The sequence below is a fragment of the Tubulanus polymorphus genome, chromosome 1, assembly GCF_964204645.1.
Source record: "Tubulanus polymorphus chromosome 1, tnTubPoly1.2, whole genome shotgun sequence".
NCBI lineage: Eukaryota > Metazoa > Nemertea > Palaeonemertea > Tubulaniformes > Tubulanidae > Tubulanus > Tubulanus polymorphus.
This window is the reverse complement of record NC_134025.1, coordinates 22,243,501-22,527,393: the sequence shown is the minus strand read 5'-3', so window position 1 is coordinate 22,527,393 and position 283,893 is coordinate 22,243,501. Positions and strand designations below refer to the sequence as shown.

The 283,893-nt window shown below is 38.0% G+C and overlaps 18 protein-coding genes across 30 annotated transcripts in view; 9 read left to right on the top strand and 9 right to left on the bottom strand.

Annotated features, from left to right (window-relative positions):
* The first annotated feature begins 7,943 nt into the window (after positions 1 to 7,943).
* LOC141903262 (frizzled-2-like) lies at positions 7,944 to 14,265 on the top strand. Its single transcript, XM_074791358.1, has 2 exons — positions 7,944 to 9,933; positions 13,996 to 14,265. The coding sequence occupies exon 1, from the start codon at positions 8,136 to 8,138 to the stop codon at positions 9,870 to 9,872; it is 1,737 nt and encodes a 578-aa protein (XP_074647459.1). The 5' UTR covers positions 7,944 to 8,135; the 3' UTR covers positions 9,873 to 9,933; positions 13,996 to 14,265.
* A 26,571-nt stretch (positions 14,266 to 40,836) lies between these two features.
* LOC141902171 (mitogen-activated protein kinase kinase kinase 10-like) lies at positions 40,837 to 74,188 on the bottom strand. Its single transcript, XM_074789814.1, has 8 exons — positions 73,384 to 74,188; positions 55,582 to 55,762; positions 54,559 to 54,707; positions 53,791 to 53,966; positions 52,794 to 53,040; positions 52,594 to 52,716; positions 52,024 to 52,200; positions 40,837 to 48,114 (listed from the first exon to the last, which is right to left on the bottom strand). The coding sequence occupies exons 1-8, from the start codon at positions 74,108 to 74,110 to the stop codon at positions 46,880 to 46,882; spliced, it is 3,015 nt and encodes a 1,004-aa protein (XP_074645915.1). The 5' UTR covers positions 74,111 to 74,188; the 3' UTR covers positions 40,837 to 46,879.
* Positions 74,189 to 74,830: 642 nt separating this feature from the next.
* On the top strand, positions 74,831 to 100,767 carry LOC141911493 (pecanex-like protein 1). Its single transcript, XM_074802503.1, has 38 exons — positions 74,831 to 75,081; positions 75,429 to 75,640; positions 76,448 to 76,659; positions 77,158 to 77,253; positions 77,640 to 77,702; positions 77,997 to 78,151; positions 78,747 to 80,193; positions 80,836 to 81,039; positions 81,683 to 81,826; positions 83,082 to 83,135; positions 83,960 to 84,113; positions 84,566 to 84,753; positions 86,174 to 86,288; positions 87,687 to 88,019; positions 88,570 to 88,723; positions 88,837 to 88,869; positions 89,244 to 89,415; positions 89,489 to 89,599; positions 89,696 to 89,787; positions 89,971 to 90,237; positions 90,446 to 90,544; positions 90,873 to 91,029; positions 91,115 to 91,250; positions 91,476 to 91,653; positions 91,743 to 91,851; positions 91,961 to 92,090; positions 92,665 to 92,939; positions 93,041 to 93,100; positions 93,507 to 93,700; positions 94,026 to 94,256; positions 94,800 to 94,906; positions 95,005 to 95,152; positions 95,395 to 95,546; positions 95,874 to 95,952; positions 96,040 to 96,314; positions 96,601 to 96,752; positions 96,948 to 97,138; positions 97,661 to 100,767. The coding sequence occupies exons 1-38, from the start codon at positions 74,929 to 74,931 to the stop codon at positions 97,940 to 97,942; spliced, it is 7,314 nt and encodes a 2,437-aa protein (XP_074658604.1). The 5' UTR covers positions 74,831 to 74,928; the 3' UTR covers positions 97,943 to 100,767.
* Positions 100,768 to 101,119: 352 nt separating this feature from the next.
* On the top strand, positions 101,120 to 103,767 carry LOC141908856 (SOSS complex subunit B1-like). Its single transcript, XM_074799091.1, has 6 exons — positions 101,120 to 101,304; positions 101,558 to 101,696; positions 101,918 to 101,989; positions 102,625 to 102,691; positions 102,785 to 102,938; positions 103,115 to 103,767. Exons 1-6 carry the CDS (start codon positions 101,214 to 101,216, stop codon positions 103,186 to 103,188), a joined length of 597 nt encoding a protein of 198 aa, XP_074655192.1. The 5' UTR covers positions 101,120 to 101,213; the 3' UTR covers positions 103,189 to 103,767.
* Positions 103,768 to 104,404: 637 nt separating this feature from the next.
* Positions 104,405 to 150,361, bottom strand: LOC141911386 (disco-interacting protein 2 homolog C-like). Its single transcript, XM_074802426.1, has 39 exons — positions 150,205 to 150,361; positions 149,337 to 149,369; positions 140,785 to 140,859; positions 139,633 to 139,725; positions 125,181 to 125,327; positions 124,010 to 124,291; positions 122,862 to 123,023; positions 121,177 to 121,235; positions 119,883 to 119,943; positions 119,614 to 119,687; positions 118,388 to 118,511; positions 117,651 to 117,853; positions 117,365 to 117,488; positions 117,177 to 117,280; positions 116,852 to 116,954; positions 116,702 to 116,766; positions 116,506 to 116,599; positions 116,091 to 116,210; positions 115,392 to 115,451; positions 114,234 to 114,348; positions 113,942 to 114,081; positions 113,720 to 113,856; positions 113,535 to 113,615; positions 113,319 to 113,446; positions 113,149 to 113,233; positions 112,762 to 112,860; positions 112,510 to 112,642; positions 112,313 to 112,425; positions 111,962 to 112,045; positions 111,748 to 111,871; positions 111,279 to 111,460; positions 110,840 to 111,001; positions 110,227 to 110,357; positions 110,035 to 110,126; positions 109,453 to 109,700; positions 108,797 to 108,991; positions 108,540 to 108,714; positions 108,144 to 108,267; positions 104,405 to 107,468 (listed from the first exon to the last, which is right to left on the bottom strand). The coding sequence occupies exons 1-39, from the start codon at positions 150,287 to 150,289 to the stop codon at positions 107,216 to 107,218; spliced, it is 4,869 nt and encodes a 1,622-aa protein (XP_074658527.1). The 5' UTR covers positions 150,290 to 150,361; the 3' UTR covers positions 104,405 to 107,215.
* A 27-nt stretch (positions 150,362 to 150,388) lies between these two features.
* Positions 150,389 to 153,960, top strand: LOC141915315 (protein CNPPD1-like). Its single transcript, XM_074806801.1, has 7 exons — positions 150,389 to 150,558; positions 150,723 to 150,819; positions 151,357 to 151,559; positions 152,065 to 152,193; positions 152,317 to 152,378; positions 152,509 to 152,626; positions 153,085 to 153,960. The coding sequence occupies exons 1-7, from the start codon at positions 150,496 to 150,498 to the stop codon at positions 153,664 to 153,666; spliced, it is 1,254 nt and encodes a 417-aa protein (XP_074662902.1). The 5' UTR covers positions 150,389 to 150,495; the 3' UTR covers positions 153,667 to 153,960.
* Positions 153,961 to 154,384: 424 nt separating this feature from the next.
* Positions 154,385 to 163,223, top strand: LOC141914878 (krev interaction trapped protein 1-like). Its single transcript, XM_074806212.1, has 16 exons — positions 154,385 to 154,445; positions 156,281 to 156,635; positions 156,761 to 156,874; positions 157,363 to 157,498; positions 158,048 to 158,324; positions 158,788 to 158,885; positions 159,215 to 159,355; positions 159,443 to 159,599; positions 159,822 to 159,929; positions 160,010 to 160,114; positions 160,213 to 160,276; positions 160,373 to 160,527; positions 160,820 to 160,986; positions 161,216 to 161,423; positions 161,521 to 161,595; positions 161,843 to 163,223. Exons 2-16 carry the CDS (start codon positions 156,419 to 156,421, stop codon positions 162,041 to 162,043), a joined length of 2,223 nt encoding a protein of 740 aa, XP_074662313.1. The 5' UTR covers positions 154,385 to 154,445; positions 156,281 to 156,418; the 3' UTR covers positions 162,044 to 163,223.
* Positions 163,224 to 164,067: 844 nt separating this feature from the next.
* LOC141914813 (tubulin delta chain-like) lies at positions 164,068 to 168,557 on the bottom strand. 2 transcript variants are annotated; one of them, XM_074806120.1, is made up of 11 exons: positions 168,360 to 168,557; positions 168,036 to 168,131; positions 167,668 to 167,729; positions 167,101 to 167,235; positions 166,373 to 166,514; positions 165,900 to 166,058; positions 165,490 to 165,589; positions 165,345 to 165,413; positions 165,111 to 165,252; positions 164,800 to 164,960; positions 164,068 to 164,277 (listed from the first exon to the last, which is right to left on the bottom strand). In XM_074806120.1, exons 1-11 carry the CDS (start codon positions 168,452 to 168,454, stop codon positions 164,209 to 164,211), a joined length of 1,230 nt encoding a protein of 409 aa, XP_074662221.1. In that variant the 5' UTR covers positions 168,455 to 168,557; the 3' UTR covers positions 164,068 to 164,208. The 2 variants fall into 2 exon arrangements, with proteins under 2 accessions (XP_074662221.1, XP_074662222.1); XM_074806121.1 differs by lacking the exon at positions 167,101 to 167,235.
* A 17,714-nt stretch (positions 168,558 to 186,271) lies between these two features.
* Positions 186,272 to 194,159, top strand: LOC141911298 (uncharacterized). The gene is made up of 3 exons (XM_074802323.1): positions 186,272 to 186,957; positions 191,352 to 192,174; positions 192,237 to 194,159. Exons 1-3 carry the CDS (start codon positions 186,272 to 186,274, stop codon positions 193,500 to 193,502), a joined length of 2,775 nt encoding a protein of 924 aa, XP_074658424.1. The 3' UTR covers positions 193,503 to 194,159.
* Positions 194,160 to 195,001: 842 nt separating this feature from the next.
* LOC141915142 (MAM and LDL-receptor class A domain-containing protein 1-like) lies at positions 195,002 to 198,572 on the bottom strand. Its single transcript, XM_074806557.1, has 11 exons — positions 198,502 to 198,572; positions 198,331 to 198,391; positions 197,999 to 198,136; positions 197,623 to 197,861; positions 197,434 to 197,530; positions 197,132 to 197,263; positions 196,731 to 196,966; positions 196,554 to 196,644; positions 195,617 to 195,748; positions 195,219 to 195,457; positions 195,002 to 195,136 (listed from the first exon to the last, which is right to left on the bottom strand). Exons 1-11 carry the CDS (start codon positions 198,568 to 198,570, stop codon positions 195,056 to 195,058), a joined length of 1,515 nt encoding a protein of 504 aa, XP_074662658.1. The 5' UTR covers positions 198,571 to 198,572; the 3' UTR covers positions 195,002 to 195,055.
* A 7,096-nt stretch (positions 198,573 to 205,668) lies between these two features.
* Positions 205,669 to 212,158, top strand: LOC141913159 (tetratricopeptide repeat protein 12-like). The gene is made up of 16 exons (XM_074804624.1): positions 205,669 to 205,776; positions 207,424 to 207,525; positions 207,611 to 207,685; positions 207,779 to 207,927; positions 208,339 to 208,449; positions 208,620 to 208,752; positions 208,913 to 209,101; positions 209,251 to 209,320; positions 209,420 to 209,514; positions 209,871 to 210,039; positions 210,161 to 210,314; positions 210,483 to 210,614; positions 210,744 to 211,022; positions 211,244 to 211,343; positions 211,431 to 211,653; positions 211,868 to 212,158. Exons 1-16 carry the CDS (start codon positions 205,716 to 205,718, stop codon positions 211,935 to 211,937), a joined length of 2,112 nt encoding a protein of 703 aa, XP_074660725.1. The 5' UTR covers positions 205,669 to 205,715; the 3' UTR covers positions 211,938 to 212,158.
* A 562-nt stretch (positions 212,159 to 212,720) lies between these two features.
* LOC141914983 (dimethyladenosine transferase 2, mitochondrial-like) lies at positions 212,721 to 216,188 on the bottom strand. The gene is made up of 9 exons (XM_074806335.1): positions 215,960 to 216,188; positions 215,205 to 215,371; positions 214,776 to 214,908; positions 214,545 to 214,696; positions 214,001 to 214,093; positions 213,828 to 213,878; positions 213,484 to 213,650; positions 213,009 to 213,111; positions 212,721 to 212,896 (listed from the first exon to the last, which is right to left on the bottom strand). Exons 1-9 carry the CDS (start codon positions 216,123 to 216,125, stop codon positions 212,801 to 212,803), a joined length of 1,128 nt encoding a protein of 375 aa, XP_074662436.1. The 5' UTR covers positions 216,126 to 216,188; the 3' UTR covers positions 212,721 to 212,800.
* A 2,661-nt stretch (positions 216,189 to 218,849) lies between these two features.
* Positions 218,850 to 251,832, top strand: LOC141902198 (uncharacterized). Of its 3 annotated transcripts, none has more exons than XM_074789849.1 (36): positions 218,850 to 220,200; positions 226,346 to 226,561; positions 226,720 to 227,157; positions 227,575 to 228,192; positions 228,515 to 229,159; positions 229,279 to 229,917; positions 231,070 to 231,179; positions 231,300 to 231,807; positions 236,512 to 236,634; positions 237,923 to 238,767; positions 238,863 to 238,994; positions 239,076 to 239,234; positions 239,612 to 240,464; positions 240,797 to 241,017; positions 241,650 to 241,758; positions 242,328 to 243,086; positions 243,673 to 243,792; positions 243,893 to 244,068; positions 244,237 to 244,513; positions 244,614 to 244,716; positions 244,815 to 244,834; positions 245,120 to 245,227; positions 245,393 to 245,577; positions 245,932 to 246,199; positions 246,711 to 246,810; positions 246,928 to 246,944; positions 247,038 to 247,148; positions 247,250 to 247,434; positions 247,603 to 247,870; positions 247,995 to 248,100; positions 248,187 to 248,572; positions 248,658 to 249,104; positions 249,261 to 249,460; positions 249,656 to 249,808; positions 249,893 to 250,546; positions 250,655 to 251,832. In XM_074789849.1, exons 1-36 carry the CDS (start codon positions 219,456 to 219,458, stop codon positions 250,934 to 250,936), a joined length of 11,286 nt encoding a protein of 3,761 aa, XP_074645950.1. In that variant the 5' UTR covers positions 218,850 to 219,455; the 3' UTR covers positions 250,937 to 251,832. The 3 variants fall into 3 exon arrangements, with proteins under 3 accessions (XP_074645950.1, XP_074645943.1, XP_074645958.1); XM_074789842.1 differs by having other exon boundaries at positions 243,893 to 244,077; XM_074789857.1 differs by lacking the exons at positions 227,575 to 228,192; positions 228,515 to 229,159; positions 229,279 to 229,917 and having other exon boundaries at positions 243,893 to 244,077.
* Positions 251,833 to 252,950: 1,118 nt separating this feature from the next.
* LOC141902233 (neural cell adhesion molecule L1.1-like) lies at positions 252,951 to 259,444 on the bottom strand. 7 transcript variants are annotated; one of them, XM_074789887.1, is made up of 14 exons: positions 259,398 to 259,444; positions 258,959 to 259,108; positions 258,018 to 258,153; positions 257,685 to 257,817; positions 257,199 to 257,386; positions 256,555 to 256,782; positions 256,215 to 256,361; positions 256,041 to 256,143; positions 255,140 to 255,318; positions 254,799 to 254,936; positions 254,455 to 254,625; positions 253,580 to 253,660; positions 253,338 to 253,385; positions 252,951 to 253,217 (listed from the first exon to the last, which is right to left on the bottom strand). In XM_074789887.1, the coding sequence occupies exons 3-14, from the start codon at positions 258,070 to 258,072 to the stop codon at positions 252,994 to 252,996; spliced, it is 1,695 nt and encodes a 564-aa protein (XP_074645988.1). In that variant the 5' UTR covers positions 258,073 to 258,153; positions 258,959 to 259,108; positions 259,398 to 259,444; the 3' UTR covers positions 252,951 to 252,993. The 7 variants fall into 7 exon arrangements, 6 of the variants coding, with proteins under 6 accessions (XP_074645988.1, XP_074645995.1, XP_074646003.1 ...); XM_074789894.1 differs by having other exon boundaries at positions 258,018 to 258,144; XM_074789902.1 differs by having other exon boundaries at positions 258,018 to 258,141.
* Positions 259,445 to 260,179: 735 nt separating this feature from the next.
* Positions 260,180 to 267,166, bottom strand: LOC141915154 (neurofascin-like). Of its 4 annotated transcripts, none has more exons than XM_074806570.1 (13): positions 267,127 to 267,166; positions 265,732 to 265,867; positions 265,399 to 265,534; positions 264,890 to 265,077; positions 264,251 to 264,478; positions 263,908 to 264,054; positions 263,734 to 263,836; positions 263,223 to 263,401; positions 262,809 to 262,946; positions 262,564 to 262,728; positions 262,275 to 262,355; positions 261,609 to 261,662; positions 260,180 to 261,499 (listed from the first exon to the last, which is right to left on the bottom strand). In XM_074806570.1, the coding sequence occupies exons 2-13, from the start codon at positions 265,784 to 265,786 to the stop codon at positions 261,381 to 261,383; spliced, it is 1,593 nt and encodes a 530-aa protein (XP_074662671.1). In that variant the 5' UTR covers positions 265,787 to 265,867; positions 267,127 to 267,166; the 3' UTR covers positions 260,180 to 261,380. The 4 variants fall into 4 exon arrangements, with proteins under 4 accessions (XP_074662671.1, XP_074662675.1, XP_074662674.1 ...); XM_074806574.1 differs by having other exon boundaries at positions 265,399 to 265,531; XM_074806573.1 differs by having other exon boundaries at positions 265,732 to 265,855; positions 267,127 to 267,151.
* A 701-nt stretch (positions 267,167 to 267,867) lies between these two features.
* LOC141915214 (neuroglian-like) lies at positions 267,868 to 276,889 on the bottom strand. The gene is made up of 14 exons (XM_074806667.1): positions 276,868 to 276,889; positions 275,576 to 275,642; positions 273,480 to 273,623; positions 273,210 to 273,342; positions 272,675 to 272,862; positions 272,031 to 272,258; positions 271,691 to 271,837; positions 271,517 to 271,619; positions 270,978 to 271,156; positions 270,580 to 270,717; positions 270,324 to 270,494; positions 270,069 to 270,149; positions 269,335 to 269,388; positions 267,868 to 269,223 (listed from the first exon to the last, which is right to left on the bottom strand). The coding sequence occupies exons 3-14, from the start codon at positions 273,532 to 273,534 to the stop codon at positions 269,015 to 269,017; spliced, it is 1,686 nt and encodes a 561-aa protein (XP_074662768.1). The 5' UTR covers positions 273,535 to 273,623; positions 275,576 to 275,642; positions 276,868 to 276,889; the 3' UTR covers positions 267,868 to 269,014.
* On the bottom strand, positions 276,877 to 279,411 carry LOC141911206 (uncharacterized). The gene is made up of 5 exons (XM_074802222.1): positions 279,283 to 279,411; positions 278,816 to 278,959; positions 277,920 to 278,069; positions 277,640 to 277,729; positions 276,877 to 277,025 (listed from the first exon to the last, which is right to left on the bottom strand). Exons 2-5 carry the CDS (start codon positions 278,898 to 278,900, stop codon positions 276,877 to 276,879), a joined length of 474 nt encoding a protein of 157 aa, XP_074658323.1. The 5' UTR covers positions 278,901 to 278,959; positions 279,283 to 279,411.
* A 3,863-nt stretch (positions 279,412 to 283,274) lies between these two features.
* Positions 283,275 to 283,893, top strand: part of LOC141902222 (uncharacterized) — an 11,527-nt gene continuing 10,908 nt past the window's right edge. Inside the window, exon 1 of the mRNA XM_074789867.1 lies at positions 283,275 to 283,338. The gene's annotated coding sequence lies outside the window, so the exon portion shown is untranslated. The remainder of the gene's footprint in view (positions 283,339 to 283,893) is intronic.

The window sequence follows — 283,893 nt, the reverse complement described above, 5'->3', positions numbered from 1 at the left end:
TCTGTGATTAAGTATGTACACTGTAAATGAATGCAGCGTTAAGACATTTTCTAATCTACCACTGATCGTGGTCTCTAAAACCAATTCGTTCTAGAGTCCATGCACTGATGTACATACACACCCCAAGCTATGTATTGAAATTGTGTAAACAATAACATCAATTGATAGCGTTATAACCTTATTCAAAGGCGTGCAGGGTCAGTTAGATCGTTGATGTGAACGTATAAACTAGATGTATAATTTAGTTTCCATGTGTCCGTGGCCCGGATCAGGCCCGGCATTTTGGTCGGGTCATAATCTGGCCCAGGTCAAACAGGCACAAGCCCATTTGGCTTTGAGTAGTTGACCTGAGCCAAAAAGGCCGGAGTGATCACAGCTTATGTTAAGAGCCCGAACCAGATTCTGATCTCAATGATTGGTTTCCTACGATTTAATTTGTATGGTTGGTAAGTCGAATCTTAACCAACAACTATGGAACAGGCTAGTGGTTTGTGGCTAAATATCATCTGAACATTTTTAAGATCGGTTGCTAATAAATAAGTACTTTCATATTCAGTATTTCATGGCCAGAATATATCTATATTTTCTTATATACACTTACTGCACACTAACAGTGTAGAGATTGTTCAGTTTACATGTATCTTCATGTACCCGCGCGCAACAAATGGTACCCAAACAGTACATGGCCAAAATGTTCCTACTTGCTAAAAAGTAGCTAGCTAATAACGCTCTTTTGATAGCGCTGTTTGTATAGCGAAAAGATTGTTAATTCAATCGTTTCTTTTACATGACAGGGTTATGAATCCAAATGAAATAGATTGAATTCTATAAGAGTGTGACATTAACTTTAGAAGCCATTTAATTTTACAAATTCATGGGTTATCAGGGGCGGATCTAGGTTCTGGTTCAGGGAGGGGATCCCCATTATAGGGCACATTGTATAATCAAAAGGGTACCATGAAAGAAAGCTCATCAGAAACATTAACTCATTTTTTTGAATACAGTGAACAAACTTATGAATTTAAACTTCTTAAGGTATCAGTTTGATATTCTTCATTTTCCTGTGAAATTTCAGGGCAACTTGACATTATAGAGGAGGGTCGCACACTCTGGATCCGCCCCTGGTTGATTTCATCAAAATTAGTTTGCGACACTTTACTGATACAACCTGTGACCACAAATATCTATATGTACTTGTATTTGTTAAAATTCATTAGAGAAAATGCATTTTTCACCTATGTCATATGTGACAAAAATGACCGGTACTGTTGTTTATATTTTATATATTTACAAGGTATGTAGATGACTCAATATATAATGTATTACGAATATGACAATAATGTTTCTCATTATGAAATACCGGTATGGGATCACTGCATGTCAATTTTGTGTTAAGTAACGGTGCATAATGTGTGCTCAAAGAGATGAAAGTTATCGATGGTTTATTTTATTTTCATTATATTTTATTCATTTAACTCGTTTTACTCTGTTTCTTATTTATTAACGTGAAACTAATTGTTCGCATAATTTGAATATTGAGTTTAGAGATTATTTAGGGATATTCGCAATTGAAGTTCTGATTCTTAACAAAATAGTTGACGAAACAGACTGATCATGGACTTGAACAGACGCAGTTTGACGCGCGACCTGATTAGATCGTCGTAAGAACAGCAGTAGGTAATCACGTGATCGCTGATCGCCGATTTGTTTGTCTCTTAAGAACACTCCGGTCGACTACGACTTGATCATCGCCGAGTCTTAAAGTCATGTGACGCAACACTCGTTGCTGATTGGCTACCACTTTGAGATCGGTTTTAGAAAATAGAACTTATTCTATCCTTACGATTCGGCTTACGATTGGTCTGCAAGTAATCCATCATGGTTATAAGTACTCTCAAGTCGAAAAGGTTCCGATTCTAAAATTGCAGACTCGCCTCCTTACGGTTTGGTGATCTTATGGGATCTTAGTCGACCTGAGCTTAGCTCTCAGTTAACCGTAGGAAAAGGGAATAAAAAACATACGTATTTTTCGTTCTATTGACAAAGCAAATGAGCCATCTGCTCACACCAGACACACTAGAAAGTATAAAAATTTGATCGATAACTTGCCAAGACAGCTGAAGATCTTCATTGTTTACTACTTCAGTGAGAAGTTTTCTTTGCTCAGCCCTTATTAGGTGAAATATACAGTGGTTATATTGAAGAAATGAGTTTATATAGCTGTTTATTATTTTGTATTATCATTACCTTGCATTTTACCATTTAAAACCTAAAAACACGCTAGTTGTTGATATGGTATTTGTTAGCGGAAATTAGTTGCTAGTCATTTGATTACATCGTAATGTTTAGTCGGAGTTGAACCATGACCTCTGTAAGAGTTTGTATTTATAGGTCCTTTATCGCTTTTTATTAGCAAAAACTTGCATATGACGTCACAAGAATTTTTATTCTTGACCAAGTTTTCCTGTACAAAATTGAGTTTCAGCACCAAAAAGTAAATGATGAGCAAATTTTGACCTTCAGATTTTTGCAAGCTATGTTGATAATGAATTTAGAAAATTCATTGTTATATCTTATTTGTGCATTTGCCAGCCACAATATCAGACAATTTCATCAATTCACCTGACCTGTTTTACAGGTAAGAAAGTTTTTAAATATTTGAATAGCCAAAATGATTTTCTATTTTTGCGACAGGGTCCTTGTTGATTGATATCCAGGAACAAATCAAGAGTAGAATAATCTTGTGACATGCTGGGTGTCCGTATATACAACTGTAGGTCTTTCAGATTTTGTTGAATAGTTGATTTGTAATAATATAATTATTTGTATAATGCCTTGCCTAGTATTTCACAATAATCAATATTGCCAGGTGATCTTTTATTCAATACCTAGCTATCTATATTCGGTTTTACATAAGTTTTTTCAGGGAAACTCTCATTAAAAAAGTGAGTTGATTTTGAACATCTGAATTAAATGAGTTAGTTTTCAAATTTTAACCCTTTAAAGCCTGGACCACTCTAGAAAACTTATCAAAGGTGAGTGTGTGATGGCATATTTCCCATCACGCGACTTTGATAAATTCCCAAGAACCAGTAAGCTGGGTGGGGACAGAATTTACATTCAGAAGAATGGAATAGGCCCAATTCCCTACCATTTTTACACTTAGATGTTGACTCAAAAAGGTGCTTTGGGCCTTTAAAGAGTTAAACTCAAATCACATTTCAACTCACAACTTCAGAACTGTTTCACCGGTGGCTAGAACCATTTATTGATTTGAGTATTCATCAAACATATCAAAATGTTGAGACTTGTGTCGATTTTATTCAGAAGCTGGAAGAAGATCTGTATCTGTATATATTATCTACGTTTACGTAATGATTGTTATTTCATTAACTATTTTATATTTTAAGTATCATATTATTTTATATCCACAATTCCTCAATATTTTACAGAATATATATTTACAGTAATAGATATATATGTATATTTATATATATATATATATATATATATATATATTACTTCGTTTTGTGAGAGTTTTTTTCTTTTAGTCCTTTTTAACAAAATGGCTTATTGATATGTATGTTATAATGATTGTTTGTACAGAATACGAATGATATGTTTCGAAGTTTATTACGAATTTTGATGTTTTACGATGAAAAAAGGCAATAAGTATCGCAAATCCTATTTGTTATAACCTCCTACCTGCATCCAACTGAGATGATTTCCTATCTTCGTCAATCTCTTTCTTAGTGGCAAAAAAATTATCAAGAATTATCTACGAAATTATCAAGTTTTTCAATCCCAAAATACAAGAAATTTGGGATTTAACTACGTAGCCGATTTTATTCTAAAGACAAACATTAAGAAATGATGCACTAATCAAGGAAAATATTTTTTTGGTGCCCTGTTTTTAACAATGGTTTATGAATAGGGTTTGCGTGATTTTCTTTTTAATTTCTCGCTCAAATAACATAATATTGAATACTTGTTTTTGCATGATGGCAACAGTTTAAATTTTAGTTGTTGCAGACTAGCTCAATTTCGCGTTTCGGGAAATTACCGGGTCACGCTCAATTTTGTGTAGTGGTGCTTTGTAGAAGCTAAATGGTTTTTTTAAATGATATCTTGGCATTTTCGGGAAAGAATAGAATGCACGCATGCTGGAAGAGGTAGGGTCTAACAACAATACATAGAGGTCGGCACTGTATGTATTGGATGTACATTGATCTGTAATGCGTATATTGATAAAATCCAATTTTGTATTTCTATTTAAAAAAGATAAACCCATTCTTTTTGGAAGGCATGACCATTTTTTGGAATGATTCACGATGTGGAGGTTTCCAGTTACCAAGCGCCATTTTGAGGGGGCAGTCCCACATCGTCGGATAGATTTTAATAACATTTTTTTATTTCTATTTGCTGATGGAGTTAGTTTCATTCCATGAAAAAACGAAAAAAACTCCATGAGAACATAGAAATTGTCACCTTTCTAACGATGTATAGCTTTAATTTTTGTGGCAAAAGGCAGATGGACAACAAATGAATTGTACTAAAGGTTTTACTGTAAAAAATGTCACAAAATCTGTGCAACAATGTGGGACCTGCGGGACCGCTTCAAAATGGCGCCTGCTAACTGGAAACCTCCCTATTTACGGCTATGTAACTCGAGTGCGGGGTCTACAGTAGTGATCCGCGATCATGTTTTTGTATTACTCAGTTACTACTGATTCTGTCCTTAATTGATCGACCAGTTTTTCATGCTCGAATAGAGTATACGACTCTTTGACGAACTTGGCTAAGATAAAAGCATCGGTATACAATTGAAATCAGAAACTTATTTTCGTTTCTTTTGATATTCGAAACCGGTGTGTGTCACACTCGCGAAGTTATAATGAAAATTCCCTCCTTTAATTAGTTTTTTTGTTTGTTATTGAAATATATGTTTTTGCAACTCAGTGGAAGATATGATAATGCGATTAATGTCGAAGCTTTCTAATCTCATGAAACGTGCAACATGAGATCGGCTTGTTGCTGTAAAATAGATCTGTGTGCAATCTCTCTATAACATTCTGTTAACATATCATATCATATCAGACACAATGGTGATAATATGATGATAATGTGAATAAAGTAATATTTATTTATTTATAAGTCTTTCTTTCACATTATACTCCAAAACTCGTTTGCGATTGGAGGAGGTATTTTGGAGCATTTGATCTCTTTGATTGGGAATAAATCGAAGGTCCTCTCTATATGGAGGTATATGGACTAGATTCAAGTCGATCACGGATCAGGCCCCATCCTCCCTTGGCGATTCGAACCCGATGGCATCGCTACACTCGGCCACGGCACGAACCGATTTTTCTTGACAGCAAAAAAGTTGACGAGTTTGGGTTTGAGGCGTACGTGATGACATAAGTCTTGCGCTTGAGCGGAAAGAATGATTCACCTTAGAACAGACGTTCCCCTGGAGAGGTCAAACGACCGCCTAAGTGGTAATTAAATAGACGACTACGAGGGACTACATCATTAATCTTTCGTAGTCGCCAGCGTGATACTCGCTATATTACTGATGCCTGCTCGGGTCTCTTACTGTCGTATAACCATAACAGAATTGCCATCAATCCGCATATACTTCGACAACCCCCTTTGAGAATGGTGTGGAAATTAAGGAAAGAGGCTGATCCCGAAAAAAAAAACATTTCAAGTAATTGATCTTGCCGTCAGCTGTGTCACTGTATAAGCTCTGTCTATAGTTGCAATATACCTACGAGCAATCACCAATTCTCGTGACGTCACAGCTTGTCATTTTGGCCGTCAAGCGAAAGCGGCTATCTGAAGTAAAAAATTCAAGTTCATTTATTTCATAGAAAAGAAGATATAGGCCTACAGAGAATATACATAGTAATAAAAGTCACTATTGACGGCCAATACTGACGGTGAATTACATGCTGCACTGTACCTGCTCTTTGATCCTTGCATTACGATAAGCTTGTTGTACAAGGGCGGATGTGGGATGAAGGTGGTGATGGATCTAGAATTTGAATGGACACTTAACTTGAAAAAGGCAGATTTGGCAATGCGAGGGCCACTAGCCGCAACATTTGGCCAGTGGGGGTTCTGGTGGACCTACACCAAAATGATTTAGCACAAAAAGGAGCTTTTCCAGCCAAAGGGACCTTTTGGGTTGATTTTTCGTCTTTCTAAAGTTTCCTTCGAAAAAAAATCCATACTTTTTGGAGGGCACGTTTGAATTTTGATGGGGTGGACCAATCCCTAATTCCGCCCTGATTATATTCGTGGATGTATAAACTCGATAAGTCAATGGCTTATCATTTTTGTGGAACCCCCACGCATCCAATACAGTGCCCCTGGTTATCTTCATCACCAGGATCGCGGTAATTGTTAGTTCGGTATAAATAGCAATGAGATATTCGAGCATGTTTGATCTGGAATTGTCTCTCTACGTCGACGGCTCCACGATCCAGCGACGCCTGAAGCGCATTCATTCTACGCGACATAACCTAATCACGAATGCTTCTTTCGGTTTTCACTGTGCATCGCCACGAGGGACTAATATTCATTTTGTTGATCGTACGGAAAGATTCAGACCTGTTGATTGCATTTCGATCAATTCCCGCATCCCGTCAATCAAATCGTCGAAGCGCAGTCACGTTTAGATGTGCTTGCCGGTCGCTTCAGAGCTCGTTGAATGTAGATCGAATCTGAAAATCCATTAAGCCGATGTTTGCAAAGCTGTTGTACGTAGGATTTTATTTTTTTGTCCACGTTTGCAAATGTTTTGGTCAACTTGGGAACTTGGGATCACCTGGAAGATGTCACGACAACTGACCGACATTCCCACTGTCGATCGCTATTATATGGAATGTAGGCAATCCCCCTGTTAAAATCCCCCCCCCCCCCCCGATTCAGTTTTCTATCAAACTAGAGTAAAAACTAGATAGGCTAATAAGTTTTACAACAATATCAATGCATCATACCATATTTATACATTTTGGAATTTCTACCTTGTGGGATATTTATCGGGGGCCGGATTATAACCTGCTACCCATGTATCGCTGCAGTTATAACCCGATAAGTAATAATGACTTGTCACAGTAAAATCATAGATGAAAAATCGATGTAGTATCCATATCACTCGGAAGCACGCAATGGACGGGTAATTTGGCATCTCAGATACCGGTACTGAGTTAGTTTCATAAATCATATTAACTTTCGGTCTGAAAATGATTTAGTTTTAATTTTGTAGTAGCCATTGACAGTCGGGGTTTAGAGTCAGTGGGATACCGAACCCGACGGGCTACTGACAATCAGTTGGCAATAGGCCGGGATTTGTGATCGCTTCTTGAAAACGTGAGAATTTTCAGTCATACCCGGTCTAATTTGTTTTTTGATGATATGGAAAATGAACGAATAGACTCTATTGAAATATTGGGCTGGCTGCCCGTGACTGGCGAAGCCGGGGCGCGCCGGCCGGCGTCCTCGTCGGAACCGCTGGCACGTAGGCCTTAGTGTTGCCAACAATGATAAGGTGACTAATTAAGTAGGGACATCATTAATCAAGTAGACAAATTAGGGAATGAATACATGATTACAATGAACAATTGGTCATCGTTAATCTATTCGTCGCCGGCCGTTGTCCGACTACCGCATTCCGAATTGATACACTGGCACGTGAGGGATTGGTAAAAACATTCAATGGATGACACGTGGTTAGTTGTTCGGGGAGGAAAACCGAAACAGCTTCGTGTTTACGATCGATGACTCAATTATAACGGACCAATGAACGGCCCGGTTTCCCGTTAATTGGCAAGTGCGCGAGCGACGGTTTCGAGAGAACGGTTGAACGCCGCGCGTTGGTGGGGATCCGAAAACCACGGTCAGGCAGTATTTTTCTTCGTTCACAAAGGCAGCCATGATGATGATGATGGCAGAGAGCGAAGTGTGAAGTCTTCCCCGCTGCTGCTTATGTTGCTGGTTTCTCTCTGGACAAGTTTTTTACGTTAGATTTTAACAGACACTAAACAGGCTTTTATCAGATACGATTCAAGCAAGAAGGTATCTTATGGAATATCGTCGCCGTTGTTGTGGTTAACGCAGATTTTGAGAAGATGACTATCGAAGTTTTTGGACGCGATTTCTTGTCGGCTCGTGGTGGTGCTGCTGGAGGAGGTGCAAATAAAATGTGGTTCGTAGCTTGTATTTTCGTGTTCTTTTTAATACAAAACGGACGTTCGTCTCAACAATCTCAATACAGCACCGAATACACTGACCCCGGTTTGACGATAAGCCACGGCAAATGCGAGCCGATTACTGTTCCGTTGTGCAAAGATATCCAATACAATCAAACGATCATGCCGAATTTACTAAATCACCAAACTCAAGACGACGCCGGACTCGAAGTGCATCAGTTCTTTCCACTCGTCAAAGTTCGTTGCAGCCCGCATTTGAAATTTTTCCTCTGCGCTATTTATATACCGGTTTGTACGGTGTTGGAAGAGGCGATTCCGCCGTGTAGGACTCTGTGTATACAGGCGCGAAACGGCTGCGAAAGCCTCATGAATAAGTTCGGATTTCAATGGCCGACCAGTCTGGATTGCGCGAGTTTTCCGAGCAAGGGATTATGCGTCGGCGAAAACGAAACGGTCGAGCCGACGATCGGACCAGATAAAGGCGTCGACCCGAACCAAGGAGGCGGTCGCGATAACTCCGGGCGACACCGTTTCGAATGCCCGGTGAAGTACCGCGTGCCCCCGGAATATTCGTACAAATTACAAGTCGGCAATCACGTCGAGAAAGATTGCGGCGCGCCGTGCGACGACATGTTCTTCAGCGATCCGAGTTTGAAGTTCTTCGCGTGGTTGTGGATCGGTGTCTGGTCGATATTGTGCGTGTTGTCGACGTTGTTCACCGTGTTGACGTTCCTGATCGACATGGGCCGGTTTCGCTATCCCGAACGACCGATCATCTTCCTGTCCGGCTGCTACTGCATCGTCGCGATCGCGTACATCGTCGGATTTATCATACGCGACAGCGTTTCGTGCCGCGATTTCCCGACCGCGGGCGCGAACTCGACGGCGAACCTACCGAAAATAATCGTACAAGGCACGAAGGAAGAAGGCTGCACGATTTTGTTCATGATGCTCTATTTCTTCAGTATGGCCAGTTCGATTTGGTGGGTGATCCTCACGTTGACCTGGTTCCTCGCCGCTGGTATGAAATGGGGCCACGAGGCGATCGAGGCGAATTCTCAATACTTTCACCTGGCGTCGTGGGCCGTGCCGGCGATATTGACGATTGCGTTGCTCGCGATGGGCAAGGTCGACGGCGACAGCGTCAGCGGCGTCTGTTTCACCGGCATATCGGACACGAACACGCTGCTCGGGTTCGTGCTGGTGCCGTTAGTCGTGTTTCTGGTCATCGGGTCGTGCTTCCTGTTCGCCGGGTTCGTGTCGCTGTTCCGCATACGCACGATCATGAAAAGTGACGGCACGAAGACGGACAAGTTGGAAAAGCTGATGGTGCGCATCGGCATATTTTCAGTATTGTACATCGCGCCGGCCGTGATCATCGTCGCGTATTATGTGTACGAACTACATTCGCACGACCGGTGGATGGTCGAGTGGCACCATCGCATGTGCGGCAAACATGTCATACCGTGTCCAAAAATATACAGCCGAGACCAGCTGGCGAAGCCGGACTTCACGTTCGCGATGATCAAGTACCTGATGACGTTGATCGTCGGCATCACGTCCGGGTTCTGGATCTGGTCGGGCAAAACGATTAACTCATGGAAACGTTTCTATTGTCGAATATTCATCGGACGCAAAGAGGAGGCGGTCGTGTGAGAAAACCTTTAAGGCGTAGGCTTTTTCCGCGAGCCGCAATGTGTCCGCGTAAAAAAATCATGTAAGTATCTAGCGCGGATAGGTCTCGGTTTGCTATCTATCTCTATAGGTAGCTTTAGTAGCTCTTCATGATTACCGTGCACCATCTGGAGTTTACAAAGTCTTTACACGCAGCGGTTGACTAAGATTAGCCATATATCAAGCGTTCAATGCTCTCTTTATAGTTGTTTAAAATCTATCGAGGCAACGGGCGGCGATGATGAATCATCATCAATGAAATGGATAAAACGTGTGTACTGTTGTATACGGCGGCTCGCATAATGCGCTGTAAATTATGATACGGTTTTTATCATATAGACTACGATGACGCGTGCGTTCTAAGATTATTAGAATAATAGACTAATACTTTTTATTACGCCTTTGCGTCTTTGGTTTTTATATTCTCTCACGATGAGATCAGATTTTTAATCGAATCGCTAAATCTAAGTCAATGAATATCATTGTATTTTATTTCCACCATGTGTTCGCGTGTTTCTACTTGCATAATTTGGCTAAATTGCTTTGAATTACTCAAAACTTTGTTAAAACTAACTTCAGGCCATACGCAGCCTTAATTTTGGATGGGTGCGAATTTAGATGAAGCGGAACTCATTAGACCGCCTAACTGGCAATAGCATGCGCCTTGCGGGGTGTTTGGGGGTCCTCCCTCAAAAAATTTTTGAAAATTTGAAGCCTTTTAGATACTACATGTTAATGATTATTTAATATCAACAATGTCTCTGAAACATTAACGTGATAGTTTTTCTTTGTCAAAAAAAAGCGGAACTCATGATCTTGCGGGAGGTGGGTTCGCAAAACCGACGTACCCCTCTCCTCCCCCTGGGTACGGGCCCGAACTCTAGGTGAACAGAGAATCTGTTTGTTTCAACTGATAGTTAGGATTTAGCTGGAGTAGGCCTAAGGAAATCATTGGGATTTTTGTATGGGACAAAATTTATTATTTCGTTAATTTCATCTTAGGTTTTCGACTTGAAATGTCGTTCCGCTATATTTCAGTTCGATAAGTTTAGTTGTCACTTGAATTCTATGACCTGTTATCCTAATCACTGATTTATGACCCTCTCTCGTAGGACGTGGTGGTGTGTGTAAATCTTGGCAGCTATAGCGTATAAATAACTACCATGGGGCATCCTAGGTACTACGGTGAAACAAACAATAGAAATTGACAGGTCCCGATAACGAACACACGATATGTGCCACCTCGAACTGTGCACATCCTGATAAACTCTCGAGTGTTTTAACAAACATTCTTAGCTCTGTAACCTTATTTGGGCGGATCAGTTACGAACTAATTCGCCTACATTGATCAGATAAATTCCTCGGCGCTAGTTCATTTAAATGTCAGTTTATACTATCGGATTCGTTTCATTCAGCATCCGAAATGCTGTTGTTGTAAATAAAAGTGTGAATGACGAAGAGTACGTTCAGTAGTTTTCAGGGGTGCTTTGAAGGGCAAACTGACTGAGAAGCATTATATATATATATATATATATATATATATATATATATATATATATATATATATATATATATATATATATATATATATATATATATATATATATATATATATATATATTATATCCGTGCAGCCAAGTGGAAAATTTTGAAATTTCAGTGCATTTTCATACGATTTCTAGGCACTTGAGGGACATATAAGATAACATTAGCCGGATCTTACACCGCATACTGCTGTCTTATTAGTTGCGGGTGGTAAAAGTGCCCTGAAAAATATATAACCATTGTATTTTCGAAAGGGTACGCGAAAATTGCGACAGGAGCACGTGCTGCTTGTGCTCGCATGTGGATCCGTTTCAGCTCACACTAGACCAACTTCTAGAAGACCAGAGTTGGTCTAGTGTGAGCTGCTGCACTTGCGAATTATTTTTAAATGATCAAATTATCATTGTACGGCGTTAAAGCAAATCATTTTACAGCGGTAATTCGATTCATTCTGATCTGAATATGGTAGGCAAGGTTTATTTTTTAGATAAAAGGCTATCTCGTCCAATTGCCCGCTGATAGGTAACCTTCATTGAAATGTAAGCGTTTTCTCAATGAGAGCCGTACGCCGATCCATACGTCTGTTTCGTCATTTCCCATGGCGTGCATATACGACAAGTCTTCTTGACTGCTATCAATACTACTACTGGTTCAGGAAATATGTGAATCTTTGAATATAATTATGTTTGCATTGTGCGCATTCAGACGGGTGTCAGTGTTTCCGTTAAATGCGACAGTTATTTCGACGGGTTATTTCACCCTATGCGGAGAAGGGTTTTTTTTTGTATTACTTTCGGTTGGTACATAACAGGGCTGCATATAGACCTATAGATATTCGATAAATTGCAAGTGTAGGGTTCGGTAGATATTGGAAAAATTTGAAGCTTTTTGTAAAGAATTTTATGATAGTTATCGCTATTATATTATAAAATATATATTATAAAAATATAACTTGACTGTGAACTGTGACTGAAACCCATGATATAGGTGCAGGGAAACAGGAGACAGAATCATGTTTCCGAACATTTCCCTGTGTCTTGTTGGTTTATGAGAAGTGATTCGGGAAACAATGTTTTTTTTTTTAGATCAAACATATATCTGTGTTTCCCCGCATCATGGTTTTTGTTCAGTAATTGTTGTAAAAACTGTTAGAAATATGGCTTAACTTTTTTTCGAGAGATAGAAATTCGCCCCGAGTTTCTTCTAGACTGAGCTTCGAAACTCTCCCCGCGGGGTTTTATACTTAGTAAAAAGACTCGGCCAGTATTCAGTTCAACGTTCCATTCTCTCTCTTTCTCGGGAAGAAGGGAGTGAATAAAAATACGCCTGCGAGGAATTTCATTCTCGCTGAGGATAAAACGCCTATTCAACTACGGGCATAGTTGCTCAGTTCACCGTACAGCACTGATCTACTGGATAAACATGATTATAAATGCTTTTAAGTCGCGGCTTTCATGCATTGTTTGGAGAAGCTCAGAGGTATAGGCCGATCATTGAAACGCGTTTCTATGAGGCATGATTACTGTTTGAATGCTCGAACTCAGTGGCCGGATCAGTTTCGGCAGGGCCGGTATTTATACATTAACCAAGGGCCACACAATGCCGCATTAATCCCTTAGTGGTTGCTCTTTATAAGGGTGACATGTTTTGTTTTCTTGTGTGTTGAGAAAAGCTATTCATCGCAGTCACTTTGCTGGGAGGAGAAAAAGAAATGTATACCCGATAATGCTACCACTAGCCAAGCAGAAAATGAACTGTATGAAATAATAATAATAATAATAGTTGTTGTAATAATACAACTATTTGGCAAATGCTCTTCCCAAATTCGTAGAAATTGGAATTTTGTCCCACGATAATTGTAACAGGGTGGTCACTGACCTGGAAAACTAGGGGAATCAGAAAACTCAGGGAATTTGACAAATTCTACTAAAAACCTGGAGAAGTCCAAATTCAAATCATGTTATTGACCACGTGTTTCTTTATCAGTACGTGATTTAAGAAAAGGGAATTTTAACATTTTGAATCTAGAAATTTCTCTTGATTCACTCAGGGTGTGATCACATGGAAAAATCAGGGAAAACTCTAGGATTTTGTAAACAGGCGGAAAGTGGCCACTGTGTGTTAAGAAAATTAGATTTTAGTCGCTGAAAATGTCAGGCTATCCTCGCAAGGTTGTTGCCATGCTAGAAACTATGATGCATTTGTCTTTTGAATCCTTGATTTGCCTGCTTTGGCAAGTGAGGATCCATCAGGTGTGCTAATGTAAGCATAGCTATCAAACGCCCAAAATCAATGATCATGCCACATCCCAGTTAGTTGAGATGAAATGAGCAATTTTTGTTAACTCGCTGAAATGTAGATCAAAATTAATTGAAAGTGAACTTAAACGTCTTGAGATTTCAGTGGTGACATCTGATGTTTGGTCTGCTCCACTTAATATCCATCATCAAAAAGCCTATGTGACTAAAAGAAAAATCCACTTATTCCAACTGCCCGCATTTCAAATTGACTGGTGCTGTTGATTTTTACTCGGCTAACTATATTGTAAACGTTTTTTCAGATTCTGACGAGTGCTTCTTCTATCTGCATCCGATCCGAACTGTGAGAAAAATAAAATAGACGTCCAAAATTCAGCAGTGGTCGATCTACTAGAATGTCACTCGCGTCGACGAATTATGGATTAACCGGGACTCGTGAGGATAAGTTTTCTAAATGTTTTCCGAGGAAAAAAAAACGAACTAATTACTACTTCCATTAACGAAGCGCGGACTACTGCTGCCAGACCACCAACTTCACCACCACGACCACCACCGTAAGCACAAACCATGGATATATACATCAATATTTGCTGAACATTTTTTAATTGGAAAGGATACGCGACGTTTACAGAGGAAAAATCATCCGTCGTGCCGATTCCGATTTCGCGCGGAAGTCTCAATTTCGAATTAGTTTCTTCTACGGAAAGCTGAAAAAACGTCGTTTTATCAGTAAGGACAATATTACATCGTAGTAGAAACTAAGTCGTTCCTAAATCGTTCTTATAATTCGCAGAAACCCGCGAAATTATTAGATAAAACAATATTAGGTGCATATATTTATATATAGATACATAAAAAACACGAAGAAATGATCAGATTAGGTAAATAGATAAATAATAGAAAATTTGTCTCTTGTATAAAATGTATATACGATAATTTAATTCGTGGCGACTGAAAGTGATTTTTTTTTTATATCGCCACTTAAGTCATAAATCTGTATGTACGTATGTGGATGTATGTGCGTGTGTATGTGTGCGTGTATAGAAATATGAGACCATGTATACTTGTTCGTGTTTTAACCTATCCCCTCCCCCCTCCCCCCCAAAAAAAGAAATTAACTGCTGCTATAATGGCTAAAATGATAATTCTTACATGTGTATATAAATATATATATATTCTAGAGTTAATGATTTAAAAGAAAAAATATGTACAGCGCGCGTGTGATGAAACGGAAATTTAGTCGCCAATGAAAACTTATATCCTTCCTTAGATTTATTTCCTAATTGGCCGCGTTGTCACTCTGAAAGTCCGACGAATGGGCGGACGTATTCCGAAAGCGACGAACAGTAATTATCTCCACTGCTTTGTAAGGTAAACCCGAGGTTTACCGCGCATACGACTAATACGGCGTTTATTTCGTATTTATCGGTCGAGATGGCTAAGAAACGCGAATGACCAAGATGCCATCGCCTCGTACTGCTGCTGATAATTGATCCTAATTGAACGGAACGATTATGAGATCAATTATTATTATGATTATTCGCCGTAGTCGGCTGTATAAATATATCGCGCCGCGGCCTGACGCGCGAGAACTGAAAATCACTCTTCCAATCTCTACTATACGACTACTACTCTTCTGAACGAATGCATAATCAATGAGTTCGAATCTCGCGATTATTTTGTCGATTTTATTTTTGTACCGCGTTAAAAAAAAAGGAATTTCAAATGATATGGGTGCTCGACGCTCTAGCGCGTTTTCTACTTACAATCAGAATGGCTTCCCAACTTAAAAACGATATAATCTCTTATTTTCTGAATGATAATAATACCTCATAGATTCTTGGAGATTTACTTAAGAAGGAGTGTCATTGTACCGCGCCATCTTAACGCAATCGCTGCTAGGGCTTTTTACTGATAAAAGTTATTATTACTATTATTATTATGATTTAAGAGTTTTTACTTTTACTCTCATGGACCTCGCGTTTCGTTAAAAGTCGTATTCGTCTCGTAGCGTTCTCCTGCTGTAAAACGAAGACCCGGCGCCCGCGCGTGTTTAATTATTCCCGTTGTGTCGTGTAGTTGAAGTAGATATTTCTTCGGCAACCATGGCAACGAAAAATTATGATGCATGTAGCCTGTGCCGCCAGCGAGGCTGATCCCTCTGTCTCGTATACGGCGTATAGCTTTATAGCGGTGACATCACGAGAATTCGCGATGATGCGCGCGGAGCCGCCGCCGCAAGACTGACTCCGACTGCAGGATATATTCGCCGGTGCCCCGCTGCTGTTATCATTAATAACAATTGAATGTGTGTGTGTGTGAGTCATCGCGTTTTGAGATGCTCTTTAATTTAGGGAAAAAAATTATGTTAAAAGTCTCGCGTTTCCGTCGGAAATGACATCCGCAGATATATATATATATATATATATATATATATATATACCGCGTACGAAACTTTGGGACCCGAGTATTTTATTTCGGGGCTGCCGCGGCCGATTATGATTCAATTAAAATGTTTGAATTTTGAGTGATAAATCGATACCCTAAACTATTGTTTTTCAAAAAATTAAGTTCCAGTTATTATCGTAAAAGAAACATGTAATATTGAAAACAAAAACTTAAGAGCTGCAATCACATGACAACAATTTGGCCAGATTGGTTCAGATTTGGCCCAAGTCGTATCACACATTAACCACTCACTCGATGCTAAACAACGCTTTAAAAAAGCGAAGTGAGACATTTCTTGAACCAGTTGCAATTCACAAGCAATAATTCGACACGCGCCAAAATTTGGTCTGATATTTTTTGGCCCATTTGGCACCCGTGCAAATGGTAAAAAACAATCACTTGTGTGATTGTGACTTCTAGTGAAATGGAATGCCTAGATCTTAATTAGATTCGAAAAAATCTCAATGCAGCCGGACTTGATAGTAATGGCGATGAATGATATGAGCCCCGTGTCTAAGGCTGTATCATCTATCTCAACGCACTCTAATCTCATTTAAGGTCTATATCGTCGACGCGTGGGGTATCCCTGATCAATAAATTCCTAGAAGATATGATATAATATCCTTGAGTCAGCGCGCGTGCATCATTGATTTGAACTTATCATAAATATTTCCTAAGTCGTTTTCATTAAGTTATTATTACTAATGACAGCTTCGTCGATTGTTACTCTTTTTTCGAATTTCAACTTTCTTATAAACAACCGACCCCTGGCGGCGGCCCCCTCACCAAAAAATTGAAAATACAAAACTTCTCTTGCTATGCAGTTCAGTATGGGGCCAAATCATCGGTCCAAAATTCATGTAACATTTTTTACGCAGTCTACTCAAAACGGTTAATCGCATACAAAATGGCTTAAAACACATGAGAAAAAGCTTCGGTGTCTGAGTTTACGTGATTTTTGTACGACGCCAGAGTTTAGATATCGTAATCATTTTCTATTTTAACGAAATATATAGCAAATTGTGACCAGTAATTGATGATCATGCAGGAGATCAGTTGGTCATCGATGAAATATCAGTTCATATTGTCAGTTGATTGTTATATGTCCAGGTTTAGTTTCGTTCGGGTATGATTTTTGGTCAGTGTTATTGTCAGTTTTCAAGTTGCATTTAACAAAATGGTTTTTTGTGAGACTAGCTGCATTTTCTTGCTCGTGGCCAGACAGTGTGTACATTATTTAATATATATATATATATATATATATATATATATATATATATATATATATATATATATATATACACCGTTTTGTTCTGTTACATTTCTGGCCAGAAAGATTCAAATATCTATGAGTGCAAGGCAGACTAACACATAGTACTGTCTGGACTACAGTGTCTTACTTCTTCATGCGGCGTGTGCAGATGGTTTGAGATCCTATTGTCGATTTGTACAAATCCGAATGAAAGATATTGTTGCGCAGTTTCTCGTGATATTAGCATATTTTCTCGATTTATTACGCGCGAAGATCGCACGGGAGAATTTCCCATTGTATACGGAGAAAAATCGAGCGATGATAGTACATCATAAATAAAGCCTCGTTGACATGCGCGTTCCCGGGACCTGGGTAAAAAAATTCCGACTTACAATTTATTCCTAGCGTTGTTGCGTTGTTTCGTCGCGGTGAACAGAAATTTGAATTTCGTCGAAAATGATTTTTACTCCAGTTCGTCTCGTGGTTAAAACAATTGTGGTATTCGTAGAAACGATTTATAAAGTATTTTTGAAAGAAGTAATGTAGAATGGAGTAATGAAACATTTCAGGCGTCATTATCTGCTGGATATGCACAGTATTGCTGATGTAAGAATTGAAAAAGTCGAAAGTCAATTTTGTTTAGTATCATCAGGTCAGGTGTTTGTAATGAAATTATTTGCGCGTATTATCGTGTGTAAAAAAATTATCAGGTCACAATATTGAGAAGTTATTTTTTGATTTATGTATTTAATTATCGGCTTAGCAAAAACTCGTCAGGGTCTGTATTCGTAGATTGGGTAATAGATGATAATTTGACTCCCCATTGCTTGTTTTCTCGAAAAAGTTCGACTAGAATTTGTTTGAGATTTGGTTGGCTTATTCATGAAACCCTGCTGGGCTGTAATCTCTTTTTCACATAGCCTAATCATAACAACCATGAACTGTCTGATTTTAGTTCAACCATGGACGGTAACCCCGCAGCATAGAATCTGGGTCATTTTTCAAGGAACATTCAAACTTGATACCAATATCAGGGATGCTTCCAAACGCATAGCCTTCACTCTATGAAAACCAGACTCCTGATTTATATCGAATCGGTTGTAATGATATGTTCTAAACCTTGGGTGTTTTTGATGCCGCTGCTGTATAGTTTTTGATGTAGCTTTGGGGGTGTGTAGACCGCCAGAGAGAAAGAGTATACTCAATAATGGTGACAGGTCTGTTGGTAAATTGCGGTTGTGATGGATGGTGTGGGGGCTGCGTGAATCATACTCTTCTCCTGTGTATGTGCTTTCCTCACTCACGCGAACTCCCAGCTACTCCCAGCCTCAGCCGCGGCGCAGTTGAGGACGACGTCATCCGGCAATGAAAATTCCTGGCCTCAGCTGTATATTCCGCATTGACTGACTCAACTGTGGGGTTTAGTAAATCCATGTATAGCCTATATCACCAACTGGCTTAAATACAATCTTGCATTGAGTGCAGAATTCTGTACTTCCATTCGATTTATATTGAATACAGCCCCTCAAATCCCTTAAAAAACCCTCAAATTCAATTTTGATGGTACAATGTACAATAATTCTGAGCTTTAGCCATTGACATCTCAAATGCCCCTCAATTCTGAAAATGTGCCTCAAAAAATCTTGAAATTAACTTTAAAGTTTCTTTCTCCATCATGCAGTACCAGTGAGTGAATTGGTTGTGTCTTAATGTGTTAATTGCTTTGGCATTTTATATTGTCTAGGTTGTTCGTTTAACCCTCAAATTTGAAGATTGTGGTCCTGTAGGAATCCTGTTAAGGACTAAGGGCTAAATTGCACAGTTTTGACGACTCGGTCCAATGATTGTCTTAGATATCAGGACAGAACCCAAAATGGGTTCAGACTGGAACTGTTGGCTATATATTGTCCGTGTTGTAGATCCCGCTCCGGAGAGGAACGACGAAATTTTCAACTCAGTCGAAGGCACGGGTTTCGTAGTTGGTTACGGAATTCCGTCAACTGTGACGTTCCGTTCCGATATCGTCGTCTCGAGCCCGGAAGCTTATCGAACATGTCAGGCTGTTGTCGTATTCGATCTATCGCCGATACGATTTGCCGTCGGTGAACGCGGCAATATGATTTCATATCTCCGATCGACGAAAGTGTTTGCATAATTTCACGATTCTGCCAGGCGTAATTGGCATCCTTAGCCGCGCGCGATTCATCCACTTTGTCGTTGGGTAGAAGGAGACGGCGAAATGTCTCGTCGTTTTCCCCTGATTGTACGTTGACGGACCCTATACCGATGATGAACGGCTTTCTTCGCGGATAACGGTCATCGATTCGGTTTCTGGTGGTTCGCGTCGTGATTGGCCGCACACATTGAAGACAGCTTTGGTCAGAAATTGAACCCGAAATTTACGATTCGATATATACCAGCTAACCGGCTAGTTGTTGGCGAGGGACTGTTAAAATTGTCGCAAATATCGCTGTATGCTTATATCGGATGTATTTTTCTGTACAGTAAACCTCGCCTTACTGGGACATCGTGGCCAACTCAGACTATCGACGATAACGAAATCATTTTTGTGATTCCCTCACTTATCTTTGCTATCTCTAACTCGGACTTTGCTTATCTCAAACTAATTTTGCCGGTCGCAGTTTTTAGGCGAGGTTTACTGTATTCAGCCAAATCCATTTTACGAGGGGATTATAAAATTCGAGACCTAAAAAAGGAAGAATCATTTTCCATCGCCTCGTTCATTTCTGTATACGGCTGCAAAGCATGCATGCTTGTGTGTACGTTTCGGTGAGGATGATTGTTGAATATTCTGTCCATGAGAAATTCTCTATTCCTCAGATGAAATTTTTCGCACACAAACACACACACAACTGTCGTCGTTCGAAGCATTTGCATGACACAGCCTAACCTCTGTAGCGACAGAATAATTGGAAGGACACTGAATCAGGCTTGTCAACCCGCGAAGATGGATGGGTTCTTTTCAAACGAAATTGTATGTGGGAGGCGGTTTTTCGAGCGTAACAGCTTCGCGAAAAATGAGCAATGGGTTTATAGTCGGTTTCGATGTAGAATAGAGCATATGGTATCTCATAATGGAGACATGATTTTTATGTCTTTTCAATATCGTTCTCGTAAAACATCGTCTGTTCAAAACGCTATAGAAGTCGCGCCGTCGTGTCGTGTAGTGTTTGTAAAAGTGGCCCGTTCGATTGTGGGGACAAACGCCGTAACAACAACGACAGCTAAGAAATGGCAAAATGGCGTCGGCGTTCGCGATTTCATTCACGGTTGCGTATTCACATTTTTTGCCTGCCGGTGACCTCTCGGTTACCTTCGCCGCAGCCACCGACCGCAGTCGCGACCGCGTGATAATCATTGATATCGATATCACGCGCGCCGGACAATATACGCCATTGAAATATGCAGCGCCTACTCGGTCGGCCGTCGATTACCGAGCTGTGACAAAAAAAAACTTAATCAGGCAATTGACGCGTTTAATTTCGTGCGGCAGTTAATTAAGTGCAGTTATACGCCATTCATCGCTAGCTGTCCTTGTCACTCTCAATGCTACTATTGCTGCTACTACTATTCGGTTTCTAGTGGAGGATTACGGTCTTTACGATAATTTTGATTCGGTTAATCGTCGGTCGTCCACTATATCTGTTGATTGCGTTATATAAGGGTAGCGGCGACTGAATTCATTTATTGCTCCGATTGAAGGGTCGATTGTCATGTGTTAGGGCGGGCGGGCGGGCGTGTTAGGCCACTGAGGTTGTTTTTCAATCATGTAGCAGGGTTCATACGGGTTTTGGAAAGTTTTTGAAAATCGGAAATTTTTTTCTCGATGGCTATGGAAATCAGAAAATGGACTCAAAATTTGATTTTTCCATTTTGAATTTTGGCTTTATGCCTAAATGTCTAACTATACAATAGATAAGAAACTTTATGGAAACACTTTTTTGTCAATGGTATTTACAATTGGCATTTATTTAGTTTGAATGGGCCTACATTGCCTGTTCTAGGTTAGCAATGTGTAACTTAGGTATGTGAAGAATCTTGGTACGGAAAATGAAATTGGGAACCCTGCAAGAACCCTGATATCGTCCTCATCGGTGAAATCAAGTCTTATTCGGATTCGAACAACGGATACGACATTTTCATGACCAGCAAGCATGTAATATGCCAGCTGCAGATCCAGGCAAGGCTCGGGGGGGCTTTGTCTCGTATAATTATAGACGGGACTCGCGCGGCAGCGACGGCCTACGTTTTTACGTGACGTCAAGTCTGCGCAGAGCTGCTTTCATTTTTTGTTTCGGTTCTTATACGAAAATCCGACGTCGTCGTCTTTTCGGTTTACGAAATCATCCGTAAGACCTGGCTTAAATACGCATTGTCCGCGCGGCCCGGTCCGATTCTATGGCACCCATTCATCGCCCGCCGATGGGTGATTTATGTCAACTCGAGCAGAGAGACAGGAGAGAGAGAACGCGAACCTCCGGGCCTGTCGGTCCGATAATGCCGTGCAAACTGTTTTTGCATTCGCGCGAATAAAGAAAATAGTGCATACGATCCGGTGGAGTTCAGAAAACGCGTTTTGTGTGTGTGTGTGTGTGTGTGCTTGTTGCGATACGGTTTTTCGGTATTGTGCTCGTAAGCTTTGTACCTCCGGGAAGCGTTGAGAATGTAGAATATTTGTTTTAAACGTCAAATCGGCTCGAGGCTAATATTGGCTTATACACGGTCTACTGCATTGAGCGCTTAGCAATAGAACATCAGAGTATATTTTTCAAAGGTCTCGGATTATGTGGGCTTATGATGATTGTGAAGAAAATATGGTTGTCGATGATCAATTTTTTGGGGAAATAATTCATCTATTGAAGTTCTTTTACGGTTTATAGTGATGTAAAACAGAGAATTCAATGAGTGTTTTTAGTTTTTCTTTTGAAGGGTGTATTCTATCGACAACGGCAGGGGGCCAGAGAATCTTTTCATTATTTTGTTAAACTCAAAATCAGATTTTCATCTTTTGGGTCAAAATTCGCTATGACTCATTGTAACAAGGTTCCGTGTAATTTTTGAGTACAACTGCAAGTGTAATCTTTTCACTTTCTCGAGAAATTACGGTAAACTACGGATATGAGGTAATAACCGGGTCAGAAATTACAGTAAACTACAGATATTAGGTCAGAACTGGGTCAGAAATTACAGTAAACAACGGATATGCGGTCATAACCGGGTCAGAAATTACAGTATACTACTGAATACGGTGTATTTATAAACCTAGGATATTACACGAAATACAGTAGAACCCGCTTAATTCGGATATTTCAATCCGGATTTTCACTCTATTCGGATGAAATATTTGGTCCATTTAACCTGGAACTTATGTAGATTCCGGATTTTACTTAATTCGAAATCTCGACAGTACCTAGTCATCCGAATTAAGTGAGTTCTACTGTATAAAGTCGTCGATTTTGCCAGGTGAATCACTATGATGGTGTATGATGACCAGTATCCTTAGTTTGCTATCGAATTAGTATTCACTTAGAAAAGGGCTTAGAGTTTAACGATTAGGAATTTTGATTTTTTGAGATGATTTCTCCGTTCATGGTCTAAATGTGTTGATATATATTATATAAATATAAGTAAAAAAAAGAGTTGCAAAAGTTTGCTAAGTTGTAATTATTATGATTCTTTATGTAAAAAAGTATATTGATGATTAATCTATCTCGCGTGTATAAAAAAAAGAATAGCTGTGAAACGCAATTGAAAATTGTTTTACAGATTAGTGTTATGTTAATAAATGTACATCATTTATATATTAAAATTGGAGCCGTAGTTTTAGTCTTTTTTTTGCTATATATGGAATTTATGCAGGAACAGTAAACCACGTCTTACTCGGAAATGGCCGACATGGAGTTTTTTTGACTAGCGGAAAAAAACATAATAATTTTTCTGACTCTGTATTTTCCTATCCTCAACTCGAACTTAGCTTACATTGGATCCAATATTGCCGCTGTGCCAGTTTGCCGCAGTAAGAAGAGGGTTACTGTATCAATCTGCTGACTTCATCCATGGACAGTTTTGTATCCATGTTAGATCCAACCCTCGGACAAATATGAAGACGATCTATAATTGCAGGAATCAATTGCGTCACATTTCTGAGGGGTAGGGTCCAACTGCAGTTATATGGAGACGATACCGGAAAATAAGGAAGGATTTTAGAGAAAAGCGCTTCAAAACTATTTAGGCAGCTGTGAAATAGCAAAATACCTCCTCTGGCTATTTTCCGGTACGGGTTAACATGGAATAATAGTAAAACCACATCTTATTCGGGCACTGCGGACTTTTGATAAACTCGGACAAAAAAAATGAAATCATTTTCCTGACTTCCATACATATTTTCCAATCTTAAACTCTAACTTCGATTACCTCAGACCGATTTAGACGGCCCAAGTTAGTCCGAGCTAAACGAGGTTACCGGTTGTTCCCTTTTGGTTCAAATTGAAATTCAAGCTGTAAATGAAGTTATGGACATATATACGCATGCACGTTCATCGTAAACACTATCGGAGGATGGAGAAATTATGATTGTCTAACAGGACGGAACGCCTGGTGACGAGGACGATGCACTGACAAGACGGCGCGCTACACTGCTTCTCTTCTGAGAATTTGATAACAAGGACTGCCAAGTGAATTAAGAATTCAGTTCAATTAAATACGATGCAAGCTACTGCCTAAGTTCGTTAGGCGTAGAGTGCATCGCAAAGGTAATTTAACTTGAATGTTACGAGAGTGTGTGCGTTGCTCGGGTATACTGGCGAACGGAAGAAAAGAGGCAACTCATATCGGAATGTGAGTAGCGTTTCGAATATTGGCTAGTTACAGGTTTCTCCTTCAAATCGATTCCCCGCTGCGGCTTTTTTCTCGGGTAATTTAGCAGCTCGCCGAAATGATATTACTATATAGAACTGACGAATGTTCAGTAACAAGTCTTTTTGCTCACGTATCCCCCTCTTCTGTACACTTATTACCAAACAACTCGTCAGTTATGATATGTATTTCTTGGCCAGAAATTCGCAAAATTATCTCTGATCCTGAAGGCAGCAAAATCCGAGCATCACGATTCCCACTTGAGATTTCTAGCTTCAATTCTTAAATCAGGGTCTGTAGCGAGTCGGACAAATTCGGAAGTGCTTACTTTTGGAAAGATTTACAGATTGGCCCTGTTAAGTGCTGTTTTGATCTTGAAATAGGGAATTGTCCCTCTTATTTATTTCCTTGGTAGATTTGATTTGATATGAATTGATTAGATCTGGCGTCCCTTACAAACCCAACACACCCGCCGGGAGCAAAACAGGGGGTTTGATTTTGAAATCAGAAATCGAAGTACAGATATAGTCGTGTAATCGACGGTCAAATTTACAGAATTTTTTGTTTAGATCGAATGCATTATTGGGAATTTTGCTTCCGGTTCATGTAGTGAGTTAGTTCCATGTTTTTTTAAAATAACACAACATATGAAACATAGACATTGCATTTTAAAATTCAACCGTTTTTTTCAAATACTTACACATTAACTAAAAACACACAGGATTAAATGTGTATGCTTAAAATGCATTCCAGCAAAACTCACTTAATTCGGATCACCTGGGACTGGAAAATTTTGTCCAAATTAAACGAAATCCGAATTATGTGCTCTCAATTGAATAGAAATATCCTAGAGGGATTGGAATTTTAGTCCGAAATAAGTGAAAATCCGAATAAAACGAGTTTTACGGAATCATCATGGGTGTTTAAGGGTTTCTGGGCGGTTATCTCGATTCCTGTGCCGATTTTTCGAAAACAATCTGGTAAAAGTTGTATCGAAAATTCTTTCGCCCCGTGAATACACGAGCGCAGTGTAAATCATGTAAATGAAGTTGAGTAGCCGGTGAGCCTACGATGGAAATTACCTGTTAATATACTTCAGAAAACCTCCGAATCACCCAGGCAGCCATGTACATTGGGATGATTGTTTATAGAGGAATGAAATCAGATAAGCTTTATCTGTACATATACTGAGATTAGCAGGTAAGTCATTCATTCACATCATTGATTTCTTCCCCCAGCTCTCTCTCTCTCTCTCTCTCTCTCTCTCACTCTCTCTCTCTCTCTCTCTCTCTCTCTCTCTCTCTCTCTCTCTCTCTCTCTCTCTCTCTCTCTCTCTCTCTCTCTCTCTCTCTCTCTCTCTCTCTCTCTCTCTCTCTCCTCTCTCCTCTCTCCCTCTCTCCCTCTCTCCTCTCTCCCTCTCTCCCTCTCTCCCTCTCTCCCTCTCTCCCTCTCTCCCTCTCTCCCTCTCTCCCTCTCTCCCTCTCTCCCTCTCTCCCTCTCTCCCTCTCTCCCTCTCTCCCTCTCTCCCTCTCTCCCTCTCTCCCTCTCTCCCTCTCTCCCTCTCTCCCTCTCTCCCTCTCTCCCTCTCTCCCTCTCTCCCTCTCTCCCTCTCTCCCTCTCTCCCTCTCTCCCTCTCTCCCTCTCTCCCTCTCTCCCTCTCTCCCTCTCCCCTCTCCCCCTCTCCCCCTCTCCCCCTCTCCCCCTCTCCCCCTCTCCCCCTCTCCCCCTCTCCCCCTCTCCCCCTCTCCCCCTCTCCCCCTCTCCCCCTCTCCCCCTCTCCCCCTCTCCCCCTCTCCCCCTCTCCCCTCTCCCCCTCTCCCCCTCTCCCCCTCTCCCCTCTCCCCCTCTCCCCTCTCCCCCTCTCCCCCTCTCCCCCTCTCCCCCTCTCCCCCTCTCCCCTCTCCCCCTCTCCCCTCTCCCCCTCTCCCCTCTCCCCTCTCCCCCTCTCCCCCTCTCCCCCTCTCCCCCTCTCCCCCTCTCCCCTCTCCCCTCTCCCCCTCTCCCCTCTCCCCCTCTCCCCCCTCCCTCCCTCCCCCTCTCCCCCCTCCCCCCCCTCCCTCCCTCCCTCCCTCCCTCCCTCTGACTAGTTTGTATATTCCGAATGCTATCGAATGTTTTCTGCTGGAGAGAGAGAACCGCTCACAAAAGCTTATCCTTGCTCTATATAAAAATGCGTGGCTTTTTACAAGAGCACAGTTCAGATGCGTGAAATAGTTTCAACCGGTAAACCGTTGTTTCATTGTAACATCTTTGCCCGAGGCTGATGCAAATTTCATGGTTCAATCAGCCTGAATTTGATCGAATTTGGTTGACATAAAGTGCCCTAACCCACTTCTACGCTCATTCTAACTTGGCGATTTGATTTAGGGAAGCACAATTGAGGCGCATTCGCCTTCGTCTTATTATCACGGCCATGAATTCGTGGTAAGTTAGGGAAAGCAATTCAACTGATTTCCTGCAAGTCTGCAAATATTTCAGGAGTTACCATACTAAGTGTTTTTGATTTCCTGATCGATTTAACATCATCTTTCATCATACTTCAATCAAAATTATACCGAACAAATTCCAATCTGGAGGTTGGCAGCCGTCAAAATTGATCTCAACGAGGTAATGGATTTGCTGATGACAAATTTGCCTATCAGGTTTGAAGAGGACAGGAAAAATATGGTCGGTCGTATATATCTATACATTATGTTTGCGTTTCATTTTTCATCCGACATCATCTTAAGATATTTCAAAATAGAAAAGAAGAAAGGTGGAAAACATTGTCAAGGTGTTTATACATTGCTATTTACACTCTTGCCGCCACAATTACCAAACAAACCACCAGAACCCCATCAACAACAGCTATTAATACTACTGGTCCCTTTTGGCTTCATCAATGCAATTCGTCTGATGTAATACTATTATCGTCCCGGATTATCGTGGATGAATAGAATTTTCTTCCATTTTAAGATTCTCGCCAGTTTTACCATGGACTGAGTATTCGTTATATATAGTCCATTCATTTAACCCACGGAGTTAATTCCAGTCTGAATTCAGTTTAAGTTAAAGCTTGGCTAGATTTAAAGAAAAAAACGATATGAAACCAGAAAATTTAAAAATGTTTTCTAGGTTGCTACATTCCTATGATGTTCCAAATTTTGACCTATTACAACGAACTGAAACTGATTAAAAGCTATACTTGAATGATTCAATGTGCATCTGCATTGGACTACTTTGCTGACTCATTTACAGCATCATCCACTACACCTGGAAATCTATCAGCAACCTATATCACTACACCTCCGACGTCTGGTACCTATAAGGATTCGATCTTTTTCGTGTTTCTTGCAGTATCATATTTGTTTTTAATAGTCTTATCTCGAATAGTGGAATGGATATTCGTCCATCTTTTTCCTAAATCATACCACATTTATTTCGTCGCCCTTTTCAAACACGAGTAGCGCGTGCTATTTGAAAAAAAAATGAATACAGTATATATGTATGTCATCGCATAAAACCGTGGACCTTTTTTTTTGCGAAAATTGAAATGCAATTTGATAGAAATTTGGTCTTCGATTATGTACTAGCACGGTTTCCATCAAGCTCTTAAACATATCGTTCACACTTAATATAATTCGTTTCATCAATTCAGTCATAATATATGAATAACAATAACAGTTTCAGCTAATGCGTTCGCGGTTGTTTGCTTATATTTCGATTATGTTATGGACAAATTTTACTTATTAATCGAGTACCACGAGTATACATCGATTATACACTACCGAGACTTCACAGACGACCACGGAACAAAGGTCTTTCCCTCTTACGTGACTGAATGAATAGGCTCTCATCGTGTTTTCATATTGGATTCCTCTGAATTTATATTTCATGAATCAATCGAATAGTAAATATACATACATAGCCCTTCGCTATAGGCAAACGTAAGTGTGAACTGCACAAGTGTACGGGTGACTTCGGGGGAACATGAGATATGCACCAAGTGGCCCCCGAATTTCACAAAAACGATGCTAATGGATTAGCATAAGAGCATTCATTTGACAGGCAGATGATTTCAAGATTTTCGACCGTCATAATTCAGTCTCGAAATTTCATGTGTGTTTTCAGATTCCTCTCTCGAAACATAATAGAACAGCCTGGATAGGATTTATTTACATTATCCATCTAAAATCAACATCTGTTCTTCAGAGCTGATTTCACATCATATTTGAACCTTCTTTTTAGTGATTCTTCGTGAGATTCTTCTTCTACGTGTTATCTATCGTTGTGTTCTATGTACAGATTGATTCATCGGAAAACTTAATGCTGGCAGTGGTTTGATGGTGCCAATGAACAATTTATTTTATTTCAACAGTTTGCTTAAGAATTAATCGCAACGAAAGATTTCATTGCACAGTGCAAACATATTTCAGTCTCATTGCAAATGAATAAAATTGGAGAAACATTTTGCTTTGAAATGTTCTTGAAAATCACCAAGTTAGGATTTTTTCCTACTTTGAATATTTGGGAATAAGGGGATTTTTACCCAGGAGGTATTTACAATCCTTTTCGATACATGTCCGAAGCTGAGGGTAGCTACTTACAAGAAAACTAATTTGGATGTTTATTGAGGCCTTGAAAATATAACAAATGTATTGGGTAATATTGTCGACAATTAATAATATCATAATATGAATCATATGATTTAAAGGAACAATGAAGTTATTTTGGATTCGAATACATTGAATTGAATTGACCAGCAAACCGTCTAGCCCTCATATATTGATGACGTAGTGCACATGCTCTCTAAAATAATTACATATTAAGATGTATCAAAATAAGAGTTTTGAAATACATTTAATTACAAAATAAACGCCAAAATTCTCAATTGTAATTTTGTTATGTTTAAACGCCAATATTGATGACGTGGTGCACATCGACTCGCACAGCACCCCTTTTATAGGTTTCAATGTTTATAAACATAATTCAATCGGCGTCAGAAAACAGAAACAAAATCTGGGAACATATTCTTTTCTATAAATTCATGCCTCAGTCTTAGCAATAAAGATCAAAATGCAGCGAACAAATGGCATATTAACTGTCTCCCGGGTAGCATGTCTGTACTCTTAGGTAAATATTTATCATTAATTACGCCAATGCATTATTTTCTTTGTTCGGACAATAATATTAGCGTTTGGTGCTATGGTTACCGCATCAAATTCAATTGCTATCGTATGTCAACGAAACGGTAATGCCCAAGACGGAAACCTCATCAACGCGCGAGTTGCGATGAAAAATGTGAGGCAATAAATCCTCGTATAGACATCCATTGGTCACCGCATTTCATGTGTATATAACGCCATTGGAAGCGAGTAGGTTCCATTTTATGCTTTAATGAAGTGAATATATATCAATCGCATAATCATCCAGAATAAGTAAAAGCTGTAGAATAAACTTGGATTGGACACCCTAGATGTAATTGATTATTATCCAGAATTTAATAAAGTTTTGTCGTATATATATTCAAGTAATTGCTTGCACTTTGTATATGTAAGTCTTCCTACTTCCACCTTAAAACCCAGTTCCCGTTTGGAAGACCGGAACCTGTGTATATACCCTTGGAGTCAAACATAACCATGAACTCTAAAATGGAGATTAGATATTAGGTATAAACTAGATTATACGTCTATGGTAAACCGTAGTAGAATGAACTCCGAACAAATAGCGTTATTTGGATGTGTGCGATAAAACGCTGATGGATCCGTCATAGAATCAACCGAGCTTCAGGGATGAATTGAATCATTCTCTGCTGAACTATCATCAAAAAGACCTAAAAACTGCGGACTGACTCACCGTACGATGTCTTCTCACCTGCATAGATTAATTAAGCTGAATCATTGGCACGTTGCGATGGCTGTTGTGCGTACTGATGAAATTTCAGTATCTATCAATATAGATGTTGATTATAAATATAGAATGAAGTTTTTACCCAAAATGATCAACCGGCCAAAGAAGTGGGTTCCTCGTTTGATTGGAGTCGTCTAATACCTTTGAATTTAAGAAACCTATGTGCACAAAGACCAAGAGACTGGTTATTTTTTAAACTTAATTTTCAACCTAATCTAAAGGAAGCCGCCCTTGTATGATACGTCATTTCATGTTAATTTCGCATGTTTGTTATGATCCAACTACAAAATAAAATTTGAACTTGAACTTGACTAGTGAGTTCTTCAACGGACGTTTTTTTGTAATTTACCTGCAATTCATACAATTGTGCCTGATTATGAGCATTCAATAAATATACGCATAGATATCATCGATCTCATCGACCATCAGTTGATATTGATGCATAGACGAATTGATGAATAACCATCACAATTTCCGACTACGCCTAATAAGTTGAATAAGCAGTTAATAACCATGCCGTTTTTTATGCTCAGGCAAATAAAACAAACATGAAATATCCGAACTATGCATGCATATTTATATACTGATAAACTGGAATAATCTGAAATAACTCTGAGTCTATTTGATGAGTCTTATTTTAGGAAATTACACTTACCACCAGTGGAAATGACAAAAATGCGTCTCATCGCATCTTATAATGAATGAATGAATGAATGATTTATTTATTCATTATATGTACAAGATTATTAATATAATTTCTTTAGATATAATTTTATAGATTAATAGGTACATGCATAAGAAATAAAAAATAAGAAATAAAATAATAATACTAATATATTTATGATAATTTGTAAATAAATGTAAGGAACAAATTTGAATTCGAAATCATATCTGTTCTTATCTGATGATCTACTAACAGCAGGCCCGTGCCGAACTTTTATTCGAGAGAACGGGCTCATTTTACGTGAAAATCGGCACTTTCCAATTGGAAAAAGGACGGATCTTAAATATGATTTTAGTACCCGAATAAATCATTTGAGAAAGGATTACTTTTCATTTTCCAAAATAAAACATGAAAATTGCATCAAAATTTCAAACTATCTTAACTCGAATCTTTTTAATCTGACTTAATCTGACCGAAAATGTTAGGGGTTCGTTCGCTACCCTCGAGTCAGTCTCTTGCAGCAAAGATTCGGAATTGATAATCATTGTCATTAATTATCCGGTATATAATACGATTTTTCATCTGCATTTGTCATCGTGAATCACGTTTCGACTCTGCATTTGCCACCGCAGCAAAAGCGACAACACCCATAGGCACAATGAGAAATATCGGCAAAATTCCCTTTGATCACCGCTTGCAAATGACAAGGTATGATAGTCTTTATTCCTAAACCTTTGATCTTCGTAGTGATTTTTAACATGAAACTATGGACATATTAGTTTATATGACGATGTTGTAACTGTCGATCCGGTTTCATGCAAAAGTATAAGTATGTATAGCTCAAATGTATTCGGTAACCTGTTATTTTTAGTTACCGTAATTCACTTTTGGTTCGGTATTGCAAACTGTATTTATTCAGTTGCTTCCATTGTTTTAGAATTAAGAGCAAATTATTACTATCCGCTTCTCTATATCAGTCGTCGGTATAAGTTTCAGATCAGAAAAATTTCCATACTACATTCTAGATACGCTGCGAAATAGTAGAGAGAAATAGAGAGTAAGAGAAAGATAGCGAAATAGCTGTGGTCGGTTTCCTACTGGGCTGGAAATGATTATAAATGTTGTAATCGTGTCTCATCTGCATGTCTGGATTATCCACAATTCCGAAAAACAAGACTCGCACACCGAGATATCCACCTAATCTGTACATCATCCACTCAAATGAGGCTCCTACACGTTTGCACTAATTGGCTAGTATCTCTCATAGACCTAAAAAATACGCCACTTTCAGGGGCTAATGAAAGCCATCTTAAAAAAGTCCTTTCATCAAATTTGTGGCCAGCTGCATCTTCGTTTATAATTTATGCAGATGCATGAAGTAATCAGGATGACCACTGGTGACCATTATATCCTGCCGCGTGTCGCTGTTGTCATTAAACGTTTAGTTTTTGTCTTCGCACAATGTTGATCTGCAACTTTGCGCTGTGATGTGTGTTATTAGTTGATTAATATCAATGGCGGCTGTATCGTCAGTTAAATTGCACGGTTGATTCAAAATTTGCAACATCCAAATTATCACCTTGTGTTGCAAGAAGTATAATAATTCCCTTCTGTCGCTTTTGAAATAAATTGTTCGATTCTATATGCATGGAGAAATTGACAATACGAAATCAACGTAGACATAAAAGGATTTAATTCCTTTATGATTATATTCAGCTATCTGGGAATGTGATGGGCTGCATAGCACAGTTATTATATCACACCATGTGATACTGTTATTCAGACTTCGGGTTTTATTAGGGGAATATACTGCGAGCAATGTTTGATTTATGGGGTCTGGGTCGGTTGTCCTCACTGCTAAATCAATTTCAGATAGATAGTTAAGTGTTTAACGGCGATGTTGACAGAACTCATGGGTTCAGCGACAGATTGACTGACCACTGGGTACAGATGGTGTGGGTTTATTGCTCAGACAGCGGTCCAGATAGTATAGCTTCTATGTAACGATTGCTGGCCTCCTCCAGCACGTCACTGAAAAGGCGAAATTAGTGGCGTACCAGCTATTATTTTCCAATAGATTGCATGCGGTGAATATGATGAATTCATTTTGGCAGGTTAGCCTTCAGTGATGGATGCGATTTGCCATTAATACGAATCCAGAATCGTAGGGGACATCTGTGCACATGCTGATTCCGCAGACTGAAAAGAGCTCCGAGCAGACGAGACATGATGGATTAAAATTCCGCTGGGCGATAAGTGTCCCATGGAGAGAGGAGACTGCTGCGTATAAACGAGTGTTTGACTATGTTATTCAATGTACGGATTCATTTGGGGATATGTTTGATTTTTAAACTAATGATGTATAGGGAGAATTGGGAATTTCGCTGAAATCTACCATGTTGCTGAGTTCATGACAGGTTGTCCCAATAATACTTTGGCTATAGATGAAACTTATGAATTTTCTGTTTTAAGTTTGATTGTTAGTTATGATTTTGTCGAATAAAACTCCATTCTCATATCATACCATTTTCATACACACACTATTACATTCTTCCAGCTTAAGAAATTTCATTGCCATGCTTCAGCAGAAGATGGTGCTGTATAGGAGAGATACGCAGAACTACACAGTTAAAGCTCGCTAGACAGAGATGATGGATGGGATCTTAAGCTGGATTCACAGTCGAGGGAGGAGGATGTAAAAAAAATTCAATAGCAAATGTACACGTAATTCCACTCTATAAGCTGTGAAATTAACGCCGCATTCCTATACGCATGCGATACCATCAGGGGCATAGACACAACATTATGGAGTTCCGCTTTCGAAGGCCTTTTTCCGTTTAAACCTTTTGAAAGGTCACCCCTATGTCTTCATATTTTCGAAATTTTGTCCAAATTGCACATTTTGTGAGTTAAATCTTACTTAAGAATCAGTGATGTTCATGATATATCAGGAATTGACTTTGAATTTTAGCCAGTTTTCAAGACCATTTGGGTTTTATTTACCAATGGCATTTTTACCTGACATCATAAGTGCGCGCCCTTTCTATTCTTTATTCACAGTTTACGATTATTTCCGATTTGAAGTTAAGATAAACAATTTGTCATGTTTTCGCAACCGGGCTCACTGGAACGCATCGTTATTGGTGACAATCTATGATTTCTGATGATGCTTTGAAATCTTATTTACCCGTTACTTCATACTTGATGACAGATGGACAGCCATATATTTCTACTGGTTGATTTATCTGTTGTCTGAATGTGCAGCATATTACCGAACAATTACAAGTCCATATACTGATTATTTACATCTATGTATACCATTTGACGTACGTAATTATATAGCGGCCAATTAAGTATACGAAAATTTTTGCTGAATATAACAAGGTGGCACAGTTCCATCAATCAATCAATGAAATATCGTAATTTTCTGATCGTGTAGGGAAAATTGTATGCGTAGGAAATTGGCGAATGTTTCATGTTTGACATTTGCCTAGTATAACCTCATTCTCTGAAGTATCCATGCATTCTCCGTGATTTCGGCGTAACGGGAGAAATCCCGGTTATATTGATAATATCGAAACTGAGTAAATTGTAAATTCGGATTTTCATATAGGTTCTAACCTCAATCATCTCGATTTCAATGAATCTGTGTGTCATGCATGATTCGCCGCTGAAACAAAGAGATGTCTCGACGCGGATTGAGCGGGCTGGAGATTCTATTGTCATCCACGTTTCATCCTTGTATCGTTTATTGTGATATGAATTGTAGCATGTGTCATGTAGCATTAATAAATCTGGATCTGTTACGTACTACGTGAACCTCCTATAATAACCTTGTTATAAGCCTACGACTGCAAGGCACTGCATATCTAGACGTTAATAGAAATAGAATAGAAATGGCTGAACGCTTTGTGTGTTTACATCCTGCGGACAGATAAATCTTACTCTTAATCTGAAGATTAAACAGACTATACTATATGCAAAGCGGGATTTGGATGAATCACTGCGAGAAGCTATGTAGTACATGTGTCTGACATACCCCCTGATCGAACAAGCGCATTAACTACAGACCCCTGATCAAATCCTCCCTGATTAGCACTTCTAAATCGCTTAGAATTTTCTGTTTCTTCTGGCTTGGAAACACGAAGCGGGGAGGGGTGGGGCGGTAAGTTCTTAACTTGATATATAGTGTTTCTTTTCCAAATCTGCTATCACCTCTTCCAACCCGGGCCATGTACATGTATATCCCACCAACCCCCCCCCCCCTCCTAGTTTCCCAGTTCGAGAAGAAAGTTTTGTTAGATGTGGCTCCATCAGATTTAGCTTATCGAAAATGAACAAATTCGACTCCGGTCAAGTTTAACGTATACGGAAGTAGTTTAACGAAGACCAAAGAAAGAAAACTTCACAGGCGATATTGATGGTCAGAACGTGTGATACCTGTAAAAAATATTTCCACAGAATTGACAGCGATTGGATAGTATTAGTTTTAGCTTGAGTTGATGCGTTGTGGCAGGAACTAGATTAGTTTCTGGTAATTGGTAACACGAAAACCTGGGCTAATTGGAAGGTTAGCCTGTCAAATTAGTGTCAAGTTGATCACTGAAGAATTTTCAGCGCGTTCAGTTTTTTTGCGGTGCCAAATTTCCCACACATTGGCCGAAGCAACATTGAAAATGTGAATCTGATACCATCTGATTAACGCTTTTCATTTATTGGAAATGCATGTAATGTGTATTATAAAAGATTCTGATACTATGATGGAGTTAACAATAATTTATGTTTTCTTTTTGTTGTGTTGTAGGTATAAATATTTAACGGCTTGTCTGAAAAAGATGTGATCAGTAATGTATCGATATATAGATATTGATTTATTCGCGCGTTATTTATCATCTAATGCATATATAAATAGAGATCGTTGTACCATGTATAAAAACGAATGATTTTTAATTTGAAATATTCATGTTTGGTATAATTTGCATGACCCAGAGGAGCGTGTCAAAAGAAAACGTATGAATTGTGCCAAGTGTTAATCGAATTGAACAGAATGTCACTGATAAAGATGTGAAATATTCTGTTACTTGTCCATAGCAATTATGATCGTAGAAATGAGAAATTATGTGAACAAATGTTTATAGACTGTCACTTCTTTAGAATTATTCGTATATACACATTTAGGCGGATCTAGGGATCAACAAACGGAGGGGGTCCACTATCAATTTTAGGGCCTATTTGTACGCCTTGCCGCGAGGTGGATTCAGTTGAGACTTTATGAAATACAATGTTGTAAACAATGATCCTGAGAAAAAGTAGAAGCACCAAACATTGGTAATTTACGCCGAGGAATACTGAACAGCACATCATATGTTTTGAACATCTAATGATTGCACATCTGATTTTTTATTGTGAATGAATATTAAAATCTTTTAATGACCTTCTTACGGAAGCGTCCTGAGGATATATCTATAAAAAAAAATTTTCGAGGTTGTTTCCGAGTTAGTAACTCGGAATAAACTATTTTCCAAAAATCGCATTTAACTGAGAAAACTAGTTTATTCCGAGTTACAAACTCCGAATAAATCTCCAAAAATCACATTTAACTGTGAAAACTAGTTTATTCCGAGTTACAAACTCGGAATAAATCTCCAAAAATCACATTTAACTGTTAAAACTAGTTTATTCCGAGTTACTAACTCAGAATTAACCTCGAAAAAGTTTTTTTAATGTCCCCAGGATGCCTCCGTACCTTCTTAATTAAATTTTAATTGAAGCCTTTTTAATCGAGGGAGACGATGCCATTGTATTTTCATCATTTTGCACGAGAAGATACCACTTCTTTTTGTTTTATAATCACCTTAATTGAAAGAGGTCACTTAAGGCTGGCTTATGTCGACAAGCAACGCGACGCCTACCGACACAACTGGGTTTATCGCCGATTAGCGGCAACTAGCGGCCTACGAGAGGCCGCCAGTTGCTCCTCAATCGGTTCGACATCAGCCGGCTTGCGACGGCAACGCGACGCCTACCGACGCCTACCGACTCGTCGCAAGCCGTATCCGGCTAGTTGCCCATGTTCTACTCCGGCATACGGTAGGCGGGCAGTTGCTTACGATCGCAGCCGACATATGCTCATCTGCGACGCGACGGAACTGAGCGCAGGGGTTCCAGCCAATGAGAGACCGCATATACATAGTACAAATTATCACCGCTAGTCAGCGTCATTCGTAATTAGTCATAAACTTTCAAATTCAAGTAGTTCAAAACGTAAACCAAACCTTCAGCACGGCAGAGGACTGGACCGAAGATCTAGAAACGAAATTGGTAGAATTATGGTGTGAGCGGCCATCTTTATAGATGTCGCTAGCACTTCGTATTCAAAACAGAATCAGAAAGATCAAAGTCTTAAAGAAATAGCTTTTCTAATAGAAATATATTTCCTAATAATTCAAATTTATTCTCAAAATGCTTATCACGTGACCATTTAAGCCGTTGCAGTTGCTAGTAATCGCCACCGACATAAGCAGGGAAGCAACTGGGAGGATCTCATATCCCGCTAGTCGGCCTCAGTTGCTGCGAATCGGAGCGCAGTCGACATAAGCTGGGCTGCGATCGCGGTTGCTCTCAGTTGCATCGGTAGGAGTCGGTAGGCGTCGCGTCGCTTGTCGGCATAAGCCAGCCTTTAAGGATTTTTTGTGTTAGAAATTTTCTAGACCTTCAAATTTACCACCTTGGACTCCCCCTACCAATTCCATAATTGTTGGTTATCAATCAAAGTTTGAAAACGTATTTGTGGAAGTGCAGAAACCGTCGAAAGAACTAAACTGTAGTAAATACATTGTCGAAATCTATGGGCCAGGCCCATTCAGGAGTTTCCCTATATGTCTCTATAGCCCTCAATGTTTCAGATTCAAGACATGGGGAAGTTTCGGTGAATAGGTACAGCACTTAGTATCCGTAGTCAGTACCAAAAATAATCCTCGTTCAGCGGAGAAACTCGTTTTTGAGCGAGATCCGTTCAAATAAATCACTATTAATTGCTTTCTTATCTTGTTCATGTCTGACGAAGCTGGGTAGTTTAAATGATTCAGCACCCATCTCAGCCGTAAAGCTCAGCCAGAGTTAAACAAGTAAATCTTCTCATTTTCTCAGAATGCGTCTTATTTCGGGCGTGGAGATTGTCTCTTTTTGCTTTCAGACGTTCTAATTTTCTCAGATATCGTCAGTTGAGCATTTATATCATGATATCGATCGGGATAGATTTATGGGGGATTTCCAATTTTTTGAAATTCCAAGACGAGAATTGCACATAAAACTAATTGTAGGATATACTTAACGTCCAGACAGTCTTCTGACTAAATTTCATCAATTATCTCATACATTTCCTGATGTATGTATTTTCCTCCACCGGAATACTTGGAAAAACTGCAAAAATTGTGACCGCTGTAATTTCTAATTCCTGGTAGGTTTTACGAACATCCAGTCGAAAATCTTTATTCTGCCTCACACTCAGACTGATTTGAAATGAATCGTTTTTTATGGATGCATGGTTATTTCGACATCGCCGAATCAATTTTCATCGTCTACTCTTTAAGAAAATGAATTCGTCAACGCGCTCTTGTTTTAGTGTGACTTGATACCTGGAGAGGCATACGACGCAGTGATACATTTCGACATTCCGGTAAATCAGTGCTTATTCGACCGTACGCTCGCCGAGAACTCGTTTATGCAAATGAACAATCAGTCTCATCGGTGTCGTTAACGCTGCAATCTGTTATTGTATTGCAGAAACAAATTACTCACCGATGCTTATATATTGTGTAACTGCTCCAAGATAGCTAGCGAGGTACTGCAGCTTTTTTGACGCCGTAAAAACCGTTGCAATAATGTTCATATACAACATATATAGTATGCGTATTAATTTGTGGGTTTTCTGTGAGTCATCAACATTGGCGTTTCAAAATGACAAATTCAATTGTGAAATATGGTGTATATTTTGTAATCAATTACAATTCATACGTCTTATTCTATTTTTGATAGATTTTAATGATTACTTTTGAGAGGAAGTGCACGTCATCAATATATAACATAATTTGTATTATATTATTTAGTTGACAATATTAAGAAATATAGCCTACGTGGTATTTTTCAAGGCGTCAAACAGTTTTCTTGTTCTATGAGTACTTGTTTTCGTCGAGCCTCCAGGAAGAAGACTGATTTTAGGCTTTAAATTCAAACTAGACTCGAATCAGAATCACGTGAATTGCTTGATCAAATCATTTGATTATATGGTATTTTAATTCAAGACACGTTCGACTTTGGTTTTCAATCTATCGGCAAATAATCTTTTATATCCGGAAGCGCCTTTTATATCCTGCAGTGTTGGATGGATCATCCACAAAGACGACAAATCTCCAGTGTAGTTCTACTTTTTTCCCACAGCCAAAATCCCATGTAGGTTCTCCCTATCGATCACTGATCACCTCGCCCTCTCAAATAATCTCGCATAACCTTTATCACGCTACCCCATCACAAACTGGGGTCTAGAGCCCCTAAACTATTAGCTAGTTACGTGATGGAATGACTGGATGAATGCAGACTTGTTTTGCAAGTTCATATATATTCGTGTTGATTAATAGCGATATAACAATGGCCGCATTACTGATAGGACTGTTGTCGACGGCCAGTACCAGACAAAGCTTGCTAATGATCAGCTTAGGCCAATATATCTTTATCAAGCACTTGGGCGGTAGGTCGCGGCCTTGCAATGCGAGTCGGACTCAAGTTGGCATGAGCATGAGATCTGCTCTAGCTAGTTTAAGAAAAAGTTCTCGAATAATCTACTTATTTATCATTCGAAAAAGGCCGTCACCGCCCTGTAAAACAAGAAGACCGCATTTTATGTAATCTAATTGAAGATGAAGAAAATTCCTATTTAATTGTAAACAATTGTAAACAAATTCACGCTCCAAAGACACTCATATGGTATTGATATATGTACCGTCTCTCTCAAATATTTCTTTTTGTTGTAATTATGATAAAGCTACTTAAAATCCGCTGAAACACAAAGGGTTGCGGGATTTGGGGCTATGAGAATCTTGATTTGTTAGTCTTCTTTAACAAATCAAGATTCTCTTTTGTAGAATTTCAATGAAATGTACCAGTTTAAGCATAGCGAGGGCGTTATCCGTTGTTTATCGAAGTGAACGTACGCAGAATGTTTGGAGTAGGCCTCCTGTATCCAGGAAACAACTAAACTTAATTCGATCTTTTTCGGATATCCCCTAATTTCATGTATTGTGAAAACCTTTGATGATTGCGGGTTAACCTTTATCTGAAATCAACAACAATTCATGAAAATCTCCTAGAATAGAGCATTCTCCAAATATTTACAGCATTTCGTTCACGATATCAAATTTGAGAGATATATTTTGCGGTTTTATGTTATTGTGAGAAAATACTGCTTATGGCGAGTAAGTCATAGAACTCAAATTTCATGTCAGTTCTGTTCTTTTTTTATGGTAAAGCGACGAGTGTAGCTAGGCGGCACATCGATTGCCAGAGTCAAATCAAATTAGTGTTTGAAAAATCCGCTAATGATGTGCACAGCGGCAGCACCTTACGGTACAGTGTCACAGCACGTTGATTGCCAGGGCCCTTTCAAGTTAGGGGAGGAAAAATCCGCTAACGATGAGCCTCGCGGCAGCACATTATAGTGCTTCTTGATACTTCTTAAAGAGTTTTTTTGTGATAAAATTTCTTCTACGATATCGATATAATCCACATCAGAATTTTCAATTTAATCATATTCGCACTTTGAATCATATAAAATGATTGTATATAATCACATAATGATTAAACTTCAGTGCGAAGGAAGGTGTCCATTGTGAAAGATCGTGGGCTTTATTCGATCTTCCCTTATCAAACCTGAGTTGAAACCACGCAGCAGCATTAACCAGAAAACCATTAAAAACTTTCCATAAAATACTGAACTATATTGAAACTAAAACATGGTCGTATGTTTATTCAAACTTCTCGTTGGGTCACCTGGACCCGGTTCCACAGTAGAGAATTAATCATTATTAAGTAGTATACCTGAATATAATGAAGCGTATATAAATGATGAAATGCCACTCTTTTTTAACCCTAGACATATGGGATCCATAATGCCTATACTTGTATATAATTCAACTAAACATTGTTTAAGCACTAAAAATCTTCCATCAACTGCATCAATCAATACGTGAACTAGCTAAAAATTCTTGTTTTCCTATCAATTTACATCTTGAACAGGATGTCTCCAAAATTCCTCGTCTACATCGAATTTTCTCCATACAATTTTGAGTACTGGTACCAATATCAAAATGGAGCTAATCATCATATGTATTTGCGGCAAAATTTGCCAGATTTTTGTCAACGACATTCTATATAACCTAATTGATCAAAATAACATCAATTTACAAGACATTTTGAAAATGGTTTTTGTTCTTGGAACTTCAAAATTGTCCACCGCAATCAAGAGAAAGACATTTTGCGACATCCCGTTCAAGAGACTGACTCATTCAAAGATATGTGAAAAGATGCATACCCCTAAACATAGTTCGAGAACAATTTTCAAGTGACTTATTAACAGTTATCAATCTCCATCGTTTATCCAGGGATCTACGCGCACATTACGCAACAAAGAATGACCGAATGAATAAAATACCTTCAATTAAATTAAATACTAAATAGAAAAATCTACACACAAGTTTTTTTTAATTATCATTATTCAATATTCAATAAATAATAAGAATGAGGATTAGAATAATTTACGGATAATTTAGGTTTTATAATTTTTTACAAACCGTTATTAATCTTATTATGAATTCTGCGAGTCACAATAATAATTCATTTATACTAAAACACTGAATAGTTCGATATGATTCAATATTCATTTATATCGAACATTTTTTTTTGATTCGATCGAAATGTAAAAAACAATTTGCTATGATGAAAACCTTTGCACTTCTATATATCTGAATGTATCGACTCTGTCATGGCCTATGGTGGACTCTTCAAAAGATAATAAAGGCCCCATTCGATTGTGCTCTGTCAGAAGCGGAACTATCTACTTTCTCTTTCGATTGTTGTCCCTGCGTTTGGAAGTTTCTGCCATCTCTGTGATGGCAGAACTGTCTTCTGCTGGAAGACAATGGCAAGTTTTCATAAAACTGCAATAATTTCGATTCATACGCTATGCTCTATCTCCCGCCCCTCTTCCGGAGGAGCACAATCGAAAGGGGCCTCCTTGGATTTCAGGTGAGTTTCAGATCAGTCCATGGTTGAAAAAAATCTATACGAATACCAACAATGTTTTAAAGCTATATATATCTAGACAGAGTCTGCGAACATGACTTGTGAACATAGCTTATATCGACTGGCAAGAAAATCATCAAAGGAACAATATGTGAACAATCTGGTTAAAAAGTGTTTTCTTTGAACATAAGTTCGCCAGAGGATTGAAAAAATCAATACACTGTATCACATAATCAATATTTCATATAGTATGTATTTACAGTTTGAGGAAACATTGTAGACAGACGTTTTATCATGTAAAGTACAGCAAAATGAGCCAGATCCAATGACTTCGACGTATATAATGGCTTAGATGACCATGTTTTTAATGATAACAGTAAGTGCAGCTCAAAATATCTCGCAACATTTCATGGGCTGGACTCATTGTATATTAACCATTATCATCCTATTTTTCATTTTGATCGTAAATACATTGAGGCAATAATAGATATGTTATCGATTCAATTTTTTCATACAACTCAAGTCGAATAAAGCTTATTACGTACCACTAGGTAATTGTTCATTTTATCCCGAGAATGGCCAGGACACTCACGGTTAAACTACACCCGATTACAACTTCAAATATACATATAATGGTAATGCGTCGAAGTGCATGTGTGTGTAGCAGACAAATTCTAAATTCCGACATGTTTTATCTTATTTAGACAACAATTTTTCATTTTCTATATACTGCACATTATCGATGATTCATCCACATCTATTTATTGATTGTGATTCTTCTTCGAGTAAAAACAGTGCAAACCGGTATGAGTATCGATCCGTTCATTAAAGATGGCCGCCTCCTACTGCGAGATCTTGAAATTGCATACTAGCAATATTGTCTTTTCGCAACGATTTTCTGGCAGAATCTACTGACAAAATTGCTAGAAATAGTTCGACGATGTCACAAGTCACAAGTCAAAACCCACATCAGTCAATAAACGCTTTCTTATCAACTGTGGGTTTTTACTAGTCTTCGAGTCATATCATAGGTGGCGGCCATCTTGAATTCGAAAGATCTATATCGTAGGAAGATTTCGCTTTTCTCATCATCAGCATTTTTTAGGATCACAAAACGTTATTCAATGAATGTAACCAAATAATAATAAATTAATGACATTCTCAATGACAGAAATGAAAAAAAAACATGGACAAACAACTTACACTGACTAGCTTCACACAGCAGTTTAAAAAACCACCAATGATATTTCTAGGCCTCCGATATCAGGTTTAATACTACATATTTCATTACGATAGCATATACAGGCTCTATAATTCATTTAGCACATTGAAACCGTTGATTATACCTTATGATGTGTAGCGTGTAACAAAACGAAGTAGTGCAGAGAAAAATAATACGGTGCGCCATAAAACAGAAGAAGACCTAAGCCTAGCTCAGGTTGACCTACGACCCGCCCAGATCGTCGCAAGAACAGCGGTAGTACACACACGCAACTGCTGAGTGCCGATTCGTTTGTCTCACGATCTTAAGAGCACTCGGGCCGATTATGACTTGATCATCGCCGAGTCTTGCGGTTGGTTGACTGCATTTTGAATGCTAAAAATCATGTGACCCAAACCTCGTCGTTGATTGGCTATGATGTTTAGATCAGTTGTAAAAATAGAACTTGTTCTATCCTTACGATTCGGCTTATGATCAATCCGTTGCAGTCGTAAGTACACGCATGTCGAAAAAAGCTTCCCGATTAAAAAATTGCAGACTTTGACTGCTTACGATCTGATCGGATCTTAGTCGACCTGAGTCAGGCTTTAGAATAGATGCAGCAATAAGCTGTTGGTCATGCATGTGCACCGATCTTCCAGAACGCTGGATTCACTTCGAGTCAAGGCGATTATGGATTATAAAAGCAAACACATAATAAAGAAGGCATGGTAAAAAAAAAAAAAAAGTGATTACGGACACCAAGTTCTTACAAAAATAAATCAAAGACTCTCGTCACTGCCATTGTTCATTTTTTGTTTTGATTCCTTGATTCACGCGCGATCTTCGACGGGACTGAGCGCGATAAATACCCTCACAGGTTTGTTCAATCGTAAACTATGATCTTGCTCATTTCGAGCGGACGATGAAGTACAAATTTAGTCAAACTAGTAAAGAAAAGACGAAAAAGAAAACAAAAAATTTTTCTAAATCAGAAATTTACGCACGGTTCATACATAAGATGGTTTTTCAGAAGATTTCTTTTTGTACGCATCGTGCATTGAACATTTGAAACACCGAACACTGTACAACTTATGGCTAAATCGTTCCATGCAGTTATGTACAAACAACAAGCACTACTTTGTACACAAATTGAACAATATTCATTTTTTGTTAGCACCATTCTTTTACATTCCCTGGTTTTCCGCAATCTAGGATCGACAGAGTCAACGGCCATCTTTCCTAGAAGCGTCGACGATCGAAGAAACCGATATTGATTTAATTGAACGTTTGATCCTAGTTATTGTTACTCGTATCGCGGAAAACCAGTCATAATATAGCGGTGTCGTCGAAGTCAAGTTAAATCAAAAATAGCCTAGATTATGCAGTTGAATTCGTAAATAGGCGAATGAAGCTCGTACGCATTTGGTTCTGTACAATCATCGTAGTACATGTTACATGATGTATTATCATTATCATTATTGTCAATAATAGAAAACCTTCGAACATCCAGGAAATTTAAATTGTGCGCGACGTACATTTATCATAACGATTACGCGATGAGAACAGTGTATAAAACCTACAGTCGATTAATAGCGTCGACTGAAAATGGGATTGTACGTAAATGATGAGAATCCTGAAAATGATGACGCTGAATATCGTATTTGCTTTAACCTTTCTCGAGTACCTATCTATTAGTATTATGATTTGGCAAACTTATGCGTTGGATTGTCAGCTACCCACGAAAATAGGAACTTACCGATGCACCATGGTTACATAGTGTCAGTTATCTCTAAAGTTCACTAAAGATTTGCGATGGTACAGTACGGCGGTCAAGAAGTTAATCAATAACAACATACTGCTGGAGAAAAAAAATGAAACTTCCAATTTTTCAGTCCAAACATTACTGAAGTTGTTCAAACATTATCAAACAGCCCGTTCGGCATACATGTACATATGTGTTTTGCACACAAAATTATGACATTTCGTCTAAAAATACCCGCGACAGGTATTGACTTATTTGTCATGTTAATGCTTGGATGGACACATGTATTTCCGTAAGATATGAAATACCAGGCTATCTATGATAACTGTTTGGTATTCGTCTATTGCATTTCGAACCATCGGAATATGTTTCTTAAACACGACGTATTTGGCATTACAGTGCTTGCCAACCTAAGTCCATACCTAAATAAGTAAACTGCAATATTTACTACAACCTCTTTTCCAGTAGCACGTGCGCCTTCTGAAACTTTCGAGTGATTGTTCAAATCAGAAATTCGATGGAATATAGATGAACCATTTAAAAGTATTTTCAGTTATATCTATGGAATTCATCTCTATTTATCTCTTGATTTGAATAAAAACTGACGAAACAACGAAGCAGCGCGGTAATCATAAAGACAGCAAAACCTCGTTGAAATGTATCTGAATCTGAATACATCCAGATTTAGATAGACTGATTCAGGTTCGACCATAGTAAAAATCAGTTCATCTTATTCCTTTTTGACTTCAAGAGAGCAAAATGTTTGCTCACCAAAACATTTCCACAATGCCAAATTTGATTTGTCACTGAAGAAATGCAAATGGTATGCCAGGGGCAGTTCTATAGTCGAGACTTAAGTTCAGTGGGAGAGGCGTGGTGGTCCGGTGGTTTAAGCCGCTAGTCACTGATCTCGTCAATCCAGGGTTTATGGGTTCGAATCCTGGTGGCGACAGAGTTTCTGGTGGCGAAGGTTATTCTCTGGTCTTTCCCCCATTAAGAAAAAAAAATATCGAACTCGCTTACGTGGTGCTCAGTAGGTTGAGAGAATAAATAGAAAACCAAAATAAAAGTCCATACACTGTCTTATATCTAGCTTTGTCTGAACTTGTTAGACTGGCTATGGAACTGAGTTGGTCTTAGATTGGTCTTAAGTCTTAGCCACAAATAAGAATATTGGTCTTAAGTCTTGACTATGGAACCGGCCCCAATTTTTTCGACTGGTCTGCTCGTAAATGGGTAACCGACTTTTGACAGTCGATGCAACGAGGTTTCGCTGTAATGTGCTACTTACACGAAAGTCGCTGGCGCTTAGATCGGCAAGCGTATTCACATATTTTGATATCTAATTTATCAGCTCGAACGACTTATCTCGGCGATATACTAGCGTCGTATTTTGTTCGAAAAAATCAGTCGCTTATCTGACTCATCACTGACATAGTACTACTACACGTTGAAAATTCAGCATTGATATGAATAAAAAATTTGGTGTACAAGAACACTTTTCATCCGGGCATTGCGTCACTAAAGGTATATGTACACGTGTATCGACATTCATAATCGAGATTAAAATGGAATATTTTGATTATTTTTTGTTTCCCCGACTGCCGCCTCCTTCTACTACGACGAGGTGGCAAGACTTCGTGCGCGCGCGCACATGTAAAACAGTTAAAACGGAAAAATTATCACATCTGAAAAATATCTAGGACACTCGCACGCACACACGCGCAACACACACATGTAATAAAATACGTACACGTAAACACATTCGCTATTCAATAAGTAAGTTTATACGCGGGCTACAAATACTCGCTTTCGAACTCTGACGAAGACGACGGTCGCTTTTGGCGTTGGCTCGCCTGAATAAGTAACGGTTTCGTGATGTCTTCGCTTTGTCCTTCGACGTCGATGTCCAACAAAGTTCGGAAGTGAGATATATGCGGTGGGGTGCTGCCTGGCGACGTGCGCGACCGCGCCGACAGGAACGACGCGTCGTCGCCCGTGATGCCGCTGTCCGACGTCGTCGGCGTCGTCATGCCCTTCGGCGTCGGCGACTGTTTCACGATCGCCGCGTGACTCGGTGAGGAATATTTGAGTATGCCCGGCTGCGGTCGCGGCCGCGGCTGTATGTGGTGTATGTCCAACGTGCCTGGACGTTCCGGGTGCTCGGCACGTCGACCGCGTTGCGGCGGCGGTGGCTCCAAGTTCGGATTCGGCAATCGAAACGGGTCCGACGTCGCGTAGTTGTAATAATCGTGCGAAGGGTTTGAAGAGGTAGATGTATTCGATGGCGTGCGTCGGTGAGTGGGCGTCGGAACCGCCGCGCCGCCGCCGCGATTAATACTATCTTCGAACTTGACGAACTGTCGCTGCGGCGTCGTCTTCGGCGTAGTCCGCGGCGTTTCGAATACCGAACTGCTGTCCGACACCTGGCGCGCGTACTCCGGCGGGCCCGACGAATACATGGCGAGGCCCGATTCGTCGGTGTCGGTCGACAGCGACTGCCGCGGCGACGGACTAGGACTGACGGTCGATTGTTGTTCGTTGCGACCGACGGCGTCGTACGCCTCCGTCGTGAAACGCAACGGTATGTCGAAGTTGACGCTCGGCCGATAACGCGTTTGATGACCGTGATATGTATGATGAGGATGATATCCTGAAGTATCTGACGAATACTGATAATAATCCGATTCCGGCTCGATGAATGAGTCCCGCACGGCGGCGAGATACGCGTCGCGGCGTTGCCCGATGAACGAGTCCTTCTTTTTCATCGGCGTGCCCGATGGCTCGTCGTCGTCAGGGTCGTGTAAGCTCGGGTGTATCGCCGTCGTGTTCGATAGGCGTATGTCGAATCCGGCCGCGACCGCCGCCAGAAGAACGGCGACGTTGTACAACGCGCCGTCCGTGCGTTTGCTCTCCGAGAAACGTTTTAAGCTGCCTGATTCACTCGATGTACCGGTCGTTCCGTTGTAACTGCTGGGAATGTTAGGCTTGGCATCTCCAGGATTTTCCGGCCACTCGTCGTCTTCATAATCTGTAATAGATATACAAAATCATATCAACATTCACGAGTTAACTTTGAAATAGCCAAATCATGCGGTAACATTTCAACGCAAATATTTCCTTTTCGCCATCAAATATAGTTTTTGTAACAATTGGGTTGAAACGTTCAAGATCATACAGGTAAATCCCACACATATCTCGGTTTGACGAAAGCTACAGATGCGAAATATGCTATCCAGGTTTTTCTTACTTTTACTATACGCCTAGTAGGATTTACCTATATAAACATGAAAATGATGTTCAGATTTCTCCAAAATAATGAGATAAACTCATATGAGGTACGAATATAGCGGCGTTCACACGAGGATTTCAGTACGGTACTAAGCGTTCACACTGTTAAATCATTCGAGAGGCCTATCTCCTATAAAAACCCGATCTCAGTACGGTATTCTGCTGGCCATGTATTTTCTGTAGTGTGAGCGCAGATTCAGTACTTTTGTAATACGCTACACTCAACCAGGGTGATGATTAGGCACCAATAAGAATGAAGATATACGCAGTTGTAGTCGCATGATTAGATGCTCACTTTGACCAATATTCGAACGTATCTTGCTCAAATAAGCTACATTTATAGTTAAACACAAAAGTCGCAAACTGCCATTCGGAAGCATGATAGCGTGGAAAGGCCATCTTGAAATCACTTTCAATATCGGCATAACTAAAATCGGCATAACTAAAACTAAGTGCCGAATCAGATGTGAACGCTACTGGCTCTGTAAGCGCTGTATTTTGGCAAATTCGACACCAGACAAGTACGGTACTTCATAAGCCCAGAATCTCGTGTGAACGCTGCTTATGACTAATTTCAGTAATCGGCCATCGTTAACACCTTGTCCGTCAGAAAAACTGTTGCTGATAAGAGCTTGTTTTCAGATGTAGCCCAGTACCCTTAGGAAATACCGGCTCACAAGGTACTTTTTGAAATTCAACAAACCCATCACAATATGTTCATAAATAAGAAACAAAATACGGCAGGTTCTGGTTGTCTACCATGCACAAGAAGACTAACTTTTCCAACACCACACACTTTTCCCCAGATAGGGGGTAATAAGACATGCTCTGAATCTGTAATGAATAGCTACACTCTTTGTACCTTCTAGCGCGGGGATGGATGACAATTCATCGGCTCGAAAGCTTCGGAAATGAAATCGTTTACTAAGTATGCAGGAATATTGTAAATAGTTCAGACTATTTTTAGCGTTGAATACCATTAAGTGAAAATCCTCAAAATAACTGTTATCGTTTTTTTCTTACGTTTCGGGTCGGAATACTTTCACCCATCACATCAGAGTTTATTTCAAAATTTTCTAATAAAAACTTTCATGAAAGTATTCCACCTGTAACGTATGGAAAAAACCATAGCAGTTGTTCAGATTTATATCGTGGGTTTTCTCTTAATGCGGGAATATAATAAGGAATTTTTCATGAAATTACCGTCATTTAAGGTTAAGCATTTTGTGTACATTAGGTTATTCCAAACCAGTTTGAAAAATCTTTAATGATTTCCATCATTTCACATTGAAGCTATGCTGGTTGCGATGATAATCTAAAACCATCATCTGATAGCAATAAGCAAATGTGACATATTATACACTGCTGAATGCCAGAAGCAGGTTCATTATATCTATTCATTTATTCAAGCAATATAAAAGCCAGGCTTTTGCAGTAACTGACTTGGCATAGAATTTGAATTTAATTTTTTGAACTGCGTTATCAACGAGGCAGATTTTTAAAGTTTGCTTTAAGAAAAATTTAATTGTCAAGCAACCACGCATTAGTCACTGACTTGGTTTAATCAGGCAGAATTGGAATTCAATTTTTTGAGCTGTCAACGACGAGGCTGATTTCTTAAGAGTTTGCTAAAAAAAACTTAATTGTCAAGCAACCAACAGGAGACAATAGTCACCTAGATTCTACACATAGATATATATATTTAAATGGACACGTTGAACTTGACAAATATATATAAATAGGAGGACTGCACTGTTGACTGAAATCAGGGACACTCGAGAATTCATTCTCTCAAGTGCCCCGGTTGACAAACTCAATAAACGAGCACGAATTCGCTACTAAAACTTGGAGCAAGAAAAAAACCAATATACGATTTCAATAATGCACGAATTATTGAGTAAAAAAAATATGAGATGACATCGATTATGAAGTCGACCACACGACGACAATACCGAGAGCAGGTAAGGACTATATTTACATACATATATACATGTATACAATCATCGTTTCGGTCAGACGCACACTCACCGGCCAATTCCCGCAATATCCGGCGATTGATATGGGCTAAGGGAAAAACGATTAGAAAACGCCAGAATATCAGAAAAGTGGACGATGTAATTCCCGCGCGATCGTTCAGAGCAGAGAGAAGCATGCGAAAGAAGCGCACGGGCGTCGAATGACGCAGCGCGCGGCGTCGCCAAAAACCGACCGTTTACCGGGTGTATGTTTATATTAAAGACGGCGGAAAGATTGGAAGCCTAGTTCAGGTCGACCCGATCAGATCGTCATAAGAACAGCAGTAATACAACCATGTAACTGCTAATTGCCGATTCGTTTGTCTCACGATCATTAGAGCACTCAGGTCGACTACGACTCGAATCCGTAAGTCATGTGACGCAACACTTGATGTTGATTGGCTACGATCTTAGGATCAGTCGTAGGAAATAGAACTTGTGGTCTATCCTTAGGATCCGGCTTTCGATCGGTTTGCGATCAATCCGTCCAATCGCAAGTACGCTCTCGTTTAAAGGTTCCCGATCACGCACTTGACTGGTTACGGACCGACGATCTGATCCGACCTTAGTCAACCTGAGCTAGGCTTAACTTGTGCACCCGGACCCGGTTTCATAGACTGAGTATCTAAGTTAACCCTAGGGGTAAATCCTCAACCACCATAGTAACAATGAGAAACCATGGTTTTAACTGACGAATTTCAAAATATTCCCAGAGACTATTTTTCTTCCACATCTATGAAACCCAGCCCGGACTGTTCGCTGCATTTTTCACTTGTCATCTTTCCGCCGACTCGTTTCGATGAGAGAATCGAGAGCAGCTTCTTTCCGTTCGTAAGCGTGAAGTTATTAACTTTCGAAAAAATCTTACCCGACGAGAACCGGCGAGATTTCCACTCCTCGGCCGACGCAACTGTTGATTGATGATTATTAGTGTACGTGTAATGTTTAAACAAGTAACAAAATATCGAATGATTTTAATTTCGTAATGAGGTTAAGCCGCGTGAGTTTGAGGAGGGGCCGATTAGTAGAACTTGCCCAGAAATCTATTGAATGTCCCTGCTCCCTGCCCCTATATTCATATCTATACCTGATCAGACAATAGGCAAACAATTGCCCCTATAATCTAAAGACACTGTAATCATATTTGAATTTTCTAAGAAAAATTCTATGACGCAAAATGTTAAGCAATAAAGATAGGGCAAGCTCACTTGAACATAATTAAAACAGGCAGGAAAATTTTGTCGATTCGATTCAACGAAGGGGGTGCTTTTTCTAATTTTTTTTTTCATCGAAAAAGATGGAAGCAGCTTTTATCTAGTCGTCTTTTAAAAGAACGGGCGATATTGTTGTTTTTATCAGCTTCTAGATTTTCAATCTTAGCGGTAGTAGGCCAAGCGAAAATAAATGTTACCACAAATCAAGGGTTATGAAGGTCACCTTGATCACTGGTAGAAGAACCTGAATTCGGTAAAACAAAAAATGTGTTTTTATATTGCTTGTTTTGCGTTCTTTTTACGCGATTTTCAACATTCATCAGTAAAGATTAACCGTTTAAATCGACAATCTAATTGCGCAGGTGGATAGAAACTTATTGAATTCTTTTTTCGTCTCGCGGTCAACTTTCAGAAACCTACCTAACTCCTGGAGAGCACCTCTGTTGGAATGTCCGCCGAGATGTCGCAATGACTTCTCGAGATTTGGTGCACTTTTCGACCATCGGCCTTCTCCGAACATCCACGACGGGCGGTGATGGCGATCTTTTTGGATGGTACTTGGTCCCCATGTTTTACCTTTCACACCACCCACCGGATCTAGAGAGATCATAAAAACAAAATACGTTTTTCGAAATAACAGTTGAAACCAACAATTCGTACTATAGTATCTACTATGAAAAATGAGATAACTCAAACTGGCTAGTAGCTAAGGCCTATGCGTTCAAGTATCTCTTGGTATTCTTAGTATTAGTGTTCACTTATACTTCTTATTTTACTTTTGGAGAAAAAACTCATTGGTCCAATCTAAATCAAAAACATTTTTGAATTCATGAGAGCCAGACAGAGCCGGTTTGGCACGACCGAAAATGTCGAACCAGGCCTGAGCCAAATTTTAGCACGGGTCAGATTGTGTGTCAATTGTGTGTAAATTGCAACTGGTTCTACTGCAATTAGGCATGGGCCAAATCGTCTTCATGAGCATTTACTTACAAGCTATAGCCCTGAGTCTGGGGTATCCTGGCGACGCTGGGGGAGTATCTGGACTAGACGGCAGGCCAGCGGCTTTATTATAGGGTGGCGTTTCTTGCTGTACAGTGATATTATGACGAAAATCTGAAACGAAAATTTAAAGTCATGATTTACCGATGAGATACAAAACTGAGACCGAAACCATCCTCAATATTACATACCTGATGGAGTGCTGATACTTTTTCCACCAGATTTCAGCAGTTTTAGTCGACTTTTCCTGAACTTCCCTTTGCGCTTTTTCGGCGTTGGCTTGCTCATGATTTGCTGCAAGATCATGATATTTAGCTCCCTTTCGAGTAAGTCGATCTCGCGCTCGGCGAGTTCTTGTTCCCGTCGCTTCAAGAATTCCTCCTGAAGTTTTTGTTGTAATGCTGCCTTAGTGAGTTCCTCCTCTCTTGAACGTAATTCCTGAAATCGATAGCAGGCTCGATTGTTGTTTGAACTCCATAAAACAATAACCCAAAATTGTAACGGAAATATGTTTGACTAATTCTATTCTAAGTTCAGGATCCAGTTGCGTAGCTTTGTTTACAGCCAATCTAAAGACCAAACTTATGATTAAGCACTACATTTGGACATAGGTCACGATTGAGCATCCAAGCCCTGGGGCCGGTTCCATAGTAAAGGTTTAGACTTAAGACCACTCTAAGTATTTCCATAACAATCTAACAACTTGAGACCAGTCTTAAGATTTGAGACCACTTTTGGACTTAAGTAATGACTATGGAACCGGCCCCTTGGGCCAGTTACACAGTCTTGACTTAAGTCCAAAAGTGGTCTTAAATCTTAAGATTGGTCTTACCGTAAGTTGTTAGATTGGCTATAGAAATAAGTTGGTCTTAGACTGGTCTTAGGTTTAAGCCATAACTATTCAACCGGCCCCGAGGTTATCATAAGGCAGACTATTTGACGAAGTTTTCACCACAATATAGAGTAATTTGAGTTAGTAGCTAAATTGAAAATGAAAAAGAGACGATTCAAATTTTGAAGAGTATTTTCTTTGGGAACAGATGAGTTTTTTGAAGTGATGCACTCAGTAGCGGTAGTCATTTGTGAGTTGGTTGTTGAGGGTTTCAATCTTATTGATGGCTCAGATACGAACCGTCGACCAAGAGCAACTCTGCCGTCACCGGCGTTCGACATTTCGCGCTCGTTTACCTTTTCTTTTAACCTGAGTTCATCAAACATTTCTTGTATTTCCGTTCGCCAGTCTTCTTGCATAGTGTGAAACGAATCCTGCGGAGTATCGACGAACGACGAGACAGCGATCTCTTCGAGAATTTCCAGAATTTCACGGAATGTCGGACGTTCATGGGGTTCGGGATGCCAACACGCTGTGTAACATTGAAAAACGAATAACTAACAATTGACAATATTTGCAAGTATTTTCAATTTTCTTGGTTTTAATCCTGAATTCGGGAATTGTCACTCTTTTAGGTATTGATTCGATTGATTTTATGCTTATTTGGGGGGGGGGGGGTGTTTGGTTTTGAAAATGAAAATTGAAGAACTGTATCTTTGGTTTAATCATTAAATGTCTCATTTCTGTGAGGGGTCAATCAGTGTTCAGATATTTCCAAATATTCAGATATTTCCGAGGTTCTTTGACTGAATTGAGCGGTGAACATTTCTGCACAGTTAGCAGCAAAAAACACGGCAAAATACGACCTCGATAGCATGATCCATAAGCTTGACACAAGAAGGATATTCTCTTAAACCAGAATCATATAGGCCCTATTGTGGGGCCAGGTCGTGGTTTGCAACCTGTAGATTACTACAGAGTGTCCACGGGCAAGAGACTTGTCCACATTGCCTCTCTCCGCCCAGGAGGAAATGGGTACCTGGCCTGATAGATGACTTCTCAACACTAAGTACTCTTTGTGTTATACAGTTGGCTTCATTATCGTGAAAACGAATTCAACTTACAATCTAAAAGACGAGCAAACGCGGCCGGACACGTCGATGGAATAGGGAGGGTTAATTTGTTGACGCCGACTCCGTAGGCCACAGCTAGCGCATCGATGCCTTTATACGGCGTTTCACCGGTCAGCAGTTCCCATAACACAACACCATAGCTACAAAACAGTTCATCGTTATAATTAGGTATAACGTATCACATTCACCTAGACTGATTGCCAGTCAATTCAATTCAATTATTGATATCATAAATAAATTTCTATCGCTTCTTGATAATTTTCATCAATGTGCATTATCGATATCACTTTATGGTCACTAATAATGTTAATACCGTTATTTCATAGATGAGGCCCCACTCCGCAGAATGAAAGCCTACTAGATAGATTGAGAATAGGCAGGATAATGACTTTCCTTGGCCTAGCTTATGCTTCACCATTACTGAAGGACCATTGGTGGTTTATAGCTTTGAACGTATGGCACCAGAATGGTGTTCAGATATTTCTTTCAAACCAATTAATAACTCTACTAATAAACAGTTCTTAAACTAATATATGAAATCAATTATTCTTAGTAGCTTTATTTCATACTGAAAGCATTCAAATTTCTGAAGCCCTGGCAACAGTTTCATCGACGAAGCCAGTTAGGTAGTGGTTTGTAGTTGCTAGTAAGAACCAATAGATGGCAGCACATGCAGAGCTCCAATTGCCTAGAGGTCTTGCAGTTTTTTGGAAGAAACTAATTAAGTAGTAGTAGCTATCGAAGATAATCTAATAAGAAATTGCATTTGTCTACTGAATGATAGCTCTCATTAGTATTTTTCTATAACGTTTTATTTTAATGTATATCTCCATTGTGCATGCATAGTCCTAATTAGTTACTCCGTTATTTCTGTTTGTTCATTTCAACAAGTATATTGCATGATTAATTTCTTTCTATCGTGTTATTAAATCTGTAAATTCTGTGTTGTCCCTCTGACACTTGTAATGGGTTTGTAGATAAAACAACAATGATTAATAGATAAAAAAAGCTTACCTCCAAACATCGCTACTTTTCGAGAATGTTGACGATTTGATTACTTCGGGAGCCATCCAAGCGTACGTACCGGCCGCGCTCATGTGCGTCGTTTTATAAACCTCCCGTGCTAAGCCAAAATCAGTGATCAACAGAGTCTTGTTCTGGAGGTCTTCATTTTCGATAATCTGCTGAATAAGTACTGAAAAACAAACGGTCAAAAATTCATCATACGATCTTTACTAATAATGCCACGATAGAACCTTTCAAAGCATACCAAATATTCCAGGGCCAATTCATTGGAAAGGGGTATTTTGGCAGCGCCCTATTGTTAGGATGTGGATGATTACTGGATGATCCTTCCCTTTTGTTACACAACACAAAAATAGAACAACTGGCACACAGCTGTCCCTAGTCACTCAGAATCCAGTTGGCATCTCAAGCAGACCCGACTACCTTGCAGTTCTTTTCACCAATAATAATAGTGATCTAACATCGAAAATAGCATAGTAAACCTCGCCTAACTTGGACAAACTGGGACCGACAAAATCGGCCTGACGTTCGGGAAGTCCTTCCAAGGATATATAGGAAAATAGGATGCCAGAAAAATGATCTAGCTTTTGTACAATTCAGTCATAAGTCCGAGATTACCATGTCAGAGTAAGGCAAGTTTTATTGTAGTTTAATTGTAAATGAAACAAGAAATTGTTCCTATTTTGAGAGTATTTCGAAGATTATGGTAGTAATTTTGAGCTCTCAAGAGTCAGGCCCACTCCAGGATGACCTGAGCTTTAGAATAGAAGACGAGTCAGCGGGGATAAGGCAATGCGCAGGGACATCATAAGGCTTTTTAAGAATGACTTAGAGTAAAGTTCCGCCTCCGGGAATTCTGCAAAAACCATCAAAACTAATTTCAAAAAAATATTTCTTTTCCTTTTATGTTTTGCTCGTCTTGATTTTCAATCTAGTAACTTGCGGAAGTTATGTTCATCATAATTTTTCAATCTTGTGATTTGCAAAAAGTTTAGTTTTTTCATTTCTCCAATCATTTGAATAAAATTCAATTTTCACTCCCTTTTCGTTGATTTTTTCTGCAGTCCGTCCGAGGCTTAACGTGAAAAATACTAACATGATAAAAAAACATTCTAATAAATTTTTTCCTAAAACCTTCCAATTCGAAACGCCTATCATAAATCTTTTTTTATATTTTCAAAAAAACATTTCCCTTCGCCTCCCATTTGTTTTTCTTGAAAAAATCCGCCTTATGTAAAAACTAATTAAAAACAGGCAATTCCCATATTGGTGAATTTCCACAGTCTGTATATATATATATACATATATATATACACGACCAGTTTTTTACGAGTGGTGCATTTTCGACGTAAAAACTATCGCTGGGGAGTGGGAACACAAATAGCGCGATCGTATCAGCGTCGGACGCGCGAGCGACCGCTAAGCCGCGGGATCAATGCGATATAACGATTATTATCGTTCATTACGAGTCATGCGATATCTCCATCGAAAGACTAATCACATTTTTTCATTTTATAACGGCATCAACCGAACGAGAACGAACGAACGAACGACGAGCGTATAGTAGCCGTCGCGTTTAACGAGCAACTCAATCTCCCTTGTTACCAACAACAAAATACATCAGCAGCAGCAGCAGCAGCGAGTGCAGTAGCGTGGTGTAGTAGTCGTATCGATATAACGACTAATAACGTCCAATTCTGTAGTTGTAGAGTCAAATCGAAATGCTCTCTACCGACCTGATCTACTCGACTTCGGAGGGTTTATCGAATCGGTCGGATAGAAAAAAACTAACAGATAACTAGAATCCCTTCATGGATCACCAGTGGATGAATACCATATAGAAACGATGAACTTTTGATTGTCACTATTTCAACTGTCCACTGACTGGTTAACTCTAAGGCTGTACTGTAGGGGCATAATTTGGCCCATAAAACGAAATGGCCACTTCTTCCCCATGCGCAACGCTTGAATCTGCAAAATTGCACTAGTACTATATCAATCTAGAAAGCATTCAAAGAGGGATTTGGCCACCTATTACGCGGGATCAGTGATGGGCCCGGCCAAAATGGAAGTGTGTTCCAGTCTTTAGAAGGCCTAATTGATTATCTATTATCATCTTAACGATTGTCACTGATCGGCTACGACGTTGAGGAAAGTCGTACGGAATAGAACTCGTTCTATCCCATTACGATACGACAAACTTTTGAGCAACTACTAGCCTGCGAACTAGCCTAGAATCCGATCCCCAAATCTTCGCGAAAACCGGAACGGAATAGCTCCGAAAATAACGAGACGTTCGAACGCCGTAGAAACGTCGCCTCTAATCGATGATAAACCATTTATGGCATTCAATCTAAAGCTGTCAGTTTTACGTATCGAGCATTATGTCAGAACTCGACGACTGTAAAGAGCGCGGCGCGAGCGTATATCGGACCGGCGCGGCGGCTCTCTCGGCTGAAATTTAATTAGCGTCTTTCTGCGTCATTAAAAATGGATAGTTTTTAGACAAGCTTCGATGGGCAGCAGCGGCGGCGATGCGCTCTCTCGCAAGTTCGTACATCGCGAGACGAGGCAATTATTGCGCGCGCAGACGAACGAACGAGCGATCGACGAATCGCGTGAGCCGCGCCGCAGCCACTGCCGAAGCCGCCGCCGCGATTCGATCGACGCAATATTGATGAAACTCATCATCGTCGGCTAGAAAATGAGCCGAATCACGAAAAGGAATCTATCGGAATCGATTCGTCGATAACGGAAAAAAAACTTGTTGAATATTACGGCATTTCGGCCGTCGTTCGATCGTCGATCGGCGAAATCGATGACGTAAAAAATTTCGACTTTTAGTAACGATAATCAGCGGGTCCGAGCAGATCTGTCGATAGAAAATGTACTAAGAAGGACTTTTTTTGGGCAATTTTAGACCCGAAAATTACCAGTCCTTAGTAATAATTAATACTTCAACAGTCGAAGAAAGGACTTAGAGTCAAAAAGAAGGACAATGATGTCCGTCCAAACCTTTTCCAAAAGAAGGACTTGGAAGGGCCGCTTGGAGACCGTCAGTCATTCCTGAATATGATGAGTTTTCTAGGCTGTCTAAAGGGTTTTGGTCATTCGTTCGTCATGAAATGCAGTCCCACAATATCTGTGTCCAGTTTCATGAAAGAATTCGAGCATAGAACGGTTTTTAAAGCTAAGCTCAGGTTGCCCTACGACACGATCACCTCGCGTTTCACTGCTTTTTAGCTTTTTTTTAATGAAATATCCTGACTATTTCACAATTTTCTAAAATAAAAAGATTATACTGAGATTTCCCTGATTTCTAGGGGTGAATTTTATAGACTGGTATTATCTTTAACCCGGGGGGCTTATGTCATTCAATTGCAACTGAGTCAGCCCCTGGGTTAAAGATTATACACCAGTCTTCAAAACCGACCGACCCCAGGTAAGCGGCCACCCTGCTATACCAAAAAAGTTTCCTCGCTCGACCGTTCCGTAATTTGAATATTCTCGGAATAACCCCAAATGCAACTAAATCATTTTAGAACCGCATCGCTTAGAAGTGTCGATAACGATAGCATTGCACCGTGCAAACAAGATGGAAAACAGATAGCGCGCGACTCCTCCCCCCCCCCCCGCAGGAGGTACGAGAAAAAAAGGTATCGAAACGAACGAATCTCTAGGGGCTGTTTAAACAACATGATTTGTGGCTCGCTGCCTCGTAAACGACCGGCGGCCATTCGGTGGCGATTCTCCTCGTCGCGAGAGACCGCCGATCCATTCCGCGCGATCGGTAATATCGGCATTATCATCAGTTCGCGACCGGTTAATTAGTGCGCTGAGTAGAGCGCCGGACTGTCGAGTACAAATGATCCGTGAGTGACCGCGGCGCGCATACCGCCGAGGCGTAATACATCACAAACCCATTTCCTCATACGAGAGAAAGAGACGGCGCCATTGATTTTACATATTCTTCCGAAAACGCTCGACCGGCTGAGCTCCCCGGAGGACGTACGAATCTTTCGCTATGTACGTATACGGAGCGCCGGATCGACGGATCTATAACGACTGAATCGGGGCTTCTCCGTCTCTCTCTCTCTCCGGCGACGCGGCCGAACGAGCTACCGTCAACGTTATGAAGACAAACAAATACGTCCGAATATAAGTAATTGCAACGCCGGAATCTTCGCGTATAACAGATCAAATTGCAAATGACATTCGGAATAGACGAACGCGGCCGCAATACAGCTCGGCCGACTTAACCGGCTACGTCGCCAATCACAGTAGATATACTAAGAATAAACATCGCGGATCTTTAATACAAAATTGCCCGGCTGGCCGCTGTTAGTTGACTTAAGCTTTTCCCCTGACCATATTCCTTGACATGCACGTTGTTTTCCCCGACTCGATCTGCTAAGAATCCGATCAATTAACACAGTCAAATACGTGTAAGACATAGAAGGAAACTGTTTTGATTTTCACGCGCGATCTCAACAAATTTCCCAGATCTTTTAGCTTTTTTACGAAGTTCCCTGACTATTCCCGCAACTTTTTTAAAGAAACGATAATTCCCTGACTTTAGGTGCAATAGCCACAGTCAAACGTGGAGAGAAGACGATCAAATAAAAACCCATTATTTACGAATTAAAAGTATTAAAAAACGTTAATTTATTGAATCAAAATAATCGAAAGACACAACGTTTCGATCTCACCCTAGAGATCGTCGTTAGGTGATGATGGGTTTTTTTCATCATATCCCCGTCTTTTCTTCGATTTCCGGGTATGTGCCCACCAATGATCGCTCCCTATCTACAAGGACGGGCGATATTCACCCGATCGATGCATCTATCCTTGAAGAGAAACGTCGAAAATCGTACGCGTGTGTGTGTGTGTGGAAACATATGTTTCGATGAACTGGATTCGCGCTACGTGAACCCCCTACTCCCCCCCCCCCATACAACGTGCTCATCTCGCTCCTGACCTTCAGTTATTTTCGGATTCGATCGAAGTCTTTCGTGATTAAACACGAATCATCATCCGTTTAGGGGTGAGATGTTTACGCGGGCCGGCGATGGCGCGGTGCGGTTTACTACTACCACCACCGATAGATCGTAACTGGTATAATTATGCTACATTCCCCGCTACCCTTATAGCGCGCAGGTATGGTCAAATTGGTTACGAGTTTATTTTTACGAGTCCGGATGGTTGAAAAAAAAACTTGTTGCAAAAATTGCGAACCTTTCCAAACTACGGAGGGGGGGGGGAAAGTCTTAATATTCGTTTGTATACCGGATCAAATGTATGAACAGCCTAGTGACAACTGCCATTATGAAAACAATTTCACTTTTTCTCCCAAAATAATAACTCGAAAAAGTAGTCAATTGTATTCATCACATTAATCAACCAAAGGCATCTGTTACATCACACATGACCTGGATGATAAGATAAAAACCCACTTTAAGTACAAATCAAAAGTATTTTAAAATCGAGAGTTTACTTATTCAAAAAGTCTAAAAGACACTTTTGTTTCGATCTCACCCCCTAGAGATCAATGTCACCTTAAAATTCTCTTTTAATTTGTACATAGTGGGTTTTTATCTTATCATCGTTCACCACGTTTGAGTGAGGTTATTGTACTATGACCAGGATGGTCGAACACCAACGAATCTATAAATAGAAGTGTCCTTATCATCCGAGGCAGATTTGTATATATTTACATGTACTGTGTATCAAATCAGTCAGTATCATTAATCTAGATTCATCCCGTAACTAACTACTGCAAGTATGTATACAGCTAAGTAGCGTAAACAATGCATCTTTATTAGAAGTAATTCGCAACCTATATCTATCATACACGCAAATATCAATTCGATTATGAAGTCAAGAGAATACGCCGCATAGTCGTGGGCGGTTTCTATAAATAGAATATATAGAACGGGTTGTTGTAGTAATAATTAACAGCTGCGATGATCATCATATTTAGTAACAAACCGATCTGACTGCCGAAGCAGCTGCTTAGGTATATTTCACTTTTTTCAATATCGAAAAAAGATTTCAATATATATATATATATATATATATATATATATATATATATATATATATATATATATATCTACGAAGATTATTGAAAATCTGGTTTAATCTCTAGTCCATACATGAAATTAAATATCCAGATATGTAGCGTATCATAGTCCACGGCCCCGATGAAAAAATACCGTATTTTTTAAAAAAGAAATTCGCAGAGATAGAAGAATAACGATAGAAACAATAACTGACAAGTTACTTTCATTTTCCATCAGATAAAGCCACCGGCTCGAATGTATATAGCGCAGGAATATTGTCCCCTGCACCCGAGCAAAAATGCTGTGGAGCAAAGGGAGCTGTGGAAAGCCTGCATGTATACAACCATATTTACTACGTATCTGCACCATTTACAGGCGACTTTTCCATGTCAAATATATTTGAATTTAAAGGAATCCCTGCATTCCTTTTACAATAACATCGAAATTGAGGATGTTGCCAGGAGGGGAAATAATGATTTGATCAATTCAATAACCCATACCGTACAGAAAGCGATAGTCATGTAACGAATCAACGATTTCTATTCTGAAATTTATACGCTAGCCGCTTTCATAAGTTTTTGAGTAATGGCGCCCGCACATTGACGACGGATGCAGCATAAAGCGTACCGAGATTCCCGCGCACGTTTTGCGCTGCGTCAAAAAATATCGAACATGTTTTTGGCTAACGGCAAAATGCGCTGAAAAAATCTGGAGTGGGGGAGGATGGGGCTTAAAGTTTGAATGCCGATATTTTTTTGTCTGACTCGGCAAGCGAGTTCTACAAGAGGCGGCAATTATTGGCTTTGCGAGAAAAATTGCGCCCGATCCACCTCATCAGATCTGATCGCCGACCATTCCACTAAATTTACTCCGATTCACATCTAACGATAACTTTCTTCGTTCGGGAGCCGGCCAATTAGAGATGCGTTTCTCTCCCATCAGATCACACGGCGAGTCACAATTCATTTCAACCAAGTGCGCGCTCTCTCTGATCGCTGGGAAAATCTATCGCGTTTGTCTTGGCAAGCTGGAACAAGCGACTAAATTTGCAGACATTCCAGCAATGAATCCGCAATAGGTTAACAAGAAAATTCGTATAAGCCTAAGTGAATTCTGGCCAGTGCACACCTAATTCTAGGTTCTTAGAATTATAATCCAAATTTATGCTTATAATCATAAGCTTATAATCCAAATTTATGCAAACAGATATGACATAAATATTCATAATTCAAGAAACATTAGTGCATTAGGCCTACAACGATTGCTTTCACAAGTTTATAAGCTGTCACACTGAATGCAAAAATTAGCACTTTTTAAAGTCTTCAGTCAGCCTTGTTTCCTGAATCCGAAGACGAGTGCCCGGCATTTTTCAAAATCAATGGTTAAGCCACAAAAAAAAAAGATAATTCATTTGCAATAAGATTCATTTTGATAGAAACAGCACTTCAGATTTTTACTAAGTCCAACTGAAAAGACACAAAAGCGCGCAAGAAAATTAGTAAATTTCCTTTTGATGATATGATTTCACCTGAAAATCAATCACTAATTAGGGCCTACCCTAAATGTTTTCAAAAATTAAAAACTTTGTAAAAAAAAGGCTTGCTAGAAAAAAAAGCTTGCTAGAAACCCTGTATAAAGAGGTGCCCTTAGCGTTCTAGCCACAGTTACCGAAATAAAATCTCCCTTGAAAAAAAAACACACCTAATCCCGGTTGAAGTAAAAACTCAGGTGCAATCTCTCATCTCGGGAACGTTGTTGTTGACTTAGTACAAACTGAAGAAGATCGCTGTAGCATTATATGCGGCAATGAGAAACTGGTTAAAAATTACACGCAACTTATAGGTCTACCCCGTACGTGTGTACGTGTGTACACAGATATCATCGATACGGCTCAAGACGTAGAGAAGATGAATGGATCTGTTATAGAATTCTATCGGAAAATAATATAACCGACTCATCGGAAAATGAAAAGTTCAATGATGTGAAGTTCAGTGTTGCCTAACGCCAAACTGAGGTCGCACTGAAACAAACTCAGGTGGCACAAATGCCAAATTCAGGTCACATTTAGGCAAAATTCAGCTAGCACAAATGCCAAGTTCAGGTGGCACTAATGCCAAACTCAGGTCGCACTAATGCCAAACTCAGGTCGCACTAATGCCAAACTGCCGAGTCGCCGAAACTGCCAGAGAATGCCGAGTTGCCGATTCAGTCAAGACTCATTTGTTGGATGTCAGCTACACTCAGGTCACCTGAGATCCGCGATCATTTTGAACCGAACGCTTAAGTCATGTGATGTGTACGTCGCTGTTCATTGGCTACGACGTAATGATCGGCCGTAAGAACACTCAGTCAAATCTCATGTGACTTAGGCTTAAGAAATCTGGTCCTATCTAAGGCACAAGATGATTGGAGTGGCAGCAAGATTCTTCAATACTAGCGAAAAAACCGGGGTGACCTTACATAGAACTTCACGGAAAAATTATGTGAAGTAAAGTAGGAAGAGATTATCAACGACAAACACGGAGTGAAAGGAAAAATGTATTTCAGCTTGTTCATAAGTAATGAGAAATACTGGAAAGTATTTCTAAAAAGGAAACCAATATTTCAAGTTTTCGTTTTTAAAGAGGTTATCAAATATATGTAGAAACAACTCTGGTGGTCCAGAGACACCGCGCCAACTCGGTGAAATACTACACATAGGGCCTATCCAATATTAAACACCCCCCTGGTGGATTAATACAGTGAGCTCGAAACTCCCCACAATCATAGAATATATGTTATGAGCTAAAATTCTGCAATTAATTGTAGTATGGTTAAAAATATGCCTAAGCTTCTGCTTTTCAATGACCCTAGTGAAAAAATACTGAAATCAATAACCTTGAAACTCGCCATAATCATAGAGCATGGAATGAGCTACAATTCTGTGCATTGATTGATGATTTTCTTGTTGGTTCTCATTTTCTGAGTCTAATCTCCTCGAAATGTCTTGAATAGATCAAACACTCCATAATTATCAAACACTCCATAATTTTCAGGAGAAGTTAAGTTCTAATCGCGACTCTCTTATCATGACATTTTGTCTGCCTTTTTAGAGGCATTCATCACTAAAGTGAATGAGGCAAAATATACCATGAATAATCATCATCAGGTCTTATCGAATGTCATTGGTTTTAATGTTCGATCTCAGTGTAAATTTTTGTAAGTATATAAGATTATTTAAATCATTTGACTCAATCGTCTTAGAATGCAGACGGAAAGACCTAAGATTATCGAATCCAAATAATATTGAATGTAGATTCCATTCGATAGGAATCGGGTTATTACAGGTTTCCAAATTTCGTATTCCGTAACTTTTCCATACCCGGCGCGTCATCCATTTTCCATAACCATTACTCATACCTAGAAAACCTAGAACAAGCAATGCAGGCCCTAGTCAGTAACCTGTCTGTGGTTTAGTTTCACAATCGGATATTTTCACAAACCACAGTCAGGAATGGGAAGGTCATTTTTGTATGAAATCTTCGTCAGCCAATTTGACTGACGAGTAATTTGCCTGGCATTTCATTGTCTCTTAAGATATCCGTCTAATTTTTGTTGTAATCGACGCACAACAGATTCGTAGTTTGTCTGATACCTATAACACCTCACCTGACGATCTTAATCCATGTGCAAATCGGCCGTAAAGTGAGAGTAAATTTCCGTTGGGTCAACAGCTGCCATTTTGAAAATTACTGGAGGTGCTGGCACCTGTGGACTGAGGCCAGGACAACAGCTCAAACTAACAAAGCGAAACGACGAAATTGAAAAAAATTAAGAAATCAACACTTATTCACATTTTTCTTTTACCAGAATTTATTATTTCATTATTTATTATGGAAAACACGAAGATTTGAAATATAAGTTGGAAAACCATCAAAAATAAAAATTGTCGTTTCGTCTTGGAAGTTTTATATAAATCCTTGTAGGTCCCCTTGTCTTATCATGCCACATGTGCAATACAGAGAAATGGCGGCCAATGGCGAAATTGGTGGAGAAATTAATTAATTTCTCAAAATAATGTTCATTAACCACTCGAAACATACATAAAATTGGATTATTTCGAAAGGTACCTGTGTTAGTTTGTGAATTAAGCCATTAATTGTGGACTGAAGTGAATAGAAAGTATATTTTTGAAGTGTTACTTTTTTCAACCGTGTTTTGGTTCTTGTCATCCCTAACGTTGGTATAAGCCCATCCGATTATAAAAAGCTTACCACCAACGATTAGGTAACTAACTATGCAGGCCCATACGTAATAAATAAGTGCCAATTATCAATACCATCGACAAAGTGTTTTCATAAAGCTATCAAATGTTTAGTAAGACATTTAGAAATAGGCACATAAAATCCAACATAGAAGGAATATTTTACTTGAGACCATTTTCTGCTCCTTTTGCATAGCCATAGAGAAAAAGATTTCCATCAGCTTTCTAAGGCCCTGGAAATAATTCCCATTATCAAAAATATTTCAAGACTTTCCAAAACCCGTAAGAACCCTGTTTTATGGGCTTGTAGCTGGCAAACTTACCAGGGGCGGGTCTAGGGGTAAATCTGAGGGTCTTCTCAGAATTCTAGGGGCATACCTAAAAGAAAAGGGCACTGATAACACACCGAGCACAGCGCCCGAGGCTAACACTGCTTCAGCGCAAAGCCCTTCCGGGGGGGTATGAGACCCCACAGAAAATTTTGAGATTCCAGCACTGATTTGAAGCAATTTCCTGCATTTTGAGTCATGAAATTGTTTTGCGAGCAAAATATTTTGAGGGCAAATTTTTAGGGTCTTCCAGAAGACCTTCAAGACCCCCTAGATCCACGCCTGCTTACGAATTCAGGATATCAATCAATCGAGTTATTATTATATCGATGAGAATAACAAACATGTTTCATAAACGACAATCTTTTCACAATAGGCGGCAAACATCGCCTCGATTGCTTCGATGCCGCGAATTTATATCAGCAATAGAAAAAATCAATGACATTACCATCGTACGACAAATGGTAATACCACTTGTTGCGAGATGCTACGAAATTTTCCCGGTTTTTTCGCCGGCAGCCGGCGTCGTTTGCGTTATACGGGCGCATCCGATTAGCGCAAATTGTGTTTTATCAACTCAGCCGGGGCAATCGAATGAACCGCTCTCGCGCGCGACGCGGCATTCAGTCGACGATTCACCGCGAGCGGCTAGAGTGACAAATCGTGTAAATCCATTCTATATTTATAAAACATCAATGACTACTACACTAGTGACAGAATGAAACCTGCCTCTCCCTCTCCCTCTGCCTCATGCCTTTCCCCTGCCTCTTCTCTTCTCCTGCCTCTGCCTCTCCCTCTCCTCTGCCTCTCCTCCTTCCTCTGCCTCATGCCTCTCCCTCTACCTCATGCCTTTCCCTCCCCCTGCCTCTCCCTCTGCCTCATGCCTTTCCCCTGCCTCTACCTCTGCCTCTCCTCCTGCCTCTGCCTCTCCCTCTCCTCCTGCCTCTCCCTCCCCCTGCCTCTGTCTCATGCCTCTCCCATGCCTCTCCGCCTGCCTCTACATCTCCACCTGCCTCTGTCTCATGCCTCTCCACCTGTCTCTGTCTCATGCCTCCCCCCTGCCTCTGCCTCTCTCTGTTTCGTGCTGTTTATTTCGCTATGGCTATTCTCTCGAAAACTGCGTCTTACGTATATAGTGCCTCTCGCTGTCGTCGTCATTTCGATGATAGCTTACGACAAGACGTGGGAGTAACAGAACGATTTTTCGATCCGTGGACTGAGAGGACTAGATTTTGTCACGGGATGGTCTTATTCATCGACCGCCGAAACTTCCAAGGATATTCATGCGGAGACGATTCGGCCCGGATCAGCCCCCCAGTCAAATTTGGCCCATGCCTGATTAGAGAGCGGGTTCACACATGTGTTAACCACTCACTTGATACTAAGCAATTAAAATACACCTCTCAATAGCGAACACCTCCAATAGTGTACACTTTTCGCTCACTCTCACTAAGAGAGAGGTTTCGCTATACATGTATTCAATTCGCTAAATGAGATCGACGTAGGGAGCATGATATATGTACACTAGAATACAAATACGGAGAAAGCCGTTTTACAATGCGTTTCGTTACGATCGGAGCTCATTCCGTTGAAGGACTCTCTTTAACCTGTACGGAATTGTCAAACAGCCACGTGAATAATACATAGCCGCACGGTTGCCGTTCGTATCGAGTTTACTCCGCGGCGAGAAAGAATGACTGAGTGCCGCTTCGACTGACTGATAGAATTCACAGAAACCCCTGCATCGTCATTATGCCAAATGTATTATATATATATGCGTGCATAGGGCTATATGTATTTTGCACGTAGATATATGACCACCGCCACCATCATCCTCCCTCGGCAGGGATTCGAACCTGATGCCATCGCTACACTCAGCCACGGCACGAACCCCCGCCACACAGACCTGGTGCGCGGAGGTACGTGCGCAGGTTTACCGCGCGCGAAAACTCGCGGCGCCAATCGCTCGTTGTATAATCGCCGAGGTGGATTTCACGGAAGAACTATAAACGGGAAAACCCGAGCTAAAATAAAACGTGATATCTGATTGGCTAGTAACGATATCATCTAAGCTGCGCATGTAGTTGTGCACTCGGTCTAGTGCGGCAGGGTTTCGTACCACGGCAGGTCTAGGGTTAGGATTAGAGTTAGGATAATCGTGAAGATACCTATATTCGATGGCTGCGGGTCGCTGCACTAGGGTATTACCTATGATCACCTATAGATGGGGAGGGTAACCGAACCTATAAGTGGCATCGAGATTAAAAACCGACAAAATTCTGAACATCTTCTTAATTATCAATAATAGGACATGATGGCTATATCGATACGACTTTCACCCTATAGCCGCGTTCACGCTATCACTAGTTAGACCGTACCTGGAACATACCAAATTTAGAGATGCCCGAATCAGAGAGCGCGTTGACACATACGTTGCTAAATTGGCTACAGATAGAACTTATATGACTGGGTCCACGAGATGTCGCCGCCTCGAGTATTTCGACCCTAAATATATAGAATAACTACGCCTGTTGATTTATGAGTCCCACAAGCGAGGGACGGATGTAATGATCGTTCTAATTTTTCGGCAAAATATACAAAATGATATTAAGTTTCGAAAACTATCATCAGCTCGATGATCATTCAATTTCAATTGAATTCATATCGTAGATTAGGGCCTTATTTATACGTAATTAAAACATATAGGCCTATATATATACGTTTTAATGGAGCTCAAAATCTTGTCTGTATACCGGGTTACTATACGCCGCGCATTACAACGCGAGATAAAGAATCCAATTTACTACCGTTTCTAATATCCGAAAGACGTCGGATTAATTGCCGCGTACACAATCTCAACATCTTGATACGCGACGAAACGGCTACACTTAAGAATCTACACTACATCGGATGTCGACTATAGCCGCGTTCACACTAGATTCGGCGCTTACGAAGTACCGTACTGCGCTGGAGCCGAATTCACCGATATACGGCGCTTACACAGCCAGCTACGTTCACACAACGAGTCGGCAATTCGGCATTTAGTAAGCCCAGTATAGTAGTCACCCAGTGTGCCAATAGAGGGGACTGTAATTAGTGTTAAGTGTATTGTACAACGAGGATGTAAATACGCGGCTAGCTAAGCGCCGAATCTACGTTCACACTACAGAAAATACGCATCTAGCTCAGTGCCGTACTGAGATCGGGTTTTCGGCGCGGAATCGCATTCAGCGCTTAAAAAGCCGCGTACTTCAGTACAGAACTGAATAAGCCGCGAATAATATCCCATTGTAAACGCTTAGTACTGTACTGAAATCCTAGTGTGAACGCAGCTTACCTACTAAATGACCCCTGCATCGACGCAAACAAACGGTCTAGTTGCACCACGATCTATCAAGGGGGGAAACATAAAATCAACCGATGCTCTCCTAGAACTAACGACAGGACGTCGAGCGTTTTTTCCGGGAGGGCCGTGCGCGACAATTTCCTAATGAACATTAATTAAGTAAACGGCAAACAAAGCACTTAGGTTGAACTGTTTTCATACGCCGCGTATACCGAGCTTGCGCGGTGCATACGGGGGGGGGGGGGGTTCGCCCCGCCGGGAATCGGCGTTTAGCTACTTTATTATTATTTCGTACCATACACCGAACTAACACCACGGATGAATATCTTATGATTAATGGGCTGAAAATATTCGTTCGTTCGATCGAACGTTAAAACGATGAATTTTAAGGCCCACGAGACCGAGTTGCGGTAATATTGGCGCGTATCGACCGCGTATTTTCACCGCTAAATTTCCGACTCAAGGCCGACCTTTATAAACCTATCAAGCCTGTCGCTAGGAGTTTGAAAGGGGACTTTTGACGTGTTCTGTTGTAGCGACCACCGCATATGCGATGCCCAGTCTGGGGGCTTCCCCAGAAACTCTTTTTTAAAACTATTCCCCAAGCATCTGGTGAATATTTTACTCGCTCTCTAACTAGGGTCAGTGGCATCGCATTGTATTTCAACTAATACCAATATACTGGTAGGACATTCGTTTTGAAATGTTACCAGAACATGTCACAATTATAGAATCTTAAAAATTATTCTAATGAAATTATGCAGGGCACTTTCTAAAAAGGGGTGCGACAGCGAGACACAAGATTAAGATACATGGATATGAAGACCTCATTCCAGCTCATTCATTTTTGGGGGGATTGAAAGCCCTGCTACTTCAGCAGCTATATTGTCATAATGGAACCCCTTTAGAATTCCAGCATGTGAAGAACGCCACGTTCGTACAAAAACCCGGTTCTTAGCTGTATCTGGTCAGGAAAGGAGACAGCAATGAGCTTTACGTTAAAACTCTATTAAAATGTTCAAATGTGGTCTGGCATTATTCACAGACTGGCAACATTTTTGACTATGAATATTCTCGATTAAAACTACTATGATATCCACACTATATAGACATTGTCTCAGATAACCAGCAGAGGCAACCATAATTATAACTAACCACCATCATTTAGCACATACTAATTGATTAACCTGACCAAAAAACAATGTACAAATTTTTCAAATTCATGAACATGCATCATGTATCAATCAAACTTTTTTTTCTGATATTATCTAACATCACGCTGTGATGGTTGGTGTATTACGGTAATGTTTTATTGCATAATTTTTTTTTCATTACTGGTATTTTCAATAAAGAAATTGAATTGATTTGTCAAACGTAATAATTTGACTCAGGTCAAATCTGGCTCAGATCTGGATATTTTAAATCGGGTCAAACAGGCATGGGCGGCAGGCCTATTTGGGGCGGCCCGTGGGAACTGTTATTCCGGGCCAAAAATAGTCCATGGCTTAAGATTATGTTTCTACCAAACGCTGGTAAAATGCATCGAGGAATATTTCGATTTGAAAACACTTCAATTTTTATGATCAAACGATATACAAATGAGATCATGCATTCGACCAAGATGTGCTTTTTTACGCGTTATCTCAATAGCTAGAGGAGCATATACTAAAGTGAGACAAGCTGAAGGATATGTGTGGGACACAAATAAAGGAGAAATGAAGAAATAAGCTATATGTGTACTCCAGGGAATCGACACAACAGGATTTCAAAGAAATTCAGTCATGTTCAATAACAGGGGGGCTCGAGGAAACTCATTCGTTTATAACGAGTAATAACACGAAAGATGGGTCAACCAAAAGAGGGCCAGTCAGTGGAAAATGTTCAGGTATTTGTCTCTGGCAATCAGGGATGATTGGTGAAGTAAGTGATGGCTTCTGGAATGTTTGACAATTCGCTATGATTACACCACCGACTAATATGACATTTATCGGTATCGGTAGGCATTTTTTGCGAAATTAGGAAACATGGACTCGCTTTCGGAATCACGATTTCGAAAATCATAAATCTCGGTTCGGTATTTTTCTCCGAACAAAGCCGGTACAATTCGAAAACCGTTCGGCCTAGGTGGGCCTGTATTGACGTCGACAAGGTCTGCTAGCCCTTTATAATAGCGCGTACAAGATATACGCGCAAATACGTTATAAAAACAGCGATTTCTTTTCATAAATAACTGGGTCTTAAAAAAAAGAAATAGAAAAATTCACATACAGGCCTATATAGATATTCATTTTCTAAATAAGGAAATACTACTCATGATTACAACAAAACCGCCCTCGTCAAGGACACGCGCCAGAGCGATATCGTAGTAGACCGAATGAGACCAGTTTATATTTATAGAAATGATGAACAAATACTACCGTTATGTAGTTAGGAAAGAATATTGTGTATATATAGTTCAATCACTACTACATGAAAGAGGATAGTAAAACGATAAGAATTATGCCTATTGTGTAGATAAAAAAATACACAGAACGACGATAACTTTTTTCCTGTAAAGTTACTGTAGTACTACCGGAAAAGGTATTGGATGTCCAAATAGCCTAATTGAATATTGAAGTCCTGGGAGTGGGAGTCTCGCAAACAATCGAGGAAATCTTACAAAAATTCAGCGACAGGGAGTGTTGTGTAGTTTATTACTCCCCCGATCAGCGAAAAAAATGGAGAAAAAGTTTTTTCAGTCTAGTAGCCTCAGGGGTTCTCAAAATGTATACCTTTCATGACAGGCTTATTTGCCTGAGACCGAATACGCAAAATCGTTGACGTGTGTCACTTTAGAAATTCGCCCGTTGTCAATATTTGGGCGAATTATAAAGATTTCACAGTCAAAAAACCTACGACATCTAACGTTACAGTTAATTCTTAGATCGACTTAATTCCCCTGATGCAGCGGATTCCTCCCGATAAGCATGAAACAGCCAACGAACCAGTTACAGTTTATACACAGCATTCAATAGGTAATAATTTCCCGTAGGCGGAATTAATCCACACCTGATTAAGACATAATTGAACATCTATACCATGTGTTGGCCGTACAGGTTCCAGTACCCGGTAATTAAATTATTAATTCCTTCAGGATCCGTATGCGCGGTAAGGACACGATAGCAAACGTATCTCGAAACATTAGCGCTGATACGCGATGTTGTTGTAACTAGTTTTAGTACTGCAATCGCTAAGATGCCTATACAGCGGAATAGCGTTTCAGATTTTTCAGCAATAAACAAGAGATCTAAAAGAGGGCCGATGAACAGATCAAAATACGTTTTTGAGGAAGTGTGAGACATCATCATTGTTCTGCTGGAAGGATCAGACACTTTAATTTCTCAGAAAAAAAGCCTCAAATGGGCATAATAGCATCACCTTTAACCATACACATGAATATATGTACTGAAATTACCATTCATCTGACTGGTATCTTAAAAATGTTAAGTTCAAAGATCTTGGAAAAGGTGGTGTCCAACGATTGGAAGGGCAACCCAGTGAAGCAATCAATCTATGCCTTTCATAAAATCATGAAATTGACTACTTCAAAAATTTCAGGTTCCCTGTTTTCGTTAGAAAAGGTCAGACAGGAATTTTCTTAAGAATTTTGAGGATCCCTTAATTGAAATCAAAATCAAGCAGGGGTGCACGGACTCTCTGCTGCCTATCATGAATGTCATGGGATGTTCAATGCAGTTCAACACTGGAGGAGCTGAAAAATGATTCAAAATACCTGTCACCAGAAAAAAACGTACTACCGCTAATACTTACTGTTACTTGACTTCAGGTCTCGGTGAATCAAAGGCATCGGCGCCTCCTCGTGTAGATAATACATTCCACGCGCGATTTGTATAGCCCATCCGACCAACACGTCAGGAGGTATATGCCGTCCGACTAGCGCACGATTCAAAGAACCGCCCACCGCATATTCCATCACTAGACACAAATTCGGTTCCTCCAGACATACTCCTTTCAGGGTCACTATATTTGGGTGGTTGCACAACCAGAACAATTTCGCCTCCTGCCTCACGTTCTCCGAGATCACGCTCAACGGTTCGTCGGGATCTTGACGCGCCGCTTTCACGGCGACGACCTCGTTTCGCCAGATGCCGCGGTAAACCTTTCCGAACCCGCCGACGCCGATCACCTCCTCCAATTCGAGTTCGGCGAACGGAATCTCGAACGGCCGATCGCCCTCGCCTTGCGGAGACACCTGATCGACAACGACTTGTTGGGTGACGAAATTACTCGGGAATATTCCCACTTTATCGCCGACTTTGCCCGTCCACCAGCCCTCGTCGCCGGAGATTTTCGCGTCTTTCGACAAGACCTCGACGTGAACGCCTCGGTGGAGGGTGAGCTCATCGTCGCCGGTCGCCTCGTAGTCGAATATCGCCGTCCAAATTTGGTCCTTCCGATAGCAGTCGCGCAATTCCGGCATGAAGGACTTACAAGCTTCCATCGAGAAGGATGTAATTGTGCCGCCGAGGCTGGGCATTCGACTTCGGCTGCTTTTTCTTCTGCGTCGTTGACGGCTGCACTCGTTTTTGGCACTGCTGCTGCTGCTGCGCGCCGCTAATTTTTACGCAATTGCGACAGCTACACCACATCTAGTAGATTTATCAATCCGACGAGGACGTACTAGGAAACATTTTTATTTTCTGGGTGAAATAAATCGAACGATTCGGTAACAAAATCTAAATTTCAATACACACATGAACGAGGAAAATATTGACAGTTGTGATGGATGTCGAGTGATGATGATGTGATGGTACTACTATCGGCTCGGTTCATCGTCATTTTCTCTAATTTACTCACGCAATTAACCGCATGTATTTCCTAAATAGCTTCTTCCCTTCGTATGTAAACTTTTAAGACTCGGCGATCTGCGTTCGTTTAGCGCTGTGGGGCATAATTGGAGAGAATTTTACGCAGCTTTGTCCTTACTCCAACAACTGAACACAGCAAGCCGCCATTTTACTTCTTAGAGAAACGCGAACGACCTTCAGCCATAAGCAGGTCATATGCAGCAAATCAAATATCTCCGTAAATAAATCGTTCTATTTTGTAAACAATATTCTAATATTTCCATTTTAAGTATTCGGTAATTGTTGTATTTATTTCACGAATATCGAAATTATCGAAATTAAGCCGAATTGCCGAGAGAAAATCATGGAGCCCGTCGTATTTCTGATTAGTAGCAAAATGGCGGCCGAAGAGAAAGTAATCCTGATGCTGCCGCTGGTGCTGATGACGAAAATAAAATTGACATGACATTTAATAGAGCGATATCGAGCTGTTGAATAAGTCGAAGAGATGGTGTCCCACGCCCTGGAGATTATCAGACAAGGCCTATGGGCGTCCTTGTCCGGTGGCTGGTTCTACGATCCGCATCAAAGCATATTCTGCAACACCCTCCATCTCTATTTGTGGCTGTTCTTGTTGCTCTTTCCGTTCGTATTGTACCTGGTAAGAATCTCTACCGCCCATATTGTTAGTATATTTTGTGGCAATAAACGTCTGACTGCTGTTTTAGGCAAGGCATTATTTACAAAGGAGTGGCTATTCTGACTGCGGACCTAGGCTATATGTCAGGATAATCGTACAAACTGACAGATGTATTTTTCCGCTTTTTCGTCCAGTGGAAAATAAGGGTTCAGGGTATAGAAGTTGGTTATGCATCATGATATGGCAGAAAAGGGTAGGCTGTAATTAGCATAAAGGTTTGAGGCTGGCATCTGGGGCTGGGCATTTGGGTTCAGATGGTGCAAATTGAACAAATTCTAAGATCTTTTCCTATTTTTCATATTTGGCAGACATTACCTCCGAGTACAGTTGTGTGGACTGTGTATTGCGTAACGATCAGTGTGGTGTTCATTCTGTTGAAAACGATCAACTTTAAATTGCATCATTTGTTCGATACGAGCGAGGTCATCGAAGAGTCCAGTAATAATGACGACGAAGCCGACAAGTCCGACGATAAAAGTGTTAAGACAAGCAGCGGAGCAATCAAGTCTGATATTCATGGGTATGTTCCACATCTGAATTCTTTTCGCTATTCATTTGAATTTGAGTAAATAGTTTTAAATCCACCTTAACCCTTTAAAGATTTCCGGTGTACATAAGTCCAATACACTTATTCTCATAGAGTTTTGTACGTATGTACTTGCTGTGCTGTTAGGCCTATTGTGTTTGACATCTAATGAACATTGCTTGCTCCGTGTAGGTGGAATTTTTATAACTGAAAAACTTGACTTTTGTGCAGTTATTTAAAACTAAAGGAAAATGGAAAGCAGAGACAATTGAAACCTTTATCTGCCTTTCATTAACCGTGCAAAATTCTGAAAACTGTTAAGGGTTTATTGTAAAACTCGCTCCTGTCAGTAACCCCGTTTCTGTTCTAGGGATTGAGTACACACACTATAACCCTTCGTATAAACTTGTTCGATGAATAAGCCAGTACCTAATATCAGCTACTTGCTTGCTTTTTGGTGTATTTTGCTTGAATATAGGAGTACACACCACAAAGATAGATCTTAAAATGAGCAGAAAATTTGTGCATTATGAATGAACCATCGACTTGATATCTATTTTACAATTTATTGAAGCATTTTAGGCTTAGGAGAATATACATGTACATTTGTCAGCATATCCAAGATATTCCATGCTCATGCACCTGAGTCTAGTAATTGGTTTACCTATAATCTGGAAGGTCCCTCAAGATTTGTTTTTGTATCTTCTGTTGCACAGGATTTGTCTGGACCAAACACATTCACTGACAGATCTGGAAAAGAAACAGCAATTCATACATAATATGATCTCACTCCAATTTCAGAGAAACTTCGGAAGGTATCGAGATGACTACAATGGACCTGGCACGGTCGGGTATGACTCCTCCGGTTGAATGTAGCTCGCGTAACTCCGTGCTGGATAATCGAGACAGTCACCGATGGACTGGTACGCCGGCTGATTCAATGGAATACATAAATAAACTAGTAAAAGAGAGAGATCGAGAGGGCAAGAGAAAAGAAAGTACCGGTACTCATGGTTAGTTTAGTTTCGTTCTACACATTTATTAAGATCATCGACCGTGTTGATTTGCTGTCAATCACTATATGCCTGAAATAATGATGTCTAAGGAGATTTCTCTTAGAAAGCTTGTTTAGCCTAGTTGGTTGCTTAATCCTTGTGTTAGACATTAAAAGGCAGTAAGTAAACAAATAGGCTTTACGAAGCATTTGTGAATTCGGCAAGCAGTAGTCAATAGTTGTGGTGCCACCACTATCTGAATTTTCTTGCGGCTATTGTATTATCAGATTTTTCGATTAGCCTAAAATATGGACTGTTAAACATGTCCATATTACTCTAAAAATACTGAAAATAACATGGCCATCCGTCGCATTGTCAACATGTAACTTGGAGTAGGAGTATTATTTCTTAGCTGTACCATTGCTTAGTTCATCCTCTCTTTGCGGTGATTTGCCCCTGGTGCGTAGAAGCGCCAACCAATAATAGGCTGCATGTTTCGTTTGTTTTATCTTGTAGATCTTAAAGTAGATGTTCATAGGAAAGACAGTGCGGGCATCGTAGAGATTCCACCGATTGTAAATACTTCTAGATCTTCTATCGATCCAAAACCAGGTATTGATAATACACTAGAAAATGGATGATTTTCGATATGTCACTGTCTAATTTAGTTGACAAATAAACCTGCAATTGAAGAAAATTTGTAACAAGATGCATAACTGAATTGGCTATTATTTTTAGAAACTCAGATTCCACAGTGAATTACTACGTAGGTTTCTACCTCCAAAATCGAGTAATCGTAGATTACATTCTAACTGCTACAGGCATCAAATAGCAACTTTGCTATATTATAACAGCTGGGAAAAAATGTTTCTGAAAATGACTCATCGATTTGAGCCAAAACGAGTTGATATCCTCCTTAAGTTTTTCTTCAATTGTGGGTTTTATTCATCATCATCCTGGAAATTCTCGCTATGAATAAATGCATTTTTCTATTGCAGGTACTTCAACTGGACAAGTTGTAGATATAGATGAAACAAAGAATACTGTGATAAACATCGATGGTAAGTTTGTTATGGAATGGAATTCTATATCTTTATGGAGATGAGAAATGATTTTTTGCCGAAGAGAAGTTTCAATGATGCACTGTAGGCCTGCTCGATTATATCCCAAATAGGAAATCCAATTAAATTTCATTAATTTGATTATCTCTTACCATAAGCTTTATATAACAAACTGGTTTTCAAGTCTGTTACTGATGTTCGTTGTATTATGATAAGAGTTGTTGAGCAGTAATTTCGAGTTGCTCTAAAACGTTTCGAATAAATGATAGGTACGGTACTGTTATTACATTTTAGACACTCCTCCACATACTCCAAGATACAGAAAACGTGAAACATCTCCGAAAACTACACCTTCGGATATTTCAATATTAGGTCACAGTACTGACGAGCTGCTGAAAAAATCACCTCAGACTAATAAGAAATCACCACCAGTATTTCAAGAGAGAGATGTGAGCTTATTGATTGTTGTTACAGGGTCACTACGGCTCCTTGATTTATTTCTTAATAAAAACTTCTAAATGGAAAATGCTTTCGAAAGTTGAAACTCCTTTGATTTGAGCAAAATGCCTGAAACCCCTTTTTAAAACTCCTTTAAATTTTGAGAAATAGGCAATTGGAAATGTTTTTATTTGTACAGTAGACTATGCCTAAATCGATACAGTTGGGACCAAGAATTCTTTACTCAATTAGGCGGTTACCAAACTGGACACCGAGTTAAGTAGTGTGAAGGACAAAATCACCAAATTACTGGTTTACCAAGATGAACAGTATCGATTTAGGAGGGGAGTCTACTGTAGTAAGGATATGAAAGTAATGCAGACACTTGCTCAAAATTTTACATTTTCTTCTTCAAAACTCCTTACGTCCAGGAATAACTGATCTGTAGGGACCCTGTGTTAATTTCTGGTATTTCTTTTTTTATAGAAAATCTCATTAAAGTCATATCCAGTTTATTCTATATGGCCTAATATTTCTATATTTCATTGTGGTTTATCGACGTTCTACGTCACGTGTATGTATGTATATATATATATATATTTGTAGCCGCCATCTAGATTTAGAAATCGCCGCCGAAGAGCGATCAAACGTTCGAAGAGTTCATTGGATACCGAGGCCGCCGGTGATACCGACGGTCGCAGACGTCGCCTACGTTCGCCGCGCAAACTTTCTCTACCCGTCGAACTACTGAAATCCGACGTCGACAACGAAAAACCATCTATGCCGGATTTGAAGCGCGAATCGATTTCGGAGGAGCGATCGCCGCCGCCGGGCGCAGACGAATCGAATTGGGACGACTCGAAATCCGTCGATAAGCTCAAGCAACTCCGGCAGGGTATACAAGAGCTAAAAACCGCATGCGACGAAGACGAGAATCGGTTGAATTCGACGAGTCACGAACAGACGTCGGAAGTTCCCGTATCTACCGCTGATATTCGTATAACCGAATCGGAAGATTACGAGCTACCCGAACCGCTTCAGCAGAGCAAACATTCGTCGGAGTCTACGACTCGACGATCGTCTAGTCCGCCCGAGTTGGAAGTTTCATTACCGATCGCGTCCGTGTCTTGCGAGCGAAAACCGGAAAAGGATAACAATCGCGAAAACGTTCGCGCGCAAGTGTCGGACGAGGAACTGAATAAGAGTTCGATAGCGTGTTGTAAAGCCGACCTGCCCGTCGGCGCCGCGGTTCGGGCGGACACGCCGAAAAAGAAAGAATCGATGACCGAAAGCGATGGCTTCGTGCCGGTGCATCGCGTATCGTCGTTCAAAAGCCACGTGACGAAACCGCGTAAAAGCCGGTCGCACCTCGAACGCAATTCCGACCGTACGTCTAGCGCGCCGCATAGCAGCGGTAGTAAAGAGCGCGCTGCGAATGCAGGTCGGAAATTGGACCGCAAACGAACCCCACTCGGCAAACGGAGTAGCGACAAGTCGAAACTGTCGTGTCGCGGCAAGCAAAACTTGAATAAGCCGAAAAAGACGACGTCGTTTAGTAATAATAATCCGAAGGTGATAAAAAGCGAACCGTCGTTAGGTCGAGAGGTGGCCGCGCGACCGACCGGCCTAGACGCGGCGTTAACGCAGTCGAATTCGCACTCTGTCGTCGCGTCGAATTCCCTCGCGGCGAACAATAATACGGACTCGGCGCGAAAATCGAGCGTGAGCGAGTGTTCGGACTTGAGTACGACGAGCACGCCGGAAGATCCGAATTTCAATTGGAAATTGGGAGTGATACAGGACATGTTGAAGAAGAACGAAGAGAAGTCGGATTCTAGTCAGACGTTGACCGATCCCGTTACGCCGTTTTCCGTCGCTCAGGCCGCTACTACTAATAGTGTCAAAGACAAACCGTGCAACAGTTCGCTGTTGGATGTGATTCTCAGTAGCAACAAATCGAGCGACGAACAGAGTTCAGCGTCGCATTCGCAGCAGGGTAGTTCTATAGGGCTCAATGGTTTATTCGGTTCCGATAGTGATTCGGTTTCTTCAGGTAAATACCGATTCATTTGCTCCTGTCCATAAAACGTGAGATGTATATATTTGAGTTCAATCCTTTTATTACGTCAACCCACTGAGCAGCATTCATGGAATAATGAATGGGGGTTAGTTTTTCACCATCAGGGAAAATACTGGAATGCCACTGTGTATTTCATCTGCATATGCATTGGCCTCCTAGTACTGGAGCTCAGATTTCACATCTTTCCAGAGAGACGTGTCTAGTACTAAGTTAGTCCAGTCTTCTCCACAACAGATTTAAGAGCGGCGGCCACCCCAATCTATTTTTACATCTACCCCTACAAAAATCAGCCACCCCTTATGAAATATCTGCTGCCCCTACCAGAAATAGAAGATTAGCACCAAAATTAAGCTTAAGTTTCTGAGTTTTTCGAACGGATCGAAAGCCTTGCTTCTTCAGCAGCTGCGATGTCATATGCTATAACAATGAATGTAGCTTTAAAATCCCAGCATATGGTGAGCACTTAGTCTATATTGACTAGAGATAGCAATTGCCATAGTTTGATTTTCATTTAGCACATTTACAGTGGATGTTGGCTTTAGAATACTGAGAAGATATAACAATATTAAATGGTGATCGATGATTTACCTAAATTTATTGTTTTATTATTCATAGCCGCGGGATCGAATACCAGATCACCGTCGATAGAATCGTCGAGTACGTTAACGAACGAGGAAAGTTCGCTGGAGAGGAAGAGGTACCGCGACGTTGACCACGAGTCGCGACTGCGCGCTCAAGGAGCAATTCCGAAATGGACGCGGCATAGAAGCGATGGCCGCGATAAGGGCAAAAGATTCCAACGCCGCCGCAAATCGTTCGGTAGGTACCTTTTAAAACGTTGACCGTTAATGCCGGAAGACATATTCAGCCCGGTTGCAGAATATTCGATTTAGGTTAAAACCCATTTCACGGGAATATGTGTTCGGATAAGTTGAACGTATATGTATGTCTGTGTATTGTCACAGTGTCACCATAAACTTTCAGTAGGAAATTTCACATTACTAGGTCTGTAATGTGCTTTAAAATGTATTTATAACCGCCTACTAATAGCACATGTGCCAGCGAAATTCTGTTAACTTCCAGCATGTATACAGAGCTGCCAACTGTTCCTGATTTAAGTATTTGTTACTGTTCTATAAAGGGAAATACTGATTTGATTGGTTTAATGCATACAGAAATATGAAAAATGTTATCGATGGTCTTATTGTTGATAACTGATTAATTTGAACATTTTCTTTCATAGAAATATTACTGAAAAAAAATTCAATTTGATACTGATATTAATTTTCAGAGGTTGGCAGCCGTGTGTAGATATATATACACATGGCTCGCAGCAAATGTGTCAACCCTGGCTCAACTAAATTAGTGGTTAGACGAAAAGATAAAATGAAATGCATAGCCCCAAAATTATATCTATAGATTGTGTAGAATTTAGTGTAAATTTTTGATTGCGCATTTTAAGATTCGACGCCTGAACGAGAACCGTCGCCGGCTTTGAATGATTCGACCGATTTGACGATACGTCTGCTCGAAATCCTACGCAAATCCGACCAACAAGAACGAGAGGTCGAACTACGCAAACTGAAACAAGAACTCGTCGAGAGGAGTACGTATTATTACAGCTCGTTAAAATCTATACACGTCTTCATATAGCTTATCAATCCGTGCACATTCTCCATTCCAATCCTCTAACAGGGTGGCCACTGACATGGAAATTCGTGAAATTCATAAAAACTAGCAAAGAATCAGGGGCCAGTTGCACAGTCGTGACTGAAGTCCAAAAAGGGTCTTAAATCTTAAGACTGGTCTTAAGTTGTAAGATTGGCAATAGAACTAAGTTGGTCTTAGACTGGTCTTAAGTCTAAGCCATGACTTTGCAAGCGGCCCCAGGGTATTCGACAAATTTTGCAAAAAGACTTGGAAAACTCAGGAAAGGAATTCATAAAAATCTAGAAAAGAATCAGGGAATTTGACAAATTTTGCAAAGAAAACCCTGGAAAACTCAGGGAATATTGCATATGTTACTGACCATGCATCCGCAAAGTTTCTCTTATTCACTGGATGATATTTCTGTTATAACATGGGAAAATCAGGAAAAACTCGGGGAATTGTAAGTGGCCACCCTGTCTTGGTCCAGTTTCTCAAAAAGGTCGAAAAACTAAATTGAATCTGGTTAAAAACGGTCACATTCATATGAATCGAATCATCGCTAATAAACAAGCAACTTATCTCGTCTATTCTAGATTTGCCCTTTTTGATAAACTGGACCTCTCGGACATGAAATCCGGATTTAATCCCAATTTTGCCGAGTTCGATCACTGTGTGTTTGTACGTGTATGTGTGTGATGAGGCTATTGTGTTTAATGTAGTTATCGATGGTGATTGACGTACGTTGTAATACGCGCACATTCGGTTTTCTTTTTAATATCAGTTCGATTCAGGTTTTGAGTTTTATTCAAATTCAGCGTTAGTTTCTGTTTCCCGATTAACCATACGGTTTCTTTGTCTTTAACTACGCCATTTCTCTCTTTTATTTGTCTTGTTTCATTTGGTTTTTCGTAACTTACCTCTTTTCCTTTCATTAGCACTTATTTTCGGATGGCGATCGACGTTGGAAACGTTCTTCTTTTAGCTATCCGTCTAACTCTTTTCCGGTGTTTCAAATTTTGCCTGTATTCTCACCGGCTGCGGAATGAGTATGTTACTTCCATCGCAATTCATCTGACTGCCATCGAATTGCGGAAAACCTTTTTATTATTAACCCGTATACACACATTCGTAGAAAGTCACACGCTACTGTTTTTGCCTAACGAGACGTTCAGTGTTGCTTTTAACATCACACGCGGTGTATTTTTTTCTAGATGAAGATGATGATGTAAAAATTCAGAAAGTTCCAAGAAAAAAGAAAATTTTTGGTAATATGCATTATCATACCGTCGAAAAATCATTACTTCTATATTAACCGACCAATGGCTGTCAGTACTGATTCAAATCTTTCGTTCTTTGATTATTTTACTTTTCTTCAAAAATAAAGAATCTAGTCCGAAGTATTTTCTGCTACCTTTCCATCTGATTATAGCTCGACAATTTAGTTTTTGGGAACATGCTTGATGATTTTAAGGGGGGTTTTCATTTCATTTTTGCATGGATTAATCGAATGAGGCACCTTCTTCGCTGCTTAAGCTTTTTAGTCAATTATCTGGTTTTGAAATCGATAGATCTTAGGTTAAATCAATTTTGTGTTTAGTGTTTATTCTTTTTCTTTATTCAAAAAGCCATCATTCTGTATGGATAAATGAATTGTCAAAATGCCTTGTTCGATAATTTTTCATAAATTTGAGTGTTTCGATATCGTTCACATAAAAACAATTATCGACAATGATTTTTCTGAATCAAATCAATCTTTAATCTCGGAAAGAATGTTCGAACATAAAATCTGTTTGGATATCATTGACCCTTATTGACCATACCAACTGGAAATCCACAATAAATTTGTTTTAGTGAATTAATGGTCCAGTGCGCCATTTAGCGATTAATGTCTAGGGGATAGAGACCAAGACTCTCGGCACAGAATTATTTGGGCCTAGTATTATGGGTGTTGAACACTGCAATAGTCAAACATAGAGTGATAAGGGTTAAATTAACTAACACTTACTGTTCTACTGACTGTATATTGCTAGTACTAGCAGAATATGGTGTAACTGATCGACTGACTGGTGTCTATGTTCATAATTGATAGCTTCAGCCGATTCCGGACGTCAAAAAATTCGCTGCCGACGCAGAAAAGTATCGACACCGAGCAGCGGAGAGTCATCAGGATCAAATCCATCGGAAATGTCCGCGTTATTACCCGATAATCATCCAGGCCCTTCGGATTTAAGTACGGATAAAAAGTAAGCATCGTCTTCCTTTGGGTTTCTGGATGCCAAGGTTTTGGGATGGTGACATCTGAGCTCTGATAACAGAAAATATTTGCATTCAAATAAATTCATGAACGTAGCAACAAATCATCTACAGATGCCATTAGTCAAATCTATTTTCTTCCATCAGTCTCACCTACCTTGGTACTACTATAAAATCAAGATATTCAGAGATAACACTAATGATGATTCCAGCCGTTTTCCAATGAATTATTCTCTACGAAAGAAATCTAGAAAGCTATTACAGTTGCAACGTTCAGTTCGAAGATTTGGAATTTATAAAAGAAAACTGTCTGAGGGGCTCCTCCTGGAGAGAAGCTATATCCGCATCTGTTCCTTTGATTCGACTCGTGTTCGTCTGTCTACTGGTTTATCGACGGGTTCATCAGTTTCTGACTATTGAAAAAATGTTGTCGTTTATACAGGAAGGTGCGGCACCAGTCAAGTATAAGAAGCATCGAAAGCAATGATTCGAAAACGTCGCAAAATGACGGCGCACCGCCGACTAACGCGATCAAGACGATACTCGCCAGTTCTGCGGATCGTCGGCACCTGGCGTCAAATCACGACGATACAACTGAGGGCGCTGTTCATTGTTTTCAAGATGAGTTTGGTAAGCAGTTTTGCTTCAGAAATTCCTAAAACCTTTTTAAAATCAGGCTCGTGATAAGACACTATCATTGTGGCTAGTCAACTGTTCATCGGGACTTTTTGGTTCTTTATTGGACAGGTGGTATCTATTATTATACATAATGATTATTTTCTGAAGAGAGTTTGGTTTGGCTCATAGTAGTTAACAGGTTGATAATTTTTCTCACGATATAGAAATTGTGATTGATATATACATTGTAAATGATTGAATGATTGCGAGTGAAAGTGTTTGTCCTGAATATTCCTTCAAACTCTAATACCACCTAATAAAGTTACATTTTGAATGTTTTTGCAAAAATCTTGTATTTTTCAATGTTCAAAGTCTAACTTTATTGGATTACATTCACGGATGAATTTATTTCAAGCTATTACCACATCATACATGTATTCATGCTTTTGCTGATCCAATCCATGAATATATTATTCAAGTATAATGTATGTTACTGATATTATAACTTTGCCAAGGGTTTGGTTTGGCTCAGTAGTAGTCAAGAGGTTAGATAATTCTTTTGCGATGATATGAACAGGCTCCTTGCGACTCGTCGATTCCTTTAAAACTCCTTCTAAATAGAACATGTTTTTAAAGATGCTTGAAACTCTTTTGATTTGAGTAAAATGCCCAAACCTCCTTTCAGAATCCTACAAGAAATATTTAATCCACCTTAATCAATACATTTGGGACCAGTATATTTCTCACCTTATTAGGCGGTTGCCGAATTAGAAACTCAGTTTAGTAGAATTAATGGTTTAACCCTTTCCGTGCTGACTAATTGATACCCTAAAGTGCTTGAGAAAATGTGAAAATTTGGGAAAATTCCACACCAGTGTGTTGAATAACGGGAATAGCACTATAATGCGTCTACACCCCAGTGCGGTGTATCATTAGGCCTAGTTACTAATATTTCACTATGTTTGACAGGTGCTGCCATCTTATAATTACTAATTTCATCAATACACCGCAGCGCGGTGTACTAGCAAAATCCATCACCGATTTATACACCGCACTGTGGTGTAGACGCACTGAAAGGGTTGATGAGATAAATGGTACCTACTTAGGAGGAGTCTTAAGTAATAAGGATATGAAAGTGACAGACACTCTTCAATTTTTTCCTTTGTAAATAGTTGAAATACTCATTACCAGGAATGACTGATCTGCAGGTATCCTGATGAATGATTAGGCCTTAAAGTGAAAGTATTGTCTAGAATTGATTGAAAGCTCGATTCGTCATATTCGACATATCTACCATAAATTCCTTTCAAACGCTAGTACCACCGGCTATTCGTGCTCGTAATGATCCAGTCCACGAAGATATCGATAAAACACGTAGTGGTGTATTGAAATGACAACTTTTTGATGAAGTTCATGTCTTTGCGTGTTCTAGGAAACTGGTTAACGTACACGTTTGAAGAAAAAAGCAGTGGAGTCGCTCAAGGAATCGTGGATAAACCGGTTGGAAATAATGGAAAACTCACCGAGTTTTTCGGAGATAACAAATGGTACGTATTTTCCATTCGAAATCTATACCCCTGACGTATATTCTTGTTTACTTATCGAATGTTTTCCGATATCTTGATTGTATTGATTTCACTTTTTTGGAATATTATCCTTTACTATTTATGCGTACTAGGGCAAGAGATCCAATATTTATGACATCTACGACCGCCGCAGAACCTGTGAGGTAGCCTGTCAAAATTGTATGGCTAAGGTCAATGTGTATTTCATAGCGTTATGTCTCTAGTCTACAGTATCAAATTAATGTGTACTTAAGTGTAAGATGAAGTAGGCAAGTTGAGAATGGTCGTTGATACCAGCCATGGCAAATTTCCAAACGATTTTTATTTAATGTGCTTACTAGTAGAATGTTGTCAGTGGCTTTGTGCTAATTTATAATTTACTGACATTTAACATATTTAAGGATCATAATGATAGGTATATGATGGCAGTTATCTGTCAAGTCTGATTTGAGCATATCTATCGGGAAAGGAGCCCCTGGGGTAACCCCCCCCCCCATATTTCATGAGATGAAATATTAAGATACTGAAGCCTGATCCGTGATTGTGAGTTAATCTTAATTCTAACAGAGATATGTTGAGAGAAAATGGACTGATGGTCTCTATAGAATTAAATCTAACTTGCAACCAGAAAGAAATAATTATTGAGACATTAATGAAAGTACATATAGTTCACTCTGTGACTTAAATAACATTGCTTGTGTGAGGGGTGTCGTGGAATTTGAGTTGATTGAGGTAAATCCTAAGAGTAAGAAACTTAACTATCACACATGCTTGAAGTTCGAATCATGCACTGTTGTAATAAGTGTGTTGTTACTCAACTTGTGATTGTGAAAAATGTTGATCATCGTGAAATATTTTCAAATTTCTCGAATAAATCTGCTGGTATTATAAGGTCATTAGACATATCACTCGGAAATCTTCTTTCAAAGAAAAAATTTCTCATTGACTATTTATTGATTCGGCTGTTGACTAATGACTCTAGAAATTTTTTTGTGCAGTTCTTAACCACTGATCGATATCTTAAATTGTGAAACAATTCAACGAATAAATGTTCTTTCTCTTACCCATTATATAGTAACTTAGTAAGGCTAGAATAAAATGATACCTTGTTTCTCCTAATCGGCTTGGGTCATTTTGTAAAGTACAATAGAATTTATAGGTGCAGGGCGTTTTATGGTAAAATCGATCATGATTTTGAAAAAAGTAATGTATATGGTAGAAAAGCAGTGAGCTGGGTCAATTTCTAAGCTCAGCAAAAATGAGAAGCAAGTGTCAATTTTTCTAGCCTTAGTTACAGTAATTTTTTACGTGATTTCATGCGCCTGATCGTGTTAAGATTCATCTCTTCAAGTTCGTTTATTCATCGATGCTTTTCTTCAGGGAGACGTCGTCGTCGTCGGATTCGTGTGGCTCGGCGGTCGTGTTGGACACGCCGAAACCGTCTGCTCAACAGAGTCGCGACGCGCTCGACATCGACATAACGCTACCCGGCGCCGTCGTGTCGAGAACGCATCGAAGCATCGTCGAGGCGCTGCTGGAAAGCGGACTCAGTCGACACATCGTGTCGGACACATCGCCGTCCGATACCGATACGAACGATACGACCCGCGCCGTCGAAAAGAAACCGAAGCATTATTACAACTTCAATCTCGTTCCGTGTCATTCCATCAAAATTCGCTTCGACCGGTTAGCCCTACTTGCACTTCTAGACAGGTATATATGTAATTTATCGTATGATTATCTATGCAACGCATCTTTATTAGTCGCTACGGCAGGTTATTTCTTAGTATCGGGTGGTCACTGATCTGGAAAACCTGGAAAACTCAGGGAATCAGAAAAATCTAGAAACAAATCAGGGAAAACTTGTGGAATTTGACGAATTTTGCAAAAACCTGGAAAACTTAGGCAATTTGGATATGTTATTGACCATGCATTTCTTTATATATAGTGATTCATGAAAAATGAATTCATTTGTAACATTTTAAAGCAAGAAATTCCTTGGAAATCAGGGAATTTTGAGTTATGACATTGGGGAAAATTCAGGGAATTCGTAAATTGTATCTTAGATCTGCGAACAAAGTGTCTGTTGTAGCTCACACAACTTATTTGTACCATTGTATCCTTCCATTTGAAAACACCATGCAATGATGTTTCATGTGGAGTTGTTGTTTCTAAATACCGGGCTCCAAAATGCGGAATCCACACACTGCGTAGATATGCAGAAGATGTGGACTTAAGGCTGATGATGCTAATTCTTTTTCAGGCATCCGACTATCTTCGCCAATGTCATCGCTATTTTACTGGCAGTAGGCGTCGGAATATTAGGAATTCTTCTTCTGTGGGGAGGATTCTTCAAAGATTTCTGGATTTTCGTATTCTGCTTCATCATGGCGGGTTGTCAGTATTCACTTATAAAGGTGATTGAATTATTTTGCACATCTTGAGTAAATCCACATCATCTGTTCTTTTTTCTTGTGCCAAGGTATTGTGATATGAGGTGGTATGATATGTTTTTACTATTTCCTTCCAGAGTGTGCAACCAGATGCAGCTTCACCAATGCATGTAAGTTTCAAATTCTATGGTAATGAACTCTTTTTAGTTATAATGATAGCCCTGTCTATTGATTGAAACTATATGGTCCCTTAAATGTAAAATCCCACAATTGTTGAATGACTTGAAAAAGGTTATTTAAAATACTAGAAATATTTCAGGTGGTTCTTACCACCCTTCTTCAGTTTAAAATCATTTTACTGAAGCATGGTGGTAGGAACCACTCGAAATATTTCTAGTATTTTGAATAAACTTTTTAGTCATTCAACATTAGTGGGATTTCGGGTTTATTGTTTCATCTCAGATAATGTGATCTTACTGATTCTAAATGGACCCTTTTTACGAATCTCAAAATTTTTCAGTTTGTTTTCTGTTTTTTTTTTCAGGGATACAATCACATTATAGCATTTAGCCGTCCATTTTATTTCTGTACGTGTGGTGGTTTGATTTTGTTACTGGATTTATGGGCCAACAAGATTACGCGTACTGATTTCACACTATACAGCATGGCATTTTCCAGCTATGGTATTATCACTTATGCTCGGGACACGATGATAGGTGCGTATAAACAAATGTGAAAGCGCGCGTTTAACGTTTCGATCGTAATCACGAGCAGCGTGTTTATTTTCAGTATTGCTGCTGTGTTTTCCTATTCTATTCACTGTTGGGTTGTTACCTCAGATCAACACATTCTTGATGTACCTTCTAGAACAAATAGATATTCACGTCTTCGGAGGAAATGGTAATTTTTATATCTCGATCGGTTGCCCGATTTAATTGTCAGGAAAACTATTAATCGTTGTGTGGATTTATGCTCGCTTGTTTCTCATTATTTCAGCAACTACTTGTCTCCTGGCAGCTGTGTACAGCGTAGTTCGTAGCATATTGGCTGTCGCATTCTTGTTCGGATTTTGTTACGCTGGGCTCAGGGTACGTAAAGTGTTTACGCCATTACCACTTTGGTGAAATGAATTTTCTTCTTAATAAATGTTAAGTTTTCGACAATCTGTGATCTGTGTGTGTTTCAGAAATAGTTTGCTTTCGCTGATTATTCCTTAATACGATGAGATGGAAAGTAAGTAAATAACTTAATTTTCTGTTCTTTTACTTTAGGAAAAGGATCCCCAGCATGTGCTATTTTCTGTATATTGCGGTCTATTAGTGTCTATGTCGTATACGTTAAGTCGGAGTGCCAGCGATCCGACGGTCCTGTGGAGCCTAGTGACTCACAAATTGAATTGTGCCAAACCGAAAACGCGGAAGAAACCGGCAGAAGAATCGAAGAAAAGCGACGACGATGAAGTGAAATCGACCGTTACCGTGGAAGAGGAGGATGAAGATAACGGCGATCCGTTGCCCGAGAAATTACGCAAGTCCGTGGTAAGTCTTGACCAGAAATACTTCTTTTAATGAAAATTTCATACTTATAAATGAGTGTAATAATCAAGAATTTTTTGTATGAAGACCCTAATACCGGACGCAAGAAAATCTTGACCGTATTAGTGAATACAGTCTGGAACTATCATGAGAATATCAATCTGCTCGGATGAATTAAGATATCTCTGTAATGTTATTTGTTTTTTTTCAGTATGAGCGTATGAGGTCAGATTTAATCGTTTGTTGTTTTGCCGGTGTGTTAACATTTGCTGTTCATGTCAGTACAGCTTTTACTAGTCCAGTGTTGAAGGTATGCTAGAGGAAAACTTAAACGTTATTGATTCGAGCGGTTTTCTTTTTCACAACAACTTCAAGAGAGGCTTAAGTCCTGACTTTACTAGTACAAAATGCCTTTTTATGTCCATCGCTCTACAAGTGTAACAATCTGGCAAATTGGAAATTTTCATTTCCAATGATGGGTCAATCAATTAAGCCGATAAACAATAGCTGTATGTGATGGAATGATAGCTTAAACCTCTCAACTGTTGCATCTAACAACATTGTTATTCACGATCAAAATTTATTCAAAGTTCTTTGTAGCACGAGCTACTAAAATGTATATTTACATGTATTTGCAGCCAACATTAAGCAGTGTTTTGTATTATTTGGCGGGTGGAATTGGCTTCGTCATCCACTATATTCTACCTCAGCTGAGGAAAGAAATGCCGTGGTTGTGTTGTTCACATCCATTACTGAAAAGCGAGCAACATGACAAGTACGAAACTGAATTCAAAGGTTTGCTTACATTTTCTTCATCTGAACTTGAGTTTTACTGAAATTGCAGTCGCGTGTACATGACAATTGCGTTCGAAATTTTCAGATCCTGCCAAAGTGATGTGGTTTGAAAAGATGTACGTGTGGTTACGATTTCTTGAACGCAATGCGCTTTATCCTGTCGTTTTTTTGTGTGCCTTAACGAGTTCGGCTCGTCCTATAGTGGACAAATTCGGAATGATGTAGGTATAGCCAGTATGTCTGTAGCTTATACATACTTGACTGGCTGGTAGACTGAATCGATCTCAGCATTTCAGAGAGTTAATAACAAATTTTCGTTTTTCTGGTGATAATGTTTAGATAAAAGCTTCGAAACTGTCAGACAATAAGTTTTAAAATCATCGACTGTGGGTTTTGTTAATTAATACTTAGCGGACATTGATATGCTGAATGATGTTATTTTGAAGGCCTGGTTGTGCAGTTGTAATAGTGTGTAGTATGAAGTTATTACGCAGTGCCTTTTCTGATACGCCGCGACAGCATTTAACGTTGATTTTCACGACGTTCTTCTTCAAATATGATTTCCCAGTCTCAACTGAAACATTCCTCGTCGATTATTTCTTCATGTCCATTCTTATGCATAAGGTACCGGAAATGAAAGCCGTTTAATTTTGAACGAAATGCAGGAGTGTTTTGCGACTTTTTTTAATGCCATATGTTCTCTTCTATTACAGTTTTATGATTTTGTGTTGAAGGTGCAATTCATCATAACGTATATCGCTCCATGGCAAATAACATGGGGCTCAGCGTTTCATGCATTTGCACAACCATTCAGTGTACCACGTATCCTTTTATCATTACGCTGCTTGACCACAGCTGACTTCAGTCAAAATTCAGACAATTTTCCATTCATTCGGACATCGAATGTTTGGTTTTCTTAACCGTGAACTAGATTCTGCCATGTTGTTTTTGCAAGCTGCTGTATCGGCATTTTTTTCAACGCCTCTGAATCCGTTTTTGGGCAGTGCGATATTCATCACATCTTACGTGCGACCGGTGAAGTTCTGGGAAAAAGATTACAAGTGAGTAATTTTCGATTTGTTTTGTAACGCATCGCGCGCTGTTGGTCTTCGAAACAAGAACCGCGATTGATTAACAACTCAACTGCTACAGATTCCATGGATCTAGTAGAGAATGCCTGTGAGATCAATCATCTTTTACCCCTCGCATCCCTCTGCGAAAGTATCATAGATATATCTATTTTCATCAGATATGAATCTTACAATGGATTTTCATTATCAATATTGACATAGAAATTTGTATGAGATATCAGATGAAGGACACGGTGCAAGTCTACACTTCAATAACTATAGACATTAAGGTTAAAGAAATGATTGCTGGTTTCTCCTAATCAATAAGATTTGTAATCAGTTCATTTCTATAGCTGCGGGGTTTGTTATGGTCAGCTTGATCATGATTTTAGAAAAAGAAATATATAGGGTATGTAGGCGGCCGGCCGGTCAACTTATAAGCTCAGCAGAAATGAGAAACAAGCTATCAATTCGCAATCAATAGTCGGAATTAGTTTATTGCACTCGTAGTTCATTTTCATTAGCCATGTATTCTTACGGATGCACATATTTTGTTGAATTTCAGTACCAAAAGAGTCGACAGTACGAATACTCGTTTAGCTACTCAATTAGAGAGAAATCCCGGGGCCGACGACAACAATTTGAATTCGATATTCTACGAGCATTTGACGCGTTCGTTGCAGCACAGCTTGTGCGGCGATATAATGTTGGGTCGTTGGGGCAATACATCGCAGGGTGACTGTTTCATCATGGCGTCCGACAAACTGAACGCACTGGTGCACATCATCGAGATGGGTAACGGATTAGTAACGTTTCAACTCAGGGGATTGGAGTTCAGGGGTAGGCATTTGAAAAAAATTTATTTCGTAATTATTGAGTGAAATATGTATCGGTACCTCCTAGAGTGTTTTCATGTTATTTTTAAATCATTCATATACTAGGTACTTACTGTCAACAAAGAGAAGTAGAAGCAATTACATTAGACATGGATGAAGATGATGGTAGGATTGATTCTTTAGTCAAATCTTCATCTTATTTGCCATTTTATTGGAATACACTCGTACCTAAATGAAGAAGTCCCGCAATTCGAATTTTAAACGATAGAATTTATCAAAATGAAACCGCAACGTTTCAGCTATAGACTAAAAGCCATCATCAGGTGGAATGACCAGAAACGGAAGTAACATAGCATATAAACTAACAGAACATTAACAGAAGCTATGAGTAAGAACTAGAACAAACAGAACTGGCAATAAAAACAACAATGGATACTTAAGTAACCACAAGATACCGTTTTATAAGATTCGAATTGTGAGACTTCTTCATTTAACTACAGTTTGCATGGATTAGAATATTCGACTACTAATACTACCTGATGCACTATATTCTTGAAATGACTTGTTTCAGGTTTGTGTTGCTGCGAACCGGGACACATACCTCATTTTCTGTCATTGAACGCGAGTTTTAACCAGCGTTGGCTATCGTGGGAGGTGCTGGGCACCGACTACATACTAGAAGGTTATTCTATATCCGACAACAGCGCTGCGTCAATGTTCCAAGTATTTGATCTGCGCAAAGTACTTATCACTTATTATGTCAAAGTGAGTATTGTGTCGATCTTACGAAAAAATGTCTGAATTACCAAAAATAGATTTACGTTGAATTGGTAGCAGTACAAGTTATCTGAAATAAATTTTACCAGTTTTCCTGTTCAGAATCATAATAATTAGCCTATTAAGTACCGGTAAGTTTTGGTTTCAATTTTCCAATTGCTTGAGTTGAGACTGACTGAGAAACTCTATTCTGCTCTCATTAGGATCAGCAACTAGATAAGCATATTAGATTATGGTTGCTGGGACTCCATGCCCACTTGGGAACTGATGAAATGTTCGACATATGAAAAATAGTCTATTTCGTGTATTTCAGAGTATCATCTATTACACGGTTCGATCTCCTAAACTAGAAGAATGGCTTGAGAGCGATTTGATCAAAGAGTCTTTAAAGCATCTGTCCGATAAATCATACGCGGATGTCGATCCTACGTTCAACGTACACGTCGATGAGGATTATGACTCTCGGCTGTCGGGAGTGTCGAGGCAGAGTTTCTGTAACATAAATCTAGACTGGATCCATTATTGCGTGTCCAGGAGAGAGACGGTAAGGAGACTATACTTTTTAAAAACTCTTTGCCTGCCAAGCACGTACTGGTACAACCAAAATTTCCCATCATTATCCTGCCAAAACTACTGGTACGATTGACTTAGCTCTAACGATGAATGGCGATTTAATCACACGTCACAACGCCAACACCAGTTAGTTTAATGCCCTGAACTACTAAAGCAGAATATTGTCAGTCATTCTATGCAGTGTGTTATTGATATCCATCTGTTGAAATGGGGGCTCAAAACGCCTGAGAGTCCATATTTCTTGCAAAAATGCTACTAATTTGACATGAAAAAGCAAGACCAGATGAACAGAATAAGACCTATTTGATGCAAATATCTATTTCAGTTTTAATTTTATAAATTTCTGAAAAACAAGGAAATCCTGGCAATTCCTTAGAAAATAGTTGCGGCAGGCAAAGAGTTAATGAATTTGCGGTCTGATGAAGACTATATATGTATTTACTGGTATATTCTTTAGTAAGATTGGTTTGTTAGCTTAGCCCTGATGTGGTTTTATTTTTTTGTATGATCGCAGGCTGTAGACGCAGATATAGATTCCATTCTGGTATCGCTTTGTTTTGGTCTAGCTCTTTTAGGCCGCAGAGTGCTCAGTACGGCTGCTCATCTGAATCCATTTGCTAGGTATGTACGTCACCAGTATCATATCCATCCAGACGACAGCGTACTTCACATTTTTCACTCGATGTTTACCAATATTTATTTTTTTCGTAAATTTTCAGCGTCGACTATTTCTTGTACGGTCTACACGCGTTGTTCAAAGGTGATTTCCGCATAACGTCGGAAAGAGATGAATGGGTGTTCTGTGATATGGAATTGTTGAGAAGAGTCGTAGCACCCGGTGTCAGGATGTCTCTGAAACTTCATCAGGTCTGTAAACGATTACAACGTTGGGGCCAGTTCCACATTTTGGGGCTATAATTCTATATTTAGTGTCTAGAGTCAAATTTGAAAAGAAAACTGGGTGCCCTGGTAGATGTTTATGTACAAGTTGTTACCATTGTCCGTTATTGCCAGATTCGATTTTGGTGGAAATTCATCATGGGCTTATTACATCTCTTCTGATACATTTTGAAAGTTCTTCTTTTAGTTATGCTATTTACACTTGACAGGATCATTTTCTATGCATGGATGAGTATGAAGATGATAGAGCCTTGTACGATGCTATCACGTATTATGAACAAACTCTAGTTATATCACACGAAGCTGATCCCACCTGGAGAAATGCAGTCCTGTCGAATTCTCCTTCATTACTCGCGTTGCGGTGAGTTTCTATTGCTATAATTTTCTAAATCATGTTGTTTGCTTTTATTCAGTTTCACGATTAATGGTTAGCACATGCCTTGTGAGTTGAAATAATATCTAATGAACTGAAGAAAGAGAATTTGATTTATATGTATTAACTAACCCTTTCAGTGCGTCTACACTGCAGTGTCGACGCATTATAGCGGTGTGCTCATTATTCAACACATTGAGGTGGAATTCTTAAAATTTTCAAATTATCTCCAACACTTTCCGGTATTAATTAGTCAGCAGATTCAAAATTACACTTGTCCTTTGATAATCTATCTTATGTATTATTCAAATTCAGGCACGTTTTTGATGAAGGCTCAGATGAATATAAGATAATCATGTTGAATAAACGTTATTTAGTCTTTCGAATTATCAAGGTATGGACTTCGATTCTTCTGCTGAAATGAATTTTTCGAAGCAAGTAAGAGCTTGTTAGAAATAAAGGCCTAATTTTTCGCTTTCAGGTGAACAGAGAATGCGTACGAGGTCTTTGGGCCGGTCAACAGCAGGAACTGGTTTTTCTCCGCAACAGAAACCCGGAACGTGGAAGCATTCAGAACGCCAAACAGGCTCTACGTAATATGATAAATTCGTCGTGTGATCAGCCTATTGGTTATCCGATATACGTATCACCACTGACGACGTCATATTCGGGAACGAATTCGCAAATATCTAGTATAATTGGCTCAGAATTCAGTCTTAATAGAGTAAAGAATGGACTTCGCAGTATGTGGCATCGGTAGGCATTTTATTACTTTCCAAAAAGATGTATCCATAAATCCATTACTGATATCCCATGAAATTACACATTTCCAGAAAAAATGGCTTCCCCATCAATTCACCATTGACATCATCAAATTGCTTTAGTGATTTTACAAATTAAAGTTAGATTTAACTAATTTGATGTGACCATACTTTAATGGCGGCAATCCTTGACTCAAGAAAGGCCTGCAAAAATTTGCCTTTAAATTGAATTAGATCATAACTTATTTGCTATTAACATAATTGATGATACTATTTTGCAGAATTCGTTTAAGATGTGGAGCAAGTTGTACTAGTAGCGGATCTGTGGTTGTGGATGATAGCTTCATAGGGTGCACTAATAATACAGGTAGTACAGCTACCGGTGCTGGCAGTACACAAATTAACACGACTCCACAAAGACCAGGAACTCCAGGTAACTAAGCATCGATCCCTTGACCTTGAGCTTATGATATGCTCTATGATAGTGGCAAGATTCAAGGTATTGCTTACTTTATATGTTCTCCGGGGGCAGGGAATATTGAAATTGCCAGATTTTCAAGCATTTCAGACCACTTCCCAAATAGACGTGGTGTCCAGTAATTATATTCATATATAAAATTTTCTTTAGGTTTAAGGAGAGCATTGTCGGGATCAGCTAATACTCCCACCATAATAGACCCTAATCATCCTAATATTGGCGGTAATCGAGGAAGTGTCCATTCATCGTCGAGTTCGGCATCGAAACCTAGCGCTGCGTTCGTAAGTCTAGCCGGTTTACTATCGGAAGGCGTCAAAGAGACTGTTACTCAGAGAATGCAGGTAATTGCTATTCAGTTTGAATAACAGAAAAAGAGTCGATCCATCCCCCCTTGCCTAGGATTCGAACCTGATGGCATCACTGGACTCGGTCACGGCAGGAAACCCTATCACACTAGACCAGATGCATAGGTACATGCGCAGGGTTGCCGCAAGAAAACTTGCAGCACCAATCAGATTGCCTGTTGTATAATTGCTGAGACAAATTTCACAGATAAACTATAACTGGAAAAACCCAGGCTAAAATAAAACAGGAATTCTGATTGGCTTACAGTGACATCATCTAGGCTGCGCATGTAGCTGCGCACTCTGGCTTGTCAGGCAGGTTTGCGGTACAGTAGCGAGTCTCGATACCATCAGGTTCGAATCCCTGTGGGGGGAGGATGGATCAACTTTCGTTTTGGGTCGAGAAATATAACGGTAACTCAAATCTCGAGTTAGCTAAAGAGTTACTAGTTTAATTTACTCTATGTAGCGTTGATTTCCTCGTTATTAATGATTTTTCATTTAAATTTCTGTCGCTAGATTGTTGATCCTAGTCAGGTGTACGACAACATAAACCTCGGGCGACGCATCGACGTAATGTGGCCGAACGACGACTGGCGTCTGAAAGGCGGCAAAAATTCGTGGTCGGGATGGGTGCCGGAAAAAGGTATGGACGGGACGGTGGTGCATCGGTGGATGCCGTGTCATCGAGAACAGGTTCGCAGGTCGCACGTGGACCGCACAATCTTGCTGCTACAAATCGGAGATAAATACGTTCCGATTGCCGAAGCGGGAGTACAAGATATAGGAGCCGTACTTTGATGACAATTCGAGACGATGAAAGACGGAAAACGAAAACAAAAAGCATCTGTGATTGAGTTTTGTCGCGTCGAGTTATAGGAATAATACGGCGCGCTTTATTTATTTAGATTCGAGGTCGTTCATTTACTATATATGATACGATTAGGGGTAGGGTTAGAAATTTAGCCATTTATATTTGATGACAAGGGAAGGGGGATTTCCAATAGACAATTTTGCAACACGTTATAGAATAATCCCTTATTACAACCGCGATCACACGAGCGTTATTGGCCTGTGCCGAATTTGGCCCGGAACAACTGTTCACACGGGTGCTAATTAGGCCTGTGCCTGTTCGGCCGGAGCTAAATTTGGCATGACCGTGCGATCGCGGCTATAATTGGTGCCGATAGATAAACAAAAAGAATGTTTATATGCATATGTATATAAGCATCAAAGTATATAAAGTATGTTGTAATTGCGAAGATATACAAGTATGAATTAATCAGTAATAGCTAGTTGGTCGTGATTATAGTTAAATGAATAAATTGAGTTACGAATAATTTCATGACTACTTAGGATATTTAATGAAAATTTTTAATGCAAGCCTCCTATGAAGTTTGGATATAGACATGACAAAGTTGGCAGCCTGTGTAGTGTGTATTTTCTCCAACTAGATTCAAGTGTGTATGTGGCCCATGGTAAAGTTTTCTCTCCCTTTTATTGTAAAGATAAGCGCGCAAAGCTGCACATTTCAGTCGCTTTTGACTTTGTTTTTTCAATTACTAATAAATCCGTAGATATGAGATTTGATAAGCAGATTATTGCGGATATCATTACCATTTCGAAATTGCCGTGTCACCAGTTGTCAAAATGAAAAACGAAGCACTGACAAAAGTGTGTACAGTGTACAGTAAATGTACAGTAAAACCTCTATTGAGAACACGCGTGGTAATAAACAAAACGTGTTCACTAAGGGAGGTTTTACCTGTACCAGTACCTATGAAACATACCTATTGGCACCCATTTGTAACTTGGTTTTGTATGCTCCGGCAGCAACACGATTATGGGATTGGTTATTAACCAATGAATAAGATGAACGACGCTAACTTGACAATAATTTATTTTTTCCGGTCTTTGGTTAGAAATTTTCTTGTGATAATATACAACATCAGTCGTAAACCTGCTCACAATAGTAGTTCAACCGATGGGGTAGATATATTATATCAGAATAAGAAATTGTTTTTTTTGGAGTTAAAACATGTGAGAATGTATTCATTTAAACTGTGATGATGATAGCATTTGCTTTATGTATACATTAATTAATCTCTGTAGTTTAGGGACTAGTCACAGATTATCCAGGATGAATGATCTTATATATTATGAGTAATTAGTTGTGAAAAGATTTCCTCAGTCCTCAGAGAGGTTCATCGAAAGTCTCTCGAGCTTATTTAAAGTTTGTTTTCCAAATCTTAGCGATTATTTTGTTGATTTCATTCGTATTTTATATTCACAAATAATATAATTGTCATAACGTACGTAATTTTAAAACTACTAGCGGTAATTTCAAATTCGGTGTAACAAATTTAACTCAGTAGATTTTTCCCGAAGAATACAGATACCGATTGCTCTAAGGTTGAAAAATGATAGGGCCGTGCATAAACGTAGAAAAGTGTAAAAGCCAATACTTTATTTGGGTCAATTTATGATGCGTAAAAGTAATACATGTATTGAGTTAAAGGCACTAAGCAGTAGTGGTTCCTTGCGCGCAATCCTTAACCAGTTTCGTGGTAAAAGATAACTTTCGTTGCCATGGTCTCTTTGACACGTTCCTTGTCGGCTATGAATATACTCGTACTTCTGGTTCTCTCACTGGTGCCACTAAAGATATATTCGTAGCTGATTCTTCCTATTAACAGTCAGATTTGCACTCTGGCATACGGGAATGACACAGTTCCTTATTGGCTGACAATGTGAACAAACTCGGTTTCATTCTCGATGCTCATTAGTCAATTTCTAGCAAAGTCTGACTATATAACAGCGCCAGTGCCAACCTACTAGTACATTTGTGTGGCAATTGGGGGCGGCACCGTATTATCAAGCCGATGGCTAACGTGTTAAAGCACTGTCTTAAAAGTTGTCAATCTTTGTGCTGTCGATGCCTGTTCTTCATTTCACTGTTATCGCCTTTCATCCATCTTTGTTCTTTTCAAATCTTCATATTCGCATATCGATGCAAGTATAGACACGTATAGCGGTGGAATATGTATTATTAGATTAAATGAAAAAGCGGACCAAAATTTTGCCCCAAATGAGAAAAATGAACAACTACTTTCAACCAGCTATGAGGGCCTGGTGCGATGTTTGTCACTGTAGTATCTAAATATACAATTTGTAATCTATAAAGTTCCATTGTAAAAGATTACCTACTGTGAGAGTACTGAAAGACATTTTCAGTGTAATAAGACTCCAAGACCAGGGGAAATTAAGGATAACTCTTAACAATGAATCATTTGCAGTTGCATTGTTCTTCATACACGAATAATCATATGTATGCTCAATCGATATTTACCAACATATCTTTAGCTAGTTGTTGCAAATACGGATGAATGGACAAAATTCTTGTCAAAACTAGTGTTTTGTAGTGGATGCATTTTTTGTATGTATTTGATAAACTGACAACTAATAATATAGTCAATTCGTTTGCGTGGACAGATGTTAATATTCTAATTCTGTTAGGTTCCTGTACTCTTCAGCACTCGTGTACAATTATAGAATGTATATATGTGAAAATTGTTTTTTTATTTTTATGAATGATCTATGCGAAGTTTGTTTTTGTCATTAAAAGGGTGCCATTCACAATAAAAATCAGCGTTTATTCTACGCAGTTTTGTTTATTGATCGTTGTGGAATTTCGCTTTCGCTCCTCGGGTAACTCCTTAAAGAGTGGGCCATCAAACTTTAGCTTTTTAGTGCATAAGCGATAATCCGTCAAACGACTTGATACGAGCCCCATGATCAATCATTATTCGACATTTCTTTGATAATGCAAACAATGTTGCAACGAATTTGTTTTCGGGAAATGATAGAGAAAACGAAGTAGAAGATAAGGGCCAAACTCGTAGCGATTGGTTCTCCTGGTCCGGTCCAGGTGTCCGGATTCAAATTACAAATTATTGCTACATCGTCATTCAACAACTTCACCTCTAACTATAATGACAGATGCAGTTCTCCTTAATTGATTTTATCCCTACCATCCCTGGCTTCTTTTTAACTAAAAATAAAAATAAATAGAATGAGTAACGATAACGTCCCACATGTGCTCATTAAAGACATCAAACCCAACCAAAAGAATCTGAATGTGGTATTCATCATACTTGAAATAGGTTCGTTTTCAGAAGCGTAAAATCATTTTTAAAATCAATTCAAATTAATTTTCATCTAAAAGTAAAAAAGCGATGTTTCTTGATATTTCACCGTTCGAAATATTTAGTGAACTTAATACCTGCAAAACCAAAACCTATCATCAGGTCTAACTGAAAATTCAAAATGATCTGATTCAATGGAAAAAAATACTTGTTTAAGGGTACCGGTAACAAAAATGTCTCAAATTTAATATTTTAGAATGTGCTTTTACAGGTAAACCCATTAAGACCAAAGATAATCACGATGTTCGTTCATGCAAAATTGCTGATCGAACCGGTTGCATAAACATCTCTATCTGGGATGAAGCCGGAGAAATTCTACAGACTGGAGATATATGTAGACTCATCAAAGGGTCAGTTGAAATTTCCTCTCCCAGGACCCAGTTTCACAAAAAGGATTAACACTTGACGTAATTTAGTTAATTCAGTTAATCTATTAAAATTGATACATGAGTTAATCCTTTTTGTGAAACTTAATACCCTGTGTGATTTCATTCCGTATGAGTTTGACAATGAGATTTTGTGGCCTGTTGTTAGCAAATATGTAGCTGAACTCCTGGTTTTTCTCTTTCAGATATGCTTCAATATGGAAAGGTTGTCTGACGCTATACACCGGAAAAGGTGGCGATATTCAAAAAATAGGAGAGTAAGTAATTAGGTGAAATACTATTTAAATGGTGAACAGTGGCAATCAAGGATTCCACTTATGGCAAGCAAGGGTCAGTGTTCTCCATATGCTGGTATTTTAAAGGGGCTGCATCATATGTTAGTCTGAATACCAGTTGTTGTAACGGTTCCCTACAACGAGGAACAACGGCTAGGTACTAGTCTACATCATATGTATGACATCGTGGCTGCTGAAGTACCAAGGCTTTCGATCCCCTCAAAAGTACAGAAAATTAAGCTTAATTGTGGTGTAATCTTCTATTTTCACATTAGCTCAATATTAGCAGTCATCAACACTGATAGAATATTAACATACACTCTGGTAGGGGCAGAAGATGTTTTGTAAGGGGTGTCTGATTTTCAGGGGGGTGGATGTAAAAACTTTTACATCAACCCCCCTGAAAATCAGTCACCCTGGCCGCCCCTCTAAAACCTATTATGGAGAACACTGAGGGTCCATCAGGTTCGCTATTAGTTACTCAGTCTTTCCCGTTCAATTTCTTCTCACGCCATCTGGTGCGATAGCTGGTGTTGCATTGTTCTCCATTCCTCTCAGCAATCAGTTGTCACAGTGAAATTTTATCGATGAATGACTTCTAATTCTCTTCCGTACAGGTTCTGTATGATATTTGCTGAAACGCCCAATCACAGCGAAGTAAATCCGGAATTTCTAGCAAAAATGGTAAGCCACTATAGACATACTGGTAACTCAAAAGTACATGTACATGTACTATGAAGTCGTTTATTTTAATTTCATTATTCGTTTTGAATTTAGCAAGAACAAAAACATCAACAACAGTCTGACTCAAATACGTCTCAGAGAAAATCACCGACAGAGAAAGAATTAGATGGGCAAGCTTTACCAGGAAATCAGCAGTCCAATCAACCGGCCTCATATCGCATGCCTCACAATTCTAATATGTATTCAGGTAGTATATGAACCTGTTCACTTGATGCGTATAGAATCCGTATGTCATTTGATTAGCGATATATCGATGTTTCAGCAAACCTTGCTCAACTTAAAAAAATTTATGCATAGAAATTTTGCCGAAATTTTTCCGGGTTGTTATTTAAAGACCACTCTTAAAATCTATTCGTTTTTCAGGTCCACCGCGGCATATGGGTCCGAGAGGCCCGATGGATAATTCAAACTCAGGACGTGGCCGAGGGCGAAAATAGTGACACGACTGTCTCGAGTGAAGTGTATGTGCCTTTAAACTCAGTCGTCGAACATTGATGACGTTCGCGTAAAAAAACTGATAGTCTGTCTGTGTACTCTGTGTTCTAACTCAGGTGCTCACGCGCTGGCTAGTGTTGTGATATTGAATTAACATTCAACCTTGTAAAAGGTGTTTTAACAGGGAGGATTTCTTGACACTAGAATCATGTGATAGAAGAAGCATCGAGTCAATTTGTGTATTGAATCATGAATTTCTAGAAATGAGGATCATTGAATTTTTTACCTTTCCTCGCATAATAAATCATTGCATCAAAGAAGATCCGTATCATGCTTTCAAATATTGCCAAACTGTCAACCATAAGCTACTACCACAGTGCTATGTGCACCCCAAGTGTTTTTGTGAATCTGCATTTATTCATTTTTAGATAAATCAATTATGAATAAATTAATTGAAATTTTTCGCTATGAGAATAGTGTCAAAAGTATTTTCATTCTCATTGTGAATGCACTCGTGGAAAAGATGTTCATGCCATTGAAGAGAAAGAAGTATTGTACTTTTTGTATATTCACGAATGAAATATTGTATATACCGGTATTAATCTATTGGTTTTCAAGAGTGTCATTATTTCTGGTTCTACTCGAGTTCACCAACATTTGAGATCAAGATGTCATCAGGTTTTGAATTCATAGTTACCGGTATATTCGTACGGCAGTTCATTTTCATTTTAAGACACATCCTTCATTTTCCCTGGTGTATCAGGGCAGGGTTATTAGATTTTCTGCCTTGTCTGGCGCATCTTCAGTGAACTATGAGCTCTAAATGCCTTTGTGCAGAAATTTTCTAGTACAGTTGACTCATACTACGCTCTTGTCGTATCAGCCAGGACTGGCAACATCCATATGATCTGAGAGTAATATGGTACAAGCGTAGGGTATATCGAAGGTATACGGTAACGTTTCCACAATACTGGGGGCAGTATATGCCATGACGATATAAGCATAGTCTTCGTATCCTCGTGTTTTTTTTAGATATCTATTTCTACGAGCAATCATCTCAATTGCTTGCAGTCTAGTTCAACTCCTGCACTTACGAGGACATGACACTCAACAACTGTGGAGGTGTTGTTAAGGGTTTCATTGGATGCTGCTGTGAATGGAACTCTCCGACAAAGAAAACGAACGAGCTTCTTTATTTAAGAAAACATTTTTGCATTTAATTTTCATTTCTGGCAACATAAAGATCCAGATATGCAAAAGTTATGAAGAGAGCCGTGATTACAAAACAACTAAATATAATTCATATAATGGTAATGTACAGAATCAGCTCAAATTATGTATTTATACAGGATAGATGCCACGTATTACTCGAAACTTGAAAAAAATCTCAGGGATGGCTAACCGTACAGATTTTATCATAAAACCCAATTCAAATGTCTGATTAAAAGTCTTATAAAATCCAGGTCGGATGTGAAATATTTCATAACATATTATGTCTATGCGAATAGACATTCACTTCAGATCAAATATATCGAACAGTTATTGTTCTCTTAAAATCATCCATATCTCATTACAGTGAATTCAGGAAATATTTTTCATCCTTTCTTTGAATTGCTGAAGCAAATCACATATATTTAAACAATTCATTAAAAGATTGATGTTGTGGCACAGTGAGTTCGTTTACGACAATTACTCTTCCCCGAAAGGCTCCAGTAAGTTTTCATATTAGAATCAAAACATGGTTTCAAGTTGGTTAATAAGAGAATCGTTTGCGTTCATTCAAAAGTTCCAGCCGGCACGCTAGCCACAACTGAAATGACTAGAAATAAATTTTAAAACAACACCAAAATCCGTACGTCTTCGTGTAGTATTGCAACTATGCCTTCGCGACAACTCGATGAAGTTCCTATCTGGTCAATAAAAATAATGATAATTATAAAAACACTCACAGTACAACTCCTTCGTAAAACATAATTAATTAATTGAATAATAATTGATAAGTATTGTTTATCATAATTACTATAATAATTTTAGCTTATTAAATTAAAACCGATTGTGCCATTGTGCTGGTTGTCATTAGTGGTAGATTCAGTTAGAAAGCTGTTGAAATGACGACTTTCTAAAACCGTTCATTTTTCTTGCGACAAATTATAAATAATAATCAAGTGTTTTTATAATTAATGAAATCGTGAAAAGCATATTTGACGCGATCCTTCCCTGCAGTGACTACAACCTAATGTCATCAAGACTCGATGGTGTAATCGCAAAAAAATACGCGGACCCAATCAGATTTTCTAAATAGAAATAATCATTTCATCGAATTTCCAATAGATGATTTCATACTCTGATAACTGTAAATCAAAGATTGGGATGCCATCAGGTTTGTATCCTTCTGAGGGAGGATGAGCAAATATAATGCGTGCATTATCAAAAAAAAAAATTAATACTACCACGTGGCTGAATATGTACACATATATATATACTATGGCTGGTTATTTTACACATAATAATGCATTTAATGTATATATTTACAATCTCAGGTAAATTGCTCTACTCTCTAAATTACAAATATGTACACACTGTGAAAATGAAAGACTCAAGACTCGCGGACACACATACTATTCAAGAAAAACAACGAAAAAAAAATATCGACTGACTAACTGATTGACTGACAAATAAATTAATCTTAAAACATTCACTCATTAAGATCTGAACGCGGGTTCATTAGTTAAAACTAGAGAAGAAAATTAAATCTATTTTTAGAGAGGCTTTTGACGGCTAAACAATTTTTCTATTTCAAGTTCTTCTGAATAACCACTATGATTTGTCTCATCTTTAGCAATGGGGCTATTTCTTACAGGATTTTACACTGCCGAATAGGTTCATGCGACATAATTTGATACAAAATATCGTGGCCATTATAGTTGGAATAATAGACATTTCGAAGCTCGGAATTTTTTGAAAAAGATTGCAAGTCAAATTCTTGCCCACCCCACAAACTATATAGTTAACCATTTTGGTCACATCTGATCAATAAGTGGACTCGAAGGCAAAAACACAGCATTCAGCTTTTCACACATACTGTCTCTTCTCTGATGGCAAGTGAGTGCATCTAACCTCTAAACTATTTTTTTATGTACATATGTTATGTAAATCACACGGAATTTGCTTGCACGAAATCAAACGGCATCTTTTTGAGCAAATATCACCATATGAAATCGAATCAACATCTCGTTGTTCATTACCCATCGCATAGAATTTGGTGTTCTAATATTTTCTAAACAAAAACATACCGGTATCTTAACAGTTCATCAGGGCTGCTAATCAATTAGCCAAACCTAACGGGCTATAATCATATTCTATTGATTTCTCAGTGCTTCTTTCTGCATCGCGGTGTATAGCCTATATTTAGTGTATAGTAATGTTTAGTGCGAATGGCAATAATGAATCCTATTGGACACATGCATACAATAAAAAGTTTTTATCATACGCCACTAAGAATTCGTTTCGTAGCTATGTTTTGAAATATCTCTCAACATCTGATAGTACTAGCACACTAGCATTCGTTTTTATGAATATCTAATTCCTTTTAGGAATGAAGAATAAACGATATTATGACCGACTCTTTTAGATGTGGAAAATGAGTTTTCATTTCTTTTTTCGAGGTTCACGAACAACAAGGAGACAAACGCGCGATATTTTTCACGCCGCAGGTATAAGATACGACACGTTTCACAAACGTCCTATGAGACAATAGGAGTAATGTACACACGCGTGCGCGCGCATCTTCGCATAGTTTCCAGAAATATCCCGCAATGGCGTTATCGGCCACTGCACCAAGGATGGACTGGAAAGGACTGCAGAGTGTTAATAGCGTAGTCTATTCGCAATAGGCATATGACTATATTCCCTGTACGCTGCGCGAAAATGTTATCCAGCGAGCACCGCAGAGTGACGACAGACAGCACATGGAATGAACCGAAATAATATAGTCACCGCGCGAGGACATAACGCGAGTTTAGTAGCGAATTACATGTTGTACGCAACGTAAATCGGATCGAGTTGATCGGCGAGGAATCCGTCTCGCAGATGCATGCGCTGTTTCTCGCCGCGCGAGTTAATCGGCACGACCCCCGGGTCGACGACGACGACGACGCCGACGACTTGTTGGTGTTCTTCGAGCACGGCGTTCGTCACCAACGCGACCAGATCCAACGCTTCGTTTTCGTTGCCGTCCAATTCGACGACGACGACGAGAAGGTTCGTCCAGGTAAATACGGCGCTGAAAAAAATCAAAAGAAATGCAATAATATACAGAATTCATTTGTGATAGCGTGAATGCAACGGCAGGGGCAGATCTAGGAAAATTGGAAGACCGGGGTCCAGCAGAAAAGGCATTTCTCGGAAAGCAGCCATGTCAAAGGCCTCTATTGGGGTTTCCCACCCTCGGTTTTATTTATTTTTAAAGAAATACATCCGAATGGTTGCAATTTTATGAGAGGATGAGTTAAATTTACAGGTTTTAACACTCTCTGCCTCGAAATATCTGTTAGGTCTAGTTTAGCCACAATCAAAGTCAAAGCTATGCACGGATTAAAAGAATTTCCTGAAGCATACATGTATCATAATCAGTATGCCATCAAAAAATTCAGTAGAGTATCAACAAGATAGATCTCTCGGGATCTCTTCACTTTCGTAAGAACTTGCCAAGAACTATCTGTTGTCTGAACTAGGCTTTAGGATTACTGACAGTTGGAACCGTGCTATAGACAGTGCACAATGACAACCAAGCCTCGGACAAGAATAAGTCACAATCAGCCCCAGGCTTAAAGATCCTGTAACCTTTAATCATATGCAGCCAGTGACAGAGCTTAGGTTATGCCACCTGAATAGATCTTCCCACTCTATTCTTTAAGCAGCATACATGCCATCTAATGTTAATGTAAATTCTACTCACCATTCACAGATTTTACGGTGACATCGGAGCACACTGTTTTCAATGTCTATAGGATGGTATCTCATGCCTTTCAACATCAACGTTTCATCCAAAGCACCAACCACGAATATAGCATCATGTCGCTCTGATTAACGAAACAAAGTCATATTCAAAATCATCACAGTATAATTACAGTAATTGTAGAAATTCACATATATTGTCTGTGTAGACTTCATAGTATTCATAATAGCAAAATTGACTTCACTCAGGTCTTTGTTGACCATCAAAATATCGTCTAAATTGTGCGACATCTGGGTGTATATATTTTATACAGAGGGTCAGAAAAATATTCTTCATCAAAACTCTTCAAGTAGCTGTATAAATGTTTTTTAAAAACATTCAAACAACAATAATCACCTCCATCGGATTGAGTTAGTTCCGTACGACGAACGAAACCCAGGAAACCGGTCCTCGCGTACGCAGTCGCTGTATCACCCGTAGCTAGATGAGCAGAGAAATGGTCCCCATGCAATGAATCATCACCATATATCGTAAAATAACCTGAGGAATTATGGGGACTGGACACCCAGATCTAAAAAGAGAAGCATTCATTTCCAGTCGTTAAAGGTAAACCACTGACAACTCCATTTAATATATAATGTCAGTAAACTTACCTCCCCTAAATGGGAATCGGCGCACTGGCCTTTTGTATCTGGATTAGCTATCACAACTTTCACACCTGGTAAAAGTTTCCCTGATTCCATCAGACACAAACTATTTGGACTGCCTTTTTCAACGAGTGCCACCCTGTCGTTGCGTAAAGCGCGCGTATCTACGAATACGGTGGTTATATCTGGACTGGATGCTCCCTAGAAATGATCGATATACATAATTAACATTTATTATCAGCAGAAATTATCTACATGTACTACAAGGTGGACTTTTTGATAAATTACCAAACGACAAAACAGAAAAACACTGGACTGGTGCTGCATGGTAGAGAAGACAGGACAGATTAGTCATGCCCTTGTTACTGTTAACCCTCAAAGTCTTCGGGATGAGAGATCTAAGGGTTCTGCAAAAAGTTTGCAGCGCTACCAGAGGTGTTTAGATAGAACGTTGCCAGGTGGCTTTTTTCTGACACTTAATTGGTTACAATGAAGATAGCTAGGCCTATGTTACAAAGTGAGTTTATTCCATTGTTATCATTTTTCATCTATCCAATGATGACAGTGCAAAAAGTACCAGTAAACCCTTCAACCTTGCTTTTATATAGGTACATTAATTCTAATGACATATTAATGGAGATATTCATCGTCCATTTCTTTACCTGTAAACAAATGCCGACGTTCACGCGACAGCCGAAACTGGTGCTTACGGCTCGAGGCGATAAACCTAATCCCGAAAACAACTTGGTGAAACTGGTAGTGAGATGCATACGCGGACGCTCCTCGGCGACTACTACGCACGTTCGAACGCACGATAAATTGACGCCTTTAGCCTTCAATGCAGCGGTCGACGTACCGAGTCCTTTACTACACAATTCCATTACGCCGTACGAACAAAACGTATCTCGCACTGAAATGGAGAAATGTTGTCTGCAAGATAATTGTTGTACTGTTAACACCTCGAGTGTTGAATGACATAGGTCTACATCTGCACAGGGATACGCAGACTGCCAACCCATATAGATTTATATGGAAATCTGTATTTAGCACAGCAAGATTTTCCCACATCAATTCATAGAGCAGAAGCTTACGAATTCTTTCTACCTTTTGCAGACCCATCAAAATGAGTAGAAATAGGGGAAATTCCGACCCCAGGTTGAAAATCGAAATCGGCGCTCTGTTATGTGGTTTGAAAATTCTCTTTTCTGATCATTGCTAAGTCTGATGATTTTCTATGAATTTACCTTTGTACTGACTGACAGTCGTAAGCCATAGACCAGGGTTTAATTCGACCTCAGTCGGTGGAATCAGAATGGAATGGTGACCTGAATAAATACTGCAATAGACAATAGATTAACAAGAATCAAGTTACATGTAAGAACAGACTTAATAAGGTAAGGTTTATGAAATACGTATGCGAAGGTAGAAGAACACACCTGCTGAGACACCATAATACAAAACCAAGTCCACTGTACGGATCTAAACATAGACATACATCGCGTGATGGATATAGTTCACATTGTAACTTCTCAGATCGACACAGAGCCGACACAGCTGCATGAGAACACTATAAAATAAGAATACCTCATTCAGTATACCGATAAAGTCAACATGGATTTAACAATATTATGTACTACTATGTATTCTGCTACGTCGAGAGCGACGTTTTGAACTTCTTTGGTAAAATCTAAACTTCACAATACTTTTCGAATGAACGAGTTACAAGAAACTAATTTTGATGGTGACCATCTGCAGCCACATTAGGTGCATATGTACCTCATGAATTCTAAATTGAATCAATCATTGAGCCAAGGAAACCTTTACTTCATCTTAAAAATCAGGGATTCATCCTTATGCAACCGTGGTAGGAGCATTAAGACCAGAAGAGCCATTTCAGGCTGCTGGCGAATTCACATTAACCGATAGATAAATTCATCGACACCGCTAAGTACAGTTTGGCATCTTATCTTGGTATCATTATTCACAATGCCAGTTACAAAACCCTCCCGAGAATCGAGGCAGAAATAGGACGCATTACATTATTCATACCTTGACTCCGGCCAACATGCCAGTAGTCGATACACTGAAGTCTAAATAACACAGCATCTCAGGGGTCGGGGCTCTGTATATAGACGCAATTTTCTTCTTCGGCAAATCATCCGTGTCTAGTAAAGCTGGCCATGTTTTTACATCGACAATCACAGCTGCTTCCTAATACACAAATATAACCATCATATTGTAATACAATAAGTACTTGATGGAAAAATACTGTACTTTCGCATTTTATTATATTGATAGACTACCCTAGCCAGAAAATCAAACTTCTGGGGGCAATTGAATTATCACAGCAATAGGTTCGATATCATTTGAAAACCCCCTGCTTTAATGCTTTTAATGATTTGAGCAGAGGTGTTAAGTGAAGACCCGATTTAACTATATGAAATTGAATGCAGTCTAAATCTAAATTCTGTTGTATCATGCTACGTACTTTTGATTTGAGGAGCTTGATTGTCAGTGAGTTTGATAGAACTGCCACTGATTTACTGACTTCGACAATCATTCGCACAGTTGGCAGCGTAGTGGTAATGTTTTGAGGATGAGGTGGACGAACAGTTACTGGTACGCATCCGGCGTATAAACAACCATAAAATGCAGCTATCAAATCAACACCTGTAACAGAAATACTTTTTTTAAGGCAAATTATATCTAAAAATACCGAGAGATGAGGATGGCCACTTTTCCACTTTCATTTGACTTGCTTCCCCCCAACTATTCCCTACAGTCCAATATGTAAGATATGTAAGATATTAACGGATTGATTTTACAAATGCAATATTTTAGATTTTAGTGATCTCTCATTAAATGCCGTGACTGTATCATATGCCAAGAACCTAATGACATAGGCCTACGATTGGAAACATTAGACATTGCTAAGGAAGTATCAACGCTTGACCTACCTGGTGTATACACAAGGGCTACATGGTCGCCTGTGTTTAATTTTGACTTATCCATCAACATAGAAGCAATTCTTTCGGCTTTCTTGTGTAACTGGGAACAAGTCATCGTCACCTGGGCTTGACCCTACGAACAGAAATTCATTCATTCCGATATCCAGCTATAACAACATAACTTCGATTTACATTAATCGGTTCGTAGGATCATTTCATTTACCTTAGCGTTCATCATAGTGAAGAGTATATGGTCTGGAGTTGTACCCGATCGCCATTTTAGAATTTCCGTCAGGAACTGGTGTTGCTAAAATGACGGTACAGAATCATATCAATAAGTAATGCATATAAATGAATAACTGACAATCTCAACTATTTTCAAATCATGATGAAGGAATGTTAAATGGTATTGAGCATGAATGATACAATTGTAAAGCCGAAATATCTTTCTTTTCGAAAGCGGTGATTTTGAGTTAATGGTTGAAAGTATGAGTGACTATGCGATTAAATGATCGAAGAATCCCCGCCCGAAGAACCCTATGAAAAATGACGATGATCTTACATTTTGGCCTACCTTACGGGCGGAGTCACTGTCCTCATCAATGACTCCGATATCCCTACCCTGAGCCCATGCCATGCGAGCACCTTGGACAATGTTGCCCACGTACATGGCGGATGGACCGACATCTGAAAAGAGAATCGGATTCACATTTTAAACGCCCTTTCTCAATCAGTCGATGCTTCAAGCGAATTCGTAGATTGCGCTCTTACTTGAATGGATTTCTCGGGGTTTTGGTAAATTGGTTACGCAAGTATGCGGACACATGAGTACATTCGCCGGATGGAGACAGCCATCGAGGAATTTCTTCTTCGTATCATGGAGATGTATACCACCTAACGGCGTCTGAAATAGCGCAACGAAAAGTATGAACGTTTCGTATGAAAATTTCGTCGTTTGTAAGATCCATTTTTGGACCGATGCTAAATCTGACAATGGTCCGTTCCGTATAAGTTTGGCTATACCTTAGGTAGATAATTTGGTGGGACTAGAGCTAAACAGTAAACACCCACTTGGTGTATACTGTCAACAGCTTGCAGGACCCGACTCATCCATTGGAAGCTCTGAAAAATACAAACGTACAAATTCATTTTCGTTTCAACATGGGACCTAGGAAAGAAATGAAATATGAGTCCTACAGTCACAAGTTCGAAAGAGAAACATCAAAACTATAAAGAATTTATTAAAACCTCGAATTTTCGGTTTTATCCTAAAAACCATTCTCAAGAGTGAGATTTATTGCGTAGTTTTATCACGTTATTGGACCTAGGATCTGATTTCAAAAACACTAAATGCTAAAAATAATCATATCACTTATCAATGAAGAAAATTATGTATCTAAAATATCTGACCTCTTCCTCAGTGCAGTCGGGTCTCTGTTCAGCTACTATCACAATTCGTTCATCACGGAGCACCTTTATAGAAAATACGGCTATCCTAAAATAGAAAATTTAACAAGCCGGTATCAGGAGCGATCATTTCGAATAATATGATTACTGCGATTTCGTATGAAATGCCTTACCTGCCGCGATAGATAAATTTCATTGGTTCGACGGCTAAAACTGTAGCGATGATATCGTCGGTGTTATGCCGTCTGCCGCCGACGGTCATCAAACCTTCGCGACTTCCGCAAATAAATACCAGTCCACCCTGTAATAGTTGCAAGATTATTCATCAGTTACGAAAAACCAGCTGAGAAAAAGCTTTGGTGAAGCGCGCTTCGGAAGTCGATACTTACCGGACCTAGGAAACCGAGAAGGCCTGTCCGGACAAAACTTTTCTCAGTAACAGGACTACTGCCTGTACCTAATGGCAATACCTGAAACAAACATGAATCAAATATTTAGAATCTATCGGAGAAGCAGTATCACTTCAGCATTTCAATGAATCTATTTTCAAAAGAAGGATGAACCGACTAATTACTTTGAAAGTAGAATTGCTTATTCCTTCTAATCCCCAGTAGTAATTTCCAGTGTAACCAGCACTGATACATATTTCGCCGACTTCGTCAGTCTTGCATAGATATGGTGGACCATCGATTCGTACGACAACCGTCATTGCTAAAATTGGAAGAGAAAATTACATTGATAGATAGTCACTTTGAGATTATGAATGAATCAACGTTTTGAGGGAAAATCTTCGTACCTCCAGGCATCACTTGTCCACAGTCTTGCAGTGTCAAAGAAGTCAAACTGTTTTCCGAATCTACGCGTACAACTCCGTAGCTAAGACCCTGCATAGATAGAACCCCTCTTCCCGTATTACCAGAACCAGCTCTGCCAGGTCTGAAATGTAAACAACATTTTTGAAAAAATTCCAGGCATCTTTACCATGTGGTGCCATCATTCAGACACAAAAAAAGTATCATTTGGAAAGTGAATTGTGGAAGGTAGGAATTAGATGGCATCTGACCATTCAAGTTCCTAGTAATGCTTACCTTCGCACTGACACTGTGAGCCCTTCTGGGGAACTGGCACAAGGACAAATAGCTTCTGGCTGTAAACCTTTGCTTTGGAAGACTTGCAAAAACGAATCACATGATGTCAAAGACCCTGAAACATATCAAAATCAACAGTTCTTTTAGGAGAATAAAATCAACAGTTCTTTTAGGAGAATAAAATCAAAGTATTTAGGGAATGTCATTTTGGATATCAGAGTAAAATATCCAGCAAGATTTCTTAGGTGCAAAATTAATTCAAACTACACAGTACAACCTTTAATTACTACTGATTTAGGAAATAGAAAAAATGGTTAGTAAAACAGCAACAAACATTATATCGTTAGTCTTAGGATAATCAACAGTTCCTAACCAGTGTCAAACATCTCTGTTACAGTCATCTGGGTTATAGATTTACGGGAGGTTTCGTTTGAGTTCAACTGATTCTAGAATACAGAATACACTTCTGGTGAATTGGTTTCATCCAGAAAGCACTCTATGTCTGGTGATTCTTTTTTTTATCCAGAATGCACTGAATCTATTTCAGCATAGAACGATCCCATAAGTCTGATAGGCGGTCAACATTTCCCCTCAATTGCTTTTCTCACACCAGAAAATGTTCATTCGAAACCTGCCTACTTGAGATTTCAGGAGCTAAAAGTTTAGATTTTTTTTTCAAATTTTCCAAAAGACTAGCGAACCTGGAATGCGCCGTACTTTAATTAAAACCACTGTAACTGGAAGATTCAAAACTGTCAGGAAGCTAAAGCTTTTTTTCTGATTTCGTAAAAAAAAAAAAATCTAGAAATCCTTTCGATCGAAATTGCGTCGATTTCTAATGCTACCATTACTAAAATCATTTAAAAAATGACACAAGCGCGAATCATAACCAACACTACATGATCTTTTAGCGAAGATGGGTTGGTTCATTAGGAAATGAACGGGTGTTATAGAATGTGAGAAGAGACGGTTAATTTTTTTTTCTCTCAAATGTGCGGGCACTCGGATCGGTGTGATCGCAAAGCACGTCATATAGTAGTACGTAAAAAAACGTATTTAAAGAGCGCGTATGATGAAATGTTGAGCGATAACAAAGCATGAGAACTGGTGGTAAAAAGCGTTTTTCGAAGACCGTTATTATATAGAAAACCTTCCAACCTTGATAACTATCATAACTTTCTAAAAGAGCAATGATATATTCATCGCAGTCGAAGTGACCTAGAAAATAAGGCAAGAGAAAATGCGTGTGGTGGCAGTACGTTTGGCGTCACGAGGCAGTCATTGAAGCAGTTAGAACTGCTTGGTATGTTATATATTCACACATAGCTTGAGCTAGGTTTAAGATATTACACTGCAGCTATATAGTGCTTTCCCTCACCACCCATCAAAACACCATAAAATTCTTACGGAAGAATGAATTGAATATACGCAAAAATGGAAATAGTACGAGCGAGAATACTTGAGTGAAATCTTTCTCACTAACGGATTATTCTGACAACGCTGTGTGAGATCACGCAATCGAAAAATTAGCAAAACAATTAGTTGTCTTTAGAGGTGTCGATAGTTATTCGTATTACGCTCTAGTAGAAAGCAAGACATCTCATACACCAACATCTTTTTCGCGAGAAACTTTTCTTCTCCAATTTTGACAAATCAATTTTCTCCCTTGGAAAACGATTATGATATATATCTTATAAGCTCACCAGTATGTCAGTAAGCCGAAGCAAGGCGTACATACGTATGTACATATATATTCTAAAGTTTTAGGGGATCTTAGATATTTAGAAGCCGTATTGAAGCTTGACCGGGGTGTGTATTTTACTGATAAATATTCACAAGTACAAAGCATCTACTTACATGGATTAGCTCCGTCTGCCACCAAAAGCATGCGCAATGTCGAAAAGTTTATGTCCTTGTGGTCTTTTTGGGCGAGTAAACCCCAGTGCATATCTCGAGATTTCACTACTGCACACGTAGCTGAAAAGATCATGTTCATAACCGTATTTAATTTCGAACTGTCAGTAACTGATTAAACAGGTATCAATAGAATTTTAGCAGAACAGTTCTACTCTGTACTGCCTAAAATCATCTCCACATAACATGCGGCATTTAACCAGCGACAATATTACTCGCAACATACCGGGTACTTAGAACAGGACATAAGTTAGTGAAGGTGAATTAGAGCTATACGCGTAGATATGATTGTCAAATATTGAAACCAAATAACTAAATTGTTTCAGTTATTGAGGGTTCTCATTTCCGATTATCTAACCTTTGAATCTTGTGATCATTTTCATCCAAGACGCGGGATCGATTTTCATAAGGGAATATGGAATGAATATCACATGCATGCCATTGAACACACTCTGAAATACAACACGGCATAACGTCAGAAATACGCATATGTCTCATATACAAGATAACTAATGAAATACATGTAACTTCAACATAAACCGCGGCCAACTTACAGTCAGTATTCCATGCCAAAGACCAACATCTCTCTTAAAATCGAGAACGCAAACTAAATTTTCACCTGTAAAATGACGAAATGAACATGGTTAATAACTTCTAATCCGCGAGAATCGACTAAACTGCAAAATGACAGTTATGATCTGTACCTTCCGTATAATTGCAAGCTATGGTCAATGTTCGACAGTGACATAGCATATTCGCTCTGGTAACAGTAACACCCATCACGCTACCATCTTTACCCGTCGTATACTGAAATACAAAACAACATAGCGTTGAAATTCATATACCGGTTGGCGTAATTTGACGAAACCCGGCAAAACTTCATCATAGGAAAAATGTAATCAGACATAACTAAAAAGATGTAATTCTAAACTGGGCAATTCCTTAGATTCTCTTCCCCCTGGTGGTCTCCAATTTTTCTAAACGTATAAAAACTTCATCGATTAATTCTGCAAATAAATCCAATCTAACCTCTATATATGCTGGGGCATCATCTGCTGGTCTCGGAGGCGGTGCCCAATCTTTTGAAGATTTACTGAAGTTGTCCGTCGTGAACCAATTCAGCCTCGGCCATCCTGAAAAAATGAGTTACACGAGTCTAGTGAAACAGTTACATTCGAAAACGATGAACACCCTTGAGATATCTCTTCAGTATTTACCTTTGAATGTAATGACTTCACCTGACGGCATTCGAGGTAAACCCTTAAAACAAGCTTCCGATGTCAGGGCAATAGACACGCTTAAACTGCCCAACAGAAAACCAATACCGGCACCACCTGCATCCTGAAAACATTTCATATAAAAACATCTTAATTTGCCATTCAAACAACGCAACGACACAAACATAAAAATAACATCATCTAGTCCGTTGATTGAAAGCAATAAACAGAACTGAAGTTAAGCGCCGTATTACTGCAATGATCGTTTTTAAATCGACGTACTTACTCGTTTAGTGAGCGGCACTTCTACCGGAACCGGTACGACTCCCGCGATGATGCAGCCGTAAAAGCAGCATATATACGAAATTGGGTCGTTATTCGGGAACACCAAAGCCACCCGGTCTCCCGGCTTCAGATTAAACTCGCCTTTGTGGCCTAATTTGTTCAATAAATTATACGCAATCTTCTGCGTTCTGCTGTGAAGTTTTCCTGAAACGGCGAAATTCAAGACGTAGTGAGAAATTCAGGAAATCGGTAGAATCAGTCTTCCTACGCTCAATTTCTTCTCAGAAACAATTAAAATCTATCGACAATTTCTCGCTCCTCATCAAGCAATAGCCATCATAAGCGATATACCAAAAAGGACTTGAGAAGCCAGCATATGTTATGATATCTAACAGGCATGGAAAAATGAATAACTACTACAATGAAAATGAATTCACTTTCATCAAGCATGAATAACATTAGCCATTGAATGACCATGGGTTATATTCAAAAACTATACTATATAGTCTGATAACAATGAGTCTACTAGCAAACTTTGACTGTCTAGACATTCTGGGATGGGACCACTATTTACTATCATTTGTTACCAGAAATAGTGTTCACAGTTCACTATAGAGAGGTGTTCACTAACTGGAGGTTCTGTTTACATGAAAATGAGTAGGGGAAATTTTGTTCTGGCCAAAAAGTGTTCACTAAAGATGTTCACTAAATAGAGGTGTTCACTTTTCATTTACTGACCATAAGTTAAATTAAGTGAAGGTTTTCCATTCTGGTCCAACCCAGTAACGCAGTGAGCCTTGTAAGTTGAAGTTCCGTATCGTTGAATAGCTGATTCGAGATTTCGCGGTAGTCCAGACGGTACCTACAACATTCATATACATCGCGATTATCTAGCTGTAAGCGCCGCGATAAGTCGAGAAAGATAGCGTGAGCCACAGACTTCGTATCTTCCTGGTGTGAGGTTAAGATTAAGTGAGGAAAATTCATAGGATGCATAGAACTGAAAATTGGTGATTTACAAATAAGAAGTAAATCATTCCAAGTTACTCATATTCATGTCTTGTTTGTGCAAATATTGAAAATAATGAATTTTCAAAAACAGGGCCTGGTTTTAAAGAATAAACATTTGCAAATACAATTCTTTTTTTAGCTATTTCTATGGATTCTAATCGCTACTAACAATGGAAGATATCAATTAGCCTATGTTCGACTTAAATCTATATTTTCTATAAAGCCAAGCCCAGGAAAAGAACAATAACTATGGATAAAGAGGTAAGTACTAAAATACACACAAGGAAACCATTTCTAGAGGATGGGTGACAGATTTCGTGAAAAGGACAATGATATGCAGTGAAGGGAACATTAAGCTACTGGGAGAACGAACTTCTGCAGTCAATTTCGGTTCGATAATCGTAGAAAACATGCATCGGAACATTATACACTATTTACGTAATATCTGCCGATGTAAAAATTACGTATCGACAAGATGATACAATGAATGCAGCACGATAATAAAACATAAACAACACTAGAGCTCGTTTACCACTAGTTGTGGGAGTTGATTCATCGGCATTTTTGCATATGGCTTGAAATGAGAATATATGTATCGTAGTAGAATCTATTTGAAATATTCTTTTTATTAACAAGGGCAGATCCGAGGTATATTTCTTCCTAATTTGCATTACCATCGGCATCTGACGTTCAGATGCTATTGGAACCCCCACACCCCTGCAAGTGCTGCTGGAGTTCACATCACTAGGTACCTCTTTTGCTTGAGGGTGCCCCTAAATTATGGCCAAGTACTGACTGGTATGGGTCTGGATCAGCCCCTGATTCCGACAAAATCTATCAGAATTTTGCATACAGCTTGTCGAATGGAGAATATGCATTGTAGTAGAACCTCTTGTATTCAATCAATCTTTTCTTTACGTTTCGTTTAAAGCGAGCAATTCAAAAATACCTACCACGAGCTGTTCTCCGATAGCCGGAGTTATCGTGTTGCCTTCTGGTTTCGGCGCATTTGGATCGACAGGCGGAGCTATCAAAAGATAAATCAGAAACGAATTGACACGACCCTACGCTACGCTACGACGACGCGCACTTCAACAGCGCTTTGATCTTAATTCCTTTTTACGTAAAACTGGAGTGGCATTGTGACATTCATTCCTCTTTTTCCTCCGCCTCCACTCCTGCGGTATTTTTTCATTATCGATTTATCGAGTTGAATACTTACGAGTCACCTCTGGCTCTTCTTCGTCCATGAAAAATTCTTGCAACGGACGTCTTTTCGGTCTCTGCCAAAATCAATAGAACAAAAACGGTTTTAGAAGGGTTAACAAACATTTTGAAAAATCATCGTCATTACGAAATCTTAAAAATGTTCAGGATTCTTTATTTGCAGATATCATGTTTCACGGTCTCCTGCATTCGTTATAGTTGTCATATACATATATATCTAAATACCAGCTGGTTCATATCCATATTCAAAATATTCGAAACGTGTATTCCAACACATGTCTAGCGGAGGGGCGGCAGATTTCGTTCAATTCAGTAGACGTTATTTACCATATAATAGAAACACAAGATAACGTTATCGTCAAGAATATTAGATATCACGGCCTAATGGATATGGCGTTTGACCAGCAATTGATGTACTGGGTTGATACGCCATCAAACTGCACTATTCTGAAGGACACACCACGTTAATATTCTTGATTCACTCAGTGAGGCCCACACAAACTGACCATTTTAGTATACCTAGTAGCTTTCTCAATAATGGGAGTAATTTGACGTAAGATATAGCGCCTAAATAAAAATTGAGATTCAATTTGATATTTTTGGGACTAATTGAGGTCAGACAGAACAGTACTGGTCATATATCGTACAAGGAAATTTAGTCTTTGAACCATGCATTTTTTTAGATGACCGACTTGAGGTCGACATCCAACAGTGCACAACCCCAGTTACATAAATACCATTTATTTTTTTTGGTATATTTAATGTCTACGTAATGACATGATTCTACATCTCTGAATAGCAGGCAGGAGACTAATAACAATACAATATTTGTAACGAATCTTTACGTAAATTTATTCTTGAATTAGATGCATATGTACGAGACGATATCGGGGTCAATTGAGTTTCGGTATAAGGAATATTTCATTCATTTCGATTCCGTGAACACGTATTGCAACGGTTATTTGCCTGAACAAACACCGTCTGAGTCAGCGTTGTGGCTCATAATAATACTAGAGGCATTTCAAGAACATCTGAAATTTTTTATAAAAATGTGTCAAATAAAATGAAACTTCAACGACAAGATATAGAATAAATATACACGTTCGTAGCGCCGTTGAAAAATGTTGACTCATATGGCGGAGTTTTTCAAGGTATAACCAGGTTCTATCCCAGAGGAGTCCATGGTTTAATTTATAAGATAACGAATCAGATTCACCGGTGTATACAGACCAACACTTCTTTATCATGGGATATCAAATGTAAACTCGAAAAGAGAAAATATAGCTTACCTTCAGCGTATTCAGTAATTGTTGTATCTTGGTTGAAACTTTGCCGCCAGCCCGTTTGTCTGGAATAAATATCAAGAGAATGAGATGGATATTGACGAAATTTTCCAACGAAAAAAAAAAAAAAACAGCAGAGAAGACTCATGAGAAAATTATCGACATATGACTTTTAAATTTAAAAAAATCTTCTCACGGAAATATTTGCTTGAAAATGATATAAAAAAAACCCATTTAGACCGTTCCTCAATCTCAGAAAACATTCAACGAATGTGAATTACATACTACTTAAGAGAAAATAAGCTACTCCCTTAACGAAAAGAACTGTAGATTAGCTAGTGCGTGAAACGAGGGAAAGAACTGTTTGCATTTGGTTGAATATAAAACAAAGAGATCGGCGGTTTGCATATTCCAAATATTTCTACAAGTATCAAGAGTATCATGAGAGAGGAGAACAGGAAATAATAGAGATGTACATTGTATCTATGTATATATATATATATATAGATGTGGTGAGTGTGTACGTGACGTGAGAGAAGTAAATGCTTCAGTATAAACTACTGGATGAGCTGAGTCAAGAAGACGCGTCCAGACTTTTTAATCAGAATCTATCAGAGAGGAATGCTTGTAAAGTATGCACGCGAAATTCAGATATATATTCCGCAGTTCCTATTTCCAAATCACATACGGGCTGCCAACCTCAGAAAATTGCTATCAATAAAAATTTGAATATTTTTCAGCAACATTTCATTGAAACATGTAAGAAAATGTTCAAATTAATCCGTAGCAAGACCCACGGTATAACATCTTTCATAGTTCCATATGCATTGTAAAAATCTAATCAGTATTTCTCATTATACGATAGTAACAAATACTGAAAATCAGGAACAGTTGGCAGATCTGTTTGTATTCCAAGCATTGTGTAATAATTCATAAATAGACTGTATGAATATTTGATTAAATGCACGCATTTGAAAATAGCAAATTTTCCAATTCTATGCATTGATTCGACCTTAATGGTATGTATCATTGACTCCGCCGCAGTGCTACACCGGAGTATAGGTACAGCGATACCCTGCGAACCCCGTCAAAGTAGGATACCGCATTGTCACGTACATAGTTTACGAACATTCCCGAGCCATATTTCTAAATCGATTCAAAGTGCTGATTTTCGTTATTGTATTAACACTTAGGAAAGGGAGAGGTGTAGGAAAGACAGATCAGTAGTGATCAAGAAGAAATTTCTTTATAGCTATTTGTCTTTACGAATTACCATTGAGCATTTTAAGACCGAAAGATTTATAAAGTCCAGTGCCTGAAAAGTGCACAATAATGCAAGATATATATAAACATATATATTTAGATACAAAATACAACGAACTGCGCAGAGCATATACATGGCGATAATCAAAAATTCATAATTCATGGTTTAATGGCATTGACAATTGCATTTCGCGCCTCCATCGAGGGATGAATACGTATTTATCTCGGCAAAAAAACGTTGCGCAATCATGAAAACAACCATGAAACCACTAATCAGTGCCACGAAATCTGTCCGTCTGTTTTTTTTCGAAATTCCAAATTACGAACATATAATCGAATGAACAGAAATTTCGTGCGCTTAAACGAAACGATAACAAAAAGTACGATAATAGTGATGAACGGTCGAAAAACATAACGCCGCCACTTACCGTCTTCGGTTAATCCTGATATATGCCCGGTCGCGGTCATACGAACCGACTGGGCGTGGTTGGAGCTGCCGTATCGACTGTTGACGCGGTCGGCTCTTCGTAACGTCGTGTTCGCCGCGGTCGTGTTCGTAACGTCCGGCGGTTGAGATACGACGTGGGCCGCTGCAATTAGAGAGAAATTCGACTTCGAGAGTTTAGGACGACAGATTTTCTTCGATCTCGATCGGCGATGCCCGATTCAATACAAAAGCAGCTTCACGTGATAGAGGATACGTGTGTGCCAATATACGATACAACGTATAGTTACGAAATGGAAAACCCCAAATCTTAAAATGACTGTTAACCGCGCGTATCATCAAAGCGAGCAGCTCACTGATGTAAGGCTAGCAGACATAACAAAAGGCGAATTCATTAAACAAAACATCGTAAGAGAAGTAACAGGAATCTAAACATTCTTTCAGGCTGATATCATGAAAATAATCATCCACACGGCAACTTTATCATTCTTTATCATTCGGCTAATTTCTGACAACATTATTACATCTGCTCGCCTATGTACGTAATGCAGCTTTGAAGTGGTTAACAGACCGGATTATCAAACTAATTGAACGAAAAGATTCCACAGTCTGCCAGCCTCTTTACATCCTCGTAGACATACTCATTCGCTATCGTTACACAACAAAGAAGTATGGCGAGATGAATTAAATGAAGTATTTAGACCGAAAGTTTGAACTCGGCCTAGTCTGGAATTTATCATACAGCAGACGCGTAGACTGGACTTTCCCTCAACAAAAAGTGGGAAGTTTTCCACCAAAAGGGGGCATTTTAAAGCAAAAATCTATTTCTGGATTTAGCAAGTATCAGGGGTGGATGCAGTGCGCACCTCCCCCCCCCCCCCAAGTTGCCTAAAATGTTAAGGGGAAATGAAAAATATAAATTATAGAATATCAACTTAAAAAGTTTAAATTCATAAACATGTTCTCTGTACTTCCATAAATGAGGTAATGTTTTCCCATAATCGGGGGCCCTTTTAATTATGTTATGCCCTATTTAAGGGGTGCACCCCCTGAATCAGACCCCTAGACCCCCCTCCCCCCCCCCCCCCGAGTATTACTGCATATTCATTGAATTTGTTCATTCACACTTACAATGCCTGGAACTCATCATCATGACATCGGCCAATGAACTACGCGCTTGATTGCCGGGAATATTAAAAGCGCTGCTACCGGTAGCGGAATGAGATGCTGGAATGCTTTCTCGGTTTTGTTGTTGGTGTTGAGATTGTTGTTCTCGGTTGTGTTGTTGTTCGAAACGTCCTCCTCCTCCTCCTCCTCCTCCTCCTCGTTGTTGATTGCGATTGCTTGATCGACTTCCGTGCGATGAGCTATCCTCATCGAATATACTGCTATCGTCGTCCGACGATGAATCTGCTTAAAAAAATTAAGATGCCGAATGCTTATCGCTTTTCATGTCGAACTGCATTTTACATTAAGTGTTTCGCCTTAAAGCCCAGGACTCAGTTCTACAAAAAGATTTATCTCTTAAATCGATTTAATTTCTTCATTAATTCAGTTTATCTTAAATCGATTTAGGCCTTAATCCTTTTTGTGAACTGGGCCCAGGGCTCAAATCCACAAAAAGGTTTAACTCTTAAATCGGTTTAATTTCTTAGTGAATTCTGTTTATCTTACTATGAACTAGATCATAGAATTGGAAATTCTTAGGGCGCAGTTGCTCAAAAATTGGTTTAAGTCAGCCAGGATCCAGTTCCACAGTTATGAATTCGAGTTAACTTGAATTAGTTCATTCCCAATGAGCTAAATCTGAGTGAAATCTTCAACTCACAACTGTGGAACTGGGTCCTGTGGATTAATGACTTCAGTGTTCTCCACAACACGTTACAACAACACCCATTTTTATTTTTATTTTTACATCCACCCCTCTGAAAATCAGCCACCCGTTATAAAATATCTTCTGCCCGAACCAGAGAAGATGTCAATATTCAGTCACCCTGATATACATTTGATCCAGTACCACTGGCGTGAATGCTATTTCCTAAGCCAACCTGCTGATATAACACCAGGCCAGTCAATGCTGATAATTGCTTTGAAACATATCGAGCTAATGTGAAAAATAGATGATTACACCGAAATTAAGCTTAAATTGTCTGTATTTGTTTGGGGATCGAAAGCCTTGCTACTTCAGCAGCCACGATGTAAACAGAATACTTTAAAAATTCCAGCATATATGGAGAACACTGTTATGCCTATTTTACAGCCCAGCATCACTCTCAGTCCTGACGAAATAGATAGCACGTACCTTCCTGTTCCTGCGTGCCTTGTCGTCGAGGCCGTGGCTGAGGTTGAGGCCCGTACACGGTCGATGTGCGCTTCGAAGGCATCGGCACGACGGGCGTCTTTTGATTGTGTAACGCCAACGCCTGCATAACGGCTTCCGTTCGAATTTCTGTAAAACAAATCAAATCAGGAAATCATCGATAAGCTTCTTTTTTTTTTACTGAAGTGGCATATCGTATAGTTTAAATGGCAATGAAATCGGCATTTGTTTATGCAAGATGAGGTAAAGGTATTAGCGAGATATGCCGAGGGTAAGATTTCGAGAGCTAGGGGAGTGAATGATCGTGACTAAACCATCAGAGATTATCTTTGAAATTTCTGCGGGAAGTGGTTTTATAAAGGTTCATACTATAAGCCGTGATCACATGGAGACGATTTGGCCCGGGCCAAATCGGCACGAAAACAGGCCCGAGTAAAATTTGGCCCGTGCTTAATTAGAGAGAATGTTCACACGTAAACCACTCACTCATACTAAACAATGCTTGAATTAAGTGCGGTAAGTCACTCCTGGAACCAGTTGCAATTCACACGCAATGATTTGAAATGCGCTAAAACTTCGCTCAGGCCTGGACCAAATATTTGGTCGGGCTCATTTGGCATCCGTTGTTCTGGGCCAATTTTGGTGCAGGCCAAAAATGCTTGAGTGATCACGGCTATAGGTTAGCCCATACAATGCCTCCTAGGGAAACAATGAGAAACCATTGCATTTAAACAGTTACAAGCCGCGATCACACGGAGATGATTTCGCCCGGGCCAACTGATCAGACTCGGGCCAAATTTGGCCCGTGCCTAATAAGAGAGCGCGTTCACACGCAAACCATTCACTCGATACTAAACAATGCACAAACAAAGCGAAGTGGATCATTTCCGGTACCAGTTGCAATTCAAACGCAATCATTTGTCTGGTACTAAAATTTGGCTTGGGGTATGGTCCGACGTTTTTGGTCGGGCCAAATTTGGCCAAGCCCATTTGGCACCCGTGTGAACAGTTGTTCCGGGCCAAATTTGCTCGTATGATCGCGGCTATAGTTAGTACTTGTTTCGCCCCCAGAGTTAGAAATATATTTCAGCAAAAAGCATCATCTTTATCAGTTGCTGCCAATCACCTGTACTAACAAACACCTGTTGAACAGAAATAGTTTACGTAAAACGGGATATACACGTATGCGAATTCAAGATCGGATAGTCTAGATTCCTTTACACCCGGAAATATTTCTAGGGATATGTTCAAGGAAAGAGACAATAGCCATTTGACGAAATCATATGGAATGCTTAATCAAAAGCAGTAATCATGAAATTGTCCATTATTTCTATGCAAATTTGCAGCAGTTCAAAAGGGGGACTCATCCATAACACTTCAGTAATGGCAATTTTTTCCATCATTAGTAATCGGTACAACATGGACACCAAATGATCTTCACACCATTGTTTCAAAATGGTAATTCTTCCATTGCCAAAATGCACCAAAAAAGCATCTTTCTAGAAATTGTAACAGTAGTAACAGCGAAAAAACAATATAAAGTCTGAAAATGTTTCCTTAAGCTAGTAGTCGATTAAATATTCCTGAAGATACCTATTAGAATCTAGTCGAAACGTCAGATAAACTACGCTTAATCTTCAGGAATATTGAATCAAGGAAACATTTTCGGACTTCATATATTTTTTTTTTTCGTTATAATTACGGGATTTTCTACCTATCAGTGCGTTCAAAGTTTTTTTGGAGCCCCGAACCCTTTCTTGTCATGTTTGCCATGCACTTCGCAAAGGAGCGCTTTTAAACCGACGAGACCCCCTACATCCGCCATTATCGCTCGTGGTTGTTTGACGAACGATCAACTCATAACGCATGTCGTGTCTATAAAATCAATGAATAAAAACAGTCAGAAACTCGATTTGATTAAGGTTTCGACGTCAGCTTCAAGATATATAAGACGTAAATAAAACGCGAAACGAGATGACAGGAATAGGGCGGGGGCCCGATTCCGAAGTAAGAGGCGGTGCCATCATTTTCTCAGGAGGCGTAAGCGGAGAAAAAGCACGCTTTATATAATTATATATATACACGTAAAGAAGCAATTTGTTTTGCTTGATAATATTCGCGTTTAAAATCGAATGCTTAAAGGCACGCGCAAGCGCGAAATAGAACACGCAGAGATCGATGAATAGGCAGGCTAAGCTCGGCTGCCAAAATATCTCGTAGCGGATGAGGGATGAAATTTTCATCTCATCCGGTAACGCCGAACTTGATATCGTATGAAATTGATGTAATCCCGCGTACACAACGTTCTGTCCCCGGCTGATGAACGCGCGTCATATCACACCGTATGTATCGAATAACATTTAAAAAAAAGAAGAATATCGAATTGATAGATAGATATAGATGGCGACGACGAGGAGGAGGCCTGGAAAAATACCGAAGAAACAGCAGCATCACGCGTAGGCGACGATTGCATAATATATAGAACTTGCCTGAACCACCGCTTAGCATAAAAACTGCAAAATTAATAAACACATTCTAAATATCATTTAAACATTGTAAAACAGAAGTGAGTAAATATTTTTCCCTTTATTGTTTATATTGTTCACCCTTTCTGTTTTTGTTTTCTTTCATTTCACAATTGTGTACTTATGGTTTATGATGAATAAATCCGTGTTTTCAGTAAGAAATCAACAAGCCAAGTCCCTTTGAAAAACAGGAGGGTCCCGTAATATGTCACGGTCCCTGAAACGATAGCTGGTTTGAAGAAACAGGCGGGTCCCTTACAAAAAACAGACGGCTCTGGGACCTGGGATCTGGCTCTTATTGAAAACACTGATAGATGAATTTGAATTTACATCTTGATGAAAATCCGGTTTGAAATTCACCTCTGGTTTGTAGCGCTGAGTTGAGTATAGCGAACGGCTACACCGAGCTGTGGTAGTGTTATCATAACTCCGATTCGTCGGTCTCTAAACCCACCTACCCGCATAGAGTTAGTAACCAGGGTTCGATAATCCGAAAACTAAGCTCGGCATATATAGACAATACATTAACGCAAACCTGTTGCGTAGACCAGAGTTTCAATATATTGTAAAAACCGCCGCGCCGGGGGAATTTTTTCCGCTTTTTTGCGCATATACCGTGCGGCGCAGCGAAACGGGAATCATTTTCAGAAATAGTAATTAAGCGCTTAGTAAAAACCACCCACAAACAAACAGAGAACTTGATAAGCGAAAGAAAGACAGTCAGTCTTTACCCGCAGAGAAACAACATTTCGCGCCGAAAATAGCAAGTACACATACACAGGTAATATACATATCATCATAGTATAAAGTCTAACGGTTTTTTCTTCGTCGACAAAACATATATTTCTGCTTCGCGTGCGCGCGGCAGAGAAAACAACAGAAAATACCGCAGTCTTATCCAGGGCTGTAACAGATAACGCAATCGTTGTTCCAACTACAGTAATTCATAGATTTTTTGCGCCGGCAAGAATGAAAACGACTATTTTCCCATGACTTTCATACTCTACGTTATTTATGTAAGATATATACGTCTATGCTATGTAAGATAATCGAAAAAAATTCATATTCGCACCGATCCACTTCTGGTCTAGAGCCGCGATGATCACGCGGGAATGATTTGGCCCGTGTCAAACTGGCCTGGACCGGACCCAAGTCAAATTTGGCCCGTGCCTAATAAGTGTTCGCGTTAACACGCATATTTTTTGTTACTGAAATGGTGTGAAAACCATTTTGTGAGAAGCAAAGTGAATCATTTCCAGAATCTGATAGCAATAGCATGAAATTCAATTATTTGACCTACACTAAAATTTCTAGGACCGGATCCTATTTTTTTCGTCGGGCAAGATTTTACCGGTATGAGACAGGCACAATCCCTGGGTCTGGTACCGGTGTGAGTCGTTGCTATGGCTAATAGTTGGCCCCGATAAAAAAAAAGGCCTATGCGATCGCGGCTTAGATAAATGGAACCATTTGTTTTAACGGGTGAATTTGCTTGATCCAGATATAAGCTCAATCCGTTGATTTCAATCCGATCCAAATTACACCAAAAGCCTAGAATATATATCGCGAAATCTGGATTACTCAGCCATTTCCACAATATTGTGAGTTAAATTTGAATCTATTGTTAAAATCAATCGGAAGCATTAAGACAGATAAGACAGATATTTGAACCCGACTCATAATCTAAACTGGGTTCTGTTGAATTTCTTTGGTTGCAAATTATATGGGATTTAACGTCGAATATAAATAAATCAAACGACTTATTATGCTGTACTTCGTGAACCCGTCATAAGTGGAAAATGGCTAAACCTTAATGGCATACCGGTAGATGGATTAGATGTATATACCTACTGGCACGTAACATTATAACAGGATGTATCAGGAATTAAATCATAGGCCGTGATCACACGAGCACTTTTTAACCGGGGCCAAATTTGGCCTGTGCCAAACTAGGCCCGGAACAACTCTTCACACGGGTGCCAAATGGGCCCGTGCCTGTTTGGCCCAAACAAGAATGTCCAGGCCCGGGCCAAATTTTAACAAGGGTCAAATTATTGCGTGTGAATTACAACTGGTTTCGGAAATGACTCACTAATTAGGCACGGGCATAATTTGACTCTGGCCTGATCGGTCCGTGTGGTCGGCTAATTATCTTGATCAAAAGAAATGACAGATTTGATGCTATATCTAACACTCAAATCTGCGACTAAAATGTGACCTCTCAGTTTAGAGGTGTGAAGCCACTTTTACGGCTTAATTTGACACGAAATCAGTTCAAACGAGGGTCACAATTACCTCCCACTTTTCAATTATTCATTTAACTTTCGAGATTCAACTCATAACAAATATGCATATCGTATGTATACATGTATATCAACTATATTTGACCGTAGTTGAATCTAACCCGGATCTTGGCAGAAAAATTTGACTCATTAATTCTTAATCAAATAATTCCCGAGTCGAGTCTCAACCAGACTCTGCTATTACGTTATTTCTAAATATGAAATAATTCAGGGGGAACCTAGACCTATATTTCAGGCAGATAAATAGTTCAGGAAAGAGTTCCACTGTATACATTGTTGATAGAACTTTTTTCCGACGTAATTAGCTGATTTAAAATTTCCGAATCGTTTCAAATGGCATTTCATCCCGACCCCCCTGTTCCCTGACATATCCGCGGGGGTGGATCTAGGAGGTGGGCTCGGGGGTACGGACCCCTCTCTTACTGTCGAAGTAGATACCTATAAATGTGATACGCATCCTTTCAAAAATAGCATCTCTTAGAACGGATTTCTTCAAAAATATCTAACCCTAGATGGAGGGACTTTGGCCCGCGCTAGAGGCTTTCGGCATGGCTGCTTTAGCCTAGAAATGCCCTTACTTCTCTTCTGAAACCCGGCCTTCCAATTTTCCTACATCCGCCCTCGATATCATAACTGATGATGTTTTCAGCAGTGAAAGACCCGATTTTTATCCGACGACGGGAGAATTGGATTATACATTCAGCGCAGGTAATTTTTCATTTTCACGTTTACATATACATATACATTCAAATCATGGCAAAGCTCCTTGGATGCAATCAGATTCAGACGCGACTAGCTGGCGAAGTTGTCCTGGCAGTGCATAGGCTATATATACACAGCAAATTACACAGCACGCGTTATTAACAACAGTAGATTCGTGTTATTACAAAATTAACTCAAGAATAGAAATGATTTATATACAATTTTGCAACCAGTCTCTAATATACAAATAACTGTTTACTTGCTAATTTGTATACTTGCAACTATAGAGGCGGAAATACATATAAATACCGGAATGAATAATCCGACAAAAGTAGGGCGGATGTATAGGATCCAGTAACAACACAATGGTTTTATAGCACCGAATAACAGCATTAAATGATAGAGATTTAGCAGTATTTGGGTCACATTTGACATTTTGAAAAATAGATTCCCATTAAATCTTGTACAAAAATGGTGCCCTAAAAAGTTTGGATTTCTAAGCCTTTGTTATAGTAAACATAACGTTCCGACAGTTGTGGGATTCTTCCAGTCACGATTAACCGGGTCATGAAATGGATTTTCATATATTCTCGTTGCTATTATCAGCGAAAACAAATATCCTACAGAATCCTTACATCATCGAAACAAGTACCATCGATATCGAAACGGTTCGTCGGGTGGTAAGATTCCGGGTCACATTTCAAGGCCCCCTCGTCTCCCCGATAAAAATGCATATACGCAGCACCAATATTTACATTCTATGTTCAGCACTAACGGATTATTCTTCGCCGACCCCGGATCAAAATCTTCGCATTACACGGGCCATTTTTCATGCGAGCTAATCAAAAATATCATCCTGATAGATTTCAGGGCGTCGATTAATTTAAGCCAAAGATTCAAGAGGATACATATTGCGGGTCGTGTGCGTCTGGGGCGCAAAATCGTTCTCATTTTTCATTTCTCAAACGATCCAAACATCATCTCTAATGAAAATAATCTCAAAGGTATTCGGGACATGTTCTTCTTGGAACGAATTCGGTGCTCCTTCGTCGATTTCAATAAACCAACGGCGATCCTTCTTTCAATACAATACACGATCGCTACTAAGCGGAATCTAGCAGAAGAATGCGCGAATTAATGCGTTAATTTGACTGACGTTTTGTGACGAAAACATTGCGCTGTTGTATACAGCTGTTCAACAGTATTTCTATGAAATAAAGTTCTGTTCGCCGGGGATCCCGGCGCTGAAAGTCCATTACAGTTCAAAAGGATATGTGCACTTCATTTAATCGGAAATACACACTAGTCCTTTTCAAAGTACTCGCCATAAATAAGCATTCCCGAAATGTGATTAATAAATTCGAGGTCATTGTCGCAGAAAGGAAGAGATATGTGGGCGCGTTGTACGCATTATTTAGGTGGACAGTCATTATCTACGCTCGACCACAAAACGCATAATAATTCGCCACAGATGAATATTGCGAGAGAATGGTACAAAAGCTCCGCGAGTTCAATAGGGAGTTTGGATGATAAAACACTTTAGAATGCACTTGTTGCACACCCACATAGACAATATGTTACTCGGTGAATTGAAATTCGACGATTGTATCTATCTACTTGGGGGAGGGACGCGAAAGGTCAGGTTGACTGGCTTTTTGTAGAAAATATGCTTGAACACCCGATGAGGAAGATAATGGTTGCGAAGGGCCAATTTTCTGGTCGAATCGAGAGTGCACCCTACACCACCCCCTGATCTCTTAAGAAAATTGATACGCCGCTTTTTTTAAAAAATTGATACGCTTTTTCATTCGAATTTTCATGCATGAATTTACCAGCTTCGAAAGAAAAACGATAAATACACTTCTAGCAACTGATGGAATGGAACGGTGATTATGAATAAATCTACCTGTAAATAGAACCTTAATTCAGAGTAAAACGATACGCACGCCTTTATTTATGGACGGGAATTTATGAATAATAAATTTACCTGAATTGAGGAAGCGCAATTCTTCGAGAATCGCCATGCTCGGGCTCGCCGAGTGTCTCTTGGGATCGTTGCGATTAAGCAACATATTGCGGCTCATGTTCCCGACGCAAACGCTGTGCCTGGTCGAATCTAAATTCGGCTTATTAACCGTCTCGCGGGTATTCGCGTGCGGGGACACGTTACGCATCATGTCCTCGAATTTATCGCTCACTGGACTCACCGGCTCGCACGTACTGCCCGAGCTGACGGAGCCGCGACGATGGACGAGGTTTATATCCAACACGCCGCCGGACGACGTACTCGACGATCGCCGCGACGACGGAGGAGGATTACACGAAGCATTAGACGATCCATTTAACAGCGGATGATGGCCGCCGCCGTTTCTCGTTACGTGGTTCGGCACGGAATACTGATTCGACGACGGCGACGACACGCGATTGCTGTAGTCTAATTGTCGACTAACCGGTCGACTGACGGGACTTGACCGCGCGGTACTCGACGCCGGTAGGACCGGGGTCGGAGACGACGCGGGCCCGGCGTCGCGAGAATTCCGGCGTTTATAGAATTCTGCCGGCGTTAACGGAATGACGCCGACGTCGATCGAATTGCTGCGCGGTTTCCACACGGGTTCGTCGACCACATCATTCGCCGCGATGCTAGTCGTTCGGTCCTCCTTAATCGGGTAGAAGCCCTGATTTATCGGCGGCGTTTTCGTCGTATTCTTCGGCGAACTGTTGCTCATCGGTACGACGACGACTTGTTTTCCCGTATCGACCCGTATCGGGTTGAAGTGTCGCTGGTCTTGTTGTTGTTGCTGTAGCTGCTGCTGCTGCTGCTGCGGCGTTTGAGGATTTGGGGATTTAGCGTCGGCTCGTTCAGCTTCTCGCTTACGTTCCATCGTGCGAGACGTACATCCCATACGCGGACTGGCCAGACGTCGCGTTTGCGGGTCGACTTGACAGAGCAGATGGCTGGCCTCGGTGGGTTTACGCGCCTCGCGCGCGCTGTGCGTGCGTCGCAGGCCGTGCGAAACCTTCGAAAAGTCGCCGCTCAACGGACGACACGCGCTCGGACGGCCTAACCGGTCGTAAACGGGCACCTTTGTCGGGTCCATACTTTCAGCGCTGTTCGGCAGCTCGTGACATTTGTACTTGTTATTATTTTCCGACGACGGCGGTAGTTGTCGACGCGACAATTCGAAATCGCAGTTCGCCGCGTATGTCGGGTTCTGCGTTAGGATGATGCGAGAGTTCGAAAATGGCCCGCTCCTGGCGATCGGTTTATATCTTTGAGTTGGCTCCATCTGCATAGATAACAGGCTACCGATGTTGAGGTTCTAATCTTACGTCTAGAACGTCTCTCTCAATCAAGAGTGAATTTATGAATGGCTTCTTATCAAGAATCTAATATATCCAGGTGGTAGATATCAATACGTAGTTTACATTACTACGATATACGCACTATAAACCGATTGGTTGTTGTCAAAATATAGTTCACCGGTAGTAGGGTTAAACTTCGGGCAGGCCGGGCAGCTTTCCCCTGAAAATGGTCAGCGCAGCTGTTTGTAAATAAACATTACAGCTCCGACGTTATAGCGCGCAGACAGCAGACGTATCTGTGGCTCCTCTTCACCCAGCGTAATAGCAGCCAGCAGACGGGAAGAGAAAGTCCATCCAGCCGGGGATGAAACCGAACAAATCGCTTCTCTCTCTACTATCTCACGCTTATCAAATTATCAGAAAATACCGACTTAGACTTATACATACACACACACACAGAGCGTACTTACAACCTATTCACAGTATCACGGCGCAAACTAAATATAAGCCGACTGACGACTCGCGCATATACGCACAAAAAAACACTTCTTCTTCTTCTTCTTCTTAGTCTTCTTCGTCTTCAGTTCAGCTATATAACTGAGAAGCGGATCGCGCAAAAATAACCGCCGCTAAAGAGTAAGACGAAATTAGATTTCCGATAAATTCCATTATAGCTCGGGCGGGCAGCCCTGCAAGTAAGTATAATCCACAGGTATCTCGTCTTTTTATATACGAATATATGTGCGTATAAATGTTTCATGTAATGAACGCCACAGCAGCGATATTAAGTATCCCCGGTTCCTTTAACGAAGAAATATCCATTAGACCGTAGATATCGCTCCGACTCTCTCCGACTGCCTGGCGAGCCGATCGCTCTGTGCCGTACACGCGCGTACTGAAGGCCTTCGAAGCAACAGACTTTATATGCTGTACAGTTCAACACAATGCTCCGCTAGTTGTTGTGTCGTCTTCAGTCGGACGACAATAAATTTTTGACTTGTCACGACGCCAATGCGCGGTCCGAATGCTTGAATACGTGGAAGACCTTCTAGAGATTCCGGAGATATACAGGAATGTCGATCGGTTCTCTCGGTAAATGTGAGAAAATTCAACCGGTCGAAAAAAGATTACTTCGAGTTGAGAAAAGGGACAGCTGAACTAGATCGTATAGTATCCAACTGTTTATGTATGTCAGATCAACACGCCTGCCGCCTACAACTATTTTTTTATATCTCTCTGACTTGACTTCCTTTTGTAATACCTCGAATTACCATCATCGGTCGCGCGGATTGCCCGGAAATATTTACAATTCATCCATAAAAGTGAACAACTGTCTAAATACCGCAAAACACCCGGGAGAGCGCTGAACACGCTGAACCAGATTCATATATGCGGATATATAATAGCATGTATAGTTGCCTATCACGGCAGTGCAAAGAATTTTAATTCTATGACTATGTGCACAAAATTATCCGTAAAAGCTACACTCGTCTCGTCGACGACACATACACCGTCGGGTCATGTAGCAGCGCTGAAATCAATTTAACCCAGCAGCGACGACGTCAACTGACAAACTGCGAAATCATTCCGCTCGTACTGGCTAGCGTTTAAAACTATGGCGCCCGATAAATATATCCGTATAGGCAGTTGCGCAAGCTGGTCGACAATCGGGGAGCGATATAAAGACAATGTTGTTGTTAAATAATCATTGCTCAAACATGTCGTCCGTCCAAAGATAGATAGCGATTACACACACATATACATATATATACATATATCCACGAGACGGGTAGAGATTAGATCCGATCGAAATTGGAACGGGCAAATATGTCAAATCCGGGCAGCTCGCGTATCAAATCCACACGTCTTGTCAGCGACGACGACGACAACTAAAACTGCCAGACAACAATTCGAACGCGGCTATTTTCCGTTCATAATAAAGTCCCATTTATCTTCACGCGCGATTGTTGCGCTTTAGAATGTGAAAAGGGCTCCTCGCAAACGCGCGTCGGAGACCCGATCTTTTCTTCTACTGACTGAACACACGGGATTCAAGCTGACTTGGTAACAGAACAACCCGATCTGTTACCAATGATCATCATCGAGGATTTGTGCAACAACTGAAAGCCTGCTTTACACATGTGTGACCCCTATCACTGACTGACTGGAACTTGCTCAGACATGATGGAGCAGGGGCGTGATGGACTCATTACGGGGCGAAAATGCGTATTCAATTATCCAGGTCAAGAGTTCAAGGCATTAATAAACAAATATTTACTGGGAGCGAAAAATTCCACACTCCAGATTCCTGAGAGCGAAATTAAAACTGGTAGATTGTTGACACTTCGAGAGATTACCGATAATGAAAAAATTGTTATTATGACTACTTAACAATCAAAACAAACTTGTAACTAACTGCACGGGTTGTGAAGGGATATGGGAAATGCCTGGGATGATCATCAGGGCCAGGAGTGCATAGTATGTGAAAGACATCACAGTACATGATGATCGCATTTAAAATGGAATTCAAGCATCACTCTATGAGTTATAGTGAAGTTCAAGTGGATATTCATAGCAGTAGTAGTACATAGACACCTACACATTATCCCTCGCGAGGCCAGACCTTTCTAATTCTTAGAACGTTCATTGTTCGAATGAATGAATGAAATGCTATCTATGCATTATTTCTTAATCAGTTTAAAACCCGCTAAATACAAAATATAAAAGATTAACAGCGAAATTTACAACTAAAAATAGAAAACACCACGTTTCAATGGGCTCTACAGAGAATCTGAAATGTTGTATCTTTCATTTTTTATTTTTGAGTAATAAATTTCATTTTCAATCTTTAAAATTTTGTATTTAGTGGGTTCTTTTCTACACATCAAGAGTGTGGCTAATTCTACTATTATGCATTTCTTCTCAGGAGTAGATGAAAAGGCTGACCATCGGCCATTCCCTAGAAGACTTTCCGAATCCATCGCGAAAACCCTTATTTCTTCACGATCTAGAAATTATAACGCGCGGACCATTCTGAGAAAAACAACAAAATATGAACACTTGGCCTTAACCCGCTTAAAAAATCACCACCGCATTGCGCACTGCTAGCTGAATTGTGACAAATCATTTTCGCGGAAGGCACATTCATCAGGATTGGTTTGGGGTGCGACAAATCAGACAGTCAGATCTTTGACCTACTGCTGCGCGGCTAAACCCGCATGACAGCCAAATAACTATAATACGATGATAGCCCCGACTTCCTAATCCCGGACTCTAATACATCCTGTGTGGTATAAACAGCGTGATTATGTAATTTGGCTATAGTTTCAATAATTCATACGCTCTCTACATCAAACCTGGGTATATATATCGCGAATTACACTTTTCAATTACACTTTTCAATTACACGTTTGAAAGAATTTTGAAGTGCTCGGCTACTTCAGCTAAATACTGAACGTTCAATGCCGGCTATTGAAATCCGTTGTTACAATATCGCGGGGATCTGTTATTAAGTGTTTATATCATAACTTTAACCCGATCTATGGTGAATAATGTTAAGAAGCCATGTTTGACATATAGAGACAGTGCGGTGTATGTTGATATATTATCGATGGGCTTCGACTTCGTATGAAAGCCCGAAAACCCGCATATACACTATTTTTTCAACACAAAACATAGCATAAAGCACACAATACATTGGCGAAAAAAGTATCATAGAACATGAGTGTTTTTTGTAGTCTTAGTTGTTTCGAATAATACAATTTTCTAACGATTTAAAAGCAGTTTTCCATATCTCTTTTTTATTGTATTGACTATTACACCACCTCGAAAAAGCCGTGTATATAAATAAGTGGACACTACAAGCATATATGCGATATTTCTAAAGGGGTTAGGCATAATTCATCAGCAGTAAATGACCGGTGGACAAAAATTGCAGTCGACTTTTGGTTGTAGCTCGTAAAAAGTAATCTAATCGCATTTGTTTTGATCGTGCAAGTATCATTTAGTTCTAATGTTGGAAAAAATGTTGAATACCATTCAATACTACGGTACACGATTGTAGGGCCATCTAGTGGTATATAGAAGAACTATAATCAGAGAGATCCTTAAAATCTTGTGCCCCAAGACGGATTTCGATACTCATAGAAATCCTTGCGATAGTAGTAGTTAAGATAGGGTAGATGGAAAACTTTTCAGGATATTTTTCGATATACAGGGGCCAGTAGTTACTAAGGTTGTTTACATTATTAACTAGGTGTTTTTTGATAAAAAGTTGACTATTGCAGGAGTTCTGAATTCATTTTTGATACGAACCCTAGCATTAAATTCTGAGAAATGAATATCAGGCTACCATACGACAGATACTGACGTAACTGGGAGGGGTCATCGACAACTAGGGAGAACTAGCGACCTACGGTCTGCCGCTAGTTGCTGTCATGTCGGCCCGGGAAAAGCCAACTAATGACGTAACCCAACATACCGACTGATTGCAAGCCGTATCCCTGCTAGTTGCCAATGTTCTACTCTGGCCAACCCTATCCTGTCAATTGCGTTCGAGGGCATTTGACCTGAGCTCAGCGATGACGCAATGGAATTGCACACAAGGATTCCAGCCTATCAGAGATGCACATAAATACGCATAGGACAATGTCCGCTAGCGGTGCTACAAATTTGACAGTAATTACTAATGCAGACACGAGAATCCTGATGCAAATACAATTGAATATCAATGAGTTGTTTATTGAAATACAAATAAGAACTTAGACTGAGAGATGAAAATTGCGATTTCTTGAATTATTGGAAATGCATTGATCAACTCCTAAATGTAATTCAGTTTGTTTGTTTTGTGTTTTCAATTGAAACCTTACTAAACGCTGATTGAATTGCTTATGACATTAGCTCTTTCCTTTGTTCGATGTCGCAATCTTTATTGGTCACATGATCATCCGAAGTCGATTCAGTTGCCAGTGATCGTAGCCGACATAGGAGGGTACCCAACTGGCGGGAAATCATATCCAGCCAGTTGCTAGAAATCAAGCACAGTCAACATAAGCGGGGCTAGGATCACATTTCTTCTTGATTGCGTTGGTATCTGTCACGTGGCAGCCCAACATAAGCTAGCCTTTACATGCGTAGTTAAAAGTGTTTTCCAACCTACAGCTGTAACCTATGTACCAGTACGTGTACCAAGTACGTGGACACCACAAGTAACACGGTAGTATTTACCATAGAACTATAAGCGAACAGGAAGGCCGACTCTTCAAAAATCCACAAGGGACCGCCAGTAATCTTGTGTTTTGTTCTGCACCCTCACCGCCAGTGAGAAATAATAGATTTTCTAGACTGGTTACTAGTCTCGATTTTTAATTAGTGTTTTTCATGATTTGTTTAAGTCCTAAAACTTACCGAAAATATTACCGAGAATCTATAGTTAATTGCTACCCGTAAGAGTGCTGCCGAATTTCATCGTCGCACTAAGGCAAACAGTGACATCAAGGAGTCGGAGTTCCCGTCAGTTTACATTTCTATATACTTACCCATGTTATGCAACTGACCCCTAGGTTTCGTGAGTTAAAAACGTAAATTATAATCAATTACCTGAATGATATCTATTGTCTTCCCTTGTAAGTCTTCGCTGAGCTCTACGCTGAGCGGCTGTTTGCGGGCTCGGTTTACTCGACACATTCTGGCCTGAAAACGATAAATGTCGGTAAATATATACAAGGGCTTACGACGGGTAAAACATCGTCTTAAAATGTTGTTTAAATATTTGAATTTTTTTAGATTAGAAATACTAGGGAATTATAAACACGAGCCATTAAAAAGTCAAGATTCTATGTTTATGAATCTGTACTTAAATGAAATGAAATAAATATTTTTTTTCGAATTTTGAATTGGATGCAGGCAATGTTGATTTCGTTATATTAATTCTACTGAAAAGTCAAGATTATGAATAATATAATACATTCTGTGTTTATGAATATATACTTAATCGGAAGAATCTTTTTTCAATTTTTGAATTGATAGCAGAAAATGTTGATTTCATGAACACGTTTTTCAAATTCAATAAGGATTCCTCACATGCCACAGCGAATAACAGTACGTTACAGACCATCGAAGGAAGTGCTGCCAGGGTGTGTTGGTTTTAGCTTCGGCAAGAGGCAACCCTACCCTGGCAAGCGAGGATTGCTAGTTGCAAGCAGTTGCTAGTAGCAACACTTACGACTAGGCCAATTTAACGAAAAAATAAGTAAAGGGAACTGTACTAAATTCCAACATCAATTTGAAGAATGCGCGGTTTTATTTTTCATGTTTACATGAATTAGTTTATGAATCGAACACCAGATGCCACCACCATAAAGGTGTATTCAGTCAAGTACTTGGATAATACTGAAAACTGAAGTATCAATTTTTTTAAAGCTTGTAGCATTTTGTATATTTTGTGTTCTGCTATTTTGTGTTCTGCATTCTTTATGTATGATCTTTTTAGACCTCCTTATCATTTCTTAGTCAGGAAAATAAAGTTTCTGTCTTATGTTTGCGGATTTAAACAAGTACATTGTGTTGTCGTGAATTTGTAATTTTTCTACCGTGTTATTAAATCTGTATATTTTGTGTTACCCTTCTAACACCTGTAATGCAGTTCGATAGAACTGAATGTAAATAAAATAAGATAAATAAATTCGCTGAGCTAGGGATTACTGGAACAAATAAGCGTTATTGGATAAAACATTTGTGTTTATTATTTACCTTTGGGTTGATTTTTCATATAGGGAGCCAATATACGAGCTTTCTTTTTCTCATAGCCTTTCTGCGTAATGTCACCTAATAAAATACATAAAGCAAGACATCATTGAAAATTGAAACGATTCCGACGTTCCATAATGAAAACGATGATCGATATTTTGCGGATATCGAGACGCCGATCACGGTTTACAAAAATTAATCATCGCGATACCGTTAAATGACAAATCATGGGTATCGGAGCGCGGTATTTTCCCACAGCGCCGCGCCGATACCGGTACCGTGGCGGCCGTACAGCAGGGGAGATTTATGAAGCTACAGCTGCCGGGTACAGAGGGTACAGAACAAGCATATACACGCAGGGGTAATACCTCGAACCTCTACTACATTATTACATGTATGTATAATGCAGATATTATCTATGTCAGTCAGGGGGGTTTGAAGGAGATTAATTTTTATCTGAGAACCGATCAACGTAGGAAGATAAATGCAAGGTGTGAAACCCTGTAAAAAAGCCACTTTCTTCACAGAATAACCACTTAGTATTTCTTAACGCCTCGATTACTTTATTGATATTTCTATACCATAACATCAAGTCATTCGACACGTAAGAAGCAATATTTCCACATTGCTTTACTTAGACTATAGAACAGGTAGATTAATACTACTTCCAACCATAATTTTCTGTGCGTTTCGAAAACAGGCATTATGACCCCTCGCTAAACATATCTTTTAACTAAAAACTGACTGGAATTATACATCGACTAAGCGAATTAAAATCCATTAGTTTTTCTCCATCGTTTCGGTTTACGATAAACAACTCGCTTTTGAAGGCGTCAGCCCGTTTTCGGTCCCTGGAACCAAAATACCTTTCGCGGTAAAAGCTTTCTGGAAACTCGGCGAACATGAAGGTGAAATTCTCATCGAGGGTGAAGGCAAGAGATACGGACGCGAAAAAGATCACAGCCCGATCGAAGATTCTACTGATCTATCCTAACGGGCCTGCGTAAGCAACAGATGATCGACAGAGAGAGGGAGGAGAGAGCATTCCTGTTCGAACCGAGCAGGACGTAAAATACATGAAAACACGAGAATAAATCTATTAAGAACATCATCGCTATCAGATGTGTTCGGGCATAAAAACCCAGCAGACAATGTGGTCACATTTTATTTACACGATCTTTGGGAGGTAAAATATAATCATTAATCTCGGCTGCTCTGACGCACGTGCGGGGAATATTGATCTCGAGAAATTCATTAAACTTCAATTGCTCACGTCATATATCAAGACATAGTCGTTAAAAAGAAATTTGGCGGACGATGGATCCAGATAGTCTGAGCTCTCCACGAAAACAGCATCTCTCCGAGAAAGGTCACCCTGAACATCAAAGATGCATCTAATGGCGAATTATTCTCTCGAAGATCAAATAACATTTCTCATCGAAGCAAATATAATCTCAAATTTCAACGGCGCAAGCATGAAACTTGTTATTTGGACAGTCCTTACTTTATCCCCTAGCTCTACCGAGCAAAAAGGCTTTAGGTATAGACTTTAAACCCCTCCCCTTAAACTGTTTGCCCCTCTATGGCAGAATAACAGCAAAGAAAACATAATTATATGAAGAAACCCATTACATAATTTCAATATCATTTGAATGGAAGTGCATAACTTTCAAATTCTCCGAAGATGGGTAGAATTTAACCTGAAACATCAGGACTGCATACAGCATCTGGGCTTTAACTTCTACATTTCGTAAGACTGCAAGTTTACACCCTAGAGCAGTAAAAGTATAATTTGTTTGGATCAATTGTTCGTTTATTGTCCAAAGATTTGCAGTAAAATCCTACGCAAGGACTTTTAATCCCAAGATCTGTAACCGTATGGTTTAACCCTTTCAGTGCTGGCTAATTAATACCCTATAGTGCTGAAGATAATTTGAAAATTCTGAAAAATTCCACCCTAGTGTATTGAATAACGGGAATAGCACTATGCACGTCTACACCACGGTGTAGTGTATCGTTAGTTACTAATATTTCACTATGTTTGACAGGTGCTGCCATCTTTCAAGAGAGATAATTAGTAATTACTAATTAAATCAATACACCGCAGTGCGGTGTACTAGCAAAATCCATCACTGATTTGTACACCGCACTGCGGTGTAGACGCACTGAAAGGGTTAAAGCCTATTGTAGGGATTATTAGGCTACTTTTTACACCTTAACGCAAGTGACAAAGGGAAACATTGAAACAGGAGGATAACGGGAAAAACAGGATGATGATTCCGAGCATTCATAAGAAACGATATTTACGAGATCAAATACGATCAGTTTTTCTGTGTTTCCTGGTTTCTCTTTGAGATAAAGATAACCGACATGGCACCATACTAAAAGCACGGACAATGAAATGATTGCGCCCCGTGCGCCTCCGTAACGACTGAACTTACTTTTAACCCCGAGCTCTTCCGCGAAATAACAGTATTCCCAATCCGAATCATCGGTATCCATCGTATATCAATAATCCCACGAGAGAAATCTGATGAGCCTAAAAACTTCACAGACACATACACACACAAAACAAGTAAATGTACTAAGTTTTTCCCCTCGTGTAGCTACGTCTTATCACGAGTTGCCATTGATAACGTATCTACCAGGCAGACAACACAACGTATCAACAGTAAAAATGACACGAGTTTCTCGAGAGAACGCTTCTGAAGCGCCGATATTCATATTAACTCAATAAAAAATAGCCGGTACTAACTTCGAATTTTAGTATCTATAGCTAAAAACAATACCGCAAATATCGAACTATCCGATCGGAGGCGATCAGCGAGTTTTTTTTCCGTCTTTTTCCGCGGAATTAATCGCGCACGTATTTCACCGATTATCGCGGCGTTGTTTCGAGGGAAGACTCCCGGATCTAGAGCGTGTGGCCTACACAACGCAGTATAACGCAAACCCCGATACAAATGCTCGAAGAACAAGAATCAAGAATTCCAGGGTATCTCTCTCGCTCTCTCTCCCCATGCCGCCTACGTTCGTCCAGGGCTAAAAATAGCCGGCCGATTGGTAGTTCACCGTATACCTGGTACTCGATAATGAAGATAATAATAATAAACCGAAGCTTTCGATCGAGAATTCGCTTCAAAAAATAAAATCATTATCATATTAACAGTGGGATTGATGAAAATATAGGACTAATAACATTACACCCTATTACCGGGTATTACTCAACGTTAATCAAAACCCCGAAACAACACAGCTGTCTCATTCATAGCTGAGGTGTGTGTTACGGGGCTTAATATGTGTCAGAATAAGAGCTATACGAGTGATTAATCAGTTTCTACACACTTCGCTTAAGTCCCACTAAATACTGGATCATTGGGAGGGATGAAATTGATCTATGTTCACGAGTAGTACGGATTGAAAATCATATTCCATAACAAAAACAGACAAAGTAATACATGGGGTGGCGGATGATTAAGATCGGGATTAGGAGTTTACACGGATTTCGAATTACGTTTACACTGAATCCCAGCATAGAGGGTCGGCAGTGGTAAAGGGCGAAAATGCTACTGGAAGAAATGCCACTGGAAAAAAAATGCCACGAAACTTAGCAACACAGGGCAAAATGCCACCAGAAAAATGAAAGTTAATTTGCTACGTTAATTTCGACCCCGTTCCTGAGTTATAAGGTCATCTTCAAAGTCATATTGCTGGAAGACAGTTTTTAGTGCCTCGTTCTGCTGCTAGGCGGTGCATTGGGCCCATTCTTCGCACAGCACAACAAGACCCCTGCACTAACATTGTACGGAAGAAGCTGAGTAACTGAAAAACAGATACATACAGATGACAGTACAAGAATGAGGGTCTCCCGGAAGCCTGGGAACGAAAAAACGAAACCAATTTTTGGTCTCATGAGTTTTTTAAAACGTCTCAAGTGAATATTCAATGACTTCAGCGTTCTAGCACATATCAGCGAAACTGGACTGACGCCATTCTCATGAAGAGGCTGACTCAGAAATATAAGACGCTCGAAAGTTTATTATCAGTAAATGAAGAAAAAAAAACACATATCAGGACTGTAAATACTTCTTCCGAGTCAGAACATATTATGACTAATGTTAAATGGCGAAAAAAAAAAACGACGAACTAACTGTTTAATGGTGAAGATATCACGCAGGATATAGCCTATATAATATATACATCATCATCATCATTTCATAAAACAGCGTTCAATTTATAACCAACCCCCGTAGCGACCGATTCTTCAAACACCGATTCTTCGAAAACATCGACATCAAATATAATCTATTAAAACTAATAACACTAATGGATTAATGTATAACCACAACGACAATAGATTGCAATCATCGTATTGTATTGTAACGGTTAACTATTTTTAAACCCCGCCGTAGCGATAATATCATCACCGCTCCCAACGCGAGACACGTTTCCCTCGAACTATACGACTTCAATTCACTAATCGATACGTGGACAACCCTGCTTTTCAATCTAATCAATCTCGAATATATCTTAAGCCGTCAAGTAATTTCTTATAGTTTACTCATAAACTCAGGTGTCACTAAAAATTTTTATAGGGGGTTCGAATTTGCGTGGAAGTTAGTACTGTGTTGGTGACTATGGTGTCACAGGCATCAATGAGGACTGTAGGTTAGAAAGTCCTAAGGGTCCTCCCAGGTAAATTCGTTAAATCGAGAGTGATTTCCAGTTTCCCTGTCATCTAAGTCAGAGTGATAGTAAGTATTGTAGGGTTCGGCGCTTACAAAATCACTACAATAAGCATGAGCGTCACCTGAGGGGTTCAGGGATTCTGCATTCTTTTAGGCTCCAAATTTTGTTTCTTTTTTCATATTCCGCAAATTTCATAAATATCTCGTCTTTACAGTACCAGAAAACGCCCCTCTCAAGCTTCGAATTTCAAAAACTAAGACTCCCTAAGGACATTCAGGCAATTTCAAGAATTTAGAAATGCTTGTTTGCCTTCAGTGCTAGGTGGATACGGCGCGTGAAATATGGCATATAGTTCCACTTGTATTAATTCCGACAATCCTAGTGACGTCCCTGATAACGGGGTCCATCCATACACTCAAACCCCCTTTGGTGACATATATAAAACTGGATGAATTTCATCGATTTCAAAAAAGATGCGGATTTAGTGTTTTTTTTTTTTTTTTACTGGAGGAATAGAATAAAGGTTAGATTTCACGGGGAGGGGGCTTCTACTGCAAGCATGCACATATGAAATTTCATAGTGCATACCATCACCAAAAATCTATATACGTGTATATACACTATGTATATAAATAATGCAGTTTGACTGGAAGATAAATTTTGTCAATCTGATATTCTTTCAATTTCATATTCATATTCAATCAATCACTGGGTATAGTCGCAGTAGTGGTAGATAGACGATACCCCGAGACAGCCGAACATCATCATTACTCCAGTAGACCATAACATTTCATCATCATCATCATCATTAATGATATAGGTCTAATAAGTGGGGATAAATCCCGACATGAATGCGATCAACTAGGCCCATGACACCTCATACTGAATGCATAGATATTTCTGATTTTTTTTAGAGTACGTCAGTTTTCGTGCATATTTTCGAGATACCTTCATTGCAGTAACAGGTAAAAATCCCCCAAATTTGATTTCACAGCAATATTCAACAAAATACTTCAATATTTTTATGTTGAAAAACTTTAGAAGTAATAGCAAAATATCTGTGTACCTATCTATATACTAAGTATTATTGTAAAAAGTATTATCTAGTAGTGTTTTCATTTAGGTTTTTCACTTAAATTTGATAGAAAACTAAAATTGGGGGATTTTACCGGGGGGATATTTACCGTGTGGGATTTTTACCGGGGGGATATTTACTGGGGGAATTTTTACCTACATTCCTTCATTGCCCCGGTCACTGAGAAAAACGCTGTCGATTAGGCTAAAATTCAATGATACCTTGCTTCTCCTAATCGGCCAGGTCATTTTGTAAACCGGGATGAAATTTCTAATCAGCTCATTTCTATAATTACTGGGTCAGTTATAGTTTTGATTAACAACCCCCTGGACTTGCATCCTAATAGTAATTTGGCTGAGAACGTAAAACTTTTCTTCTCATTTCTCTCTAGGCGTCTTATTTCTCTCTTCTCATCGCGTGTGAAGATCACTTTCGATCAGGGGAATTTTTCAAACGCATTCATAAATCAGTTTCTCACATCGGTAAAATAATGCCAAGAATGCCTAAATACGACACACATGCAAACATATTTTAGACTGTATGAAGTATAGATTGACTGAGTGGTTGAAAAGTCTACTAAGACGACGGCAAGACACGACGTTACATATAACAAAGAAGCCGAATGGGTGTGTGTTTTAAATGTTTTATTTTCAGCAACAACAACAGCCGCGGCAACGTCGAGATCGTCGCCGATCGATAAATTTTGACGAATGCAGAGCGAGTGTGCGCGCGTTCACAATGAAATAGCTGCTGCATCTACGATAAAATACAATGCAACGACTGATGACTGCGACGGCAATGGCAGATGCGGTTCGTACCAGGCACGAGTATCCTAATATAATAAACACAGGACGACGATGACACGACTCAGGACTACGGAGTCTAGCGAGATCTGCGAATGTGTATGCAGCAGTGTCCACACTACTGCGTTGCAGCGACGCGTGAATGCGTATAATAGCCTGTCAAGAATGATAGCGCTCTCGTCGAGGGTTCGTCGAGATGATCCCGGTTAAAAACGATGACTTCTTCGACGCAACTATTATTACCAGGATGGACACATTCGACCCGCTCTTTTCCCAGACTATTCCTTGACATGCACGTTGTTCTGCCTGACTAGATCTGCTTAGAATCAGATCAATTAACACAGTCTAATACGCAAGACATAAATTGAAGCTATTCGATTATACACGCGATCCAGCAATCCCAACATATTTCTCTGATTTTTAGCCTTTTTGCAAAATTCCCCGAATTTTTTAAATGCAAGCAAAATTCCCTGACTTTTCCCCGATTTCTAGGTAAGTGGCCACCCCGATTACGTATAAATGGTTTCAACATCTTTGACAATTACGAATATCGCAATAGCTCGACACACACCTAATAATAAAATCGCCGAAGGCCATATTGTTTATTATCACGAAAGAAGAAAAGTACGAGAGACAAAGAGGTATTCTTCGAGTAGTGTATAGGTGTACAGAGTCATTGAATAGAAAATTCCTCAAGGATATCATATATCGGAAAGTAAACTATAAACCAAACAGACAGACAAAGATTGATTGGGAGAGACACGGTATCTGTCGGCATTTCATTATAATTGAAATCTCGACAATCTAGTCATGAACTAGTAGTAATATAGACTCTACATATATACCCAGATGTTGTTATGTTATTAGCATTTCTGTTTAGTATGTTTTCGACATAACAGTCATCGGATTAATCCCCCTTAGACTATAGACAATACCACCGCCATCATATAACTGCTGCCACCATATAATAGCATCTGAAATAATAATGCACCGATTTGCAGGTTGAACCACACCTGTTATATTGCAAAATCAGGTCCTGGTATCTACACAGTAAATATGACCTGTACAGCGTCTATAGCACATATTCAGGATAATTCTAATCTAGGGTTCAGATAGATACATCGCCGGCTATAAAAAAAGAACTTTGAATTCCTGATTCGTTTCAATTCAAGCATTCTTCGCCCTGTTAATAATAACAATAATGTCATCGGAATCACTGAGTAAATACCTATATTAGCATTCGGGTCACAGTCATACTACGGGTACTGCGAGAATGTTACAGTGTTCCGTGTTTATGAAATAATAGCGTTATGCAATTAACCGTAAAATTAGCGAAATTCTGATTCAAAGCCAACATCAAGTCGATTCCGAAACGGATTTAATTCGCCCGTCGTCCGGGAAAGGCTTTTGTTTAAGCAATGTACCTCACATCAGCCGAGTTAAAAGGCAACTAATAGGCCAAAATATGCTTTCAGTACGCTATCACCCGGTAATGTTCCACGAAATTTAATGTAATTGCTGCGATATTCATTTAGTTTTTTTTTCTATGTTAAGTGCGTGACTCCCATTACCGAAAAGCCCAGGGCTCAGTTGCGCAATGATGACTGCACGTACGAAGACCGGTTTTGAAGGAGATTTTAAGTCTGCCGGGCCGCTCAAAGCCTATATTTCGACTATGGGCCTACGTGACCAGTCTCAGACGTCCAAATCTCTGATTAGGATTAGTCTAGCTATGTCCCGAACAAAGGTCCGGGCATATATATTCCTAGTCAGAACCTATCTGAAGGTCTAAGAACAAACCACCTAAAAAATCTTTTCTTTGGATAAGTCAGATGAATCATTCATGGTAATCAATGTAGCAATGATAGTTGAATTCGATATTTCATTGAAATACGAGATCGCACATTGCACCAATATACCGGTAGTCAACTTGGGAGGAGAATCAAAAAGAAAATACCACAAGCCAAATATACATGATCATATCTTACATAAGACATCCTTGCTGTCCTTGGCATACATCGCTAAAAATAAGCAATGACAGAAATATTTACCTTTACTACCTGGGCTACATGGCTTCTGTATTGACTACGCTACTTCCATGGTAATTTACATATAGGGCCTATAAATTACTGAATTTATTGGCAAAAATCTAACGAAGTCCCTCTTTTTGAGCATTGTGAAAATAAAGAATTTTTAGGATTCGATTTTATAAATAAAGGCAGGTGATATTTTGCCCACGCGGCATTAGGCTTAAGACTATTTTGCCATGAACTCATTCTGATAGGCTGATTTACACTGATCACCGACTTGGAAAATTCAAGGAAAGTGCGAAAAACAGTTGAGAAAATGGAGCGGAAAGAGCTATATTCAAACCCGGGCCAACATATTGCAAAGACTGCAGCCACTAGACAAACCGAGGCTCAGAGAATTCCACCAAATATTTTAACTACACTAAACCTAACCCTATATCTCCGGACCCTCCAGCCTAACCCTATGCCTAATAGATTAATTCAATTGTTATTTCTATTAGTAGGATATATCTTATAATATACAGATGCAAAATAGCATTTACTAAAATAATAGGCCTACCGCATCGGCAAAATATCCACTTCTAAAGTTAAAATTATGAAAAGAGAGGATAGAAATTCATAATCTATCTTTTGGACCAAGCTATACTACAGTAGACTCTGCTAACCACCACCACAGAGCCAATTGCCTCATCGTGTGCGCTACTATGGTACAACTAGTGTCCTTTCTGGGAGCTGACAAATTTTGACAGCTCGGGATTAATTGATTTGAATTGAATTGAACTGACGGGTTTTTGTCTTTTAGAAGTCGTTTTCTCGGGTCACTAACCTTCTGAAAGCTCTAAATCGAGCTCGGCCAGTTTAGCGCGCAGTTCTAAAGGCAGCTCGGATGCCTCGACGTCGCGATCCGCCATCGTCCAGCTCTGTAGAGATGAGATTTTTGATTTGTTTTTGCCCCGATTGCAAATTACGTCGTCGCCGCCATTTTATAATTCTCGCTAGTCACGCCTAAGTCTCGCGAGACTTGTCGTCCGGGAGATTGTTTCATTCGTCGTGCGATCAAATCCGGAATTTCTGCTGATTTTCTCTCTTCAATCGCGTTTTATTTCGGCTCGTCGTGATGTCATTACTTTCTCTAATCGGTGCCGAGGGCGCCGATATATATTCGTTCGAAGATTACAAGGTAAGTGACGTTTTAGTAACGAAAAATAGTGTCCATATGTCTTCTTTCTCAACTCAATTTCGAGTCTGTGTTTAATCTGTTAAGTCAATAGTCATAATGCTAATAATAGTCGTGACGCCTGATGGAAACTAATCGAAATTCTTTTCATTCTTTTTTGGTTTCAGAATGGACCGGAGCATCGTAGATTATCGGAAAGGTTACGAAAAACCCTTTACTACGGAAAATCTCCGACGACCGACCGCCCTTCGTATCCAATGACACGTACGTATCATGATTGTCACAGTCCACTTAGTGTTGTTATAATACATTCGCTAAAATCGTTTGTGAAAAATCAATTGCAATAAATGACTATGTTATGGCATCCTTCTTTAAAAACTCTTTCAAAACAGAAAACGATAAATAGACGACAATTAGAAACCGGGTACTTTACAAGTTGTACATTGGATTATACCTAAAATCAGTATAGTTGGAACCAGGATATTTTTGTTACCCTATTAGAAACCCAGTTTCCTTATAGAACCATTGAATTAGGTTTAAATGGTTTACTGAGATGAACAGTAATGATTTGGGAGGGTTATGCAGACGCTTTCTCGAAATTTGAAACGTTCTCAGTTCAAAAATCTCCTCATATCCAGGAATGACTGATTTGTAGGGACCCTGTCCCTTTGCATTGTTCATGATGTTATTTTTGCCTGATTATAAGTAGTGTCATTTAACTAAACCACACAGTTCATACTTTTGACTTGTTTTAATCTTAAATGTTGATCGTTTCAAAATTCATTTGATTTCTTTTTACAGAAATCGCGGTTGAATTTTTCCAAGGAGCTGCTCCGAAACAGTTTGGACTCATCGATGAGTCCTTCGCTTCGTTCGCTTCGAGACGATCGTGTATGTCGCCGTGTTCGCTGATGTTAGCGATGTTGTATATAAAACGTCTGAAACATAGAAACCCGGAATACCTACAACAAGTATCGTCGTCGGATTTATTCCTGATTTCAGCGGTAAGATTACCATTTGAAAGTTGATGGTGTCCTAAGGTTCATTTTGTAATTATAAGCAATTGAATGGCAATGCTCTTTACAAGATAGGCTCTTTTAAATGTAATACATAATTTTTGTGAAATATTAGTTCATTGAATATTTGAGTAGTAAATAAGTAATTATTATTATTAGTAAATTTATCAGTTGTGGATCACAATATCCGTGATAGAACGGTAAGAGTAAAATCCCACAATAAATGAATTGATAGCTAAAAGTTTATTTGAAATATTAGCAATATTTCGGGTGTTTGCTATCACCCTCCTTCAGTCTAAAATGCTATTCTTTAGTAATTTAGCTTCCAAACAATTTTTGTCTAGTTTGGTGGTCTTCTTCCTTAAAAAGAGATTCTCAGATAGCACCTTAGAAATAGCAATCGGCAATCTCTTTTGAATTAAAATGGGTTTTCAGATATGCCCGATTAGTTTTAAAAGTGCCAACAAAGTTTAAGAAAGAATAAACTTTTTAGATGATGGCTTCAAAGTATCTGTACGATGAAGGAGCAGATGAAGAGGTCTTCAACGATGAATGGGCTGAATCCGCGAATCTAGATATCGATGAACTCGGCCAACTCGAACGCGGTTTCCTTTCAGCAATTGTAAGTTTATTTATTTTCTATAGGTCTAGAGGTGAAAAACTTATAAGTAAAGATTTATCGAATAAGAATGGAATGAAGCCTTTTATGATGCACTATACATTTGTTTTGTCTGGTTCATTACAGGATTGGCGATTGTTCGTGCAACCATTTGAATTTCAGAATCTCCTCAAAATATTGGAAAAACGGTATGTTGTAGTTTAGAATCGATGCTCAGTTGCTAATTTCGCTTGATTTTAAACCTTTGTCTATGAACGAATGATAGAATATGATTTTTTTCAAATGCACTGCATCCATTCTACCTGTTTTACTTTAAAGGATTGCTATGAATAAAGGCTTAGAACGCGGCTGGTTTTCGTATACAGATTTAGCAGTATTAACGGAAGACTTGAATTGGGTGAAACTATGCTATGAGTTGTGTCACGAAATATGGAAGGTAATGAAATTGTCGATTTCGAACAAAATGTCGTTGTTTGGTCGATGCTGATAGATAACCAGTAACTTAGAATAGGGAGTGCTCAAAACTGCCTAGGTCTAGTTGTACGTTTAAAGTATAGGAACAGCGAGAGGGCCATAGGCACTAAGTCGTACAGGTTGGTTTGGGGGTCTCCCCCAAGAAGAAATTTAAAAAGTTGATAATCATTTGGGCATGCAGCAATAGTGATTCTGAAACAAACTGACCAGCAATAATGTTACTGTAAAAAGATAAGGGGACAACGACCCCCTCTAAATCCAGCCCTGGATGAAAGCAGCTGTGAAGTGTAACCTGCTACTATTGATCAAATGTCTTGACTTAGGCATGGCTTCATTAATGGTTCACACCTTATTTGATTGTGACTGAAACGTTCTATGTAGCGTACATTACTGATGAAACATTCCAAATTTCAATTCCAGGTTATGGTAACTTGCTCAATGGCGTATGTAGCTAGTGTGATAACAATTCTCGGTTCGACTGCATTTGTTCTTTCGATGCGAAATATTCTGACACTGACCATTACTCAAACGAACGTCGCCGTACCGCCGGTTCTTTCGAATAGAGATCTCCGACGCTCTGATCCGGGACCGAGCGTTTTGAACGACGATTCGGTCGCCGACGACTTCCTAGACGGCGACGTTTCCGTAAGCAATATTAATTTCCATCCGTGGCTGAGAAATTTCGAAACGGCGTCGGCGTACGGCGATCGAAAAGTCGTTTGCGCGTGTCAGAAACAATCGCGAGACTCTCGAATATCCACGGACTACGGAAGCCGTTTAATCGGCGACAATCGGCTTAAAGCGTGCGATACGAACGTCGTGTCGAAACGAAGCAATAACAGTACGACTAACGCGATGACGATAGGAGAACGGACCGCGCCTGCATTTCAAGATTGCGCGTTGACTGGAAATTCGATGGGGATTATCAAATCTAGTTGTCGTTTGTCGATGGAATCAACTCGTCAAACTATGCTGCATTTATCGGCTATTCCTATCGGTTGATCGAACGCGCATTATCTATTTGTACGTTATGAAAAAATTAATAGAATGTACCCCTGTATATGTAAGATGGGTAAATTATATTTTAGTACGATATACACATTGGGATTGATTTTTTGCACAACGAGCTGGGCTCTGATGGTGGCATTCTCTGTGCTTCAGTAAGTTAATTGCGTTGCTTATTGCATTTGGTTTGTTCAGCTATTCATATTTTTAGTGTTGTCTAATATGTTTTTGAGAGCTGCGTTTGTTTTTATTGATAAACTATTGTTGTAAGGGGAATTACTACTTGCTAAATACATATATACGTATTGAACAATTTGTTGTATTCAGTAATATTCACGGATGAGGATTTTTGTAGCAGTTGGTGGACGAATCATCAGGTTTCTCGAAAAAGTTTCACCCAGTCCTGAAAGTGGCTGGTTCGCGGCGCTCTGTGTACTGCGTGTGCTAAGAGCTTGTGAACCACCCACCCAGTCACATCATGTAGTTCGTTGACTGGCTCAATTCAGGGGATGCGATAGCGAAGATAGACACTAAGGTTCTCAGTGAAGAAAAAGCATGAATTAAGGGCCTTCTCCATTAACACTTGGCATACTATTAAGAATCTCGGTGTAATGGCTAAAGGGAATTGGTTCTCGGTGACCGGAGATAAACTCCTCACTCCAAATCTGCTCCGGGTTTATGAAACTCCCGATGCAGATATTATCGGAGCCACCCTTATCTGGTGTCATTGAATTGAATTGGTCCCAACTGTCAAATATGTTGTTAACGTTTGAATGGTACGTTTGAAGTTGATTATATCAGCTATTACAGCTGTAACAACTATAAATTAAACCGTATTTAGTTATGAAGGCATTGATTCATGATTTCTACTAGCCATTTTCTGCGAAAGTTTTCACAGAGAGCTGATTTAGGACGCCACACCCTAAAAGTTTTTTCAATGCAAACTAATATTTATTGTCGTTAAATATGGTTCAACGAATCGTTCATCTGATAAAATTTGAAAAACTTTTTTAAAGTTGTTAAGCCCTGCTAGAAACTGAAGTTCGTTTACATTGCGACATCTGCTGTGAGCGAAACAGGATCGGTTCGAAAAATCTTGGCTACCTATCAGCTATCTCACCAAAAAACCATCGACCAGTAATTTCCTTTTCCAACCACAGGGGCTCGTATCAGAGTTGTAGTTAATGTAAAAACGATAATCTGTTAATCCAATGTATATAGTATATATAAAATAACAAGGGGGCTAACGACGCTCACAAACAACTCAACTTCGGTCGCTTACTATTTCGTTATTTCTCATCTGATTTTGATAATCCAGGCATGATATGAAAGCTAATAGCTTCCTGCTTCTAACGAAACTAATCCCGTTAATTTCCGATGAATAGTTCGTGAATTATATGTCTTTGAACGCGAAATTACGGCCGAAATCGCCTGGACCGAAAATGCTATGACGCCGGTTTTTGCCGATTTCGAAATTTAAAACGTTGAGTTCGACACGAAATCCTTCACCGATTTTGATGATCGAGGGCTTTAAATGCGCAAAACATTCGATATTTTCTAAATATTGCGGTTGTTTTGTTAATCCATACGATCTTCCAGCTTTGGCTTTGCAAACGCGAATTTTCCGATTTTACGTCAATTCACGCACTCGACAGGCGATCTCAAGATGGCGACCATGAACTTGAACTAGCAACAGGTCCGCAGTGAATTTTATTTCGTAACAATTCAATCAAATAATGTTTTATCTTATTTAAGCTAGAATGAACATGATCCGGTTATAATAGATTCTGAATTTCACGTAAATATACACAGAAAATAAATTGGAAATAAAATTCATTTCGGTTCGGTATTGCGCTAAGCATTGTGGGAGATGACAGTCGCCATTTTGAGATCGCGCATGGAGTTCGTGAATTGACGTAAAATCGGAAAATTCGCGTTTGCAAAGCTGGAAGATCGTATGGATTAACGAAACAACCGCAATATTTAGAAAATATAGAATGTTTTGCGCATTTGAAGCCCTCGATTATCGAAATCGGTGAAGGATTTCGCGTCGAACTCAACGTTTTAAATTTCGAAATCGGCAAAAACCGGCGTCATAGCATTTTCGGTCCAGGCGATTTCGGCCGTAATTTCGCGTTCAAAGACATATAATTCACGAACTATTCATCGGAAGTTAACGGGATTGGTTTCGTTAGAAGCAGGAGGCTATTAGCTTTCATATCATGCCTGGATTATCAAAATCGGATGAGAAATAACGAAATAGTAAGCGACCGAAGTTGAGTTGTTTGTGAGCGTCGTTAGCCCCTTGTTATTTTATATATACTATATACATTGGATTAACAGATTATCGTTTTTACATTACCTACAACTCTGATACGAGCCCCTGTGTTTCCAACCAAGAAAGGTCTAAATCCCTTTCATTTTATGCAAATTCAAATCTAGTCTTGTACTACTAGTCGTTGTTCCTTAATAACATAGGGGGACCTGTACATCGTCTGGTATTCGGCACTAGGCCTATGCCTAATTCAAAACCTGACTGGAGCAAGATGTTGAACCATAATGACGTGTTAGACCTACTCATGTTTTACTTATTTATGTTAATCAATTATAGCATGACAGATCATGGGCCAACCATGTAGTATGCAGCTACCGTGGCGTTATGAATATCACCTACGAATTTTGACGTAATGTCGTCGAATTAGCGATCAGGGGAGAGATAAGGAAGAAGTAGCCTAGGGTTGACCGGAAAATGGATGCGTTATTGGCTGTCATTCGTCCGAAATTAAGGCTGTCACAAAATCACGATTTCCGTCCGAGAAACTTCGACATTATGCTTCTGGCGTCGGATAAAGGTAAACCGGTGCGTCAGATACCGAGGATTTCTATGCCGTACAATGAGGATCCACCTGAATATATCTTGAAGGCGGTTTATCAAATGACAGGAGCAGATAAAGGAGGGCTTAAAGGTAAAGTTTGTTAAGTATAGGTCTGCCATGAAAATCCCTCACTTTCCACTCAAAATTTGAAAGAATTTTCAGATGGTAGGTTGACAATCTTAAGATGAAGTGACTATTATTTTTTTCTAAATCAGGTCGACGCGTGCTATATGTGCCACCAGTTAGAAATGAACCAGCTTCCGAACACGGCAGCTCAAGGGAGTCGTACACTAAGGGAGCGTTGTTCTGTATACCGATTGATGCCAGAGGTAAATTAGACAGTTTATACTTCACGCAGTAGTAACTTGTACCAGTTTGCCATCTAGTAGACAATTAAAACTGCATTGTAGTTGCCACAGCATCTATTCCATGATCAACTTCAACCAACTTCGAGCTACTAGGCCGTTGCCAGTTCCATAGTAATGTCATAAACTTGAGACCAGGCAAGATCATCTTAGGTCTTTAGCCAATCTAACAATTAAAGACCATTTGAGATCACTTTTGGATTCAAGTCACTACTATGGACCGGCCCCAGGACTTGATGGGAGGTAGAATATTGGTGACAGCGTAGGCATGAGACTAAACAAATGCACCTTGAACAAGCGTGGTAATTCTGCAAAGCTGTGGAGCTGTAGCCTATCTACATTAGGTCTACTACTACTTAAGTGCATAGTACTACTATGTACTAAAAATGAAGTTGATGAAATGCCAGTCCCGTCATTGTAAACCTTTACCTTTTTCTTTTTAATTCATGCAGAGAAATTGAATCCAGCGTTCGTTGATAACGTGCCTAGAAATCCACGTTTCTCAAGTTTGGACGCGATTCTCGATTCGCACAATAACCCTATGGTCTACTCGAAACAGACCAAGTATATGTTGAGGAGACTAGAAAAGTATGTACATGTAGTTCAATTTGAAATCTATTAGTTAGTATTTCTGGAATATTTGTCTTGTTTTAATTGATCAGAAGGGTAGTTAGTGACAGTTGACACATTTTTGAACTATTGAAAGATTTAAGGATCATTTTAGAATCCCTATTCTGATGTTGTCTCATCAGTTGTGTCAGGTTTGAGATGTTATAGATTTTGATTGTCTAGGAAATACAGTCTTAACTAAAACTGAGAAAAAATCTGTTTGACTGAAAGGGTTCTCAGAGAATGAGATAGCAGACTGGGTGAAATGAATGAGGAAGTATAGCAAATGTCTTAAAGTTGTAGTGGACTCCTTGAAAAACGATGCATGGGAAAATCATGCAATCTTGCCTTAAATGAAAAACAGTGACGAGGATGCATAGTACCGTATCAATTGAATACAAGATAAAATCAAAATAAGATCTCAAAATAAGATTTATGCTCCTGTTTGATTTGACAACTCAAACAATTTGATTGAATTGCAAACGATCAAATTTTAACGTGCGGTAAATATGACGATAAATTTTTCAGTTGGTTGAGAGACAAACACGCTATTGCCGGATTTATGGAAGCTCTGTTTCGAATGGCGGCTGATTTCCGCGTGAGAACCGTCGTAACCAATCCCGCCTATATATCCCCTCCACCTACGTCCGTGAAAACTGGCAGCCAGTTAGATGTCACCGACATCCAGGCGGAAGAAATGCGTCAGACGGCTAACGGGGCGCTAGCGAAAATGATGGCCTTCGAAAAGTGCGATATCGTCGTGATTAATCCGTTGTTCGGATCTGGATTACCGTATAAAAATAAGGTAGGTTTAAACGCTGTCTCCAACGGCATATTCATTGACAAACTTTAATCAAATGAAAGTTGAAAATGACTGTGTTTCTTTTTACGAACCCTAGCAATCGATACGGTTGATTCAGGTAAATGAAATATATTCATCGAGGATGTAGTAACATCTGTAGAGTCTTGACATGTACTTATGTTCGGGGGCAGATCCGATAGAAATCGTAAATCATATAATTGACTTGAAAAGGGCAAATTGGGGCGAATTTTCGACCTCGAGAATCTGATCGATGGAAAGAATGACGTGCTGATTTTGAGTGGTGCTCATTTCTGAGATGTTACGAATTCGTATGCGGCTAAAGAGCAAATATTTCATTTCATAGATATGATCTGGATCTGGCCCCAATAGTAGTAGTTATTCTCACTCGATTGAAGCGTTTAGATTTGAATATACCGAAATCATTTATGTAAAATGTTATTACTAGGTCGATTCATTTGCGATTAACGACTACTGGCTAATGGGAAAACCGGACTATAGGAAAATCAAAGCTCCCGAAAACTCCATTGATAAGGCATCTTTAAGGTTTGTTGCAATCTTGTTTATAGAATAAATGCTTTGCATCTAGCGAAACTACAGTAATGCTACATCATGTAGTCTTGATATAGAGTTATGCGTTAAGTGAAGGCCTGAACCAGTTGCTCAAAAGTTGGTTAAAGATAACCGGCGGATAAATACCATAGTAACAATGAACTTTCAATTGCCAATGTCAGCTAGATCCACTGGTTAACTCTAATCAACTTTTGAGCAACTGGCCCCAGGCTATTATCCTTTTCGTATATTAAGGCAAGATAAGAAAGTCCTGAGATAGACAAGTGTACAGCAGACATAAATCTTTGTTTTACTTTATATAGCGATAGTTGGATTGAAGAATATCCACTGCATAAATGTGCATATCAAGGTGACATAACTGGTGTTCGCGAGTTGCTACGTAAAGGGTATTCAGTTGCGCAGAAAGATCGAGATTCATGGACTCCCATACATTACGCTGCTTGGTACGTTTTACTAATGATTTAATATGACAGCTTAGTATAGTATCTGCTATCAAGTTTCGCTACGGTTTTCTCCCAATGTCTTTTCAGGCATGGACATTTAGAAACTGTCAAAATCCTACTCAGGGAAGGAGAGTGTTCTCCGAACATAGCTAATGATAGCAATTCGACGCCTTTACATTTTGCGGCGTTGTGTGGACATTGCAAAGTAGTCGAGGAATTATTAAACCATCGGGACATTGATGCAGTAAGAATTTTTGAAACACCAGTCAAGACTAACTTTTTTCATTATATTAAACTCATCACAGAATGTTTGTCATTAGTAATAGTAGTTCTTATCAAGCAAGAACTTTTGTAAACAGCAAAGAATGCAAAACGTTTAGTTTAGTTTTTACAACCTCTTGGTAGTGGTTTTCTATCCAGTTATCTGCATGCATCACGCGATAATTCAACCTTTGTTTGCCTTCAGAAAGTCAAAGATAAAGAGGGAAAAATGGCTGTCGATTTATGCGAGCATGTCCCTAAACCCGATTGGCAAAGTTGTGCAAAAATGATCCAGAAAGCTATGGAGAGTCCAGTAAGTTGATAGCTAAAGACGTTCGAGTCGAAAAGCTCCACTGATTTTTCTTATCTATTCGCACGATCTTGTTTTTACAGGCTCCGAAAGTACAAGTGCATTTAATGGATGGTACATTTAGGATGTTAAGTCTAACATCTGGTGCTAATACTACTGTTCAGGAATTACATCAACAAATGATCAGAGTAAGTTTAGTAGAATTATCCTAAAAAAATCTTCATAAAATTAAGTAATATTAAGCAGAAGATCAAGTTTCTTAGCCTATTGTATTACACTTTTGTAGGAATTAGATATAGCTGACCAGAGTGGCCAGCTATTCACTATTTGGATATGTTCTAAGTATTTACGTGAGTATTGCGAAAAGGCGATCAATAAAACCAAATCTGATGTTCGCTATAATGTGATATTTCAACTAAAACTAAGCCTACTACTTACTATTGTAGAATTACAGTTGAAGTATGAACACAAACCAGTACAGCATTTGAATGACTGGAAACGTAAGATAGTTCGCATGTTGACTGATTTCGATCCGCAAAAAGAGGATCCGAAGTTATTTTGGAAGCGAGATGCACGGTTAAGCATCATTGAAGAAAGAAAGGTATGCATATATGCTTGTACATACATTCAGTGATCCATCATCGCCTATAGAAATTATAATTAACTAAACACTCAGAATGAAGTGGTGTTATTTTCTACTGGTCAGCTACAGAAGTAATGAAAAGTCAATGTGGAAATATTGTACAGCTAACAAGAAAAGACAACTTGCAATGGCAGCATAGGCCCACTACTCTTGAGATAACTCCTTGGAGTTAAATTGAAGAATATGATTTCCTGATGCAAATCCAAGCATTGAATTGTTTATTGATACCTCTAGTGTGGACACTTTTCAGGTTCGCAGTTCCGTGGCTATTCATCTACTTTTCCACGAAGCTTATCAGAATTACATCAAATCTCTTTATCCATGTGCTGATGAAGATGCCATCATACTCGGTGCTTTACTGTTACAACTGAATCAAGGAGATTATGATCAAAAGAAAGCAAAGGCATTCTTTTCCAAGTGAGTATATCGAAGATTTACATACTGGAACTTAATTGACTATATATATATTCATGCCTATCTTATATTGTCTGTATTAAAGACAAAATAAATTGATGCACCCAAAGCCTCAGTGGTTGAGTAAGCTATTGGTCTTCCACTGCCCTCTGCAATGCATAGTTTCACCCCACCCCCTGGTGGTTGTAGGGTTCTTGAATAATTTACCATTGTTTTTTGCGTATATTTCTAGCGATAAGAATCTGCAGACTTTGATTCCGGTTGGGAAGTTGAAGACCCGCGGTATGAACTGGACCAGTAAATTACCGGCGCGGTACAAACAGGTTTCTCTTCACATCAAAGATAAAACTGTCGAAGATTTGAAATTCAGATTTCTGACGCTATGTTGGAATCTGACTGTGTACGGGTCGGCCTTCTTCACTGGATATGTCAACATGAAGGTAATTTGAAATGTGTGATTTGTGTATGTGTGGTTTAATTGATCTCATGCAGGTCTTCTCTAGAAGTAGCTGATAACATTTCTGTTTTTTATTGCAGTCATCAAAGAGTCCAGTGGCTGTGTACATTGGTGTTAACGATATAGGAATTCATATCATACATGGTCATAATAAGGTGATTAAATTATTCAGAGGAAGAGGCTACCTCCCTAAAGTGCACATTGTTCCACAATCGAATTGCCTAATGAGTTTAATTCCTTGAAATGGCTACGAAGCATAACAAATTGCCTGTTTTCTGAAAATGGGTAGATATATCCATTAAAATGATCCATGAGGGGTTTTATGGAGGTAGTCATCTACTCTGTTGTGTTCTGGCTGTTGTTGATCTTTCATATATTCTAATGTATAATTCTCATTTTCAGATGATGCTGCAAAGTTTCAATTACACCGATATAGACTGGATCTGTGATAACGAATGGGCGACGTTGCAAATACGTTTAAAAAACGCTCCTCGAACCGGTGTTTCTATACGGACTAAACAGGCGGGATTAATCTATCATCTTATGAGTAAACTAGCTCAATTACACGGTGCTACTGACATGAAACAACTCGGTGCAACGTGATAAAAATATTTTACGGCATTTTATTTTCAGCGCATCGTCGTACAGTGAAACCTCGTTCTAATAAACCGGCTAAGATGTAAAAGGTTTTCTTCCCTGTGGTAGTAGTTACTGCAGGTATGAACTCAATTAGAACTCAAGGGCGGATTTAGTGGGGTGGACTGGACTGGTCCACCCCCTTCAAAATTCGAATATGCCTCCCAAAGTCTGGAATTTTTTTTTAAAGAGAATTTTACAAAGATGGAAAATGAATTCATATGCAAGGGCCAGTAAAGCCCCTTTTTGTCCTAAGTTTTCTTTTGAGGGCCACCAGAAACCAAATGAATGTTTGCGCTTACAGCCCTCGCATTGCCAAATCTGCCCTTTCCAAATTAAGCGCACATTCTAATTTTCAGGTCCACTCCTTCAAAGAATCCTAAATCCACCCTTGGAATTTTCAATTTTCAACCTTTTATGATGATCTTAAGAGGGTTCACCCGCATATTGATTTCATACCGAAAGTAACAAATTATAAGTTCCCATCCTCAATGTTGTATCATTTATGGAGTACACCTTATTGTATCGTATTTGTACCATCTGTGAAAGTAGGACTTAGTAGGTTGATGCTGAAGTTAGCAATTATCTCATGATATTTCATCCTAATGCCAAGGGTTGGTCAGATAATATGTGTAAGCATTTTGAAGTACAATGCTACTAGGTACCGGTATATCCGGCTGCTTAAGAATGAGATTTCACTGTCTTCGATGAAAAATGGGCAGCTTTGAAAAAAGACTAAATTCGTATATTTTATATACCGGGTATGCATCTTTTTATCTCGGAGACTTGATTTTAAGCCAGATTCGTGTGAAACGTTTTTCTGTTAAATCATTTAATGATTTGAAACTGTCATTACTAGAGACATCGGCTCAGTTTATAGGATCGTTTATCAAGCACAAATTCACTATATACATATCATTTACATGTGTTTTTTTAATGTTTATGGAATATAACTAGTTTGCCTTATCGATTTTAGTGACGTCTTGGAATCACGCCTCACCAATTCATAATACATGACTGTATTTCAATTCACAGATCTTCCACTTTTGATATACATTATAGATGTAGTTTTCACGATGTGGTCAGTTTGAAAAATGATTGCCTGCTAGTTGCATTATGTATTTTGCAGTGTTGATGAAGGTATAATGGTGCATATAAATAAAATAGTTCTTTAATATAATATATAACTTGAATTCGTTTGTTTGTTTGTTCATACATAGGCTACCGGCATGGCTTCATTTGTTACGCTAATTGGTCTCTACCTGGCATCAGTAATACAATTCCACAGCGGTGGCCAGGCATCCTTGCTATTCCCAACTAACTTGAGAGACACTCAACTTCTTGAATTTGCGATTATCAGGTGTCAATCGATGATCCACGAAAAATTTGGATAGAAAATCAGCTACACTGAGTCCCAGACATTTCCTCTTTATCTAGTAAAACCCACATTATCAGGGAGAAATTGAAATACTTTAAGGGGTCATTCATTTAAAACGTACGCATTAGGGGAGGGGTCAGTGCAATTGCATACTGTAATGCATATGATAAAATGGCCGATTCTGCGTACAGAGGTGGAGGGGGAGTTGAAAAATCTTATGCGTACGTAATAAATGAATGATCCCTAAACATTGCTTCAATAGCCCAGACTGGGTCTGGGAAAACTGGTGCGAGTTGAGGATCAGAAAAATGTAAAGGAGTCTGGAAATATGTTCATTTCTATCCGAGTTAATCAAGAATCCATGTTGGCTATCCATGTCCCAGTTAGGTGGGATTAACTTTAATTCAGTTCATGAAAAATCAGGATTAAACGCATTTCTCATAAATTTATGTTAATAGTGGCTATAAATAGATCTAATAGACTGGGACCTCACTTAATCAGGTGACTAACAGAATTAGAAACACATCATATAGAAGAAATAGATTGTATTAAAGTTATAGTTATCTTTATTATATCAAAAAAAGTATGAAAATATATATAACTGTGTATATAATAGAACAGAACAATAGAAAATATTCCACTGGCAAAATCCAGTGATGCCAGCAATATGATAAATCATCATTAATGTCCAGCATTGAGTATGATAAATCATCATTAATGTCCAGCATTAAGGTCCAGTGTCTTCGATCAGCTTTCAACTTGTGGCTGATTTATAACTATCAATCACCGAGTTGATTGTATCGAATGCATTTTCAAAGTCAGTCTGAAATTGAATTTTGAAGTCATTCAATACTGAGACAAAAAAGGCACAATCAGTAGTTACTGGTATGTTTTTTAATTCCATCCAACTTGAAGTGGACTAAAATCGTAGTATCAAAGCATTATCTCCCTATACCCAGTTGCACGGTGTGAGTTAAGATTTAACTCATTGAAAACAAACTGAATTTTAACTCAGAGTTAACCCTAACTCACATCTGTGGAACCAGGTCTTTGCTTTTCTATTTTACTCTAGACTCTTCTACAAGTGAATTCGTGTGGACTAATTTGCAGACAGCCTTCAAAATCTTCATTTCTCTCAACCTCACATACATATTTACAAACTAATAAACTAATTTTTCGACTGGCGATTTTCTTTCTAAGGTGTGAAAAACACTCAAGTTGGTTGAAGGAATACCGGTATTAGTTAAGTAGACAGAAGCTTAGTATGGAAGGAATATAAGTACAGTAGTACTATTGGCAGAGTCTACTCTATATCAAGCGACATAGTGGTCACATCCAAACCTACCTTGCAACAACCATGTTTCCAGAACCAATGCAGATACGCGTTGTTTTCGTATTTAGTTTTGGCTCGATCAAACACATGTTCTAAATAAGTGACCACCGATGAGGAGTTTGCGGCTACTGTTAATGACGACGAATCTTTCATCCCGGAATGATTATCTTGAGCTAAACAAGACGAGAAAACGATGAGTGAATCTAACCCTGACCCAGTTCTGGCGGAGTTACCGTCGTAAGGTTAAAATAAGTTTTTTTTTCCAAAATATTGGCCCTTGTCAATTTTTTTTACTCAGAACTGTTTCCTGGATATCAACATACCTGTCCAAGTATCGACCGGAAATGGATTCCATTTCACACAATTGTAACTGGTTTTGATTTTTTCAACGATCTTCTCTTGACTATACCGATACGAGTGCGTCTTATCACCGCGGGCAACTACTAAATTGCTCAATGAAGCATACTTCACAACCATCAAGGAAAATACATTCTGCCATAATGATTCACGCACAAAACATTTCGTTCTATTTTATGGACACAAAATTCAAAGGATACAGGAATACCATCCAAATCATATTTATTCACTGTTTGCAGCAATGACTTGCTCAACGAGTCCCAAGTTTCCTTCCTGAAAAAAAAAAACTTGAAAAATATCACTAATACCTGCGCAAAACAGATGAAAAGACAGATCCTATGAAACTTGCCTTTTTGAGACCTGATTAACGGTGAAGAATTTCACAGGTGGCATCGGACAAACTGCTTGTATACATTCCACAGGTTCTAGGCCGATTTTAAATCCACTGAAATAGGAATTCATTTCATATCACTGGTAATTACAGATTAAAATCTTAGGTAAGGCTAAACGAACATGATATCTTGTTTCTCTTGGCCGGGTCATTTTGTAAACTGCAATGAAATTTGTTATCAGTTAATTTCTACTGCCGGGTCTGTTAAAGATAGCTTGATCATGATCTTAACATCAGTAACACACAGGGTAGATAGGCATCTGGCTGGGTCAACTTTTAAGCTCAGCAGAAATGAGAAACAAGATATAATGTAATTAACCAAGTATATTAGATATATTCTCACGAAGATGATTCTGATAATTACTTTTTCGAGGCGAGTGTATCAGTCGGCATATAGAGGCCGGCCATACATGACGCAATATAGTCATTCATGTGCGCGAATGAGATACCAGAGTCTTTCTTCGCTTTCGACAGTTGGTGAAGAACTTCATCGTTTTGAATGAGTAAAATTCCATCTGCAAAACTTGATAAAAATGAATATCTAGAATAACGATTAACCTGGACGCTGTGACTAAGAAGTACCTGTATCAGTTTTATTCGATTAGCTTTTTGCGAGAAATGCTCGTTGTTTTCCTGAACTTGATCTGCTATAAATCCAATCTATTAACGCAGTCAAATACGAAGAAAAACACAGAAACTGTTTGAATTTTACGCGTGATCTAACTATCTCAACAAATTTCCCTGACTTTTAGCTTTTTCACAAAATCCCCGACTTTTTTAAAGTAAAGAAAATGAATCAATAACAAAATAATACTCGGATCCATTCAAAACAAATACCTTTGAAGATGAGCCATTGTAAGGAGAGCATTATAATGTTGTAACGGACTTTCTCCAGATAAATGCGGAGCCACAACGTTGGAAATAGTAAAACTGAGAGGGTACAAATCTCGTAAACACTCCAGTATGTGTGAGCCTAAACCTAGAAAATAAGGAAAGACATAAATAATTTAACTTAGAAAAAAAATATCAAGCAAGGCAATATCTGCTGGGGAGGTATTTTTACAAGATAATATATGATTTCAAAGAGGAATCCAGCAGAATGCACTAGCAAGCAAAGATCCAACGGTAAGTAACAATATCCATTTGGTCTACAATGCCAGATCTTTTCTGTAATGTCTCAAATTCTTTGAATTATAAGAATTGTGCTATATCAGAGCCCTAAAGATCTAAGTTTACCTAGACATGATTTGCCTAATTTTTTTGTGTGGGGAGGCAAAAAGTCTAGATCAGCGAGTGAGATATCCAATTGTTATGCAGGCCATTTATCGGGATAGCGGGTGACTGGGGCCTTCGTTGCCATTAAAGATATTCAATCAAACAGCATTTACCGGCTAACTTCATGTTTATATGCTTTATTTTACAATTAGTTATATAACGTCAAAATTTACATTAATGGCAAAGTTCTAAATATCAAACAGTGAAAAGACCGCTACTACTAAGACCGCATTTAACTAACTTCGAGTAACTGGCCCATTGATAAATAAATACTGGCTATATCAACAAACCTGAACCTGTTCCACCACTTAAACTATGCATCATTAAAAAACCAGTGAATCGGTCGCATCTTTCAACTTCTTTTCTTATAGACTCCAGAGATCCTTCTAGTAAATGATCGCCACTGGATTTTAAGCCGTGATAACCTAAGCATGAGATGATGTCAAAACACTAAATGATTAGCCAGGCAAAGGTAGGCCTAACTCTTCTGGTAACAGTGGACTAATTTTGAGAACCTTGTCAAGAGAATCCCCGCTTGCCAATGGGTTTGATTGCCTCCTGCCAATGCTGGGGCATATACAAACCCTGGCTACATACCCTTCATTGGTCTATTACATTGCCCAAGATTTTTTGGGCGGACAGGTTGCTGTTATGCATCTGGTTGGCCTAATACATAGCCTGGTGGCCGCTGAGTGATTACCTGTCCACCCGAGCAATACTTGGCAGTGTAATAGACCAATAAAGGGTCTGCGGCCAGGGTTAGTGTTGGCGTGAACTTTGGTGGGAGGCAATCAAACCCTGGCAGGCGAGGATGCGTTTTGAGTGGATAAAGTAAGCTCGAATGATCAGGTACCTACCGATAGCCCAATTAGTACCACATCCTCTCTTCCCCAAAACCACATTATTTTCCCGCAAATTGCTGAAAAAAATGTAAAATACAACCAATCAATAAACCACAATAACCAGTAACATTTCTAGGACGATTGAATGGCAGGTTTCAATTGGTCTCTACTGATTCCAAACTCTCTTCTGGCGCGTTAATTTTCATTTTGAAAAGAATACACTCTACCTACACCCTGTACTGTAAACTCAATAGAACTTATAGTAGGCCGATAGAATTCATAATCCGAAATTGCTCTTCCTTATGCGTAATATTTTGTTCAATCAAAACCTGCATAGAAGATCTTTCTTTTATTCTCGTTTTGAAACAAATCGAAAAACTTACGACTTCTTGATATCCTTCTGCAGTCGGCGAATTACTTTCGATTCGGCATCGATATTTACAGAACGAAGTTTCCCATCCAAATGATTAAACACACAACTAGCGAACATAAACAAAACATAACATAAATACTGAGGCCAGTTGATCAAAAGTTGGTTAGAGTTAACCAGTGGAAAGTTGACATTTAAAGTGAAGTTCATAGACTATATGGTATTTATCCACTGGTTATCTTTAGCCAACTTGTGAGCAACTGGCTGCTAATTTTTTTTGAGGAATTCACTCAATAACTTTGGTCATAATTTTTGCCAGCAGGTGAAGTATTATTACTTTTCAAGCGACTGCGAGTTTTGCAGGTTTAAGTTCCAAAACTTTTGGCCGATTTGGTTGCCGCACTGACCAACTTGTAAAACAACAACTGACATGTTCGGATCTGGTCAGAATACAAGATGATTCGGCTTCCGAGAAATGTATAATGTGGGATTCTCATAGACGAAATCAGTGTCATTGGCCCAAAACGATTCGAATTAAGCGGTTTTGTGGCTGAATAAATTGAATGGATTGAATTGATGTGTGGTTACGGCCACCCTAAAACGTGTCTGACAGATATGGGCATGGGCTCGGACTCAGGCGGCAGCTACACTAAAATTAGGATGTCAGTCGTTATTTGTCGGACTGAGGTTCTGGCATTTTATCCTGCTGGCCGATTTCATTTCACAGTGCATAGAATTCCTTCGGTTTCATCGCAGGAAGTATAGTCGGGGTCAAAAATCTGCGGATTCTCACTCTTTTTCCCTTTTTAAGCCGCCGCCGCACACCCGTAGATGTTTGACCAAAACAAAAACTTCACTGACACACGACGGCGTGACCAAAACGAAAATGTATTTCTCGGGGAAAAAATGTTTCGGTGCCGTGTGCAACAAGGCTTAAGAAACCACCAGTGGTCCCAGTGAAACAGTGTGTCACAGTCGAATCGGCTCGATTTCGCGCCCCTTTTATCATGCACGGCCGTAGTTTGATCAGACTGCATTCCCATTCTAACTGAAACGAGTTCGTACGTAAAATTCATCCTGCGCTTCTCCGGCCTAAAACTGATGATTCCTGAATAACCGAAGCCTCCTGACTCGCCTAAAACCAATTCGGTCCCGCCAAAAACTAGCACTTTCTGACTCGAATCTTGCAGAGAATGACTCTTTATTATCAATGATTATTACAACATTGATTAATATGAATGAATCAATTGTTTCACGGTAATCACGATAGACACTAGACCTAATTAACTCGGGCAGGTGTACGTGTCATCAGTTGTATTTCTCGTACATTCACGACATTTGTAATCAACAGCGTAACCTCTTTGCATTCTATCAAACCTCAAACACTCAAGATCTTCAACGGAAATTCTCTGTATTGTTTCAGCGTCAATCCCGTCATAATCTGCGATAGAAACAGTGATTATGATCAGTTCGAGAAGATTATCAGTCAGTGATCTACGTTTCCTTCCGTAGTCAGGGCTTCGAGTCCGTTCGAACGAGAAAGTGCTCTTTCTGAAAATCTCATATCACATCTTTCCAGAGATTCGAACCTTACAGCACCAGATACCCGACTGTGCGAACAACGGCGTAGGGTTCGAACCTAAAACGTCCCACGCTGGATTTAGAAATTAATGATTTATAATCAATGCAAAGTACCGGTATATATGAAAAGTTAGAAACTCACGCATTCCGGCTAAGAAGCGCTCTCCCGTGGCGTTTAGTTCACACACATACAAATTCCTACAGTATTTCTCGCGATAGTAAAAAGGAATTATAATAGACATCTCGAATCACAAAAACACCACCAAAATTTGAGTAATAATGTTTTAGGAAAAGATTATTTTGACGATAAACCTCAAAAAGTAAAAAAACCAACTTCAAAAACTAAATCCATTTCAAATAAACCTTACATGGAAAATGTTAGAAATTATATTGATTCACTAGAAATAAAAGATACAATTGAAATTTTAGAAACATTACATAGTAAAATTGGTCCTGCAGCTATTATATTTAGATTTTTTAAAGGTACAACAATAGAAGATTATAGTACATTTAATGAAATAATAGAAAAAATACTAGATTTGATAATAGATGTTGAATATCCAAAAATTAGTATCTCTGGGAAAGTAAGTTTTATAAAGTCAGAAGAAAAAATGAATTATAATATTCAAACACTCTCTGAAGAAATAATTTCAAAAACACAAATAAAAGAGAAGTTAGAAAAAATATTTAATGAATTTAAACGTCATATTGAAGAAAGATATTTTGAGGGTTCTGGCTTAACATTGAATGAAATTATATATTTAGATTTAAATGTTTATAATACAAAAAGAAATAAAACATCAAAAAGTAATAAAATGTTTAAAAATGATTCAAACTTTATAACAGAAAAGGATATTAAAGCATCATCTTATATTAAATTACCATTTACAACAAAAGCAGTAATAAATAATCAAAATTAAGATAATAAATGTTTTCTATGGTCAATTATTAGTTACTTACATCCAACACAGGAAATGTTTGTAGAATAACAGATTATCGGAAATATGAAACATTATATAAAATTGATCAATATCCAGTAACTATAAAAATGATTTCTAAAATAGAAAAAGTTAATAATTTAAAAATAAATGTATTCGAATTAATGCAATTACCAAAGACAAAAGGTGAAAATATTAAAGATTATACATTGGAAGCTTTATATTTAACAGAATATTATGATGATGAAAATGCTATAGATTTGTTATATTACAAAAAAGATGAAAATGAACATTATATGTGGTTAAAACAAATTGATTTATTCTTTAGAACAGAAAGTGATCATCATCATAAAATTTATCTATGTAGAAAATGTTTATCTAAATTTATGACTGAGAATACATTATTAAAACATAAAGAATTATGTGATAATAAAGATTTTTGTAAATTAATAATGCCAACAGAAAAAGATTATAAATTGAAATTTACTAATCATAAATTTAAGAATATTGTTCCATTTGTAATTTATGGGGATTTTGAATCGTTGAATAAAGAATTAACTGATCAAGATAGAAAAGAAATATATAACAAAAAGCAATTATTAAAATCAATGGATAAAGGAAATGAATTAAATGAAGACACAATACAAGACCCACCAATTATAAATACAATTAAAAAAGTTCATCAAAGAGCTGCTGCTTATGGAATTTATATAACATCAAATTATCCTGAATTATATGAAAGTCAATATATTTCTTTTAGAGGTGAAGATGTAGTTAATGATTTTTGTAACAAAATGATTGAATTAGAAAGTGATTTTGCAAAATTATTAAACGAAAATAAAAGAATAGTTATGACAAAAGAAGATGAAATTGATTTTAATTATGCAACTCATTGTTGTTATTGTGAAAAACGTTTTTATTCATTTGATAAAAAAGTTAGAGATCATGATCATTTAAATTCAAAATATCGTGGAGCTGCTCATGAAGATTGTAATTTACAAGCTAAAAAAGTAAATTTCGTTCCAATATTATTTCATAATTTATCAGGCTATGATACCCATCCATTTATAAAACAATTATCAAGGAAATTGGGCACAATTAATCAAGAAATAGAAGAACATAATGCTATGAATGGTGTAAATGTAAGGAAATATGATTTTAAACTATTAGCTAAAACATCTGAAAATTATATTTCATTTCAATTTGGTTGCATTAGATTTTTAGATTCTTATAGATTTCTAGCAAGTTCATTAGATAATTTATCAAAAAGTTTAGTTGATAATGATTTTGTTATAACTCGATATTATTATCCAAATGACCAAGATTTTAAATTATTGAGATATAAAGGTGCAATTCCTTATTCATTTTATAAAACACACAATGATTTTAATGTAACAGAATTATTAAAAGATCAATTTTATGATCAATTAAAAGAGGAGTATGTGAAAGATGAAGTGTTTAATAGAACATTAAATATTTGGAACCATTTTAAGATGAAAAATCATGGTGAATTAGTTGATTTATATTTAAAATCAGATGTTATGATATTGGCTGACATATTTGAAAAATTTAGAGAAGTTAATTCAAATCATTTTAATGTTGATCCTTGTTATTGTTATTCAAGTCCTGGTTTAACCTGGCAATGTGATTTGAAATATACAAATGTAGAATTAGATTTATTAAAAGAACCAGACATGGTTTTATTATTTGAAAAATCAATTAGAGGTGGAATTAGTGGTGTTATGGGAGATAGGTATTTTAAAGCAAATGATGAATATAAATAATTATATATTGACGCCAATAATTTATATAGTTGGGCAATGATGCAACCTCAACCATATAAAAATTTTATATTAACAGAAGTTGAAAATGATGATAAAACTAATTGGGAAAGCGCAATTATGAGTTTAGAAGATGAAGCACCAATTGGTTATTTCTTTGTAGTTGATTTAGAATATCCTGAAAATATAAAGTTTAAAACAAGAAACTTACCTTATTGCCCAGAACATTTAACTGTAGATGATAGTTATTTAAGTGAATACCAGAAGAAAATAAAACCGAAAGATCATGTTTTTACAGAAAAATTAATACTTACTCAAAATAATAAATACAATTATATTGTTCATTATAGAATGTTAAAATTTTATCTAAAACAAGGAATGAAATTAAAGAAAGTACATAGATATATTGAATTTAATCAATCGAAGTGGTTAGAAAAATATATAGATTTTAATACTCAACAGAGAACCATATCAAAAACAGATTTTGAAAAAGATTTCTTCAAATTAATAATAGTTTTTATGGTAAAACATGTGAAAATATTAGAAATAGAAATGATATTGAATTAGTAAATAATTCTGAAAGATTAAGACATTTACAATCAAGTCCTAGACATTTAGGAAATAAAAGATTTGAAGATTATTTAACAGCAGTTAAATTAAAAAGAACGTCAATGAAATTTAATAAACCTATATTCATTGGTTCAACTGTTTTAGAAGTATCAAAATTATTAATGTATGATTTTTATTATAATGTTTTACAACCACTTTTTGGGGAAAAGCATATTGAAATATTATATTTTGATTCTGTAACAGCTGACACCCCAATATTATTAAAATGTAATGATAAAATATTGATAAGAAGAATTTCAGAAATAATTCCAAAACAAAATGAATGTTATATTTCATATGGTGAAAAAGAATTAATACAAATAAATGGTTTAATGGATGTTTGGACAAGAAATGGATGGAAAAAATTAAAGAATATTATTAGGCATAAAACAAATAAGAAAATCTATAGAGTTAGAACTAAATTAGGGTTTGTAGATGTTACAGAAGATCATAGTTTAATTAAACGAAATGGTGATGAAATAAAACCAACTGATATAAAAATTGGAGATGAATTATTACATAAAAGATTTTTCCAAAGAATGAATCATAAGTCATTTGATGAAATTATTGATAATATTTATAATATAGAACCCGAAACATTAGAAGAAAAAGAATATTTTATCAAAGGATTTTTCATGGGTGATGGTTCAGCAGGTGTGTATAAATATGTTTGGGGTAATAAATATTGTTGGTATTTATGCAATCAAGACTTAAAATTATTAGAAAGAATTAAGAAATTCTGTGAAGAAGTTTATTCACATAAAACATTTAGAATCATGGGTGTTATGAAATCATCAGCAGTTTATAGAATACTTGTAAATAATCCTAAAGATTTTGCTATAAAATATAATGATGAATTCTATATTCATGCAATAGTGAAAAGTAATACTTCGACAAAAGAAAAGATAGTTCCAGATTATGTATTGAATGCAAAAAATAATTTAAGAAAATGGTTCTTCATTGGATTCTATGCAGCAGATGGTGCTAAAAAATTTACAAAGGATAAAAAGATAACCTTTGCACAGAAAGGAAAAGATGCTATATCAGGGTTAAATATATTATGTAATTCATTAGGCTTCAATATGAATATTGGATTGATTAAATCTAAACCAAATTGCTTTAATCTAAGCCACACAGAAAAAGATTTAACTGAAGAAGTTAAAGATTTATTTGAAATATATAACCCATCAGATTATGTTTATGATTTATCAACTGAAGATGGTACATTTAACTGTGGATTTCCATTAATTTGCTTCAATACTGACGCGTACATACTAAAAATCAAGACAAATGATGTAACAAAAGACTTAAAAACATTAAAACATCATTTTGATTTTAGCAATTATCCCAAAGATCATGAACTATTTAGCAATGATAATAAAAAGATTCCTGGTAAATTTAAAGATGAATTAGGGGGTGATGAAATGATTGAATTTGTTGGGATAAGAAATAAATGTATAGTTATAGAACAAAAGATCATGAAGCTAAAAAGTTAAAAGGAATAACAAAACATGTGGTCGATAAACATATAGAATTTCAAGATTATATATAAAGTGTTTATATAAATCAATTGTAATGAAACATAAAATGAATTGTTTAAGATCAGAAGATCACGAGATGTACATTAATGAAGTTGAAAAAACTAGTTTGAATCCATTTGATGATAAAAGGCATATTTTAGATGATGGTATAAAAACATTACCTTATGGCCATTAAAACATAAAATCAATATCATCATACTCGAAATCACTATTGGCTTCTTCATTTTCATTTAATTGTTCTTGTATAATTTGTTTAGGTTCTTCCATTTCATTTTTCTCATTTAAATATAGTTCTACCTTGTACCACATTTCATCTCGCTCTCTTTGTTTCTTTTTGTTCGTTAATTCATCAAATGGAATTATAATATCGATGTTTGAATAATTTACAATCTTATTTAAAAAGAATTCATAATTTATTGAATCTGTTATTCTATTTTCCAAATGATACATTAATATTTGTTTAAATATTTTTTTTATATTTTCCATATCTTCTTCTGTTAATTTAGGTTTTTCATAATAATCGTTAAATAATAAATATAAATACATTTTCTTTTGTTTTGTGTTAATAGTTGACGGAATAATTGTTTTTATAATATCTTTTTTAGTTATTTCACCATTTTTATTTTCTATTATTTTCATTTTTTCAAGCCATTGCATATATTCTGGTGTATGATCTTCTATAGAAAATACTTTAAAAATTTCATCTAGATAATTTAATTTTGGATCTATGAGAAAATTTCTAGTTTTTTCTTCACCCCATAAATTCTTTTGCCATCCACAATCAACACAAAATAACACAGTACCTTCTTGCCTTAAGGTCGCATAACTACATTGTGGGAATTTTGGTTCATAATTTCTTGGTAATAGATCTTCATTAAGCTCTTGGTATTTTCTTACGTTTTCTTTATGTTTTATTGTTCTATTATGTAGATTTGAATTACTTGTTGTAATAATCAATTTACAATATTTACAATAATATGTTTTTCTTGTTAATTCATTATATTGTTTTTCTAACTTTTCAACTGTTTCTTTATTATCTGGTAACGTTTTCTCACATTTTATTTTTTCTAATATATTATTTTTTCTTTCATTGAATTCAGTTTCAAATTTATTAGAAATTTTATCTATATGTGCTTTACGAAATTGATGATTCTCCCAATCTTCTATATTTTCAGGGCTATATTTTATTCGACAAGGCTCGCAGAAATGATCTTTTATATTATCCTTATCATAGAATAAGAAAGGTCTTTTCCAAATAATTTCAGGTTCAACTTCAACAGAATTACTATTACTTTCATTACTATCAACATTAGCCGTTGCGCCATTAATTTTACACTTCTCTGAATGTTTTTTAACATAATTTCTTGAGAATAATTTATTACATTTTGGACAGTTTAGTTTAGGGGGTTTATAATTTTCATCATGTTTTTTCATATGTCGAGCCATATTACTTTTTCTTAGAAGTTCACCACAAATTTCGCATGCTATCTTCTCATCCATTTATTTAGGAAAAATTTTATTAAAATTAATTTTTAGTGATGAGCGGTAATTTTTTTATGTTATTAATAATGGTAGAATTAAAAGAATACAGAATATTTGTTGATTCTAGAAGACTTACAAATTATAAATCTCATAATTTACTAGTTCAATTAGATAGAGAATTTAAGAATTGTGTTGATTTAAAATTAGTTAATATAAGTTTATGTAATTCTTTTCATAATATATCGAATAAAAGTCTTGATCATTTAGCTTTTAAAATTCATGTTAGAAATTTGAATAAATGGTTTCATCTTTATCTAAAACCAGGATTATATAATTTAGAAACATTAGCGCAAGAAATTAATAGAAGAGCTCGTTTAAAAATGGGCGCAGCTGCTAGATTTGAAATTAAATTTATCAAAAGTGATAGTTCGAATAAAATAAGAATAAAGTTAACTAATGAACAACATAGATTTCTAGTAAGAAAACCTTTAGCTAAACTGTTTGGAATTCTCCCGGATAGAGATTATTCAAGTATCGAAACTTATACAAATTTAATGACTTTTACACATTTTTATATTTATTGCAATTTAATCAATCCTACAAAAACATTTGAAGCAACTAAAGATACAATTTGTAATTCTAGTATATTAAATATTTTACCATTAAAAAATGTTAAACAATTTGGAACGCAAATAAATTATAATTTAGCTGAATGTGATTTTAAACCTTGTATTCCACATTTCAATAATTTTGAATTAGAAATAAGAAATCATAATGGTTATTTAATTGATTTGAATAACTTTCCTGTGATATATGAATTAGTTATAAGATGTAGAGAGTAATTTTTTCATTATATAAATGAATATAACTGTTGGGCCGAGCATATGTTTTGGATTTGATTTTAAACGTGAGAAAGAAATGAAATGTAACGTTAATGATGTAATTACACATATCAAAAATATTGCATTTTCTAATGAAACAACATTTGAGTATGAAAAAACAATAGATAAAGAAACTTTTAATGTAGAAAAGATTACTAATTTAATTAGAGAATCTTTAAGATTTTATGAATTAGATAAAGATTTTATCATCGATGATATTAAAAAAATAATAACTGAAATATATACAAATGAAACTAGTAATGAAATAAATGTCGAATTAATCATAAATAAGATAACTAAATATTTTGATGATAGTAATTTTTTTGATCAATAAATGAGTGATAATAAGTGGATAATAACTGGATTATATAATGGAGCATTACTATCAGTTGGAACTGTTGGTTATTCAATGGTATTAGAAAAGTATTTAAAATGGGAAGTGTTAATGTTGATAGATTTGATATAAATGATATTTTAAAATTAACGTTAGCAGTTACTTTATCTAATTTAACTATTGATTATTTAGAAAAACAAAAATATATTCCTCCCATATAAATGCATAATTATTTTACTAAATAAATGGCTTCTAATTAATGTTGATAGATTTGATATAAATGATATTTTAAAATTAACGTTAGCAGTTACTTTATCTAATTTAACTATTGATTATTTAGAAAAACAAAAATATATTCCTCCCATATAAATGCATAATTATTTTACTAAATAAATGGCTTCTGCAGTTATAACTATTATAGGATCGGCAATTGTTAACGCTTTAGCATTTACTGGTGGTGGTTATTTATTTAAACATATTGATAAAAATGGATCATTATCAGAACAAAAAAGACATAACTTAGCATTAGAGAAATATAATAAAGCAGCAGAAGAATATAGAGAAAAGAGGCAAAACTATATGGATTATATTAACAAGGAATTATATGATCAGAAGATTTCACATAGAGATTTTCAATCAGTTGATGATGCAATGAGTTTATATAACGCGGTAACCAATAAAGAAAAATTACATCTACATAAACCTACAATATCAGATTATTATACCCCAAGTAAAGAACAACAGAAATATGAAATAATATGGATTTTAGGTGGAACTGTTATTGTTATATTTGTGGCGTATAAGTTTACTAGTTAGTAATTTTTTTCGCTAAATAAATGGAAGATAAAGTTGATAATATTGATATTATTCCTCATGATATCAGTGAAACTAAATTAAAAATATATTTAGAAAAACAAATATTAGAATTTGAAAGTGACTTAAAAGTAAAAAAGTAAAAATATTTAAAAAGTAAAATTATATATTATCTTATTATTAGTGGTTCGGTTTTAATTAGTTCTGTAATAACATTTCTAGCAATATTCAGCCCATTAACACCTTTAGCTATATCAATTGGCGTATTAGGATTAAGTTCAAGTGTTTTAACTGGTATAAGTTCAAAATTGAATATAAAAAGTAATAAAGAAAAAATTAAAACTAATATAAAAGAAATTAATAAATTAAAGAATACACTAGATTATATAATAAGTTTAAATGGCCATATAACAGTTGAAGAACAAGATAAATTATTAAAAGAATTAATAAATTATTAATTTTTTTATTATATAAATGGTAGATAGTTTTCCAAAAGCTTTCCAATATAATAAATCAATTAAATATAATATTCCTGCATTAGATTTTAATAAAGATATTACATATAGAAATGAAGTTTTAAATTCATTAAATGATTTATATATTTATGTTACTGAAAGTAATAATTTTCATGTAAAGATGGAAAATATATTTCATGTGTATACAATTAATTTCAAAAATTTAAATGAGGCAAAACAATGGTTATTGAAATCTAATATGAAGTATTGGCAGAACCAATTAAATTTTGCTGTTTATTGTGCAACAACAGGATGTGGAATTAGTGAAATGATCTCATTTAAACAAACCAAGTTTACCATTGATGTTATAACTTTTTAGATTTCATACATATTTTCAAATAAAATTAATATTAGATGAATTAGAATGTCCTTTACCAGGTTCAAAATATTTTAAAGAATTGAATAATAATATTAATTTTTCTAAGTTTTATAAAATATGTAATGAATTTAATATTAATTCAAATAAAGATTTTAGAGCAAAAATTGGAACAATGGGTGGATTAGGAATATTATATACTAAAGAATTTGGAAAAATAATGACAAATTCAGATATAAGAACACTAAATTGGAATGAATTACCAAAATATTATAATAATATACAACAACAAAACAATAATGGTTGGGTTAATTTCATTTTAGAAAATAGTGAAGGTTTTACTAAAGCTGGAATACAAAGAATAAATCAATCTATTAGAACTTATTTGATATGTATTTTAGGTGCGCAAGTTGAAACAAGATCCCCAATAATTGGAAATGATAACACTTCATTCGATGCGCAGAAACAATTCAAAGTATTATTTGAAGATTCCATTCATAATGATAAAAATAGATCGATTCCGGAAAACATTGTAAGATATCAAAATTATTTAGATAAATCTCATGTAAGACTAAATTATTGTATAGGCCCTAATCTATTAATTATTTCTAATGATTTAGTATTAAAGATGGGAAATATAATTGGTTATAATAATCTAATTAAAACTGCAACAATAAATAATTCAATTGGATTAAATGATATAAATAAAAAGATTATTACTGCTCCAAAATTAATGGAAGGTGAAAAAAATAAAAAACACATTCAATCAACAGAAACTAAAACTAAGAATATTAAATTGGATAATGATTCCAAAATAAAAGATTACAATACTACAGAAAATATTAAAACTGATAATATTCAACATGATATAATTAAAACTGATAATGATAATAAATTACATGAAAATACTAAATTAGCTTTAACTTGTATAGGAATTGTTATAGGAGGAATGTTATATTTTAAATTTTAATTTTTTTATTATATAAATGGATGTAGAAGGTGGAGAAGATATTGGAATGGATCTTTTTAATGAACCTGGCATAACTGATGAACAACAACCTGATTTTAGTGAAACAAGTTTTAATGACGGTAATGATCCAGGATATAATAATAATTTAAATATGCCTGATTATATTAAAAATGCAGAATCACAATTAAATCCTGAAAATTTAGACCCAGGTTTAGTAAAAAAAGATTTAAATAATTTAAACAAAGTAGCTAAATTAGAAGATATAATTGAAAAATCTAAACTTAACATAAATGATGAAGACGTTGGACCTTTAGTAGATAAATTAAGATTTTTAGATAATGGTAAATGTTATTATAATCTGAAAGGTGATTATTATATTGATATCACTTATAAAAATAATTAAAAAAAAATATTAGCGGAATCAACTTTGAAAAATTTAAAACCAGATAGAATTAAAATAATAAGTAATAGTAATGAAATAACTGATGTTACACAAAAAGAAATAGATGATAATATAGACGTATTTAAACAAAGAATTAATGAATTATTTGAAATAATCAAAAAGAAATCAGAAACAGAAACAACTTCTGAACAGAATATAACTTCCAAAACTAGTAAACTTAAATCAAATAAAGTTCCAATTGAAAAACTTTTACCGAATGGATTAATTGATGCAACAGATCAACAACTAGAAGATTTAGATATATTTTCTGATAAAGCAATTAGAGAAATTGAAAGTATAAGACATGCATCTGATAAAATTGCGCATGATAAAAGTATAAGAGATTTTAAAATTAGAACTTTAGAAAAAGAATTAACTGATAAAAATAAAGAAATAGAACAATTAAAGTCTGATTTAGATCATCAAATAATTGATGAAATAGAATATAGGCAAAAAGAATTACGTTTAGAAAAAGAAAAAGATGATTTAGAATATAACATAGAATTACAAAAAGAAGAAATTAAATTATTATTAAAATTATATGATTATAATATTAATAGATTAAAAGTTATTTTTAAAGATTTATTGATAAAACCAAATTCTGAAGTATCATTGAAAGATAGAATAAAGTTATTATTCAAATTAGAAGGAATAACAATTCTTTCAATTCTAACAGCTGTAACTATGTTATTTACAACAATTGGTTTAGCAATATCAAATGCTTTAAAATCTACTCCTACTCCCAATAAACCAGATAAACCCCCGAATGATAATAATTCTATACAAGATAAAGTTAAGGATGGTTTAAAGAAATTAGCAAAATATTTATGGGAACTATCTAAAAAATCTGCTGCAGCATTACCAGGATTTATTGCATCAATTGTTGGTTTTATATTGAAATCTGCTGGGAATATTCTTAACTTTGCTGCTGAACATATTATTTTATTTTTAATTACAGTTGAAAGTGCTATTATTTTTGGGTTAGTGAATATGATATCAAAAAGATATCAAGAAAAAATAATAAAAAATAAATAATTAATTTTTTTGTTAAATAAATGAGTGGGAGTTATATAAGTCTTTCTAAGATTTCTAGAATATCTAATGCTATTAAAGCAGAAAGATCACATCATATAATTACTCATAATCCTTCAAATATTAATCCCGATGAAACTTTATATAAAATATATACATAATATCTATATAACATACTTTATATATACATAAAATACTTTTTATGTTCCAAATAGTATTTATTTATCAGCTGATATAAAAGTAATTGGTCATGATAATAATTATGTTGTTGATAATGTTGGAAGATATTTGATTAAAAAGTTAACTATAAAGATTGGTCCAGAAACAGTTTTCTCATTAGATGATTATAATTTATTTATGCATTATAAAGATTTATGGTTAACTAAAGAAAATAGAAATAATATGATATTTCAGGGCATTCAATCGGAAAACCATAATAAATTAAGATCAGGAGTTAATGACGCAATAGTAACTCGTGCCACAGATAATTTGATTAAAAAGATTTATGGAAGCAAATATAAAATTCCATTAGACTTTGAATTGATAAATAATAATGCAAATTTATATAAATACGCAATTCAAGAAGATATTATATTTGAGATAACATTTGCTCCTGTGAATGAAATTGTATTATCTAGCGTTGTTAAAGATATGGGTTATAAATTATCGAATATATGTTTAGAATATGACACAGTAACTAATGAAAATATTGCTAGCACAATTCAAACTCAATACAATCAAGGATTTTCATTATTATATGATTATATTGATAAATTTAAAACTGTAACTATTAATGCAAATGATGAAATAATTAATGAGAATATTAACTTCCCAAGAAGATCTATTAAAGGTATATTAATATTTTTTACCATTGCAACATATTCTAATGGCGCAATAAAGGTTGATAATTATTATAATCCTGAAATAACAAAAGTAGAAATAACTATCGAAGGAATAGCAAATAAAATATTTTGTCAAGGAATGAGAATGATAGATCAATGGCCAGAAATTAGAAAACATTTTATGAATGAAAAAGTAAAATCATTTGAAAATTGTAATATTAATCAAATTGATTATTATACCGGCAATAAATATGCATTATGGTTAGATTTTAGAACAACAGAGGATAATTCATTACATGGTTCTGGAAAAAAACTACAGAACACTAAAGATGGAATACAATTATTCATGACAAAGAAAAGAGGAGACAAAAATTTCAAAATGCACATTTATATTATATCCGATGCACAATTAAATATTGTAAATTCACAATTAGATAGTATTCAATATTAGAAATATAAAGTTAAAATTAACGATATATAAATGGGTGGTAAAAAAACTCCTAATACTAAAGAACAATATTTAAGAAATTTATATTACAACCCTGAGAGTTCGGTTGCTTATTCTTCTACTAAAAATATATGGCGTCAAGTAAAACAAGATAAATTAGATAAGATAATCCCACAAAATTTAGTTAAATATAAAGATATAAATGAATTTATGTTAGAACAACCAACATACACAACACATAAAAAAATTGTTAGAAAATATAAAACTCGTAAAACTATGGTAAGTTATGTAGATCAACAGTGGCAAGGAGATTTAATTGATATGAAAAATGTTAAGAAAGATAATGATGATTATTGGTGGTTATTGAATATAATTGATATTTTTAGTCGTTATGTATGGAGTTTCCCACTTTATAGAAAAGATGCTGTACAAACATCAAATGTTTTAAGAAAATTTCTTTCGGATGATAAACTAAAACCAGAAAAAATACAATTTGATGATGGAAAAGAATTTGATAATTCACTTGTTCATGAACTCTTAGACAATCATAATATTAAATATTTTTCAACAAAATCGGATAAAAAAGCAGCAGTTGTTGAACGATTTAATAGAACATTAAGAACAAGAATGTGGAAATATTTTACAGCAAATAATACTTTTAAATGGATTGATGTTTTACCAAAATTGATAGAAGGATATAATAATTCTTATCATTCTTCTATTGGAATGAAACCTATTGATGCTAGAAAACCTGAGAATGCTGAAATTGTTTGGAATAATTTATATGGAGCATTTCTTGTAGATGATTTTGGTGAACCTAAATTTAAAGTTGGTCAAAATGTTAGAATTTCTAAGTATAAAAAGATATTTGACAAAGGATACGATCGAAATTTTACTAGGGAAATATATAAAATAAAAAAGGTAATAACAACAAAACCATATGTCTATAAATTAGAAGATTTAGATGGTGAAGAAGTTGATGGCTACTTCTACGAAGAAGAAGTTTAACTACTGAAAATCTAGAACAAGAATATAAAATTGAAAAAGTATTAAAAACAAAAACTATTAAAAGAAAAAAATATTCTTTAGTAAAATGGGTTGGATGGCCAGATAAATTCAATGAATGGATATTATCAAGTAAAATTAAAAATATATAAATGAATAAGGAATTATTTATATTTGAGCCTCATAATATGTTAATTTCTGGCGTAACAAATTGTGGAAAAACTTATTTTATATTAAATTTATTAGAAACTGTTTATAAAAACTATTTTGATAATATAGTATTATTTTGTCCAACATATGAATTTAATCAAACTTATGATAGAAATATTACTAGAAATAATAAATTTATTATATTAGATCCTAAAACCGTAAAAGAAAATTTAGATAATTGTATTAAAATAGCAATTGATATTTATAAAGGATCAAATACATTATTCATTATAGATGATTGCGCAAATTTACATGATTCAAAAATTAGAGAGAGTGAGTTATGTTATTTAGCTTTTTCTGGTAGACATTTCGGGATAACAACATGGGTTTTAAATCAAAAATATAATTCAATTGTTAAAGATTTTAGAGAAAACATTAGATTTTTAGTTTTATTCTACAATAAAGATAGAAAATCTATGAAAAATGCGCTTGAGGAAAATGATATTATTCCGCATGATTTACATAATGAATATATGGATAAGTTGAAAAATATTAAAAGATCAAAATTACTATTTAGATTACAACACCCATTTAAATATGAATTTATTTAAATTCAACTAGCTTGTTAATCTAGTTGAATTCTAGTAACATTCTAGTTGAATTCTAGTTATTAGTAGTTGGAACAAAAATCAACTAGATTTAACAATATTTTAACTAGCTTGTTAATCTAGTTTAATTCTAGTTACATTCTAGTTGAATTCTAGTTGTTAGTAGTTGGAACAAAAATCAACTACATTTAACAAGAAATAAACAAAAACAACAATATTTCAACTAGCTTGTTAATCTAGTTGAATTCTAGTTACATTCTAGTTGAATTCTAGTTGCAACAACACAACTAATTTATTTGTTTTATAAATGGGAGGTGAAAAGAAAATAAAATCTAAAAATGGTGATGTTCCAATTGAAAAAACTTTAGATGATTTAGGAATAACAGAAACAAAATTAACTCCAGATGATGGTGCTTTAAATAATGTTACAACAAATAATAATTATGAATATTATCTTTATTGTAAACATCAATTAGAAATATTAATAGCATCTGGAAAATGTAAAAATTTTGTCGGTAAAAATTTAACTTATAATGAATTAGATACAATGAAATCAGATGAAATTATTAGATTATTTAAGACTTATGAAGCCGCGAGAACAGCTAGAATTAATGACGCGATATCAGAAAATGTAGTAAAAGGTTATAGTAAATTATGTAATTATATGCTGCCAATTCAAGATGAAAATAGATTATATTCCGATTTAAAAAATGATTATTTAGTTATGACTGAATTAAATAAATGGATTGGATATTTATCATTTCAATTAGGTGGATTAATGACATTATTATCAACTGGGGTTATAACATTTTCAAATATTGAAAGTAAAAATATTTCTATAATAAATGAACAAGGTGGAAGAAGTGAAGAAAAAACCGAGATTACAGAAACAAATTGAATGGTCTCGACAATTAGGAATTAAATCACAAGAATATAAAAAAGCTGTAAAAGAAAAAATAAGTAATAAAAATGTTAATAAAAATGGTGAAAATATTGTTATTTCTACTCCTTCTAATGATAGAATATTTGATAAATGTCTATATTTTACAGTTGGATTTGTAATTGTATTCATTTTGATTGGGTGTAATTGGTATAAGAAATCAAATAAAATTCATGATATTAATAATTCTGAAACAACTGCTATCAAAAATGAAAATAATTCTGATATTCCAAAATTGACAATAAAAAAAAATGGATTAATATTTTAGAAAAAAAGCAAAAAAAAAATTTTTTTAATTAATTGAATATTAATTGAATATCTCACTACTTTTGTCTATCTATGCGGAGCAATTAAATTGTCCAGATAAGTCATTTCGGATTCTAGATATTTTTATTAATTTATTTTTTTAAATTTAATCAACAATTTCTAAATCATGATGGCCATCTTCATTTTTTCCATGATAGATTATTTTAAATCCTTCTAAATCTTTTAATTCCTCTGTACTCAATGAAACCCATTTATCAGGTAAAAATACTTTAAATTCTCGCGATGTACTAACATTGCAGTAGCTTAAATTAGCTGATACTTTCTCTCCATATTTAGTTTTTATCTTTTCTAATTTCAATATTTTATGTTCAATTTCTTTTGTAACATCAACTAACTTTTTTATTTCAAATTGTTTTTTTGCTGGTTTTATTCTGTTATTTATTGTTGCTAAGAATGCTTTTCTATCTCCCATTTATAAGGAAAACAAATTACTTGTGGTGATGAGTGGTGTCTCGACCTCTTGACCTCTGATCTGAAAGCCCACTTTTCCAATTACTGACGCTCGCACCGGAGCCAACTCGTGAAATTACTCGACGGTTTTGAACAGCTTAAAATCGAAACCAAATTACAAGGTGACGAACTTCAGGCATTGGCCGAACGGAAAACAGCGAAAATAAAAACGAAGATTCAAACGATCATTGAACTCGATCAAACTATCATCGATTCGACCGATGAAAACGAACTCGAAATTGCTATGGCGGAAGCTGAAGATTTCGTGGAACAAGCTGAAGAGAGATTACTTATCATGGAATGCTGGCGCAAAAAACTCACGAAACAACCGAAAGAAGAGACAATCTCAGCCGTAGCTCAACCGATCAGCGCTTCAGTCACTCAGAATCTTCCGCCGACTGATTCAGACGACAACACGAACGAAAATCACGCGCCACCCGCACCGCCGCAAACTACGAACCAGAGAGGTACTAATTTACCGAAATTAGTACTACCGAATTTCGATGGGAATGTACTAAATTGGATAACTTTCATTGATGCATTTAATTCCGCTGTCGATCAAAATAACAGCATTTCACCGATCCAAAAGTTCCAGTATCTACAGTGTCAATTGCACGGCGAAGCTCTGAAAACCATCGAAGGATTAAGTCTCACGAACAACAACTACGGACACGCTATGGACTTACTAAAGGAAAGGTACGGACAAAAACAAAAAATCACGAATGCTTATATGTCCGCACTATTAGAATTGAAACAACCGCGTTACGAGGTGGATAGTTTGAGAAACTTCTACGATACCATCGAAAGTCACGTGCGCGGGCTTCAGGCTTTAGGGACAAGCGAGGAATCGTACGGCTCGCTACTCATACCGATGATAATGAACAAACTTCCGCTCGAAGTACGAACTCAAATCGCTCGAAACCAACCGCCGTCAGAGGAGTGGAAATTTACTTCTCTACGAAATTCTATCCGTCGAGAAATTGAAGCACTTGAAATTGGAATGGGTGACCACGCAACACACGATTTACAACCGTATCAAACTTCACTCTTCACCCGTGGTCATCAACGAAATCGCACCGAACCTAGAAATAGGCAACAATTTCGGTGCGAAAGGAAATGCTTATTTTGCGGAAGACCACACGAAGCCAGGGATTGTACCGTCGTTACCGATCCGACAAAACGACTCGAAATCATAAAAACCGCGCGAAGATGTTTTAATTGCTTTGGGATGTATTGGGGTGATAAATTAGTAGTTTGCATAGAGGGAGGGAAGCCAGAGTTCAGGGCAGTGGCTGAAGTTAGTAAACAACCTACGTAGATGCTTACGTCGCACATAAGACACTGAATAGAAGATAGGTGAAAGTGACGTGAGTATCTGCGTAGGGTTGCTGGTTATAGCGGCAGCCTTGAGCTCTGGTATGGCTAGGAAGTAAACAAGTAATAAACTCGTGACGTATAACATATGTAGAAGTATACGTCACGAGTAACATGAAATAAGATAAAAAGGGAGGGTCAGCACAGTAAGGGGGAGAGAGATGCTAGAGTGGCGGAGAAGTCTAAAAATACGAGCTGTAGGAAGGAATAAGAATTGTGCGGGAAAATAAAGAAAGAACGTAGACCCACGAGAAGAGTTGTTATTATTCCGGAGTCAGAGGGATATCACTTATCGGATTAATCGGAACCAACAACGACAACACGAGGGGAGAACGCAACGTGGCCCCCACAACAATTGGTTGAGAAACTCAACTCCACAACATTGTTGGAGAACCGAAAGCAACCCCACAACATTGGTGGAGAACAGTGGTGTATCCTGCACCTCTCGCTGCCAAGCGATCGTGTATATTTGGTGAGTGAGAGCAGGGGTGAAGTAAAAGTGTAAGATGAACGTTACATTCCGTAACCGTTATAATTATATGAAATACGGGCCGCTACCGCGGGTTAAGTTGAAATATTGCGGATAACTCGATCTGTGTATAAAAATCATTCCCGTCTGGATTTAATAGCTGTTTGTTTGTCTTATTCGAGAAATATGTAATCTTCATATCGTCAGATTTAGTTGAAATGAATTATAGAGCTTCCAGTGCGGAAAGTAGTTGTTTCTTTCCATATTTAAATTAATTGAATTATCCGATTTGGTGTGGCGTTTTCGTAAGATCGTGTTTTGGACACTACGTTTTACATGGCAGCAAATTGAATTTACGACTCCGAATTTAGATTCGTGTGAATTAACGGACATAATGGCGTTCGGAAACGAAGTGATTCTGCGATCATAGCGCGATAAATGAAAAACAGTAGAGTATTAGAGGCATTATACAAACGCATTTCATCATCGGACAGTTCATAGATCTGCTACGGGAAATCGACCTTGGAGACGTTCAACGGACTACGATTGCGGCTTATAGTAATTGTAAATAATATGATATGTATTTCTGCATGTTTTGATTGCTTTTGTAGAATGATACTCAGCGTTTTTAAGTTGCTTGTGTGCTGGGTTATTGTATCTACGTAGATATAAATATGTACTACGTAAATCTTTTATAGTTTGCTAAATTTGCTGGATGGTATTTCGCGAAAGAATGATTTATTAGTCTAGGTAAGCCACTCGGTTATCAGTGTAACGATAGTTGAAAGCGCTCACTGCCTGTATATACCTAACAAATAACTGTGGTGTTTATGTGGTTTTAAGAAATATAATGAGTATCGCGAGTTAGTATAGAATATGTTTATTGTGCAAAGGTTAGATTGGGCGCTCAGTGGTGAATCTTACCGGAGGGGGTTTGAATAGAGTAGTTTATATGAGATGAATTAAGGTGGACCAGGGACCTGGATGAAGAGTAAGGGATGCTCTAGGGATGGTCCGGAATAAAACGGGGGATTATAGCCCGAAGGATTCATTCTGAAGATCCTTTGAAACAGTATAATGTTTAATGGCTAGCCTCTGGGAAAGATTGGATATATATGTTGGACATTATTAGGGTCGAATATCAAGAAATACCAAATGGGTGATTCGTCGGCCGGTTCCCTATTTATCCATTGATTTTATTTTACTCCGGTAAGGCGTGACATGGGGGATGATACGGAAATGAGAAATGTCACGATACAGCTATTTGTTAGGTATGCTGAAATGGCCATTCAGGGGATTGGTTTTTTAGAAGTAAAGGGTTGCTCATTGCGTAATACAATAAGTATGATAAGTATTATTCGGTAGATTGGGTATCTTAACTGAATGGTCGTAGATTGCAGGGATGTGTGAGCGCTATGTTTTTTTTCCGAACTTTCAGTCCGTCTTGACCGGTTTATATACAGGATGAGGCGTCGGCCGTTTTACATGTGGGGTTATATCCCCTGATTTGCGGGAAGGAATTAGAACAATTGGAATATCAGATGTGGGTGGTTTGGAAGACCATAGGCCCAGGAGTTAAAGTTAATTTTTGAGAATCGGCTGTTTGAATGGCACTGAATGAGTAGTGTCCAGAGGAATTTTCCCTAACTTTTGGGTGATGCATCTTAATGAGTTTTGTGGTCACTTTATGACATCCTTCCATAAATATATGGCGGCCTGCCTGTCTATTTCAACGGTTCCAAGCCGCAAATAGCAGTTCATGTTATCCCTGCCTAGACTACGGATAAATGTGCTTTCTGAGGCAATGGGTGGGGACTAGCAGCTGACATCTCAATAATGCGAATGTACGCATGTGGTATATTCATTTTTGGTATGTTTTGGCTTACCTTTATGTTACGTACACATAGAAAAATTATTATGAAATTGTTTGTGAATTCATTGTTGAGCATGTCTGTTGCCAACGTGTGCTGGGCACATAATAATCAACTAAATGATGTATCTGGCATCTGTATTAATTTACGTCGTTGATTGGGGTCGGGACAGGTTTGACAAATCATCTGATATCGGTAAAGGTAACGGCTGATAGTTTGGACAGTGGGAAATTGACGTGTTTGCAATGGTAATTTTAAAGACAAATTAGGCTGCACACACTGATTATTTTTTTGGTAAAGATAACGAGAACGAAAAGAGTCAGAAAGTTGAAGTGGTTGGTCATATATTGTTAAATTATTAGACTACATAAATGTGGATATAGAGAAATGGGTGATTGTCTATGAAAGCTATTTGGGAAGTTGTGTTTGATATGTTTTTTTTTGCATGACTACAATTGTATAGGCTTGTTCTCATTAAATGTAAGATTAATATACAGATGTACATGCCTCATAATTGTTATATATTACTGATGAAAAGAGTCTCATATTTGATATTTGTAGATGATTGCTTTTCCTTAGATAAAGTTCGTGTGTTAAGTTTATAAGTATTTAGAAATTTTTTTGGCTTATCGTAAAATTCTATGAGGTCCATGTAGGTCTCGTTGATGAATAAGATGAACTGATGATGAGTGGGGTGTGTTGCTTAGTTTAGGTAGAAGTTATGCGGGATGGGATAATAGGGGAAAGGGTCAGAAATTGTGATTTATGGCTACTTTACAGGTGTTGTAAATTGATGTACGGAATGGTGGTTGTGTATCATTAGTCTTGATGTTCTGAAGGTTTTGTGTTATTTTCATTACCCTGCGGCTGGCTTTGAGTTGTAAGAGATGTTGTTTATAAATGATGTTCTGAAGCCTGTGCACTTTTGAAAAGATTTTTTTTTTTGGGAAACTACAATAGGGTCTTGTGAATTTTTGGCGATTGGGGACCAATCGTCTGGGGAGGAGGATAGTATTGGGGTGATAAATTAGTAGTTTGCATAGAGGGAGGGAAGCCAGAGTTCAGGGCAGTGGCTGAAGTTAGTAAACAACCTACGTAGATGCTTACGTCGCACATAAGACACTGAATAGAAGATAGGTGAAAGTGACGTGAGTATCTGCGTAGGGTTGCTGGTTATAGCGGCAGCCTTGAGCTCTGGTATGGCTAGGAAGTAAACAAGTAATAAACTCGTGACGTATAACATATGTAGAAGTATACGTCACGAGTAACATGAAATAAGATAAAAAGGGAGGGTCAGCACAGTAAGGGGGAGAGAGATGCTAGAGTGGCGGAGAAGTCTAAAAATACGAGCTGTAGGAAGGAATAAGAATTGTGCGGGAAAATAAAGAAAGAACGTAGACCCACGAGAAGAGTTGTTATTATTCCGGAGTCAGAGGGATATCACTTATCGGATTAATCGGAACCAACAACGACAACACGAGGGGAGAACGCAACGTGGCCCCCACAACAATTGGTTGAGAAACTCAACTCCACAACATTGTTGGAGAACCGAAAGCAACCCCACAACAGATGCACAAGTTAAATGAGTGCAGATCGAATTTCTCATGCAGGAAGTGCCAAAGTAAAAAACATCATACTCTTCTACATGAGGTTTTCAACAACCCGAGAGAAACCGACCGAAAAACCGAGAGTCATCAATCAATTCTGACCGAAAGAAATACCAATATACGAACAGCTGGACCGGTACTGTTAAAAACTGCAGTAGCAGATGTCGCCCATCGTAACGATGACCATTTCGAACAGGCGTTCATCTTGTTTGATGAAGGTTCCACCAAGACTTTCATTACCCGTGACATGGCTGATAAACTATGTCTAAAAATCGACTCATCAGAAGACATCAATCTCGCCGTCTTTGGTGATACCGCGCCTTGTAGCAGACTGTTTGATCAGGTCACCGTAAAATTGAAAACAAAAAATGGCTCAATTCTGGACTTAAAAGCTCTTGTCACCGATGCGATTTCGTCTCCGATGCAAACATATAGTTACAATCTGAAGAATCTCGATTACTTGAATGGATTGCAATTAGCGCACCCGCTTACTTACACCGATTACTCCTACGATTTATCAATTTTGATTGGCGCTGATTACTATTGGCAATTGGTTGAAAACGAAACTGTTCGCGGAAATGGTCCGACTGCCGTTGCTTCAAAATTGGGCTACCTGTTATCTGGCCCGATCGTCGGACAAACGAAACACAATTTGCAACGAGCTATGTTCGTTAAAACTGATTATCGACGCGAAAGCGACGAACTCAATAAGTTCTGGGATATCGAGACTCTGGGTATTAAATCGTCGGAAAACAACACCGAAAAAACAATCACGTTCGACGACTACCGTGAAAACTACCTGACGAAATCAGAGAATAGTTATATCGCTAAACTACCATGGAAATCTCATCACGATCCTCTCCCAACAAATCTGAACATTGTTAAAAGGCGAACCAGATCAATCTGGTCTTACAGTACACCTATAAATATTTCACGAAGCGCGTAATCAGCGAAACCAGATACGTTTATAACCGAATAATCGAGGATCAACTTTCCCGCGACTTCATAGAGCGCGTACACGACGACGATGAAACACGTGGTCATTATCTGCCCCATCATTCCGTGAAAAAGGATTCGAAGACCACGCCGATTAGAATAGTCTACGATTGTAGTTGCCGCCAATCCGGCGTTGATCCGAGCATCAACGACTGCCTAGAAACAGGACCCCGCCTCCTGAATGATCTAGCGGCCATCCTACTACAGCAACGTACAGGTCACGTGGCCTTATCGTCCGATATCGAGAAGGCGTTCCTGATGGTCAAACTTGATACACGTGATCGCGAATACACAAAGTTTTTCTGGCTATGTGATCCAAGCGACCCCGACAGTGATTTCATCGTATACCGTTTTAAATCTGTTTTGTTTGGAGCCGCGTGTTCTCCTTTTATTCTCAATGCCGTTGTGAAATTACACCTCGAACAGTATGATTCACCCGTCGCCTCAGATTTAAAGGCCAAAATCTATTTGGATAATGTTATAACCTCCGTTGAAAATGAATCCGAAGCTCTTGATTATTATCGCGAATCAGTTAAAATTATGTCCGATGGTGGATTTGATTTATGTGAATGGACAAGCAACAGCACCGCTCTACGCGAATTAGCGGAAACTAACAATACCCTAAATCGAAATGAAGAAGTTAGCAATCTCGGTATGATTTGGAACATAACAGATGATACTCTGAAATATAAACAAGGCCAGAAACCCGCGAATATCGCCACAAAGCGTGAAGTGGTTAAATCTGTATCGAATTTATACGATCCGCTAGGATATCTGTCGCCCGTTCATGTAAGTTCCAAAATATTTATTCAACAATTGTGGCTTAATGATCTTAAATGGGACGAACTGCTTAATGATGAACTCGAAATGCAATGGAGAGTCCTCGAAACCGATTTACATCGCGTAAGGCGCGAAATCGAAATAGACCGTCAATTCTCTCCCAAAATGACGTTCCGCGGTCGCTGCGAGAGAAAATTTGAAACGATGGACCGCCGATATTTTGAAATGAACTTCATCGTTTTATCGTGTTACAAACTATTTGCGTACGTATATACAACTATTTCCCGTTACAAAACTTTCTGCGTGTTTATGTTTACATTTACGTTGACCTTCGTGGTCACTCCGCGCGCGTGTGTTTTGAATGACTGTTTACTTTAATGCGTTTATTCCCTTCGCGGCTGGAGGATCATCGAACGAAGAATGGTATTTTTAACGAAGAATGGTATTTTCATTCTATGAAACTAATGACTGTAATTAATGACTCGTTAAAATGTTTACTGTTTACGCCTATAACCTTAATTTGCTGAAATTCTCAATTACGTATGATTTTATATACCGCTACATGTATTTAAATGCTTATCAATTTCTTCAATATGCTTTCATAAATTACATTTCTATGAACTATGTTAATCAATGAATGTAGGAAATGTAGATTAATGTTTAAATGATGATTACATTAAACTAATATGATTTTAGAATTCATAATTATATCAAATATGTTACAAACACAACGCAATGCCTGTTAGAAATTCAAATTAGACGATCGCTTATCATTATACTCACTTACTTAAATTTGCCTTCTTCGAATTCATGTATAACGTTTTAATTACTTTTAATTTTCCTCGTATTTGCTAAATTTACTTATGTACTTTGTTTACTTTACTACCAGACTTGACATGCTAAACCACACCTTTGCCGCCCGGCAGTGTCGGAAATAGCCGAAGTATTCTTTGAAGTAGTCTTTGAACCGCAGCTGTCAAGATGATGGATCTATGTAATTACTTGACCACATATACTCTTTTTAGTGTAGTTTAAATTATGGGAAATAAAGTTAGTTGTCTTATGATGCTGATACAGTAAAGACGTGTTCTCCCGGTTTACTCTCTTCTCTTACGGACCTGGTCCTCATAAGTGGCAGTGCAGCCCACACAAACATTTTTCTATATGAAAATGCTATAAGAAAAGCCGGAAATTCTTAAATTCACCGTATTACTGAGGTTTACGTTGTGAGCAGAATCGTTCGACTGTATCGTTTATTAAGATTAGACAATGTACGTGGCCAGGAATATCCATTGTATCATATCGAGACAGCAAGATCCAAACGGAAGACTAGGTCTCTAACCCAGTACGTCATGTATGTTTACTTCGATAACATATCTAGTTTATCAAGACTCCTTTGTTTCAATGCCATTGCATTTTGTGACCACTCAGTTATATATTCAATTCTTTACACGAGGATTTCTTCGGCGTAAGGGTCGGAGAAGGATCTTGAAATTCTACCTTGTATACGTTTTCTCGGTATCTCGGCAACAAACTGCGCGTACGACCATCTTTTCTTTGGAAAGAATTTCTGTGGCGAATGGACATATCAACGATGCACGTATCAAAGTGTTTAGTTTTTCAAAATCAGGTTAGTTATGTTTGCCACGAAACTGTACAGTTCGTCAAGGGTTAGCGATAATACGACATATGTTTTCGAAGAAATGGCAAACACATGCAGAGAGTTTATCGAACGAGTCGAGAATTGCCAAAAATGAAATCGCCGGTATCCGTCTAGAGGAGTGTAATGTTATCTTGCTAGTTCGTCCAGGGTTGGATGTTAAATGCAAATCGAGAATAGACTCAGTGATTGAACAATAGAACATGGGCATTTGTTTAGCGTATTTGTTTATAATTAGGACTGAATACATATCTTATGAATCGACAGATCGCTAGCAATTAGACGAAAAGGAGATATCATCGATAGCTATGACGGATTCCCAAGCGGGTCCCTTGGTAGCGACAAACTGGATCTGAAAAAAAACGACACGAAATACATTTTTCAGATTCTTGGTTTAAGTAAAATACATTCTAAGATGTGCACTGAGTACGTACTATGGCGCCCCCTTTTGTAATTGCAACAGATCCCTGTTTCCATTGATCTCCCTGATCACCAGATATCGAAAATACCACTTCTCTGTTGAGTTTAACTTCTAATTTTCCCATCGTTTGACCATTCATGTTATAATAAAAGTTCATGGAGCAGGAGTCAGACGCTGATTGAGTAGCTGCCTCGAGCAATCCTTGATCACCTGCAGATTTGAAGCTTGACGTTTCCACATATATATACGTTCCTGAAATGGGAGTAAATATTGAAAATGTTCGTCGCGATACTGTTTAATTGTTTGACCACCTACTCGTCACTTATCAATCTCGTTAACTTCATATTCCCGCAGATTAAAAGAGTTTAGGGGTGTATGGACAATGTTGAATGAGTTAGAATCTGTTCGTACCACTTCCAGTCGTATGATCTGCACTTGGACCGGTGCCACGAATATCTGTCCTGCCTGATACTCTCTTCCATCGTAACGTTCCCCGTAAGATCCACTGTCCGTTATCCGTCTCAAAATCGGTAGTCAATTGTCCTACGTAACAAAATTACATAATTACAGTTGAACCTCGTTAGTACGATTCGGCTTACAACGATAACCTCACTAATACGATGAACTTAAGAATCCCGGCTTTTCTTAAAGAATTGTCTTATAAAAATGTTAGCTAAGTACGATGACCTTTTAAGAACGAAATTCCCCGTAATACCATGTAAAATATACGATCTATTCATTTCTATAGTAAATGAACATACTTAGTACGATGGTGCATAATGAGGCTCGCCTTATTAAAAATTCGACTCGTCCGCATTATTCTTTTTAATCTTAAAATGATAGGGATTGACCCTGTTACTGTTATTGATAGGTAGATTTCGTTTCGTATATTGTGATTTAGAGTCGCTTACAAACCAACCACGCTTGCTGGTAGCGAAACAGGAGGTTTTATTTTGAAATCGGAAATGCAAGTACTGATATGTTTGATTGGCGGTCGAATTTACAGAATGTTCTGTTCAAATCGTCATCAATCCGTCGTTTTAGTTGTCTTTTTGAGTGGTGGCGCTGACCACTCGCAATAATCTTCTCTAAGAATCTCCGTTGAGGTAATTATGGAATTGTTTTTATGAAATGGTTAATGCGAAATTAGGTTAGTGCGATGATTTTTCATTTCACCACTGACATCGTACTAACGAGGCTCGTCGGTACTTCCTACTCATTGAATACAATACTTGTGGACCCGTTAGATAAAGGAATGTGTTTTCAAACGTCATTTGTTATTAGATTATCTCCATATTTCACTATTTGCGATCGATCAACTTTACTTCTGTCGCGAATTCTAACAAACCTGGTGTCGCAGTGCATTCCGGGGTAAACCTGACGTCATCGATAGCTATGTTGGACTTATCACCGTTACCCCGTGTGGCGACAAACTGGATCTGAAAAAAAACATACAAATTATTTCCTCCGACACATTGTTGGTAAAGCTTTGAATAGAATATTATGTTGAGTATTGAGTACATACCGCTGCGTTTCCTTTTGCAATCGTAACAGATCCCGGGTTCCACTGATTTCCCTGATCACCAGATTTCGAAAATACAACATTTCCGTTGAGTTTAACTTCAAGTCTTCCCATATGTGAACCATACATGTGATAATAAAAGTTCATGACGCAGGAGTCAGACATTGATAGGGTATCTGCTTCAAACTTAGCTTGATCACCCACTTGTTTCCCAGAAGATTCTGTGTACACATACTTTCCTAAAATGAGAGTAAATGTTAAACACTTCTCGACATGATGCTATTTAGCCTAATAGTATGAACACCTATTTTCCTCTCAATGATCTCGTTAACATCACATGCTGGAAGATCGAGGGAGGTAAGGGGTGTATAGACGATGTTGTTTGAGTTAGAAACTGTCCATACCACTTCCAGTTGTATGGTCTCCACTTGGACCGGTGCCAGAAGACCCTGTACCGCCTGATTGCCTCGTCCATTGTATTGATCCCTGCGAGTTCCACTTTCCGTTATCTGTCTCAAAATTGGTAGTCAATTGTCCTACGTGATAGAAAATGGATTATAGTTTAAACGCACCAAGTCTTCACTTTGATCATCGTATCTTGACGCGCTAGATAAAGGAATCCGTTTCTAAACGTGATAAGTTATCAGTTTCTAACCACTATTTTCACTATTCAATCACGATAAACTAATACTCGCAACCAACAAACCTGGTACCACAGGTAGCAGGGTGCATCCCGTAAAAGAAATGTCATCAATGGCTATGTCGGATTTCCAAGACTTTCCCCGGGTAGCGACAAACTGGATCTGAAACAAAACAGACAAAATACATTTCCTTGATTGCTGGTTAAAGCAAACAACAAATTCAAGAAATACTAAGCTGTGCATTGAGTACATACTGCGGCGTTTCCTTTTGCGATTGGAGCTGATCCTTGTTTCCATCCACATCTTCGACGACCAGATTTCGAAAATACAACGTTTCCGTTGAGTTTAAGTTCTAGTTTCCCCATCGTTATACCACACATGTTATAATAAAAGTTCATGACGCAGGAGTCAGATGATGATGTGGTATTTGCTTCTAACCAGGCTTGATCCCCTTCTTTTGCCGGGGAAGAAGCTTCCATGTACACATACCTTCCTGAAATAAGAGTAAATATAAACTCTGTTCGCTGTGATACCGTAACCTTATTTTCAACTCAACAATCTCGTTAACTTCATATTCTCAAATGTTGAGTTGAAGGGTGTATGGATGATGAAGTTAGGAACTGTTCGTACCATTTCCAGCCGGTTTAGTATGATCTCCGTCTGGACCGGTGTGTCGAGAGGGTGTTCCAAAACGTCCTCTCTTCCATCGTAATGTTCCCCGCGATTTCCACTTATAGTTATCCAACTCAAAATCGGTAGTTAATTCGTCTACGTAATAAAAAATGAATCATAAGATAAAATGGACCAGGCATACTCTTTTTTTTATCGTTTTTTGTTCATATATGTATTTTATGTAAAAAGCTGTTATACGCAATGGAGAGTGGTATATAAATAAACGTTATTATTATTATCATTATCTTTATCATCATTATACTCGTTGCTCAAACCTAAAACTAACAAACCTGGGGTCCCAGTCGAGCTGCGACCCTGCCAAATAGCGACACTGGATCCGAAAAACTGGATCTGAAAAAAATACCAAGCAGTGTGCTGAATACGTAATATATGGTATTTTCTTGTAAAATTTCTGGAATATTTGCTTCTTAGTTTCAATTATGCGAAGAACTTTTACTCACAGTGATGATTGTTGCGAAAGTCAAACTTAGCTTTCCCATAGTGACTGCACTGTGTGAACTGCTAGACATGAATGTGTACAAGCAAGCTCTCTATTCACAAATAATTATATTTCGGTCTTTTCGGCAGAGATCGCGGGAGTGGGTAATTGCAGCGTTTACCGATTGTAACGTTCCACATATTACTCCGGGGATTTTTTTGGTAATTAGAATTCATTTTCCAAATGGGTCTAGACATGTTTTTATTGTCAGACCAAACAAACATTCGCATCACCGAATGTCAAAGCTTTACATTTAAGAAATGGAGGGCAGGCAAGTTTTAATGAGAAAATGAAAAGTCATGGTAGAAAATCTGATTATTCTATGTATTGCACATGGTTTCCTAAATGTTAGATTTTCTCTGAAAAAAAAAATAGAATAACCAAATCTGTATCAAATTGACTGAATATCATTCGAGGCCTACATGACAAATCCCTGTTGTGGTTAATAGTAGCCATATCTCTAGAACGCACGGTAGTTGGGGCCTTGCCCTTCACGTGTCGTTTGATAATTCAATTCAATTTATTCCTTATTTCACCTAAATATATAGATAACATTATTGGCTTTTAACAAGTGTCAAACATAAGAGTACATGTACCCGGTACACCTACTCAGATTCGCCCGATGCGAGATTATTATCATCTATCATTATTATTCTTTTTTTACGAATTATTGTTATTATCGCAATGAACGCGTTGGTAATTAGTATTTACCCAGTAGTTACGTCGTATTTTTCTAACCAGTATTTCGGACATTATTATGAACCGTTAGAACAATTCATCTACTTCATCCACATCCACTTCATCCGCCTACGTTTGGTTTTTGCTTTTATCGTTGATTATAACATCAAATTATGTAACAATCATTCAGCTATTCAGAAGTTCAAAATTGGTTTCGTCTGGAGAGAGCTGACCTGCAGCCTACGAGCAATTATCTAAGATCATTAGATGATTGCTCGTAGCTGCAGCGAATAGGCAAGCTCCCTAAAGAAGTCTATCCCAGTAGTTATGACCGCGGTGCATCAAAGAGTTGTTACACTAACATATCGGGATCCCTGTGGTTTCTATCACTCAGCCTTACGAGTAATTGAGGTCAAGCGACTACTGCATTCAAGAGTGAATAATATACCATCCTGGCCATTCATTAAAGGATATAAAATTCCAATTTTTATAATTTTACAAAATCCTTTCTTGAATTTTTTAGTTTCATTTTGGGAATAATCATGTCATGTGGCAAATTCAATCTGATTGATTGATTTTGTACATCTATAAACTCTTCAGAGTGTGAGCATATATAATCTGGAATCATCTCATGAGTCGAGTGCTGTTGTTTTGCTTGAAACACCGTCTAAATATAATCTTTCAACTTGGAAATTGGTTTAGACACTTCATAATGTAAACACCGACTTCAGCATCCAGCGGAAATATTCACTCTTGAATGCAACAAGACTTCAAAACTGAATTTTCATTGCTTATTACTTCATTTTCTTGGATTAAGTGTGGAAAAGTTTTGCTCTTTATTCACTCTTGCCTGTAACCATAGTAACAAGCAGCTGGGGTCCAGCGAGTCAGCGATGCTCATGGTGAGTTTGACCACTTAAACCTGTCAGTATCAATTAAATTGTTGTTGATACTGGGTCTTTGAGAGTGAAATGCCGCGGTCATAACCACTGGGATAGACTTTTTTAGTGGAGTCAAACGATTTATCCAAGCTCAAGGGTACGTCCGAGTTCATGCCCGGATAGTAAGTCCCATAATCACACCCAGTGTCAATATCAAATGGCGGCAATTAAACAACGACTCTAAAAAGGAATCCGTGACAGTGAGATTCAACTGAAAACTTTCTTTGAGAATCGGAAGAAACTTAAATCTCTACGAAAATATACCAAAAAATAACGAATAATTCAAATATCAGTTGTTGAGTTGAAAATAGTTTGACTTTATTCAGTTGATTGCTAGGCCTAATCGGGTATACGGGGAAACGCACTGAAAATTTAATATAATGAGCCGTTATTTTCACTACGGAAAACGTATTATCTATTACGTGATTATTCTAATATGAGTCGACAGCGCTATTCGTCAAATATTTGTGACTATGGAAAATTCTAGTATTTTGCCTCGAAAGCCGTAATTGTTCTGACAATTTGTGACCACACAGTCGTGATAACGTTTCATTCACTGCTGTAATAGACAAACGCTGACAGTGCTATAACGTCTGCTGTTACAGTATGTTACTGAAAACACCAACGATTAGTAGCGGAACGGCATCATGGCCGAATTCTACGGTTAAAAAAGGTTGTCTAGTCAACAATAAAATCGTCAGCGTAATAATCATATACGCCTACTGTTTTCCTGTTATTTGGACAACGGGGTTCTTCCTCAATGGTTATACGTTTGTCGCACTCTCTCGTTTTAAAAGTGACATAACCACGTATTACATTTTACGCATGCTCACAATAGCAGATAATATGTTTCTATTGGGTGTAGCTATTGCAAAATCTGGAAGATATTTCGACGCTATGCTTAAGTTCGGTAAATACATCTATTATCTTGAACGCTTTGGTTACGTTGGTCCTGTACTCCACCGCCACACAACACAGGTGCAAGAAATTTTCAAAATGATTAGAAATTTTCTCACGATGCTCATCAGTTTAGAACGATTTACGGTCATCTTCTTTCCGTTAAAATCGAAAACTATCTGCACTAAAAAGACTTGTAACATCTGTTTACTGTGTATAGTTAGTCTAAGTGTCGCCACACAAGGCTGGCAATATACTACTAGAGATATCAAAACAGTTAGTGTACGTTGTCCTTATAGAGCAAACATACCGGCTGAGTTCTACTGGAATGCCAAAATAGTTGGCCTAGTGCACCTATTAGGAATATTCATACCATTTTTTGGTATAGCTCTTGCAAATGCAGGTCTTGTATTTTCTCTGAATAGGGCGTCTAAACGGCGCTCAGAAATGAGTACTCAAAAAACAAATGATTATCAAGCTGTAATACTAGCGTTTACTGTTGTTACAACTTTTAGTTTACTCGAAATGCCAATGACTGTACATAAGTTGCTTGTTAGATTTTTCAATTTTAAAGGATTTCTACCCGCGGGTCTTAGTTTCCACTTTGTGGCGGCTCTGTTTGTTCAGATTGATTCTTCCGTTAATTTTGTAATTTATTGTTTGTCTAGTAAAAGATTCCGATCGCTTGCATTCAGAGATTGTCTGTGTCGGACAAACAGGCGCCGAAATCAAATCCCGTATTGAATAAAGTATAAGTTATGTACTGAAAATGTAGTAAATCAGTACGATGTGATTCAAACACAAAATCAAAGGTACCTTTCACTCTGTCAAATTCCAATTTGTCAAATGATGCTGCACACCCCTATATGAAGTTATCCAGGTCTAAGAACTGGGAGCATATTCTATGGTCTTATAGTTCATAGTTGTGCGTCTTAAGTTGCCATGAGAAAAAAAAATGTTGCCATGCTCTGCTGAATCGGTCAATGTTTATGACACATGTTTATGTACATATGACATATGTGTTGTTTGCATTCATTGTACATATACATTTTATCAGTTACATTCTTCCGAAGAGTCAGAAATTCACGAGAAACCCGATCGAATTGAGTCAAGATTTTAACTGAAGTAAGATTATTTGGCAATCTTTCGGATAGAACTCTGGTATAAAATCGATAGTTCAGCCCATGTCGAAGGTTTTTTTAGTTTTATTTCATCTTTAGAATAGAGATTGACCCTGTTATTTTTTGGTTGTTAAATATCGATTAATTTGTTTTTTGATTGAGTGTCCCTAACAAACCAACCACACCTTCCAGGAGCGAAACAGGGGATTTGATTTTGATATCGCAAATCGAAGTACAGATATAGTTGTGTGATCGACGGTCGAATTTACAGAATTTTTTACCCTTTTTTAATTTTAGTTGATGCGCTCTCACCTGTTGTGGAAATTCGATCTTAAAACCATTTTGTTTGCGTAATTAAATCAGAGATGGTTACGTTCTAGGCGTATTCTATTCTTGGTATCGTTACTGGCAACACCAATGTGCGGCGATTGCAAAATCTGGAAGATATTGATGGTGCGAGCTTTGTCCTCAAAATCGTAAAAGTGTCGGTTGCAAAATACATGATATATGTAGCACAATTTTCTATAAAATCTTGTGTTGTTCAGAAAATTGGTATAAATGGGAATTTTGAATTGCTATAGCCACTAGCTTTTGCAAAGTCAATAAATCAAGTTAAAACAGAGTTCTCCGATTCCAATTTACTGGGGCTTTTGTTCACTGCAGCCTTTGGAAAATTGAATTGGAAGCCAGCAATGAAGGACGATGCCTCCGAAATAACCTTTCTGACAAAGTTACAGGGAGACACCGCTATCCATCCACTTCCAAATTCCTCGTGTTTTCCCGGTTTTCTGGTATCTTATATTGCCTAGAAATTAATATATAAGCTATCGGATCATTACTTAGAATCTGCGCGTGTTGAGTATCCGTGCTAATTATTTTGAAAATGTGAAGAATACCATATATTTCTGCTGCTTTCGCAAGAACCCCATTGAAATTCTGCAGATTATCATTAATCGGGTTTCTACTGTAATGCACCGCTAATTCATAATTTGCACATAATAATATACGCATACACATAATTTGCGCTTGGAAATATGAAGAACTAACGATGCTTTGTTAATGAATGTTTAAAATTTTGAAGAAAGCCGTAGTTTCTCTAGAAACAGCTGTGATGAATTCACATGCAACTTAAGTATAGAACTGAAGGTCGTTTGAATTGACGAACGAAAGAAGAAGGCGTTGACGTTTGTGAAATACATATATAGCCTTGAATATAGAATATATTTTCAATAATTAGTGTTCTGTTATTGAGAGTATAGTCTCATTGGTCGACGCAATGGCTCCAACTTTCATTCCTCAGAACGGCACGAGTCCTACGAATATATACATAGCCATTGTACTAGCTGCAACTACGATAAACGGAACTTATCTCTGGCTTTACCTCGCATTCGCCAGTCTTTGTTTAATCCTAGGATTCATCGGCAATCATATTAGTTATGCGGCGACGTAAGCTATGGCGACGTTCTTTTAGTTATGCGGCGACGTGAGCTATGGCGACGTTCTTTCAGTCGTATGTTCGTTCAACTAGCCGTCTGCGATACTTTCGTTCTTCTGTGTGTTTATTTCAGTAAATACATCAACGTTATATCTTATATATTTTACGGGAAGACATTACTGGTCAAACCATCAACACAAATTGAATGTATATGTTTCGACTATTTGTTAGCAGTTTGCTTTGCGAGCAGTCCCTGGACGCTGGTCCTCGTAGCAACCGATCGAATGTGTGTGGTTCGATTTCCGTTCAGCGCTCACGTTTCTGGAAGCCGAATATTGCTTCTAAGCTCTGTTTTTCCGTAGTCAGCTCCGCAGCGCTGGTTTATAGCTTTTTATTTGCGACTATTGATGTTAGTGACAACGGTTGTATCCTTAAAAATGTGCTCACATTTACAAAGCCGTTGCTATCGTCTATCTTTATCTCTATAGGCCCGCTTATTTTGTTAGCCATCATGTCCACGATTACTGCTATCACTTTATTAAGAAAAAAATACAACTCAAAAACAAGCAGAGCATCGAAATAATCAAACCAGGTAACCGTGTTGGTTCTGTTGCTGTGCACCTTCTTCATGGTTACAACGCTCCCAACATTTGTCATCAGCTTTTTAGTCGGGATAAATTCGGAATTAAAAAACACGCTCACCGCCCTCGCCGATATTTTAATGTTAAATTATTCGTTTAATCTGTACTTGTATCTGATGACCGGAAAAGAAATCAGAAAAGAATTACGTAATTTGATCTTTGAAAGGAAACTGCCGTGATTGCGGTTTCATTGCAGCTGATATAATAAATCCGCAAACACTAATTGTGACACGACTATTTTTAGTAGAATTTAGAATTTATCGACATTAGATAAAAGAAACTTAGCAATGAAAGAAAGATGGAAAGTTAATAATCTAAATAAACGGATTCTTTTTTCTTAATTAACTAAGTGAATTAAATATAAGACAATATTCAAATCTTTTCTTATATTCATTTCACTTATTAATTAAGAAATATGTATCCGCTTAATTAGATTATTAACTCTCCATCTTTCTTTCTTCGTTCGTAAATTCATCCAATTAGGAAAAATGAATCAGTTTCAACTTTCTAATCATGTTGCATTTAATTTGAATGCCGACGACTTCGAAAAAAATCCCTCTTTTTCATCGTCCTTGAACTTCGACTCAAATTTAGCATCGAAAGAATGATGAATCCAAGCGAATCGGCAGTATCTAGAAAGAAGATCGGCATCGAATTTCAGAGTCTGCGCTGTTGTTGCAACTTCATTTGGCAAATAGTTAATTTTATCTTTGAAAAGGGATGATTAAACAGTCTTATCATTAGATTAGATATTTCAATTTCATGTATAGCGTGTCCCTTAAAAACCAACCACGCACCTGCCTGGAACAAAACTAATAGCGGCATAAAACATCGCCGTAGAGGAAAAACCTCACAAAAACACTCTGATCTAATGATCGAACAGAGATCTATTTGATCTCTTGATCTTTTTGCCCCCAACAAAAACCCACCACCACCTGCTGGGAACGAAACCGTTGCAGTTTGCATAGGCTAATTTTTGTTTTGAAGTAAGGTGAATTTTAGAAGTTCTGAAGTCTGATTCCCGGTTCGTCTTCCATCCAGATAGATCGGGGTTTGTTGGGGCTGCCTACGCCAATCTAGATTTAACCCTGGGCCCAGTTTCACAAAAAGGATTAAGGCCTAAATCGATTTAAGATAAACTGAATTAATGAAGAAATTAAATCGATTTAAGAGATAAACCTTTCTGTGAAACTGGGCCCAGGGACTCGCCGGACAGCTGAATACCATTGGTTGCAATTTCAGAATTTTCTTGGGAGCTATTGAGACTTCTTAAGCCCCGAAAACAGTTGGTCGACAGGGGCTATTTTACAATTTGCTATTTGTTAGAAGCCGGGCCCGGTGCCAAATGTGCGTCCGGAAATTATAGATAAACGGTAACGAAGAAAGGGGCCATTGCTTTTTTCAAGGTCGCCGATATATTGAATTGAATTGAATTGAATTGGTCAGCGTTGCTAATACACAACATGGCGAAGGAAATTGATTTTACCGGTCTCGATAAGTTTCTTGATCAAATTGACACTGTCGGTAAGTTTATACGCGCAGTGTTATGTTTTCGGCCCATGTTTTCTTTACGCTATTTCAATCACCAACTTAACCTGTCAGTGTCTGGAATCAAAGTAGTAGAACCCGTAACGTAGGCGTGAGGTTCACCAAGAACCTTGTGTCTGATGTACCACAGACACAAGACACGAACGACATTTTCTCGATACTCTTAAATCACAGTGACTTTAAACCACCAGAAATCCAGTTTCACCAAATCGATTGTGAAAAATAAACTATCATTACAAACCTCACATATTCAGTTTTCTTATTATTACGTTCATTCGGAGGTTCCTTCATCATACTCCGTGCTTGATGCGATATAAATACAGAAATAGCAAAATGACATCATTTTTTCACTTTGAAACTAGGCATTGTAACGCTGTAGTTCGTTAGCAACAAGACACTTGAGCGATGCGTGTCTCATCGCTAATCAGCGCATCATTTTTGTATCTCAAATTTAATCGTACTAAAATCAGATTTATCGTCAAAATGATATAATGAACAAACGTAAGACATCATAAGGTTAGTGTACATAGTTTATTTATCAAAATCGGTTGTTTATTTGCTGAGATATCGCAGTTTGAACACAGGCAAAAATGCCGACAGTAGTTGTGTCGGCAAAAGTCACGCGAATTTGAATGAACGTGTCTGGGTGGGTGGTTACACAGGATCGTAGAGCAACGTAGATACACTGTGGAGACAGCCACACTGCCAGGACTGGGTGAAGCGTGAGGTAGCTTACAAGTTACACATCTCTGACTCTAACTAATCTGAATCTCTGCCAGTCTGGTTTGTATTCTGATTCATCAGCAGGTTCAGACTAAGTGTTTTCTATCTTGGCGTTAGGCAGCTTGACTTAAGTCTAGTAATATCTATTTCAACTTTGCTGGAGCGGACATGGGTTGGGCTAACTCAGTCACTTTTGGTAGTTTCAGAACGGGTGGCGAGGTGTGCCCTTAAGAAGTTAAATCTTGTTGATCCTAGACCTAATCAGGTACGTACCAATAAACTGACTGAGCTAAGCCACCTGATGTCCTCTCAAGCAATGGTGTAATAGACATAAGCCATCGTTCCTGAAACAACGTAAGTCGTAAGGGAACGCTTTCATTGTCTGGTCTTCAGACTAACTAGGCCGCCAAACTTTCACCAAAAAGACTCCTTCTTCAGTCATCCTTATTACCGAGATGACGTATTTTACCGAGATGAACCGAGATAAAATGAAATATAACATTTATTTATTCCTTATCGATTTTAACAATTGAAATCATATCTAATAAATGCCTGCTGGAGTCATATTTTACATATTTTGTCGGATATTTTTGCAGGAAAATAACTTAAACTTTACCGAGATGAGATCGTCGATCAATGAAATTCAATGAAATTTTATTGCAAACTGAGTTTACGTATTTGAAGTCAAAATTTTTTTTAATAAAAAAAAATTTTTAAATATGACTAGAAGGTATTTATTACTGATCTAACATGATTTCAATTGTTAAAATCGATAATGAATAAATAAATATGCTATATTTCATTTCATCTCGGTTTATCTCGGTAAAATATGTCATCTCGGTAATAAGGATGTTCTTATTGTGCCCAGTTGTTAATCTGATTTCTTCTCAACCTTTCCAGAATCACTTGTGAAAGGAATAGCGAGCGATAAAGATGGAAGCGATACAGCAGTTGATAAATACTTAGACAAACATCAAGGCAAAGTCAAAAAAGATAAGACAGGTAAGTTTATTCAATGATAAACGTCTTTTAGAGGAAATGATGATTGAGACTGGAAAATTGATGAGGTGATAACTATTTGTTTTAGGTGTCGATAGGACAGTTATCAATCATGCCACATTTCGCGATGAACCGACCGAACCATCATCAAATCTTGACAAAGGTATCATTAGCAATTAGTATCTCCACGAGTAATCGGTATTAATGCATCGGAATTTGTATTTTATTGTCATTCGTTTATTGTATTTTTTTCCAGATGATTTCCTGCGCGTTGTTGAGAGAGATGCTGAAGAGCGATATCGAGATAAAGTAGTTCGCGAAAAGGAAGCCATGCGACTGAAAGAACTTGGCAATGTTGAGTTTAAAGCTGGAAATTTCGAAAAAGCTATTGATTTCTATACCCAGGTAAAATACTGAGCTTCAGTTGAGTTATTAGCAATCAGATTATTTTGGCCCATATCAAAGTTGTTCAATGACAACCAGTATTGATTGATAAGCTATTGGTTTGTTATACTCGGGGAAATGCTATTTAAAATTTAATTTCACTTTGGGGTATAACAATCAGTTGCTTCTTATGATAATATATTCTTATCTATCTCCTTTTAAAGAAGCAAACGTTTTTAAGAAGAAATCGTTTTTAAGCAGTTTAGTCATCAAAAGTCATTATAATTCAAAGTTCAATGTTTGGGGTAAAAATGAAATAAAATTCTTTACCTAAATGAAATGATATAATGACATTAATTAGAAATTTTAGCAGGCTTTAGATCAATGTTGAAAAAAACTGATCATTACCTGTATTTTGTTTTTATTTGACAGGGGTTAGCAGAAATTAAGACTCTCACTGCTCTATGGACTAATCGCGCACAAGCTTACAATAAGATTGGAAAATATGAGGAAGCCTTAAGTGACTGTGATTGGGCTTTAAGAGTAAGTATTTCTGCTCCATTCACAATATTTAGCAGTAGGAGGTAATAAAAAATATTTTTTTCATCTGTTCCAAAAAATATGAGATTGGTGTCTAGCATTATAACTATAGGAAAAGCGAATAAAGATTCAGTTTATCTAAAACGAAATCATAAGCAAAGTTTGTTTTTAAGGTATTTGAGAACTGTGTGAAAGCCTATGTTCATCAAGGAAAAGCTTACCTTGGTTTAAAGAGGTACAATGACGCAATAAACAGCTATAAACAAGTTCTCAATATCGATGCAAAAAAGGAATCGATTATCAAAGGTGAATAAACAGAACAAGGTTCCACAACATACCGCTGCTGAACAAGGTTACGCGACATTCTGTTGCATGTTGTATTAAGTAATTCCAGAATTACTAGATTGCAATATCAGCAGTCTGATCAGTATGATTACCCGGAGACATGTACTGAACCTCATTTTAGAATATATTGCTGAGGTGCAGTTGGCCGAGAAAACTGAAAATGACGATTTGGCAGCGGAAGAAGCATTTAAAACAGATAATTCTGAAGTTGGAAATGTTGTCGACTTATTAGATAAATTAAATCGCCCGGATCAGTTACCTTTGTACTACAGCGGTGGTCTGCGTATCATCACTAGATTCCTGACCAATAGTAAGTACATGTAGAACATTAGAATTATTTGTCGCTTTCACATTTCTTCTAAAGATCTTGTATGGAAACATGAGTGCGAGTGTGTTAATGCTAAAAGACTAAAAATCTTAGTAACATTTAAATATTTTATGCAAATTATTACATTTCAGCCAACGACCGGACATTATTTCGAACTCATGGAGGATTACAACTCGTCCAATCTCATCCTGCCGTTTCAAGGTTTGTAGAAAATCGCTAATTTGATTTATCTAGCGCTCAAACTTTTTACACATCGCAAATCATTCTCTAGTCATTTCATCTACTGGTATATTTTTTCAGATCTTTCTCATCTCATGTGAATAGCTTATCGAAGGAGGATCGCGATGTAACCTGGGCGTGTATAGAAACATATACAGCGGCTTGTACCGACAATGGTATGAATGGAAAGGATAGATAAGGGATCGAACTCTTTTATCAGCTGATGTTCCAATGCAGGGGTCAATTGCGCAGTCATGGGTTAGATATATTGACCAGTAAAAGTTGATTATTCTATCAAAGTCATTCTGATTTAAGACCAAGCTATGACTTACTTGTCACAATCATGATTTGGATTCTGTCATATTCTGCCCATAATCAAGCGAAACCAGTAAAATAGTCTTATCATTTATGCCTGTTAGTCATGACTGTGCAACTGGGCTTTCATTTAGTGGAGCCTAGGCTACGCCCCATTTATGGTTATTGTGATTTCCAAATACTTGACCGGTCTCTGTCTAATGAGGGTTATTTTCAGATGAGAATATTAAACAAATTATGGAAGAATCAAAATATGTTGGAACATTGCAAACAATACTTACAACAAAACGCAAGCTGCTTAAAGAGGCATGCATCAATTTTCTTCACATAGTCTCGCAATCAGAATTAGGAAGAAACCAAATCATTTCTAAATTTGATATTCCAAGGTTTGTTATTGTTTGATCCTTTGCTAGTCTTCCCATACTGTACAGACCTGAAAAAGAAAATTATATGACCTGCTGCTGGAAACATGATTTTTTTCAAGAATTTTGTGTTTTTCTATTACAGTCTTACAAAATCTGTGTTCAGTCTGATGAACTCTCACGGTCTCATGGCTGTGAACGCTATGGGTTTCATCAACAATCTTACATTGAACCCCAAGTATAAAGCGCAGCTGAGGACCGATGTGGAAAATGTTTTCTCTGCTTTTGAAAATTTCATCGTGAGTACAAAATCTGGATCTGGTTCCCAAATTGTAGGATAAATTTTTTAGATCAGCATTGTGCCCCCCACCCCAAATTTAGTCAGAAAGGAAGAGTGCCTATATTTCAATGAAGTGTATATAGCTTAAAAAGTTAGTAGAAATAGATTTTGATGAATCTTTTTGTAGATTACTTGCGATGTCAGTAAGTCGACATTGCCTTTATGTTTATCAGCTGTGACCAATCTAACCAATGATGCGCACATAAGGCAGAAGATAATATGCAGGAAAGGAATGTGGGATGGATGCCTCCATTTGCTGGTAAGTTTATCATCGTGCTTGTGGTTGATAGAAAATAGAATTCGTTTTACTTTAGTACAGCGACGATTTTTTTGTGCTGCGTTTCCACCATGAAAGCAGAATATCTCCACGTATTTGTGTCTATTTCAGGCTGTGCCGTGCATGAATTCAAGTTCTATCACGCGACATAAAGAAGCTCTGCACAGTTTACTGGGTTTAGCTATGAACATGTCGTTAGAGCCATCCGAAGAGTGCAAAGCGGCTGCGGCGAAAATGGCATCGTATTGCGTCGAGTTGTTTAACAGTGACCACAATGATTTACGTCAACGCAGTTTAGCATTAATCAGTCATTTATTCCCGAAATCACGCGAAGCTGCTGAAACAATCTATACCACGAGCTTTTTAGAGAAATTACTAAATTTACTAAAGGTAGTGTACTATAAACTACAGCTATATCGTCATTGTCTATAGCATATCTAAAGGATAATATGGATATGCTATATCTATCTGTAGGATCGAGATACCATGCATTTCATCTGTTTGTTCCCAAATGATACAATATATTTATTTTGTTGTTTACAGTACAGTAATAATGATTCAAGAAAATATACAATGTTCGTTCCAAGCTGTATTGTTTTTATAAATTTCAGAGTGATAATCAAAAGGATGTTACTTCAAGTATGAAGGTTATAACTGTTTTCAGTCAACAGATTTCGCAATGTTCACTGGATATAGCTGATAATAAGGATGGTACGTAGGTGTCCTGTAAATTTATTTGAAGCTTCATATGATAAAAGTTTACGTACGATGAATTGCCTTAATTTTCATTATTTCCAGGGTTGAATAGTGTGGTTGAGCTGCTGAATCACGACAATGAACATATCGTTGGAAACGCGGCTCTCTGTCTGAGCAACTGTTGCTCAGTTACGAAAGTATGCTCCCGCTTGGCAAAAACGAATATCATACAGAATCTTCTAGTGATCGTTCGCGATGGCAGAATGAAGGATGTACAGAAAAATGCTGGTATTTTAGTCGCTAAGTTGACTCAAGGGGATCCAAGGTAATAACATGTTGAAGGCAAACCTTAATGTGTAGCTAACGAAGGAATTAATTTAGTCTTTTCCTACACATGCCGAATATTGCTTACTGTATCTTTGATTCAGAGAGTACCTGTACTTGGATAAGATTTAGTGGACTCAAGGTTTTCTGTGCAAGCGAAAATTGATCAATGTTTGTACTGTGAAAAATTCTAATACAAATGGTCCTTTTTTCAGGCATTTGGAAAGACTTCGTGAGTTGCATGGAATTGAAATATTACATTCTATTATGAAGCACGTTGATTGAATCTATAGTGGAATAAGGAAAAAAGCATTTTTTCACTCCAATCTCTGCCAGTACTCTCAATGAAAGCTAGGTCGTAATGCGTTTGCATTACTCGGATCTCTGCGATGCAATTTTTGCTACCACTGTCGCTTGTACTACAGTGTAATGCTGAAAATTGAAACCACAATTGAAGTTCCCCTCAAAATGTACAAAACCAAGATATTAAGATGTGCGAGTTTTATTGCTAAGAAAAGTTATGTACTTGTTAGTGTAATGTACATTTAAATTTTTTCAGAAAATAAATTATTTACTTCTACAATTATTTATACTAATAGATGCATGTGTCACGTTAGTAGAATCTAAGTGTTTTGATAGACTGAACTGTATTTGGTTTTATATTATTTTGGTTGTATGGTTTTACAATCTCATATTCATATTCGCTTAACCGCAGAGGAACTCGTATTGGCTAATACATGTAATTGAATTAACCCCTGGGTTTAAGGACCCATTTTCAGTTACACGAGTTGGGATTTTGCTCAAAACATCGAAAATTAACTAAATGAATGAAACTTAACTGAAAACTTTGAACTGGGTCCAGGTCTATAAAACCGGCTCCAAATGGCAAAGTTTTAGGGTTTTGACTGACTGCACTCTTATTACAGACAATTTATCAGGATTGCCATGGTAGATCAGGTGCCAAGGACAATACTCGAATTGGTTTGGATGGCTTCTTCCAGTCCACTTGTCCTTGTGCCATCAATGAATAGTAGAACTACATAAATTCCAAATGAATCGGACTTGGAGGGCTTTACAGTACAACAGAACAATTTATTTACAAAATCTTTAAAAATGTACACTATTGATATAAAATATTCAGTGAATCGTCAGCTGACATCGATGTCTGTTATGTGTTCTCCTTGAAATCGTCTGTACAATGAAATGAAATTTGATTCTTCAAAATCAGGCCATGATAGAACATTCTAAAATGTAGAAAAGTCAATCATAAACATATCTAAAGATAAACATATCTAAAGAGGGTGTAGGACAATTTTTCGCCAAAACATTTCAAGAAATGCTTTCAAATCCTCTTACCTTGAATAGTTTGACAAAATCATCTGGTGAAATGTCTCCTGTTATTTGATCCATCGTATAACCTTCATCTATCATCTGTAAACCGCACCCAGGAAAGAAAACCCTGAAATGCAATGACACCCTTTCACTATATAGTCGGAAAGTTTTTATCAGAGCTTCTTCATTAACTATATATGCAACTATGTAATTTTTTTAGGTAAATGTACAAATTGAGTATGGAGCGGAAAATTGTTATTTTCCTACTCAGTAAGAAGAAATAGGTAATGGCGCAGGGTTTTCTAAACTCATGTTTTTTTTCTAGATTTTTAGGTTTCCTAGGATGATACCATCTTCAGATAGTGTCTCCATTTATCAGTAGGAACCCACATATAGAGATAAAACAACGCTTTGAAATATGAACCAGTAAATAGTTTTTATAAGAAATTATGAATACCGGTATGTATTTTATGGCACGAAATTTACAGAGAAAACTTACTCCATTTTGGGTATCAATCGCTGCGAGCGTTTGACTAGCATTTCCTTCACGAAGAAGGCAAACATCGGTAGATGACGCTGGTTGAACAAATGTGTAAACAGTCCTTCTTTGGGCGTAATTCGAACCACGTGTAAACTTTCAGAAACTTGCTGCCCTTGCTTGGTTTTCTAGTAAATGAAACGATGCATTGAAAGGTCAACGCTTTTTAATCTGACTTACCGGGTACCATAATAAACCAAACACAATGTTGATTTGATTATAAATTAGAAAATATTAGGCAAACTATCGACTAGGCCTATAACAATGGTGATTTCTGATCTGAAGTTTTAGTGTAGAGGTTCTACCTTTTTGTAATTTGATACAACTTGTGGTGGGAAGATTCCTCCTGGATCTATCTGCAAAGAAGAATAACTAATATTTTCATCTTTTTTTATCCAAAAAGAATTCTTGTACTTCTGAATGATGCTGATCATGTTTTATTTTACCTACTAAAGATGTAAAAGTTTGAATTACTCACCTTTTGCAAAAAGTCAACATCAAACATTAGACTGAATAAAGCGTTCCTCTCTCTGTACGCAAATGCACTAATCGGCCATTTCAACATTAAACGCTGCAAATGAATTAAATGAATTCTTGTGAGATCATGATACACTTAAGTAGTAAACTATATGAATATGTGAAAACTTGCCAAAGCCAGCGAGATGCCTAACAGTATATATTCATTAAAGATAAGTTGATTTTTAATCCATAACGTTTGATTAGATGATCTTTAACCTTCCCACAAATTACACAAAAGATGTATCCATTATCCACTTAACTGTGATTGGGTAAGCTTAATCATTTGCACCAAGAAAATTATGGATTGATTTTAATCGAATGGGGGAAGAAATCCACAACTAGTGTCCCTAATGGATCCTCGATTGCTGCAGAGAAATCAGTAGTACTACGGTGTCTTCATACTGTAATGGTATTCATTTGCTTAGCGCAGTTTTCCATGTCATACAAAGTTCATAAGCGCTCCCCCCGATTAAAGTAACTGAGTATCAATATGTCATGATTACCTGTTTTTCTAACGATGACAATATCATTATGAATTCCATACGCCCGTAGCTAAACAACGATATCGAAGATATCAAAAGTTGATTCAGAAGAATTTTGATGAGTCGGCGTTCGTAAGCGATTCCCGGAGAGACGATTATTTTCAAAGGCGGTTCTGAAAATTTTCAACGTAGTGCCGTATAACTTGTTCGATTATACAAACGACGATTAGCACTCGAGATAAACCGACTTACTTTCATTGAATGAATGGATTTGTAGATTCGGTACAACTTCTCTGAAGAACTCATGAACTTCTTTCTGTAAAGCTCCCCTGTTGAAAAAGTCCTTCTGATGGAATGAAAAGTCCGGATACTGCGTTTTCAATCTCTAAAAAAGTTCAAAAGAATAAAATCTACCAAACTCAACTACAATTTTCGAGAGCGGAACTCTGGCCGATAGATTTGGATTTGATAGACGCAGTGCGCATTACTCTCATCTACTCTTATTGCTAATGTGAGCTGACTTTTCCTTCCCCAAACCCAAATTTTCTCTTAAAGAGTTGATCGACTAAATAGTTCTTCGCTGAATTATTCACAAATCAAGGACTATTTATTGAATAATGTAGCCTACCATCACAAAGAGGGAAGCAATAACCAGCTACTCTATTGACTGAAAATTTTTACCTGTAAATACGGCATAAATTCCTGTCTTCGTTCAACTACGGTCAAACTACGAATTCCAGCTTCGAGAAGCGCTTCCGATAGATATCCGGGTCCAGGATTCACTTCGAGCCAAGGAGTTACATCTTGCTTTAATTGATTTGCGGCGACTAAACTTTTAACTATCGTCTCTACAAGTAAAATGTTCAAACATTGATTTTAGATTAAATCATTTAAGTTGCCATATACATGGATAAATTTTAAATGAAAATTTCACAGGGACTTGTCACAATTGATAGTGAATGAATAGAGCCAACGCACACGGCACCGAAAAAATGTTTTTTCCTCGTGAAAAAACTTTTTTCAGTGCCGTGTTCGATTACGCAAAATTAACAATACTGCTAATAAAATCTTTCGCTGTCGCATGGACGCTGCCATTTTGAGATTGATGTGAGTAACTGAGTTTATTGTTGTCTCCATGGATTCCATGGTGCAAGAAATGTTTTCTGCACGTTTTCATTATGCCCTGTGCGTTGGACATTTTATCATTTGCGGGCAAAACGTTTTGCGAAAAACGTGTTTTCTGTTTCGGCGAAACAAATTTTTTGCTGTGTGCGTTGGGCTTTATTAAACCAGTCAGTATCAATGACCAACCTCAGTATCCCTGTATAATAAAAAAACAATATCTTGTTTTTCCGATTATACAGGGATACTGGGGTTGGTCATTGATACTGGTTACATTCACTATCAATTGTGACAAGTCCCTGTGGAAAATTTACCAGCAAGTGATTTGTCTAAAATGTAAGCTCCAATTTTCTTCGCGGCAGGTTTCTCCAAAAATGGGAACTTTGAGCTGAATAACTGCGAATTGTATCTTCGTGTCGTTTGAATGTTACTTTGGTCAAGTCTTTTTGTTAAATGTATCCATAGATTTTTAGGAATCATGATTGATTGGGGGCCTTCAAATGAGTATCATATTTTCGAATTTTACATTTTACATTTCCGGGTTTGTCCGCAACCTTGAGAATATTGTTGAATCTCGGAGTTACTGATCGTCTTAAATACACACCAAAACCAACTAAAACAGGCCCGCAGTTATCCTAGCTTGCCAGTAGAAGTGTCCGATCCAAACGCGGTAAGTCAAGCACAACCGGTCCAGGCCCGTAGTTTAGGGGGTTACGAAAAATCTGAAAAGATCCACATCATACAGAAATCGACATAAATATGTTGGGCTTTATGTCCTATATATATATTCGTCCAATAATTGGCCGGAAAGGCATAACGACCAGGCATCGGCCGTTTATGGCGGCCGTTTTGCTGTCAACGCGAGCGATGTTTTTATTTTCGAGCGTTGTTTCACCAAAAAGGAAACTGCACAAAAAGTCTCACGCTAGTACCGGACCTCTACTGATTATGGCAATGCCATCAAGAGATATTTGCCGGAAACATGATTACATATGAAACAAAACTAGTCTAATTAATTACCACGACCGGTACTAGGCCATCATAAGAACAACAATACAGTAGGCTATATATAAGCTTACTTCTCATTAAATATCTATAGCGTATTGTCTATTCAAGCATGAATTCCAGTCACAGTGGTGCCCGATTAGCCTGGTATTCGTCACTTCTCTTAGAGACGCCGATGCTCATCAATTCATCACATGTTCGATACTTCCATCTGTGCGTGCTTTCTGTGCTCGCTTTTGCCGGGGCCTTCGGAAATACCTGCAGTTTTTTAGTAATGACAAGCGGGCGATTTCGGGTATTTTCTTATTCTCAGTATCTCGCCACTTTGGCAGTGGTCGATATGATGACTTTGATTGCATACGTTCTACCGTTCGCGAACTACGTTTCGTATCCACGCCTAGTAATTACGTTTCAGAACACCGCCTCGTGTAAGATTATGGAGTACTTTTCTCACGTATGCGATCTCGTCAGCTCCTGGTTAGTAATAATCTTAACTGTCGAACGATTCGCGATAGTCGTCTGGCCGTTCACGGCGAGAACATTGGCGACACCGCAATTTTCCCGCCGAGTTATCTTCTTTCTGGTAGTAGTTAGTTGCATTGTTGATATCGTATTCTCGCTGCAAGCCGTTGAATTTAACGAACATCTTGGCACATGCGCGTTCCCCGCATTTTGGGCGAATATCTACTACAAAATGGGCCCTATTGTGATCGTTTACTTTCCGACAATTACGATTTTGATACTCAACGTTATTCTGATAATTTTCATTCGCAGAAGTCGCACTCTCGGTTCGTGCGCTGCTGCGAAGGCGTCGTCTGCCAAGAAGGCCACCGTTATGGTCATGACCGTATCGTTCCTATTCGTTATTTTCACCTACCCGACGGCGTTGTTCCTCTTCGTGTCGACAACTGTAGAATTTTCCAGCGAAACTATCACGGTTGTCTCATCCGTCACCAGCGCTCTTTACGCCGCTAACAGTGCCATTAATTTCTACGTGTACATCATAGCCGGGGATGATGTGAGAAGCTACGTCAGAGACCAATTGAAATCGTGTATCTATCAGAATCGAATGATATAAGACTTTTTCATAACCGATTACATGCAAGATATATACAGGGAAAACGTGAGAGTCACTTTAAACATGTTTGGCTCGTATAGATGTCGCTTGAGATTCGAATTTCACGATCCTTCGTATGCGTTGATATTTTTGCTTTGGATAAATATCTAAATATTTAAGCTGATACTGATGGGCCAACACGAAAATCGTTTTCGTTCGATAATTTGTTACGCATCATCGTTATCTTAGTTGGTGGGGGCTATTTCGTAAGGCAAAATCGTCGATCACAGTTATCAAGCTCCTTCTAAGACTGGTTTTGATTGACATTGACATAAAACATATAGTAAATCTGAACTTCTATACACGCAAAATCTCTCGCGATTTTTCGACCTTGAAGACAATTCTTATGTCCAAGAATCGCGCTTTGCAAAACACTGTGCGCTGCAGGTATTTTTGAAGATCGTGTTGTCAAATCTTGAATAGCACAATATCAAGCAAGTAAACTCGAAATCATTGATTTTGTTTGCGTACGTCGTACGTCGCCTGTAAATACTTTCCAATCGACGAATTGCGTTGGCGAAACATCGCCAGTTATTTCTCCAACCCGGAAATTCATGTCTGGCGATTTTCACACTTTTTCAAACAAGTCAATTCTCACCACAAACAAACTAATGGCCCTGACTTATGTGTCCTTTGAATTGTTCTTTGATCTATAGTTGTTTATCTTGAAGATAGGTTGAAGATATCCGTTTATGGCCTGCCCCTTTTTTGTGTTTTGATTATATAACAATTGGTTATTTCAGTTTTACGTATGGTCGATGAATTTTTATTTTTTTCAAAGAATAAAATACGCTTTTCGCAGTTAGGAATGACTCAGAAAACTACGATTTGATATCTGACCCATGATTTTTATTTCATTTCGATACTTTTTATCGCCTCTAGCAGACATTAAAGACAAGTGCTCGAAAAAGTGACAATTTGACACCATTTTCGAATAGCCATATCACATATCGTATAATGTACTCAGTTTTAAAGCGAAATGGTCGATAATCTGATATGCTGATATCTACGGCAATTCGAAGCTAGCCGCAACACGTAAAAACCAAGCTGAATGACATGTCACATGTAGGCTACGCACATTCATATAGGTACTTGTTTTTTCGCCGTGTAGTTCACAAACGTGCCATTCATTGAAGTGTCTGCCAGCCTTTCACATACTGTTAGGTTATACTAATACGTATATACGTACATACGGTTGTTTTGGATTGCGTTTCATTGGAATTAAAAATTCACAACACTGCATCAACGCCGACGGAGATTCAGCCAGGAAATGCAGACTGGCATGCCTTTCCTGTGCGCAATTATTACATGTTACAAACAAAGGGAATATGAATGTATGCCTCATTAGTTCCTTGTTTTCCGCGCAGTGTGTAATGCTCTTTGGCGGCTAGAACTTCTCCTGAAAACCGACTAATGACGCGCGGTGGAGGTTAGTATAGTTGTGACGAGCAAAACTCTCTCGCGCCGGTTGTTTCGTGCCAGTTGAATAACTTTCCGCGTTGGAGAAATACGCGCCCGTGTTTTTTTAAAAGGCAGCGGCGAAGATTTACTTTTTACCTGACCGCATTCAACATCGGCAATAAGACACTTTAATTGGAGTAAGGAATGTACGTGAAACGCGTTTACGTTCGGTGAGTTAAATATAAACCAGTATCGCTCATAAGCTTTCCCAATATCCCAGCTGAAACATGGCTGATTTCAGCATCAGCGTATGCTGTAGCACTTTGCTAGTGATTTTGTTGAATATTCATACGATTTTTTTGCCGGTCCGGTCGCTATACCTACCGGGCACCCGGACGTCGTTCGCAAGTTTTCCAAAATGGCATTCCTGCATCGATTCGACTGTGAGTTTTGAGTTCAAAACCACCGAGTCGAATGGATTACTTTTGTACACCGACGACGGAGGAACCTACGACTTTTTCGAGTTGTCACTTTTACGAGGGACAATTCGCTTGAGACTGAACATTGTCGATGGCAGGGACGGAAGCGTACGTTTGGAAGTCGGAAGCAATCTCAACGACAACCGATGGCACAAAGTTGAAATCAAAAGAAATCGAATGGAGACGACATTAGTAGTCGACGATGCATCGGATAGTAAAGTTTCTTTCGGATCGGATTTTAATTTTGGAAATAAACACGATAACAGCGATATTTATCTGGGCGGTTTACCGGAATCGTTTAGCACAGATTTGCACGGTTTAGCCTTACCATCAGCAGTATTTGAACCGCATTTCAAAGGCCATGTTAGGAATCTATTCGTCCGAAATTGTACGTGCGAAGCCGTCCGAATCGCGATGAAATCTTCGTACGGCGTGTCCAGAGCCCCGACGGAAGCCTGCGAGTTACAGCCGGACCACTGTAGAAAGGGCTGCCTCTGCGTCAGCACGAACCGCGGACCAGAATGCGACTGTTCGCATCTACAATGTAAAACAGGTGAGTTGAAAAAAACATCGTAGATAGCATCACCAAATACTCGGATATTTCAAGTAGAAAATATATGGTCTTCACTGTATGGGAATCGTGTCGAACGGATAATAGGTTTATTATATACTTTTTCGAATTATACAATCTAATATAGTCGGAAAGACACTGTAGGGTCATAGATAAAAATTTCTTTACAGACACTCAGTTAGCTATGCTCGGTATTTTTTCGTTATATCGGAACATGTTTTTCTTTTTAATTGATTGAATGTATTCCGCGTCTTAGATCCGTGTACACGATTAGAACACAGGACGTACTCGAAATTGAAAACGATCTTTCGAACTAAACGAGCATTATACTACGCCTATAAATTCAACACGACTTTCACTGTGAATGTCGATTGAGACATGTTCGCAGACGCTTGCACTTCGTGCGACCCGACATTTTGATCCAGAACGACCGGTGGCGTTGACCATTTAAAAATGACATGTCACGGCGTTTACTGTCGGCCAGAAATTCTATTCGTACTGTTCGTTGAGACTATTTTGCATTGTGGTTTCTTATGTACGAATTATGTGAGTACTGGAGTGGGCGTGAATTATAGCAGACGTATTAACAACAACAAATTCTACGTAAATAAAGCTCTCTCTCTATGCCGTCTACGAGTTGAAGCGCTACTGCGATCTTTCACAATATTCTCAGGTAAAATATCGAATTACGTGTTGCGCGGCTATAGGAGAATTCCTTTCCTAAGATTCAATAAGATGATGCATTTCCATCTAAAAACGACGCCTCCGTTATTCTAAAAGACGCATCTTTGAAGAATTTGAGATGAATCAAGTATAGCGAATCAAACCAAACACAACTATCCATGCCGATGATTCAATGATACAAAAATAGAGCTTTTAAATTTAGCATTCTTTGATATAAAACTCAGAGCGATGGAAATGGAAATCGTAGACAATATGGTTAGATTAAACCGGGTAAAAAGCAGCTATCGCTCGCTCTCAGAAACTCGATGGTAAAACAAATTCTGAACGTGCAGTGAAATTTAATGATTGAGCGGCTGACATTTTTCGGCCTCCCTTACTTTACCGAGAATTGACTTACAAAAGAGATATGCAAGTCCTAATTACACGAATTACATGGAAGATCGTTTACTACCTATTACATCATTACTAAGTGGTCCTCGATTTATTAGTCCATGGTCTGTGTTAAATAGGTTACTGTTATTTGGCCAATTATCCGCATTTTTAGAACAAAACGTCGTATTATGTGTCATTCTATTGGACAGAGAAACATACATAAAAATGTAGTAAACACGTATCACTGCACAAGGTCACAACCCGGAATCGGGCTTTTTAACTGCATATTCCAAAAGCAGACGATTTTGGACCCGGTTCCGTCGTCGGTCTTGATTTGCCTCGGGACGTGTATAGAATAATGTATTGTTTCTCCAAAACTTAGTTTGACGCTGAGAGCCACAAAGATGATCATGATTAATTTCGATTATCGAAGTCAGTAGAAATGTTAGCTTATGCAACTGAATCATCTAATTTTTGTTTGGTAAAACCATACGAAATCCACAACTACGAAAACAGGCTTCGTATAGATTTTCAATATGACAGTTATAGTCTTAAGTGCAATTAACGTTCGATAAAGGTTGTGCCATATACATTATTAAACAACGTACATTGTATTGATAGTAATGTTATCATCATCTCATTATGTACCGCATTACAGCAATACACGAAAATACGTTCTCTAGTGATTCTGTCGAATCAAAAAAAGTCGACAACGATTAATATACCTGGACATACATTAGATCAATTTTCGACACGCACCCAACAGCCTGGGTGGTTATTAAAAAAGGATATATATACACAGTTAAATAAACAAGCTAATCTTATCTCCTTCCCACTGGCGCAGATATACCTATAGACGGGAACCTCTGGTATGTCACCTAACCATCTATCTACAATCGAGTATGTCTGGGCTCGTAAAGCATACGTTTGAATGGAAGAAGTACTCTTCGCGATAATAATAATTTTTGATTACGCAACTTGTCGAATATGGCTTTGTCATGAAATCGTTCGAAATTTCTTCGAAGGGACATTCAGCTGTGAAATCGAATTAGTAAATGATATATAACCCTGCATGATCTGCGCTCGCTGCGCGGGGGTCGTCGTTAGATTATAAAAACCTACGCAAAATTGTGCCACAGTTTTTGAATTTATAAAAAAGGAAAACAAAAAATTGCAGGAGTGTTTTCTCGGAAAGTTATCCCCAACCACAACAGCGATAGACGTATTCAACAGGTATATATGAAATGCTTTCACGGACTACCGTTTGTGATTCATGTATTGGCAGAATACCCTCTTGAGTCATCTATTTCAACGCGGTTATTAGTTTAATCACGAGAGTAGTTCACCTTAACAATGAAGACGAATTCATGATTGAGGTGGTTGTGTTGTGTGAGTGAATTACGAGAATTTTCATAAGATTATGGAGAAAAAAAATTAATTGGAATAGAAATAAGAAAATCGTGAAAAATCGAAAGATTGTATTTCATTTTCACTTGTCCAACTATGATTACATGAGTCCACGTATAATGGCTCAATGACAGAACACTACTGCAGTGCCCAATTGGACCGAAGTTACGTATTCTTATTTTGTTGGGAAAACCGTACAAATTCTGAACGTTTTCAAAACATTGAGATAGCGAATTGGTCGCATATATATTATACATATGCTGGAAGCTGATTAACGAAGTAATTAGACAACGGTTGTAGGTTTATCTTAGTACATAAGCGTAAATCTACTCTTTCATTGACCAGCTGCGAGATTCCCGAGATGCATATACACATTCGTTACTCAGAGAAATCGATTTACACGTGGAATCCGATTTATCGTTTGTTCTTATTCAAAAATACAGAAAAAGAAATCAATTTTCTCCGCAATTGTTTTAAATCAGCCGATTTGTGAATCAATTTAAGCCCAATATGGAATTGTCTTTGCTGTTTTATTCGAATGATACAGACGATTTCATGAATGGTTTGTTTTCAAATATTTGAACACCACCCACATCTATTCTTACGTGAGCTGACGGCCTTGACTCGATGAAACGGTAGTTGAGGATATGAGCGCAAAATAACATTCGGCTAATTTCCCAACTCCCCAACTTCTCATCCTGTCGGCAGAGTATGTTTTTCTAAACAACCGCGTATATTCGATGTGTGCACCTACGGCAGATTCCTCCGCTGTTGCTCAGACCAGCTTCGCTTTCCAAGCCACTTCTTTTAAGTTGTATAAGCAACCACTCTCTCCCAGAATAGATTATAGGTACGTAATGAAATAGTGGCTGGAACCGGTAAACGGTGAATAGGGTTCGGTATACGCTATAACCATCTGTGCAAGGGGGTGGTTGTTCTTGTATCTTTCTTTACCTGTGTGTCAGAGAGAAAATTTCGTAAATATTTATCTTTCGTTATGTGTATTATATGTATACATAATTTACATGTGAAGAACGTTGTGAAGAACTTTGAAGAATACGATTAAGTAGTAATGAATAGAGACATAGTTCTAACGAACGAGAATTTTCCATATCTATATGTTTTCAGTTTAAGGATTGAGAAATCGCATAACTACGACCTGTTTCAAAAACCCATTCATAATTCAAGGATCGATCTGAGATTACGAGCCGGATATGACGTAGTGGCACTACAGGAACATGCCGTCTGTTTGTTTGGATCGCGCTCATCCTTTGTATTTTATGCGTCTGCCGCCTAGATTTTATATACATACATATCTTCTGCAACATAACTAAACAAGCTGGATGATTAAAGATAGTCTGCTTGTACTTTGATGTTTTTACGTATGTTTATCATCTTCAAAACGAAAAAAATTCTTGGTGTTGTTGATAACTAAATTGAATTACTAAAATAAGCCGAAACGGTCGCTAATGCCTAATTTCACGAACCTAGAATTAGAATGCATCGTTTCATACCATCTGTACATTGGTGGTTCCGCCATCTTAGGCTCGTTTGCCAGATTCCCGTTAAACACGCAACAACTTGTTTGTTTTTAATAACCACTTGAATTTAAGCTTCACATTCTGCAGCTTACTTGATGAAAGATCTTCAGACTTAACAAAAAGAAATAAAAAACAAAATCGTTGCAGTACGCAGTGTAATCATTATCTCGACAGTGCAATAATTGGACATAGTTCTTTGCCCTTAAAATTGGTACCAGGATCCTACCACGGTTCAAGAGAGATTGTGATAAAATACGCATATTCCGTCTCATTTACCACATTCTCCAATTACCCAATAATGGTACAAACCGGATATTCTAAAGCTTTGGACAAACCAATACCATTCGATCTTTCGTGGCCATCAAAATGTTAGAATATGCAAAGCAACGATCATATTCTATATACGCCTAAATTTAAGATGGATTAAATTAACGAAGAAATTAAATCGGTTTATGAGTAATACAATTTTGTGAAACTTTATCCTGACATATCTTACAAGTGGTACATAAATTGACTTTTCTTGTATTGGGGATAGTCATTTAATATGTATAGCATATATGTATATGCTATTTGAAATTCATTTGTTCTCTGTATGTTAGGTAGCTCAACGGATATGGGTATCCGATTGTCCCAAACCACAAGTATGCGAATCGGGGCGATGTATTTCCTTGACATTCGTCTATTTAGAATGTAAACGCAGAGTACACGATCATCTATATCGATGGATATGTATTTTTACTGGATATGTATGTCGAGTGAAGAGTTGTTCGGTGCACCTGCTTTTCACAGCCGGTTTTGTTTGATATCAATACACAGCGTTAATCATGGTGGTATAAGCGTATCATATTGATGAGATCTCCACGATTACTTTCCTTATAAAATCATTAAGTTCAAAGACTTCAAAGATTAGGATCATACGATGATTGATTTCTTAATTCGTGTCATCTACCTGGTTTAGAGTGACATTTTTTAAGTTTGGCTCTTGAAGTTACGATCAAACGACCTATAATTGTTCCTCGATTCTTTCTTTTTACAAGTCTTAGTTGTATGGGAAAATAGGTCTTTTTATTTATGCGTACACAAAAGAAATTTTGCGATTGTTTAAGCCTCTTATAAATGAAATCAGGCGGACGTTCATATGCATAATAATGACGTGATTTGCGTGTGAGATTAATTGATCTATTGAGCTAGTGTCAATGTGGGTTAAGCGTATTAATCATCGAAGTGGATTTCTCTTTTAAAAAACGACTGGCTGGTTTAATATATTAATTTCCTTTCGAATTTCATAAAAGAACCATGCAATGAATAGGAAAAGCAAACGTTGTATCAAAGCGATCTTTCATCAAACAAACTGGAATTTGTATGGTTTTCATAATATCTACTTAACGTAATTTGTAAATTGTATTAGATACAGGTCAACAAACTGGAGTTTCACGTTCGCCCTGCGAACACAATTAGTATATTTCCAGGACATCCCCAGAATAACCCCTCAAACTCAGGCCGGCATCAACATCCCTTTTCATCAATGAATAATTTACAGTGAATGATCGATTCAAAAACCACAAAAATTTCTATGCAAATTTAGTTTCTCATCCGTAATTCCCAGAAAAGTTCACAAGATAGCTCAATAAGAATACATTCACGGTTATAGGACAAAATTTACATGTTCGGAATTAAAGATGGCCACCAGTCAGCCACCTTGGATGGCATCATTACCTAGATTCAGTTAACGATAGATAATTTCATCTAACATTCTCACGTGTAATATCAATGCTCTACATAACATACATTCACAGTATTATGCCAGCTAAACGGAATGTGATTACCTTCATAATCATGCGATTACCTTGAAATTAAAAAGGGTTCGTCTTCATGTCGCCACACACCTGCTTAAAATGTAAGGATTTTTCACTACCGATTTTTGAGCTATCGAGGTTACGAGGGTACAGCAAAAACCTCAATATCCAACCGACTTCGTCCGGGGAATATAATGGACGAATCGAATGCTGGAGCGAGGGAGGGCTCCAAAAGTTCAGGCTAAATAAATAGCCTAAAATCGCCGAGTCTACTTTTGCAGTGATTGAGTTCAGAAAACGATTTCTCAATTGCTACGCTATTTTCAGGTGGAACAACGCATTATAACTTGCCGTTCGATTTGGTTTTGGGTTCGACTTTGGTGAATCCCTCCGGTCTCGATGCTAGTGTAAAAGGAACGGCTGTACTGGTGCGTGGAGTATCGGGCAACGCCATCAAACTCGATGGACGGGTCAGTTACGTCCGACTCGCCGGCCCCGGACAACGTTACGAATGTTTTGGCGACTTGGATAAATGTGACAAAGGTATGTGGAATATTTGATGCCCAGAAACTTAAACGATCCACCGAATTTGTTTTTCAATTTATTACTTCATATAAGTAGATATCTTTAAGTTATTCTATGTTCGAAATATATTCATCAATCATTTTATAATTTTCGCATGTATTCTTATCTTTCCGAAGGATATACGATGGACATGTGGTTGAAATTTAAAAATCCAAGTGATCAAGAAAAAGTATACCTCTCCAACGGTGGTCACACCCCGTACTCCCATGGCGTTGCGATGACTTACAAAAAGGGCCAACTGGCGTTCGTTTTCCGTAAAAAGAACGGCAGAGAGTGGCGCGTATCGTCGAACAACGTCCAGCCGGATCGCTGGTACCACGTCGCGACGACCTGGCGCGAAAAGGACGGCGTGAAGTTGTACATAAATGGAAAAGAAGCCGGCCACTCGAAAGCCTCGGTCACACGCTTGAGTAGTTTAGTGGGTGACAAGTTTAATGAGTTCTACCTCGGGCGCCCGAACGACGGTTCGACGCCCCCATCTACTGGTCATTTGCTCGTAGACGAGTTCAATTTCTGGTCACAGTATAAAACGCTGGAAGAAATACGTGAGAATGGTAAGTACCCAATGTCCCGACGAAGAAAATGAAAAAAGAATAATAAAAAAAAAACTTAGATCATTTTTCATTATTCGTACGCAACAGCATGGATTGGAGTAACTTTCTGTGTGATTGTTTTTATTCTATGAGGAATTATGGGTTTATTTATAGAATTGGATTTATGTTTGCTAAAACAATGATATACTTAGATGTAATACGAATGCGTATGTACGTAAGACGTAGAAAAATACCTACTAACCCCGTACCCCTTGTAGTGCAGGAACGCATGGATATCGTTGACTATTGATTGAATTGGTTTGATTAAAAAAGCATGCAATTTTTGTTCACCAGTAGCTGGAAATGAGGATAATTCTGGCGTTTAATGCAATGTAACATAATGTATAATGAGTCCTATTCTATAAACATCAATTCCAGGTCCCTTTTCCCGTTTTCGTTTGTCCATGGACGTCTTAGAAGGAATAAAACTAGATTCGCAATTCTTAGCCGGAATTACCTACGGCCGACCTCATCTCGTCGACGGTAAAATTCGTAAAGCGTTGGCGTTAAGCGGTCAAAACCAATATGTCAACCTCGGCGACCAGTCTAAACGATGTATCGGCAATATCAGCACGTGCAAATTCGGCATATACGTGTCGCTCTGGATCTCGGTGGCTAAACTGGAGGATGAGCACTACATTCTATCGTCCGGTCCGAACGGGTTTAGCTTGTATATCAAAAATGGCAAACTGGTCGCTCGTTTTCAGGAAGGAGACCGTATCTGGTGTATCGAGAGCGACGGAATCGAAATCGGAAAGTGGCACTTCGCAGAGCTTTCCTGGACGAGAACTGCTGGTATATCGCTTTATATGGATCTAAACAAAGTCGTTTACAAGAGGGTATTCGACATTACCCCCAATAAAGGCGAGGGCAAAAATTTCTGGATAGGTCGTTCACCCGTAAGTCCATATATCTACACTAGTATTTTGGTCGACGAGTTGGAAATTTGGTACGGCGATCGCCGGACATTGATTTGGACGGATTTCATCCTGAGAGGTGAGGTGAAAAATGTAATGCGCAATAATGCGGCGGCTATGAAATATTTAGAAAATATGTACGAATTATAAATTCTATACCTGTGTTTGTCGAAAGTATAAATGCATGGCTCGTCATAATAATTCATAATCATTATTATCATTTTATATCACAATTATGCGCTATTATATTGCAATTATATTATATCAAATCATTTTTAGTAAAATAGGTTGATATCATCCGTCACCGTATTGGTATGGCGGGGTCAGAGCACACTTTATCAATTAACTGAAATCCTTTCGATCTCTCCTGTTTTACTCTAATCTTTGAAATTACATATTAGGAAAACCGGTAAAACAATATTTCGGAATGGATTACATCCGAAGCAGAAGAATTATCCATCCGAAATTTGTAATGAACGTACACGGTAGCCCGATACCTGCAATCACGCGCGGTAAAATCTGGGGAGGACTTCGACTCAACGGAGCTGGCCAGTACGCCGATTTAGGCGAACACGATTCGTGTCTGGGTAATCTCGATAAATGTCGTCACGGTATGACGATTTCGTTGTGGCTGAGAATGATGAAACTGGAAGATAATACGTACATATTTTCAACTGGAGATAACGGCCTAACGCTGCAGTACGTGTCCCAGCGGCTACACGTAATGGCTTCCACGACCAGGCGAATATGGTCTCTAGCCACACCTGGACTGATTCGTAGGAAGTGGTATTATCTGGAAATAAGCTGGCGCCCGGATACCGGTCTGGAGTTGTATTTGAACCTGGAGCTGGTATCGCAGACGGGTTCGTTCGTCGAACGAAAATCGAGCGCAAGTCATAGCTTCCGGCCGGATCTTAATCGCTTCTATTTCGGTCGCGGAAATGTCGATATGATCAACAGAAATTATGGTGACGTCATTCTAGATGATGTATCCTATTGGTACGGGGACAGACGCTATCTGATGGCGTTCGGATACATTCTTAGGGGTGAGGTTAATAACTAATTCCAATCAAACGATATCTCATTTTCCATTTTCTTGAAACACTTAATATCTTAATGCGTACACAGGCGTTGTTTCAATGTTATTGTCCAATGGAATTTTCAGGAATACCGCAAAGCTACAACATATACATGGATAGAATAGCAGGAAACCGATTAACCAACCCATCACTTCAAATATTAGTGTACGGAACTCCTAAGGTCGTTTCTGGAAATTTCGGAAATGCCGTATTACTGAACGGTAACAAACAGTACATAGACATGGGTCAACACGACACGATATGCTTAGGAAATGCCCAATACTGCGACCACGGGTTTACCTTTGCTACCTGGTTGAAGTTTCGAAAATTCGGTGACAATATGTATTATTTTTCGAGCGGTCGAAACAAGGGAATCACGCTGTTCTACAAAGACGGCATGCTACACGGTACCGTGACCGTCCCCGGCAAGACGTGGCGCGTCTCCTATCCGAATTTAGTCCCCGATCGATGGTATCTAGTCGAACTGTCGTGGCATCGCGAAACGGACCTGAATTTTTACATCAATAACGCTTTGGTCGACCACGGCCGATCTCAGAATTTTGCCAGTATTCCGTCCAGTACAATCGATCATTTCTATATGGGACGAGCGAATAGGCGCGATACGTACGACGGCAAATTCCGATACGCCGACGCCTATTTCGATGATACCGAATTTTGGTACGGTCGAAGGGAAGAACTTATAGCCCACGGTTGGCTATTGAGAGGTAAAATGCGAGCTTGAATAATGTATAATCCTCTCGCAACCCGTGCCTCGGTTTATAGTGTTTAGACTATTTAACGCTAAACCAAACGAACAACTTTTAAATCTTATAGCTTCGCAACACAGCTTTTCTAATACAGCAGCGAAATCAAAAGCAATCCATGATTATACTTGTGTACATAAACTATTATCTCGCGTCTATCTAGCTAGAAACGTGTTTTGTTTTTGTAAACATATTAAGTTAAGCATGAAGTGATTGATCAGATCACGTATTTAATTTGTTTCTTCACAAGTTTTTACCACTGATGTCGTTTGTTTTGTAATTCTATATGAAGATTTCGCTCACTAAAAAAACTTTATACGTGTAAGATTTGTTTGCAATGATAAGAAAAATATATAGTAAAGCCTCGTATGTTTGTATGGTAAATACAGAACTTTTGTGCTTTTAATCTTTGACGCTTGTCGACCTGCCTGATCTATCGGAGTACATGTCAGAATCTGACTACTTGACAGTTCTAAAGCCCGTTGCAATTTCCCGGTTTTCGACGTATTGCCGGCAATAGTCCAGGAGCAATTCACTCCCGAGTGAGTTGCTCCTGGACTACAACGCCCAACGTATCCACACTAGGCAAGCCAACCCCATCTAACCATGCATAATCGACTACATCATAATGCGGTAAATGCCCCCCCCCGTGCATCCGGTTCTGCCTTTTTAAACAGAACAGGTAAAACCGGGAAAGTGTCCGCCGAACTTATATCGCACATCGATTTTACAAACTGTCTGATAGGAAAAAGTATAATCATAGTTCAGTTGAAGTAGGCTATGCCAACAGCCTCTGACATGTATATCGGAATGCCAGCTTTAAAATAACTATCTTAACAACGCAAAGATGCATGCTTTATCTATTATACGGACGAGTTGTTTTTCAGGTTCGGAAAGTTGCAGGTGATATTCTCTTTCAGTAGCAAATACGATTTTCAAATTAACATACAGGAACGAAAATTTCTTAAGAATACATTCCGATTAGTCTAAGTCTAAAATTTGTAGCTCCTAACATGGAATTTCAGTTAAAAAGGAGCAGAAATTAATCTCAAAACAATCCATACATATCGATACAAAAAGTTCCGCAAGAATAGTTTTTTTTTTCATTTCTAGGCGACGTTGAACATAGAAATATACCGTTTGAGAGGCGAGATGGTGAACTCATTTCCCATCCAGACTTTATCATTACTCTTCATAACGGAGCCGGTTTGATTCCAGGCCAGGTGAGTTGTTTAGGCAATAGAGGGTCGGATTAGAAAAAAAAGTAGATCTATCTACATCTATATATGTCGTGGGGGAGACACTACGGTTTGCTTACATGTACAAACCTCGTGTTTTTCCAGCAAGGCAATGCAATCCATCTGGACGGAGGAAGCCAATATGTCGACTTGGGTGACCAATCGAAATCTTGCGTCGGAAATCTCGGCGTATGTTCCCACGGTCTTACGTATTCGGTGTACTTCAGACCGGACACGCTTCGTGAAAAAACTACCCTTTTGTACGCAGACGACTACGAACTTTACTACGAAAACGGTAAACTGAACGCTAAATTTTATCTCGAAGACAAGGTGTGGACGACAAGCACGAACGCCTTCGTCGCCAATCGATGGCAGAAGGTCGACGCGACGTGGCATCCGGAAAAGGGTCTGCAACTTTATATCAACAATAATAAAGTCTCGTCTGCCGCCAACTATCAACATTATCCTGGCCGCAGAACGAAAGACCACAAGGTCTATATCGGTCGCGGAGCAGATATGACGGACAGGAAATATTACAGAGGCACCTTTGATGAAATGTCGTATTGGTTCGCACCTAGGAGTCACCTCGTGGCTCATAATCTAATCAAAGAAGGTAGGCACTATATGAAATACATTTTTGAAGCTCGTAGTATAAATTCTTTTTGTTTAGATCATCTGGTGATATATACGAACTGTCGTATTATTGCCTCTTGGTTACCGTCTAAACGTTTCTTTTCCGGAGTTTTTTCAATAAATTTATTTTCCTCTAAAATGCGTGTAGGGACTTTCGGTTTGATAGCATCAATATGGTAGCCTTACTAATCTGTGGTTGCGCAATGATTTTGTTGTTACGTAGATGATGTAATTCTTGGTCGTACGACCGAAAGCCCCGTTAGTACTTCCGGTAAAACAACCGGAACAACACAATCATCCCGCGGTAGGCCAGGTAAGCTGTTGGCGCAAATTCCGGTGGGGGCGACCGCTCTCGGGGCAGCCAAGCAGCATGTATTCCTCGCTTTACTCCATCATTATACTCTCTCTATTCACTGAAACTATCGATATATCCTCCAATATATTGTTTACTTTTTTTTTCAATAAAATATGATATATGAACAAGTACATACGTAGAACGCGAACTTATCAAAACGCTATCCAATATTCAATATCCTTTCATGCATGCGCGAAACGGTGAAATGTAAGTTTTAACGGTATTTGGCGTAAATGAACTATTCAAGGTCGCATCAAGAACGGTGATTGAGATCTTTTTCTCTGCTGAAAATACGGATACGTGATATTTAAACATGCTTCGTCTCTAAACCCGTTTATTTCATTACTTGATATGATATGTATATACTATGCATGTCATCAGAGCAAAGGCTTCGATAGGAAATATTACCAGACTCTGTATAATTAGGATAATTCTAAGACGGTAAAATATATCTCAGAAATACATTCCATAATTGAAATTATGTACCTAAGAATATTTGGTCCTAATATAAGGTCTAGGTAAGCAGGGTCTGTGTATTCGTTTTCACAGGAAATACGTTGCTATGTATTACTATACTATATAGTTCGAATATAGAATGTGGGTCTCAATATATTCATATCTCGGTCAGTGGCATGTAAATTAAATCATATTCTGAATGTCGAAACAATTATCTTTATATGACAATGATGCGCGGTTTATTTCAACCTTAACGATCTTTACGATGATTATATATATATATATATTTCTTTATATTCAAGCATTTACCTTTTTATGCATGAGCAATTGATACATTGAAGGAAGAAATTACTTTGATTATATCGTTCATCTTGTTTAATCAATTGTGTGGCTCCTGTCGTTAGGGAAGTCCAGCTAAGTCGAGATGACGTGAAATTTACAATATTGAGAAATTTGTTGTCGCCGCGCTGGGCTTCCGTATAACTCTAAACATTACCCGAAATGTAAATTGAAAGATATGATATTATTTGTAGAATATAGCGAATGACTGATAACTGAGTATAAAGGGAATCCAAAAATGATAACGAAAAAAATACAAGTCTGAAAATGTTTCCCTGAGCTCGTAGTTTATTCGACGTTTCGACTATATCCTACATCTTCAGGAATGCTCCATCAGAATAAAGTCGAAATGTCGAATAAACAACTAACTCAAAAGGAAACATTTTCGGATTAGAATTTTTTTCGTTATCATTTTTCTGATTCTCCTTATATTATCGTCACAACGCGGATAGAGTGTTTTATGAATGGTTATACTGATAACTAAGGCTTCCAAGAACTCGTGGAACATTATCGGAAAATATTTCGGTGTTTATTTTATTATAAAAATCATTACCTGTTGATGTATTTGTTTTTGATGTTGTCACAATAGGCCCTATAGGACTGGGTAGGCGCACGACTACAACTTCCCGTTACCCGCCCGATAGCAGCGCAACCACGATTAAACCTTTCATCGGGAGGCCAGGTCAGTTACTATGTACCCCTCTAGAATAAAAACTACACACTCGTTTTAAAGAAAATACAAGGTCCCGTCGGACTAAAATAGCCCTAATGCTAGATCAAAAACTCCTAGTTCTTTTATTGGTAATCCAGGTATCTAGTGATATGCCATGATAGATAAATCTGTACTATTTAAACAATTGTTTTCAAGTACTTTACCATATTCATCCATTGCTCTGATAGGTCCTGTTGGAGTGAATAGATCTCACGCGAAAACAACTCCTGGCACCTCTATTGGTAACCCAGGTATTACGTCATTTTTTTCATTAATAGTAAAATCATTTTTTCGCTACTATTTCTAGTAAAATGTGTTTCAAAGACTTATTCTACATTTATAGAGTTATTCTAATATGGCCATTACTATTTCTTTAGGTCCTGTTGGACTGAACAGACCTTATACCAAAACAACAACTCCTGCTTCGTTTATTGGTAATCCAGGTATTTAGTCATATGCCATGCTAGATTAATAAATCTGTACAAATTAAACAATTGTTTTCGAGTACATTATCATATTCATCGATTGCTCTGATATAGGCCCCATTGGACTGAATAGACCTCACGCGAAAACAACGACTCCTGGCATCTTTATTGGTAACCCAGGTATTGCGCCATTTTCGGTGTCACCATTTATAAAATGAATTTTTCGACGATCATTTTTGAATACACAAATACCATGCTGTTTTGTTGCTAGGCCCCGTTGGACTTAATAGACCTAACGCTAAAACAACGACTCCTGGCACTTCTATTGGTAATCTAGGTAATACCATCATTAGGCTCCGAATAAGTAATCTTGTAAAGTAAAGTTTAGAATTACATCAAAAACATAGCTATTTCCTGATGTTAGGTCCTATTGGACACTAAGACAACATCTGGTGGCCTTGTTTATTCAAAGTGAATAATTATATCATCATTATGAGTCCTTTGATTTACGTAGGTCCCGTTGGCTTAAATAGACCCAATGCTAAATCAACGACGCCTCGTTCTTTCATTGGTAATCCAAATATTACGTCATTTTTTCTATTACCAGTAAAGCATCTTATTCCACAGAGTAATTTACATATTGCCATTACTATTTCTTTAGGCCCTGTTGGACTTAATAGACCTAACGCTAAAACTACGACTCCTGGCATCTTTATTGGTAATCCAGGTAATACCATCATTAGACATCGAAAAAAATGTTTAAGTAACGAAGTAAAGTTTCAAATACATCTAATACAATACTATATTCTGTTGGACCTGACACTAAAAGACGACATCTGGCGGCCTAGTTGGCAATCCAATTGAATCATAGAACACTAAAAACGGTTATTGAAAACAATTTCAAATTACTCATGCGCGAATCATGCTATTTTATTATTAGGCCCTGTAGGACTCGGTCGGCGAACAACGAAAATTCCGTCAACATCCCCTGGAATTTTTATCGATAATCCAGGTGAGCCGCTCTAGGCTTCTAACCATGACGTATATACGTGTTTGCTCTCACTTAAATTCACATATAGGCGATACGCGAAACATTATCATTACGATGCAATATTCTGCAATATAATGATTAAGAATCTAACAAAATGTATTCTAACATAGCTAAGTAACGGCCGTTTTAGTAAATATACAAAATGCATATCTATAAAGGAATATAACGTTCAACATCAGTTTCCATTGCTTTTAAAGACGCTCTAGGGCTAGATAGACAGACCACACCTGCGTCCACGTACAAACCAGGTAATGACGAACGCATCCAGATCTAAGATGTTTGAAGCATGTCTTGATTCGAGTCGAAATGAAATTAACATTGGAATTCTTTGCGATTGTTTGTTGAATCTCGGTCTTTTATCAGGAACTATATACCTCTATCTTTTGGAGAAAACAATTCGTTATTCATTTACTATGGTGGCTGATTTTGACGAAAATCTATAAAAAATTTTTATTGAAATTGAAATTACAGCATTGAAGCGTCTTCAAGGTTTTATTTCAATTTACTCAAAATCAGTTATCCTACATTTTTCCTATTCCGGTTTTTCTTTGATGGATGGAACTCATTCATTCTCTGACGTGAGTAACCGAGGTTACATCGTTGTATCGAAGGCAATCTATTTCTCTTGCAGCGCGTGTATGCTTTATTTCCAAGCTCCAATCGAATAGGAATTTCGAGCATCTTAAAACTGCAACAATTCTACCTGTGCGCCTACTCCTGGCCGTTTCGAAGCTAAAATGATGGCTATTCTATGGCGTGACGGGCTTAGTACACTTTCGCTTCATCTGTATTCGAGATTTCGGTTTCGTCGTTTTAGGGTTTTGACAAGAAATGATTCTCTTAATGAAGTATTTTTGTTACATTCCAATAAGTATATTTTCAAAAGGGTTACATTCTTGTGAAATCACAAAAATTCTTAAAAATCATGACGATATTTTGAATAATAGCAAACTAGCATATGTCAGATATAGACCTAAACGTATACCAACATTGGAATGTAACACGACTACGAACACTTTGATGTGAAATGTGCATTTTCTCGTATCTGCCTATTCTCTTAAATTGTGTATATGTGTTTCCTGTCTCTGAGAATTGTCTGTTACGCTTGCTATGTACGGATTTGTTTCAGGTGACGACGTGCCTTTAATAAGTATATGCACCCGATATGATAAGATGTACAATAATCTAAGTTCTATTTCAGCCGATGGAATTGAGTAAAATATTGATAGCTATATTTTCGATTCACTCGAACGAGTCTTATTTGAAGTAGAGCAAAACTACAGACAAAACAGAAGAACTTTAGTGACGTGTAATTCTGAGTTGAATGATTGTGTCTATATTTCTAGCGCCGACCACTTTTCCAGCGGGTTCCGTTGTTCTGCCCCCGTTCCAGAGCGGCAGAAATCCATCCGGAAAGATCAACATAAGCGTTGATGTGGACGAAGGAGACAGGCCCGGTGGTCCATACGGTATCAAATGTTACTGCAAAATGCATCGCTAAAATCATGCACTTTCTACGGTCACACCGACTGCCAATTTGTCCTAGCAACCCTGCTCCGTTCCCATTTGATATCAGCTATACCATACCATCTTTCAAGAAAATATTTCATGCTAATTTCCACCTCTGCTCTCTGCCCTTCCTGTGACCAGCCGCACAAATCATTGATTCGTTGCATGATTTTGAATTCATAGTAGTTTAGTTCGCCCTATTTAGTTGGTCGTTTCTGGTTTCTAGTTTTTGTTTTGGATTTAGTATTAGTTGCCTTGCTGGTTAACACATCTGGTGATAGGTGTTATCTCATACTGTTGCTTTTCAGCATGCGCTATTTTTTAACTTGGTAACCTCTAAAAGTAAAAATGCAAATATATTACAGTAAATCTTGCTTCGTTCTGGCAAATCGGCTTCAATGAATTTTGTCCCGAGTCGAAAGATGTATGAATAACTAAAGTTGGCCATTATCGAGACTAATGAAAAAGCGATTGAGTCGATCCGCCCTCGCCTCCAAGTAGTTCAATAAGTAGAGACAATATGTGAAATGTGAGGTACATCTTCTTAATTCCAAATCGAGCGTTTCGGCCTTAAAGCCTTTACCAATTTAATTGATGGTATTAACTTATTCGTATTAACTGTCATATTCAACTCAGTTGATAAAGGTTTTAGGCCGAAACGATTTGATGTGTAATAAAGAAGATACCCCTCACATTTCACGTATTGGTTCTACTTATTATTGAGACTACAAACATGGTAGTCCACTTACATCGTTTTTCTCATAGATCCTGGTTTGAGTAAGGTTTACTGTGTATGATTTGCGGATGTGATTTATCGATGGCCTTCAAAGCAAAATATTTGAAAATACGCTCAACAAAAAATGCAACATTTTTTCTTCCGAACGCTTTCATTCAATCTGCACAATATATCACTTATCGCTACAGCGAATAGACATCTACTGAGTTCAGTAGCCCAGCACTTGTTCGTCTGGCTAAATGATTTTTTTAAATAAAATGCTTCAACACATTTTTGTTTACAATCAAGCTATTTACTATCTAATCAATGGTACTCTTAATGTCTATATTAGCCTAACGATCAGGAAATTCTCCTGTTCACGATTAAGATTAAAGTATAATGTAAAATCTATTATATCAATATCAACATTTACTATTTTCAATATTCGATGCAGAAATAGTAAGAAGTTTTGTGAAATTCTAAAATGTCTGAAAATTAAAGCGAAACTAATTGAAGGAAATTTTTATTTTCAGTTGTCTCGGAAAATCTGTTCCGATTCGAAAACATACAACGCGGCAATAGGTTGATCGATAGTAACTCGGGAACTACCGGCTACATTTACGGCCAACCACCGTTGGTTCCATCGCGAAATGGTAAAGGCATAAAACTAAACGGAATCGACCAATACATCGACTTCGGAGACCGTTTCATGTGTAAAGGAGACTTGTTGAGAAACTGCAAAGACGGGTTTACCGTGCGGGCCTGGGTGTATCCGATGGACAATCGCGAAAATTCGCATTACGTATCGAGTAAATCGTTAGATCTGGTCTACAAAAATGGCCGATTGGAAGGAACGATCAAGACGCCCGATAAGAAATGGACCGCCTCGTCTAAACCGCTGCAAACAAACAAATGGCATCTCGTCGAATTGACCTGGAACAAAAACGAAGGCGTTTCGATGTTCGTGAATTGTATAAAGACGGGACAGGCTCGATACCCGACTAGTCATTACGGTATCAGCGAAAACGGGTGGAGGTTTTACGTCGGTCGACCGAACTCATTCCGCAACAGCGCGCGCTACGCGAACTTCATATTGGACGATTTCAACACGTGGAACACGAGAAGGTCAAGGTTGATGGCGCTTAATTTGATACCGGAGAAAGTGTGCGAGGAAGTTAGCACCACTCCCAGGCCGCAAACGTCCCCGCCTATACTCAATTGTCCCGGAGGTCAAGGTTGGGTGAAATACAACGTCGACGAAATGGATAGGTATTTGAACGCGAATGAAGAAGTAAGCCTAGAATTCAAAGCTACCCAATCGGACGGTTTACTGTGGTTTACTGAAAACAGCCGTGGTAAAATGTTCATAAGATTAAAGGTAACCTTACAAAACAAAATTAAAAAAATCTCCAGAATCTAAATTTCCGAAAAAGTCTGTTTTAATTTGTTGTATTTTTGAAAATCTTATTTCAGGCTGGACTCATAGTTGTCAACCTCGATTACGATGTTGGTCTGAATAGACAAAGCATAACAAAACAGATCGGAACCCCTAGACTCGACGATGGCCGATGGCACAAAGTTCTCGTTCAGAAAAGAGCCCGTTTGGTAATCTATTGAAACCGATTAATCCCGAATCATTTTAATCGAAAGGAATACAAAATCCACGAATGTTCTTTTTCTTGATAGTTGACAGTTACGGTCGACGACGGATATCAATCCGAGGAACGTTTGAACTATGATTTCTACATATTAAATGATGGCCAAATTTACATATGCGGTACTCCAAATCCATCGCAGAACACCAACTACGAAGTCTACAATAATTTCTACGGAGAAATTAAATCCGTAAGTTGTGCGACACGAATATTGTATTCCACAAATGATAAATGTGTATATAATATGATATAATATAATTTCATTTTCTTCATGTCTTACACTAGATTATTGTACATTGTAGGAGTTGCATTATGTGCAAGGTGCAATACAAATCGATACATATGTTGCTTTATAATATATGTGATAATGAATATCAATGATACTATAATATTCATTAGTAATGTTAAATACACTAAGAATTATAATATTGATAGTAGTAATAATACTGATAGCAATAATAGTAATAATAGATGATAATTATCGATATTACTATTATTGTTATCAATATTGTATCTTTAAGGTGAAGAAAACATTTTGTTCTTTTCATGTTTTCGATGTATTTCTAGGCTATAGTTCAGAGTGGTCAATCGACGAAGCCTCAAATCAACGTAATCGTCGACATCACGCGCGAAACCGTTCCGAAATACATCGTCGTCAAACCCACAATATCGGTGACTACAACAGACGGCGGCGGACCAGGCCCGACCGCATCGATTATCACGAAAGATCCGGTCACCGTGACCGCGCCACCGACACTTCCATCCAGACCAAAAACGATCACATTTCGTACACGCGAATCGTACGTCCGTCTTCCTAAATGGAACACGCACCCGACCGGATCGGTAGAGTTCAAATTCAAAACTCCCGAACCGAACGGGTTGTTGCTTTTCAACGGAGCGCCGCTCGGCTACCAAGATTTTATCGCTCTGGAAGTGTACGACGGTCAGTTGTATTTGCTGGCCAATCACGGACAAGGAACGGTACGTCAGATGTTAGGCACTAGGCGCGTTAATGACGGACTATTCCACGACGTTCACATCGAAAAGAGCGGCAAATCGTTCCTGGTAGTCGTCGACGAACAATCTCACCAGGTCGACGTGCCCGGCAACGACCCGAATCTTAATCTGGGTTCGTTCATGTACATCGGCGGTATCGATAACCCGTCCGTTTTGCCGTGGAAGCTATGGGGCAGAAAAGGATTCATCGGGTGCATTCTCGATCCGAAAATCAACGGCGTGAGCGCAAACTTCGAAGAATCTCACGCTACCTCGGGAATTAGTATCGGTTCGACGTGTAATATGCCGGGTCTCTATTGCGGTCACACGGATGATTGTTTTAATGGTAATTGTTTGGACCGGTACAACTCGTTCGTATGCGATTGTCGTGACACTCCGTACACCGGATTCAAATGTAAAGATGGTAAGGTTCCGTTAACTTCAATACTTTCTATTTATTCTTAAAAAGAAAATCTGGTAAAAAGTCCCGATAAACGATTTTGTCCTGGCAAACATTTCTAACTGAACATCTACATACATATATTTGCATAATCAGTCATATATTTGCATATTAAGTCGCGATATGTGTCAGTTGCGAACACCGAGAATATTCAAATTTCTACATATAAGTTTAACTTCCTTAAGAAACGTTCTGTAATTCTTAAATTTTGGATTTTGATCGTCCCGGTCAATATATGTATCTGCTCGTTTATTCGTTATGATAAATGACTTGTCGTTTTTTTTCGAATTTCTCAGTTGCACCAATCCGACGATTCGACGGTACACAGTGGGTGAGAGTTACCTATCCACATCCGTACCACACCAGACACGTCAACGATCTCTCGATCAGGTTTAAAACCCCACTGGACAATACCGTACTCTTCCTTACCCAGTCTCCCGATGGACAACACATGCTCAAGAGCGAAATAGAAGAGGGCAAGGCGAAGATTACAGCAAAAGTTCGCGACGGACAAAGGGTAATATGTTTTACGAATATCACCAGTTCGGCTTTTTTAATTACTCGGAGTACGGATCCGCCTCCCAATATTCGGCAAAAATTACTCTATGAAAATCTTTTTTGTCCTTCGTGTTTTCATCACAGTTTTTCCAATACAAAGAAAAGAATCTTTTCGTTATGCCCGTCTTGATTTTCAATCACTTGTAAAAGTCATGTTCATCTTAATTTTCAATCTCAAGATCATTTGAAAAAAATTCATCATAACCTTCACAGCATTTCTATTTTTTCTGCAGTCCTTTCATGGTTTCATGTTGAAAATACCCAAATAATTCAAAAATTCATTTTTATTTTTTTCCTGCTCCCTTCCTTTTTTAAACTCCTATAATAAGAATTGAACATTTTTTCCCTTCGCCCTCCCATGTTTATCTTGAAAAATCCGTACTCAAAGCAATTGGAAATTGGCTTTAGGTTGAGCCGAGTATTCAAACATACACACTTTGAATGTATACATGAAAAAGAATATGTTGAATTCACGTTGAAATGGTATCCTACAGAAGCATTGGTTATTAATTGGTGAACACTGCATGAATATTCTCATTCCAACTAAAACGAAATAAATCACGGACATTATTTTCATTTTCACCCATCTAGATTATTCGTGTTGGCAACAACATAAACGATGACCGATGGCACACGTTGCACATACGTCGAAGAGCGGACCAGTTGCAAGCTTGGGTGGACGACGGTGTACCCGTTACTAGTAAGATAACTCGTTCAAAACCCTGCAATATACGCTATGCAGGAGCCTCGATTTCTACAAAATATAAATTGTGATAAAGGCGGACACGCACTGCAGTCGAAAAACACGTTTCCAACAGAAAGCCAAAGAAACAAGAGAATGCATCAATTTGTTTTTCGTTTTCACACCTCGTGCCTCTGGCTATAGGCTACGGTCACAAATCATTGGATCCAAGCACAAACCCTATGGTTTGATACGGGCCATACAGAAAAGATTTCCTACCCGACCAGACGCACGATAAAATTAAGATTTCTACAAGTTTGGTTTTTTTGTGTGCGAGAAATAAAACAGTTTGGTCTTCTCGTTCGAGAATTCAATTTTTTTTTGTTTTCTCGTGCGAATTCAAAACTTACAGTTTTTTTCGTGCGAGAATTCCTTAAAAAAATTTATCGTGCCGTATAGCCGTACTGAAAAACTTTTAGTATGGCCCGAATCAGTCACCGCAAAAACCTGCATCGATAGCGTTTTCATCATTTTGACTGAAACAGAACTGACAACACAACTGATAATCCAATGTTAATATTTTTCAGGTGATATTCCGAAGCAAGACTTCGAATTCATAATTCAAAATGTGAACTTCGGAACGTACGGGCAGGGTATAAAACCGCCGTTCGGTTATCGAAACTATATCGGCGAAATGAGCAACGTTATATTCGACGGTTCGAAATATTTCGAACTGATCGGCACGGACGGCGGCGTAAACATCGACGGAACTGCCGGGCACCACGACGAGGGAGGTCTGTTCGTGATATTGCCAATCACCGTCCGGTCGCCGCAAACGTTCATCGAACTGGAAGGAATGGGCTCCAGGGAAAAGATGAAACTGTCATTCCTTTTCAAAACCAAACACGAAAACGGCCTCATCGCCTTCACCAGCGGTAATCCTCACGGACATTTCGTCGCTTTGGAATTAGTGAACGGTTATCTGCACTACGCTTTCGACAGCGGTTTGGGCCCGAAATCGACGAAAATAAACACCGCCACGAAACTGAACGATAACCAGTGGCACAGAGTGAAATTATCGGTGCCTAGTCTGAACAGGCATATAATCCACGTGGACGCGACGACGGCCACGATTAACCCTGACCAAAGTGACGGGCAATTTCATCTGAACGGACCTTTCTTCGTCGGCGGAGTTCCGGCGAACAGGTACGCGTCGTTGCCGTCGGCGGTCGTGTCTAAAAAAGGCCTGGTCGGCTGTTACGCCACGTGGAAAATAAACAGCCGTCTGCCGGATTTGATTAATGACGCGATCGATGATGGTGAAAATGTTGTGAAAGGATGCACAGGTGAGTTCTACGGAATTTCGTTTATTCGTGCTTATATTATATACATCCCGCAGGCTTTTTTAGAGGGAGTGTTGAGATTTTACAGCGCCGATACCAATAGATAATACTATCACCGTTCTATTCAATTTTGTTTTATCTTACGCGTTTACAGATGCATTGCCTGCAATTTCTAAACGTAAGCATGTCTACGGTCTGGTGTTTTTATACGTGATTGTTTAAACAATTTTTTTTGATTGGTTTCGGGGTTGATTTCTGCACTTTCACAAGTTCATTCGCACGATTTCTGCACCGATTCGAATCAAACGCTGTTCAAGCACTTATCAATTTCAAAACATCATTTTCCCATTGATATTGCCAATAGAACACTAATCATGTGTTATAAATCAGTCAAAGGTGTACAGTGAAAAGCATCGCAAAAATTTACCAATTTGATAGCTGGTCACTGGCATGTCTTCGGCTCAATCGGATGTTGATACAATGAATAACGTTACACTAAAAAAATCTACTTCATCGCAAAGACATTTGCATAATCATTTTATGTGCATTCAGTTCTAATCGGGAAAATATAGATGGATTATTTTCACAGAACGTTTTGGTTATTGTACTCCCGAAACGTGTAAAAACTTCGGAAGATGTTACGCCGGGTATACCAGTTTCATTTGCGATTGTAACATGACTTCATACGTTGGCAGAATATGCACGGAAGGTATGCGAAAAGTTTCATTAAACGAATATTTTCTTCCACTGTCAGGATTATTCCCCAGTACCATGTATGTTAGGTTCTACTATTTTAATTTGTTTTGCAGAGGCGGAAGGCTATAGACTGGGCGATAATGATCTCAAGGGAATTCAAGAATACAGATACCAAATCGGCAATTTGCCGACAAACTCGTCGGATAGATTAGCTTTCGGTTTCATGACGTGGCAACCTGACGGAACGCTAGTTAAACTCGTTGGCAAAAATAAAGCGAACTTCATGGAGGTCAAACTGGTAATTTCTGTTTCCATTGCCATCGTATACACGATATCGTTAGAATGGCGATCTTAGGAAACAATGGCGCTGTCGTCAGATTCCTTGAAATAGCCACCATTACATACTTTATATAACAATGATGGCATGCAATAAAGTTTCCCACGATTTATTATTCAGGAAAATGGTCACGTGGTTCTGATATACCATCTTAACGGGCTCAAACGCCGTCTGGCCGAATCGAGTAAATTGTACAACGACGGTAACTACCACGTGGTCAGATTCGTCAGGGAGGGAGCCGATGCCAGTCTGTACGTCGATAACTACCCGGCCGCGACCATCCCAACCGGCGACGGAATCCCAGGACTGGGAAAATTCAGGAACCAGGATATATTCTACATCGGCGGTCAAATGAAAAACGGACAAATCGTCGACCATTTCGACGGAATCGTCGCGGGTAAACCTTTTATCATCTACCAATTTACCGACTTGTGTTTCAGAAGATATTACTGTTCAAAAGAGATGCATTGAAGAGTTTATTCAACGTTTTCTTCTAGGTGTATATTATAATGGATTGAGAATGATTGATTACGGTATTACAAATCGACTACCCACTGGTCAGTGGAGTATAGCACCTCATTTGTTCAAACTACCTCCCCCGTAAGTACTGCCAGCAATTGAAAATACAACGTCCATAATCGTCCGTTTTTACTGAATTTAAGGGTAATTTTCACAACCAATTGATATTCTTATTTCAGCACGCAGCCTCTGCCTGGTGGTAAGCGAACCAATATTTTTTTGTCATTGGTTGAAACAGAAAACTTACGATTCGAAGAACATGTAGAGATTAAGATATACAATATTTTACTGAAATTTATTCAAAACCTTAATTTATGGGCCAAGTTTTACCATTACGAATTTTACATTACATGTATGGTATGATTACTTGGAATACTTTCATTAGTGTAGTCAATAACATCACCGCAATATGCATGCTTATATATTAGATTATTATCGCATCAATTTAGATGTTCAATGACAATATTTACATTTATGTATTTAGGTACATGTTCTCCAAGTTGCTCCCAGTTTGGTACCTGTGTCACTGCTGCCGGCATTTCCTACTGTGACTGCAATATGACGTCCTACATTGGTGGCTATTGTACTGAAGGTAGAATTGAAGTCCCTTTCCAGAATCCGGGCTTAAGAAGTCTGTGGGCACCGGTTTCGACTTTTTTCAGAATAACCTAAGCTGGTCTTAATGATACGTCTCGACTCGCTTGCCGTACAGTTCTACTTACGCTTTAAAGCAATGTCTATATGGATATATTTACAGAATCTGAAGGCTACTATTTTGGATCGAAGAACTCGAAAGGAATCATGACGTACACGTATCCAAGTCAATATCGTCCATCGCCTACAAGCGATCGTTTAGCTTTCGGATTCATGACCCGACATCCGAATGGTACCCTCGCGAAAGTGATGAGCGCGAACGGGCGCGACTCTATCGAAATAAAACTGGTAAAGTAATAGACAATCAGGGCGAACTTCGGTTTTCGTAGTTAGTCGTCTAGTGGTCGGAGACCAACGCTCTATACTGTAGTTCAGTCGTAACGTATTTCACAGTGTCGGGCATCATGGATTTACGTAGGTCCGAGATAAAGCGAGCAAGCTCAATCTCGTGGTAGACTATTTCTGGACTATAGTTTCAACTAACTAACCATAGACGTATAAACTAGACGTCCATAGTTTTACTTAGTCCACAAATAGTGGACTAACTCCGTTATTCGAAGTTTGCCCGGGCTGTACACACATTCGATGAAATTAATTGTTTAGTCTTGTTTTGAAGTTTGCCGCTATTTTCTTTTTTTTTAGGAAAATGGCCACGTCGTTCTCGTGTACAAGTTGAATGGCCGAGTTCATCGCTTTGAACAATCCTCCAAGAAATATAACGACGGCCTATATCACGTGGTCAGATTCGTCCGAGACAACGAAAATGCGAGACTCTACGTTGACAGCAGTCAGCCATCAACCATTTTCGGGATCGGTAATACGCCGTTCCCGTCGCAGTCTGTTTTCTACAGCGGTGGCTATAGGGATACTAACGGCGATATTATGAACCCTTTTTACGGCATCATAGCAGGTACATATAAATACGTATATCTTTTTATAATAATAACAATAATGGTAATATTTATTCACCATATATGTATATGCAGTATAAAGAATATGTTATTTGATCTTAAAATAGGGATTGTCCCCGTTATTTATTAATTTGGTTGGTAAATTTCGTTTGATTTTTCGATTGAGTGTCCCTTACAGACCCACCACACCTACCGGGAGCGAAACAGGGGGTTTGATTCTGAAATCGGAAATCGAAGTACAGATATAGTTGTGTGATGGGCGGTCGAGTTAACAGAATGTTTTTTTTTTAAATCGGAGTACATAATTGGAAATTCGGTGCCGGTTCATCCAAACAATCTTCCATTAAGCAAGGCAAAACGCCCTTAGTTCAATACATATAGAGGGTGGATGCTTTGAAAGTCTTTAAGTAATACTCATTCTATCTTTATACCATTTGTATGATGATATATTTTGCCTACAACACGAAATTAAGATATATTATTATATTAAAATATATTCTTGCGAATTAGGAATATATTACAATGGCCTCCGTATGAACGATATTGCAATAAGAAACAACCTGGCGCAGGGAGATTGGATCATCGCTCCGCACAAGTTCCATTTATTCGGGTAAGTTTTTCTCGAAACAGAATTATCATCCTGCAAGTGATACGTTATAATAATCGATACAATGATATTATTTATTTGTATATGATCGTACCGTGCACTCCTTTTGTATATTTTCAGCGATGGAGCTATAACGGGTAAGATATTATTTTCTGTTTTAAGGCAAATATGAAAAATCATACATTCTGATAGAACCATTGAATATCTGAATATTTTCTTTCTCGTTAAAGGATCATGTTCGCCTTTCTGTCAAAGATACGGAACATGCGTAACCGATGCGCTGGGCGGCCCGTATTGTGACTGTAATATGACGTCATTTGTTGGCGCGATTTGCACACAAGGTAACATTACTCGTAGTTGAAATATTTTTCACGAGCACAATATTTCTATTGATTTCGGTTACTGGTTATTTATCTTTTTTGATCTGTTTCTTAACCATCAGAGGCGGAAGGTTACAGATATGGAAAATACAACGGTCCAGGTCTAGTGACGTATACATATCCAGCCCAATGGCGACCTTCACCGACGTCGGATCGACTTGCGTTCGGATTCATGACGTGGCAGACTGATGGCACATTACTGAAAATCGATGGCGCAGGGAATGATGACTTTTTAGAAATCAAAATGGTAAAACTGCTTTAGATGTTATCATTAATCGAAAAGAAATCCTTTCAAAACTGTTTGGCTGTTACAATAGCGGGGAATGAAAGCATATGATAAACAAAATATATGACACATAAACTAAATTGATTAATACAATAATCGTTAATGAATATAACTGTTTTGCTGTTGCAGGAGGATGGACATGTAGTTCTTTTATATTCGTTGAACGGTATAACAACTCGACTGATGGAATCTTCGATAAAATACAACGACGGAAAGTACCACGTGGTGCGATTCTATCGGGACGGAACGAACGCGCGCATGCTCGTCGACAATTTCGCGGCAGCTTCTACTACTAACCTCGGCGCGGCCGCCTTCGCAAGACAGTCAAACATATACGTCGGTGGATACGTAGGGGCGGACGGAAAGACCTACGGCAGTTTTAACGGAATCGTTGCTGGTAAAACAACACCGGTTATACATATTCACTATAGAGTATTCAATCGAAAAGTCCACACAAAAATCATTTATCTATCTTTCGTCTTAGTTTTTTTCATCGTAAACGCGAATTACTTTTTCCATAGGTGTTTATTACAATGGCATACGAGTAATTGATTGGGCGCAGGCAAATGGCGCCGGTATTGTTGGTGATGCAATCGTTGCACCACATTTGTTCTATTTGCCAAAAGGGTGAGTGACACACGCACATGAAAGTCATGATACCACGCGTGTAGACAGTGGATTTTTAAATGAATATGAATACTTTTTTCTCTCAGCGATGGCGGTGCTGTAGCTGGAAAAGGTGGATTTGGAAAATTGATGCCCATTGTTGGTGTTCCGGTTGCAGCTGGACACACCGCAGCAGCCGGTGCTGGGGCTGGAATATTGCCAATAGGCGGTGGTGCCGGAGTTGTTGCTGGGGTTCTTCTCGGCCTGTTGTTGCTCGGCACCGCGCTGATGTGGGCGTTTTACAAGTGCAAACCAGGATGGTGTTTATGTCCCGGTGCTGCAGGTGCTGGTGGTGCCGGTGGTGGCGGCATGGCTATCTCTTCTCCTGCTGCCGGGGGCGGCTACATCTTCGTTAAGGGACATGATGGTGTGTTAGGCTACCAGAAAGCAGGTGCAGCTGCTGGCGCTGGCGGAGCTGCAGGTGCCGGGGCAGGTAATGTCTTTTTATTGCCATTGAAGATTTGTGTTTCTTCATGGAATGAGTCCTCCAACAATTGGATTTTATCAATTAATTCCAGGTGCCGCTCTAAAGACGTCGGTCGCCGTAGTTAATGGAGCTGCTTATGCTGGAGCTGGTGCAGGAGCTGGTGCCGGAGCCGGAGCAGGCGCTGGTGGTGGAGCTGGAGCGGGTGCTGGTGGTGGTTCTCATTTCGAGAGCCATGCGTTCAAATCATCTCAATCGGCTTTGGCTGCAGGTGGTGGAAGCGCTGCAGGTGGTGGATACGGTACAGGCGCCGGATACCAGGGAAGCACGATGGCGGTGAACAGAAGCGAGTCATATCAGGGGTCTGCGGCGGTAGATGGAGGGGCTGGTGGCTATGGAGGTGCCGGCGGCTATGGCGGTACCATTGGAGCCGGAGGAATGACAACCCATTATAGCGAGAGTACTTCACGGTTCCAACAATCCAATACACTTATGGGCGGGGGTGGAATGAATGATGGATTCGCTACTATTGGACCCGGAGGTAAGCAAAGGCTATACAAGTTTATAAACTTATACTTTCAACTACGTATGGTGCATTATTAGCTCCCGAAAAAATGTCTATAGATTATATAATCATATATTCCATCGATATATTTCATAGATCTCTCATTTCATAGACAGTTAATTTTTGTTTTAGGATGGGGTACATCGACATTAGGGCATGGATCGTACGCGGGGACGTTACACGGTTATCAGATGCAACAAGTACAAGCGGCACCATTTCCGGCAATTAGCATTGCTCCTGAAATTCGCGTAGATTGTTTCATTCTCACCGGCAGCAGCCACTACGTCATAACCGGTGCGGGGCATGGACCACCACAAATATGGGATATCAGGGTAAATAAAAAATGAAATATCTAAACGTATAAAATGTATTAACTTTGAACGTCACTTTGAGTCTTGTTTAGAAAAATAAAGTTCACGATCATTTCACCGCATCTATTTCGCCGAAGCAATTATGATACACTACGAAAATAGCAACTCAACTTGAAATACCCTACAAATCTTTTATTGCTGTTTGGTGTATTGCAGACAGGTGATTTGATCAGTACTTGTGGCGGTGAACAATTGGGGTCGACTGACATCCATCTAGCCTGCCAGGAGTCTGTCCTAGCCGGTCTAGTCACCGCCGAGAGCCACCACGACGCCGACGAAAACAAACAGAAATTCGACATGAAATTACAGGTAATGCTAGTTATTTTAATTCTCAGAATTCATATATACAAATGCACAGGAGGAAATGATGAAAAATTAATTATTTCATTTTAGTTATGGGATTATGATTCCGGCCAACCATTTGAGATGCCCAAGTCATCTTTGTGCACGGCTGCTTGCATGTTCAACGATGGCGAAAAGATCGTTCTGGGCAGAACGGACAAGTACGGTACCGGAACGAGCGTTGTTGTCTGGGATATACTAGGAAACCAACCTGTACGAGAAATGAATTACCCGAGTTCGGTCGGCTTTAGCGATACCGTCAGTTACTTGGGTGTTTCTACCGATGACCGTTACGTGGTGGCCGGATTCATGAATCAGTACGACGGCATGGCGAACTTCATCGTGTTTGATCGTAACGCCAGTCCGCATTCTCCCGGCGAAGGAAAACTATTCGCACTGGACGCCTTACCCGAGTGTACGGCAATTCTGGATTACGATGAAGCCGCGACCGGTACAAGAAAAGGCGAAGTGGTCATCTGGAGTTTGAAGACCGGCAAAGCCCTTCGTCAACTGATCGCAACTTCTAGTCCACAGCTCACGAGAGGTGGAATGACATCCCCGACTCCCCACGATCGCGAAGTGAAAGCTATCGCCGTATCTAAGGATCGCACTCACTTGGTGTCTGCATCAGCAGATGGAACTCTGAAAGTCTGGGGCTTAGATAAGGAACGACATACTGTGACCTTGAGAGGTCATACCGATGAGGTATTTTACCATTATTGAAATTCTGAAACTCGATTCCAACCCCTATTACATATCGCTCAACGATCATTGATTTGAACTATGAATTTATCTTTTTTCTTCATTTTCCAGGTTTGGTGCGTTGCCATTACGGACGATCACGACTTGATCGCGTCCGGGTCACGTGACGGAACGATTCGGCTGTGGCGCACGCGCACTGGTTCGCAGATCTGCTGTTTCAACGCGACCATGGATATATTCTCAATCAAAATGAGCAAAGACAAACGATCTATCGTCGCACTCGGCGACAAGTTCGCCTCTCGTAAACTACTTATGCTCCAAATTATGCACAGTAAAGGAAGGCACCATCATCACCGTCGCTCGCTCAGTACCGGTCAGATGGACAAAATATAACTATGAATATCTGTTAGGAAAAGTTTTTTCTCGTTTAGAACACTGAATAGTCATACGATAACGACAACGGAGAGCCTAAACGAACATTCAATTAATATACATCGATTGAATTAAGTTGGATTTAAAAGAGGTGTATCATACGCGACGAAAGTAGAGGATTTACTGCGCAACTAAGTCAAAGTATAACTTTTATATACATATTACGCGCTTGCTGCATTTAAAGGTTTTTACCTAAGTCACCGGTACCGATACAAATATTGCAAGCAACTTATGAAACTAGAAAAATCATGAACAGGCGTCTGGTTTCTACGATTAAGAGTATATAATTGAATACATTTACCCGTTGAGATTCGCGCGCAAACTATCAGACATGTGTGATACAAATCCTCCTTGTGACGATACCATCGCGATTGCATGAATCTGGTAATATCTGGTGCTATTTTGTGAGAATGATATTTTCAACGGTATTATTCGTACATAATATATTTATATCGGCGAAGCTTTGAGCTAGCTTTTTAGGCAAACAGTTGCCAGTTTGATATTGATATGGGCGAGTTCGTTCGTCTTCGGGTAAAAATGAATTCCGGATTATTATGTTGTGGAATGATCGGAAAGTAATGTTAATCTTCGAAGATATTTTGCGAAAAGAGATCGTTAGATCGGTTGACAGAGAAATATATGCGATAATTTATTGTATTCTAATACAATTCGTCCCGTGTACATACATCATCGCTATCATTGAATCGTTAGGGTGTATGTTAATGTATAGGAAGAGCATCTCGAAAATATAGAAAAAAGGAACATACAGAAACGTGCTGAAAGCAATCCTGGAAGAAAATAATTGACATTGACGACGAAATAATTTGCACGCAATGTATATTTATTTCTTTAAAAACTGTATTACAATGATTAAGTACCGGTATGAAATAGTTGATCAGTTACGCCATGAACTAGCGGTTAATTCCATTCTTAATGCGAACGAATTTTCGTTGTAAATACACACGTAGCTCGCTTGGTACATTGCTTGGTAGGCCCTACACATGCATATAATATAGGCATAAGTATATAATAATATTTGATGTTAGTAAATCGTTCTACGAATTTTAGAAAACTTAGCTATATCTTTTTCCAGCAGTTTTTTTTTGTTTGTTTATACGGTATATATATGGTATCTATGATTCATTACGAGAAAATGTTGCCAAAGACGATTTTCCTATTCAACATCCTGTAATATCCGCAGCGTCTCGAGCAACGTGGCTCAGTATCACAGTCCGGACTTAGATTTTAAAATGTGCATTAATCATTAGACTAAACTCGACTATGGATACATTTGCTCAGGCATGACTGTAGACTCAATTACAAATGGTTTAATCAACTTTTTACTGAAAAATGTAAAACTACCACCAAAAGTAACCAGAGAAGATCTCATCACCGTGAGTCCAGTTATAGTTGATTAAAGCATTTGTAATCATCGAATCTACTGATGAGCCGAATCATTCGTGAAATTTCAGAATCTCTTTTCTACCGCATCCTCTTAAGCTCATTTCGAACAAAAAATCAAATTAATCTAATGAACTAAAAGTAAAAAGGGTCGTGATTACGCAAATGTTTGTGAAGTCACGACTGTGCAACCGCGCGATGAAGATCAGAAAAGAAACAGACGCTTTATATAAAATAGCAAAGTCATTAATGAAAATATTTCTCAAGTTCAAAAATGTGGTGCAGCGTAAATATTTCACCACACCAGTTAACCGTCTATTACAAAGACTTTGTGAGAAATTGCATTTATTGAATTTATGCCTATTATCTTTTTTCGTTGTATCTGGTAATGTGTCGCGGCATTTTATTGGAATATGATTGATTCATGATACACATTTGTACGAGGTTTTCGGAAGTAACAAATGAACAACTTGTCTTCTTCGAAACCAACTGTAGCTCAGCTTATCGTCGACTTTTATACCTAGTTATTTTTTGTGCTATACAATAGCATCTGTGCAACGCTTTTTTCAATAAAAAAAAACGAGTACTTAATTGATTCTTATCACGAGCATCTTTGATCAATTCATTTGGCTTACGACATTTTCTGCGCCCACCTCACCAGCGTTACTGTCTGCCGTGTCTAGACACAGATCCCCGGGCTCAGTTTGGTAGTTGCGGCCAGTAGAACTCGGTTTTTGGCAACACAACTTCTTCTTTACTCCGAGGACAATTAGAATAACGGCAAACGCGATGACAACCACACCAGCTGCGACTGTTACTCCGATGATCAGCGGTAAATTACCTAACGATATAGCATTCTTATTTGTATGTACATAGTAAGTAATAATCACAGAATTCATTAAAATCACACATTTTATAGAATGAAGGGGATTTTATAAAATGCCATTGTCGTTATACTTACTTCCGGGACATGACGGGTCACATTTCTCACATGTTTCGCCGAAAAACCCTATCAAAAACAAAATCGATTTAATAGGTCGATAAGATACACTGTATCCGTGTAAGATGAATGCGGTGAAAAAATCCCACAATTTAAGCAAAACCTGGAAAGCCCTTATTAAATGAGTGTATATTTCGAGCAACATTTTTACACTGACATTAACGCATAGTAATATAATACGACCACAAATTACACTATCTTACCGGCGGTGCAATCGCAAACGTATGCTGTTGATTTTCTTATGCATTTGCCTCCATTCTCACAGTCTGGACATGTCGACTTATCTGAAAGAAAACATTCTTTTTATGTTACCATCTGATTTATTAATAAAATGAAATGCACAAGCGAGAGAGAACTTTCTAAAACTTATTTCATGAATAACTGCGATGTAATTAGCTAACCGGTTATGTTAGTTTGCTCTTGTATTTTTCATAGTACCCATAAACAACAACGTCGTGTTGATCGTTCTGTTTCAGTTTCAGTTTCAGTTTATTGCTCCACAATTAATACTTAATGCACAGAGCACAGAGTAGTCCACAAAATAATAACAACAACATAATACACTTTTAATACAAAAAGAAGATACAAGATTGAATATCATGACTTTAAACATATGATAATAAACCCTTTTAACATATATTGCTAAATTACTCAAGGCTTTACCTTTAGAATTTAATAGACGTGCGAATTGGCCTGGTAATCTCCAAAAACGAGGGTGGATGAGATTTAGACGTTAATCCGAAAAATATGTACAATTTAATAGAAAATGTTTCTCCTCACCAACAACATTAGCTTGGCATTTGACGCAGTATCGATTTCCCTGGCACTACCCTGGTATGTACCTAACTGTATCGGCAATTTATGATTAGAGCATCTTAATCTGCACAAGGCAATTTCCAAATTTTTTCGGCAGGCTTTTAAGGTAGTTTTCGTAGCCCCAATCTACTTTTAAAAAATTTGTATGTTGAGGCACCCGGACTTAACAGTAGAATGTAGCTGATTCCTCTTTCTAGCGACTTACATGAAACTCAATGAATAAATATATCAGAAATGTATTTTATTCTGTAATCATACGTACTCACTGTGTGAATCCCCGTATTGAACAACACGGTTTGGTGATTATTTGTCAATTCACATTGTACGACCATGTTATCACCTGGATCTATGGTACCATCGCTGGCCGTACTCGGTATCTTGGCATTTTCTATGGTGAATGTGCCACCAGAAATCTTGATTCGTGGATTTTGGTCTGAAAATAGGGAGATAAATCAAGAGAGATGGGACATCAAGTAAAAAGGCACTCGTAATTCGTAGATTTTGGTCTAATGATATCGAGTACGCGTAGATCAAAAAAGAAACCCAAACGTCGAGTCATTGAGCGATTCGTATACCAAAAATGTTGAATGGTGAACTGTAGCTTACCAGCCGCGTATGGTTGAGTATTGATGTACCACTTGATACGAGGATGTGGTGAACCACTACCCGTACATTGAAATGAAGCTTTTTTACCCTCGATTACTACAATCTCAACAGGTGGCTCCTTCATGATCGCAAGTTTCCCTGAAATATTGGTTTACACTATTCAATTATTTCTAGTAATTTGAAAATTGAAAATCGTCCGACCATCCCATTATATCTGTACTTCATTTCAAATTCAAACCCTGTTTCGTTCCTGGCAGATGTGGTGGCTATTTAAAGGGACACACAAAATAAGCATAACATCGATACAAATACATAAGGACAATTCCCTGAACACTACCCACCATAAACGGTTAGAACAATGTTCTGACTTATGGTATTTTGTGAATTATGCGCAGTGCATTTGTAGACCCCGCTGTCACTGGTTTGAGCTTTTTTAATTAAGACGTGGGTGTTATATTCAGATTGAAGATTACTGGCTAATGCCGTTCCATCTTTGGTCCATGATATTTTCGGTGTCGGTCTAAAATATATAGATTAGTCATAAAACTTTGAAACATTTTCTCAATGATAGCACAAATCCTGAAGAGACTTAAATATTCAAATCAATAAATGGTAAAACGCAAAGTATTATAAAAGGGAAGTTTCAAGTTTCCGGGCGCCATTTTGAGGCGGTCCCGCATTGTTGGAAAGATTTTAACATTTTTTAAATCTAAAACCTCTAGTGCGATATAGTCATCCATCCCTCTTTTGGCACAAAATTTAAACTTATGATGCGTTAGAAAGGTGACAATTTCTATTTTCTGATGGTGTTTATTTCATTTTTCATTTTTCATTTACACAGTAACAGTTTAAAAAAGAACGTCACTTTTAGGAAGGCGCCTCAAAAAAAATTGTTATTTTGTGTCATTGGCTGTAACTTTTTCATTTTTTTGAGATACAATTTAAATTTTAAAATCTGTCCAACAATGCGGGACCTCTGGGACCGCCTCAAAATGGCGCCTGGAAACTGGAAACTTCCCTATTATTCACTGCATATACATTCAAGTACATTTATACGCATGCACAACTATACATTATACCCTCCCAGAACTTTCTGATTGACGCAAAAAAAAACTAAATGTTTTCTATTATACAATTTGAATGCAGTATTGATAATATGACTCCGTTGGATTTACGAATCATAGAGCTTCTGAATATTCTCCACGAATATATATTCTGTGATTATCACCGTTTCATACATACTTTCCACTCGCGATGCAAACAAGGGTGACGTCTTCGTCTTGGTTCACATCTACCGAGGCCGCCGATGTTTTCATGAACGCGGGTGGATGTTCAAGTGATGGGTCTAGGAATAATAAAATGACAAGTTAAAAGTACGACAATGGGGTGTGTTCTTCCTAAATAGCGGATACTTACTGTCCCCACTTTTTAGCTGAGTCGTTACTTTACTAATCGAACCAACTCCAACTACGCTTGCGTTAGATTTTAACGATGCCACGCAGAAATAATGGTCAGCACTAGCATGAGAATCGGTTAGTAGACCTGCAGTGAAATACAGGCTTCCTGGAACAGGAGTAAGATGTCTAGAAACATTTTTGATTTCATGTTTCATTTCATTTTTATTCAATTCCAAAACCACCTAACTCAACCAATTCGTAATAAATAAATGTAATTATTAAGTATTTGATAAAAAATATTAAGATTCGAAATATATTATCATTAGTTAAATATAGAGCTGAATCTCCAAAATACAAACCTGAAGTTCTGTCAACGATTAAACGACCGTTATCTAGATTAACCAGTGGCCCGGGAACTGCTGTAAGCGCGGTTTTAGCGGCATCGGTCAGTGAGGACGCGGCGTAATATTTCCACTCGAAGTTTATTCCATTGTAATCGAGGAATGTACCGTCACATGGAATCATTCCACTACGCGTTTGTGCCAGTAAGAGTGATTTTACTGGTCCTGAATTATCGACGGATATAACTGAAATACAATACAAGCTAAATTGATTATTAGATTTAAGCTAAATTGTATCTTATTAAAATGAACAGTCGTTGGTAACGATTGAAATAACATCTAGAAAATAACTGGAGCCAGTTCAACAGTTACGAATTTGATCTTGACTCTTGACTCAATACCAAATATTGCTGTGTCCAGATATATGATATGACGGCAGAAATGTATATCTTATCATTAATTAAAAGCTTGCGGGACTAATGATGACTATGTAAAGCGGATTCAACAACGAGTGTGAGAACGTACGCCTCTGATTTGGTCCGTTCTCAATCGGACCAGTTAAGAATGGACTAGTTAGTGATAGTGTGAACAGGTTAAGTCGTTGATGGTTCGAACTTTAAAACTGGGTTTTGATACAATGAACGACTGTTTCGCTGACGTACATTGCGTTTTGAAATGCAATTTTTTCGCAACAGCTGTTCCAAAATCATTAGAGGCCTGATACGTATAGAATCCAGCTAATCGTCCATTGAAACTCGGAATTTGCAGTTGTCCGGGTGACTCCGCGTATTGGGTTGCATTTTCGCCGGGTATCGGGTCAGTAACGGTTTTTTCAAAGTTCAGACGATAACTGTAATTCAATTGAGAAGATTTAAGAAGGCAAGCAGAAGTTAGAAAAAAACACTAAAAAACAATGAATGAACTGTAACATCAATATACAATTCGGTGGAACTTTGTTACAGCGAATTTCACACGACCAGCAAAAATAAGTATGTTCGTTATAACCGATAGTTCGCTATATATCCACTATGAAATTAATGAAATTGTCTTACTCAGGACATATGAATCGTTTTATTCGAGTTCGTTGTAGCGAGATTCCATTGTAACATTATGACATTTCATTGAAGACTATGTGATTTATAACTTACGATGCTGCGGGGCTTGCGTCAGCAGCACAATTAATCGAAACCGGGCTGCCGTATACGACACTGATGGAAGAGCCGGACTTCATCGGTGAGTGAGTACATGTTAATACCGGTGGATAATAGATTTCTGTTATTCCTGCGATGTGAAAAGTTATACTATTGATGATAACGGCATAGAATGCATAGAATTTCAAAACGATTACATAATCAAAAAGCCTTTGAGATTGATTCAATATCTAGTATTATAGTATATACGTGGACAATATCAATTTTGGCATAGTTTGAGCTGAAGGCTTCTACTAATAAACGCAAATCGAATGAAAATGTCGAGTTTACCTGTTGAAACGAAAGCAAAGATGAGCACGACTTGAAAAAAGGCTGCGGCGAACATATTAATTTCCAGTAGAAAATACCACTTGCGCAAACGTATCCGCCTTACGCGCGCTATTGGATACCACCACTACTGAAAAACCTAGAATATGTCACAATATAGATATGAAATGATTTTTTTCTTTTATGTGAATTTTTTACCCAATTGATGGATAAACAATATGCACTAAAAATGTAGTACTAATATCAAATGAAGGACTGCTTTGAAGCAACTGTAAGCTTGTACAAAAAATCATTCGTTTATCGATTACACATTGTCATTCGACAGCGATTTGCATGATCGGTCTAATCGATATATTTATGTGGAACTCTTTAAGCAGCCCGATTATCGAGGGAGCACCCACTCATATTATATCTAACTAATTAGAAAGCGAATTACAATTCTGAAGTCGTGATGCTTTTCGTATTTGATAGCCCCAAAGCTGTATGCTGTATATGCGCGTTTTTAATGGGTAATAAATCAGTGGTTAAACAATTTCGAAAAGGGACAACCATTCAATTCGTGGAGGTATAAACCGGTTTAAATTGCTGTTTTTTTTTAATTTGAGGAAAAATTTAATGACGCGACGAACGCTAGATGAAAGTTTACAATAATTCCATATATATTCATCTAATGTATAAGGCTTTAGCGCGTAATAAGAACAGCATTTTTTCCCTTTACTTCCTTATCGATGTTTTCCGTGGTGCCCACTGTGACACAATGCTTATCTTCTGAAAAACTATTCCATTCGCAAAACAAGTTCAATCAGAACATGAACATCGATTATTTTCGAGCAAAGGTTAGATTGAATATGATCTGGTTTCATCGTGTATATTCATTCGTGTATAATGCAATTGAAGGTTGCTTTTGAAAAGTTTACACTTGCCGTTTTGAATCAAGACCCTACCTAGTATTATGATCTTGTTATAAACAAGCGAGAACATAACCGGACATCTTAACTTCCGTGTATTTCTTAAACAGTGCAAAATATGCCTTTTCACTAGACTTTATATTCAACTTCTATTTCATTCAGCGAAATATCATACAACGATTGTGACTGAAGGATATAAAAAACAGATGCAGTAGTCACAACATTTCAGATATATATGGATATATAACTCCACTGAACGAAGCAAGAAAAGTATGATAAAGGTATATACATGCAAGCTACTGTAACAGGTGCACTCCTATTCAAAGATATGTGAAATTATGATGCCGAAAAGTCTGATATTTCATTTCAGACACTAAATGGTGATCAACTAATAATGAGCATTCAGTAAATAGATTATTTCATATAGCGTTATTTTAGAGACGTTTCACGATACGAGACCGCACGATTAACTCACCTATTTCAAGTTTTTCAGTTCTCGAGTCTTATGCCCGTTTTGATTCATTAAAACTGTTGTGAAATAAAATCTACTCGTTAAATCACGCGTGTGCGCGATGCTTATTACGAGCATAGGGTTTTCCCATAAATCATTTTTTCATTTTCATTTTTGATTTGGTACTCTATCCAACTTTTCAGCAACTGCCCCGCTCTTTTCGACTTTGCTTGCAATTTCTATCAACTAACCTATACACTTTTGTCTTTTCTTCCAAAATCGAGAAGAAAAATTGTATAAGAATGCTGTTGTATGTTTAAAAGAATGCATATTATAGGCAGGGTGAATTTTTTTAATTAAAAGGCATGAATCTAAGAAAATCCAAAACAAACTATCTATGATATAGAAAATATTTGCAGATAGCCATTTATATTGAAACAGTGTATTTTGAGCAAAACTGATATCACGATTGAATGTACCATCCACTTATGGAATCGGAGCATCATAATCAGGTATTTCGATGCAAAAACTTAGAGTTTATACACTCTGAGTTTGAATGAATAAATTTACCCGTTGAGATTCGCGCGCAAACCACCAGACATATGTGATAAAAATCCTCCTTATGACGATATCATCGCGATTGGAAGAATCTGGTAATATTTGGTGCTATTTTTGTCGTTGGTTTAAAGTATAACTACATCATATGCAAATATATAGGAAGAGAATCTCGATTCAAGTAAAAAGAACACACAGAAAGCAATCCCGACAGAAATAACTGACACTGACAACGAAATTATCTACACAAAATGTTTCTTTATCGATGTGCAACAATACGAAACAGTTGATTGTTACGCAGAAAACAAGCGATTAATCCCATTCTTAATGTTTTAATACATACAGCTTGTTTAGTGCATTGCTTCATACATAGCCGTAAATCGTTTTATATTGTAAAATACAGAAGCTACATCTTTTTCCAGATATTGTTTTTTTCTTTTTTGTTTAGAATTTATATACAACATTTATGATTCATTACGAGAAGATTCAGCCAAAGATGATTTTCCTATTCAACATCGTGATTCCGCAGAATCTAGGCCTACATTCAAAAATGTGCATAAATCTTATGACTGGTACGCTTAGCTGTTCAGCCCCGACTGATGTCGCAGTACATCGAAGCCCGTCTTTGATCAGAATTTTGAGTATCGACTGAGTTGACTGAACCATCTTTATCAATTCTACTTACTAGCCCAATCATTTGTGATATTCTGAATGTAGACCTACACACGCATCACATACAGAAAGCAAAATCATATTTCTCAAGCTCAAAAATGTGGTGGTCGTGAAAATAGTTCCACCACAGCTTGGCGTCCATTACAAAGACATGAGAAATTTCATTTTATTGAATTTGTGCTAAATTCATCATTTTTTTCGGAAACGCATTTTTGGAATATAATTCGAACAGAATTAAACATTTGAAAGAAGCTTTTTTCGGAAGAAACGGATGAATAACGTGTAGTCATCGAAACCAACTGTAGCTCAGCACTTATTTCATGCTACACAATAGAATCTGTGCAGTGCTCTTTTGAAATAAAACAAGAAAACTAACTTTTTTTAACTAAGTTTATTGGCGCCTTGTGAAAAACATATTGCATAAGCAGAAATGATATGATATAAACAATCAAATATAAAGAATCAATAAAGTCATTGAATCTGAATATATGGATAATTGAATTGAATTGACCGGCAACCAGTCTAGCCCTGATATATTGATGACTTAATGTACATCTTCTCAAAGATCAATTAAAAAAGATACATGTTAAACATTATTTTAACGGATTTTACGGCGTCAAAAACGACTACCAAAATAATAGATTCTCATCATGAACATCTTCGGTCAACTCATTTGGCTAACAACGTTTTCTATGCGCCCGCCTCAGGGGTGCTACTGTCGTTTTTATCTGGACTCGCATCCCCGAGTTCTGCGTTGTCGTTGTGGTTTATAGAATTTGGTTATTGGCAAATCAACATCTTCTTTACTCCAAGCACAGTTAGAGTAACGCCAACCGCTGTGATAACCACACCAGCGGCGACTGATCCTCCGATGATCAGCGGTAAATTATCGACTAACGCTATAGAAAAAGGTTTATTATTTCAACATGCAGTTATCGCCAGATTCGTTAAAATCACTTATATCATCATAAGTCGACGAACATTGGAGACCGGTGTCCTTATACTTACCCGGAGGATCGGGACATGACATTTCACATTTCTCGCACGTTGCGCCCGAAAAATCTATCAAAGACATAGTAAATCCGGTTAAACGAGCGCCAACGGATATGAACCAGAAAGTTAATCAAAAATCAATTATTTCACGCCTTGGAAAAAAGTGTAGAATGTGTTTTTAGGATAGGCTGACGTTGCAATTTTAGTGTGGTCCATGGGCCCCACATATTGAACAAAGCGTCGTTCAAAGAAATTCGACATAGTTTCAATAGCTGAATTGCGTAGGGGTTGTGTAAGTGGTAGTTCTCAAAATGATAGAAAGTCTTGTAAAAACTATCATCACTGCACAGAAAACTAGATGTCCATGGGCCAGTTACAGACTTAGGTTATCGTTGGATAAAACGTGTACCTAAGGGAAAGATAAAACATTATTGGTGCGATTAGTATAGACCCCTCCGACAGCATATTCCGAATATCACATCATCTTTCTATTCGCCTGCCGCTCCTGTAAATACAATCCCACATTCATTGCTATCAAACGTCTTCTTTGGATAAAGTACTATATTATACTATAGCAGCAGGTCGTGCAAATATTATCCATAGTATAATCGACACTATATTCTTCGGCAACGATATGTCAAAACACTACGCATAATACGACAGCAAATTTCATTATCTTACCGGCAGTGCAATTGCAAACGTATTTCGTTCCATTTCGAATACATTTGCCTTCATTCTTACAATCCGGGCATGTCGATTTATCTGTAAGAAAAAAAATCAAATTTGTTAAAGTTCAACCATTTTGCAACGAAGTTACAAGATATACGATCGTGACATTTAAGACGAAGTTCAGATGGGGAATTAAAACATTGTTAAACTGATTTCTGGAATAACTGCGATATTGTTAACTAAATGGTTACATCCAAGTTCTCTAAATGTTGTATTTTACGTAATTTAGATTTATACGTACCCACGGCATTAATCCCCGTATTGAACAACACGGTTTGGTGGCTATTTGTCAATTCACATTGTACGACCATGTTATCACCGGGATCTGTCGTACCATTGGAGGCCGGTATCTTGGCGTTTTCTATGGTGAAAGTGTCTCCGGAAATAGTAATTCGTGGATTTTGGTCTAACAATATATAGATCAAAAGTGATAGAGCATCGAGTCATGAATGTATTTATCAAAAACATAAAACAGTGGTAACTTACTTGCTACGTATGGTTGAGCATTGATGTACCACTTGGTTTGAGGCTGTGGTGAACCACTACCCGCACATTGAAATGAAGCCTTTTTTCCCTCGATTACTACAATCTCAACAGGTGGCTCCTTCGTGATCGTAAGTTTTCCTGAAATATTGTTTTGCACTATTCAATTATTTCAAGTAATTCGGTAATTTAAGTAATTTGACCGACCATCAAACTATATATGTACTTCGATTTCAAAATTAAACACCTGTTGCGTTTGTGGCAGAAGTGGTGGGTTGTGTAAATGACACACCAAAAATAAGCATAAGAAGGACAATTCCCTATTTCGAGATCAAACATACGTCAGTCGAATGAATCTAACGTCGGTCGACAATCTACCATTCTAAAGATATATGTGAGCACCAAAAAACTACCCACCATAAACTTTCAGAGTAGTGTCATGACTTGCAGTATTTTGTGTATTATGCGCAGTGCATTTGTATACCCCGCTATCACTGGTTTGAGCTTTTCTTATTATGACATGGGTGTTATATTCAGATTGAAGATTACTGTCTAATGTCGTTCCATCTTTAGTCCATGATATTGTCGGTGTCGGTCTAGAATATTTAGAATCTTGTAACATTATCTCAATAATGGCGCAAATCCTGAAGAGACTTCAAATTGATACTGCTAATATACATAGCATACACATAAGAATGCACGTATTCATTCGTATTTACAAATTCTAGGGAAAGACAATAAAATACCCTCTCAGAATATAGCCCCTGGTCGACCACAAGATTCCATATTCTTCTAAATTTGAAGGCAGTATTGATTAGATAACAAGATAACATTATTAACTTATGAATGATAGAGATTCTGTATGATCAGAGTATCTTCAATTCAATGCAAATTATACATTCTGTGATCATCACCGTTTCATACATACTTTCCACTCGCGATGCAAACAAGGGTGACGTCTTCGTCTTGGTTCACATCTACCGAGGACGCCGATGTTTTCATGAACGCGGGTGGATGTTCAAGTGTTGGGTCTAGGAATAATAGAATGACACGTTAAAAGTACGACAGTGGGGTGTGTTCTTCCTAAATAGATGATACTTACTGTCCCCACTTTTTAGCACAGTCGTTACATTACTAATCGAACCAACTCCAACTACGCTTGCGTTAGATTTCAACGATGCCACGCAGAAATAATGGTCAGGTTTAGCTTGAGAATCGGTTAGTAGACCTGCAGTGAAATACAGGCTTCCTGGAACAGGAGTAAGATGTCTAGAAACATTTTTGATTTAATATTTCATTTCATTTTTATTCAATTGCAAGACCACCTAACTCAACCAATTCGTAATAAATAAATGTAATTATTAAATATTTGATAAAAAATATTAAGATTCGAAATATAATATTATCATTAGTTAAATATAGAGCTGAATCTCCAAAATACAAACCTGAAGTTCTGTCAACGATTATACGACCGTTATCTAGATTAACCAGTGGCCCGGGAACTGCTGTGAGCGCGGTTTTAGCGGCATCGGTCAGGGAGGATGCGGCGTAATATTTCCACTCGAAGTTTATTCCACCGTAATCGAGGAATGTACCGTCACATGGAATCTCTTCACTACGCGTTTGAAACAGTGCAATATTTTTAACTGGTCCTGTACTATCGACGGATATAACTGAAATACAATATAAGCTAAATTGATTATTAGATTAAGCTAAATTGTATTTTATTAAAATGAACAGTCGTTGGTAACGATTGAAATAACATCTAGAAAATAACTGCAGTTCAATATTTACGAATTTGATCTTGACTCTTGACTCAATACCAAATATTGCTGTGTCCAGATATATGATATGACAGCAGAAATGTATATCTTATCATTAATTAAAAGCCTGCGGGACTAATGATAACTATGTATAGCGGATTCAACAACGAGTGTGTGAACGTACGCCTTTGATTTGGTCCGTTCTCAATCGGACCAGTTAAGAATAGACTAATTAGTGATAGTGTGAACAGGTTAAGTCGTTGATGGCTCGAACTTTAAAACTGGGTTTTGATACAATGAACGACTGTTTCGCTGACGTACATTGCGTTTTGAAATGCAATTTGTTCGCAACAGCTGTTCCATAATCATTAGACGCCATATAGGTATAGAATCCAGCTAATCGTCCATTGAAACTCGGAATTTGCAGTTGTCCGGATGACTCCTCGTATTGGATCGCATTTTCGCCAGGTATCGGATCTGGAACGGTTTTTTCAAAGTTCAGACGATAACTGTAATTCAATTAAGAAAATTTAAGAAGGCAAATAGAAGTTAGAAAAAAAATGACAAAACAATGAATGAACTGTAACATCAGTATACAATTCGGTGGAACTTTGTTACAGCGAATTTCACGGGACCAGCAGAAAATATGTTCGTTATAACAGATAGTTCGCTATGTACCCAGTATGAAATTAATGAAATTTTCTTACTCAGGACAATTCTATACTTGTTATATACGATGAATCGTTATAAGGCTTAATCGAGTTCGTTGTAGCGAAGTTCCATTGCAACATTATGAGATTTCATTGAAGACTATGTGATATATAACTTACGATGCTGCGGGGCTTGCGTCAGCGGTACAATTTATTGAAACCGGGCTGCCGTATACGACACTGATGGAAGAGCCGGACTTCATTGGTGAGTGAGTACATGTTAATACCGGTGGATAATAGATTTCTGTTATTCCTGCTATGTGAAAAGTTATACTACTGATGATAACGGCATAGAATGCATACAATTTCAAAACGATTACATAATCAAAAAGCCTTTGAGATTGATTCAATATCTAGTATTATAGTATATACGTGGACAATATCGATTTTGGAGTAGTTTGAGCTGAAGGCTTCTACTAATAAACGCAAATCGAATGAAAATGTCGCGTTTACCTGTTGAAACGAAAGCAAAGATGAGCACGACTTGAAAAAAGGCTGCGGCGAACATTTTAATTTCCAGTAGAAAATACCACTTGCGCAAACGTACACGCCTTACGCGCGCTATTGGATACCACCACTACTGAAAAACCTAGAATATGTCACAATATAGAAGATATGAAATGATTTATTTCTTTTATGTAAATTTTTTACCGAATTGATGGATAAATAATATGCACTAAAATGTAGTACTAATATCAAATGAAGGACTGCTTTGAAGCAACAGTAAGCTTGTACAAAAATCATTCGTTTATCGATTACACATTGTCATTCGACAGCGATTTGCATGATCGGTCTAATCGATATGTTTACGTGGAACTCTTCATTTAGTAGCCTGATTTGCGAGGGCGCACCCACTTATATCATATCTAACTAAGCGAATTACAATTCTGAAGTCGTGATAGCTTTTCTTATTTGATAGCCCCAAAACTGTAGTATGCTGTATATGCGCGTTTTAATGGGTAATAAATCATTGGTTAAAGAATTTCGAAAAGGGACAACCATTCAATTCGTGGAGGTATAAATCAGTTCAAATTGCTGGTTTTTTTAGTTTGAGGAAAAATTTAATGACGCGACGAACGTTCGATGACAATTTACAATAATTCCAATATATATTCATGTAATGTATAAGGCTTTAGCGCGTAATAAGAACAGCGTTTTTTCCCTTTACTTCCTTATCGATGTTTTCCGCGGTGCCCACTGTGACACAATGCTTATCTTCTGAAATCTATTCCATTCGCAAAACAAGTTCAATCAGAACATGAACATCGATTATTTTCGAGCAAAGGTTAGATTGAATATGATCTGGTTTCATTCGTTTTCATTCGTGCATAATGCTATTGACGGTTGCTTTTGAAAAGTTTACACTTGCCGTTTTGAATCGAGACCCTAGTATTATGATCATGTTATAAACAAGCGAGAACATAACCGGACATCTTCACTTCCGGGTATTTCTTAAACAGTGCAAAATATGCCTTTTCACTAGACTTCATATTCAACTTCTATTTCATACAGCGAAATATCATACAACGATTGTGACTGAAGGATATAAAAAACAGATGCAGTAGTCACAACATTTCAGATATATATGGAAATATAACTCCACTGAACGAAGAAAAGTATGACAAAAGTATATAGATGCAAGCTACTGTAACAGGTGCACTCCTATTCAAAGACGTGAAATTATGATGCCGAAAAGTCTGATTTTTCATTTCAGACACTAAATGGTGATCAACCAATTATGAGCATTCCGTAAATAGATTATTTCATATAGCGTTATTTCAGAGACGTTTCGTGATTGCTATGATGTTATCGTATATATGACGATACGAAGCCGCACGATTAACTCACCTATTTCGAATTTTCAGTTCTCGAGTCTTATGCACGTTTTGATTTATTAAAACTGTTGTGAAATAAAATCTACTCGTTAAATCACGCGCGTGCGCGATGCTTATTACGAGCATAGGGTTTTCCCATAAATCATTTTTTCATTTTCATTTTTGATTTGATACTCCATCCAACTTTTCAGCAACTGCCCCACTCGTTTAGACTTGGGTTGAAATCATTTCAACTAACCTATCCATTTATTTTCTTTTCGAAATCGGGAAGAGATAATATATAAGAATGCTTTTGTATGATTATTTCGTAAAGGCAAGGTGAATATCTATTGTAAAAAGGGCTTGAATTTAAGAAAATCCACAAAGAACTATCTATGATATTAGGAAATATTTATAGCCACTTATATCGGAAGGTTTGGTATAATTTGAGCAAAACCGATATCACGATTGAATGTATAATCCACTTCTGGAATTGGAACATCATAAACAGGCATTTCGATGCAAAGACTTAGAGTTTATACACTCTGAGTTTGAATGAATAAATTTACCAATTGAGATTTGCACGCAAACCATCAGACATGTGTGATACAATCTTCCTTATCACGACACCATCGCGATTGGAGGAATCTGGTAAAAGCTGGTGCTATTTTTTGTCGTTGGTATATAGTATATCTACATCATATGCAAATATATAGGATTTTGATTCCAGTAAACCGAACACACAGAAAGCAATCCCGGCAGAAATAGCTAACACTGACAACGAAATTTTCTACACACAATATTTCTTTATGTACAACAATGATTAAGCACCAGTACGAAACAGTTGATTGTTACGCAGAAAACCAGCGATTAATCCCATTCTTAATGTTGTAATACATACAACTTGCTTAGTACATTGATTTACACACAGCCATACGTATACAGTATTTAATGTTAGTAAATCGTTTTATGTTTTAAAATACAGCAGCTACATCTTTTTCCAGGAATTGTTTTTTTTTCTTTTTTGTTAAGAATAGATATAACATTTATTACGAGAAGATTCAGCCAAAGATAATTCCTATTCAACATCGTGATTCCGCAGAATCTAGGCCTACAGTCAAAAATGTGCATAAATCTTATGACTGGTAGGCTTAGCTGTTCAGGCCCGACTGATGTCGCAGTACATCGATCCCGTCTTTGATCGGAATTTCGAGTATCGACTGAGTTGACTGAACCATCTTTATCAATTCTACTTACTAGCCCAATCATTTGTGATATTCTGAATGTAGACCTACACACGCCTCACATACAAAAAGCAAAATCATATTTCTCAAGCTCAAGAATGTGGTGGTCGTGAAAATAGTTCAGCCACAGCTTGGCGTCCATTACAAAGACTTTGTGAGAAATTTCATTTTATTGAATTTGTACTAAATTCATCATCTTTTTTCGGAAACGCATTTTTGGAATATAATTCGAAAAGAATTAAACATTTGAAAGAAGTTTTTTTTCGGAAGTAACTAATGAATAACGTGTAGTCATCGAAACCAACTGTAGCTCAGCACTTTGTGTTATTTCATGCTACACAATAGAATCTGTGCAGTGCTCTTTTGAAATAAAACAAGAAAACTAATTTGAATGTTTATTGGTGCCTTGTGAAAAACATATTGCATATGCAGAAATGATATGATATAAACAATCAAATATTACGAATCAATAAAGTCATTGAATCTGAATATATGGATAATTGAATTGAATTGACCGGCAACCAGTCTAACCCTGACTTAATGTACATCTTCTCAAAGATCAATTATAAAAAATACATGTTAAACATTATTGTAACGGATTTTACGGTGTCAAAAAGACTACCAAAATAATTCTCATCATGAACATCTTCGGTCAACTCATTTGGCTAACAACGTTTTCTATGCGCCCGCCTCAGGGGTGCTACTGTCGTTTTTATCTGGACTCGCATCCCCGAGTTCTGCGTTGTCGTTATGGTTTATAGAATTTGGTTTTTGGCAAATCAACATCTTCTTTACTCCAAGCACAGTTAGAGTAACGCCAACCGCTGTGACAACCACACCAGCGGCGACTGATCCTCCGATGATCAGCGGTAAATTATCGACTGACGCTATAGAAAAAAAGGAATTATCATTTTAACATGCAATAATCACCGGATTCGTTAAAATCACTAATATCATCAGAAGATGGCAAACATTGAGACCAGTGTCCTTATACTTACCCGGAGGATCGGGACATGACGTTTCACATTTCTCGCACGTTGCGCCCGAAAACTCTATCAAAGACATAGTAAATCCGGTTAAACAAGCGCTAACAGATATGAACAAGAAAATTGATTAGAAATCAATGATTTGACGCCTTGGAAAGGAATGTAGAAAGTTTTAAGGGTAGGCTGACGTTGCAATCTTAGTGCGGTCCGTCGGCCCACATATTGAACAAAGCGTATTTCGAAGAAATTCGACATAGTTCCAATAGCTGAATTGCGTAGGGGTTGTGTATCGGGTAGTGCTCAAAATGAGAGAAAGTCTTGTAAAAACTATCATCACTGCACAGAAAACTAGATGTCCATGGGCCAGTTACAGATTATCGTTGGATAAAACGTGTACTTAATAAGGAAATGGTTAAAACGTTATTGGTGAGTTGAGTATAGACCCCTCCGACCGCACATTCCGAATAGCACATCATCTTTCTTTTCGCCTGCCGCTACTGCATACAATCCCACATTCATTGCTATAAAACGTCTTATTTGGATAAAGTTTACTGTACTAGGACGTGGAAATATTGCCCATAGTATAATCGACATTGCGTACACGTATAGTGTTTTACGCATCATGTCTTCAACACGTAGCTTCATATGATGCGTCATTATACTCATCGCTTAGATTTTAGATGGTGACGCTTTATAAGGTGGTGTCAAAAATACGCATTATACGACAGTAAACTACACTGTCTTACCGGCAGTGCAATTGCAAATGTATCTCGTTGCGTTTCGAATACATTTGCCTTCATTCTTACAATCCGGGCATGTCGAATTATCTGTAAGGAAGAAATTCAAATTTGTAAAAGTTCTATAATTGTGCAACGAAGTTATACGATTTACGATCATGACATTTGTCAAACTGATTTCTGGAATAACTGCGATATTGTTAACTAAATGGTTATACCCAAGCTCTTAATGTTGCATTTTACATAATTAGTGATCATACGTACCCACGGCATTAATCCCCGTATTGAATAACACGGTTTGATGGTTATTTGTCAATTCACATTGTACGACCATGTTATCACCGGGATCTATCGTACCATTGCTGGCCGTAATCGGTATCTTGGCGTTTTTTATGGTGAAAGTGTCCCCGGAAATAGTAATTCGTGGATTTTGGTCTAACAATATATTGATCAAAAGAGATCACTAAGAACATCGAGCCACTAATGTGTATATCAAAAACATGAAACACTGGTAACTTACTTATCACGTATGGTTGAGCATTGATGTACCACTTGGTTTGAGGCTGTGGTGAACCACTACCCGCGCATTGAAATGAAGCCTTTTTACCCTCGATTACTACAATCTCAACAGGTGGCTCCTTCGTGATCGTAAGTTTCCCTGAAATATTGTTTTACACTATTCAATTATTCGACCGACTATATATGTACTTCAATTTCAAAATCAAACCCCTGTTTCGTTGCCGGCAGATGTGGCGAGTTTTGTAAGAGACACACCAAAAATAAGCATTTCATCGATACAAATACATAAGAAGGACAATACCCTATTTCGGGATCAAACGTAATTCAGTCGAATGAATCTAACGTCGGTTGAATATCTACCATTTTAAAGATATATGTGCGCACCCAAAATCTACCCACCATAAACTTTCAGAGTAATGTCCTGACTTGCAGTATTTTGTGTATTATGCGCAGTGCATTTGTAGACCCCGCTATCACTGGTTTGAGCTTTTCTTATTATGACATGGGTGTTATATTCAGATTGAAGATTACTGTCTAATGTCGTTCCATCTTTAGTCCATGTTATTGTCGGTGTCGGTCTAGAATATTTAGAATCTTGTAACATATCTCAATGATAGCGCAAATCCTGAAGACACTTCAAATTGATACTGGTAATATCAAAAATACATGATTTATGTATTTTAGGTAATATACATAGCCTACACATAAGAATGCACGTATTCATTCGTATTTACAAATTCTAGGAAAGACGATAAAATACCCTCCTAGAACACAGCCCCTGGTCGACCAGAAGATTTCATATTCTTCTAAATTTGAATGCGGTATTGAATACGTAGCTTACGTACATTATCAACTTGTGAATGATTCTGTGTGATCAGAGTATCTTCAATTCAATGCAAATTATATATTTTGTGGTCATAAACACGTTTCTTACATACTTTCCACTCGCGATGCAAACAAGGGTGACGTCTTCGTCTTGGTTCACATCTACCGAGGCCGCCGATGTTTTCATGAACGCGGGTGGATGTTCAAGTGTTGGGTCTAGGAATAATAAAATGACAAGTTAAAAGTACGACAATGGGGTGTGTTCTTCCTAAATAGCGGATACTTACTGTCCCCACTTTTTAGCTGAGTCGTTACTTTACTAATCGAACCAACTCCAACTACGCTTGCGTTAGATTTTAACGATGCCACGCAGAAATAATGGTCAGCACTAGCATGAGAATCGGTTAGTAGACCTGCAGTGAAATACAGGCTTCCTGGAACAGGAGTAAGATGTCTAGAAACATTTTTGATTTCATGTTTCATTTCATTTTTATTCAATTCCAAAACCACCTAACTCAACCAATTCGTAATAAATAAATGTAATTATTAAGTATTTGATAAAAAATATTAAGATTCGAAATATATTATCATTAGTTAAATATAGAGCTGAATCTCCAAAATACAAACCTGAAGTTCTGTCAACGACTAAACGACCGTTATCTAGATTAACCAGTGGCCCGGGAACTGCTGTAAGCGCGGTTTTAGCGGCATCGGTCAGTGAGGACGCGGCGTAATATTTCCACTCGAAGTTTATTCCATTGTAATCGAGGAATGTACCGTCACATGGAATCATTCCACTACGCGTTTGTGCCAGTAAGAGTGATTTTACTGGTCCTGAATTATCGACGGATATAACTGAAATGCAATATAAGCTAAATTGATTATTAGATTTAAGCTAAATTGTATCTTATTAAAATGAACAGTCGTTGGTAACGATTGAAATAACATCTAGAAAATAACTGGAGCCAGTTCAACAGTTACGAATTTGATATTGACTCTTGACTCAATACCAAATATTGCTGTGTCCAGATATATGATATGACGGCAGAAATGTATATCTTATCATTAATTAAAAGCTTGCCGGTCTAATGATGACTATGTATAGCGGATTCAACAACGAGTGTGAGAACGTACGCCTCTGATTTGGTCCGTTCTCAATCGGACCAGTTAAGAATGGACTAATTAGTGATAGTGTGAACAGGTTAAGTCGTTGATGGCTCGAACTTTAAAACTGGGTTTTGATACAATGAACGACTGTTTCGCTGACGTACATTGCGTTTTGAAATGTAATTTTTTCGCAACAGCTGTTCCAAAATCATTAGACGCCTGATACGTATAGAATCCAGCTAATCGTCCATTGAAACTCGGAATTTGCAGTTGTCCGGGTGACTCCGCGTATTGGGTCGCATTTTCGCCGGGTATCGGATCAGGAACGGTTTTTTCAAAGTTCAGACGATAACTGTAATTCAATTAAGAAAATTTAAGAAGGCAAGCAGAAGTTAGAAAAAAATGACAAAACAATGAATGAACTGTAACATCAATATACAATACAGTGGAACTTCGTTACAGCGAACGGGGCCAGAAAATATGTTCGTTATAACCAAAGATTCATAAAGACTATTATGAATTTTTGTTATAACCGATCGTGCGCTATATATCCACTCTAAAAATTAATGAAATTGTCTTACTTGGGACAAAATTCTATACTCGTTATATCCGATGAATCGTTATATTCGAGTTCATTGTAACGAGGTTCCACTTTAACATTTTGAGATTTCATTGAAGACTATGTGATATATAACTTACGATGCTGCTGGGCTCGCGTCCACAGCACAATTAATTGAAACCGGGCTGCCGTATAAGACACTGATGGAAGAGCCAGACTTCATCGGCGAGTGAGTACATGTCAATACCGGTGGATAATAGATTTCTGTAATTCCTGCGATTTGAATATTGACAACAATAATACGATTTCATTATGATAAAAAGAATTTTAAAAAATCAAATAACACAATTTTCGATTTTGAAGGCTTCGACTATTAAACGCAAATCGAGTGAAAAAAACGCATCGTTTACCTGCTGAAATGAGTGTAAAGATGAACACGATTTGAAAGAAAGCCATGGCGAACATATTTTCGTATGCAGTTGACTTCTGATGTGTAAAAATACCCCTTACATACACACAGACACCTTCCTTTCCCACACTGTTGGGCACCGCCACTGTTGGAAATTCAATATAGATCATTTATTTATCAATTTACTTATTGGCACTTGAAATTTATTTGCTTCAGAAAGACTCTGCTACTACTTGTTCTTAAGTATCTATGGTCTTGCACCAGTCAGTTTATGTAGTCGTTTACACCAATATATTCCTAGTCGACCACTTAGATCCAGTAATGATCCCTCGGTTGTGGTGCTTTTACTTTCATTGCACCTACATTATGATATGATTTCCTCGAAATATTTGTGACGTTACTACCGTTTCATCTTTTGAATCACGTTTAAAAACCTTGTATTTAAAGATTGTACACTTAATTGTTTTGATGTTCTATAATGTTGAATGTTTAGTCTAATGTAAAGTACAATAAATAAGTTTTTATATGGTTTTATAGACTTGCTTTGATATGGTTTCGAATTATTATTATCGTTACTCGACTTGTAGGCCTAAACGTGGAAATCTTCTTTTAGCAACCTGATTATCAAGGGAGCACTCACGCACGTCTATGATAATTAACCAATTAGAGATAATTTCGAAGTCGTTATAGCCTTTTGTATTTGGTAGCCTTATATTTGTACGCTACAAGAATATTTTGCGTACGTGCGTTATTCAAAGAGTAATCAATCAGCGGTAAAAGAATTTCGAAAAGCGACAACCATTCAATTCGTGGCGGCATGAACCAGTTCAAATCTCTTTTCTTTATCTAAAATTTGAGGAATCATTTTATAACATGGCGATGAGAAGTTATAATGTTCTTTCATTTTTTGTATTAGATTGCCAATCGGCTGTAAAGCATATGAGATCATCGGGGTTTTTTCGACGTTCATTTAAGCCCTTAAGGCGGGCATAAGTCGGCACTATGGAACTGCCAGCGCGACGTTCGTTTAGCAATCGACCAGTAACAAAGGTCGCGTCGCAAGGGTGCCTATTATCTTCTTTAACTTCCTTGAAAAACGATTTCTTTCACGGTGTTGACTGCGACACAATGATTGCCTTTTGAAATATAGCTATTTGAATCGTGATTGGAAATCCCGAAGCAAATTCACACAAACTGCAACTACTATTTTGGGTCAAAAGTTTTATGGATTTCATTGGTTCAATGTATGCGGTATATTCTTTAACGTATAACACTTTTGACAGTAGCTTTTGTAAAATAGACTTTCCGGGTTGAATCGAAATCCAAGTAACATGATATTATGTATAACAAACAAGCAAGAATATAGAATCAGATATCTTCACCATCGGGTATTTCCTTAAGAGTGCAAAATTCCCTTTTATTCAATTTCGTTTTGGATTTCAATTTCATTGATGCGATATTTAAAAAAACAAGCACAAATTTGGAAACTATGCATTCTTTCTTAAACAGTATAAAATTCCATCTATTCAACTACATATTCGAATTTAATTTCATTCAGTAAAATGTCATAGATATAACGATTGACTGAGCTCAAGGATAAAACCGATACAAAACAGATAAGACAGATGGTAGTAACAAATATGGAAATGTAACTAATCTGAGGAAAGAACAAATTATACATAGGAAGCTGATAAGTGAACTTAGGCTAAAATACAAGCAAATGCAAATACAGTACGATGAAATAGGATGCTGAATAACGCGAAAAATCTATCTTATTTTTCATATAAGAAAAAGTGTATCAATACTAGGAATTACGCGCATTCGTTGAACATATGGTTTCATAAAAATATTGTATCATCGTGTTGTAATTCGAGGGAAAATAAAGTTATTATTATCATTATTAGTATTATTATTATTATTATTCTTATCATTATCTTTATTATCATTATTATTATTATTATTATTATTATCATTATCATTATTATCATTCATCTAGCATTCTTCCGCAGACCCATCTTACTTACTTTTCTTTTAAAAATATGTAATATAATATATACAATGATACATAATTGTTGTTACATGATTAGGTTAACTTACCTATAAATTTTTCAAGTTACAATTTTCAGCCGTCAAGTCGTGTTATACATGTTTGGATCCATAAAACCTATTGAGAAATAAAATCTATACCCTTCAAAGCTTTCGTCATAGCTACACAAGTCACGCGTGCGCGATATGAATGACTGGCGCAAGTTTCTTTTCCCATAAATCATTTTTTTTCTTTATTATATACGCACTTTCATTTTTGGGTTCGGTGATTAAGTCGCCCGTTTCAGAGGCCAGACTATTATAATACCGGGGTTCTGTAAAACAAAGTCTTGAGTATGAAGGTAGAAAGGACTTGTTTAATTTCTCAACTTACCACTCGATTTCATTTTTTTGGTAGTCCACGGGAAAAATTATACAACATTCAACATAAAAACACGTTCAGGGCAAATTCATTTCTTATGATAAGGCTGAAAAAAGATGCCTTGTTTCTCATTTTTGCTTAACTTAAAAGTTGACCCGGCCGGCTACCTACGTTACTTTATTTTTTGAAACGTGAGCAATTTTACCATAACGATACCAGCAGCTATAGAAATGAACTGATTAAATTTTTGCAAAATGACCCGGCCGATAAGGAGAAACAGGGTATCGTTTTTGTTTAGCCTAAGGGTTTGAATTTAAGAAAATCAACAACGACTACCCATAATATCAAAAATACATCCTCTTTATGTATTTTTGATAATATACATAAGAACCTCAGTAAGTGCCGACACTTTGGTCATTTCAGCAAAAATATTATCAACCCGTTAAATGCATGATCATGTTTCTTTTCATTTAAACTTGAATTGGGTCACGTGCGTGAATATTGTAGAAATGAACATGAAAAGCTAATTACCGAATGGAAAACTAGTGGCAACAACGTAAATCGCGGAAAAGAAAAAATAACTTTAATGTACATGTATATGAATTTATACAAAATATACTGACAACACTAAGCTGACAGAACGATAGCGATTTTGACGCGTCAATGAGATATTGGATTTTGACGATCTAAAAGCAAGATTCCGATTTACCAGAGGGCGTAATACGCGAGGTTTACTGTATAGTCCTGTTTACTAGTGATTATCGGTACAAAATATATTCATCTAGCGTGCCAAATATATAATGGACTTAATATGTATTTGATATAATGAAAAGTGAACATATACACGATCTTATGTATTTAATGAGATAATGCAAATAAAAGACGAACAGTGCCTTAAATTTCAAATACGTAATTAGTCGTTACAGGCCGTGGTAAAAAACGAAATCAAATTCTCATGAATGAAAGCTTTCTTTTCATGCACCTTTGAAAACTACGTAGAATGTTTATAAGCCTTGATTAGCAACGCGATAACTCCAACGATGATCAGGACCGATAACGGTACTGCTAAACAGGCTACTGTAATAACCAGCGGACTCATCATAGGAATTGACTCGTCTTCACAATTTTGACCGGCGTAACCTGTAATGTTAGAAAAAAAGGACATTGAAAAACTATGAGCTTAAAGTCACCAGAATAACACCGCGAATCACTATTACTTTTAGGTGGTCGTAACAATCAACTTTTTGACTGAATTTTCTGAATTCATTACTATTTTTAAGCCACAAAGAGATACAAGATTGACCTCTATGGTGGCTGACTCGAGCCATACAGAAAAAATGTTTTTGCACGGCTAGAGGCACGATAGGGATTTTTTGTGCGAGAAAATTCAAAACTTTTTTCGAATCAGCCACCATTAGGTAGCTACTGTAACGATTGAATAGCTCGTGTTCGTTCGTTGCTCGGTTCTATGGTGGCTCATTCGGGCCATACTAAAAAGAATTTCTGTACGGCTAAAGCAATGATAAAAAAATTTTCACATTGGCCCATTTTTTGGTTTTCTCGCGCGAGAATTCAAAACTTTTGTTTTCCCGCGTGATAATTCAAAACTTTTTGAATTCTCGCGCGAGAAATTTTTTTATCGTTGCTTTAGCCGTACAGAAAAATTTTTTAGTATGGCCCGAATCAGCCACCATACATTAGATCTATTCATTAGTTGCGTTGCGCTTTGATAAATCTAACGAATTGATAATCACCACGAATGCATTTGCACTCGAATCCTGTCATGGTCCTCGTACAGACCTCATTTCCACCACAACTCGGACAACTACCGGCAGTCGGTTGCACTGAAAGTAAAAACAATCTTCTAATATTCTAATTCTTTTAATCTCTTTTCACTTCTTCTCCACTGCATTCGTTATTATCTCTATAGAAAAAATGAAAAGGCAAAAAGCGAAATTTTTTCGTCGAGTTCAAATGCTGGTTGATTCGACAGGAAAAATATATTCGAGATCATGGGCTTTTTTGTAGGCCTACCTATTATACGCGCGTTCGACCAAAGGTAAGAGATGCCATCGGTTATCTCGGCTTGCACGACCATATTGTCCCCTACTGACGTATTTGTGGCCAGCCGCGCATTAAGTATGGTAAAAGTGTTTTCTGTGAATGAAGTTCCGTCCGGCGCGTCTACAGAAGAAAATGTCTTCGAGTAGAAACAGTTCAAATATTGTTTGCTGTCGAACATGAAAATGTGCGGAAGCATCTTGTGGACATCATGGAAAAAAATCGAAAATCGAAGAATCGATATTTTTGGCAATTTTGTTTTTGAAAACGATTTTTGCTGTGACTTTATTTCATTCGCAGATTTATCTGCAACTTTCTGTTCTTCCTAAATACATTTAACCCGTTTCTGGAATGCACATGCATACGTATAAATTCTGCAACATCAGTCCATAGAAGCACGCGGAACACTCTCCAGACACTTGATAATAGGAGCATGATCTCGATCATATCAAATCTGACGCTTTACACGGTTATCACTAATGGGTAAGGGCAGTCTGGTTTAATAATCAATGGACTGTTTCTTAAACCGTAAGGTGATTACGTATATTGAAAAAACAACAAGTATCTTAACTTCATCTGTGATCGAGTAATGGAGGCTTCTGAACTGAAAATAGACCCTTTAGGAAAGGAATGATCACTCCATTATTTCCTTAATGATACTTTAAGTAGTGGTTTGATCCACTATAACCAGTCATTTAAAAGGAGAACAAAAGTGGTTTTATGAAGATGGCTTGTTATGAAGCCTTTATGCTTTTTTATGCGTTATTTATTACGGCAGCCATATGGTATTTAAGTGACTAATTCGGGTAATTCTTGGAATTATCGGGCACTTACAAATGAAGGGTAACGTATTCTTACGGTATCCTTACCTGAGGTATTATTCAGCCTAATACCATTCACATACCAAGACGTTGGTAAATTCGAGGCCGAAGTGGCTTCGCTTTGGAGCGTCATCGCGGTCAGTTCCGGTACGAATATCGTTTCATTCGGTCTTATCTTCCATCGTAGATCATCTGAAATTCATTTATCAAGATCCAATCGCAATTGAATTATTTACATTGTAAATATGTGGAAAGTTTGTTAACTGAGTATTTTGGTCACAGAAATCAAAGGGATGATGGGTCGCGAGTTTTCATACGGTTTCTAATACGGTTGCTCTGCGTGTCGTTGGCGAAGAATATTTCGAATAGGAAATCAAGGAGCACATTTTTGCTCTGTGATCACCGATACGAAATGCATATATTTGGCGATGATACAAGAATTATTTTAGTCGGGTGGCAGAATCGAAAAGATTCCTTTTTGACGAGTTTAATGCATCCGAGAGACAATCGATTACCGAAAATGTTCACGTGCACAGACGATCTCGAAGACCCGAATGTGCTCGTTCCTTGACACGCATAAGTCCCGGCGTCGTTTTTGGTTACATTGCGAATAAGCAATTCGACACCTACTCCAACCGTCCGATTTTCGAAATACCACTTCACCGCTGGAGATGGCCTGAAAACCAATTTGGAAATTTGTCGTAATGAATTATATTGAAAAATACATTTGATTGTATGCATATTTCGGTACGGTACTGAATAAGCCACGAATAATTCAACCGCGTTGGCGCTTATAGAACTGTGCTGAAATCCTCGTGTGAACGCTGGTAAAGTTTCGAGTTGACCGTTACATTTTCTCTGGTCATCAACGTTGGTGGCACGTCTTGAGTTCCTGTTGAAAAGAGATAATATATCATTGTGTCAATTTATGATAAAATAAATATCGATTTTGACATTCGAGTGTTGTAACTGTGTTTTGAACTATAAGCGGCTTCACTAACCATTCGAATTGACAGTGACTACAGACGTCGAACCGACATACTTATTTTTCCCTACGACTTCTGTTCTCAAAGTGGCTATGCAGTATAGATTGGGTGAAGTTTCCATATCCGACTGCTTGACATTGGCAAAATAGAGTGTCCCTGAAAAATCCGAACGAAAAATTGTGTTTTGAAAATTTTTCTATAGTGTGATAATCGATTGCAGCATCCAAGGTATTTCTTTTTGAAAAATATGATATGTTCTACTTCATCGCCTCAGTGTTCTCAGGTATTAGGCACGGGCATCAAAGCGTAATGGGGCATGGCTTTCTTGAAAAGTTCCACTTTAATTGTGATTCATTTTTATTCCTCGTGATAAGAACTCCAATCAGTCGCTTGTCGGTTCAGGCTGGATGGAAGATTGGAACCTAACTTTCCAATTATGTACTTCGATTTCCAATTTCAAATTCAAAACCTCTTTTCACTCCCAGTATAGGTGTGGTTGGTCTGCAAGGGACACCAATCAAATCATAACGTATCAAACAAAATCTACCAATTGAAACAAATAACGGGACCAATCCCTATTTTGATATGAAAATAGTTCATAGTCGGTAATGACCTGTCGCCTGGTCTATATAGGTTCTAGGCGGGTTAACATCCACTGTGTTGTTGAGGGTATCGTTCAAAACACGTTCTTCAACCTTGTCGTCTAGAGCCGATGATGGATCACGTTTCCAGGCGAACTCCATCAAATCTTTCCCGATGAAAACGCCTCGGCACGGTACCTGCATAGGCAGATCTTCGTGTGCGTTTATCGTTATCTTTTTGAGCCTCTCAACAGCGGGGTCTGAAACAAATTAATTACGCTCGAACAAGTTGTATATGATAGATTTTTCGAAGTGATACGGCAAAGTGTTTACTTCCGCTATTGCGTAGATTTTTCTCTATCTTTTTCCACAAGATTCCTAGTGCAACTTCATTTTTTGGACGGAATAACAAATCGATAGAAACTGTTAATTGTATGGAATGTTTATAAAGCTTTCAATTTTTCCTTGGATTCATTTTCTTCCCTCATTTTGTCATTCGTCCTGGTGATGGCGGCCAGGAAGCAGGTGATACCGCACTGTAAACGATGTTCTTTTCAAACTGCGATATTTGATTATAAATCATTAGCGTTTCATCGTTTGATATGATTATTGCGTATGTGTGTCGAAATTTAGCAACTTATCTAAAGAATCTGAAATGTACTCACGTGGTGCACGTACGTAATACTCGGGCGAAACGGCCGTGCCGTATTCGTTATTCGCTATGCATTTATAGCGTCCGGAAGCCCGGCCGTTGAATGATGTTATATTCAAAGAACCAGTACCAGGCGAAATATATTTTGTGACATCATCTGCGGGAATGTTCGAGATTTCGTTGATAATGTACTTGATATCCCAACGATACCTATAGGAAAATTGGGGGACAATAATTCGGGTGCAAATTGATTTATAGACTCCTTCCTCCTCCACAAAGAAATATCATTCCCAGAAAATAGATTTAAAAAACGATTTCACGAAGACTTTTCTAATAACTTGGAGTACGGATCCGCCTCCACGAATTCTGCAAAAATCATCAACTCAAACAAATTTCAAATTTTCCTTCGTATTTTCATAACAAATGTTCAATAAAAGAAAGTTGTTGTTGTCCGACTTGATTTTCAATCTAGCGTCTTGTAAAAGTTATATTCATCTTAATTTCAATCTAATGATTTGCAAAAAAGTTAGTTTTCTTTTTCATTTATCCCATCATTTGAATCATATTCATCAAAATCTTCACTCATTTTGTTTCTGCAGTCCTTCCGAGGTTTTTTTAATCATTTGAATCATATTCATCAAAATCTTCACTCATTTTTTATTTTTTTCTGCAGTCCTTCCGAGGTTTTTTTATGTGGAAAATACTCAATGATAAAAACGTATTTATTTTTATTTTTTTCCTGTTCCCTTCCATTTCAAAACACCTATTATATAAAAGATTGTTTTTATCTTTATATTTTCCTTTCACCCTCCGACTTTTTTCTTGAAAAAATCCGTACCCAAGTAATTAAAATAAAGGGCCAAGGGAACAACTTCTCTACCCTCCTCCTTTCAGTTGCGGATACAGTCAAATTCGAGTTTCACATTTCTGAGTCTTATTTTTACATTCTATATTGGGGAAGGTGGTAGGGTGTGGGATGATCTTATTTTCAACGCCTAGGCGCCAGTGAATCCCCCAAACTTACGTAGGAATCGGATCACCGTCCGCAACGCAAGGCAACACCAATCGCGAGTTCAACGCGACGTCTAATTTTTCAAAATTCGGAAGTTGCGTGAATAATGGCGGATACCCATGACCTGAAATATCTATTCAACACATTTTCAGCGTCACCATTTTTCTATAACATCGGACTTCTACCGATACTCATCTGGTTACTTACCTTTGATTCGGCTAGAAAAGCCACACATGCCAACCAAAAACAGCGCCTACAATAGATTTCTGGCGAAAATTAACTTTGATGTAAGCTATTTACATTTGATTCTAGCAAATAATAGACCATACTTGGCAGCATTGAAAATCGATATCTCGAGTAAGCTAGGCCTATACGAAGAGAACTTGTGAAACTGGCACCGCTAACTTACCAACTTCATGTTTTTTTTATACAGTATATATTGGCATAGGGTGACAAACCCGATCTAAGATTTCAACTGAGCCCGCCGTAAATCACAGATTGCATTGTGTTAATATGAGGTGTTCGATTCAAAACATATTTTCACTTGAATATATATGTAGGTCTTAAATGTGCTCGCACGTCGGTCTCGTGTTTCAGACAATACATTTTTGAAATACTTTTTCGGATACTGTCAACAAAAATACGTTTGCCGAAATGTTGGAATTTCTATTCATATAACCTAACATAACATGTAATAACTTTATTTATTTACTTTACTTTAATTATACAACTCAAAAAAGTGACTCAGTTCTAGAGCGTCGTCGTTGATTTTCATTCGATTTATACCAATATAGCAAGATATTACGAAAGGGTTCTGGGGACGTAATTATTTCTTATTTCATCTTTCAGCTTTTTTTCGACCGGTGGCGACTTTTTTCACGGAATCAATCATTTTTCATTTCATTAAAATGAAATGAAAAAAAGATAAAACTATCTTTTTTTCGTTCGGCGGCGATTTTTTCCCACTCGTTTATTGCAGAGGACTTGAACTACCGAGTCACTCTGGTCATTACCATTGATTCGGCCTAGAAAGCAATATGACAATATCACTAGCAATGTGAAATAGGCTGCAAGTAAGAATTGAAGGAATACATTGGTAAGTGAGGATTGGAGGATACAGTGGCAAGAAAAGATTGAATAACGCACTGGTAAAACAACAAAATTGGTCTCGAAACCTTTAATAAATACCTAAGACTTTATTGGGATTCGAACCTAACTGGCATAGCTATAACAAGAGTAAGCCCCATTGCAGCAAGCCTTCACCTCTATTTAGTGTGATTTTTTGTCCATTTTGGCGTATTTTTATTTTGCTACTTTTCGACTCTACGCCTCACATAAAGGTAATTCATTGTAGTTGTCATTTTTTTTTTTGGGATCAAAATGTACATTGGCCTACGTAGTGTTTCGTATTTATTTTGCTAGGTTTTGGATGTAAAAACTCCCTGGAAAACTTTACTTCCGGGGTTGCCTGTGAACTGGATATCATCGGTCATATTAATTTAATCTCTAGTACCTAGCCGTTGTTCCTGAAAGAACGAAGTTGTACGGAACCGTAACAACGACTGGTATTCAGACTACGGTCATATCTTTGGTTCCTTATTAGTTTTCTAGCCTAGGTAGCTCTGATAACAACACATTGCCATTGGGATGTGATATTTTACTAATGTAGCATTAGGTAATTATTCACAATGTAGCATTAGTCTTTCCACTGACCCCAAAAAAACATGTCATAGCTTGATTTTAGTGCAATAAACGGTTAGGCCTATCTTTCACATTAACTCATTACTTCTCAAAAGCTTCGAAAATCATGGGGTAGTACCCTGGAGTTGTTCTTAGGTTTGAAGGACGCCACTTTTTATGGACACCTATAAAAACTGTTGCACCCAGAACTATTT

Bases quoted from the DNA above. Each gene is read 5' to 3' on its own strand.
- LOC141911298 (XM_074802323.1), top strand. From the start codon at position 186,272: ATGGCGGAAGCTGAAGATTTCGTGGAACAAGCTGAAGAGAGATTACTT. The intron at 186,958-191,351 runs GTCAGAGGAGTG...TTTCTCATGCAG, and splicing joins ATCGCTCGAAACCAACCGCC to GAAGTGCCAAAGTAAAAAAC. The intron at 192,175-192,236 runs GCTAAACTACCA...CATTGTTAAAAG, and splicing joins AATCAGAGAATAGTTATATC to GCGAACCAGATCAATCTGGT.
- LOC141911493 (XM_074802503.1), top strand. From the start codon at position 74,929: ATGGTGTCCCACGCCCTGGAGATTATCAGACAAGGCCTATGGGCGTCC. The intron at 89,600-89,695 runs GTAATTTTTATA...TCATTATTTCAG, and splicing joins TCACGTCTTCGGAGGAAATG to CAACTACTTGTCTCCTGGCA. The intron at 96,315-96,600 runs GTAGGCATTTTA...ACTATTTTGCAG, and splicing joins CTTCGCAGTATGTGGCATCG to AATTCGTTTAAGATGTGGAG.
- LOC141914813 (XM_074806120.1), bottom strand. From the start codon at position 168,454: ATGTCAGTTGTTGTTTTACAAGTTGGTCAGTGCGGCAACCAAATCGGC. The intron at 167,730-168,035 runs GTAAGTTTTTCG...CATTTTTTTCAG, and splicing joins CAGAAGGATATCAAGAAGTC to CAATTTGCGGGAAAATAATG. The intron at 166,515-167,100 runs GTTTGTTGATAT...CTTATTTTCTAG, and splicing joins AAGTGGTGGAACAGGTTCAG to GTTTAGGCTCACACATACTG.
- LOC141915214 (XM_074806667.1), bottom strand. From the start codon at position 273,534: ATGTTCGCCATGGCTTTCTTTCAAATCGTGTTCATCTTTACACTCATT. The intron at 271,620-271,690 runs GTAAGTATCCGC...TATTATTCCTAG, and splicing joins TCAGCTAAAAAGTGGGGACA to ACCCAACACTTGAACATCCA. The intron at 270,495-270,579 runs GTAAGTTACCAG...ATATATTGTTAG, and splicing joins TGCTCAACCATACGTGATAA to ACCAAAATCCACGAATTACT.
- LOC141911206 (XM_074802222.1), bottom strand. From the start codon at position 278,900: ATGACGCTCCAAAGCGAAGCCACTTCGGCCTCGAATTTACCAACGTCT. The intron at 278,070-278,815 runs GTAAGGATACCG...TTTCTTCTGTAG, and splicing joins TAGGCTGAATAATACCTCAG to ACGCGCCGGACGGAACTTCA. The intron at 277,730-277,919 runs GTAGGCCTACAA...TTTTACTTTCAG, and splicing joins GTCGAACGCGCGTATAATAG to TGCAACCGACTGCCGGTAGT.
- LOC141915315 (XM_074806801.1), top strand. From the start codon at position 150,496: ATGTCATTACTTTCTCTAATCGGTGCCGAGGGCGCCGATATATATTCG. The intron at 152,379-152,508 runs GTATGTTGTAGT...TTTACTTTAAAG, and splicing joins CTCAAAATATTGGAAAAACG to GATTGCTATGAATAAAGGCT. The intron at 152,627-153,084 runs GTAATGAAATTG...TTTCAATTCCAG, and splicing joins TGTGTCACGAAATATGGAAG to GTTATGGTAACTTGCTCAAT.
- LOC141914878 (XM_074806212.1), top strand. From the start codon at position 156,419: ATGGATGCGTTATTGGCTGTCATTCGTCCGAAATTAAGGCTGTCACAA. The intron at 159,356-159,442 runs GTACGTTTTACT...ATGTCTTTTCAG, and splicing joins CCCATACATTACGCTGCTTG to GCATGGACATTTAGAAACTG. The intron at 161,424-161,520 runs GTAATTTGAAAT...TTTTTATTGCAG, and splicing joins CTGGATATGTCAACATGAAG to TCATCAAAGAGTCCAGTGGC.
- LOC141915142 (XM_074806557.1), bottom strand. From the start codon at position 198,570: ATGTCTAGCAGTTCACACAGTGCAGTCACTATGGGAAAGCTAAGTTTG. The intron at 197,531-197,622 runs GTATGTACTCAA...GTTTTGTTTCAG, and splicing joins TCGCAAAAGGAAACGCCGCA to ATCCAGTTTGTCGCTACCCG. The intron at 196,967-197,131 runs GTATGGACAGTT...CTCTCATTTTAG, and splicing joins AGACCATACAACTGGAAGTG to GAAAGTATGTGTACACAGAA.
- LOC141903262 (XM_074791358.1), top strand. From the start codon at position 8,136: ATGACTATCGAAGTTTTTGGACGCGATTTCTTGTCGGCTCGTGGTGGT.
- LOC141911386 (XM_074802426.1), bottom strand. From the start codon at position 150,289: ATGGCGGATCGCGACGTCGAGGCATCCGAGCTGCCTTTAGAACTGCGC. The intron at 113,234-113,318 runs GTAAGGCATTTC...TTTCTATTTTAG, and splicing joins AAATTTATCTATCGCGGCAG to GATAGCCGTATTTTCTATAA. The intron at 108,992-109,452 runs GTAAAGAAATGG...GATCATTTCTAG, and splicing joins ACGTCGGCATTTGTTTACAG to GGAGCATCCAGTCCAGATAT.
- LOC141915154 (XM_074806570.1), bottom strand. From the start codon at position 265,786: ATGTTCGCCGCAGCCTTTTTTCAAGTCGTGCTCATCTTTGCTTTCGTT. The intron at 263,402-263,733 runs GTATGTATGAAA...TAAATATTCTAG, and splicing joins GTTTGCATCGCGAGTGGAAA to ACCGACACCGACAATATCAT. The intron at 261,500-261,608 runs GTAAGTATAAGG...CTTTTTCTATAG, and splicing joins GTCATGTCCCGATCCTCCGG to CGTTAGTCGATAATTTACCG.
- LOC141914983 (XM_074806335.1), bottom strand. From the start codon at position 216,125: ATGATTCCTAAAAATCTATGGATACATTTAACAAAAAGACTTGACCAA. The intron at 214,697-214,775 runs GTAAGTCGGTTT...GAAAATTTTCAG, and splicing joins AATCCATTCATTCAATGAAA to AACCGCCTTTGAAAATAATC. The intron at 213,112-213,483 runs GTAAGTTTTCTC...ATTGCATTTCAG, and splicing joins CGATTGATACCCAAAATGGA to GGTTTTCTTTCCTGGGTGCG.
- LOC141902171 (XM_074789814.1), bottom strand. From the start codon at position 74,110: ATGCCCAGCCTCGGCGGCACAATTACATCCTTCTCGATGGAAGCTTGT. The intron at 53,041-53,790 runs GTAAACGAGCGC...TATCGATTTCAG, and splicing joins AACTCAGGTTAAAAGAAAAG to GAATTACGTTCAAGAGAGGA. The intron at 52,201-52,593 runs GTAAGTAAATGC...TGATCTCTCTAG, and splicing joins CAGACTCAGGGCTATAGCTT to ATCCGGTGGGTGGTGTGAAA.
- LOC141902233 (XM_074789887.1), bottom strand. From the start codon at position 258,072: ATGTTCGCCGCAGCCTTTTTTCAAGTCGTGCTCATCTTTGCTTTCGTT. The intron at 256,362-256,554 runs GTTTGTATTTTG...CTCCTGTTCCAG, and splicing joins AATCGTTGACAGAACTTCAG to GAAGCCTGTATTTCACTGCA. The intron at 254,626-254,798 runs GTAAGCTACAGT...CCCTATTTTCAG, and splicing joins TACTCAACCATACGCGGCTG to ACCAAAATCCACGAATCAAG.
- LOC141902198 (XM_074789842.1), top strand. From the start codon at position 219,456: ATGGCTGATTTCAGCATCAGCGTATGCTGTAGCACTTTGCTAGTGATT. The intron at 240,465-240,796 runs GTAAGGTTCCGT...CGAATTTCTCAG, and splicing joins CGGATTCAAATGTAAAGATG to TTGCACCAATCCGACGATTC. The intron at 245,578-245,931 runs GTAAAGTAATAG...CTTTTTTTTTAG, and splicing joins ACTCTATCGAAATAAAACTG to GAAAATGGCCACGTCGTTCT.
- LOC141913159 (XM_074804624.1), top strand. From the start codon at position 205,716: ATGGCGAAGGAAATTGATTTTACCGGTCTCGATAAGTTTCTTGATCAA. The intron at 210,040-210,160 runs GTTTGTTATTGT...TTTCTATTACAG, and splicing joins TCTAAATTTGATATTCCAAG to TCTTACAAAATCTGTGTTCA. The intron at 211,023-211,243 runs GTAGTGTACTAT...TATAAATTTCAG, and splicing joins AATTACTAAATTTACTAAAG to AGTGATAATCAAAAGGATGT.
- LOC141908856 (XM_074799091.1), top strand. From the start codon at position 101,214: ATGAGTAACGATAACGTCCCACATGTGCTCATTAAAGACATCAAACCC. The intron at 101,305-101,557 runs GTTCGTTTTCAG...GTGCTTTTACAG, and splicing joins ATTCATCATACTTGAAATAG to GTAAACCCATTAAGACCAAA. The intron at 101,697-101,917 runs GTCAGTTGAAAT...TTTCTCTTTCAG, and splicing joins ATATGTAGACTCATCAAAGG to ATATGCTTCAATATGGAAAG.